Source organism: Vitis vinifera, chromosome 13 (assembly GCF_030704535.1).
Source record: "Vitis vinifera cultivar Pinot Noir 40024 chromosome 13, ASM3070453v1".
Taxonomy (NCBI): Eukaryota; Viridiplantae; Streptophyta; class Magnoliopsida; order Vitales; family Vitaceae; genus Vitis; species Vitis vinifera.
Window position 1 is genome coordinate 26576666 of NC_081817.1, and position 251686 is coordinate 26828351.

A 251686-nucleotide genomic window follows, 5' to 3' on the forward strand; every position below is an offset into this window, starting at 1 on the left:
ATAAAGTAGTAAAACCTAACCCCTTCTCGAGATTAAAATTTTAATAGTAAGATTAGGTTTGTAACATGGATAGATTGGTTAGGTTGATGGTTGATATGAGTCCCATTTGAATAAATCAATCCAAACTCAATTCAACTTGACCTATAATTTAAAGTACTTTACCTGAGTCTAACCTAACCTCATTTTTCTAAACTTAAGTTGGTAAGATTGATCAGGTTGCATGATTCAAAGCTTATCTGAACTAATCTTTAATAATTATTTTTTTCATATATTTATACCAAAATTTAAGATAGCAATAAAAAAACAAAAATAAATTTGTATATTTTTCATTTTTTTAGAAAAATATATGATATTTATAATTTAATATTTTAAAAAAAAACATGAAAAGAAAATGAATATTATAATATATGATAAAATATTATAAAAAGATAAAATTAGCTTCTTAGTTGTCCAAATCTTAACTTAAGTTCAATCCAAATTGAGTTTAAGTTAAAAGAAAACCTAACTCAAACAGTATATAAGTATTGAAAATGATTGCCTACACCCGTTAAAATCAGGTTGGATTTATTTTCGCACCTCAATTAGGCCAACTTGCACCCCTGGATGGGACCGTCATGTAGATGTATATTAGCATATAAGCAGAGAAAGTACGTTATCAAGATAAAGGAGAGCACATGACAAGTGTGCATTTTTACCCTCCATCTTTTTGACCTAATACTTGGAAAGAATCGGAAGCAACAATCCTCAAACAAAAGGAAAGTGCAGATCACTTTCCAGAAGTAGGAGGAACCTTCAACTGATCAAAAAGCAGAAGCAAAGAATGGGAACATGTGAAATTCAGCATAGTTGATCCTCTTTCATGTGCATATATATGTCGCCATGCCAACTTTTCTTCTAGTACTACTCCTCCTCCACCACTGTTTTCTACTCAATAATGCTAGAAAGTTTTGGTTCCTCCAGATTTTCTCTTATCTTTTCAATCTCTACCGCACAATGTAGCTCCATTTCGACACAATCCACATTGAGCTTTGTCGTAAAAATGAATCAAAAGTTTGTGTTCAACTTTCTGTTTGCGTCCCGTTCAAGTTGAATTGATTACAACAAGGAAAAAAGAAAAGAAAATGAGAGTGCATGATGGAGCATATGATAATAGTACTTTGTTTGGCTGTCACCATGCTGGTGCTAGCTCAGCATGCTGTGACTGGCACCTAATTCTCAGACCCCCTAATGTTACTTATTTGAATGGAAGGGGATAGTTGATCAATAGCAAAACAATGCATTCAACGTGGCACGGAGAATCGCCTACAAGATCACGTAATATTCGCGCATTAGTGCAAGGTTGAAACCCTAGAAGCTCAGTTTGATTAGTACTTGATGCATTTTGAGTACATATCACTATCACTGATGATGCCAATTTGACAACATATTTGATCTTTGGTGGTGTCCTTTTAGCATGTCCCATGGACTAAACGTTTTTCCATTTTTTCATACAGTTTTTATGATCTTGAACTCTCCTACTTTTGACTTAGAGCATTGTTTTGGCTTTAAATAAGTCACTTGTTCTAAGTCATTTTCACCTGAAAAAAAAAAGTGAATTGCCAATGGACATGATCTTGTTCTCTAATTCAGTTTTTTGGGCAGATAAAATTCATATATAGGCTAACAAAGCTCAAGAAATTTAGGGTAGATTTGCAGAAAGACTCAAAAGAAGTCTTCATGGGAAAGAGCCCATCTGAGTCTAGGACAATGCAGTTCTAACCATTAAAGGATAGAAATGCAGAAGTAAAAGCAAAAGCAAAAGCAAGAACCATGTCAAAAAATTCAAAAACCGGGTCCAATATTCCAACCCAACTTTTTGGTGTCATTTTCTAAACAATAATATAATAAGGAGAAGGATCCCCACAAGTTTCAACTTGAAGATTGTCCTAAACCCTAAGCAACTCCATAAGTGAAGAATGAGAATGTTCAATTTTCTAGACTTGGTTGACTGACTTCCAAAGGCACTTGCGCCTTTCGTTTTTTTTTCCTCTAATACTTTGTTGACCCATCAAAAGTTCCTTCCCACATGTCAATTTTGGAGTTCATTTGTTACATATGTTTGTCTGCAGAATAAACAGATTCAGGAAATCCATGTGGTATCTAAAGATTGGTTAGGTACAAGTCCAATGACCAGTGTTGGGAGCTATTCAATAACACATTTTGAAAGCTACGTTCATGGTGGTCGACACCTTCGCTTTCACTAAAGAAAATATTGCAGTTTAAAGATATAAAATTTGATCAACTTTCGAGCTTTAAATTGACCTAACCTTTATATTTAACGTGTCCATGAAAGAGAACTGATTCCCTTTCTGTAATTGTTTAAGTAAAGGTAGTAAAAAGATTGAGGCATCATCATTCTAAACCTCGAACTCTCTAGGATGCTTTTGTCCTGATTAATAAGGATCGGTTCAGCTCAACTGCAAACAAAAGGCCATGATTATGTATGTATAAAGTTGTATCACTAGAGTTTTGGTCCAGGCCTATTCAGAATTTGACAAAGGGTGGAACCAAAGGTGAGGATGGTCCTTAGTGTCCTCCCCTTCAAGGTAACCTTAGGCTGGGCATAAGTCTGGACCAGATTATCCATGTGGGTCGGCCAGTCTCTGCGTGAAAGTTTTGGTTTGCTGGGGGTATCATTTTCTTAGCTTTTGTACCAGTGGAAGACTCTAGCTAAAAGTTGGTTGATATCTTCTCCTTTGATTAGCTTGAATCCATGGAAGAGAGAGCTTTATGATAAAAACTTCTTAAGGGTATGATCCTCCCATGGGAAAAGTGTTCATATGCTTAAGATTTTGAAAGTGACCTTAACCAAATTTGGGGTCCATACAAGATGACCAAAATGATAGTATCATCTGCACCCATGTGCTTGTGTTCAGTGATCTGACTCAAGAAATGGGCTACGCGAATTGTAACCGACTTGCCTAGCCAAATTGAACTGGGTTTTGTGATGGAAAGTGTGTGGGAAGGCAATCTAATAGTTGAAGATCGTCAAGGAAATCCAGGGAGACCCCACGTCATATGACTCATATCATAGCCACACTTCCATATGGCTATGATAGGAAGTATAGTAACATGGAGCGTGTATATGGTATGCATTTGCAGTAGAGAAAAAGGGACAGGGTTAAGGAAGGGCACATCAGCCTCCTCTTCAGCTTCATGCTACAATGGACTACCAGCCTCAACTAGGGGTGTGAGCCAGTTCAAGCCTGACCTCAGCATTAAAATTTTTTAGCCCAAGTCCAAGCTCTGTCCACCCTAGGGCAGGGTTTGGGCTGGTTTTTTTAGGCTAATCTCAGCTCATGAGCCACCCCTATCCTGGCCGAGGAGGAGTCCCACCAGATGCCCATCCGAGCAGAGCTAAAGCCCAAGCATGATCAGTTTACATTTGTAACCGAGGGCACTAGGGGTGCAATTCAGCAGCATATATAAACCAGAGAACTGGATAAAGAACCTGAAAACAAGGGTTGTGATTGAAACTGGAAAGAGGATAACATCATTCATTCAGAGGTCCATTTCAATCGAAATGAGTTCCAAGGTTATCTGCCTTGTACACAAATTGAAATTTTGCTTGCTGATAACCAAATACACCTTCACGTCCAAGGAATTATATATCAAATCAATCAGCAAGTTAGAATAAGAACTGTACACTTCTTTTTTCAGGTGTACAATGCTTTCTGTTTCATGACTCCCAATATTTTCTGAATGCATTCAGGAATACCATTTTCTTATCCATCAAAGTATTAGGCAGTCCATTATTACAATTTAGACATAGTTACCTATATATAATATATGCACAATTAACGTTATTTTCATATTATTCCTTGACCTGGAGATTGTTTGGTTTTAGTTACTAAGCACTTCAACAAATTGCTGCACTATTTTTTATTTCAACAGCATAGATGAAAGCCCATTTTGCCTCTACCTTGAAAGCTAGAATTTAACTGTTGAACCTTGCAATCATGATCAAGACCATCTGGAAAAAACATCAGCAATGAGCCTGCAGGAGCCCCTTTTAAAATTAAGTTCTGTAGTTTGGCATATTTATCTCCATTCATAAAAGTAACAAACTCAATTATCTGCAGGGGAAGGGCAAAAATGTTATATATTCCATTGAATACAAGTAAAAGCAGTACAACTTTCAAATATCTCATTCCTCATGAAGAAGAAACTGACTTTGTAAGCGGCAAAATTGTAGGACTTGCATGCCTTTTGAACACAACAGATATTGGGAAACATTGTTTGTATGCTCACAGTTCAGAGACCAAAGAACTGGACATGTACACAGTTCTGATACCAATAGTAAGAGAAACCTTCTGGGTGAAACAAGAAGTCTGCCAGTGTGGAGGTGAGATCATCCAGTTGATTTGATATATGAACTTGGTAACCAAGGAGAGGACTTTGTGGCCATTTCCTACTCTTCACATTTAAGGGTAGCATTGCATGTTCTGCTCCCACCACATTAGTGATTCTGCACTGTGTTTGCCTCACCTTTGAGACCTCCAGATCTCCACTTACTTATCCATGTAGGTATCAAGGATTTGAATATCTAAGAATGTAGAGAAGGAAAAAAATTATTTCAGCAGGAGCTAGTGTGAGTATGAAATAGGTCACAGGTGCAATCCCATTTCCTTACCTAACTGTGCCATGGGAACTTTTCAGATTTATTATAAGCTTCTGAAAGGGCTTCGAGAAAGTTATTGTTCTCTTACAGCACATGGTCTGAGACAACCCCAGCAAAATAGAACAGCTATAGTGATACTGAAAGCTTTTCTTATAGCCAACAAGTTTGCACTACACTAGATCGAGCCTGCAATATTGAAATGCAATTTGTCCATTAACAAAGTCTTATATTCAATTTTGAAGTGAAAAAATAACTAGTTTTGAAAGTTCAGATCAACTTGTAATTTCTATTTCTAAGGGTTTTGTTAACAACCCATTCAATGACCTGCATCAAAAAGTACATCTGTCAACATGCTTATATAAATTTCTAAAACATTAACTTTTAAAGCATTAAAGTCTCGATTGTTTTTTCCCTTGAATGTTGAAGGTCAAGAGAACCCAAAAGAAGTGGTTTGGACATGTAAAATATTGTATAATTTTTATTGCTAGGATATGTCTCAAAGTTATTCGAGTAATAGAAGTCTCTTAACCTTCATGGCTATAATTCTTAAGGTTTCTTCTTACTTCCTTTATGCTCCTAAAAAGTCCTCTACCATGTCCAAGTTCTTCCTATACAAGAAAGCACACTTGAGTGCCATGCAAGACACAGAAGAAATGAGAAGTCCACCCAATGCCCATACCATCCATATAGTTTTCTGTCTTGGTGGTTCCACATCAGCTTTTCCAACACCAACCTCCATTCTAATATCAAAATAACCAAGAAACAAGCATCCACAAAGTGCAGTCACATGTTGAAAACCATATGAAAAACAAAAACAAAAACAAAGAATGAAACACTAAATTGCACCATGGAATTAAATTTCATCTTCCAAAACAGATTCAGCTGAAAAGTGCTTTTGTGTATCAAGGGTAGAAGCTGCCTAATTTCCAAAGTTTATAACCTGGCTAATTTCATGTTAACTTCTGAAAGGTGTTGCAATGCCACTGCAGCATGCATACTAATAGGTACTCCAGTAAAACAGAATCTTCATGGTAGTAAAAGACATTTTTATTCCAAAGGACAAAAAATATTACCTCTTCCAAAGTCTCGAGTGATGCCATTGATGAAGCTGCATAACATGAAGAGGAACCTATGTCTAATGACAACTACATAGCACAGACTTAAAAATACTTTTTCTTTTTTGTTACATAACTGCTAAAAATGTTTTTTTTTTTTTTATAATAAGAAACAAATTCAAAAATACTACACACTTTTAATATTTATAAAAATAAAAACATAATTTAAAATATAAATTGATATTCAAGCAATTTGCTTTGTTTGCTATTAGAGTTTAAAAAATTGGTTTCGATTCTAAAGCAGAAATGTAAGCCATACAGTGAGTGAGACGGAATTGATTGATAAATGAGAATGAAATGCAAACTTGTGAGCATCGATTGTACAAAAAATAAATAAAAGCAGAATGTAGGTACCTGAATCAATAATTGCAGAGAAAGCAAGAGCCTGGATGCTGCAAGGCCCTCATGACAAGATGAACTCTTCTTCAATCACTATGCAGGGGATGTGACAAATCTTGGGCCGTTCTTTCCCTTTATCCCTTTGGCACCTCTTCTTTAGCAGCAGACGCTTACTAATATTAAGACGAGAAAGGGAGGAGGGCAGCCCATGTTTTGGGAAGGACTTGAGCTTCTCACGATTCAAAACATACAGAGTTTCAAGAGAGGTGATATACTGAAGCCCCTTATTGTCCAAGGATTTAAGATTTGGAAAAGCCCCAATTGTAAGAGAGGTGAGAGTGGAGGGCAGAAACTGCTCCTCAGGAAATGACTCCAATCTTTCTTCTTTATGTCCTCCAATCCACAAGCTTCTAAGAAAGGGAAGCGTTTGCAAGCCCCACTCCATCCGGCAGGCCACAAGTTTTGTTGCAATTCCAGATGTGAAGGGAAGATAGATTAGAGGGCAAACCCCCTTCGGGAAATGAATCAATTTCTGGACAATTAGATATATGCAAATGTTGAAGGGATGTAAGGAGGGTGTGCATCCCTTGGGGCAGTGACCTGAGCTTCTTGGACGAGCTGATTAGAAGTGATCTGAGGTTGGGAGTGGGTAATCCTCCTTGTGGAAAAGATACCAGATTAGCGCAATAATAGATATACAAGCTCTGAAGAGATGTGAGATCCACATGGTGGAATCCATCTGGAATGTAAAGGGACTCTAGGTTTGTACAACCCCAAATATCAAGTGTCTCAAGCTTTGTGAAGAAGGCTAATGGAAAGGACGTGAGAGAATCACAACTAATTCCTATATATAAAGTTGTAAGGGAAGCGTAGTGGTTGTGTGTCATATCCTCAGCCAAAGATAACTCCAATTTTTCACACCATTCAATTAAAAGTGTTTTCAATGAATTGATACTGGGGAGGGACCTTAGAGAATTACAATGCATGATAGACAAGCTTTGGAGAGTAGTATTATTTTGCATCATTCCCTCTGGTAGGGACTCCAGAATGGGACAGCCTTGGATCTCAAGGGTTTCAAGCATGGGTGGTAGCCCCATCTCGAAGAGCTGAAAGATTTTCACATTCCTTGATCTCCATGTGTTTAAGAGAGGTGAGGTTGTGGATAATGGGTGACAAGTCCTTTATATCTGGACAATCATACACATTCAACTTTACAAGAGAATGCATCTGCAGCAATTCAACTGATATTTCACAAACATTACTAACCTCCAAGGAAGTGAGGTGAGGTGAACAGCATTTCTAACCACCATATCCTCGCATTTATCTAACTTCAATTCACAAAGGGATGAAGCCATTGGAAGACAACACACCAGCTGCCCACATTCACTAATCTCAAGTTTTGTTAAATAAGAAAAGTGCTTGGGTATATCTCCTTTCAGCTTTGGACATTTCTTGATATAAAGCTTCTTCAGACAAGGAAACTCAACTCCACAACAAACCCATTCCTCCCACTCCAACATCTCTTCAAACCTCAAAACCACTAGGGATCCAAATGGCTTAATTGAAGATGAACTACAACCATTATTCCCATACAACCCTGCCCCTACCTTTTGTAGTGCTTCATCCATCTTCACAGATTCTTGAGAGACTGTAACTGCCCAAGTGGTGGCAACGATGAGCAACTTTTACAATCTTTAAGTTGTAAGAAAACTAAATTCATGAATGAAGGATCTCCTAACCATTTTGGAAATTCTATGCCATAGTAGTGTTGAATCATGAGCCTTTTCACCTTGGTATGAGGCTGAAGATGTTCAAGAACTCTGGTTTGATTTTCTGAATCACCATCAATCGCATTCGGATCCCACACAAGCACTAAATCATCAAGGTTTTCCTTTTTCTTCAAATTAGCCTCTAAAGCATCCATATCATTCACCACATTTTGCAAGTTCAAAATGGAGAGGGCTCCTTGCAAGTGTGAGAGATCCCATAACTCTGCAATTCTTGCACCACTATGCTTGCCAACAACAAAAGTAGTCAATCTTCGAAGATCTTTTAGACTATTGATTCCCGTTGGTGACCCTTTTAATATTGTTTTAGAAACATCCAAATAATGCAAATTGATGAGTTTTCCAATTTCAGATGGCAATTCGGTAAGCCCAAGAAATTTAACAACATGAGTGATTGCAAATTCAAAAGCATACCTATTGAGTAAGGTAACTTTTGTATGTTGGTGTTAGAAAGGTTTAAATACCGCAATTGTTTCAAATTTCCAAATGAATCAGGCAAATAAGTGATATTATAGTAAGATAAGGATAAAACCCGCAAACATTTGAATGTTGGCAATAAATCATGTAGGATGTTATCAGCTAGGCGGCAAGTTGAAACATAAACACGCTAACTTAATGGTAGGAAGGTTCGTAATTTATCAATTTCATGAAGGGGATCAAATTTCTTGGAAACATTGAGTTCTTCACGGTCATATGAAATATGTTGAGCCCTCTTTGAAACATTGTTTTGCTTTCCCACTTGCAATCTGAAGCAAAATTCTCCGGATACAAATAGAGCCAAATCATGCATCACAAACAATGACTTATTGTGATTGGATTGTTGAAAGAATGACCTTGATAAAGGTTTTGAAAACATATTTCACCAGCATCTTCTAACATCTCCCCTTCTTTCAAGTCACCCACTATGCCTTGTGCCACCCATAACAAAATTAACTTCTCCTTTTCAAATTCATAATCCTTAGGAAAGATGGAGCCATATGCAAAAACACTGCTTCAATTTTGTGGGGAGAAAATGGTAGCTCAAGTATAGAGCTGGAAGAATTCTACTCTGTTCCATTTGTAAATCCCATATTTCGCTATTCAGCATATCCCTCCAAGTCCTCTCATCTTGTTTACGGCGCAACAGACCTGCCAATGTATTTGCAGCCACAGGCAAACCGTCATATTTCTTTATTATTTTCCTACCAATAGGTTCCAAGTTTTGACGCGCACCGGGAGTTATGTTTTTAAAGGCAACATGTGCAAATAGTGACCAACAGTCTTCATCAAAGAGTTTATTAAGATGATGGGAAGGGGTAGTGTGCAAAATTGATGCACATCTTCATGCCGAGTTGTTACCATTACCACACTGCCTTGTGCTCCATCTCTAAAAGGAGCTTGTAAGGTACACCAGTTGATGGGATGAACTTAAAAAGAGGGGGTGGACTTTAGCTAATAGATGCTTCCTTTGTTGTGCGGAAGAAGAGTCTATTGATCATATTCTAATTCATTGCACCAAGGCAAGAGTTTTATGGGAGTTATTGTTTGCTCTTTTTGGCGTAGTTTGGGTCCTTCCTTATTCGGTTAGAAATACCCTTCTTGGTTGGTGTGGTATTAACATGGGCAAGAAGTGTAGTAAGGTGTGGATGACAGCCCCTTTGTGTCTTTTTTGGGAAGGAAAGAAATATGATTGCATTTGAAAACGAGGAGCTTTCGATTCATAGGTTGAAAAATTCTTTTGTATGTAATATTTGGTTTTGGACTAAGTAGATTGTAAATTAAGGACCTCTTCCTTTAATCAGTTTTTTTGATTGATTGGGGTCTAGTTGAGGGCTGGTGATTTTTTGTATCCCCTCTTCTTTTTGTTCTTGCTTTTTGGCGCCTCTTGTATACCTCCTATATGCTTTTGGGTCAGCCTTAAGGTGTCCTTTTTGCTAATATATATTTTCTGTGTGTTTACTTATAAAAAAAAAAAAAAAACCAGTTGATGGGATCCTCATTCCATATATCATCCAAAACAAGGAAAAACCTTTTTCCAGTCAACTTTTTCTACAAACTATCTTGTAGCGATTAAAGGGCATTAGAGTTACGAGATGAATGTTCAGAGACCGACTCTAAAATTGCTTTCGTTATTCCAACCAAATCAAACTGATCAGATACACACTCCCAAACTCTGATATGGAAATTGTCCTGCACCCTCTTGTCGTTATAGATAATTTGAGCGAGGTTTGTTTTACCAATCCCACCCATACCAAAGAAGTAGTCAACCTTTGTTCAGTCACTGATAACACCCCTCCATCACCCTGTCTCAAATGAAGAGCAGACTTTCTTTTTACAATAGCATCTAACTCGGGTGATTATCTTTATCCTTGGGCCAATTTTCTTATTGAAGATCACATCGCTAGGATGAAAAGAGGGGATAAGCTTCCATACCTTGCTGCTGGTTTGAGGTCCTTGTAACAAACTGGGTTTCTGAGCTTCAGCGTCAAACTCGTCCAGGACATCTTCAACGTCGTAAGCTAAAGCTTTGAGATCGTCCACCCACCTCTTCACTGCTTCCTCCCGAATCTGCCTCTGCTCAGCATCATGCAGCACTGCTTGGAGATGCAACAAAGTGTTCCTCCACTCCTGGAGCACTGCTGTGTCAACTTTGAGCCGGCGTGCATAATCTAACAAAGGGGCAGCCACCAGCTTCTCCAGCACCACCTCAAACAAGGAAGACAGAAACGCCTCCACCACAACCATTTTTCCTTGGAAACGAAGGATTCAAAAATTCAGAAACATACAATGAGCACAAGAAATCAAGCTTTTGTTGGGAAACCCTTCGCTTTCTCAAAGCCTCTGCTTACGTAAAAACACGAAATTGGTAAAGGTGAGAAGATTTCATTCATCTGTAATTAATTTTTTACCCTTGCCCATTCTTAAGCTCGTGCTTACAGTACGGGTAGAATGAGAAAACAGAGGAGGGTATTTGAGGAAGTTTGTCAAAACTTGGCGTCCAAAGCAAATGCCCCCAAAAAGAAAAAAAAAAAAAAAAAAAAAGTGAAGTGAATGGTATAAAAAAATGAAGAGATAAATATTCCCTTCAAAATTATTTTGAATATTTTTTATCAATGATATTTGATAAATTTTTTTATCTTAATTTTTTTAATAATAATTCTGAAAATTTATTATTTTTAGAAACCTATTTAATAAAAAAATATTCTAAAAATATATAATTTAAAAAAAATAATTTTAACATAGTTTTAGTTATTTTTTACATACACAATTTTAAATATATATATTTTCCAAGATGTTTGATTTTTAAGTAATAATAATAATAATTTATTTTTATTTTTTTGAAAAATTGTGTATTTTTTTCCAAATCACTAAATTAAATTAAATTTTATTAAGGTTTACAAAAGGAATAAAATTTAAATTAATATTTTTATATATATTTTTTTATAGTCAATAAAGGTCATTTTTGGAAAAATAAAAAATTCATAGCATTCTTCTCGATTTTTGTACTTCCTCTAGGTTTTGCACTGAAATGGTGAACTTATATGGATCAAAACTTAATTTTTGGATCCAAAACACAATTATCCCATTAAATAAGGGGATTTCTTCATTTTTCATTTTTTTTATATTTTAAAAAATTATTATTAAAAATTAATTATTTTAAAAATGAATATAAAAATACTACACTTTTGATCACTTATATTATTTTTACATTAAACTCATCAAATATGAATTCACGGTTTGTACTAAATTCCTTTTTTACCTTAAAATTTTTTTATACTAAACTCGTCTTTTGAAAAATAAGTTCACTTTTTTTATATTCATTTAAAAAAAAACCAGTTATACTTGAAATTTAAAAATAGGATCATTTTAAAATTATTTTTTATATTAATATTTTTTAAAAATATTTTAAAAGTTTGTATTACTCCAAGACAAAACTCATTAACAAAGGATTTTAAAATTAGATCCAATTATTCATACACTGAGTTACACTAATTAGCTCTTAAATAAAAGATTAATTATCATTCAAACTTTGTTGAAGCATAATGCTTGATACTTAACATCAGCCAAGCACCCAAGATTACAATTCTTATAATATTTGTAACAAACAATTGGACGGTAACCAAAATTTGCATTTCATCATTTTTTATTTTTTATTTTAATATTCCACAAAGAAAAAGGTTTTTGCTTTTAAAAAAGATTTCAAAAAAAAAAAAAAGAAAAAAAGAAAAATGGAAAAAGGAACCTTCAAATCTAAATAGATTTTTCTTTTTCTTCTACAAAATTCTTATTTAATGAGATTGTTTAAAGAATAGGGAGAAGAGAGTATTTACTAAATTTATTTTTCTCTTTCTATTACTTTTTTATGGCTTCAAAATGGGTCCAAAAAGTATTAAAAAAAATAAACAAAAATATTAAGAAAAATAATTTATTTATTTATTTTTATTTTTTATTTTATGTTTGGTTGTAACAAGAAAAAATATCAAGGAAAAATAAAATATAATTAAAACCTTATATATATTCAAATTATTTAATCTCTATATTCAAAAAAATATAAAAAAATACATTATTAACTTTAAATATATTTTTTTTAGTTTCCTTGACTTTTTCTATTTTTCTACATTTTTTATCCTATTTTCTCTTACATTTTCCTTCAAATTTCCCCCTAACCAAACATGCCTTAGATGAAACCTTAAAGTTTGAATTTTGAACATTTTAGAGGCAATATAAGAAAAAGAAAATAAAAGAAAAATAAAAAGAAAGAGAGAATAAAGAAAAACAAAATATTTACTTTTTTTCTTCTTCTATATAAACAATGGTGAATTTGAATTTTTAAATAATTTTCTAATTCACATATCTTTTAATTTTGCTAAGGATTAATAAAATTGAAGAATGATAACTAAAAATAAAAAATAAAAAATCATTAAGTTCACTAAGATAATGTTTACTTGACCTGACACCAAGTTAATTTTCTATGCAGCAAAATTGTAGGTCTTGCTTAAGATGCCTTTTGAGCACAACAGATATTGGGAAACATCTTTCATATGTTTACAGTTTAGAGACCGAAGAACTGGGCATGCGAACAGTTCTGGGTGAAACAAGAAGTCTTCCGGGGTGGTGGTGAGATCATCATCCACTTGATTTGATACATGAACTTGGTAACCAAGGAGAGGGCTTTTGCTGCCATTCCTTACTCTTTCACATTCAGGGGTAGCATTGCAAGTTCTGATCCCACCACATCTCCACCAGTGATTCTGCAACGTGTTTGCATCACCTTTGAGACCTCCAGATTTCCACTTACGCATCCATGTACGTATCAAGGATTCAAAGATCTAAGAATGTAGAAGAGGAAAAAGAAAATGGTTTTAGCAAGAGCTAGTATGAGTATGAAATAGGTCACAGGTGCAATCCCATTTCCCTACCTTACTGTGCCATGGGGACTGTTCATGTTTGGTATAAGCTTCTGAAAGGGGTTGGAGAAAGTTTTTGTTCTCTTACAGCACATGGTCTGACAAAACCCCAACAAAACAGAACAACTATAGTAGTACTGAAAACTTTTCTGATAGCCACCAAGTTCTCTACAAAGGCTTTACCAGGTAGATCTTTCCATTTGGAGTCTTTTGGTGGAGAACCTCCTATATCAATAACAAGATAGTATGCACTCAGGCATAGAAAATTCTTCATGACATGAACGGTTTTATAGTCCCTGACAAAAGATTACAGAAACAGAATAATTAGAATTAGGAAGGAGCAAATTGTTTACAAAGGTCGCTTAGAAATCTATATCCCACCAAATTAGAGTGTTAGTGATTCTTCACCACATTTGCAACACTTTCAGGACCAAAGTCTTCACTCATTCACATCCTGTAAATATGCGCCACACAAAAAGCATCTTAACAACCTAAGGAGGTATAGCAGATTTGAAAAGGAGAGGTTTTTATGTTGCATAACAGAGTTGGCAACCCAATTCAAAACTCCAATTTCCCTACCTGATCAGGGTAACTCTGTTTGGGCTTCTTCAAAGGGCAGGAAGAATGTTTTGGTCCCCTGCCACACAAAGTCAGGCATGAAACTCCAGAGACATAGATCAATTAAAGCAGCAAAGCTTATTTGACACCCAAGAAATTTGTATTTACACCAGAAGCCTACAATATTGAAATGCAATTAACTTGTCCGTGAACAAAATCAATGCTTGATTTCGAAGTGAACCACTAGAAGTTCGAAAGCTGACATGAATATGTACCTTCCAAAGATTCTTTTTTTTGTTCAGAGCACACTCTGTCTTTCACATAATCAAAGATCCCATCCCTGAACATTTTCTGTTAATCCTAACACAATTAGTTTTGTTCATAGGGTTGGAGAGTAGGGATTTGCCTTTCCAAATCTAAAAGATGTGTCTTGTTCACAGAACTTAGGAAGGCAGCAGAAATCTGTCCAACTTCCACCTGCAGATAATTTTGGAAAGATATGAATATGATGCATGATTTATCTTATATTTTTATTTCTTATAGTTATAAGTCAGTTAATGAACCCACTAACAAGGAGAGAGCTTTTCTACCATGCCTAAGCTCTCCCATGCAAAAGAGCATACCCAAGTGCCATGCAAGACAGGGGAGAAGTGAAAAGACTATACAATGCGTATAGCATCCATATATTTTTGGGTCTTGGTGATTTGACATCAACTTCCAACTACCAGCTCCATTCAAGTACCAAAAGAACCTAGAAATGAGCATCCACAAACAGAGTCACATGTTGAAAATTTGTTGACAACTCAAAACCAAAACAAACAATAAGTCACTCAATTCTGCATCAGTAAATTGGTTTTGCTTTGAAATTCCCAAAGTTTACAGCCTCAGAATTTAATGTCAACTTTCCAAAGGCACATGGATGATGTCCTAGTCCCATTGCAGCATACATATTGATCAAGCAAAACAGAATCAATATCATAATAAAAGACATAGTTGCTTGCTAAGAACCATGGTGATGAGTTGTAAAAGAATCATCTTATTATACAACAAAAATACTTCTTACAAATTATTCAGTGATGCCATAGAGGAAGCTGCATAGCATGAAGATGGACATAGGTTTTAATAGCTGCAATATCAAAATATTTTCATTAAAATGCAATGAACATTTGTAGAGCGTATGAAACAAAGGACAAGAAAGAGAAGATGTTTAAACTTTGTGAACTAGAAATAGGCAAACCTTTTCCATCTATATCTATAAAATATCTACCTATTGATTTAAGTACCAAATTCGGACTTCCCTACCTTATCATGGTAACTCTGTCTGGGATTGTTAGAGGGGTGTGAGGAGTGTTTTCGTCCCTTGCAGCATGTAGTCTGACATAAAACTCCAGCAAAGCAGAACAACTATAGTAGTAAAGCCTTTTTGCTAGCCAAAAACATTGCTCTTTCACCAGAAGCCAGCAACATTAAAATTCAATGAGCAAACTCTTATCTCCAGTTTGATGTGAACAACAATTAAGTTTGAAAGTTAGCATGAATCTTTACTTTCCAAGATACTGTTTTTGTTAACAACTCATTTAGTGGCCTGAATCAGAGACCACACCTTTGAACATTTTTGGTCAAATTCAAAATCTATCCAACATCAACCTGTAGATAATTTAAAAAACATATATATAAGAATTAATGTCATGATAGATGATTATCTCATCTAGTTACATATCATTTAATGAGCCCACGAACCAAGAAGGGAATCCCTCTACCATGCCTGAGCTCTTTCCAAACCAAACAACATACCTGAGTGCCATGCAAGACGGGAAAAGTTAAAAAGCCCATTTGAAAGGCGAAATCATCAGCAAAAGCATGGAAAGGAAAATGAAGTAAACAATTATAATTCTAGGAGACGTTACCTCCATAGTTCTGAAGGAAAGTCCATGCATTATCTACTGATAACTATTAAATTCAGAGTATTTGAAATCCATGGTTTTTCCTTATTCCTGAGATGAAATATAAATCAAGTTACCTTCAGTTGAAACTCATATAAATGATTATTGCTGTAAGAAAGAAAAAATAATAATAACACTTTGAGAAGGTAGAACTGTGGAATAATTTGTACCTATGTAAAGATAGACTACTCTGTAGCTACAAATATATTTTGTTCAAACCTTCATTACTTCTAACCATTCCAAAGATCTGAATTGTAATATTTATGAAAGGATGATTTGTCTACTCAGGCTTTCCCGAGTCGATCTTTCCATTTCTTCCCTCCTTTTAAGCATACTTGCACAAAATAAATAATGATATCAAATAAATGGAATCTTTTGGTGAAAAACCTCCTCTATCAACAACATGACAGTAGGCACTCAAGAATGAAATTTTCTTCATGACATGAGCAGTTTAATAGTCCCTAAAATATCATTACAGAAATGGGATAAATAGAATTAGAAAGGAGCTAATTGTTTATCCATACTTACACATGACATCAAACTACTAAGAAAATGATATTTGTCCCTCCAACCTTTTGTCTAGAAAATCGCATTAAAAGAAAAAAAAAAAAAAACAAACTTGCATAGAGTTCATGATAGTAAAAGCTTTCGATGAATATGTTGCCACAATTTATGCAGAATGCTATAGTTTTAAAGCTTTTAAGTTCAAAGGGAATTAAAAACATACTAATGATTTGCTTCATTTCCTAACAATGGCATACAACATATATTCTTGGAGAATTACTTCTGATATTTGAAGAATCTAACACTAAAAGATTTAGGCCATAAACTCATAGTCAAACAAAAGGGTTGTTGATCAAATAATAAAATCTAGAAAACATAAAAAAAAAAAAAAGGAATATATTTGGTTGCACATTTGTTTTTTTATTTTGATTTTTAAAATTTTTACTCAAAAACAATTTCAAAAATATGTTTTGGGGATAATTTTGCTTTTTATTTCAAAATTTTGATAATAAAAACCACATCCAACCAGAATCTATTTGTTTTTCTAAATCAATAGTACTTGTTACTTTCATTTTTGTTTTAAAATTCAATAGCAAAAAAATTTTAAAATTTTAATTAATAATATATATGCCTCTTTTTTCAACATAAAACAGTCACTAAAAAATTATTGAAAAATCATTAAAAAAATCTTTTTTGTTTTTGGTTTTTTTTTTTTTTGTATAATTGACATCTCTTAAATAATATTTCTAAAAATAGAATAGAAAACATAATAAAAATAAAATAAAATTGAAGTACACAAAAAATAAAAAATGAAAAAATAAAAGTAGAAAGTACCTGAATGAGTAATGGTAGAGAAAAGCATGTGCTTGGATGCAAGGGCCTCATGCCAAGATCACCTCCTCATCTTTCACATCACGTCTTTCTAATACTATGCAGGGGATGCGAGAAATCTTGGGCCATTCTTTCCCTTTATCTCTTTGGCACTCTATCTTTAGCCGAGGACACTTTCTAATATAAAGACGAGAAAGGGAAGAGGGCAGCCCCTGTTTCGGAAAAGAATCGAGCTCATTACACTCCTCTATCGTCAATCTTTCAAGAGACGTGAGGTGTTGAAGCCCCATATTATCCAAGGATTTGAGTTTTGGAAAACAGCCAATTTCAAGAGAGGGAAGAGTGGAGGGCAGTAGCCACTCCTCTGGAAATGACTCCAATCTCTCTTCTTTAGATCCTTTAACAGAGAGCCATGTAAGAAAGGAAAGCGTTTGTAAGCCTTGCTTCATCTCACAGGCCATGAGTTTGTAGCAATCCCATATATAAAGCGAAGATAGATTGGAGGGCAAACCCCCTTCTGGAAATGAATCAATTTCTGGACAATAGCATACAGTCAATTGTTCAAGGGATGTAAGGAGGGTTTGCATCCCTTGGGGTAGGGACTTGAGCTTCTCGCACTTGATTATTGTAAGATATCTGAGGTTAGGAGTAGGCAATCCTCCTTGTGGAAAAGCTACCAGATTAGGGCAATTGTCGATGTAGATGACCTGAAGAGATGTGAGATCCACATGGTGAGGTCCATCTGGAATGTAAAGGGACTCCAGATTTTCATGACTTCGGATATAAAGAATCTCAAGCTTTGTGAAGAAGGCTAATGGAAAGGGCGTGAAAGAATCACAACTCTCTTCTATTACTAAATGCGCAAGGGAAGCGTAGTAGTTGTGCGTCATATCCTCAGGCACTGGTAACTCCAATTTCTTACAACCCTCGATAAAAAGGCTTTTCAATGAACTAATAATGTCCCCCGGCAAGGACCTCAGAGAACCACACTCTAAGATATGCAAGTGTTGGAGAGTAGTATTATTTTGCATCATTCCCTCTGGTAGGTACTCCAGAAAGGGCCAGCGTCCAATTCCAAGGGTTTCAAGCACGGGTGGCAGCCCAATATCCGTAAAAGACGAAAGACTGTCATCTGGGTATATTTCCAAGTGTTTAAGAGAAGTCAGGTTGTGAAGAATAGTTGGCAATTCCTCTAGCTCTGAACAACCATACACAGACAACTCTCCAAGAGAATGTAGTAGTCCCAATTCAACTGGTATTTTACATACATCACTTAGACCCAAGGAAGTTAGTGAAGTAAGGCTGCCCACACTTCTAACCATCACATCATCACATTTATTCAACATCAATTCACAAATGGAGGGAGCTATTGGAAGACAACACACCAACTGCCAACATTCACTAATCTCAAGATCTGTTAGTTGAGGAAGGTACTTAGGTATATCCCCTTTCAGCTTTGGACATTTTACAATATGAAGCTCCTTTAGACAAGGGAACTCAACTTCAGAACACACCCATTCCTCCCACTCTAACATCTCTTGAAACCACAGAATCGCTAAAGATCCAAATGGCTTAATTGAAGATGAACCACAACCATTATTCCCATACAACTCTGCACCAACCTTCTGTACTCTATCCATCTTCACAATATAGAGATCCTTGAGAGACCGTAACTGCCCCAGTGGTGGCAAGGATGAGCAACTTTTACAATCTTTAAGTCGTAAGAAAACTAAATTCATGAATGAAGGATTTCCTAACCAAATTGGAAATTTTGCACCATAGAAGCATTCAATGCTCAACCTTTTCACCTTGTTATGAGGTTGAAGGTTTTCGAGAACTCTGGTTTGATTCTCCAAATCACTATTAATTGCATTCGGATCCCATGTAAACACCAAGGCATCGAGGTCTTCCTTTTCCTTCAAATTAGCCTCTAAAGCATCGTTACCATTCACCGGTACATTCTGCAAGTTTAAAATGGAGAGTGATCCTTGTAGGTGTGAAAGGTCTCCTAACTCCTTAACTCTTGCGCAACCATGCTCACCAACAACAAAAGTGGTCAATCTCTGAAGATCTTTTAGTCTGTTAATTCCTGGTGGCATCTGTTGTATATTTGTTCTAGAAATATCCAAATGAAGCAAGTTGATGAGTTTTACAATTTCAATTGGCAACTCGGTAAGCCCACGACAATTTGACAACACCAGTGATTGCAAATTCAAAAGCATACCTATTGATTTAGGTAACTTTTGTACCCTGGTGTTAGAAAGGTTCAAATAGCGTAAATGTTTTAAATTCCCAAATGAATCAGGCAAATGAGTGATATTATAGTGAGACAAGGATAAAACCCGCAAACATACTAATTTTGGCAATAGATCACATAAGACTTTATCAGCAAAGTAGCAAGTTGAAACATAACGAGGCATACTTGATGGTAGGAACGTTCGTAACTTATTAGTTTTACGAAGGGCATCAAATCTCTTGGAGACATCGAATTCCTCACGAATGTATGATATATGTCGAGTCCTCTCTGAAATATTGTCTTGCTTTTCAACGTCCAATCTTAAACAAAAATTTCTAGATACAAATCGCGCCACATCATGAATCAAATCATGCATCACAAACAATGAATTATTCCCACCAGATTGTTGAAAGAACGACCTTGATAATAGGTCATCAAAACATGTTTGGCCAACATCTTTTATTGTCTCCCCTCTTTTTAAGCCACCCAAAAAACCTTGTGCCACCCATAATAAAATTAACTCCTCCTTGTTAAACTCATAATTCTTGGGAAAGATGGAGCAATATGCAAAGCATTGCTTCAATTTAGAGGGGAGATAATGGTAGCTCAAGCGAAGAGCTGGAAGAATGCTACTCTTCTGAGGCGGTAAATCCCATATTTCGTCATTCAGCATCTTCTTCCAAGCCTTGTCGTCTTGATTACAACGCAACAGACCTGCCAATGTCTTTACAGCCAAAGGCAAACCTTTGCATTTGGTTATTATTTTTCTGCCAATAGGTTCCAAGTTTTGGCGCGCATCTGGAGTTATGTTTACAAAGGCAATATGTGCAAATAGTGACCTGCAATCTTCCTCAGAAAGTTCACTAAGAGGCTGAATAGGAGTAGTGCACATGATGGATGCAACACTTTTAGAACGAGTGGTTACCATGATGACACTGCCTGCTGCTCCGTCTTTTAGTGGAGCTTGTAAATCACTCCAGGTATTGGGGTTCTCGATCCATATATCATCCAATACAAGGAAAAACCTTTTTCGTTTCAACTTTTTCTGCAAACTCTGTTGTAGCAACTGTAAGTCGTCAGAATCAGATGAACGACCGGAGACAGACTCTAAAATTTGTTGGGTTACTTTTACTGAATGAAACTGATCAGATACGTATGCCCAGCCACGGATTTGGAAATTTTTCTCCACCCTCTTGTCGTTATAGATAATCTGAGCAAGGGTTGTTTTTCCAACCCCACCCATACCAACAATTGGAATCACCTGAACTTCACGAGCAGTACCTACTTCATCTGATAGCAATAACTCCATGATCTTCTCCTTATCGGCCCCCCTACCATAAACCTCAGACTCTGTTACAAGACAAGTAGTCCGCCTTTCTTGATTGACAGATGACACCCCTTCATGACGGTCTCTCCTGTGGTCCGATGGCCCCTCTCCAAAAACCTCTCTCAAACCAAGGACAGTCTTTTGCTTTACAATAGCATCTAACTCCTTGGTGATTGTCTTCATCTTTTTACAAATCTTCTTATTGAAACTGCTATGATGAAAAGAAGGGATGAGCTTCCGTACCTTGCTGTTGCTGGTTTGAGGTCCTTGTACCAAACTGCATCGCTTAGCTTCGGTGTCAATTTCGTCCAGGACATCTTCAATGTCGCAAGCTAAAGCTTTGAGATCATCCAACCACCCCATCACCGCATCATCCTGAATCTGTTTCTGCTCAGCATCATGCAGCACTGATTTGATTTGCAACAAAGTCGTCTTCCAGTCCTGGAGTGGTGTTGTGTCGACTTTCAGCCGCCGTGCATACTCTAACAAAGGGGTGACCACCAGCTTGTCCAGCACCACCTCAAACAAGGAAGACAGAAACGCCTCAACTACAATCATGTTTTCTTTGGAAACCAAGGAATCAACAACTCTGCAAAATACAGCCGAAGGCAGAAGTGAGAGATGCAATTGGTGCTGAGAAGTGTGAGGTTGGCTCTACACTCACAGAACTTGTGCTTAATTACTTTTTCACCCTTATACAATCAAAATATCACCATCTTCATCAAAATATAAAAATGTACAATGCAGCCTGCGTATTGCTTTATCGCTGAAAGGGACATTCCGCGTGGCTGCCTCTATCCAACAATCAATCAAATTGCTTTATTGCTGTCTACAATAATGGTTCTCTACCAAAAAAAGGTCCTACTCCTACCCTTCTCTTACAAATTGGAAAACACTCAACGAGTATATGCCTTTTCAATCTTTTTTTTTTTATTCTACCATTTCACCTTTGTTTTTAAAATTTTTCACTTTTTCTTTAGGGATAACGGATTAAAAGGGACAAAAATCCCTCAATATTGCAAAACTAACCCTTTAATTATTTAAGTCTCAAAAATGACCCAATTCGGACAAAAATACCCCCTCAATTATCTTTTCAGCCCTTTTTCCCTCCAACTCTAATTTTCTCTTGTGTTGTGTCTCTTCCTTACCCTGCAAACCCATTTGTTCCATCTGTTAACCTGCGAGAAAGAAATCACGAAGGATTTTTCCTTTTATTGCAAGAGAACAAAAAGACAACACAATACAAAGAAAAAACAGAAAGTAAGTTTCACTATTTCATTCTTTGATCTTAGTTTTTCGAACTGTATATATGAATCTTCATCCATGAAATGAGAAGAAACCCTAAGTGTTTTATTTTGATTCTTATTATTTTTTTTAATAAAACCCTATTTTTCATCTTTCTGATATTGTGTGTTGATTCAGTTCATGAAAATTGAGGAAGAAAAAAATTCGGCGATGAAAAATACGAAACAGAAGAGGTATAAAATTTTGGGAAAAAAGAGAAGTGAAAGAAAGCCAGGTTTTGAAACCTCGTCATCGTCATCAGAAAATGAGAAGAAATCAACTGATTCGGTAAGCATTAATTTTCTACTTGAAATTTATATTTTTAATTTTTTTTAATTTTATCATTTTTAATAGATTTTTTTTTTATGAATTTATTTTTCATGAATTGATAATCTAATTGTTGGAAATTTTCTCAGTGAGGTTATAGTCCAAGGTTTAAAGCAATATTTGAATGATTAGAAAAAACTAAACTTAACTACTATCAAGTTTACCATCAAAAGGTTTTGAAATTTTGTGTAATGAAGTTATTTGTTATGAATTTATAACGTATTTGAATATAATTTTTATGAAATTATTTTATCCAAACATTTAGAATTTTGATTTAAATATATATGTTAAGAAAAAACTGAACTTAACTGCTATCAAGTTCATTGTCAACAGGTTGCAATTTCAAAATGGTTTTGTTTTGTTTCAAATTTCAATAAACACTAGAATAATGTCTCCAATTTTTTGTAGCTGCAACTTAGTAAAATATAATAGCTTCAATTGCATTAGTAAAATAATATCTTTAGAATATTAGCATTTGACATGACATCCTTAAATAATAGGAAAATAAAGTCTATGTTAAGAAGTAATACAAAATGATGGATTTAACATAGTTGGATAAGTTTGGTAATATAATTTTGCTCAATTTATATTGATATTTTTACAATTTGTTATTATCTTGCAGATTGACATTCCGCCTCCTCTCTTATCTTTTATATCTAAAATATCTAAAGAGGAGTACTTTCCTAGAAAAATTGCATGTTTGCCTCACTTGGTAGCCATTGAAAATATTAAGAAGAAATTGACTGAACCACAATTGGAGATGTTTAGAAAATCATGTTTTGGTCATTTTTTACTCCTTCCCGAACTTAGATTTTCAGCCCAAATTGTTCATCAATTGTTGTTACGTCAATGTGAAACCAAAAAAGACAATGAAATATGGATTTTATTAAAGTCAAAGGGCTTAAGATTTAGTAAAGAAGAGTTTGCATTGGTTACGGGCTTGAGTTTTGGTCCTATTACAAAATGTGATAAAAAATCATTACGAATAAGGGACACATACTTTAAAGGAGAAAACAAGGTGCGTAATGATGAGTTAGAGAAAGTTTTTCTTTCTTTAGGAGAGGAAAAGAAAAAGAAAAAGAAAAAAAAGGAATTTGAAGATGAAGAGGTGATAAAGTTGGCACTTTTGTATTTTTAGAGCATGTTTTATTTGGGAAAGAAGGAAAAAACTTAATAGATATGGAATGGGTTGCTTTGGTTGATAATTTGGAGGCTTTTAACAAGTATCCATGGGGGGGGGGGGGGGGGGGGGGATTTGTTATGAGAGGACACTATTTGGTTTGCAAAGAGCTTTGGAGAACCGGGTATCCAAATACCAAGATAAAAAGAAAGCAAAGGGAGAAGCTGCAGTTGAAGCATATAGTCTTGTTGGATTTCCATATGCATTCCAGGTTTGGGCATACGAGGCTATTCCACTTATTGGATTGAAATATGCCACTCGTGTATCTGAGAGCTATCCTCGAATATTAAATTGGAGTGCAACAAGTGCTCCAAGGTCTACTGAGGTTGAAAATGTATTTCTAGAGCCTCATGTAAGTAATTCTTTACCTTTAAATTTTAAGAATGCAATTATAAATATTATTGTATTGTTGTTTATTAATAATTATATTTGATTTGGACTTTGTAGTTAACTTTTCATTCGCTTCTAACACCCACTTTAGAGGAGCAACAACAAGACTATTACAAGCATGTAGATAAATAAGGAGCTTTAGCAGAAATGTTGCACCAATCAAATGCCTCACAAGATGCCAAGAAGGATGACTTAAGGCATGAAAAAAGCTCATTTGACACTGCTGCATATGTTGCTGCTGCTACTGTTGCAATGGCAGAAGAAACAACAAATGATGCAGTCGCCCCATCAATAGAGGTAACTTAACCTAAACTTAGCCATCATAAATAATGCATGCATGTTTTTTTTTTTTTTTTTGGTACTTTATTTAATATAAGATGTTCATTCCATAATTAACATGTGGAACCTGACCTTAACTATAAATAAACTTATAGGAAGTTAAGTTTGTAGGGATCATGAAAAAACCTAAATTTAACAAGTGTGTTATTTCAAAGTGAACAAACTTGTCATAATATATATATATAAATATTGTAAGTGTTAAATTTTTATTTCATTTATGTGCAATATGTGCAGAAATTATGGATGGAGTTTGTGAAATTCAAACAAAGCTCAGAGTTAAATTTCAATCATCTAAAGAAAGAAATTGAAGGACTCAACTTGAAGATGGATGAATTGAAGCAACTTTTATTAGAAGTTAGTGACATGTTTACTTGTTAAAATTTTCTAATACTTCAATGTTTTGACATTTGTGTTTTCTCATATTTATTATTATTGGGTGGTGTATGCAATTTTAGGTTAAGAGTTCGAATGAGGAACATGGTATGCATGACACTAGATTCAGAAAATCTAGTACAAAAGAAAATGATAACAATATGGGCTTTGATTTCCAAATTGGAATTTTTGAGGATGTTACAGATGATGAAGTGGAGAGGAATGACATTCCCATGGATGTGAACATTGATATGGAAGCTTCTAGAAACCTTCAGCTTGCAGAAAAACACATGACTAAAGAGTTGAAAGATGACTACTCTATTGATGATCCAGTTATTGATATTGCCAAGTTGTTTGGTACCCCAACTATGTCGGGCGAGTTTTCAGTATATGTCATACCTCACCATCTATCTCCTGCCATTTTTAAGCGAAGGCGTGAGATTAAAAAGTCTCGTATCTTGCAGCACCCTTTTACAGATCCCACCAAGAGAAAGAAACTAAGAAAGGAAATTGAGAAACCATTAACTTCATTTGATCCTTTGCGTCCAATCTCTGAAGAAGCATTAGAGTCCTTTCAAAAGTGGATGAGTCATGACCAAGGGTAAGTTGTATACATCCATACTTGTAAATTTGTGTTCTTCACAAGTTATAAAATTACTAATGTTTTTATTTTATTTTTTATGTCAAAGGTCCACAATTGACATTGACTACATGCATATAGATAAAAAATGGTTTCAATCATTGTCTAATCATGGTTCATGGCTTGCTGACACGGTTTGTAAATGATGCATTTTGTTTTTATTTTTATTTATTATTATGTTCAGCTTACAACCAAATAATATGACTAACTTACTTTATTGTAATTGTTAGCACATTGATGTTGCCTTCTTCTTTTTCCGGAAACAGCAAATAGAAAATCCTCATCTTTTTTCCCAAAAGTTTACCACAGTGGATACTATGTTTTGGGTATGTGTAGTTTGAATTTTAGTTATCATTTTTAATTTTTTTGTAATAATGAATCTTATGATCTTGGTTATTTATTTATGTATGTTAACTTTATTCTATGTAGCAAAATGCTCAAGTAAGATGGATTAAGCATGGCAAGAAGTGGAACCAATTCAAATTACCAGAGAATGACATCCTTATTAATTATGCCAATGGTTTGCAGCCTCTTTATTCTATCAAATGGCCTGATGTTGACATTGTGTATGTCCCTATCAATGTTCGGGCTAGTCACTGGGTATTAGGAGTTGTCTACCTTCATCGAAGGATTATATACGTATATGACTCATTGATGGGCATCAATAATAATGCAAGATTGCAAGTTGCCATTAAAGCATTAGCTAAATTGTTGCCGCATATATTGAATGCAATAGCATATTATGGTTTTCATGGTGACACAAAAGTTAACTACCAGGAATGGGAAATTGAACGGCTGCAAGATATTCCTCAACAGGAAAATGAGTAAGTGATCTTAAATTTACTTTCATAACTTATGCACTTAATTTTTAATAATAGCCCTAACATTAATTATCTGTGTACCATGCAGTGGTGATTGTGGCATGTTTGTTATGAAATATGTTGAATACTTAATGCATAACCATACATTGAAGTCATTAACAAGTGCACGAATGGACTGTTTTTGGGAAAAGATGGCAGCAGAGTTATTTTATATGAAATACTTGCCTATGTAATGAATTCATGTTGATATTTCACATTTTGATAATGTAGTTGGATGGTTTGTTATATGTAATTGGATAACTTCATATATGTAGTTAGACATTTTGATAAATGTAGTTGGATAGGTTGATATATCTACTTGGATATTTTGATGAATGTTGTTCGATAATTATGTATACAATTGACCTTTTAAACTAAACTTCAATGTTGTCAAGTTGTTATGTTTACAAACTTGAAGGTAGTTAAGTCCACAGTCTTAATAGAACACATGAACTTAACTACTATCAAGTTAACTGTGAACAAACTTGACAGATATTAAGTCGAAATCTATTCCAAAATAACATATTTAATCTAGACTTAACAGGTATCAAGTTGATCTTCTATAGACTCATAGGAAGTTGTGTCTACAATTGCCATTTTTACCTGAACTTAACTATTGTTAAGTTATTTTATGAACAAACTTGATAAGTCCACAGTCTTCAGACAAAACCTGAACTTAACTATTGTCAAGTTATTTTATGAACAAACTTGAAGGTAGTTAAGTTCACAGTCTTCAGACAAAACCTGAACTTAACTATTGTCAAGTTGTTTTATGTATAAACTTGAAGGTAGTTAAGTCCACAGTCTTTAGACAAAACTTGAACTTAACTATTGTCAAGTTGTTTTATGTACCAACTTGAAGGCAGTTAGGTCAACGGTCTTTAGACAAAAACCTGAACTTAACCATTGTCAAGTTGTTTTATGTACAAACTTAAAGGTAGTTAAGTCTACAGTCTTCAGACAAAACCTGAACTTAACTATTGTCAAGTTGCTTATCAATAAACGTGAGAACAGTTGAGTCCATAGTTTGAGAATAAACATGTAATTTTCATTCATACTTTATACATAACTCATCATAACATATATGTACAAAAGTAACAAATATCTCTATTTCTATGGGTATGCAAAAAAAGGGGATCATTATTACAATATTCATCTATGTGCTTATCCTATCACCTTATACAAAAAAGTAACTTATATTTCTGTTCACATGGGTACCAAAAAAAAAAAAAGCTCACTATTGCAATTTTCATTCCATGTAAGTTCATAGAGTGCCAAAGCTATCATGATATCAAGGGATTGGTCGTTTGCATGTTTTCCGATTATGCCCATATTGACCACATCGACTACAACGAGATGTGCGCTTACCCTCTCCACCAGAAAGAATTCTTACTTTCCTTGGTCTTCCTGTTGGGCGTCTCGTTTTAGGTGGTAACACAACTTTGTCACGAATATGATTAGGTACTACCCAATCTATTTCATTTCCATTTGGATAAATACACTCTGAATATGAAGATAACAATGCTTTAGTAGTAAAATACTTAGAGCACAAAGTGTAACATGAAATGTTGTAAAATCTACAAGCAGCAATAGCATGTGCACATGGAATATGATCAAGATCAAATTGACGACATGTGCATGAACGAGTGTCTAAATTCACTTGAGCACTAATGCCAACATAGTTAACATTACACTCCTTGGAGTTGATAGGTTCTACTAGATATGTTGCTGACATATTATACCTAAAACAAAGTTCTCCATCAGCCCACATGGTAAGTTCAGTTGACATTGACATTGCTTATTGTTGACGAGTCACAAACCATTTTTGAAGTAAGTTTCTCAATTCTTCAACCAATTGCAAAACCGGAAGATCTCTAGCATTTTTCAACACAGCATTAAGGCTTTCAACGATCCCTGTCGTCATGATATTATATCTTTTTCCGGTAGAATATGAACGTGCCCATCGATCAATACCTATATCCATCAAATATCTTGCTGCTCTTGGGTCAATCATCTCTAGTTGCCCAAATATAAAATTAACTCTGAAACACGATAAGCATGAGCAGCATCATGGAACAACTTATGAATTGCAGGATTCTTGAACTTTGTCTTCAAATTTTGTCCAACGTGATAAGTGTAGACACCATGCCTCGCATGGGGAAATACTTTATGTACTGCTTTCTCAATGCTACCATGTCGATATGATATTACAAACAAATCATCAATGTGTCCAAGTGCATCATGTAGTTTTTGTAAAAACCACTCCCATGAGGCATCATTTTCTGAATCACCAATCCCAAAGGCTAAAGGGTATATCTGATTGTTGCCATCTTTACACGGTGCAATAAATAAAGTCCCTAAGTACTTTGCTTTCAAAAATGTCCTATCAATTGCAACCACAGGCCTTATTGATGTATGAAACCCAGCAAGAGATGCACCAATCGACATAAAAAAGTATTTGAATTGATTATCACTATCAGTAACTATATCAGTAATGGTACCAGGAATTTTTTGCTCTAAAATGTAGCAATAGGATGGTAAAGTCTTATAAGACTCCTCAGGTGATCCCCTAATAGAACCTAGAGCAAGTTCTTTGGCTCTCCACGCCTTATCATAACTGATTTGAATGCCATACTGCTTTCGAATGTCTGCTACAATGTCTTTTGGTTGAAATTCACAACCAACCCCTTGATATGTTTCTCTTATACTCTCACCAATCAACCAACTACTTGCATGTCGATTGTCACAAGACATCATATCTAACTGACAAGTGTGTGTTGAATAGAATTTCATTATTTGAAACATATTGGAAATCCCCAACTTGGTAGCACGAACTCGCCACTTGCATTCTTTATCAAAACATTCAACAAGCAATAACTTAGTAGTGGATTTAGTTGTTTTGAACTCAAACTTCCTTTTCAGAGCCATCATATACAACTTCCTTTATAATTCTTTCTTACTTGAGTAAATTTGGTGTTCTTCTAGATGGTCATCACTAATTCCACTAACTATAGGTTGTTGCATCATGTTTTGTCTTTCATTTGCTACATCTTCAATTATAGTGGGATTGTCATGTATGAACCCATCACTTGTATCAATCATGGTCAAGATTTCTGCACTCTGAGCTGAACAAGTTCTGAATGAGCCAATTTGGGTCACTTGCATATCACTAGTAGGGTTAGTATTCATTCTATAATCCTCCTCATTAATTGCAGTCTCATTCATGTTCCAATCATGAACTTTATACCCTTCAAGTTACTCATTTTGAAATCTTGGTCCATTTTCACCATCAACAGTAAGAGTTTCAATTGAATCACAATGAATGTGTCTACTTTTATGCATCAACATTGAGTCCCCATTCAATTCTTTATCAATCTCAAAAGACATATGACATTCGAAATAAGAATTGCAAATTGATTTCTGATTGTGATTATCAATTCTCTTTTCAACTGTGATGCACAACGGAACAGACAGCTTACCATTTGTACAAATTAAACCAATAAAGAATTTCACATCCCCATCATCAGTTAGTTGTATAGGACTTGTGGGTATGTTGGCATTGAATACATACTTCATTGAAAGAAAACAATTTGTTGGATCTAGCTTCAAAATATGATGGACAACCCCTAATAACTCTTTATATGATATAGTTTTCGGGATCTCAATGCCTTTACCTTTACTTCCTTCGAAATAGAAAACATTTCCATCTCGTACCCATTCCCCTTCATATAAAAGCATTATTCCTACTTCATCAACCACTGAAATAACAGAATAATTCAATTAGTGGCATCAACAAACAATATTAGAATATTTTTTAGTTACATCATAACATTAGCACCAATAAGTAGGTATTAATTTTAAAAAACTCATTCATTATTAAATACATATTATTTCATTACACATATTTATTTTTTTAATAAACAACAAATAAATAACATTATTAATCATCTTTACTACCTCAAATAATACCAATAATGATATAGAAATACAATGTATATAGTTATTAAATAAATTCAGACATTGTAACTCTAAACTATTTTAAACAATAAAAATATATTTATTTACTAAAAGATTGGTTATGTTGTAATTTATTTAATGTCAAGGGTAATTTGCAAATGATTCAACTCAAATTGAGTATAATTAAATACAATAACAATAATATAATGTTACTATAAAATAACTATATACAATCTTAACTTACTTCAAGTTCAACTTAACACACGTCAAGTTCAACTTAATATCCGTAAGGTTTTGATATATAACTAAAAAAGATAACTTTATATATTATGTCAAAACCCTATTAACACATATATTTACATCTATATAAAGCACAAATATGCAAACAATACCAAAACCATCATAAAATTTCATAAGTTTTATTACTTACCATCATTTGATTTTTCCATATAGACAATGTTTCTCCACACTACACTTTTTAAGCTGATTGTTTCCTTCTTTTAATCCCTTTTTTCATGGCTGTAAATAATATTAAAAAAATTATAACAATTTCAAACTTATTTAAATATTTACTACATCTCATTAAATGTTTGAAAATATTCAATAAATAAAACATGAAAGAAAAAAATATGGAAAAATAAAAATAAATGTACACTGTTTATCCAACCACAACTTAAAGCGCTTTAAGTTGAAGAAATCTGAAGAGAAACTGTGTGAGACTTGAAGAAATGCACTGAAAAGAGAGAAACGGAATAACAGGAGAAAATGAAAAAATTGAGAAAGTGGAAGAAATAATAAAAAGGAGGTGAATGGAGGGAAATAAAATTAGAATGGGAGGGAAAAAGGAGTTGATGTAGCTGAGGGGTATTTTTGTCCAGATCGGGTCATTTTGGAGGCTATTAAAAGTGGGGGGTTAGTTTTACAATATTGAGGGATTTTTGTCCCTTTTGATCAATTTTCCCTTTTCTTTATTATTATTATTATTATTCACTCTATTATTTATGGGCTAATATTAAACTATTAATATAAACATTATATATTATTTTTAATAAAAACCAAATAATAATAATAATAATTAATGGTGATAATGATAATAATTACATAATAATATTACAATTAAATGGGATAATATTAATATAACTATTGATAATATTTTACTTATAATAATAATAATAATAATAATAATAATACATAAATAAATAAAAATAAGTTCTTGAAAAGTGAAATATTGATAAAACAAAGGGAATAATAATTAGCAGGTAATTACAAATAATAATACCAATACATATGTTTTTAATAATAAGTAATTATTTAAAAGAATATTTCAAACAATAATAATAATGATAATATTGAAAAAGTTTAAATATAAGTGAAATGAGTTTGAAGTAGGAAGGAACTTATACATTCTAAAATTATTTAACTTTTATATATAAGAAAACTAAAATATGTTAAGTGAGTTTGAAGTAATATATAGAAATAATTAATTAATTTTAAATTTATTTTTTTATCTTTTTATTTATGATTTATTTTTTTTCTACTTTTCCTTTTTATTTTCTTTAATGTTTTTATTCATATTTTTTAAAAATCATTCATACCATTAATTTTCAATCCCCTATGCCAATCAACTCTTTTAACCTTATCTTCATTTATTAAATTAAGGATTAATATTATATCACTATACACTAATACTAAAAGGTTGTTGCATTTTTTTTAGGACCAAACATACCCTAAAACTTGATCATGAGAAAAAAAAAAAAACTATAATAATTGAATACCATGAGTAAAGTAATTAGTGAAAGGGACTTCCCCAATGGGTTTATTTTTGAAACAATCAATCAAATTGTTTTTCTTTTGTCTATATTAATGATTGTCTTAAGTGCGTTGTATCAATCCAACCGTCCAAATCCTTTGTTTTTTTTTTTTTTAATCCAAAAGTTGATGGTATTTTCAACTTAAATAAAATGATTTTAGATATTTTAAAAACTTGCTTTAAGTAGGGAATGCCTCATGAAATGTATAATTTTTTTTGCTTCATAATTCATCTAATTTCTTTTATAAATTAATAGAAGCAGATTTAATACCTAGAGTGTGTTTGAGACTTTTTTTTTTTTTCCGGGATTAAAGTACTTTTTAATACTCAATAGCATGTTTAAAAAAGTTTTATAAATCATTTTATAGAACACTAACATGGAATAATCTCTTTTAAGTTCTTAATATGTGTTTATCTCTAAATTTCAATAAATTTCTTAAAAAAATATTTATATGAAAAATGTTAATAATAAAAGTTACAAAAATTACTCTCAAAATTAATTAAAAAAAAAGTAGATTTGTATGACTTAAAAAACAATCCACATACATGAACCAATCAAATAGAGAAAATGGAAATAGTATCAAAAGTAAATGGTGCATTTTCAAGCATGCTCATGATGAATTGGTCAAAAAGTAAGGTCAAAATGGTAATTGTCCATTAATAGAAATGTATATATTGGAAATAAATTTATTTATAAATTAAACTCTTTATTAAAAATAAATTAAACTTTCATAAATGAATTTATTTATAATTTTTTTCTTTTTTAATAATTGCTATTTTTTTCAAGATTCAATCCAAACATAACTTTCATGTCCATAAGCCAATCAACTCCTTTGATGTTACAAATAATTTCTTTCCTTAAATAGTAAATTACATTATAATAACGTTGTTGTATCTTTTTTCTCCTAAAACCCAAAATCAATTCACTACTATACAATGGTAACCATAAAATTATAAAATCATTAAGATATTCATAAATTGTGGAGGCATCTATGAAATTTTCACATATGTTTGTCTCGATGAAGTGGTAGAGAAGGAATTGTGAATTGTTCAAACCATATAGTTGTTTAACTTTAGTGCTTTTGATCATACTTGTATCAATATATGAGAGTGGATTAATTAAATATACCATAAGATTTAACACAAAGAAAAGAGAAGATAAATATTAAGACCTAAGCATGAGAAAAAGTAGAATAATTGAATATCTTCTATGAGTAAATCCATTAATGAAACATAGATCTATAAAATAATCAATTAAGTTGCTTTAGTCTTGTCCATATTGATGGTTGTCTAAACAAGCCATTTTTTTCCAAACATTGATGGTGTAGAAGTCAAATTTTTCTACACTGTACGTCCCTACATTTATTGTATGATTTGAATATATTAAAAAGGAGGTGACGCTAGTTCTTTTGTTCTTGTTTTGCTCGAGTGATCCCATATCCTTCTCATATTAAATAAAATGTTTTTGAAAGTTCAAAAGACTTGGTTTGAGTAGGGAAAGTCTCATGAAATATATATACATTTTTCTAACATATTATTCATCTAGGTTTTTTTAATAAATTAATAGAAATATATTTAATAACTAGAATGGTTCATAAAAAGGTTAACCTATTTGAGACTCGATCTAATGAGATTGAAGTATTTTTTTAATGCTCAAAAGTATGGTGTTGTGGTACATTATGTAATTTAAGTTGATAATTTTGTTTCATTCATTATGATATAAGACTTTTTTAGATTATGTGTCTTATTCTTCATTGAAGACTCAAAATTGCTACATGATCAATCAGAATAACATAAGTATAGAAAAGTTTATGAAAAGCTAATGGGATTTATATAAGGTTTATGGTATACTTAAGATTCTTAAATTGTTTTTAAAAACTTTCAAGGGTGTTTAGAAGTTTGTGATAGAATTCCAATTTTATACAATTAAATTAATTTTAGAATTGTAAGTGGATTAATATTAAAATTGTAATTGGATTTATTTTGGAAATCCTAATTTGAGTCCATAGTCCACTAGATATTTGTATCCTATAAATACTCACCTAAAATGGTTTTTGGTTTGAGGCGCATAGTGGAGAAAACTTTATTAGCCTTCTTATTTCCAAAACTTTCAAAGAAGTTCATTGTACTTATGTTGGGTTATAAAGGAGATATGCATCTCTTTAGGCGCTAATATGAGATTCACTAAAAGCACATGAGGTGTTATGTCGTGGATGTGGAATGCGGTGTAAGTAATGGAAAGTAAGTCTTAGAGATAGCGTCTACTAAGTAAAATTGTGTATTGCATTCTCACATAGTGGATTGTAGATTTGAGGTCTTTGACCTCATGATTTTTTTATCTCCACATGTTCTGCAGAGGTTTTGACAAACGATCTTTCTCTCTTTTGTATGGATTGTTTTGTTGGCTTTCTTAATTTAGAATTAAGATAGTTAAATAATTAAAAATAATTAATTTTGGGCTTAAAAGTTCAAATTCCTTTTTACTACCTTTAGGTATTCTATAATTGAGATCTACAAACTTTCAATATGTTTAACAAAGTTAAAAAAATCTCTTCATAAAATTAAAAAATCTTTTGATTCTTAAACTTGCATTTAGTTTGAAGTTTTTTTTTTCTTCAATAATATATTACTAAAAATACTATTGAAAACAATTTTATATTTGAGTATCACTTGATTTTTTGACCAAATGCTTTTATAAAAATATTATTAATAAAAATGCAATAAATTAAAACTTTCTTTTTTTTTAACCAAAACTAACCTAAAAGAATAAAAATAAAGATGTATAAATAGTTAAAATATACAAAATGGAAATCATATTGAAAATAATTGGTGTCTTTTTAAGCATTCAATGGTTAAAAAGTATATAGGAACAGTGAAGCTTATCCACAACATTTTTTAATAAAATAATAAAAATTTTGTTGACGAGAAAATCATCGACAATTCATATTATACTAGCGAATAACTTATAACTTACACTGCAAGAAGATTTTTTATATATGTTTATATTAATTATAATGATTATAGATAATGTTGAATTTGAATAATAAAATATAACGTCCAGTATAACTTAAATTATTTTTATTTGAGCATATATTTGTTATCCAATTGAATAATAATTGTCAATGTAATATTTAAGATTATGTTGGATTTTTATATAAAAAGGTTGTTAAACTGAAACATTGATTTTAATTAAAAGTCGACATGCACAGGAAAGAATGTGTTTTGATATACACCCTTCAAAAAATTGAATTTAGGTCTGAAAAAATCTAAAACTTGAAAATTGGTCTCTTGCATTGACCTAGTCTAGCCGCCCGTGCTGTCAATTTTTTGAGAACTGATCAATTTTCCAACAATGTAGGACCTACTCCTACCCCTTTTTTGACAAATTGGAAAACACTCAACAAGTAGACTTAATGACAATTGTGGTTTAGAACCTCCAACCTATAAATATTATTTAATTTTTTCCTAACAATATTTGACCGCTTGACTATAAAAAAATATCAAAATTATCTTCTTTTTTTTTCATCATTTCATTTTTGTTTTTTAAAGTTTTTTTTTTCTTCTATTGAATTATTATTATTATTAAAGAGGGTAATATTAATTTAACTATTGATAATATTTTACTAATAATAATATTAATAATGATACATAAATAAATAAAAATAGGTTCTTGAAAAGATAAATATTGATGAAACAAAGGGAACAATAATAATTAGTAGTAATAATAAATAATAATATATCCCTACTTCTCTTGAATTGACAGGTGCCTCAGTGAGGATTCTTAAACCCATGATACTAAAAGATAAAAATTAATATTAACTTAGTAAAAAAAGAAAGAGAGAGAAGATACAACTTTGAACTTGACACCAACATGCTTATTTATAAATTGAATTGGTCAAGTGAAGGCTGTTCTATCTTTTTCTCTAAAACCCAATCAAATCAATTCACTATTAAATGAGCTTAATATAGAGAAGAAGAGATACAACTTTGAAATTGACATCAACGAGCTTATTTATAAGTTGAATTGGTCAAGTGAAGGCCGCTCTTATCTTTTTCTCTAAGACCTAATCAAATCAATTCACTATTAAATGGGCTTAATATATAGTAGTAAACATCTGGTATAATTAGGGGAAAAAATGAGAAAAAAATGTCATTTTCTTTGGTTGATTCTTAAACCCGTGATACTAAAAGATAAAAATTAATATTAACTTAGTAAAAAAAGAAAGAGAGAGAAGATACAACTTTGAGCTTGACACCAACATGCTTATTTATAAATTGAATTGGTCAAGTGAAGGCTGCTCTATCTTTTTCTCTAAAACCCAATCAAATCAATTCACTATTAAATGGGCTTAATATAGAGAAGAAGAGATATACAACTTTGAAATTGACATCAACGAGCTTATTTATAAGTTGAATTGGTCAAGTGAAGGCCGCTCTATCTTTTTCTCTAAGACCCAATCAAATCAATTCACTATTAAATGGGCTTAATATATAATAGTAAACATCTGGTATAATTAGGGGGAAAAATGAGAAAAAAATGTCATTTTCTTTGGTTGATTCTTAAACCCGTGATACTAAAAGATAAAAATTAATATTAACTTAGTAAAAAAAGAAAGAGAGAGAAGATACAACTTTGAACTTGACACCAACATGCTTATTTATAAATTGAATTGGTCAAGTGAAGGCTGCTCTATCTTTTTCTCTAAAACCCAATCAAATCAATTCACTATTAAATGGGCTTAATATAGAGAAGAAGAGATACAACTTTGAAATTGACATCAACGAGCTTATTTATAAGTTGAATTGGTCAAGTGAAGGCCGCTCTATCTTTTTCTCTAAGACCCAATCAAATCAATTCACTATTAAATGGGCTTAATATATAGTAGTAAACATCTGGTATAATTAGGGGAAAAAATGAGAAAAAAATGTCATTTTCTTTGGTTGATTCTTAAACCCGTGATACTAAAAGATAAAAATTAATATTAACTTAGTAAAAAAAGAAAGAGAGAGAAGATACAACTTTGAGCTTGACACCAACATGCTTATTTATAAATTGAATTGGTCAAGTGAAGGCTGCTCTATCTTTTTCTCTAAAACCCAATCAAATCAATTCACTATTAAATGGGCTTAATATAGAAAAGAAGAGATATACAACTTTGAAATTGACATCAACGAGCTTATTTATAAGTTGAATTGGTCAAGTGAAGGCCGCTCTATCTTTTTCTCTAAGACCCAATCAAATCAATTCACTATTAAATGGGCTTAATATATAATAGTAAACATCTGGTATAATTAGGGGGAAAAATGAGAAAAAAATGTCATTTTCTTTGGTTGATTCTTAAACCCGTGATACTAAAAGATAAAAATTAATATTAACTTAGTAAAAAAAGAAAGAGAGAGAAGATACAACTTTGAACTTGACACCAACATGCTTATTTATAAATTGAATTGGTCAAGTGAAGGCTGCTCTATCTTTTTCTCTAAAACCCAATCAAATCAATTCACTATTAAATGGGCTTAATATAGAGAAGAAGAGATACAACTTTGAAATTGACATCAACGAGCTTATTTATAAGTTGAATTGGTCAAGTGAAGGCCGCTCTATCTTTTTCTCTAAGACCCAATCAAATCAATTCACTATTAAATGGGCTTAATATATAGTAGTAAACATCTAGTATAATTAGGAGAAAAAATGAGAAAAAAATGTCATTTTCTTTGGTTCAATTGTAAAATCAATTCATTGCTATACAATGGTAACCATATAATTATAAAATCATTAAGATATTCATAAATTGCGGAGGTATCTGTGAAATTTTCACATATGCTTATCTTGGTGAAATGATAGAGAATGAATAGTAAATTATTCAAACCATATAGTAAGTTAACTTTAGTGCCTTGATCATACTTGTATCAATATATGAGAGTGAATTAATTAACTATATCATAAGATTTAATGTAGAGAAAAGAGAAGATAATTAAATACTTTGCCTAAATATCCTATAAATATCTAGCCTAACTTTCCTTTTCCTAAAACTTTTAAAGAAGTTCATTTTACTTATGCTTGGTTCTAAGAATATGGAAACAGTTTGAAACTGAAGAATTCACCAGGGATATTTACACCACATGACTTCCATTGAGATATCTTCAAGTGCCTTTCAGAAGCTAGCATTCAATTTACAACTTGGATGTGCAGGAAAAATGGATTGCTTTTCTATTCCAACTACAAAATCAGTGTCCGCTATAATCATTTCTGAAGATGAAATTTAATTCTATGTTGCAATTTCCAAAGTACAATAAATTGAACTTTGCTATTGAAACAGAAATCACGTATAAGGTATCCAATTGGAGCAAGTATATACATTGTGTTACACATTGGACATTGCATTGGCCACAAGAAGAACATTGAAGTTGTAGATGGGGCAAAATCCTAGTGCTACTGAATTTTGATTCAAAAATATATTCAGATAGGTTGAAGAAGAACAACCAAAGACATTGAAGCCATTGAATTTTGCTCATCCATTAAAGTATTAGGCAGTCCACTATTACATACTTCCCTAAAGATAATATATGCACAATGTACTATATTTTCATACTAATTCCTTGACCTGGAGATTGTTTGACTTTACTTACCAAGTACTTCAAAATTAATGCACCATTCTTGATTTAGAGCATAATTAGAAGCTGTTGCCCACCCCATGAAAGCAAGAATTTGATTGTTGAACTTTGCAATCATAATCAAGAATGTCTGGCAAAAAATCATCAATGGAACGCAAGAAGGTAAAAATCAAACTGTAAAGTTAGACAACATGGAATTAGCATGAAATTTGCTGATATCACCTTCATTTCACCTCTAAGTCTGGCTTCAAGTTGAACATGTTCAAGCTTTTAGGAGGAGATTTCAGCCCATGTATTAGGGTACAACCCTACAACCTCTACACAGCTCATTTCTTTTGAATTTTACTACTGCATGGAATACAAAGCATATTAGTTAAACACAGTGATAGCAAGTAATGAGCCCTGCAGCAGACCCTTTTCTAACACGTCGCTTTACTTGTGCTTAGCAAAGAGCACAAGGCATTTAAATCCAGAAAAAGAATGGGATCCATTCAAACATACGTTGCTATAATCCTACTTGATGACTTGCCACTAGAACATGGACCATGTTAAGACACTCCCCTGAAACCACTTCTTGTTCTGTAACTTGACATTTTTATATTCACTCATAAAAGTAACAAACTCAATTATCTGTAGGGGAAGGGAAAAAATGTTTTAAACCGTAGCCACAGAAATGAATTTTATTCCATTGAATAGGAGTGAAAGTAGTACAACATCAGCATATCGACAGTAAATTTGTAAGCAGAAAAATTGCAGGAGTTGCACAAGATCCTTTTTTAGCACAACAGATACTTGGAAACATCTTTCATATGCTTACAGTTAGGACACTGAAGAACCAGACATGCAAACAATTTTGATAACAATGGTAAGAGAAACCTTCTGGGTGAAACAAAAAGTCTGCACCAACTTCCAACAGTTGTACGTATTGAAGAGACAAGAGGGAGCATGGCATTGTGGTGGTGAAGTCACCCACTTTATTTGATATATGAACTCCGTAACCAAGGAGAGGGATTTTCTTCCATTCCTCACTCTTCACATACAGTGGTAGCATAGCAAGTTGATTCAAGGGAGAAAGAACTGAATTAGCTTGTTCTGATCCCCACTGCATATATCTAGTTCCAATGATTAGTGATTTTGCACCACTTTTGCACCGCTTTTTAGACCCCCAGAGCTTCACTAACACATCGACATATCAAGGATTCAAAGATCTAATAAATTAGAAAAGAAAAAAAAGAAATTAGTAACAGCTAGTGGGAGTATGAAACAGGTCACAGGTCACAGGTACAATCCCATTTCCCTACCTTAATGTGGCATGAGGACTTTCGAGGTTTATTATAAGCTTCTGAAAGGGCTTGGAGAAAGTTCTCTTCCAGCACATGGTTGGACATAAAACCCCAGCAAAATAAAACAGCTATGGTAGTACTGAAAGCTTTTCTGATAGCTACCAAGTTGGCATTTACACTATAAGCCTGCAATATTGAAATGCAATTTGTCCATTAACTGAATCTTATATTAAATTTTAAAGTGGAAAAATAGCTAGATTTGAAAGTTTAGATCAACCTCTAATTTCTATTTCTAAGGGTTTTGTTGACAGCCCATTTAATAACCTGCATCAAAAACTACATCCAACAGCATCTTCTATAATTTTCTAAAACTTTGAACTTTTTAATCATAAAAATATAGAAGCATTAAAGTCTTGATTGTTTTTTCCCTTGCATGTTGAAGGTCTGGAAAACCCAGCAAAGGTGGTTTCAATTTGTAAAAATATCATACAGTTTTTTCTTGCTAGGATATGTCACTCGGTTATTTGAGTAATAGAAGAAGTCTTACTTTGTGTTGTTATACCAACTTAGCAAGCTGATCTAACCTTCATGGCCATAGTTCTTCGCTTTTCTTCTTACTTCCTTTATACTCCTGTTTACAAAATATAAATTCTAGCTCTATGAATAAATTAAGCAATTACAAATATCTATATGCAATTCACCAACTATCTATTAAGCATGGATATTCACCCTTAAGAGTTCGATGTGGACCGGAATTTTACGCATGCAGTGGTAAAATAGAACCAGAAATATTTTTGTAGTATATTCATTCAAGTTACTCTCATCTTAAGTTGCCAAAAGTCAGAGGAACTTGCATAGTTTAATGGCAACAAGAGAACTAAATAAAATATGATGACAGAAGGAGCAAACTAAATAAAATGCATAATCCTACTCATCCAATCTCCACTCGTAGATAATTTCAAAGTCTTATGAAATATGATGCCATAGTAGTTGTTTCTATGAAATATGATGTCATATATAATTTGGCTAATAAACTTTAAAAAGAGAGTTTCTCTACCATGTCTAGCTAAGCTCTTCCTATACAAGATAGAGGAAAAATGAAAAATCCATCCAATGCCATACCATTCACATAGTTCCGTGTCTTTGTGGTTCTGCATTAACTTTTTGAGCAACAATCTCCATTCTAAAATCAAAATAACAAAGAAACAAGCATCCATAAAATGCAGTCACATGTTGAAAATCTGATGACAACTCAAAAGCAATGACAAATAATAACACTAAATTGCGCCATGGAATTAAATTTCTACTTCCAAATCAGGTTCAGCTGAAGAGTGCTTTCATGGATCAAGGGTAGAAGCTACCCAATTTTCCAAAACATGTCCAGCTAATTTCATGTTAACTTCTGAAAAGTGTTGCATTTCCCATGCGGCATGCTCACTGATATAAATATTCTAACAAAACAGAATCATTATGGTGGTAAAAGCTAGCCATATTTTATTCCAAAAGTCAATGACATTGGGAAAGATTGTTTGGAGAAAATGTGATGTGAATACCTCTTCCAAAGCCTTCAGTGATGCCAGTGAGGAAGCTGCATAAAATAAAGATGAACCTAGGTTTAAGGACAACCACATAATGTGGACTTAAAATATTTCATTAGATGGAATTTTACAGTGTATTTGGATCAAAAATAAATTTATAATTATGGATCAACCAAACTTCTATAAAGAGAAGTCATTTGATCCAGATTAGAGATGCTGATAGCAAATGAAGTTGCCAACAAAAAATAGTGAAAAGACACATAAATGATATATTAAAAGGAAAAAACCAAGTAGGATTGTTATTTGAAGACCCAATTGTAGCGAGTAGTGAATGAAAATCGATCATTACATATTAATTAATGATTTAAAAACAATAAAATGAAACAAACTAAAATGCACACTAATACTAGTGACCATAACTCTAAAATTATATATGTGAATCAAGGGGACCAAGAAAAGAATTAATACCCTTTAGATTGTGAAGAACCCACAAGTACAATCCTTTAGTAGTTGCTCTAATGAGTTGAAAGCTTTCACATGGAGCAAAGTCAAGGAATAGATATTGATGGTGTCACCATGGAGAATTCAGGAGCAAGCATAATGTCAAAACTCTAAAGAAGACAATCCTCAGCAACCAAACCAATGAGATTGGCTAATTGTTCCCACATTTGTTAATTCAGGTTTTTGCTTATTCCTAGAGATGAAATATAAATCAAGTTTTCTTCAGTTGAAACTCATATATGTGAATTATTGTCGTAAGTGAGAAAGTGGGATTGTGGAATAATTTGTACCTATGTGAAAACAGGGCACTCTATAGCTATGAATGGAGTTGTTTGGTGGAGAACCTCCTCGATCAATAACGAGATTGTATGCACTCAAGCATAAAAAATTCATCATGACATGAATAGTTTTACAGTCCCTGAAATATGATTACAGAAACTGGAATTAGAATTAGAAATGAGCTAATTGTTTACAAAGGTCACTTAAAAATCTATACCCCACCAAATTAGAACCAAGGAACAAGTATACATGTACTTACATATAACATAGAACTGCTAAGAAAATGATTGTTGCCCTCCAACATTTTGTCTCGAAAATTGTATTAAAAAAAACCTACATAGAGTTCATGAAAAGCCTTAAATGAATATATTTGGACAATTCATACAAAATATTATAGTTTCAAAGTCAATATGTTTGGCTTGTTTTTCACTTACAGATCATAGGTACAGTTGTTTTCAGGTTCAAAGGAATTAAACATATTAATAGTTTCTTTGATATTGATAACATACAACATATATAAGCCTACTCCTATTTGAAGAAATTAACGTTAAAAGACACACACCACAAATTCAAAGATTCAAATACAAGGGTTGTTGATCAAATAATTTTTTTTTAAAAAAAAAAAACTAAAAAACATGAAAAAAAAACTCCCACAAAAATTAAGGATTGTTCATTTGTACTTTTTTATTTATTTGGATTTAAAAAAAATTTAATTTGAAAATAATTTCAAAGGTGTATTTTGGGGGGTATTTTTACTTTTTATTTTAAAATTTTGATAATAAAATCAAGGAAAATCACTTAAAATTTATTGAAAAATCCTTTAAAATTCAATTTTTCTATTTGTTATATAACTACTAAAGATATTTAAAAAAGAAAGAAAGAAATTTAAAACTACTACACACATTTAATATTCATATAATTAAAAAATAAAAGTAATTTTCAAGTAGTAGTTTGTTTTGATTTTGTATTAGAGTTTAAAATATTGGTTTCAATTCTGGAGCAGCCATGGAAGGTGTATGGTGAGATGGAATTGATTGGTAGAAGAGAATGATACACAAACTCGGTTGTGTGGATTGCACAAAACATAAATAAAAGTAGAAAGTACGTACTGAATTAATAATTGCATAGAAAGGCAAGAGTTTGGATGCAAGTGCCTCATGACATGTTGACCTCTTCAATTGACAAATCCTTTTCATTAAATATCACGATGCAGGGAATGTGAGAAATGTTGGACCATTTTTTCCCTTTATCCCTTTGGCATCGCTTCTCCAGCAGAGGACACTTCTCAATATAAAGACAAGAAAGGGAGGGGGGCAATCCCTGTTTTGGCAAGGACTCGAGCTTTTCACAGTCCTCAATCCACAGAGTTTCAAGAGAGGTCAGGTGCTCAAGGTCATTATTGTCCAAGGATTTCAGATTTGGAAAATTTTCAATTGAAAGAATGGTGAGAGTGGAGGGCAGAAACCGCTCCTCAGGAAATGACTCCAATTTTTCTTCTTCAAGTCCTTTAATCCATAAGCTTCTAAGAAAGGGAAGCGTTTGCAAGCGCCACTCCATCCGACAGGCCATGAGTTTGTTACAATTCTTGATGTGAAGATCAGATAGATTAGTGGGCAAACCCCCTATTGGAAATGAATCAATTTCTGGACAACCTCCTATTGCCAATGATTCAAGGGATGCAAGGAGGGAGTGCATCCCTTGCGGCAGTGACTTGAGCTTCTTGCAGTTTTTTATCCAAAGAGATGTCAGATTAGGAGTGGGCAATCCTCCTTGCGGAAAAGATACCAGATTAGGGCAATTAGCGATATATAATATCTGGAGAGATGTGAGATCCACGTGGTGAAGTCCATCTGGAATGTAAAGGTACTCCAGATTTGTACAATCCCATAATTCAAGCGTCTCAAGCTTTGTGAAGGAGGCTAATGGAAAGGACGTCAGAGAATCACCAATACCCCATATCATGAAGTTGGTAAGGGAAGCGTAGTGGTTGTGCGTCATATCCTCGTGGAGTGCTAACTCCAATTTCTTACACTCGTAGATTGCAAGTGTCTTCAATGAATCAATGTCCCTGGGCAAGGACCTCAGAGAACAACAATCACGGATTTCCAAGTATTGCAGAGTCGTATTATTTTGCATCATTCCCTCTGGTAGGGACTCCAGAGTGCGACAGTCTCTGATTTCAAGCCTTTCAAGCATGGGTGGCAGCGCCATCTCCGGAAAAGATGAAAGACTCCTACATTGATCGATCACCAAGTGTTTAAGAGATGTAAGGTTGTGAAGAATTGGTGGAATTTCCTTTAGCTCGGGACAACGACACACAGACAACTTTACAAGAGAATGCAGTTGTCCCAATTCATCTGGTATTTTAGAAACTTTGCTTATGCCCAAAGAAGCTAGTGAGGTGAGCTTGCCAACACTTCTAACCACCACATCATCACATTCCTCCAACATCAATTCACGAATAGAGGGAGCCATTGGAACACAACACTCCAGCTGCCCACTTTCACTAATCTCCAATTTTGTTAAAAGAGGAAGGTGCCTAGGTATATCTCCTTTCAGCTTTGGACATTTCTTGATATAAAGCTCCTTCAGACAAGGAAACTTAATGTCACAACAAATCCATTTTTCCCACTCCAACATATCTTCAAACCTCAGAATCTCTAGGGATCCAAACGGCTTAATTGAAGATGAGTCACAATCATTATTCCCATAGAAATCTGCACCAACGTTTTGTACTCCATCCATCTTCGCAATCTGGAGATCCTTGAGAGATTGTAACTGCCCAAGTGGTGGCAAGGACGAGCAACTGTTACAATCTTCAAGTCGTAAGAAAACTAAATTCATGAATGAAGGATCTCCAAACCATTTTGGAAATTTTCTGCCATAGTAGTGTTGAATGTTGAGCCTTTTCACCTTGGTATGAGGCTGAAGATTTTCGAGAACTCTGGTTTGATTCTCCGAATCACTATCAATCACATTTGGATCCCACGCAAACACCAAGTCATCAAGGTCTTCCTTTTTCTTCAAATTAGCTTTTAAAGCATCCGTAGCATTCACCACATTTTGCAAGTTAAAAATGGAGAGTGCTCCCTGCAGATGGGACAGATCTTGTAACTCTGCAATTCTTGCACCACTATGCTTGCCAACAACAAAAGTAGTCAATCTTCGAAGATCTTTTAGTTTATTGATTCCTATTGGCATCCCTTCTAATTTGGTTCCAGAAATATCCAAATGATGTAGGTGGATGAGGTTTTCGATTTCAGGAGGCAGCTCGGTAATCCCATGACAATTTGACAACATCAGTGATTGCAAATTGCAAAGCATACCTATGGATTTAGGTAACTTCTTTATCTTGGTGCTAGAAAGGTTCAAATACTGCAAATGCTTCAAATTTTGAAATGAATCAGGTAAATGAGTGATATTATAGTGAGACAAGGATAAAACCCGCAAACATCTGAATGTTGGCAATAGATCATGTAGAACTTTATCAGCTAAGTAGCAAGTTGGAACATAAGCTGCAGGCATAACTAATGGTAGGAAGGTCCGTAACTTATCAACCTTACGAAGGGGATCAAATTTCTTGGAGACATCGAATTGTTCATGGATGTATGACAAATGTCGAGCCCTCTTTGAAAAGTTTTTTTGCTTTCCCACTTCCAATCTGAAACAAAATTCTCTAGATGCAAATTGGGCCAAATCATGAATCAAATCATGCATCACCAACAATGACTTATTTTGACTTGATTGTTGAAAGAATGACCTTGACAATAGGTTCCGAAAACATTTTTCACCATCTTCTATCATCTCCTCTCCTTTGAAGTCACCCACAAAACCTTGTGCCGCCCATAACAAAATTAACTCCTCCTTTTGATATTCATAATCCTTGGGAAAGATGGAGCAATATGCAAAACACTGCTTTACTTTTGTGGGGAGATAATGATAGCTCAAGTGTAGAGCTGGAAAAATGTTACACTGTTCCGTTGGTAAATCCCATATTTTGTTATTCATCATTTCCTTCCAAGCCTTTTCATCTTGTTCAGACCGCAATAAACCTCCTAGCGTTTTTGCTGCCAAGGGCAAACCTTTGCATTTCTGTACTATTTTCCGACCAATAGGTTCCAAATTTTTTATTGCATCTGGAGTTATATTTTCGAAGGCACGATATGCAAATACTGACCAGCAATGTTCATCTGATAGTTCGCTAAGACGACAAAAAGGAGTTGTGCCCATAATTGATGCTACTTTTTCATTGCGGGTGGTTGCTATGATTACACTGCCCAGTGCTCCAGCTTTGAGTGGGGCTTGTAAGGTACTCCAGTTATCGGGGTTCTCATTCCATATATCATCCAGCACAAGGAAAAACCTTTTTCCATTCAACTCTTTCTGCAAACTAGCTTGCAGCAATGACAAGTTTTCAGAATGGGATGAATGGCCAGAGACTGACTCTAAAATTTTTTTTGTTATTCCTATCAAATCGAATTGATCAGACACGCACACCCAGACTCGGAAATCGAACTTGTCCTGCATCTTGTCATCGTTATAGATGATTTGAGCAAGGGTTGTTTTTCCAACCCCACCCATACCAACAATTGGAATCACCTGAACTTTATCAGCAGTAGCTAGTTCATCAGACAGCAACAATTCTATGATCTTCTCCTTATCACCATCCCTGCCATAAACCTCAACCTCATCTACCAAGAAAGTAGTCAGCCTTTGTTGATCAGTTACTGATGCCACCCCTCCAACACTCTCACTCAAACGAAGGAAAGACTTTCTTTTTACAATAGCCTCTAGCTCTTGGGTGATTATCTTTATTTTTTGACCAATCTTCTTTTTGGAAATCACACCGCTAGGATGAAAAGAGAGGTTGAACTTCCATACCTTGCCGCTGCTGCTGCTGCTGCTGGTTTGAGGTCCTTGTACCGAACTGGGCCGCTTAGCTTCAGCTTCAAACTCGTCAAGGACATCTTCAATGTCGTAAGCTAAAGCTTTGAGATCGTCCAGCCACCTCTTCACTGCTTCGTCCTGAATCTGCCTCTGCTCAGCATCATGTAGCACTGCTTGGAGCTGCAACAAAGTGTTCCTCCACTCCTGGAGCACTGCTGTGTCTACTTTGAGCTGGCGTGCATAATCTAACAAAGGGGCAGCCACCAGCTTGTCCAGCACCACCTCAAACAAGGAAGACAGAAACGCCTCCACCACAACCATTTTTCTTTGGAAACGAAGGATTCAGAAGTTCAGAAACATACAATGAAGAAAACCCAGAGAGTTGTGAAGGCCTCTGCACTCTCAAAACTTGCTCTTAATTATATGAGATGGGTCTAATTACTTGTTCACCCTTCTACAATCAAAATATCACCTTTGCTCACAATGAAATTACAAAAAAAGAAGGGTTCTTTAAGAACTTCCACAAATTACTGAGAAGAATTGTCCATTAGTATTGAAACAATGAAAGAAAAAAGAAAAAGAAAAAGCAAAAAAATACAATGCATGCTTTTGGCATATCTTCAATGAATAAAGCAATCAGGGAAAGGCAGTGTCACATCACATGGGTGTGTCTGCACAACAAGCAATCAAATTGCTTTATTGCTGTCCGCACTGACTTTAGGTTTGAAAATTATTCGGTCCAGCTGTTAATGGGGCCAATTTTTTCAAAACTGACTTTACTTCAACATCCGAGTTTTAAAACTACTCAATAAATCAATTATTTATAGAAGCTACACTCAATTAAAATTGTTGACTGGAAAAAGTATTACAAGTGGGTGTAGTTCTATAAAATGTTAAAACCCAAGCATGAGAAAATGGTAGAATTATTGAATTTCTTTTATGAGTAAAACCATTAACGAAAAGGGCTCCCACATGGGTCCATAAAATAATTAATCAAGTTGCTTTAGTCTTGATTTATTGATTTATGAATTATATACATTATAGTCTTTTGTCACCCAATTATAAATCAATAAAAATTAATTTTTCACCTTATTATCAATTTTTATTTTATTTTATAATGCACCAAATATATAAGTATAGAATATACAACTAAACAATCTTATATTGTAATGTTAGGCTTCCCACGACTCCAACCCTCTAAGCTTGTGGGGGTCTTCCTTGAACTCTTTTAGGGCACCTATTCAATGTTTTTGTGGGATAGTGTGTCAAATGTGTTAATCAAATCACGTACACACACAAATAGAAAATAAAAAATAAATAAAATTTTTAACGTGGTTCAACGATTAATGTGATCCCTACATCCATGAAATACATCAACACTCAATAATCTACTAATCAAAATGAGAAGAGTTACAGTTGTAAAACTCTAAAAAAGAAAAAAATAATAAAAAAAACCTTTTAATTGCAGCAACGTAAAAACAAAATTTTAAATATAAAAATATTAAATATATAATAGAAGCTACACTCAATTAAAATTACTATATGCTAACCAATGTTTTCTTTAAGAAAGCTCTTAATTAATTCTCACTTTAATATTTTGGAGTGCTCTATTCAAAATCCGACGTTCCCTCAACTTCAATTTTTATTCTAATGTTTCATCTTTATTATAATAAAAACATTAACAGAAGTTGAACTAATAAAATTTTAAATTGTAACATCCTCCTGATAGGTGTTGGAAGTAAATTTATTTATAAATTAAACTTTTTATTAAATAAATTGAACTTCTATAAATTTAATTTTAATTTTTTTTTTGTATTATTTAATTATTATTATTTTTTTAAACTCTAGAAAAATTATCATCGCTGGCCCGAGATAACTTATAAAAGAAAGATGAAAATTTAGGAGATAAAGCTGTGAAATTTTCATACTTGCTTGTCTTAGTGAAATGGTAGAGAAAGAATTTTTAATTGTTCAAACCATATGGTAATTTAACTTTGGTGCCTCTCTTCATTCTCGTATCCATGTACGAGAGTGAATTAATTAAGTGTACCTAAGATTGAATATCAAGAAAAGAGAAGATAAATATTAGAATCTAAATACGAGAAAAAAGTATAACGATGGAGTATCTTCCATGATTAAAACAATTAGTGAAATAGACTCCCATATAAGTTTATAAAACAATAAATCAAAATGCTTTAATCATATTCACATTGATGGTTGTCCGACTATTTGAATTATTTTTTCTAAACCTTGATGGTATATAAGTTGATTGTTTATGTAATGTAGGTCCTACTCTTTTTGTATGATTGAAGATATTAAATAAAAGACTTTCAAAAGACTTAGGGGGTCCTTGTTTTTTTACTTAATTCTAAATAGAACCTTAATACTTAATAGTGTTAAATATTATGTTGTTTGTTTTTGTAGTATTTTATTTCTATTAAGTATTAAAAAATAAAGAAAAACCAATATGTTATTTTTTTTTATTTAGAAAAAGCTATATATTTTCGCTTTTTTTATTTAATAAAAAATTTATAATAAGTTATGAAAAAATATAAAAACAAACTATCTAAATTCTGAAAATAAATTGCTTTCATAAAAAAACAAAAAAAACAAACACAATCTTAGTTTGTGGGTGAGCAAAGACTCATGAAATGCATATATTTTTCTAAAATCTAATTGATCTAGGTTTTTTAATAGATTAATGAAAACATATTTAATAGCTAGAATGGTACATAAAAACATTTTAAAGACTCATTTTGGTGGGATTAAAGTACTTGATCATCAAAATTTTGCTTAACAAAGTTACGAAAAATGCTTCATAGAATTAAAGAATCTTTGATATCTAAACTATCATTTAACATGTATTTCTTTAAAATATTATTTGTCTTAGATAATATAATGCTAAAAATACTATAAAAAGAAATTTATATCTGAGTCTCACTTGATCTCTTGACAAATATTTATATGAAATTGTTATTAATAAAAATATAATAAACTAAAAATATTTTTATGAAAAGTATTCTCAAAATTAATAAAAAAATAAAGTTATATACATGAATTGTTCTAATGGACAAAATGGAAACATATTGAAAGTAAATGGTGTTGTTTTAAGCATAATTTTGAAAGGAATCTCGGGATCAAGCTTTTGTTGGGAAACTCTTTGCACTCTCAAAGCATCTGCTGTGTAGAAACATGAAGTTGGGAAAGAAGAAGAGTTCCTCCAGCTTTAATTACTGTTTTATCCTTGTCCAATATTAAGCTCGTGCTTACCGTATAGTAGAAATGTGAAAACAGAAGAGGGTATTTCAGGAACCTTGAAAGAATTTGACAGCAAAAGCAAATGCCAAAAGAAAAGAAATTAAAGAAAGAAATTGATTTGATTCGGGAAAAAAATATTACAAGTGGGTGTAGTTGGAAAAAAATAATGTACCAACTTTTTAATATTAGGTGTTGAAAACTTGAATGGGGACAAAAAAAATGAGTCATTCCGCATTTGGATCCTCGAAATAATAATTACATCCACCATTCCACCTACCCAATTAAAAAGCAAAGAACCAATCTTCAAATTTGGATCCTCAAAATAATAATTACTTCCACCATTCCACCTACCCAATTAAAAAGCAAAGAACCATTCTTCAAATTTGGACCCTCAAAATAATAATTAAGCTTATAATATTTGTGTTTAAGCAATTAGATGGTTGCCAAAATTTGCAAATAGGCTTTATATTTGTTTTATCCTACAAAAAGATACAAATATATGGGCTCTTTGATAGGAATCATTGAATAAGATGACTGTCTTGGAAGATGGGATTAGATTTAAGATGGATTTACCAAAAAGGAATATCCAAAATGTTGGATATTTTTTCAAAATAATTGAATGGTGCCAAAGTTTGCTTTTAAAATTTTGGTGTAATGTATAAAAAGAAGAACAAAAGGTTTTTTTTTTATTTTTTTATTTTATAGGTCTTTAGATTAAAAAAAAAAAAGGTATTAAGAAGAAGGTAAATGATATCAAACCTTTAATATTAAGAAGAAGGAATGAGATTTACATGTATGCTTGTCTTGATGAAGTGGTAGTGAAAGAATTTTTAATTTATTGTTCAAACCATATAATGATTTAATTTTAGCGCATATGATTATATTTTAATAGTATCCGTATATGAGAGTGAATTAATTAAGTATACCATAAGATTTAATATAGAGAAAAGAGAAGATAAATATTAACACCATGAGAAAAAAAAAAGTAGAATGATTGAATATCTTCTATGAGTAAAAAATTAGTGAAAGAGATTTTGGGTAAGTTTATAAAAAAAGTAAATCAAATTGCTTTAGTCATGTCCATATTGATGGTTGTCCGATCATCTGAACCATTTTTTTCAAACCTTGATGGTATGTAAGTTGACTATTTATGTAGTGTAGGTCTCTACCCTTCTTGTATGATTTGAAGATATTAAAAAAGAGGTAACCCTACTTCTTATCCTTTTCATATTAGCTTTCGAAAGACTTGATTTGTGATTAGGAAAAACTCATGAAATGCATGTATACATTTTTCTAATATCTCATTCATCTACTTTTTTTAATTGATTAATAGAAAATTGTTTAATAGCTAGAATGGTACATAAAAACATCTATGTTGCTCATTCTGATAGGATTAAAGTGCTTCTAAATACTTAAAAAGCATGTTTTAACAAAGTTATGAAAATTGTTTCATAAAGTTAAAGAATCTTTTCATTCTTAAACTAGCATTTACTATGTATTTCTTTAAAATATGATTTTTCTTACATAATATGTTACTAAAAATTATAAAAAGAAATTTATATCGGATTGTTACCTGATCTCTTAACAAACGTTTCTGTGAAAATGTCATTAATAAAAATAAAATAAATTAAAAATATTTTTATAAAAACTACTCTCAAAATCAATAAAAAATAAAATTATATAACCCTTAAAACAATCAAGATGCACAAATTATTAGACAAAATAGAAATAATATTGGAAGTACTAGTGTCTTTTTAAGCATTCACATGATGGGTTAGTCAAAAGTGGGGTCGGAATCTTGATGATTATTCACAAACATTTTTTAATAAAATTTTAAAAATAATGAAAAATTTGTTGATGGGAAATTCATCCACAGTTCATATTATACTAGCAAATAACTTATGTTGTGATGAGATTTGTTTTATATATTTATGTTAATTATAATAATTGTACATGATGTTGAATTGAATATAACCTAAATTGTTTTTATTTGAGTATATATTTGTGGTCCAATTGCGTATGTTGTTATTCTTTTTTTACTATAAGAAAGATGATATATTGAATAATAATTATAAATGTAATATTTAAGATTATGTTGCCATTTTATTTACTTATATAATGAAGATATGAAAGGATTTTTAAACCAAAACATTGACTTTAATTGCTATAAGTAAGGCCACTTTATGCCCTGTACAAGTCATTAATTAGCCTTTTGATTAACTTAATCATACTTATTTGGATTTTTGGAGGTTGGTTTTATACAAATCTGGAGTCTTCATCAGGTAATATAAATCACATAAAATTAAATATCCAAAGTCCTAAAATAGAATGGATGGAATAAAATTGCCAACCTAAACTAAGTGTTCCTATATCTATAAAATATGTAGCTATTGAATTAAATTGAATTCTATCAATTATTGGACAAAAATATTATTATTTTTTATTTTTTAAAATATTCTTTTTGCCTCAAAATATGTTAAATTCATCATAAATGTTTTCTAACTATTTTTACAATAAATATTTATAAAAAATTATATAACTAATAATACTAAAAACATTCATGTGAAACAAAGAAGCTTTAAACTTATTTCAAATGTATTTTTTTGTGACAAAGAAGCTTGGGAGATGATTTTTGTTTTGACTAAGAAGAAATGAGGTAAGAAGGTAGAAGAGAAGGTATGGAAGAAAAAATTAACCAAGTGGATATATTAAAAAGATTTAAGTTTCGGGATGGATGTGTGAAAAGTGTAGATGCATATAAATATAAAATTTAGATTCAAGGTGCAAATTACATATAAGCCTAGCCCATCCTTAGCCCCATGACCCTTAGGACCACCTTACTCTGCCCAATCAGTCTATGGGCCATCCAAACCAAATCCAACCTAAGCATTGAAAATTTAGGTTAGGGATAATTTCTTCAAGAGAAAATTGTGTTGAAACCTCAAACCCCCACTTTTCACATTTTGTTACCAACTCAAGCACTTTACACCATTCATTTTGCTAAAAGGAAAGATTGGCCCACAATTGGGCATGTTCCTTGCATAAAGATTGATGCTAAGTCATCTTACCATGAGGCCCTTCCATGGAAACTCTGCTTTTCTTCACACTGATGGGACTGCAAATTTCATTCAGGTACTTTCTTCTTTTACCTTTACTGCATTCATTACAGACCTAGTTTGTGTTTCCCTTCCATTTATCAATTCCAAATTTAGTCAGTCATTAGTGGGTACTATTCCTGCTGTAACAAAGGATTTTGATTCAAAAATATATTCAGGTAAGTTGTAGAAGAAGAACCAAGTAGATTTGCATTTATGTGGAAGATTAAAGGAGCACAATAATTTGTAGTTACTAGATCACTGAAATCATACTAGAAGTGAGCCTACAATGATTCAAACTAAGTTTGTACCCATAGACTAATCAAGCTTCAATGTTGAAAGCAGTTGGAACTTGCAAGCAAACAGAGGTTAAAAGCCAGAAATTTGAAATATTAAGAAAAAATCAAAGAACAATTTGCAATGAGTAGTAAATGAAAATAAGGTAGAACTTAACTAATGATTTAGAAGCAATTAAAACTTCTACAAACAAAAATTTGTACTAATATTAGTATCAAGAACTCCAAAGCTATGTGAATCAAAGCAACTATAAAAGCAATTAACAATTGACGTGCATAACAAGCTTAATCTGTTCCCATGTCTAACTGAAAGCCTAAGGCGTGTAATTCGGCAGCTAATATGAACCAGTGGACTAAGAAGTTGTTTCAGACAAATCAAACGTGGTAGTGACTGAAACTAGAAAGAGGACCACATCATTCATTCAGAAATCCATTTCAAGCAAAATGGGCCAATTTAAGGTTTTCTACCTTTTAAACAAATCAAAATTCATTCTGAAAACCAAACACACCTTCAAGTCCAAGGAATTATGTAACAAATCAGTGATCAAGTTACAATAAGCATTGTAAATTTTCTTTTTCTACGAGTTAAAATCTCAAAGCTCATCTTCAGTGTTCGACATTGCCTTCATAATAAATCATTGGCTAAGTTGATGCATTTAAGAAAAGGGTGCAATCTCTAATCCCTTGTAAAGCGGTACCAAATTGGAGTCCTGATTTTTATGGAGAGCAAGAAAGTTGAAAAATGGTGATCTGCTTCAGGAACCCAATAGTTTATCAATGCCTTCTGGAGTGCTATTTGCTCATCCATTAAAGTATTAGGCAGCTACTATTACAATCCAGACATACTTCCCTACATATAATATATGCACAATGTACTATATTTTCATATTAATTCCTTGCCCTGGAGATTGTTTGGCTTTACTTCCCAAGTGCTTCAAATCTACTGCACTATTCTTTATTTCAAGAGCATAATTAGAAGTTGTTGCCCACCCCATGAAAGCAAGAATTTAGCTGTTCAACTTTGCAATCATAATCAAGAATGTCTGGCAAAAAAAATCAGCAATGGAACATAGGAAGGTAAACTTCAAACTGTAAAGGTAGACACCGTGGAACTAGCATGAAATTTGCTGATATCACCTTCATTTCACCTCTAAACTGGCTTCAAGTTGAACATGTTCAAGCTTTTAGGAGGAGATTTCAGCTCATGTATTAGGGAACAACCCTACAACCTCTACACAGTTTATTTCTTTTGAATTTTACTACTGCATGGAATACAAAGCATAGCTGTTAAACACAGTGATAGCAAGAAGTAATGAGCCTTGCAGGAGACCCTTTTCTAACACGTCGCTTTACTTGTGCTTAGCAAAGAGCACAAGGCATCTAATTTTAATCCTACTTGATAACTTGCCACTAGAACATGGACCATGTTAAGACACTCCCCTGAAACCACTTCCTGTTCTATGATTTGACATATTTATATTGGCTCATAAAAGTAACAAGCTCAATTATCTCTAGAGGAAGGGAAAAAATGTTATAAATCACAGGCATAAAAGTAACAACATCAGCATATCAACAGTAATTTTGTAAGCAGAAAAATTGCTGGAGTTGCAGAAGATGCATTTTGAGCACAACATATATTTGGAAACATCTTTCATATGCTTACAGTTAGGAGACTGAAGAACCAGACAATTTTGATAACAATGGTAAGAGAAACCTTCTGGGTGAAACAAAAAGTCTGCACCAACTACCAACAGTTGTACGTATTGAAGAGACGAGGTAGCATGGCATTGTGGTGGGTGAGGTGAAGTCACCCACTTTATTTGATCTATGAACTCGGTAACCAAGGAGAGCGATTTTCTTCCATTCCTCACTCTTCACATATAGTGGTAGCATAGCAAGTTGATTCAAGCGAGAAAGAACTGAATAAGTTGTTCTGATCCCCACTGCATACTGCTAGTTCCAATGATTACTGATTCTGCACCACTTTTGCTTCACTTTTGAGACCTCCAGATCTCCTCGTACACATCCACGTATCAAGGATTCAAAGATCTAATAAATTAGAAAAGAAAAAAGAAAAAATAAAAGAGAAAATTAGTAAGGAGTATGAAACAGGTCACAGGTCACAGGTACAATCCCATTTCCCTACCTTAATGGGCATGAGGACTTTTGAGGTTTATTATAAGCTTCTGAAAGGGCTTGGAGAAAGTTTTTGTTCTCTTCCAGCACATGGTCGGACATAAAACCCCAGCAAAATAAAACAGCTATGGTAGTACTGAGAGCTTTTCTGACAGCTACCAAGTTTGCATTTACACTATAAGCCTGCAATATTGAAATGCAATTTGTCCATTAACCGAATCTTATATTAAATTTTGTAGTGAAAAAATAACTAAGATTTGAAAGTTCAGATCAACCTCTAATTTCTATTTCTAAGGGTTTTGTCGACAGCCCATTTGATAACCTGCATCAAAAACTACATTCGAGAACATCTTCTATGATTTTCTAAAATTTAGACTTTTTAATCATTAACGTCTTGATTGTTTTTTCCCCTGCATGTTGAACGTCTAGAAAACCCAGCAAAGGTGGTTTCAATATGTAAAATATTATACAATTTTTTCTTGCTAGGATGTGTCTCTCAGTTATTTGATCAGTAATAGGTGAAGTATGTTGCTCTGTGTTGTTGTATCAACTTAGCAAGCTGATCTAACCTCTATGGTCATAGTTCTTAACTTTTCTTCATACTTCCTTTTTGCTCCTATTTAATAAACGATACACAAACTCGGTGTGTGTGGATTGCACAAAACATAAATAAAAGCAGAAAGTACGTACTGAATCAATAATTGCAGAGAAAGGCAAGAGCTTGGATTCAAGGGCCTCATGACAAGATGACCTCTTCATTTGACAAACCATTTTCATTAACTATCACAATGCAGGGGATGTGAGAAATGTTGGGCCATTTTTTCCCTTTATCCTTTTGGCACCGCTTCTTTAGTAGAGGACATCCTCAAATATAAAGACGAGAAAGGGAGGAGGGCAGCCCCTGTTTTGGCAAGGACTTGAGCTTTTCACAGTTGTTAATCATCAAAGTTTCAAGAGAGGTGAGGTGCTTAAGGCCCTTATTGTCCAGGGATTTCAGATTTGGAATATCCCTAATTGAAAGAGAGGTGAGAGTAGAGGGCAGAAACTGCTCCTCGGGAAATGACTCCAAGTCCTCCAATCCACAAGCTTCTAAGAAAGGGAAGCATTTGCAAGCCCCACTCCATCCGACAGGCCACAAGTTTGTTGCAATTCCTGATGTCAAGCTCAGATAGATTAGTGGGCAAACCTCCTTCTGGAAATGAATCAATTTCTGGACAATTAGATATATACAAATAATGAAGGGATGTAAGGAAGGTGTGCATCCCTTGGGGTAGTGACTTGAGTTTCTCGCAGTCAATTATAACAAGCTCTCTTAGATTTGGAGTGGGCAATCCTCCTTGCTATTAAAGATACCAGATTAGGGCAATGATCAATACACAAGCTCTGGAGAGATGTGAGATCCATGTGGTGAAGTCCATTTGGAATGTAAATCATGTCCAAGTAAATCAAATGAAAGTCCATTAAATTTTCCATGTCCAAATAAATCAAATGAAAGCCGAACCCAAAGACAAAGACTTAAAAAGCCCAGTAAGCTAAGAGCTCACCAGTAGGCCTAAGTCGAAAAATTCAATATCCCAACAAACAAGCCCATGGCCACAACCAAAGCAAGACCAAAGCAATATATATCTCGAACCCAATAACCAAAGACAAGTCCAAACAAAGCCTAAGCCAATAAATTATAGTTTAAAAAGAAGGCTACCCATTTTGAAACCCATTGATAAGGTCTTAAAATTTGGGGTCTACGTCAGTTTATAGTATTAAAATTTTTGTCAAACAAGTTAGAAAATTTAGTCAAAAGTGAGCATTGGTTGTTAAAGGTTGAAATTAGGTCAAGGGTAAGTCTTGAATTTGTTCCATGGGCCTTTGGCAGAATTAGAATATGAATTGGTCAAATTGAGAAAATTGTAGGAACAAAATTTAGTGGATTTAATATTTTTGGGTATGTTAAATTGATGAAATTAAGTTTTAAAATATCACTTAAATTTTTGTTAATAAATAAATATTGGTAAAATTAATCGATTCAATGTTGCTATGAATTTTAGCTTTTGGGATGACAAAAATTTATGTATGGTTTGGACATTTTCTTTAGAATATGGTATTGTAAAAAATAAATGAGGAATTGAATTTTTCTCATGTTCATCATGCTGCTATACCAACTTAGCAAGCTGATGTAACCTTCAAGGCAGTACTTCCTACTTTTTGTAGGTCACCTGTGGAAGAGGGCAGATTGAGAAATTCATCACACTAGGTTTATTACACTAGACCTTGCTTGGAAATGGGAAATGGTTAGTAAATGCATAAAAATGCAAATGAATGAAACAAATAAATTTCAAGAAATATTATTTAAGTTAGCTAGGAATAATTTATAGTATATGCACTGAGCTAATAATTTTGGTAGGGAGTGTTTACTTTTTTAATTCAAATTTTGATAGCAAAAACCACATCCAACCAACATTTAATTATTTTTTTTCAAATCAATAATTTGCACAATAAGAGCAGGAGTACCTGAATCAATAATTGCAGAGAAAAGCAAGAACTTGGATGCGAGGGCCTCATGACAAGATGACCTCTTCATCAGATGACTCATCTTCGAACGCAATGCAGGGATGTGAGAAATGCTGGGCCATTCTTTCCTTTTATACCTTTGGCACCGCTTCCTCAGTAATATAAAGACAAGAAAGAGAGGATGGTAGCCCTTGTTTTGGCAAGGACTTGAGTTTATTACACCGCTCTATCCCCAGCATTTCAAGAGAGGTGAGGTGCTGAAAACAAGAGAACTGGATAAAGAACCTGAAAACAAGGGTAGTGATTGAAACTAGAAAGAGGATAACATCATTCATTCAGATGTCCATTTCAATCGAAATGAGTTCCAAGGTTACCTGCCTTGTACACAAATTAAAATTTTGCATTCTGAAAACCAAATACACCATCACGTCCAAGGAATTATATATCAAATCAATGAGCAAGTTAGAATAAGAACTGTACCCTTCTTTTTTCAGGTGTACAATGCTTTCTGTTTCATGACCCCCAATATTTTCTGAACGCATTCAGGAATACCATTTTCTTATCCATCAAAGTATTAGGCAGTCCATTGTTACAATTTAGACATAGTTACCTATATATAATATATGCACAATTAACGTTATTTTCATATTATTCCTTGACCTAGAGATTGTTTGGTTTTAGTTTCTAAGCACTTCAACAAATTGCTGCACTATTTTTTATTTCAACAGCATAGATGGAAGCCGATTTTGCCTCTACCTTGAAAGCTAGAATTTAACTGTTGAACCTTGCAATCATGATCAAGACTATCTGGAAAAAACATCAGCAATGAGCCTGCAGGAGCCCCTTTTAAAATTAAGTTCTGTAGCTTGGCATATTTATCTCCATTCATAAAAGTATCAATCTCAATTAGCTGCAGGGGAAGGGAAAAAAATGTTATTTATTCCATTGAATTCAAGTAAAAGCAGTACAACTTTCAAATATCTCATTCCTCATGAAGAAGAAACTCACTTTGTAAGCGGCAAAATTGTAGGACTTGCATAAGATGCCTTTTGAGCACAACAGATATTGAGAAACATTGTTCGTATGCTTACAGTTAAGAGACCGAAGAACTGGACATGTACACAGTTCTGATACCAATAGTAAGAGAAACCTTCTGGGTGAAACAAGAAGTCTGCCAGTGTGGAGGTGAGATCACCCAGTTGATTTGATATATGAACTTGGTAACCAAGGAGAGGACTTTGCTGCCATTTCTTACTCTTCATAATTAGCTGTAGCATTGCACGTTCTGCTCCCACCACATTAGTGATTCTGCCTGTGTTTGCTTCACCTTTGAGACCTCCAAATCTCCACTTACTCATCCATGTAGGCATCAAGGATTCGAATGTCTAATTATGTAGAGAAGGAAAAAATTTATTTCAGCGGGAGCTAGTGTGAGTATGAAATAGGTCACAGGTGCAATCCCATTTCCTTACCTTACTGTGCCATGGGAACTTTTCAGGTTTATTATAAGCTTCTGAAAGGGCTTCGAGAAAGTTATTGTTCTCTTACAGCACATGGTCCGAGACAACCCCAGCAAAATAGAACAGCTATAGTGATACTGAAAGCTATTCTTGTAGCCAACAAGTGGGTACTACACTAGATCGAGCCTGCAATATTGAAATGCAATTTGTCCATTAACAAAGTCTTATATTCAATTTTGAAGTGAAAAAATAACTAGTTTTGAAAGTTCAGATCAACTTGTAATTTCTATTTCTAAGGGTTTTGTTAACAACCCATTCAATGACCTGCATCAAAAACTACATCTGTCAACATGCTTATATAAATTTCTAAAACATTAACTTTTAAAGCATTAAAGTCTCAAATGTTTTTTCCCTTGAATGTTGAAGGTCAAGAGAACCCAAAAGAGGTGGTTTGGACATGTAAAATATTGTATAATTTTTATTGCTAGGATATGTCTCAAAGTTATTCGAGTAATAGAAGTCTCTTAACCTTCATGGCTATAATTCTTAAGGTTTCTTCTTACTTCCTTTATGCTCCTAACAAGTCCTCTACCATGTCTAAGTTCTTCCTATACAAGAAAGCACACTTGAGTGCCATGCAAGACACAGAAGAAATGAGTAGTCCACCCAATGCCCATACCATCCATATAGTTTTCTGTCTTGGTGGTTCCACATCAACTTTTCCAACACCAACCTCCATTCTAATATCAAAATAACCAAGAAACAAGCATCCACAAAGTGCAGTCACATGTTGAAAACTATATGAAAAACAAAAACAAAAACAAAGAATGAAACACTAAGGGCTTGTTTGGTTGCTGTTTTTGAAAACTGTTCTGGAAAACAGTTTTTGAGAACAGTTTTTAAGAACAGTTTTTGATGTTTTTTTAAAAAAAATTGTGTTTGGGAACTGAATTTTAAAAAACAGTTTTTGTTCTCAAAAACAAAAAAACATGTTTGGTTGAGTTAATAAAAAAAAAATTTTAACAAATAAAATAAAAAACACGTTTGAAAGATGTTTTTTTTTTCTTTTCTAATTAATAAAATATTTTCTTCAAGTAATTTTACATTATAAATTTATAAATAATTTTTAGATATATAGTTCATTTAAATTAAAAAAATTATTTATTTTATTAATTTAAAAATAAAAATATTTTTTTAAAATAAATCAAACATAATAAAATTATTTTTATTAATATTTTTTTATTTAATCTTAAAAAGGTATAACATATTCTATTAAATTGAGATAAAATTGTGCTCGTGATTTATTAAAATTTTTTTTTTATCTCTACTAAATCCAAAATGCCACCCACTTCTCTCTCTCTCTCGGGCATCAAAAAGCCCTTTTCTGAAGTTGCCCTCCAGCCAAGAGAATCCCTAAAAGGCCCTATTTTCCTCTGCCACTCTCAATCCTCGCAGGTACTAATCTAATCATGTTATTATTATTATTATTATTATTTTTGCAACCCCCGTTTGATTACCAAGAAAATCCATCCCCCATTCGATTTCCGGGAAATTTCATCCTCGTTTGATTTCTGAGAAAATCCAAGCAAAAACCCCAAGGAAAACCAAAAAAATGGTTCTTTTGCTCCCTGTGTTTTCTGGATCCGTTTTAGGGGTCTCTTTGCTATTGTGCCATTGGATTTAAATTTCACAAACCTTGAATCAAGACTGAGATTGTGCTGGAGAAGAGATGAGAACGGGAAGAAAAAAAAAACACGGAGAATAAGTTGTTTTTTTTTGTTTAATTTTGTTCTGTAAACAGTAAAAAAAACGAGGAAAACAACATTTTGTTGTTCTCTAAACAGTGCCATTTTGAGAACACGGGAAACAACAAAAACAAAAACGACCCTGTCAACCAAACGAGTTTTTGGTGTTTTTTGTTTTCAAGAACAGAAAACAGTTCTTGAAAACACTAAACAAACAGGCCCTAAATTGCACCATGGAATTAAATTTCATCTTCAAAAACAGATTCAGCTGAAAAGTGCTTTTGTGTATCAAGGGTAGACGCTGCCTAATTTCCAAAGTTCATAACCTGGCTAATTTCATGTTAACTTCTGAAAGGTGTTGCAATGCCACTGCAGCATGCATACTGATAGGTACTCCAGTAAAACAGAATCTTCATGGTAGTAAAAGACATATTTTATTCCAAAGGCCAACAAAATAGTACCTCTTCCTAAGTCTTGAGTGATGCCATTGATGAAGCTGCATAACATGAAGAGGAACCTAGGTCTAATGACAACCACATAGCACAGACTTAAAAATACTTTTTCCTTTTAGTTACATAATTGCTAAAAATGTTTTTTTTTTTAAATAAGAAACAAATTCGAAAATACTACACACCTTTAATATTTATAAAAATAAAAACGTAATTAAAAATTTAAATTGATATTCAAGCAATTTGCTTTGTTTGCTATTAGAGTTTAAAAAATTGGTTTCAATTCTAAAGCAGAAATGTAAGCCATACAGTAAGTGAGATGGAATTGATTGATAAATGAGAATGAAATGCAAACTTGTGAGCATCTATTGTACAAAAAATAAATAAAAGCAGAAAGTAGGTACCTGAATCAATAATTGCAGAGAAAGCAAGAGCTTGGATGCTGCAAGGCCCTCATGACAAAATGAACTCTTCTTCAATCACTATGCAGGGGATGTGACAAATCTTGGGCCATTCTTTCCCTTTATCCCTTTGGCACCTCTTCTTTAGCAGCAGACGCTTACTAATATTAAGACGAGAAAGGGAGGAGGGCAGCCCATGTTTTGGGAAGGACTTGAGCTTCTCACAATTCAAAATATACAGAGTTTCAAGAGAGATGAGATACTGAAGCCCCTTATTGTCCAAGGATTTAAGATTTGGAAAAGCCCCAATTGTAAGAGAGGTGAGAGTGGAGGGCAGAAATTGCTCCTCAGGAAATGACTCCAATCTTTCTTCTTTATGTCCTCCAATCCACAAGCTTCTATGAAAGGGAAGTGTTTGCAAGCCCCACTCCATCCGGCAGGCCACAAGTTTTGTTGCAATTCCAGATGTGAAGGGAAGATAGATTAGAGGGTAAACCCCCTTGGGGAAACGAATCAATTTCTGGACAATTAGATATATGCAAATGTTGAAGGGATGTAAGGAGGGTGTGCATCCCTTGGGGCAGTAACCTGAACTTCTTGGACGAGCTGATTAGAAGTGATTTGGGGTTGGGAGTGGGTAATCCTCCTTGTGGAAAAGATACCAGATTAGCACAATAATAGATATACAAGCTCTGGAGAGATGTGAGATCCACATGGTGGAATCCATCTGGAATGTAAAGGGACTCCAGGTTTGTACAACCCCAAATATCAAGTGTCTCAAACTTTGTGAAGAAGGCTAATGGAAAGGAAGTGAGAGAATCGCAACTATTTCCTATATATAAAGTTGTAAGGGAAGCACAGTGGTTGTGTGTCATATCCTCAGCCAAAGATAACTCCAATTTCTTACACCATTCAATTAAAAGTGTTTTCAATGAATTGATACCGGGGAGGGACCTTAGAGAATCACAATGCATGATAGACAAGCTTTGGAGAGTAGTATTATTTTGCATCATTCCCTCTGGCAGGGACTCAAGAATGGGACAGCCTTGGATCTCAAGGGTTTCAAGCATGGGTGGTAGCCTCATCTCGAAGAGCCGAAAGACTTTCAGATTCCTTGAAATTGAAGAATCATAACTAAAAAAAAAAAAATTCATTAAGTTCACTAAGATAATGTTTACTTGACCTGACATCAAGTAAGCTAATTTTCTATTCAGCAAAATTGTAGGTCTTGCTAAAGATGCCTTTTGAGCACAACAGATATTGGGAAACATCTTTCATATGCTTACAGTTTAGAGACCGAAGAACTGGACATGCCAACAGTTCTGGGTGAAACATGAAGTCTTACGGGGTGGTGGTGAGATCATCCACTTGATTTGATACATGAACTTGGGAACCAATGAGAGGGCGTTGCTGCCATTCCTTACTCTTCACATTCAGGGGGAGCATTGCAAGTTCTGATCCCACCACATCTCCACCAGTGATTCTGCACCGTGTTTGCATCACCTTTGAGACCTCCAGATCTCCACTTACGCATCCATGTACGTATCAAGGATTCAAAGATCTAAGAATGTAGAAGAGGAAAAAGAAAATGGTTTTAGTAAGAGCTAGTATGAGTATGAAACAGGTCACAGGTGCAATCCCATTTCCCTACCTTACTGTGCCATTGGGACTTTTCAGGTTTGGTATAAGTTTCTGAAAGGGCTTGGAGAAAGTTTTTGTTCTCTTACAATGGTCTGACAAAACCCCAACAAAACAGAACAACTATAGTAGTACTGGAAGCTTTTCTGATCGCCACCAAGTTCTCTACAAAGGCTTTACCAGGTAGATCTTTCCATTTGGAGTCTTTTGGTGGAGAACCTCCTATATCAATAACAAGATAGTATGCACTCAGGCATAGAAAATTCTTCATGACATGAACGGTTTTATAGTCCCTGACAAAAGATTACAGAAACAGAATAATTAGAATTAGGAAGGAGCTAATTGTTTACAAAGGTCGCTTAGAAATCTATATCCCACCAAATTAGAGTGCTAGTGATTCTTCACCACATTTGCAACACTTTTCAGGACCAAAGTCTTCACTCATTCACATCCTGTAAATATGGATCACACAAAAAGCATCTTAATAACCTAAGAAGGTATAGCAGATTTGAAAAGGAGAGGATTTTATGTTGCATAACAGAGTTGGCAACCCAATTCAAAAGTCCAATTTCCCTACCTGATCAGGGTAACTCTGTTTGGGCTTCTTCAAAGGGCAGGAAGAATGTTTTGGTCCCCTGCCACACAAAGTCGGCATGAAACTCCAGAGACATAGATCAATTAAAGCAGCAAAGCTTATTTGACAGCCAAGAGATTTGTATTTAAGCCAGAAGCCTACAATATTGAAATGCAATTAACTTGGTTGTGAACAAAATCGTATGCTTGATTTTGAAGTGAACCAGTAAAAGTTTGAAAGTTGGAGAGTAGGGAATTGCTTTTCCAAATCTAAAAGATGTATCTTTTTCCCTAAGTTCTTTTATAATTCCAATAAAACTTTGTATTTCTAGTATTACCATTGTTATTTTATATGAAACCAACAAGGGCTTCATCTCCTCCTTCATGCCCATAATTCTGGACTTTGGTTCTTCCCCTATCTCTCTAGCTTCTCCTACTTCTAGCTCTGTCAAGATATTTTTGGGAAATACAGTGGATTTTTTTTTAATATCTGAAAATTAAGCTATTAAGACAAACATCAACTTGCAATTCACAAACTATCTAGATTTTTATGAGTGCAGTAATAAAGTTGAAACCCAGAATAATTTTCAATCCATCCATTAAAGCTAGTCTCATGTTAAGTTACCAAAAGTAGAAGCTACTTACACATGGTTTTATAGCAACAACAAAACTTAGGAAGGCAACAAAAATCTGCCTAACTTTCACCTGCAGGTAATTTCAGAACGATATGAGATATGATGCGTTATTTATCTTATATTTTTATTTCTCATAGTTATAAGTCAGTTAATGGACCCACTAACAAGAAGAGAGCTTTTCTACCATGCATAAGCTCTCCCTATGCAAAAGAGCATACCCAAGTGCCATGCAAGACAGAGGAGAAGTGAAAAGTCTATACAATGAGTATAGCATCCATATATTTTCATGTCTTGGTGATTTGACATCAACTTCCAACCACCAGTCTCCATTCAAGCACCACAATAACCTAGAAATAAGCATCCACAAACACAGTCACATGTTGAAAATAACCTAGAAATAAGCATCCACAGTCACAGTCACAAACACAGGTAGAAAAGTCCTACTCATCCAATTTCTACCTGTAGATAATTTCAAAGCCATATGAAATATGATGCCATGGTAGGTGTTTCTATCATACAGTTATAATATTTTAATTTGAAAACAATTTCAAAAATGTATTTTGGTAGGGTATTTTGATCTTTTATTTTAAAATTTATCAATAAAACATGCCTCTTTTGTAAACATAAAATAAATCATAGAAAATCACAAAAAAATTATTCAAAAATCCTTGAAAATTTCTTTTTCTGTTTTGCTATATAACTACTAAAGATATTTTAAAAAAAAGAAAGAAATTTAAAACTACTACACACATTTAATATTTATTTAATTAAAAAATAAAACTAATTTTCAAGCAGCAGTACTTTGCTTTGTTTTTGTATTAGAGTTTAAAATACTGGTTTCAATTCTGGAGCAGCCATGGAAGGTCTATGGTGAGATGGAATTGATTGGTAAAAGAGAATGATTCACAAACTTGGTGTGCATGGATTGCACAAAAAGTAAATAAAAACATAAAATACTTACTGAATCAATAATTGCAGAGAAAGGCAAAAGCTTGGATGCAAGGGCCTTATGTCCAGATGACCTCTTCAATTGAGGAATCAATTTCATCAAGTATCACAATGCAGGGGATGTGAGAAATGTTGGGCAATTTTTTCCTTTTATACCTTTGGCATAGCTTCTTCAGCAGAGGACATCCTGGAATATAAAGACGAGAAAGGGAGGAGGGCAACCCCTGTTTTGGCAAGGACTTGAGCTGAAGAACCCACAAGTACAATCCTTTAGTAGTTGCTCCAATGAGTTGAAAGCTTTCACATGGAGCAAAGTCAAGGAATAGATATTGATGGTGTCACCATGGAGAATTCAGGAGCAAGCATAATGTCAAAACTCTAAAGAAGACAATCCTCAGCAACCAAACCAATGAGATTGGCTAATTGTTCCCACATTTGTTAATTCAGGTTTTTGCTTATTCATAGAGATGAAATATAAATCAAGTTAACTTCAGTTGAAACTCATATATGTGAATTATTGTTGTAAGAAAAAAAACGAACATTTGAGAAAGTGGGATTGTGGAATAATTTGTACCTATGTGAAAACAGGGCACTCTGTAGCTATGAATACACTGTGTTTGAAGGCTTCATCACTTCTAACTACTCCAAAGGATCTGAATTGTAATATTTGTGAAGGGATGATTTGTCTACAAAGGCTTTACCAGGTAGATCTTTCCATTTGCTCCCACCAATTGCTCCCTCAATCAATAACAAGATAGTACACACTCAAGCATAAAAAATTCTTCATGACATGGATAGTTTTACAGTCCCTGCAATATGATTACAGAAACTGGAATTAGAATTAGGAATGAGCTAATCGTTTACAAAGGTAACTTAAAAATCTATATCCCACCAAATTAGAACCAAGGAACAAGTATATATGTACTTACATGTAACATCAAACTGCTAAGAAAATGATTGTTGCCCTGTAACATTTTGTCTAGAAAATCGTATTAAAAAACCTGCATAGAGTTCATGAAAGCCTTAAATGAATATATTTGGACAATTCATACAAAATATTATAGTTTCAAAGTCAATATGTTTGGCTTGTTTTTCACTTACAGATCATAGGTACAGTTGTTTTCAGGTTCAAAGGAATTAAACATATTAATAGTTTCTTTCATATCAATAACATACAACATATATAGGCCTACTCCTATTTGAAGAAATTATCATTAAAAGATACATGCCACAAATTCAAAGAGTCAAATACAAGGGTTGTTGATCAAATAAAAAATTTTAAAAAAAAACTAGAAAACATGAAGAAAAAAAATCTCACAAAAATTAAGGATTGTTCATTTGCACTTTTTATTTATTTATTTGGATTTAAAAAAATTTTAATTTGAAAATAATTTCAAAGATGTATTTTGGGGGGGTATTTTTACTTTTTATTTTAAAATTTTGATAATAAAATCAAGGAAAATCACTGAAAAATTATTGAAAAATCCTTTAAAATTCAATTTTCCTTTTTGTTATATAACCAGTAAAGATATTTAAAAAAGAAAGAAAGAAACTTAAAACTACTACACACATTTAATATTCATATAACTAAAAAATAAAAGTACTTTTCAAGTGGTAGTTTGTTTTGATTTTGTATTAGAGTTTAAAATATTGGTTTCAATTCTGGAGCAGCCATGGAAGGTGATTGGTAGAAGAAAATGATTCACAAACTTGGTGTGTGTGGATTGCACAAAACATAAATAAAAGTAGAAAGTACGTACTGAATTAATAATTGCATAGAAAGGCAAGAGTTTGGATGCAAGTGCCTCATGACAAGATCACCTCTTCATATGAGAAACCCTTTTCATTAAATATCACGATGCAGGGAATGTGAGAAATGTTGGGCCATTTTTTCCCTTTATCCCTTTGGCATCGCTTCTCCAACAAAGGACACTTAAGAATATAAAGATGAGAAAGGGAGGAGGGCAACCCCTGTTTTGGCAAGGACTCGAGCTTTTCACAGCGGTAAATCGACAGAGTTTCAAGAGAGGTCAGGTGCTCAAGGCCCTTATTGTCCAGGGATTTCAGATTTGGAAAATTGTCAATTATAAGAGAGGTGAGAGTGGAGGGCAGAAACCGCTCCTCGGGAAATGACTCCAATCTTTCTTCTTCAGGTCCTCCAACCCCTAACCAGCTAAGAAAGGGAAGCGTTTGCAAGTGCCACTCCATCCGACAGGCCATGAGTTTGTTACAATTCCTGATGTCAAGATCAGATAGATTAGTGGGCAAACCCTCTATTGGAAATGAATCAATTTCTGGACAACCTTCTATTCTCAATCTTTCAAGGGATGTAAGGAGGGAGTGCATCCCTTGGGGCAGTGACTTGAGCTTCTTGCACCAACTTATCCAAAGAGATGTCAGATTAGGAGTAGGCAATCCCCCTTGCGGAAAAGATACCAGATTAGGGCAATTATAAAAATTCAATATCTGGAGAGATGTGAGATCCATGTGGTGAAGTCCATCTGGAATGTAAAGGGACTCCAGATTTGTACAATGCCATAAATGAAGCGTCTCAAGCTTTGTGAAGGAAGCTAATGGAAAGGACGTGAGAGAATCACAATTACTTATCACGAATTTGGTAAGGGAAGCGTAGTGGTTGTGTGTCATATCCTCCTGGAGTGCTAACTCCAATTTCTTACACCCGTAGATTGAAAGTGTCTTCAATGAATCAATGTCCCTGGGCAAGGACCTTAGAGAATCACAATACTCGATGGACAAGTGTTGGAGAGTCGTATTATTTTGCATCATTCCCTCTGGTAGGGACTCCAGAGTGGGACAGTCTATGATTTCAAGCCTTTCAAGCATGGGTGGCAGCGCCATCTCCGGAAAAGATGCAAGACTCTCACATTGCTGGATGTTCAAGTTTTTAAGAGAGGTAAGGCTGTGAAGAATGGGTGGAATTTCCTTTAGCTCGGGACAACAACACACAGATAACTGTACAAGAGAATGCAGTTGGCCCAATTCATCTGGTATTTTACAAACTTCCCTTATATCCAAAGAAGCCAACGAGGTGAGACTGCTCGCACTCCTAACCACCACATCATCACATTCCTCCAACATCAATTCACGAATGGAGGGAGCCATTGGAAGACAACACACCAGCTGCCCGCATTCACTAATCTTAAGTTTTGTTAATTTAGGAAGGTGTTTGGGTAAATCCTTTTTCAGCTTTGGACATTTCTTGATATAAAGCTCCTTCAAACAAGGGAATTCAACTCCACGACAAACCCATTCCTCCCACTCTAACATCTCTTCAAACCTCAGAATCTCTAGGGATCCAAACGGCTTCTTTGAAGATGAGTCACAATCATTATTCCCATAGAAATCTGCACCAACGTTTTGTACTCCATCCATCTTCGCAATCTGGAGATCCTTGAGAGATTGTAACTGCCCAAGTGGTGGCAAGGACGAGCAACTTTTACAATCTTCAAGTTGTAAGAAAACTAAATTCATGAATGAAGGATCTCCTAGCCATTTTGGAAATTTTGTGCCATAGTAGTGTTGAATGTTGAGCCTTTTCACCTTGGTATGAGGCTGAAGATTTTCGAGAACTCTGGTTTGATTATCCGAATCACTATCAATCACATTTGTATCCCACGCAAACACCAAGTCATCAAGGTCTTCCTTTTTCTTCAAATTAGCTTTTAAAGCATCCGTAGCATTCACCACATTTTGCAAGTTAAAAATGGAGAGCGCTCCCCGCAGGTGGGACAGATCTTGTAACTCTGCAATTCTTGCACCACTATGCTTGCCAACAACAAAAGTAGTCAATCTTCGAAGATCTTTTAGTTTATTGATTCCTGTTGGCATCCCTTCTAATTTTGTTCCAGAAATATCCAAATGATGTAGGTGGATGAGGTTTTTGATTTCAGAAGGCAACTCGGTAATCCCATGACAATTTGACAACATCAGTGATTGCAAATTGCAAAGCATACCTATGGATTTAGGTAACTTCTGTATCTTGGTGCTAGAAAGGTTCAAATACCGCAAATGCTTCAAATTTTGAAATGAATCAGGCAAATGAGTGATATTATAGTGAGACAAGGATAAAACCCGCAAACATCTGAATGTTGGCAATAGAGCATGTAGAAATTTATTAGCTAAGTAGCAAGTTGAAACATGAGCAGGCATACCTAATGGTAGGAAGGTCCGTAACTTATCAACCTTATGAAGGGGATCAAATTTCTTGGAGACATCAAATTCTTCATGGTTGTATGACAAATGTCGAGCCCTCTTTGAAAAGTTTTTTTGCTTTCCCACTTCCAATCTGAAACAAAATTCTCTGGATACAAATTGGGCCAAATCATGAATCAAATCATGCATCACAAACAATGACTTATTTTGACTTGATTGTTGAAAGAATGACCTTGACAATAGGTTCTGAAAACATTTTTCACCATCTTCTATCATCTCCTCTCCTTTGAAGCCACCCACAAAACCTTGTGCCACCCATAACAAAATTAACTCCTCCTTTTGATATTCATAATCCTTGAGAAAGATGGAGCAATATGCAAAGCACTGCTTTACTTTTTTGGGGAGATAATGATAGCTCAAGTGTAGAGCTGGAAGAATGTTACTCTGTTCCATTGGTAAATCCCATATTTCGTTATTCATCATTTCCTTCCAAGCCTTTTCATCTTGTTCAGACCGCAATAAACCTCCTAGCGTTTTTGCTGCCAAGGGCAAACCTTTGCATTTCTGTATTATTTTCCGACCAATAGGTTCCAAATTTTTTATTGCATCTGGAGTTATATTTTCAAAAGCACGATATGCAAATACTGACCAGCAATGTTCATCTGATAGTTCGCTAAGACGACAAAAAGGAGTTGTGCCCATAATTGATGCTACTTTTTCATTGCGGGTGGTTGCTATGATTACACTGCCCTGTGATCCAGCTTTGAGTGGAGCTTGTAAGGTACTCCAGTTATCGGGGTTCTCATTCCATATATCATCCAGCACAAGGAAAAACCTTTTTCCATTCAACTCTTTCTGCAGACTATGTTGTAGTGATTGCAAGGTGTTAGAATTATTAGATGAATGTTCAGGGACCGACTCTAAAACTGCTTTTGTTATTCCTACCAAGTCAAACTGATCAGATACGCACACCCAGAGTCTGAAATCGAACTTGTCCCCCACCCTCTTGTCGTTATAGATTATTTGAGCGAGGGTTGTTTTTCCAACCCCACCCATACCAACAATTGGAATCACCTGAACTTTATCAGCAGTAGCCACTTCATCAGATAGCAATAGTTTCATGATCTTCTCCCTATCACCCTCCCTACCATAAACCTCAACCTCATCCACCAAAGAAGTAGTCAACCTTTGTTCAGTCACTGATGACACTCCTCCATCACCCTCTCTGAAATGAAGACCAGACTTTCTTTTTACAATAGCCTCTAGCTCCTGGGTGATTATCTTTATTTTTTTACCAATCTCCTTTTTGGAAATCACACCGCTAAGATGAAAAGAGAGGTTGAACTTCCATACCTTGCCGCTGCTGCTGCTGCTGCTGGTTTGAGGTCCTTGTACCAAACTGGGCCGCTTAGCTTCAGCTTCAAACTCGTCAAGGACATCTTCAATGTCGTAAGCTAAAGCTTTGAGATCGTCCAGCCACCTCTTCACTGCTTCGTCCCGAATCTGCCTCTGCTCAGCATCATGCAGCACTGCTTGGAGATGCAACAAAGTGTTCCTCCACTCCTGGAGCACTGCTGTGTCAACTTTGAGCTGGCGTGCATAATCTAACAAAGGGGCAGCCACCAGCTTGTCCAGCACCACCTCAAACAAGGAAGACAGAAACGCCTCCACCACAACCATTTTTCTTTGGAAACGAAGGATTCAGAAGTTCAGAAACATACAATGAGGAAAACCCAGAGAGTTATGAAGGCCTCTGCACTCTCAAAACTTGCTCTTAATTATATGAGATGGGTCTAATTACTTGTCCACCCTTCTACAATCAAAATATCACCTTTGCTCACAATGAAATTACAAAAAAAGAAGAAGGGTTCTTTAAGAACTTCCACAAATTATTGAGAAGAATTGTCCATTAGTATTGAAACAATGAAAGAAAAAAGAAAAAGAAAAAGCAAAAAAATACAATGCATGCTTTTGGCATATCTTGAATGAATAAAGCAATCAGGGAAAGGCAGTGTCACATGGGCGTGTCTGCAGACTCTGCACAACAAGCAATCAAATTGCTTTATTGCTGTCCACACTGACTCAAGGATGAAAGTTTCCATTGTTTTCGCCGAAATTTCGCCGAAATTTCTGGTTTCGGTGGCCGGCGATACAAAAGCAAAGCGACCCCTAGAACAGATCCAGAAAACACAGGAAGCAAAAAAAAAAAAAAAGGCAATCTTTCTGGTTTTCCTTGGGGGTTTTGCATGGATTTTCTCGGAAATCAAACGAGGATGAACTTTCCCGGAAAACGAATGGGGGATGGATTTTCTTGGGAATCAAACGGGGTTGCAGAAAAATAAAAATAAATAACAAGATTACATTAGTACCTGGGAGGATTGAGAGTGGCAGAGGAAAATAGGGCCTTTTTAGGGATTCTCTCGTCTGAAGGGCAACTTCAGAAAGGGCTTCTTGATGCCCGAGTGAGAGATGTGGGTGGCCCCTTTTTATTTTTAGATTTAGTAGAGATTTAAAAAGAAGGAAACATATCGTGGAACAATTTTCCACTCTCTATATAAATAATTATTAATTATCCATCTTTATTTTGATTAAATCACTACCATGGATTAAAATTTCGATTTTTATCGATGATATTTTATGAATTAAAATTAATTTGATAAGATAAATTATTAATAATTTTAATTATTTAAATAAATTAATGTTAATAAAAAAAATTATTACCACATATTTTTAATAAAATTTTAGAAATTAAATCTCAAATAAAATATTTTATTGATATTTCAATTTGGATCCTTGTGCATCTGATGATCCAAATTGAAACTGAATGTGATCCAATGATTAGAATTGAACCTCAAGCTATGTAATAATATGTATAAATTATTGATATTTACTAAATAAGTTTTTCATGAAACTTCATAATAAGTGTATAAGTACAACTGATATAATATAATTATGTATAATATCGCAAATCGTATTATATATATATATATATCAAATTATTCACTAAAACAACTTTAAATTGTCTATTATACTTTTAATTATATTAATACAATTTTTTTTACATTTTCATGAATTTTGATCAATTTTTTGCTTACAAAATTTTTTTTTTCAAAATATCCGTCAATATTTCTCCGATATATCCGTAAAATAAAGTTACCGATATATCCGTTATTACCGATATTTTCATCCTTCTACTGACTTAGGTTTGAAAATTATTCGGTCCAACTGTTAATGGGGCCAATTTTTTCAAAACTGACTTTACTTCAACATCCCTAACTAGAGTTTTAAAACTACTCAAAAAATCAATTATTTATAGAAACTACACTCAATTAAAATTGTTGACCGGAAAAAGTATTACAAGTGGGTGTAGTTCTATAAAATGTTAAAACCCAAGCATGAGAAAATGGTAGAATTATTGAATTTCTTTTATGAGTAAAACCATTAACGAAAAGGGCTCACATGGGTCCATAAAATAATTAATCAAGTTGTTTTAGTCTTGATTTATTGATTTATGAATTATATACATTATAGTCTTTTATCACCCAATTATAATCAATAAAAATTAAATTTTCACCTTATTATCAATTATATAAGTATAGACTATACAACTAAACAATCTTATTTTGAATGTTAGACTTCCCACTTCTCCAACCCTCTAAGCTTGTGGGGGTCTTCCATGAACTTTTGTAGGACACCTATTCAATGTTTTTGTGGAACAGTGTATCAGATGTGTTAACCAAATCATGTACACGCATAAATAGAAAATAAAAAATAAAATAAAATTTTTAATTTGGTTTAATTATCAGTGTGATCCCTACATTCATAAAATACATCAACACTCAATAATCTGTTAATCAAAATAAGAAGAGTTACAGTCGTGAAACTCTAACAAAAAAACCAAAAAAAAAACTTTTTAATTACAGCCACACTTTTTATAAAAATAAATTCTTAAATATAAAAATATTAAATATATAATTAGACAAAGTTATCCATCATTACCCATCAACCCCACGAATTGATCTGACAGCTTAATCCTCAATACCCCGAATGAACCACAACAATATTAATCCGGACTCACAATCCAATAACATGGGCATGGGCTTGACTGGGTGATTGGTTACACGGACAGAAGGATGAGTCAACAGATGGCCATGATGGTATTAAGAATTAAAATGGAAGGAATCGATATTTTTCTTTCTTCTTTAGGATGCATTGAATTTGATGCTCTAGAAACCCATCAAACGGTGCAGAGAGCATCAGAAGGTGTGTTCTTTGATCAGGACACATCTACCAATAGCTGATTTTCGAACCTGAAGGGCATCAGAACATGGGTGCTTTGATTGAGGCTCATTTTCAAAATTGGGTTACAGCTAATACGGGTTTGAATATGGAAGAATCATCTCATAAAATAAGCAAATATTTCTCAATACACCCACCGCAAACGACCTTTAAATAAACATTGTTGACAACTGATAACTAGATGTTCAAATAAGCAAGAGAGAGACGAAGAAGAAAAATATAAATTTAAATTGTAACGTGTGACAAATTCTGTTTTCTTCTAACTTCTCAAACTCAAATTCATATAATATGATGTCTTTTTTAAGGTGTTATAATAAAGTCTATGGTATTGTATTTTCAAATTTTCAATGATACGATATTTGAAAATCAATCTCAACATTAAATTTAATAGGTGAAGATTGATTTTTAAATTTAATAATATTAGAAAAATGAACAATTTGATTTATCACTTTCTAAAAATATTAATTGGATTGATTTTGAGTTTTATAACTTTTTAATATTAATTGAATCAGTTTTTTAGTTTTAAATTATTTTTATAAATTAGTAATCTATCTATGACATGTTACTTGACTTAGCATCTATTTACTAAATAAAAATTTTATAAAAATTAATAAAAATTTAAAAATAAAAACACATAGGGATGCAACTGGGATGGATTGAACAAATTGATGACTAACCTAAACCCAATCCGAATTAAAAAACAATCAATAGAAATTTAATCTAACTCAAACTTTGACCAAAGATATTCAACCCAAGCCCAACTCAACTACATAATTTTTCTAAACTTAAGTTGAGTTTAGGTTGTTTAAATAAAACTCGGTTTGGTAAAGTTGAGTTCATGTTATTAGGGTTACATCTTTTAAAATCCATCTATAAAGCTTTTAAAAACTTTTTAAATATAGTTATATGAAAATTTAAACAGAAAATAAGACAAAATTTCAAGATAGTAAATAAACATAAATTTACATTTTTTTCTAAAAAAAATTTTAAAAAATGACATAATATAATTTGATATTTTAAAAAAAAAAATAGAAAAAGAAAATGCATATTATTATAAATATTATAAAAACATCAAATCAGGTTTGAGCTAAACTTAGATTGTTTGGATCTTAGCTTGAACTCAACCCAAATTAAGCTCAAGTTGAAAAAAACACATAATTTAAGCCCAACTCAAGTATTAAAAATGATTGCCCAAACTCGCCCAAATATTAGGTTGGGTTCGGATTAGGTTGGGTCAACTCGTCCAAATTACACCCCTAAAAACACATGTATAATTTGGATAGATAATATTTAAAGATTTTGGATATTAGACTATGATGCTAGAATAAAATAAGGAAAGAATTGCATTCCACATTATTTGCTTTTTATGATTTTTTTTCTCCATATTTTTCTTTTGTTTTTTTAAAACAGCTTGTTGGTTGAAAATTATTGTTTATTTTATTTTATTTTTAAGAACTTTTAAAAAATGATCACAAAAGAAGATGCCATGTGAACAGAGCAGATACTGATGAACATCTTTCATATACATATACTGGACATGCAAATAATTCATGAAGAAAACCCAAACAGAAAAAGCCCAAATGAGGTGCAGTTGGCTTCTGCACCCTCAAAGCTTGAGCTTACTTGTTTGATTACTTGATCACCCTTATACAATCAAAATATCTCTCATGCTCCCAATGTAATAATAAAAAAGAAGAGGGGCACTTTATTCATTACACGTCACAGATGCAGTGACGACTGACAACAACCCAAAAAAAAGTTCATCCAGCTTCCACCTGCAGATAATTTCAGAAAGATGAGATAAGTTTATTTCTTAGAGTTATATATAAGTTAGTTAATGAACCCACAGCTCTTCTACCACGCCAAAGAGCATACCTGAGTGCCATGCAGGACAGAGGGAGGAGAAGTGAGAAGTCCATCCAATGCCTGTAGCATCCATATGGTTCATGCCCCTGTTTTAGTCCCATTGCAGCATGCATATTGACCAAGCAAAACTGAATCATTATGATACTAAAAGACATTTTCTTGCCATAAACCCAATCAAATCTTTTTTTAAGAATGATTATGCTGTTTGTGAAAGCAAAACACGGGAATATCATTCCAAAGTAAAACAAAATTTCAAGAGAACCAATTTGGAAAACCGATCATCTTTATGCATTAATACATTACCAATACTATGGTTACAGTGAAGCTTATCATAATATGACTCAAAACATCTACACTAACAATACTTGATCACAACTACAGTACGATAAAGGATAAAATTGGCACCAAAAATTGAATAAGGCACAGATAAATTTTTTGAAAGGAAGCCTTAAATCAACATTTGGCCTTAATTATAATTATTTGTGCTCCGGTCCCAATTATTTCCTAATTGAAAATGCTTGACAGTTACTATGATTTCACTTCCATTTTTCTGCAGGCAAAAAAAATGAAACTGGTGCATCAAGAAGCACTGTCACAACTGATGTCTAGCATCACTGATGGTGCAACATTAGATTTCTTTCAGTGGTAGAGACACTGGTAGATCTTTGATAAGTAAAGGATTGTTCAGGGGAAATGGAGAGAAAGCAATAGCTAATGGTAGCTCACATATTTAAGAGAATATCTGTGTAAATTCCTCTAGTATCTGAATGAATCTTCAAAGGAAAAAACTGCTCTAGTTAACGCCAAAATTCAAAAGAGTTTCTTGAGCATCTCGTAATGTAAAATGAAATATGTTTTTTTCCTTTTTAAATAAACAGAGGAGGATTATTGAAACTCCAAGATTATGTGAGTCAAAAGAACTTAAAGAAGCACTAATACCTGCTGACTGGTGAAGCTACAGTCCTTTAATAGCTGCTGTGGTAAGTTAAAAGGCAATCCTTTGGAGCAAAATCATGGAATGAATGTCCATGATGTTGTCACTAAGAATTCTCAACCAAAGTACAGTCCTCAACAATAGCTGAAACTCCAACATAACCAATGATAGATGAGCATTTGGCGTTGTGACCATTCCTAGTAATGGGGAATAAATGAAGTTATCTCCAATTGAAACTCATATAATGCGAATTATTTCCATAAGAAACAGAAAATGATACTTCAAAAAAGTAAAACAATAGAAAAAGTACCTAGCACTTAACCGAAAACAGGACCCCTGCAGCTATGAACACATTTTGTCGAACCCTCCATTACTAGTACTTCACGAATTGTAATATTCGTGAATGGATGATTGAGTTCATAAGTTTTCCATTTGTTCCCTCTGTTTCACTGCACTTCCAGAAATCAAACAGCAATATATTGACTGTTGTATTCTTCTATTGGTAATTTGTCGGTGGGAACTCGTCCATCTAAAATTATGCACAAAATGAACACTTTTGCAGTCCCTGAAATACCAGCATATGCACTATTAAATTGTTTACAAAATCCACTTTGGAAATCAATATCCCACCAAAGAATAACCATGCTGATTCTATTTATGAGTAGTGGTTTGATATTATCAATATCCATACTCACATGCAAGGATTGAAATATCGGTTTTTACGGATATATCGGTACTTCGATTTTACGGATATATCGGAAATATCGGAGAAATATCGGTGGATATTTTTTCACAAATATCGATAAAGTGAAAATTATTTAAAATTAATAGGAATGCTTAAAAAAACTTCAAAAAATGATAAAATAAGTAAAAATACACATTTTAAAGTTATCTTGTAAGTGTAATTGACATATATATAATTAAGAAGAAAAATATCGTAAACGAAGATATATTGGTAGATTCGATATTTGAATTTTAAAAATAATATATATGAATTTTGAAAGTATATAGAGTTAGAATTGAGTTAAAAAATATTTGATTTTATTGAATAAAAATAATTTATACATAAATATAATACATATGATATTACAATAGTCCTTATATTAAGGAAGAGATCGATGTGATTTCATTATATTGTTAGATGAAGATGACCTAATTTGTTGAAGATAATATTTATTTAAAATATTTTAAAATATTTTTCTTAAAAACATGTTTTATTATATTTTAAATGAAAATTAAATTAATTTATATAAATATTTTATTTGAGATTTAATTTTTAAAATTTTATTAAAAATATATAGTAATAACTTTTTTTTATTAATATTAATTTATTTAATAATCAAAATAAAATTTGATAATTTATAATTATTTATATGGATAGAGGAAAATTGTTCATGATTTGGTTTTTTTTTTTACCTTTACTAAATCTAAAAATTAAAAAGGCCACCACTTTTGAAGTTGCCCTCCAGCCGAGAGAATTCCCCTTTTCTCTCCCCTTTTCTGAAGTTGCCCTCCAGCCGAGAGACTTTCTTCCTCTGCCACTCTCAATCCTCGCAGGTACTAATCTAATCACGTTGATATTATTTTTTTTTGCAACCCCCGTTTGATTTCCAAGAAAATCCATCCCCCATTCGATTTCCGGGAAAATTCATCCTCGTTTGATTTCCGAGAAAATCCATTCAAAACCCCCAAAGAAAACCAAAAAATTTGCTTTTTTTTTGCTCCCTGTGATTTCTGGATCTGTTTTAAGGGTCTCTTTGCTGTTGTGCCATTGGATTTAAATTTCACGAACCCTAAATCCACGATTTTTGAGCCAGATTTTGTATCCTGTGTGCGGGCTGGATTGGTAGGAAATATCGGGAAATTTTCCGAAAAATCGGTAAAAAATACCGAAATATCGGCGATATTTTCGGCGATATTTTAAAATTCTCCTCCGATTGCTCCGCGCGTCAGTCCACTCGCGATTTTTCTTCGATAAATCGGTGCTTCACCGATATTTCGCCGATATATCGACGATTTTGCCGATTTTTTGCCGATTTTTCCGTCGATCGATAATCGGTGACGATTATCGTTTCGATGCTGCCCGATATCCGATATTTCTTCGAAATATCGCCGATATTTTCCGATTTTTCAATCCCTGCTCACATGTGACCTCAAACTGTTTAGAAGTTGACTGCTTTCGCTCCATGCTTTTGTTTAAAAATTTGTATCAGAAATCCTGCAGTTAGTTCATGGTAAGTAAAACTTAAATAAACATAAAGGCACAACTTTCACAAATTTCCATGGTTTCAAAAGTCGGTATATTTGGCTTGTATTTCTCTCATAGATCATAAGTATATTTGCTGTCAGGCTCAAAGGAAAACATGGTTAATGGTATACTTTATTCCATTTCAATGACTTCAGATTCCAGGTCCAAAAGCAAACATCAACATCAAGAAATTTGCATGTCCAATACCATTTAAGCAATTTTGGAGACTGCAAAAATAGCCATACATATATATTATTAAAAGAGGAACAATTTATTAGTTCAGAAGGTTCAAGAATCTCTTCAATAACATTGGTGAGAAAATTCAATATGCAGAACCATTCCTAAGCTCTTCTTCTTAAGCCCATCCAAATATATACATATGCTCTAATACAACCACAGTCCCTCTTTGAAAATCAACATAAAAAGATTCAATCATAAATTTATAATGTCAAACACAGTGGTTCTCGATTAAATAGGAAAATGAAAGTCATGAAAAACGTTGAACTACCAATTTTCCTAAAAGCTTAAGCTTACAGGATTTGGGTTCAATATGCATATCATGCTCCTTAATACTCTTCCAAGGAGGGTCCCTCATGTGCGGCCCCATACCCACATGTAGAGAGATAGATGGAATTTGGATTTATATATAAACTAACAATTTTCCTAAAAGCTTAAGCTTAAAAGATTTGTGTTCAATATGCATATCATGCTCCTTAATAAAAAATAACATATTTAAAGTATGCTTGATTCCACCATTCAATTTTTGTTTTTAAAATAAAAAAATTTGAAAATTATTTTGAAAATCATGTCTATTACCTTGTTTTTTTTTTGTTTTTTTTATTAATTTTGATGACAAAAGTTTTTAAAAAATGAATCGGTAAAAAATGTTTCGATTTCTAATTAGAATATGAAATTAACACCCACATCTCACATGTGTCTCAAATCCTTTTTCCAAATCTGTGAAAAAGGAAAAATAATTGCAAATCACAAAACCATAAAAAAAATCACCCAAAGAGTTTTTTTTTTTTTTTTCATTCTTTTTGTATAATCAATTAACCTATTGAAATTGTTGTATAAAAATTCAAAATACAGTTGATTTTTTTTTTTTTTAACTTTTATAAAGAGTATATAGAAGTGCATTAAAATGAAACCTAAATAGTATAGAATTGGATGCTCAAGCAGTCAGCAATTGTTCTGTATTAGAGCCAAGTACAAAATATCTTCATGAAAATTTTCAATGTGTCAATTTGAAAGTATACCCTGACTTGATTTCTTGATTGATGTATTAAAAATCAATCTTAATTTTAATTGTACACAATTGTTTATAAAAGAAGAAGAAGAAGAATGGTTGGATTAAAATTCAATTCTAGAGCATTGATAAACACAAAATTGGTGCGTATTGATTGCACCAAAAATATAAGCAGAAAAGTACCTGAATGAATAAGTGGCCAGCAATGAGTGCAGATAAAAGCAAGAGCTTCGATGCAAGGTTATCATAAGATGACATCCAATGGCCTGAGACGACCTGCCTCATCAGATTCTTCAAACACTATACATAAGATGTGAGAAATCTTGGACCAGTCTTTCCCTTTATCTCTTTGGCACCACTTCCTCAGCAGAGGACATTTACTAATTTTAAGACGAGAGGAAGGAGGGCAGCCCCTGTTTTGGGAAGTACTTGAGCTTGTAGCAGGACCTAATCGCGAGAGTTTCAAGACAAGTGAGGTGTTGACGCCCTTTGTTATCCAGGGATTTCAGATTTTCACCTCCCCAAATGGTAAGAGTGGGAGGGAGCAGCCACTTATCTGGAAATGACACCGGCTTTTCTTCTTTATCTACTCCTATTTCTATTTGTCTAAGAAAAGGAAGCGTCTGCAAGTCCCACCCCATCCAACTCTGCACAAGTTTGCTGCAACCTGCGATTTGAAAGTTGAGATAGAGTAGTTGGCAAACCCCCTTCTGGACGATTCAATTTCTGGACCTATAACAGCTGACAAATCTTCAAGAGATTTAAGGAGGGTGCACATCTGTGGGGACAGTGACTTAAGCTTCTGGCAATTCATGATCCAAAGCCTTTCGAGGTTGGGAGTTGGCAGTCCTCCTTGTGGGAAAGACACCAGATTAAGGAAATGAAAGATGAAAATGTTCTTGAGAGATGTGAGATCCACGTGGTGAGGTTTATTTGGAATGGAAAGGGACTCTAGATTTGAACAACTCATGATGGAAAGATCCCTCGATTTGTGAAAAAGCCAAATGGAAAGGATGTGAGAGACTCACCGATCGCATGAGTTTCAGCAGAAGAGAAACTAACGAACTGGACATGCAAATAGTTGCGGTGTCAACAGAAGAGAAAGCTTGTCCATAAGATCAGAGGTCTGCATCCACTTCCAACAGCTGCAGAGGTTGGAGACACATGAGGTAGCATGCCATACTGGCAATGACATTAGCCATTTCAGTTGACATATGAACTGGTGTCCTGCCTTGCTAAGCTCTTCACACGAGTATAGGTTCTTCTGCTTTCCTTCACACTTGATTAGCTCTAAGTGTTTGTGATTTGCAACACTTTTGAGGACCAAGATTTCCACTCATCCACATCCTGTAAATGTGCATCCACACGAAAGGCATATTAACAACCTAAAAAAGTATAGCAGATTCAGCAAGGTGAGGATTTTATGTTGCGTAACAGAGTTGGCAACCCAATTCAAAACTCCAATTTCCCTACCTTATCAGGGCTAACTCTGTATGGGCTTCTTCAAGTGACAAGAAGAATGTTTTGGTCCTCTGCAGCAAAACTCGATCAACATAGAACAATTAAAGCAGTGAAGCCTATTTGACAGCCAAGAAATTTGCATTTACACCAGAAGCCTGCAATATTGAAATGCGATTTGTCCGTGAACAAAATCTTTGACATGAACTTGTACCTTCCAAAGATTCTGTTTTTGTTCAGAGGAGACTCTTCTTTTCCAAATCTAAAAGACGAGGTATTTCCCCCAATTTCTGTTGCAATTCCAATAAAACATGGTTTTTCCAGTATTATTGTTATTATTTTATATGGATCGGGCTGCTTCTCCTCCTACATAGCCATAATCTTGACTTTGGTTCTTTCTATATCCCTCTTGTTTCTCCTAGCTATGCTCCTATTTCTAAATATAACTTCTAGTTCTGTCAAGACGTTTTTGAGAAATATTGCGGACGGGTTTTTAATATCTTAAAATTAAGCTATTAAGACAAATATCAATATGGGATTCACAAACTGTCTAGTAAGCATGATTCTTTACCCTTTAGATTTCAGTGTTGATTGAAATTTTATGAATGCAGTGATAAAGTTGAAACCCAAAATATTTATCAATACATCCACTAAAGCTAGTCTCATGTGAAGTTACCAAAAGTAGAAGCTACTTACACAGTTTTATAGCAACAACAAAATTTAGGAAGGTAGCAGAAATCTGTCTGCAGAATGTTCTCAAGTTGGCAGAAAAAAATGTTCATCCAACTTCCACCTGCAGATAATTCAGAAAGATATGAGATATGATGCATGAAATATGTTTATTTCTTACCATTATTAGTCAGTTAATGAACCCACTAATAAGAGAGTGCTTCCACCGTGCCTAAGCTCTTCCTGTGCAAAAAAGCATGCCTGAGTGCCATGAAAGATAGAGGAGAAGTGACAAGTCTATCCAATGCATGTAGCATCCATATGGTTCCATGTCCTTGTGATTCCACATCAACTCCAAAATAACCTAGAAATAAGCATATCCACAACTGCAGTTACATGTTCAAAACTCATTGACAACTCCAAAAAATGAAATAAAAAACAAAATATAAGTACCTAAATTCCATGTCTTTGTGATTCCACGAAGACATGCAAATGCAAATGAAGTAAACAATTATAATTCTGGGATACATTACCTCCATAGTTCTGTATGAATGTCCATGCATTATCTAAGTTGGCCTCAAAATGAGCATATAAACTATAAATGAGGCAAAATCCTACAGTTACTAAATTTTGATTCAAAACCATATTCAGGAAACTTGATGCTAGCTACAAAACTTAATCATCCCAAGCACCCAACTAATGAGATGCAACAACAAGATTGATATTCTAATATACAAAATTTCCTCAAAGTAGAACTGAAGTCAAGGAAAAGGACTAATGTACTAAACTAAATATCTTTTTAAGAGGAGAGTATTTTCAAATTTCACAAGTAAAAACAGGTATGCATAAGTATAGGGAATCAAATTGGAAAATGGTCATCTTTGTGCATGAGTGTGGATTAGTATACATAGAGGTGTATCAGAGGATATTACAGAATAATAGTGGTTGACTACAACTACAATACCAGACAAGGGATGGGTTGGAGCCACATATTGAACAAAACTGACAAATTTTCATGACACAAAGCCTTAAATGAACATAACACTTTGTTGCTCCTATTTGTGTTACTGTTTCATTATTTCTTAATTGAAATGCTTAGTAGTTACCATGCCCACTTTCATTTTTTAGAGGCATAAAAATAAAATCAGTTATTTACCTTTATCCATTCGTAATGTAAGAAATTATTGGAAGAGTAAACACTGATCTAATAAGAGTTTCTTAAGCATCTCATGGTGTAACATGAAAAACCAAGGAGTATTATTAAAGCACATTACATGATCCAATAAGAGTTCTTTTCTACTACTTTTCTTTTACCTTTTATTTTTTAAAAATAAAAAATAAAACTAAAGATTATCTGATATTTATAAAAATTTAAAACTTAATTGAAAATATTTATGTTTTCTATTCTTAAAAATAGTAAGTTAAAAGGGTTTCAAAACTAAACTAAATTCTATAGGATTGATTTTTAAGTAGTTTTCCTCTATTTTGTATTAGTCAAACAAAAATTATCTGTATGAAAAAATTGGGTACCATACCTAGGGTTGATTTCTTGAATGGATATCTTTTAAACATCAATTTTATGTCAACTAAACTTTATGCGAAAATAATTATTTTGGAAAATAAATTTTGGATGTATAAAACACAATAGATTTAAGCACTAAAGAAATGATAAAATAATGATTATATTATTACCCTAATCCATGATATTGATAACACTTCTGGAGTGAGTTCGAGTCACCTTGCGAATTGTTTTGGTCAAGATCTTCAACCCACTACTCTCATATAGTGGATAGGTCACTTGTGTGGTGTATATTGTAATGAGTAAAACAATAAAAAGAATAAAAATGAGAGTGTAGCTTAGGACCTTAACCTTATAAAAGAGATTTATAACTCTTAGTCTTCCCATCAAATGCTACATAGGAGTTATATTCATCATTTATAAACATTATGTACAAATTAATGGATAATGGTGGGTTACCAGCTTGCATGCATTTATGTAGTTGCATAGGTTATACATTTCAATCTTCCTTCATTACTCATAAACATTATGTAGAAATTAAATATCATAATGATGGGGTTATGAAAGCTGTAACACCATATTCATATAAATGAAAATTTTCCACCTTCCCAATTATAATTTCAGTCTTCTATTAAACTCTTGGATGTCTAATCAATTGATTCACCTACATATCAATTAATACTCTTAAATAAAATATATCAATCTATTTGACAAATATAACTATGAAGGACCACAGTGTATAGAAAAATGCTAATATCATACAATTACTTGAAAAAAAATTCTAAAATATAGCCTTATTAGAATGACATGGAATTGATAAATGAGAATGAAACACAAAATTGTTGTATACTTATTGCAACAAAAATGAAAGGAGAAATTACCTGAATGAATAATTGGGCAACCATGAGTGTAGAAAAAAGCTAAGAGCTTGGATGACTCATCTAGATAAATTTACTCTTCTTCAAACAAAATGCTCAGGATGTGAGAAATCTTGGGTCATTCTTGCCCTTTATCTCTTTGGCACCACTTTTTCAGCAAAGGACACTTCCAGATATATAGAATGATAAAGAAAATTGTTACACTTTGATTCTTGGATAGTGCTAAAGAAAAAAAATGACAACGAAAATAATTTTCTTATGTTTGAATATCATAGAAAAATGTAAAGGAAAAGACAAAGGAAAAAGCTAAAAAAATTGCCTCCCAATTTTTCTTAGAAATGTGAAAAAAGTTTGAGATAAGCAATTATTTAACAATTTAGTTTTCTTCCCCTCATCTTTTCCATAGACCTTTTAAATAAAAGAAAAATTTTATAAATTTTTCTTGTTGTTTTCTTTTTTTATATTTTTTTCCTCAAATTAAAGTAATTTTATTTATACATATGTTATTAAGAGTGTGTTTGGCTATGCTTCTACTCGAAGTACTTTTAGTATAAGTGTTTTCTCCAAAAGTGTTTTTGGAGGACTCGCTTATCAAATGTTTCTCTAAGAAGCACTACAAGTGATTTTGTATTATACTACAACCTAAAATATCTACTAGGAATATCTACCTTCCACTTGATTCGTAGAATTGATGTCTTAAAAAGTCAATCTTCATTGGAAAGAATTATTTTCAAAAAAAAAAAAGAAAAAAAAAAAGAGCATATTTTTACACCATAAGGCAGTTCAATGTGGAGCAGTTATAGAACTTGGAGACTGGCATGGAATTGGTAAATGGTAAAGGCAGGATGTACCTGAATCCCAATCAATAATTGCAAAGAAAAGCAAGAGCATGGATGCAAGGGCCTCATGACAAGATTACTTCCTTAGATGACTCATCTTCTTCCAACACAATGCTGGGGATGTGAAAAATCTTGGGCCATTCTTTCCCTTTATCCCTTTGGCACCGCTTCTTTAGCAGAGGGCAGTTCCTAATTTTAAGACATGAGAGGGAGGCGGGCAGCCCCTGTTTTGGAAAGGACTTGAGCATTGTACAGCCTCGAATCTTCAGCGTTTCAAGAGAGTTGAGGTCGTGAATCCCCATATTATCAAGGGATTTCAGATTTGGAAAACCATAAATTCCAACAAAAGAAAGAGTGGAGGGCAGCAGCCACTTCTCCGGAAATGACTCCAACTTTCCTTCTTCATCGCTATCTTGAATTTCCAATTTTCTAAGAGAGGGAAGTGTTTGTAAGCCCCATTCCATCCGGCACTGCATGAGTTTGTAGCAATCTGAGATGGTAAGTCGAGATAAACTAGTTGGCAAACCCCCTTGTGGAAACGAATCAATTTCTGGACAATAACCGATTTTCAAATCTTGAAGGGATGTGATGAGGGTGTGCATTTGTTGGGGCAGTGATTTAAGCTTCTTGCAATCGCCGATCAAAAGCATTCTGAGGTTAGGAGCTGGCAATCCTCCTTGCGGAAAAGACACCAGATTAGGGCAATCCCAGATCACAATGACCTGGAGAGATGTGAGATCTACATGGTGAAGTTCATCTGGAATGTGAATGGCCTCCAGATTTGCATACTTTCTGAACGCAAGATTTTCAAGCTTTGTGAAGGAGCCCAACGAAAAGAGCGAGAGTGAATCACAACTATTTTTTATCTCCAGTGTTGTAAGGGAAGGGTAGCAGTCGTGCATCATCTCCTGAGACAGGGGTAGCTCTAGTTTCCCACAATTTCTGATTTCAAGAAATTTCAATGAAGTGACATTGGGTAAAGACCTCAGAGAACTACAACCTTTCACAATCAAACTTCGAAGACAGTTATTGTTTGGCATCATTCCCTCTGGTAGGGACTCCAGCCTATTACATTTTTTTATTTTAAGGAATTCAAGCATGGATGGCAGCTCCATCTCCGAAACTGATGAAAGACTTGGACATTTCTTGATAACCAAGCGTTTTAAAGAGATGAGCTTGTGTAGAACAGGTGGCAATTCAATTAAGTATGGACAATCAACAAGGCATAATGCCACAAGAGAATGCAGGTGTTGCAATTCCATTGGTATTTTACGAGGCACCACATCCTTGAATTTGTCTAACCACAGTTGATCAATTGATGGAAGCTGCCCACATTTAGTAATCTCAAGTTTTGTTAAATGAGGAAGGTGCTTAGGTATATCCCCTTTCAGCTTTGGACATTCTACGATATCAAGCTCCTTGAGACAAGGGAACTCGACTCCAGAACAATCCCATTCCTCCCACTCCAACATCTCTTGAAATACTAGAGTCACAAGAGATCCAAATGGCTTAAATGAAGAACTAGAACCATTCCTGCAGAACTCCATACCAACTTTTCGCACTCCATCCATCTTCACAATACGGAGGCACTTGAGAGACTTCAACTGCCCAAGGGATGGCAAGGACGAGCAACTTTTACAGTTTTTAATTTCTAAGGAAACTAAGTTCATGAATGAAGAATCCCCTAACCAGTTTGGAAATTTTTCACCGCAGTAGTAGCCAATGGTGAGCCTTTTCAACTTGTTATGAGGCTGAAGCCATTCTAGCACTCTTGTTTGATTGTCTGAATTCCCAGCAATTGCACTAGGATCCCAGGAAAGCACCAGGTTTTCAATATCTTTCTTGTCCTTCAAATTAGCCTCTAAAGCATCGTTAGCATTCGCAATATTCTGCAAGTTTAGAATAGAGAGTGCTCCACCAAGGCATGAAAGATCTCGCAACTCACTAATTCTTGCCCCACCATGCTTCACAACAACAAAAGTAGCCAAGCTTCGAAGATCTTTTAGTCTATTGATTCCTATTGGCATCCCTTCTATGTTTGTTTCAGAAATATCAAAATGGCGCAGGTTGATGAGTTCTCCAATTTCTGATGACAACTTGGTAAGCGAAGCACAATTTGACAAAATTAGTGATTGCAAATTCAAAAGTGTACCAATTGATTTGGGTAATTCTTTTATTGCAGTATAAGAAAGGTTCAAATAGCGCAAGTGCTTTAAATTTCCAAATGAATCAGGCAAGTGAGTGATATTATAGTGAGACAAGGATAGAACCCGCAAACATCGTAATGTTGGCAATAGATTATGTAGGACTTTGTCAGATAAGTAGCAGGTAGAAACATCAAGAGGCATGTCTAGTGGCAAGAAGGTCCGCAAGTTATTAGTTTCATGAAGGGGATCAAATTTCTTGGACACATCAAATTCCTCACGGAAGTATGAGAAATGCCGAGCCCTCTTTGAAATATGGTTTTGCTTTCCAACTTCCAATCTGAAACAAAAATTTTCAGATATAAATTGTGCTAAATCATGAATCAAGTCATGCATCACAAACAATGACTCATCACGAGCAGATTGTTGAAAGAATTGTTGGAAAAAGGGGATGAATGAAATTAAGTAAATCCCTTGAATTAAATAAATTCATCATTTTTTTCAGAATTTTAAAAGTCTCAAGAAGCCAAATTCAGTTTGGCTTTCTGAACCTGTCTGTATTCTTCCCTCCTTGAAGTCTATAAATAGTGGTAGACTTTCTTTCATAAGTACAAAAAAAAGAAAAAAACTTTGGAGTATTGTCAGAGTTCCTTCCGTGTCCGTGATAGAGTTGAACAATTTCCAGTTCGCCGGAGTGGTTGCAGAGTGCTGTTGCTGCCATTCGAAGATCGTTTTATCCTGGGAGACAGACGCCTTGCGATTCTCAAAGCACCTGTGGAGAAGGCGAATCTGTTTTAAGGAGATTGTGGTTTTCACAAGACTCGGTCTAATCTTCTTCCTTAATTCTCTGTTTTTTTTTCCAGTTTTCTTTTATTTTCTTATGGACTAACCTGTGTATGAAGTGTGGTTTCTAACAATCTTAAAACAGATTTTTCAAAGGAAAACCAGTGGTTGGTGAAAAGGAAAAAAGTTATCAGGAAGAAGAAGACGGAAAAAAAAAATAAAATAAAATAAAAAAATAAATTACAATTGGTAATTGGAATAAATAAATAAATAATCTTGTTGTTTAAGTTTTCCGGGAAAACAAACAAACAATTTGGTTTGTCGTTTTCGGTTTCGGAAAAAAAAAAAAAAAAAAAAAAAAAAAAATTTTGTTTGTTGGTTTTTTTTTTTTCTTTTTTTTGGAAAACAAATTTTTTTTTCCGAAAAGAAAAAAAAAAATAATAATAAGTTTGTTGAAGTTGGGTTTATCTGAAGAAAAAAAAAAAATTCAAATTTGTGTTTTTGGGTTTATCGGAAAAAAAAAAAAAAAAAAAACAAATATTTGTGTTTGTTTTTTTCAAGAAAAAAAAAAAAAAAAAAAACAACTTTTGTTACAAAAAGAAGTTGGGTTTATCGGAAAAAAAAAAAAAAATTCAAATTTGTGTTTTTTTTTTTTAAGAAAAAAAAAAAAAAAAAAAAAAAAAAAAACAACCATTTGTTACAAAAAGAAGTTTCGAACTCTTAACCTGAGCCCTTTTTCTCATGCTCAACTCAGTATGACACCATTGGACTATGACTCATGTTTTTTCTATTATGGGAAAAATACCTTCTTATAAAGTTTGTACCAAGTCTTTTGAAAATTTGGAAATTATGATACAGAGAAGTTCTGTCTAAGGTAATTGGAATTTAAGCGGGACCATTTGTGACCCCTCCAATTTCCTGGGAACTGAATATTCTGTCTAAGGAAGCTAGTCCTGGTCTGGGTCATTATACCCCACTAGGCTTTCCTGGGAATACTCTGTAAAGTGATTTTCAGTTTTTTTTTTAAGTTTTTGAGAGAGAGAGAAAAAAAAAAAAAAAAAAAAAGGAAAAGGAAAAAGAAATTGACACATTTTCTTGGATGTTTCAGGAAAATGACAACTGAATCCGATAACGTTGTTGTAACTGAATTAGCCCCAGTGGCAACCCCTACTGTGGCCCAAGTGCCAGCGATGCCTACTGCTGTACCAATCTCTGTCTCACCAGGAGAAAAACCAGAGAAGTTCAGTGGACTAAATTTTAAAAGGTGGCAACAAAAGATGTTATTCTATTTGACCACGTTGAATCTTGCAAGATTCTTGACTGAGGATGCTCCTAAGCTCAAAGAAGACGAACACGATATCCAAGTCATCAGTGCTATAGATGCTTGGAAACATTCTGACTTCTTGTGTAGAAATTATGTCATGAATGGTTTAGCTGATTCGTTGTACAATGTTTATTCTGACAAGAAAACAGCTAAGGAGCTATGGGAATCTCTAGACCGGAAATATAAAACTGAGGATGCTGGGGCTAAGAAATTTGTTGTGGGTCGCTTCCTCGACTATAAGATGGTAGATTCCAAGACTGTGGTAAGTCAAGTCCAAGAACTTCAAGTAATCTTGCATGAGATACATGCTGAGGGAATGATGTTGAGTGAAACTTTCCAAGTAGCAGCTATTATTGAGAAATTACCCCCTGCTTGGAAAGATTTTAAGAATTACCTCAAGCACAAAAGAAAGGAAATGAGCATCGAGGATCTAATTATTAGACTTCGCATTGAAGAAGATAATAGAAGATCTGAAAAGAAAGGGGCGCACACTCTAAATGAGGCCAAGGCTAACTTTGTGGAACATGGTCAAAGTTCCAAGGCAAAGACGAACAACAACAAAGGAAAAGGATCTAAGTTGGGACCTAAAGGAGGGATCTCAAAGAAGCCGAAATTTCAAGGGAAATGCTTCAATTGTGGTAAGCAAGGTCACAAGTCTGTTGATTGTAGACTGCCCAAAAAGAATAAACCTAAGGAAGCTAATGTGATTGACGACATCACTAAAAATGTTTATGACATTGACCTCACAGCAGTAGTCTCTGAGGTGAACTTGGTGGGTTCTAACCCAAAGGAATGGTGGATTGATACTGGTGCTACTCGCCATGTATGCTCTGATAAGAAAATGTTCTCCACTTTTGAACCAATTGAGAATGGGGAAAAAGTGTTCATGGGGAACTCTGCCACCTCTGAGATCAAGGGTCAAGGTAAAGTAATCTTGAAGATGACTTCTGGGAAAGAGTTGACTCTGACCAATGTTTTATATGTACCGGAAATTCGCAAGAACTTGGTGTCTGGTTCATTGCTGAATAATCATGGATTTCGGTTGGTCTTTGATTCAAACAAAGTTGTTTTGTCCAAGAGTGGAATGTATGTTGGGAAAGGGTATATGAGTGATGGAATGTGGAAACTCAATGTAATGACTATTATTAAGTCAAATATGAATAAAGCTAGTACTTCTACTTACATGCTTGAGTCTTCTAATCTATGGCATGGTAGATTAGGACATGTTAATTATGATACATTACGTAGATTAATTAACTTAAATCATATACCAACATTCCAAATTAACTCCAACCATAAATGTGAAACTTGTGTTGAGGCAAAACTAACAAGGTCATCTTTTCAAAGTGTTGAAAGAAACACTGAACCCCTTGATTTGATCCATAGTGATATCTGTGATTTGAAATTTGTACAAACAAGAGGTGGTAATAAATATTTTATTACTTTTGTTGACGATAGCACCAAATACTGTTATGTGTATTTACTAAAAAGCAAGGATGAAGCTATAGAGAAATTTGTTCTCTATAAAACCGAAGTTGAGAATCAACTCAACAAGAAAATTAAGGTACTAAGAAGTGATCGAGGTGGTGAGTATGAATCGCCATTTGTTGACATTTGTGCTCAACATGGGATTATACACGAAACAACAGCACCTTATTCGCCTCAATCCAATGGAGTGGCTGAGCGAAAGAATCGTACCTTAAAGGAAATGATGAATGCAATGTTAATAAGTTCTAGTTTGCCACAAAACATGTGGGGAGAAGCCATTTTAACTGCTAATTACCTTTTGAATAAGGTACCCAAAAAGAAAGCAGAAAAGACTCCATATGAGTTATGGAAAGGAAGAAAGCCATCCTACACATACTTACGAATGTGGGGATGTCTTGCTAAAGTGGCAGTTCCTCCACCTAAAAAGGTGAAAATAGGACCTAAGACTATTGATTGCATTTTCATTGGCTATGCACATAATAGTAATGCTTATCGATTTCTTGTTTATGAATCAAATATCCCAGATATTCATAAGAACACGATAATGGAATCAAGGAATGCATCATTCTTTGAAGATGTATTTCCATGTAAATCCAAAGAAGAGCCAAGTTCATCAAAAAGAATGCTTGAGAGTCAGGATCAAAATGAAGAAGTTGAGGTAGAACCTAGACGTAGCAAAAGGGTAAGGACAGAAAAGTCTTTTGGTCCAGATTTTCTAACTTTTATGCTTGAAGGCGAACCTCAAACTTTTAAAGAGGCAGTGAACTCTACAGAAGGTCTTATGTGGAAAGAGGCCATTAAGAGTGAAATTGATTCCATATTGCAAAACCATACTTGGGAACTAGTGGATCTTCCACCAGGTTGTAAACCTTTAAGTTCCAAGTGGATTTTCAAGAGAAAGATGAAAGTAGATGGATCAATTGACAAGTATAAAGCAAGACTTGTAATCAAAGGCTACAGACAAACTGAAGGCCTAGATTATTTTGACACTTATTCTCCTGTGACGAGAATAAATTCCATAAGGATGGTACTTGCAATTGCTGCATTGAGAAATCTTGAAATACATCAAATGGATGTAAAAACAGCCTTTCTAAATGGAGATTTAGATGAAGAAATCTATATGGAGCAACCTGAGGGTTTTTCAGCTCCAGGACAAGAAAAGAAAGTTTGTAAACTGGTGAAATCTTTGTATGGCTTAAAACAAGCACCGAAACAATGGCATGAAAAATTTGACAATGTTATGCTGTCACATGGCTTCAAAATCAATGAATGTGACAAGTGTGTTTATGTCAAGGATACAGAACATGGATATGTCATTGTATGTTTGTATGTAGATGACATGCTTATTGTTGGTAGTGATGATAAGATGATCACATCTACAAAGAACATGTTGAATTCAAGGTTTGACATGAAAGACATGGGACTTGCTGATGTTATATTGGGAATAAAAATCAAAAGAACATCAAATGAACTCATATTAAGTCAGTCACATTATGTAGACAAAATTCTTGGAAAGTTTGATAAAGATAATTCTGGAGTTGCTAGAACACCGGTGGATGTAACTCTACATTTGTCCAAGAATAAAGGTGAGAGTGTTTCTCAAGTAGAATACTCTAGAATAATAGGCAGTCTAATGTACTTAATGAGTTGTACAAGACCAGACATAGCCTATGCGGTTGGTAAACTAAGTAGATATACGAGTAATCCCGGAGCCAAGCATTGGCAAGGAATTATAAGAGTACTAAAGTACTTACGGTTTACTCGTGATTATGGGCTGCACTATACGAGATATCCTGCTGTACTTGAAGGATATAGTGATGCGAATTGGATATCTAATGTTAAAGACTCAAAATCCCATAGTGGTTATGTGTTTACACTAGGAGGTGCAGCAGTGTCGTGGAAATCCTCAAAACAAACGGTTATTGCCAGATCCACAATGGAATCTGAATTTATAGCACTAGATAAATGTGGGGAAGAGGCTGAATGGTTACGCCACTTCCTAGAGGATATTCCAAGGTGGTCAAAGCCTGTGCCTCCAATTTGCATACATTGTGATAGTCAATCTGCAATTGGTAGAGCACAGAGTAATATGTATAATGGTAAGTCTAGACACATTCGTCGTAGACACAATACCATTAGACAACTACTCTCAACTGGGGTTATCTCTGTGGACTATGTGAAATCCAAAGATAACATTGCGGATCCACTAACCAAAGGGTTAAATAGAGAGTTAGTTGAAAAGTCATCAAGGGGAATGGGACTAAAGCCCATAAAAGAATAAGTCAATACAGTGGATACCCAACCTAGTTGACTGGAGATCCCGAGATCTAGGTTCAAAAGGGACAACTAAACTGTAAAGACTTTGTTAAATCACTGTGGGGATCTTCCCTAGTCCATTCCTATGATAAAATAGTGATGCCCGTAAAAGGAAAGGGTAAGCTATGCTTTTAATGATCCTTATGCTTCGGAAATCCGAACAGAGTAATGCGGGTTACTCGTGATTAAGAGATCACCTATGTAAGAGTGAAGTGGGGCCGCTTCTAAGGGAATTGAATAGGGCACAATTCTTATTAAACTCTTACAGAACCAGGCGTATGTTCATGGCCAAAATGAACATAAAAGTGAGAACTGAAATATGTTAGGAAGATTCCTGTGTGAGATATGTCATCATCTACATAAATGGCAGAACAGTTCAAGGACATCGTGTCTACTGTTTAGCTAGTAGAGTAAACATATTTCTACAAGGGAAGGTTCAAAGGGTAACACCTACCTCTCCTATGCAGGTTTCAACCGTTGTACTCTATCACAATGTTCATCGTGTCTTAATTTCGTTCATGTGGGGAATTGTTGGAAAAAGGGGATGAATGAAATTAAGTAAATCCCTTGAATTAAATAAATTCATCATTTTTTTCAGAATTTTAAAAGTCTCAAGAAGCCAAATTCAGTTTGGCTTTCTGAACCTGTCTGTATTCTTCCCTCCTTGAAGTCTATAAATAGTGGTAGACTTTCTTTCATAAGTACAAAAAAAAGAAAAAAACTTTGGAGTATTGTCAGAGTTCCTTCCGTGTCCGTGATAGAGTTGAACAATTTCCAGTTCGCCGGAGTGGTTGCAGAGTGCTGTTGCTGCCATTCGAAGATCGTTTTATCCTGGGAGACAGACGCCTTGCGATTCTCAAAGCACCTGTGGAGAAGGCGAATCTGTTTTAAGGAGATTGTGGTTTTCACAAGACTCGGTCTAATCTTCTTCCTTAATTCTCTGTTTTTTTTTCCAGTTTTCTTTTATTTTCTTATGGACTAACCTGTGTATGAAGTGTGGTTTCTAACAGGACCTTGATAACAGATTGTGAAAACAAGCTTCACCCACCTCTTCCATTATCTCCCCCCCTTTCAAGCCACCCACTAATCCTTGTGCCACCCAAAACAAAATTAACTCCTCCTTTTGAAATTCATGATCCTTAGGAAAAATGGAGCAATATGCAAAACATTGTTTCAGTATTGAGGGGAGATAATGGTAGCTCAAGTGTAGAACTGGAAGAATGCTACTTTGTTCCGCTGGTAAATCCCATATTTCGCTGTTCAACATATTCTTCCAAGCATTTTTGTCGTGTTTAGAGCGCAGTAGACCTCCGAGCGTCTTTGCTGCCAGAGGCAATCCTTTGCATTTCTTGAATATTTGCCTACCAATAGGTTCCAAGTTTTGGCGGGCATCTGGAGTTATGTTTTCGAAGGCAAGATCTGCAAAGACTAACCAACAATGTTCATCTGACAGTTCACTAAGATGATGAGAAGGAGTCGTGCGCATAATTGATGCAACATCTTCATGGCGAGTTGTTACCATTACCACACTGCCTCGTGCTCCTGCTCTGAGGGTCTTTTCTAAGCCACTCCAGCGTATAGGGTCCTGGTTCCACATATCATCCAAAACAAGGAAAAACCTTTTTCCATTCAGTTCTTTCTGCAACTTGTCTTCTAGCAATGGTAAGTTTTTAGAATCAGATGAATGTCCAGAGACAGATTCTAAAATTGCTCTTGTTATTCCAACCAAATCAAATTGATCAGACACGTACACCCAGACTCTGAAATCGAATTCGTCCTTCACCCTCCCGTCATTATAGATCATTTGAGCTAGGGTTGTTTTACCAACCCCACCCATACCAACAATCGGAATCACCCTAACTTTACGACCCGTACCATGTCCTTCATCTGATAGCAATGACTGCATGATCTTCTCCTTATCGGCCTCCCTACCATAAACCTCAAACTCATCTACAGAAGAAGTAGTCAACCTTTCTTCATTCACAGTTGAAACTCCCCCAACTCCCTCTCTTAGATGAAGGTCAGATTTTCTTTTCACGACAGCATCCAACTCCTGGTTGATTTTCTTCATCTTTTTACGAATCTTGTCATTAGACCTCACACCGCTAGAATGAAAAGTTGGGATGAGCCTCCGTACCTTACTGGTGCTGGTTTGACCTGATCCTTCCACCAAACTTCGCCGCCTAGCTTCGCTATCAAACTCATCCAGGACGTCTTCAATGTCGTAAGCCAAAGCTTTAAGATCATCCAGCCACATCTTCACTGCTGTATCCTTGATCTGCTTCTGCTCTGCATCATTCACCACTGCTTGGAGATGCAACAAAGTCTTCCTCCAGTCTTCCAGTGTTGACTCAACCTTCTGCCGGCGCGCATACTCCAACAGCGGGGTAGCCACCAGCTTGTCCAGCACCACCTCAAAGAAGGAAGACAGAAATACCTCACCCACAAACATTTTTTCTTTGGATAAGATGAGAAACAGAAAAAATGGAACCAGGAGCTTAGGAAAGCCCAATGAGCAAAAGCCAGAGAGATGGGTCCGCACTCCGCAGCATGAAGACCTTCCCACTTGGAAAACTCGCGCTTTTGTCACATGGGCATACCCATTGATATTTTTCTGCTCTTAGTACATTGAATTTGGGATTTGATGCTCTTGAACCCATCAACCGGTGCAGAGAGCATCAGAAGGTGGGTGATTTGATCAAGAAACGTTTACCATTAAGTATTTTGAAACCTGAGGAGCATCAGAACATGGATGCCTTGATTGAGACTCATTTTAAAAATCGGATTACAGCTAAGAGGGTTTGAATGGGTGAGATTCATGATCCAATACATCCACCCGCAATGGGCCTTTACATAAACCTCGTTGACTACGGATCCCACTAGCCGTTCAAATAATATGAGGTGATAGATGGAAAGAAAAGAAAAATAAAGGGGAGAGAAAAAAAGAAAAAAAAAATATACTAGGAAATTATTGTTCTAGTTTAATTAAGATTCCTATATTACCTTCCTTAAACCAAGTTATTCAAAATTTATCATATTCATCGATTTCTTCTACTTGAGTAATGTTTTCACTTTGATTGACATCGTAAAATGCATGTCTATGACTTAGTTTCATAAAACAAAATTCGAGTATGATTTCTTTTATTTTTCACTAATTCATGAATCTAGTAAAATTTGGTGTCAATGTGTTTACTTCTTTCATCAATGAGATTAATGAATTATTATTATAAAATGCTTCAAATTAGATCGCATTCAACAAAACCACATTGTTTGAGTAACTTTATTAATAGTTGTAATATTTTTTATTTTGGTTGTTGACATTATTTCTTTGATGACCAAAAGAGAACCAAGATTAAATATATAACATAAGGTACTTTTCACTTCTCTAAATCACCTATCCAATCACTATTAAACTCATTTTTATCGGCATATGCATAAAAAGTACCATTACTTGGCATACTTTTGATATATAGTAAGATACACCTAACTCCTTCCAAGTGAGAGAAATTTAAAGACTCTATAAATCTATTTACAAGTGTAACTCCAAATACAATTTTTGGTCTTGTATTAAGTCAAATACCACAAATTTCCAATCATTCTTCTAAATTTTACAAGATCAACTATCTGATTTATTATTTCCTAATTTCAGTCTTTCTTCAATTGAAGTTACAATAGTTGTATGATATGTTAAAGGACAACTTGCTGTCCATACTTCTTCTTTCTTTATTTTAGCTCACGCTTCTTTCCTTATTTCTCCATTTATTATTCTGTACAGTTAGCATATATTATTTGACAGATTATAGTTTACATGTATAAGACTAGAATCATGCGGGAATTTATTTGCTTTTATTTGCTTTCCATGTATAGCATCCTTGTAAAATCTATATATAATATACAAAACTCAAGATCAAGACATTCAGCCATTCACACAATATTTTGACATGATATATGCTGCTGACCCTACTAAAATCTCAACCCAGAAACATACATTATATCCTCTTGCAGAAGAAAGTAGACCAATGAAAACATGACACATAATTCAGATTCCTTTTCAGCCTTATCTCTCTGAATGAAAATTTTTCCACCAATTTGTCTTTCCAAATCATTTGCATCACTTGGGCATGTTAGAAACAAACAAACAATGGTCCAACCGAAGTGGCAGTTCAAAGCCCTCATTTCTGAAGAGATCAAATGCAGAACCCCTAGAACAGAGGTCATATATCATTTGGAAACACAAACCCTCTACCTCATTTTTTTTCCTTTGTTGAGTGCCCAGAAGCTACAACCCAGCTATAAACCTAATCTGAGCAAGATAATATCTCCCAAAAATGACAGTTTTCTTCCAAAGGTATCATTTCCCATATATTCCAAAAGGATTCATTGTTCAGTGTGCAACTGGGCAAGGCAGATAGATACCTTTGCGTGTTGAAGAATCACTCTTCCCCCAACTTTCTCTGCAATGGGCCAATGCAAGTATGCCACATTTGGACGGCAAACGTGAAAAATATGGAGGAGGATGGCAATGGCCAATAATTGATGAGGGGTGACTACAGATTGTCACCATGGGCTTGACGGGAACATGTCAGTGTGCCACATATTCATCGTCCTTTTCTAAATATCGAAAAAACCAAATGCAACTACAAAAATTAGTAGTACTTAAGTGGATGCATGAAAATTTGAGTCAGTTTGTTTATACTTTTTTTCTATTTTAATTTAAAATAAAAATAAAAATTTTATTTTAATTTTTCAAAATTTAAGCCTAATTTGTTTACACTTTTTCTATTTTAATTTTTTTAAAATAATTTTTAAATTTTTTTTGAAAATTTGAGCTTAAAAATGGACAAAAAAAAAAAGGAAGTTTGATAACTGTTTTAAAAAACAGATTTTTGTTTTTTAAAAAAATTGCATAACATATTTGACAACTAGAAAATTATTTTATGTTATTGAAAAAAAAAATATGTTTTTAGAAAACATATTTAAGTTGTTTTTACTTATTTTTTTATAATTGTTTTAAAAAATAATTATATAAATATGTATAATAATAAAAAATAAAGTTCTAAATATAAAATTTATTTTTAAAACATATTTCAAAATATTAAAAATAAATTAAAAATATTTTAGATTTTCAAATAGACTTTGTTCTACAAAACGATAAAAAAAAGTTTTAAAAAACTATTTTAAAAAATATATGAAAACGTAAAAAAATCTATATTTTTTAGAATTATTTTTAAAAATAATTACCAAATAAAACCTAAAACTTAAAAAATGACACAAACAAATATAAATATACATATCTAGTTACAATTTGAAACTAAAAAATACATTTAAATAATTTAAAATTTTATTTTTATGGATTTTATAATAATTCTATTTATTAAAATCATATTTAGTTAGATTGAATTTTTCAAAAGTTTGTTGTATTCTTTATATGATAGAATACAGCTTAGCTCTTTCAACCCCGTAATCTTTCATAATATTTGTTATAAATTATTAATAAATAAAATAATTAGATTTTGAGACAAATTTAACAAAGTTGATTTAAATATAAAGAGACAAGATATAATTAAGAATGTAAATTATATAAATAAAAATAATAAATATTTTACTTAGTTAATATTTGTAATAATATAATTAATAATTAATTTTGTTTTGTTAATGTTATTATCATTATCAAACACAATTTTCTTCTATTTTTGTCTAACTGCCAAATTAACGGTAAGCTCCCAAACCCGACAATTACCCAGTGACCCACCTGTCCAGAACAGAGTCCCTTCTGTCTTTTCCGCTCCCAAAATATCAAAAAATTAATTTTAAGTTCCCTAATTTTCCTGGCTTGGAGAGGAAGAACAAACTTCCAAGTAACCCCTCCTCTCAGTTTCAGAGAAAGAAGCTCAAAGTCATCAAATTTTGACCCCAATGACACCTACCGCTCCTAATTAAAGGTAAATATCTCTCTCTCTTTATATATGTATCTATGTGCTGTGAAGGAGAAACCAGTTTTCTTTGATCTGAAGTAGGTGGGGTTTGCTTTTTTTCAATTTTAATTTTTGTGGGATTTGTTTTCCTGAGATTTTGGAGTGGAGAAGATTGGTTTTGATTCAATTTTGGTTGTTTAGTTTATTGCATGTTGAGTTATGATGTTTGATTTGTTGATGAGACTTATTGATATGTAGGTTGATGTGTGATAGTGTTAATTGGTAGATGGGTGGTTGGGGGGAAATTTGGTATTTGGTCGTTTAGTTTCTTAACTGTTGGGCATTAGTTGTAGTTACTTCTGTTTGGATGCTGAGAAACTGTTGGGGAAGTGAAGGAACGAAATTAAAATTTTGAATTTTGTGTTGATTTATTACTTGGGATATGGGACACAAAAGCCTTCAATTTATTTTAACCAATGCACATGTTAACACGATTTTCCCTTCTTTTTTTTTTTCACTTCATGGAAGGTATGGAATTATTAACATTAGATTTGAAATATTGTTCCCTCTGCTTTTCCTCAAATTTTCTGTCAGAATTGGGGAAAGTTGAATTTTTGCTAAATAATTTGTTTGCGGCTTTCTGTTGCAGTACACGATTTCTGATATGGAAATTCTCTCCTGCCACTCGGCACCATGCTGTAAACTTGTAAATTTAGGGGGGACTTCAGTTCATAAAAGCTCAGGTTCAAGTCAAGCAAAGCTGCCTGGTTCTAGAAACAATAGGATTTTATGTGCTAGAATTGGTTCTAAATTGGGTTCTTCAGGATATTCTAATTTAGATGATTTTTGCACAAAGAACTTTGGTCGACATGAAGGTTCTAGGTCCTTAACAGCTTTCAAAGGGTCTGCAAATGTAAATTCAAAGGCCTTGAGTGAAAGCTATAATGGTTATGTAATTGATGGAAAGGAGGGGGTAGGAGATATTTCAGAACGGGGGGACCTAATAACTCAGATTTTGATCCCGGGTTTGCCAGATGACTCAAATGATGATTCTGGTGCTCAGATAAGTAGCTGTTTTTGGGAGTGGAAGCCCAAGCTCACTGTGCATTATGAAAAGTCGGGGTGTGAAAATGTAAACTCCCCACCAGTGCTCTTTCTTCCTGGGTTTGGAGTTGGGTCCTTCCATTATGAGAAGCAATTAAAGGATTTGGGCCGTGATTTTAGAGTGTGGGCAGTTGATTTCCTTGGGCAGGGCATGTCATTGCCATTTGAAGATCCTGCTCCTCAATCCAAGAAAGAGTTGGATTCAGAAAGAAATGATTTCAGTTGGGGCTTTGGAGATGAAACTGAACCATGGGCAAATGAGCTGGTTTACTCTATTGACTTATGGCAGGACCAAGTTCGCTATTTCATAGAACAGGTAAATCTACTTGTTTTGCGATTGCAGCTTATGTGGTGATGCATGGTAGACAATTTTCCTTTTTCTCTTACTTCTTCACAGAATTCTTTTTGATAGGAAATAAGTGTTTTTTTTGGGGGAGGAGGTGGGGGCGCGAGAATAAAAGTAATCCAAGGATAAGATATCCTTGAAGCAAACTACAGAAGAAAAAGGCCTTGAAATGCTGCAACCACCTCCAAACAAACCCAACAAAGAAAGCACAAAGAAGCTTGGGGAGAGGAAGTCTCTTCAAACTCCAACAAGGCATCTCAAAACTTAGCCAAACAATCACTTCCTAGTTGGCCAACCTAGTTTTCCATACAAAGGAGCACCCAAAGCTTCTAGAAAGCTCAACAATTTGGTGAATTTATGTATCATATACTGACTCCAGTGAGGATGTCTATTCCAAGCCTTTTGAGTGAAGGATCCCCTCTCTATGAACAATCCATCAATCTCCATATGCCTTAGGTTATCCAAAGAACAACAATCAAAATTAAGTGTAGGGTTTCATGACGCGGGACCACATATACTCCCAAAAGCCTAAGCTAATGGGAGGTAGAGGTAGCTCCACATATAAGGCCCAACCAATGTTGGTAATCAACAGATGTGGGACATTGGATTTCCATCCGTCCTACATTAGACACCCCCCACTCAATTGCTAATGCCCATTTTAGCAAGGGCAAGGTGAGTCGGGCCAAACCCAACTCTAATACCAAATGATGCGGAACCACATACAAACCCAAAAGCCTAAGATAATGGGACGTAGAGGTAGCTCCACATATTAGGCCCAACCAGTGTAGGTAATCAGCTATGCAGGATGTTGGACTTCCATCCATCTTATGTCACTCCAAAAGGGGGATCCCACTCTTTCGTAACCTTGAGTTTGCTTGTATGCAAAAAGCAAGTTGTCCCCGTCCAGAAACATCAAGCTGATGCAAATACCAGATAGCTAACATACACCCAGATGGAGGGGATATCTGGGATTTCTGATGATTATTGCAATGATTAAATAAATTAATGCACCAAGTTATCATGAAAAATGCTGACTAAAAATTCCTGTTTTCTGTTTGCAGGTTATTGGTGAACCAGTTTATATTGTGGGGAATTCACTAGGAGGATTTGTTGCACTCTACTTTGCAGCTTGCAACCCACAATTGGTTAAGGGTGTTACATTGCTCAATGCAACACCATTTTGGGGATTTCTCCCTAATCCTTCAAGATCTCCAAGTCTAGCTAGGATATTTCCATGGGCTGGAACATTTCCTCTTCCTGCTTTTGTGAGAAAGCTCACAGAATTTGTGTAGGTTTCACATTTATCATCAAATAGCCATAGGATATCTATGCAGCCCCGTTTGTGAAATTCACTTTTTTTTTTACCATGAAGGATTACATTCCACCCATTTAATTATTTAATTGCCTATTTGGGTGCTTCATTCAGCATTTATTTTCCTGAGCAAGAAACTGCAGTAATTTCCCTCTCTAGAACCATGGTTGTTTAATAAACCTTTCTGAATTAACATAGCCTTTTTGTTATAATTTCAGTTGGCAGAAAATTAGTGACCCTAGAAGCATTGGAGAGGTACTTAAGCAGGTTTATGCAGATCATTCAACAAAAGTTGACAAAGTGTTTTCCCGTATACTTGAGACAACACAACATCCAGCAGCTGCTGCATCATTTGCCTCAATAATGTTTGCTCCTCAGGGACAACTATCTTTCAGTGAAGCTTTGTCTAGGTAAGTAGCAGAAAAGCTCATACTTCTAGAGATATTCCATAAATATCCCCCAAGTTGAGGACTTGAGTTTGTTTGAATCTAAAGGTGTCAAATGAGCAATGTGCCCATCTGTCTGATGTATGGGAAAGAAGATCCCTGGGTGAGGCCTGTCTGGGGTCTTCAGGTGAAGCGGCAATTGCTTGAGGCTCCATATTATGAGATCAGCCCAGCTGGTCACTGCCCTCATGATGAAGTTCCTGAGGTACGTGCCGTCTCTCCTGTTTGGAAGTGCATTTTCATTGTTCTTACTGTCACAGGTTTCTATGGAAAAAATCATATTCATAACTTGTGAAGTTTCAAACTTCTATTTTTCTTAATTTTAGAATTATGCATTGTGTCAAAGTATTGATTTTTGAGTTTTCTTGTTATGCATCATAAAGTATCAGGTGTAGTAGGGTACACAACAATTTTGAATAACATGGAAAAAAAATACTCAGGAAATTAAATCCATGGTAAGAGATAGTGCTGATTTGCATGACAAGTGTATATTGCTTATTTTTTCACATCCAACACTAAAACATTAGGGCTTTTGTGAGTTACATTTTATCATATGGCAGTTACATGCATTTCATTGCAGCATAAAGTGCAACAAGAACTCTTTAATATCTTAAAGGCTCCCTTTGGATCTTGGAAAGTAGTTGGGAAGGGAAAAAAATGAGAAGGAAACTCAAATTCTCATATTTGGTTTGTCATGAAAAATCAAAGGAAAATGAAATATAAACAGAAATTTATGAGCTTATAGATTTTTGCATTTTTCATTCTCTATATAAAAATAAAAGTGTGTAATCATGATAGGAAAAGTAGGTAACATTAAGTTTTAGGCTTTTTTTCTTATTTTCCTTCATATTCTCTTGCCTTCTCTTTCCTTATCATTTTTCTTTCCCTCATGGCCCTTGTGGACCTTGTGGTGGATGAAGGTAATGAAAGGGATATGAGAAACAATAACCATTCTTGTGAAAATGGTTGGTGATCTAGTTGAGTCTCACCAGTCAAATTTCAGCCTGATTTATGAGAAGAAAACAGCAGAGAAGTGTCTTGGCATGCTCCACACTGTTATTGTCCAATCACCTCTCTGATAAACTAAGTAGGTCTTTTGGGATGTTTCTATCAACGACTTTATTAAGAAAGAAATGTTCAAAAAATGTTTCAAACCTCACCTAGATCATTAACAAATTATTTGTTGCATTAACTAGAATCTTTGCCATTTTGTAAGAAGGAAAGAAGAATGTCAAAGAATGTGAATAGAATAGAATAATCCCAAAGGACAAGGTGTCTGGATTCATATTTTCATGCACATGTTGCCAGGGTTTTAATTGGTTTAGGATGTCCTGCAAATGCTGTTAACCATTTATTTTTATATGCCTTCTTTGCTCACTGCTGTTGGTACTCAAGACACGCTAGCTCTCTTTGTTATTCAGGTTGTGAATTATTTACTGCGTGGGTGGATCGGAAACCTAGAATCCAAGGGGTCTGTTACCTTACCTCTGCTTGACGACCCAGAAAATATTCAGTATGGCACCACAAAGGACTTGGAATTTGTTAGAGAAGGATCAAAAAAATCAGTGAGGGTGCATTTCTATGGATCCAGGTTTTCACTTTGGAATAGGATACGCTCTTATGTCAAATCCCGTTTTGAAGCTTTAGAAATCAATTCTCGATAACATAGCCTCCCTAACCTTTGTTCCAGACATTATGTAAATCCTGAAATGTATAATATCATTTGATTATTTTTGTATCATAGAAAGTAAATCAATATGCAAGTCCATAGTGTTGCAAACTTAAAATGTCAAATTAATGTATTTGCATTCACTCAATAAATTCCAAATCCAAACTACATCAACCATCTTGTACGCAGCTTGTCTTTGACTTGGGGGCGACATAGCAATTAGTAATTTGATGTCCTTGTTGTATTAGATTTCATATACCCAGAGAAAGCAAGAGCCGGGAATTTGTAAATATGTGGTGCCTTCGCAATTTGATCAATAATGTTCTGTGCCCATTTCTCATGTGGCTTCTTGTTACCGGCCAGTTGAATATTTGAAGCGACAACTTTGTGTTCCGGTGATCCTTGGTCTTTTTTGTTCTACATATGCTTTTAAAACTCGAGTTCTGCTGCTTTGCAATTTCAACTTCCACTTTGATTTTGGTTCTTTCCTCTTGATTTTGGCTTTGATTTGCATGCTTCTTACCATTGAAAGTTGAAAAACGTTACTGTTAATCTAGTTATTAGTGATGGCCAACAATATATATTAAGCTGATTCGAGGTACCACTGCACAGGCAACCTTCTGTTGGGTCTACTATGAGGTTCAAGCGCCTAACATCATGTAAAACGAGGGTCTAATACTATGTTAAGTTACCAATTTTACCTTTAAGAGGGCGTTCGACAATGTTTCTATTCAAAATGTTTTTTATATAAATTTTTTCTCTAAAAGTATTTTTGGAAGAATCAATAAGCAATTATTATATACGAAGTGTTTTTAATAGAAATTTTTTCTCTAGAAGTATTTTTGGAAGAATCAATAAACAATCGTTACATACATGGTTGATTGTATCATACATATATTAATTTTTTCATAAAACAACTTTTAAATGTCATTATTGTTTATTATATTATTTTTAGAGTTTTTCTCAATATTTTCATAAGTTTTGATCAATTTTAAATTCATTAATATTTTGTATCAAAATATTCGTCGATATATCTCTGATATATTTATAAAATCAAAGTATTGATATATCCATGATTGCTGATATTTTCATTCTTTAACACAATTTATTTATAAATGTAAGTAGAAATTTTATTTATGAGAATACTAGTCTAAATCTTCCACTGCAGTCGGCATAGCTAAACTATTTTAGAGAAATTTTATGCTAATCAATGTTAATCTCTAGTATGATGTACATGCACACATCCATTCATGTAAGTACATGCATATTGTACAGTGCCATTAAACATTCTATCTGACAGTCTTCCTTCTTCCTGGTGATTTATGAAAAAGATTGTAATTTTCTTTCCGTTCAGCTTGAGTATCAATCAACACTACAAAAGGTTGCTTTTGATATATGAATGCCAGATAAAAAGATCATGAGCTTGTTAAAGTAACTACTGATAAAGCTTGACAGACCACTGATCATTAACTCAATTGAAACTTGTTCCATTAGCTTCGCGTGGAAAATGTTACAACTTAAATAACTCACAAGCCATGAAGAGCTCCAGTTGAACTACGCTGAGCAGTGTTTCTTTAGCTTTCTTCTTAGTGAGCCTATTTCTTCTTATGATAAAATTTTAAGTATGCATCCTGTGTTTGGATGCAGTTGCAAGCTCTTGCCAAACTATCTAACAGGTTGTTTTTTTCTCTCTCTCTCTAGGATTGTTCTGTATACCTTTTTGCCTCTAAAATTTCTTCATCAGGCATATAATGCTTTTTTCTTTTTTCTTTTTAATAATTTTGTGTCTTAATTGACTACTGTTTAGGCCATTGACTTGTCTCTTTGTGGATCTTTGTTTTTTTTTTTTTTTTTTTTTTTTTTTGATATTATCCACAAGAAATTTTCCTAAGAGTTGAGGATCCTCTAATTGCTCGCTGACTTCTTGCTTGTGTTTATTGACTTGTCTAATGAGATTTTAAGATTTGAAGGATTTATCATTCTTCTACTGGTTCATGGATTTTCCTTTTTCTTTCTGGAGGCTCAATTCAAAGACAATGCTACCTGAAATTGGATTTTCTGGTTCCATATCATGGTTTTGACCTTGAGTTTGTTTTCCAGTTTTATTTGATCCATTCTAGTCCTGATCAATGATATTCAAGCAGAAGTAACCAGGATGGTGTTCGAGTCATACATCGTCAGTAATTGAATTATTCTGACTATTGGGTAGACGCGTTTTTGCCCTGAACCTGAAGCTTTGGAAGACCATGGCGTGTGATTTAGATGCAGCATTATTAAATTCCTGGTTGTGAGTTTGTTGAGAAATTGTTTGGAACGATTTCTATTTAAGTTGTCGTAGTCACTCATGTGGGAGAGCAGTTTCATGGGACTTTACTGGAAGTCACTGAGGAAACCTACTGGTGAACCTCACCATTTTTCTTCATGTGAACACTTTCCTGGAAAGAGAGATTTTAAGGACCTTTCAGTAAGAAATCATCTGCAGAGATTGACCTTGTCGGCCAGCTCTGCGTTTGTGGTTACAAACGAGACGGGCTATCTGGGTCCCATAAGTTAAATTTTTTCTAACTGCTAATTAAGAAAACTTGGCCTACACAAGATCTTTCTGTACAATTGAACCAGAGTTTCTCTTCCTGTAAGCAGCCATGGCCGAAGCAGTTCTATCTGCACTAGTAGAAGTAATATTCGAAAAGATGTCTTCGCAAATCCTGGAGTACAGAATGCTGGGAGGCACTGAGAAGGAGATGAGCCAGCTTCGGAGCATATTATTGACGATTCAAGATGTGCTTGAAGAGGCAGAAGACCAACAATTAAGGAATAAGACGGTGAAAAATTGGTTGATGAAGCTTAAGGATGCCGCTTATGATGCAGATGACTTGCTGGACGAGTACATGATGGAAGCTCTAGAGTATGAAGTAGGGGCTGATGATAACATGAAGTTCAAGGATTGCATGATTAATATGGTATGCAACTTCTTTTCACGGTCAAATCCGTTCATTTTCCATTACAAAATGAAATGCAGGTTAAAGCAGATAGGGGAGAGGTTAAATTCAATTGCAAATGAGAGGTCCAAATTTCATTTGAAAAATTCAAATGTTAATCAGACCTATCAGTCATCTGGGAGACTGCAGTCGGATTCTTTCTTGCTTGAATCTGATGTTTGTGGAAGAGACAGAGATAGAGAGGAAATAATTAAGCTACTGACAGATAATAGCCATGGGGATGTTTCAGTCATTCCAATAGTTGGTATAGGAGGGCTAGGGAAGACAACTCTCGCAAAACTGGCCTACAACGACAAACGGGCGGACAAGCATTTCCAGCAAAGAATCTGGGTTTGTGTCTCTGAAGATTTTGATGTGAAGCGGATTATGAGAGCAATTTTGGAATCTGCCACTGGGAATACATGTCATCTTCAAGAGATGGAAGTGATTCAGCAGCGCATTCGAGAATTGGTCATGGGGAAGAGGTTCTTACTAGTTTTGGATGATGTATGGAGCGATGATCATGACAAATGGGAGAGATTGAAGAATTCAGTGAGACATGGTTCTGAAGGTAGCAAAATCTTGGTTACAACTCGTAGTGAAAAGGTTGCACTGATAATGGGTACCATTTCCCCTTACTATTTAAAGGGCTTGCCAGAAGATGATTGTTGGTCTTTGTTTGAGCAGCGAGCTTTCAAGCTTGGGGTACCAAAAGAAGCTTCAATAGTTGCAATCGGAAACGATATTGTGAAGAAATGCAGGGGTGTACCTCTTGCAGCAAAGACTCTTGGAAGCTTGATGTGCTTCAAAAGAGAGAAAAGTGAGTGGGTAGATGTAAAAGATAGTGAAATATGGAACCTACTTGGAGGAGAAAATGGAATTCTACAAGTATTGAGACTCAGTTATGATGATCTACCATCACATCTGAAACAATGCTTTGCATACTGCTCCATTTTTCCCAAGGACTACTGCATAGAGAAGGAGAACTTGGTCCAGCTGTGGATGGCTGAAGGATTCCTTCCATCATCTGGAAGAAAGGCACCAGAAGAAGTTGGGAACGAGTACTTCAATGAGTTACTATGGAGGTCTTTCTTTGAGAATGTCACCAAGGACAGTGATGGTAACATAGTGAAATGTGGAATGCATCATCTTTTTCATGATCTTGCAAGATCTGTTTCAGGTTCAGATTGCTCAGCAGTAGAGGTTGGTAGGCAAGTAAGTATTCCTGCAGCCACACGGCACATATCAATGGTCTGTAAAGAGAGGGAATTTGTAATTCCAAAGTCCTTACTGAATGCTGGGAAAGTCCGCTCTTTCCTTCTATTAGTTGGGTGGCAAAAGATTCCCAAAGTATCTCATAATTTCATCTCAAGTTTCAAATCCTTGCGTGCTTTAGACATAAGCAGCACACGGGCTAAGAAGCTATCTAAGTCAATTGGGGCATTGAAACATTTAAGGTACCTCAATCTCTCAGGTGCTCGCATCAAAAAGTTACCAAGCTCTATTTGTGGTCTTTTGTATCTGCAGACATTGATACTCAAGCATTGTGACCTTCTGGAGATGCTACCGAAAGATTTGAGAAAGTTGATCTTCCTCAGACATCTAAATATTTATGCATGTAGATCATTGGTCAAGCTGCCAAATGGGATTGGAAAACTCAGCTCCCTTCAAACATTACCAATTTTCATAGTTGGTAGGGGAACTGCTTCTAGCATTGCTGAGTTGCAGGGCCTGGACCTGCATGGAGAATTAATGATTAAGAACCTTGAAAATGTGATGAATAAAAGATGTGCCAGAGCTGCAAATCTGAAGGAGAAGAGAAACCTTCGTTCACTGAAACTTTTATGGGAGCATGTTGATGAAGCGAATGTAAGAGAACATGTTGAGCTTGTCATTGAAGGCCTCCAACCAAGCTCTGATTTAAAGAAGCTGCATGTTGAGAATTATATGGGTGCAAATTTCCCATGTTGGCTGATGAATTCATCTCTCTCAAACCTCACTGAACTCTCACTAATCAGATGTCAAAGGTGTGTCCAACTTCCTCCATTAGAGAAGCTAAGTGTTCTTGAGGTTCTCTCAATAGATGGAATGGATGCCACAAGGTACATCTCTGATGACTCCCGCACAAATGATGGGGTTGTTGATTATGCATCATTGAAACATCTCACACTCAAAAATATGCCATCTTTATTGGGGTGGTCAGAAATGGAAGAAAGATATCTGTTTTCCAACCTGAAGAAATTGACAATTGTTGATTGCCCAAATATGACGGACTTCCCAAATCTTCCGTCTGTGGAATCTCTGGAGCTGAATGATTGCAACATCCAGTTATTAAGGATGGCAATGGTGAGCACTTCTCTTTCCAACCTCATCATCAGTGGCTTTTTAGAGCTAGTAGCTTTACCCGTTGGATTGCTAAGAAATAAAATGCATCTTTTGTCTCTTGAAATCAAAGACTGTCCAAAGCTCAGATCTCTCTCAGGTGAGCTTGAAGGTCTTTGTTCCCTTCAAAAATTGACAATTAGTAATTGTGACAAGCTAGAATCTTTTCTGGAGTCTGGAAGCCTCAAGTCTCTCATATCTTTGTCAATACATGGGTGCCACAGTCTAGAATCTCTGCCAGAAGCAGGGATTGGAGATCTCAAGTCCCTTCAAAATCTTTCACTCTCAAATTGTGAGAATCTAATGGGCTTGCCAGAGACTATGCAGCACCTTACAGGCCTCCAGATTCTATCCATTTCAAGTTGTTCCAAATTGGATACCCTTCCTGAGTGGCTGGGAAACCTTGTTTCACTCCAAGAGCTGGAGCTTTGGTATTGCGAAAATCTACTGCATCTGCCAGATTCAATGGTGAGACTCACAGCCCTTCAATTTCTATCGATATGGGGCTGTCCTCACTTGGAAATAATCAAGGAGGAAGGGGACGATTGGCACAAGATACAACATGTTCCATATATCAAGATTAATGGCCCTTATATTAAAGCTGCTGGAGGTATGCACTGCTCAATTCTCTTTCTGAAACCTCTCCTTTTTTTCTTGATACCATTTTCAAATGACTACCTTGTGGCCAACTTTGTCAAATCTTGAATATTGTTCTGGTGATTCACTCCATTTTTGTTGCAAATCTAAGACCTATTTGGGCACATAGTTTTGCTTTTCTAGATGCCATTGTTTGTAGAATCAATGGATGCTTGGGTCAAGAGATACCTGACATATTCTCATTCTATGCAAACTATGCAGTGTAGTGTATCAATATCGTGGCAAGGATAAATTGGGGATTAGGCAGCAGTGTTAGTTTCCAGAATTAGGTATGACATTGTTCCTTGATGCTTAATCTCTTATTTAGAAGTATACAACAAAGAATATCTACTGAGAGGTTGACATCTTTTCGTGTTCAGGAAGCCATGAAGAAAGATAGCTGGCTCTTCGAACAAGCCGGTCAGTTGAACTATAGGAATGAAGAAGCATACTTGTATAATTATATAGAGATGCGACTATCAAATCTGTTCTTTAAGGTCTTGGCAGAGGGTTCATAGGGGTTTATGGGATTGGACTTAAGATTGTGTTTTTGTTTGTACTGATTTATTCTCTTGTAATAAAGATCTTTCCAAGCTTATATGTTCACCTCTGGTGATTACTTTTCCTGCTTTATCTCTAACATTTTTCATATAGTGGTTTAGTTTTGGTATTGGTAGACTTGCAGGCATAATGCAGATATTTAAAAATGTCATCTGGGTCGGCCCGGTCCATGTGCAGTGGGCAGGGCCTAGACCTACCTCATGGGCCTGGCAGCCCATGATCTCTGACCTCCGATGGACTGGGCTTGATGGGCTAGCCCAGTTTTGTCTGCCTTCACAGGCTAGCCCTGTTCTATTCAACCTTCAAAACAAGGTGAAAGAGGGGAAGAGCGAGTGACCATGATGTAATGTGTTGTGCTTATAAATACTCACTTTTATAGCAGCCTTCATAAATCTCAATCAACAAACCATGGTCCTAGCAATTTCAAAACATGTGAGTTGTCTTCCCATTTGTTAGCTTCTATGTCTTATCTCCCTTAGCTTTTGTTGAAAAAAAGCTAGGAATGTTTCATTTTACCTTTTTAATATCCAAAGTGTTTCCGCTACCCGTCTTTCGTTTTTCACTACCCTTCTTTTCCTTTCACTCTCTTCAATTATTTATGAAAATTTCTCCATAACAATTAAAGAACTAATATGCAGGAAATAATTTTGAAATTTTGTACAATCTCATCGAAAATTGTTATAAGTTTGTCATGCTATTACCTTAATGACATCAATTTCTAAATTTTCATGTATTCTACATTATTTTTATTTTTATAATCATAACTTTTTTAGTTTTTTTTTAACAGTATAAATGTTTATATATTTTTATTAATAAAAGTCTTTTATTTATTATAATATTTTATTTTTTTGTAATGAATATCCTTTTTAGTAATTCATTAATATAAAAAATAGAATCACTTTTAGCAAAAGTGTTATAGAAGAAAACACTTTCGATAAAAACACTTCTATTAAAAGCATATTCAAATAATATTTTTAATAAAAATATTTTTTTAAAGGTGTTTTTTAAAAAATCATTTATAACGTGTTTCTCTAAAAAAATACCATAAATGATTTTCTAATACTAAAAATTGTGTTTTAGATTTTTAAAAATGTTTTTTAAATTTTACCAATTACTAAAAAAACATTTTTTTAAAATCAAAAGTGTTTCATTAAATCAAATGGAGTATAGTGATTTTTCAAAATTTTAAAAATTTTCACTTTAATACGTGTGAAAACGACAATATGATTCCCAATCTTCTCTCGATTAACCGAAATAACTGAAACACAAATTAAAATGGAATTTTAAAATATTTTCATGTCCGAAAACGTTGGTATTCCAAAATCGTCCAATGCAGGGGAGAAGCCTCCACCCACCACCAGTCCCAAATTATGGTGAGGATATCAAAGATATTTCGATCAATCAAATGCTCTAACCCTAACCCTAACCCTGATCCATCAAAGTCATCACCGTCTTCATCAAGATCAAGATCGAGTTTTTCATGGTTGGTATATCTCATTCTTTCCACCAACACCCCCATCAAAACCTACGTCGGCGTCACCACCAATTTCTCTCGCCGGTATGTGTTCGCAATATGCCAATGCCCTTTCTTGTTTTAGGGGCAGATCGAAGCAATTTTGATTTTTCAGCTAAATGGGTGAAATTTTTTCTTGAATTTAATTGAATGATTCAGTTTTGTTGTTTGATTTCTGGGTAATTAGCTCATGAGGTGCCCACCTGTTTTATTTGATGTTGATGCAAGAATGATTGGAAATTTATCAATATTATGTTTGTTTCAACGCGGATTTGTCGAATGAAATGCAAGAACAAACCTAAATTTTAACAGAGGTATATCACTTGAATCCAATTCAGTTGTGAATAAGGAATGGAATGAAGTCAGCTATCATATGAAGGTTTTGAAGATATGAACTGTTGATTGAATACCAATATCATTTAGAAAAATAGGAAGAGTTACAGCAAAACATGAAACATTTTGGATAAAGATTAGGGAAATATACAATTTTCGGTTATAGCTTGAGTCATTTAAACCAATTTTTAGCAAGGAAAAGAATATTGTTTATTCAAAGATGAGTCGGTTAAAGCATGAAAAGGGAGGAGCCAAACCTGATCTCTGTAGAGCATGCCTGTGAAATTTTCGGTTCTGGTTTAATTGATCGGTATTCCCTTTAATGTTATTAACATGCTTACTCTCCATTGTAACTTGTAGCTCATGTGTTACTCTTGTTCGTTTTGGTTTTAGTTTTATACTTCTACTTTGTTGGGTGCCTTACAGACTAGAAAATTTTGGCTTGTTCTTTTTATTAAATGGTGAATTAGTATAGCCTTGAAATTACATTTGCTAAAAATCTGACAGTTCTTGTGCAGTTTGAAACAGCATAATGGTGAACTTAAAGGTGGTGCAAAAGCCTCCCGCACAGGAAGGCCATGGGTTTGTGCATGCATCATTCAAGGATTTAAGGACAAAAGTGAAGGTATTTTGTCTAATCGAAACTATAGAGTACTATGGGCTATTCTTTTCTTGCTTCAAGATGGTAACTAATTTTGCATTCACTGTCCAAAACTGGAAAGGTCATCATAAGTTATCAAGTGGATAACTTTCTCAAACCTTATGCATTCACTTATGCTAGGATTTGAAAAGAACATTGCACTTCTCGTGTTTCTAGTACTTTCTTGTTTCAGGGTGCTGATATACAGGATGATTATGGAACTCAATTTAGTGTTTTTGTCCTTATTGTTATCAAAACTCTTTTCAGCAGTATCATTATCTTACTATAAGAAAATTTGAACTACCCACCAGGCCACTTGACTGTTGTGTCATTGGTCCATTATCGCAGCTGAAAGCTTCACAGATGATCATGAACCGGAAATAATTATCAGTATTAGAATGCACAAAGAATGTATATAGAGCCCATATCTCTTACTGTTGATCACGAGTCCACTAACCATTGGATATTTCATCAGATGAAGTCATCTCCTTGGCATCGCAAACTTACATTACAAGACCATTCAAATGATTCGATAAATCCCATGTTAGCTGAATATCCATAGAATATTATTGACATAGGCTTCTCTCATTGTCTAACGATCATATTGATGTACATCTCTTTCTTTATAATTTTTTTCTTTCTTGTCTGGTCCATATAAAAAGAATAATCATGTAACCGGATGACACCCAAATATGCCTACTTTCCTGAACAAGGAACTGGATATAATTTATGACCTCTTACATTAATGTCAAACGGGAACACCTCATACCACTGAGCTAAACAGTTCATTAGTTTCTATCAGTGATGTATCTGTTACTGGTAAGCTGGTTGGATCTTGTGGCTGCATCCAATTGCACGGAGAATTGATCCACCAAGTTTATAGCCAGGTAGACTGATTCCTTAAATGGAGGAATAACACAATGCCTTGGAAGAGTTACCAGCTGAGGTTGTGAACTAACTGTAAAAGATTCAGTTGTGTACACATACTTGCATTGGCCACTTTTAATAAATTTTTCTTAACTGGAAAAGATTAAAGATATGAACTTAAGTGTAATGAGAAAAGAAAGTTATTAGCTTTTTCAAGATCTACCTCAACTTCAAAAAGTATTCATATTTGAATCATAATTTATTTGTAGCTAAGCAACTAATTCCTTTTCCTTTATCATGATCTATCTGTAGCTTGCCAGTTTGAATCAAAATGGAAAAGTTTCTCAAGAAAATTGCCCCGCAAAAGGAATGATACAGTGAGGCAGGTGGACAATGACTCACTTCTATTGTTGCAACACAGGGAAGCAGCTCTTAATAGAGTCAAGGGGTCGCTTGTTTGCGATCACTTAGAAATTAACTGGCAGTTGAATCCTTCTTGATTTAAGGAGGGGTCATTTTGTCAGCTACATTTTTCGTAATAATTTTATACTCTACCTCAACTTGTTAAGTTAGTGAAAATAATGAAAATTGTTGTATAGTGTGGGATCACAATGTGTCCTAATACCAGCATGGTCAATTGTCAATAGTCCTACAGTACCATCAATTTTTGTATCAATAATCAATGATGTAGAATTACATTAAGTTTTATAAAATGACTTACTGCTTCAATATCGTGTCATAGAACTGCCCCATATTTGGCTCTGCCTTAAATCTGTTTCCGAATGTTCTTATGAAGGTTCTTTGTTTATTTAAAGGTTCTGTATTTTATTGACTCCAGTGCACAGATTCTTTTCCATCCATGTTCATCTGTTCATTTCTTGTGCACCTTCTTTGGGAGACGTGTTTAGGTTGCACTTCCATACACAACACAACAATGTAGACTATAGATGCCAAAAATCATTTCCCACCCTTACCAAAAATTCTGAACACTCTTATGCTCCTTCCAAGCAAAAGTACTAAAAACCGCTGGACTCGTTCAAATGAAACAGTATATCTCATTAGTCTTACTTCTAGAATGTGAATACCCAATAGGATTGCTCAGTTTCCCTTGGATGCCCCATAAGCTCATTGCCTTTTGAAACCCTTGACTTATAATTTTTAGTGAGTCAAACCTTTGAAACAAATCCACATGGTTGAGTAGGTGAGTAGAAACTACGGGTTCTTATTATATAGAGAGAGAGGGAGAGTGCTTCCAAAGATGTTAGATGGAAATTTAGAAATTTCTCTACACTTGGTCGTTGCCCATCACTTTCTCTGACCTTTTTCAGATTCCCCATCTACTTCAGAAGCATACATGGATAAGTTTAGTTAAAAACATGGTTTAATATCTATAAGGGCTGTGTATTGATCACGGCATGGAGGTTTCAATGTGAAAGCAACCCATCATCTTTCACAGCAAAGAGTTGCCATGTAAGGTATAGTCTTATAGACTAATTTGGGAGAATTTTTCTTCCATTTTTTGTCCATACCTGCCTAGAAAAGTAAGAGTATGACTCATGAAGACAACGTATACACAAGACTTGGTGTGGTTTCTGAGTCGTCCTTGTTATGTCTTTCTAGGCACCAAGTCTAGATGATGTTTGGTTTCGAATTTTCCTAGTTAATTTCCTTAAGCCAATCCAAACCCGTTCTAGAATGATATTAACAACTTATTTTAAGAGTCTATAGCTCTTTATCATGAAATTAGGTATATGTCTTAGTGACAGCTACAGCCTAAAACCAGAAGTTGGAATTGGGTCCTCCATCTAAGAAAGAGAGAAGAAATCAGTAGAACAAGAAATGAAGTTTGCCTTTGTAAACCTAGGTTGTTGAGGTTGTCTTTCAGATATGATATATGGTTTAAATTGAAGTCTTATAAGAGTGGTTTCTTGCATGAAATATTTTGTTGATGTTGAGGGCAGTTCCCAATCTGGTAGCATTGGCCATATTTGGAAACGCTTCTGTTCTTACTTTCTTTCAAAAAAAAAAAAAAGGAAAAAAGGAAAAAAGGAAAAGGTAAAATTTCCACGCATTCGCATTCGTATAAAAATAATCATAAAATAGGAATCCTCTAAAAAAATTTAAATTTCATGCACTTATCAATCAAAAGTAATACCATTGTGTTTACTTCGTTTTTATTTTTTAGTACCATTGTTCGATGGTTTAAATCTCACCATTCATATTTAACGATTTAGATTTTTTGTTCAATAGGTATCATTATGCTGTGGCAAGGAGAGCAACTTTTAAGATATATATAAATTTCGTCAATTATAAAAGATATGAGCTTTAACCCACACCTTTTTGGGAGTGCAAAAGCTAGGTTGAGGTTCGATTCCTCTTGTAAGAAGTGGAGCCCTCAGGCCTTGGCTGGCTCTGCCCCTACCACCACGATACCTTAACATTTCTCTTCTAATTGTATGAAAAAAGGTTAATAGTAGTGTAGGGTTAGAAATCCTTTTTAAGAGGATAATTAAAAAAAATAATATATTATAGTTATTATCTATTAATTTTAATGCAATTGATGGTATTCATTATTATTAAAATTTTAAGTATTTTTAAATATTAATAATCAAAATAGTAAGAAGAAAAATTAGAAATTTTTATAACAAAAAGAAAATAAATTTTTTAAAGGCTTTAATAATCTCTCTTGTAAATCTTGAAATTTTTCTAAGGCTCTAACTCCAACACGATCACATTCCGTCAATGTACTTTCAATGGTAGGGATGGGAGTTCCTCGACACCTTAGTTTTTTCTTTTATATATGATTATTTTTTTAATTTTTAAAATATTAAAATTTAATTCATATTTTTTAAAAAGTAAAATTTTTATTTTGGTTTTAAATTAAATTAATTTCATATTAATGTTTTAAGAATCGTCATTGAACCGACCTGAGATGAAAAGGAAAAACATAAGAAATAGATAGAGATGAGTTGAGGCATAGAGATACCTTCTTCTGTAAAATCATATAATGGCCCGCCCCTCGTGATGCCGTTTGTGGTGGGCACCCACCAGTCCAGCCAAAACCAAAAAAAATACCCAAAAGGCAAAAGCCAAAACAATCACTCGCAGAAACTACACACATTTCCCCTTCCAGCCCGCAATCTCAACCTTCACTGCATTTCCAATCTCCAAAACTTCTCCACAGAATCATTTCTTAAATCACATCCACAACCTTCTTTCTTGTTATCCTTCGTATGTTCCGTTTCCTCAGGCTCTAGCTTCAAATTCTGTTCATTCTGAGCATAGGAAGAAGGTTGGTGAGATGGGGTATTTTTCTTGCAGTGCGGAATCTGCTATTTCTACCTCCAGTTCTCAGTTGCCTCAGAAACCCATCAACAGAATCCAGCAGTTTCAGTATAGTGATCTTGAGGCTGCCACCAATGGGTTTTCTGAGCAGAAGCTACTGGGGAAAGGCAGCCACGGCTGCGTCTACAAGGCCGTCCTCCGGGGCCGCCTCGTCGCCGTGAAGAAGCCCTCCCGCGGCAGTGGGGCTGGAGTCTCGCCTCGGGTGGCTACGTCTTCCTCGTCAACCAACGAGGTTGAGAACGAAATCGAGATTCTGTCGAAAATTCAGAGCCCAAGGCTGGTGAATTTGGTGGGTTTTACGAATGATTCCAAGCAGCGGCTTCTGGTGGTTGAATTCATGAGCAATGGTACGCTCTATGATGTTCTTCATTCCAATTCTCGGACCCCCAATTGGGGTCGGAGGATTCGATTAGCACTGCAGACTGCTAAGGCCATAGACACCCTTCATTCATCAGTTCCGCCGGTGATTCATAGGGATATCAAGTCTGCAAACGTGTTGATTGACAGGAATTTCAATGCCCGGTTGGGTGATTTCGGGCTGGCGCTGCGGTGCCATGTTGATGATTATCGGCTGAGATCAACCCCACCTGCAGGCACAATGGGGTATCTTGATCCATGCTATGTGACCCCAGATAATTTGAGTACTAAAACTGATGTTTTCAGTTTTGGGATACTGCTGTTGGAGATTATTAGTGGTAGGAAGGCCATAGATGTGGGGCATTCGCCGCCTTCCATTGTGGATTGGGCTATTCCATTGATAAGGAAAGGGAAGCTTCTTGCTATATATGATCCGACGATTGCACCTCCGAAGGAACCTTTTGTGAGGAAGCAGTTGGCGGTGATTGCAGCGAAGTGTGTGAGGTCTTGTAGGGAGAGGAGGCCGTCGATGAAAGAGGTTGTTGAATGGCTTGGTGGGTTGAGTAAGCTGGTTCCTCTGCATACATGGAATGGTTTTAATAATCCATGTTTGATGGTGGAGACAATGGGGTGCCCTGTTGAAGCATCAAAGATGGATGGTGTTGAAGGAGGGAATATGGATGGTATGGATGCTAAATTTGGTAGGACGCCATTGAGGAATTCGCGGAGAGTGTACTCTGATTTGGGGTTCAGGAACAATTTGATGGATCTGATGGCTGGAACTGATGGTGAGTCTGAATTTCGAGGGGAGGCTGAGGGGTTTGGACCTATGTCAAAGTCAGTGAATTGGGGTTCTAGTTTTAGATTTGATAGGGGGAGTAGTCAGTCTCGGACTCGTGGTAATGATAAGGGTGGTCTCTTTCGCTTAAGGCGAAACCTTTCTGCAGGAGAGGGTTCAGAAATATTCTCAAGGAGAGATCAATCAAGTTTTAGTGCTAGTAAAGCCAGCCATATCTGACCATGAAACAAGCTCAACCTTGTAAGCCACTCTTGCTTGGAAATCACATTGAAGTAGATTAATTGTAGTTCATTCATTTGTGGATTTCAATCAGTTGACCTTTTCAGTGTTCATTAAAAAGTTATGTATTGATGATATATGTAGAGCTAGGGCACATTGCTGATGTCCCCCTTGTAGTTGTTGATCCTTTTTCTTTGTTCATCTTCATTATGCAAAGCTGATGTATGATAAATTCGATGTTTAATACATACATTTAGCTGATTCAAAAGTCATCAATGCTAAGCTTCTTTTTATTCTTTTTCTTCGGATATCTTGGTTAATACTTATCTTTTGTTCCATTCTCCTCTGTATTGCTGTTGCAATTCTTAATGTTAATCTAGAATTTGAAAATGATGAATGACGGTCTTGGTTTAAATTGTTCTGTGTACCATTTTTTATAACTTTGATCTGGCAAATTCTAACAGACACTTCTCCAGTTTTCTGCTGCAGTTTTTTTTCCCTCTTTTTTCTATGAGAGATAGGAAAATCTATAACAAGTATTCAAAATTTAAAATTTTCAGAAGATTTTACGAGTGTTTGGAAGTATTGGGAAAAGATAGGCCGCCGTATATTTTGAAGTAGTCCTGAAGGTTCTGTTTTGAGTGAATCTCATTTTGTCAATAAGCAACTTGATCCTCTGATTTTCCCAGAACTTCGCTCTTTGTAGTTTTCAATTTCATAGTTGATATCAAGACAAGAATTGGCTAGATTGTCAGCACTCAGCAGCCTTAAAGCTAATGTAGTCTGTTCATGGTGGAAGCTGTGTTGCTGGAAAAATTTGAAAACAGTTCTAATGTATCAATCTTGTTGAATTTGAAAAAGACATAGAACATCAAGAGGAAAAGTTTCTTGACTAATTGACATCTAATGGCCCACTGTCATTTCATATTTCATCTAATGCTCTGGTTGCAGAATCTTTTCACACTATCTCTGGATAATGTCTGGCTTGAAAGGTATAAAACATTATCACATGTTGCACCAAAATGAAATTTCTGCAGATTCAGAAAGAGTGACTCTTTTTGCATCAAAGAAGAGATCTATACTGAGCTCCTTAATAGTGGATATCTTTTGTGGCTTCATTTGGTTGGTGTAACATTTATGTGGAGAAATTAAATTATATATTTTCTCGTCTAAAACTCCTGTAAACTGTGTGAAACAAAACTGAAACAAATCAGGAGAATTATGCCTATCATTTCTTGTACTTTCATGCAAAAGTTCATTCACAGGCATGTTTGGTAAATGTAGCATCAAATGAAAGCCATCACTTCATTGTCTAGACTCTCTTTCTAAAGAAATGGATCTGGTGTCGTTATCCAAAGCATGGAAGCAGCAATATGTCACAAAGAAAAAGAGGATCATGGGAAAATTTGAATGCATTGAGAGTAAGTAAAATTTACCAAGATGATACCTCTTGAAAAAGAGGCCTCAGGTGTACTACAACTCATGAAGCAACTACTTGAATAAATTGACTCTGTGTTTGCTATGTCATTGGATCTTGTATGCTTTCTATTAGAATTATTTTTCTTTTCACTGCCTGAATGCTAGCCCATTACAAAATTAGTACAACTGGGAAAAGTATGCTACCATATGCTACGGCCATATGTGATCCAGGGAACAGACCTAAGCAAAATCGGTAACCAATGTTTGACAAAGAACTTGTTTCTGTTCATTTCTTAAATATTGATGCTTGTTTTTATTCGCTGTGTTGGTTGAATCGTCTATTTTGTCGCCATACTTATTTATAAAATATATGAGTCACAATACATGAATTGCTGTACTTTCCTACCAAACTTCTTTATAAAATGCTCAAATCACAGCTGGTATTATCCTCCTTATTGTTAATCTTTCTATATGAGGCTAATTTCCTAATTGATATGATGAATTATGTCATTCACAAGGAAATTTTTTTCTAAATCTGGGAGCATAAGCCTTCTCTACCAACCTCTGGGACCATTCACCTTGAGGATGATCACATACTGAGATTATAAATTGAGATTCTCCCAGTGAAAGCAGGTTTGTCATTTTCTTATTTTTCATTATCTTACATGGATAAAGTACTTCGCTGCTTTCAACTTGTGGGTGAGTTTGACATGATATTAACAGCAGAAAATGAACTTTCTCACTGTATATTCTGTACATTTTACTTGTGAAACAGGACAAAAATGGAGAATTTACTTTATCTATAATCTCTTAGCTTCTTTCTATGATTCCTTATTTAACCTCCTTTTGAATTTTTGTATAGGCTGTGTCATCATTCTCATGCACAGGTTGCTTCTGGTATAAAGAAATTGCTCTTGCTATCAGAAAAATCTCAACTGCACGGTAGTGGAATACTAATATTAGTCTTGTGTGCTTGTATATGGAATATATTCATCTCAAATATTTGTACTCCAAGAAAAGGACTACACTAACACCAAGCTGCCGTATTCAGACAGTCATGGTTGCAGCCAAACACTCTTTTTGTTACAGACAAATTGAAGTACAATTATCAAGACAAAGAAGAAGCTGGCCCCCAAGAGATTGTTTTTTCAAATCTCCAAACCCCAAAAACCAGGCTTTGGTGGTGTCCTTAGCACCTAACAGCAAGTAAGAAAAATATATTCCTTCCCACATATCAAGGCTTTACAGCTCATAGATCTTCAAATGCATGTGCTTCTTTCCCTTTGAAATGCAGAAACCCCATATCATACTGTTGTGCTTGTGACATGGAGAGATAAATGGTTGACCTCAAAACACATTTTCTCATATGGGGCCCCTTATCAACTTGCAGACCTCTCTCTAAACATCCTCTGATCTCTTTTCGTTGGTTGGATTAATTCTTTTGGTTCTTGAGATGGGCCCATGAATGATTGTGTTTTTTTTCCCTATAATTATTGTTTCCAAGCACAACTATAAGTGGAAGGGATGCTTTTGGAGGGGGGAAAGGGAGGGAATCATCATATCTTGGAGGAAGATGTGATGGGGTTTTTACCAGGCTAGGGGAAATGTCAAGGGCAGGCACTCATTCTTCAACCGGCCCTGCCCTTTTCTCTTTTGTTTGTATGTAGATGGATCTTTATGTTTGAATTGTTTCTTATTGAGAAGTGGGTCGCTTTTTCAAAAGGGATTTTAATACTTTGATGAGGAACAAGAACCTCAAAAATTGCAAAGGTTTGGACTTTGGAGGAAAGGAAAACAGGGAAAAACATTTGGAATGTACAAATATTAGAAAAAAAAAAAAGATATGGTGCCAGTAAGTTGAATGGCCAGGATGCCCTTCCAATAGTTGCTAAAATTCTTTGTCTGGACTTCGTTCGGCTCTCAACCGCCTCACTTTTTGCTTATGTTTTTTACACTTTTAGATGTTTAATTTTATTTTCTTCTCCAAAAAGTAAAAAATAAAAGCGCATCCTCCATTTTCCAGGAAAGTGGAAGAGAAAAGTTGGGGTCAAGGATTTTAACAAGTATGGTGTGTAAAAAAGATAATTTGTTTAGATATAGGGTTTGAGGAACTACATGTGGAGTGATTAAGCATAAATAGAACTCACTCCTTAAAGACTGGACTTCCTACTCTGGTAAATCTTTTATTTTTTTGGCTTATATCCATTACCTCAGACTAATCCAAGGACACAAATAGTTCATGGGGAAAATCGAATTGATTGGGACAGTCAATTTTCGGATACAAGATATCAACCTTAGAAATTCATGCCAGGATTGGTCATCCCACATCTCTAGAAAGCTTGTCGTATTTAATTTATGAGAAATCAAAACAGGTACAGACACTTTATTTTTAAAAGCAAGTTTGACAAGAAATTCCTTGGCCTGAATCAGGGTATTTGAGGGCATTTTCACCTTTCTATGTTCACCTGCTATTTAAAAACAACTAAATAAAATTGAGGTGAGGTGATGAGTTTGAAGAAATATTTGAGAGATGTACTTGACATCTCCAGCGGAATCAATGTCAACAGATACCTCTACTAGAATCACATGACCTAATAATTTGCAGATATTCTAAGGAAAACATAATCCATGGCCTTTTTTAAGAGTGGCATTCAAGGGATAACTCAAATGCCTTCCACTTATGCTTCAAACACCGCAGACAAAATTTCCTTTTTCTAGCTAAAGATTATTTTTCCACCTGCCTGACCTAATGCCCCTGATGCTAGAAAAGGTTAGCATGTACACAATACTAATAGAATCAGAATCAGTAATCTGCAATTCACAAAAAAAAATATATATATATATATGGAAGACTTGTAGAAAGCACAAACCATAGACTACAAAATCACTTGTAAAAGATAAATAAACTGGAAAAAGACTTCCTGCTTTATACACAAAGCCAAAAATTTCAATATGTTCCCAAACTCAGGAACTGAAAGTTGGGCTCCAAAACAATGGGCGAGCTGATAAGAGTAGGAAAACTAACAAAAACTGAAATGGAGAACAATCCAACAAATCAGAATGCCTATTATTAAAATTCTCAAATGTTCTTACTAAAGATAAAATCACATGGGTGGTACAAATTTAATGGCCATGTAGATACCAAACTGGGTGACCAACTCACCAGTAAGCAAATCACTGGGCAGCTTACAGGATGAGCTCCAGACAAAAAGGAAAAGAAAAATAGAAAAATGAAAAACTATGGAGGGTAAAAACATATATGAATTAAATACCAGACTCTATTTCTCCATACTACAAATCTTAAATGAAAGACAATCAGCAAAAGTTCATTGATGTCCTGAGAACCATCTTCTCTAACTGCTTCCAAAAATAGCATGAGAGTGAAAGCCAGTCTTGGATGAAAGATGCAGTGAAATAACAAAGAGCCAAAATCCTGCAATTGCAATCTCAAGAAGCCATTTCTTGTGTATTTTGAAGAAAAAGGATTGGTATGCTTCAATGTAATTACCCTTGCAAACCAGGTATGGAATGGTTGGAGGAATTTGTGCCTCTCTAACTTAATCTCACATTCTGCCTTGTCTTGATCATCCTCTTTAGTGTTGCTAGCCAGAAGTTGCACTCATCCCACTCACTGGTCGTAAGAAGTACCTATCCCAGGAAGAATAAAAAAAGACCAAATACAATGTCATTTCTCATTTGGAGTTGCCTAAGTTGAATATTTTAATCCCCAGAAATATACCTGAATTTGTAAGGCAGTGCCGAAATCACCATTGTCTAAAGCCTGGCAGAGCTGAACAAGCTTATCAGCAGCATTTTTAGATATGTCTCCACTGTTAAGTTTTGCAAGCAAGGCACCAATTTTCCTTGAATTATCTTCTATTTCCCGCTTCTTGGCTGGGTTTGCACGTGAACCTCCCAGGGCCTCTGACGTTTCATTGAACAGTCTTGTCAATGTTGCAACTACTGGCCTTTGCTGGGCTGGAGAAATAGAAGAGGAGCAAGGTCAATTTTCAAGAATGCAAGTAACTAGATGATAACAATAATACAAATATTGCCCATTTAATAAAAGTATAAAAAATATAGTAACTTGGTAATATTTTGTTGTGAATAAATTTCCTCCCCAGCAGTAACTCCCATCAAGATGTTAAATGCTTCTATAGGTACATACATGGAAAATCTTGACGTGCTTCAAAGCTTCATTTTGGGTATGTAATGAATTTTGAACTAAATAAGGTCCTACTTGGAATTTCAGGCTGTATAATGCAAAAGTGGATGCTAGACACCACCTTGACCACCATCTTTGCTGTATTTGAGGACATCTTACTGGACAGCACATATTAAATATTTGCATCAACACTATTTTATACTCCTTATCCACAATGAGAGAAGCATAAGAAAGAGAAAAAATTTAAAATATTTACCCTTGTTTGGCTTGTCCATTAAAGGGGAAAAAGGAAGAAAAAAAATTTGTAATCAACTCACCAAAGCTATCACCCAAAAGTTGGGGTGATTTGAAGTGAAAACTTAGAATACATGAAAGTTACAACACTTTCTGTATATAATGCAAGTGCTTTGAACAAAAATTGTGGGGTCCATAATTTCTCTTATATTCCTATCATACATGCATACACACACACACACACACACACACATACATACATACATAAGCACCCTGTTTAATGCAAAATCTTACTGATAGAGAAAGAAAAAAAAAATTAGATTACCAGGTACATTTGAAGTATCAACTGTCTGTATTGTTGGTGGTGGAGCTGCAGGTGTAATAGCTGGCTGAACTGGTGCCTGTTGAGTAGGACTTGGAGGTTGCATCGGACCCATCCCAGGTCTTTGAACAACCCCTGAATTAACTGGCATAAATCCCCTTTGTGTGGGAGTAGGAGCCACAACCTGGGGCAGCTTATGACCAGGAACTGTACCCACATGAGACGTGACACTACCAAGGGAACCAGCCCCAGGAGGTCCAGATTGATAAGTAGAATTAGTAGCTCCCTGACACATACAAGTTTGGTTATATCAGTTAGTGAAAGATTTAACCTATTAAATTGGAAAACAAAAGCACATATACAGACAGGATATAGCTGAGAACCCAATGTGGGCTGCTGATATTGTTCAACATTTCTCAGGACCGGGGGAGTGGCAGGGACAAAGGGTCTCACAGCAGGCTGACTAGTGACAGGAGGTTGAGCAAAGTTCTCCTGGAAGGAAAATACAAAAAGAGTTGCTCAATCTAACAGTGAATCCAGATCATAACAGAATAATATAGCATTCTTTAAAGTATGAAGGAAAATAAATAAATAAATAAATATAATGCTCTATAATCATTTAGGCTATGTTTGATTCCTACAAAGTACCAAGGAAAGAAAAAATGTTAAGGAAAATTATTTTCTCATGTTTGGTAGACGAGACAGAATTGTTAGAGCAGATGTTCCTTTTACAATGGCAGAATGGAAGTATAGTGTCGAACAATTATTTAATAATTATATAGAAGAGCTACAATAAGTTAAATGACTTTGAAGTAGCATATAAAAATAATTTATTGACTTTAAATATATTTTTTGATTTTCTTTTACTTTTTCACCTCTATTTTTTTCTTCACATTCTTCCTCAAATTTTCCAGGAACTAAAAGATGTATACTCAAACTTGTCCCACATCCAAAAAGCCTATAATTAGAGATAAAAAAACAAAACAACAGAAGGAATGTCTGGGTAGTCATTTGAGTAGCTTATGGTCTTATCAATCATCATCAAACATCAAAGACAAAATATTATTTGTAATACTTAATAGTCATTCAGAGACTGACAAAATTATGAGATATGAAACTAGTAAACATAATATACCTGGGGAACTTGAGGTGCCTGGGATGGAAGGAACATATGAGGCTGCGGGGCAGGCTGATATGGGGCAGGAGGAACATAACCTCTACTACCATATGAAGTACCAAAAGGCTGTTGATAATTGTCACCATATGGACTTCCAGGAACACTAGACTGCATTTGTGTCGGAGCTGTTTCCTGAGCCAAAATAAAAACAGAACCAATCAAACAAGATAAACAACAAAAAAGGTGTCAAATGCAGCAAGGCAGCAGATTCTGCCCTCAAACAGATATGGCAAAACCTGATAATAATGTTGAGAGGAGTCCACTACACCATAACTGGATTGATCGGCACCATATGCAAGTCCTTGAGAGTTATCAAAAGGCATAGTCTTAGGCACCTCTTTCTCTGCAACAAAAGTTCATCAACAATTAAAAGGCAGAAAAGAGTTTCAGGCAACAAAGATCATACTAGGAGTTAGCATGTAGTTGGATTCACTCTGCTTTAATGTTAATTATGCAAAAATAATAATTCCCATGTCCTTCACTGAGCCAATAGAAAAAGACCCAGAACCTGCTAATATATGGAACCAAGGAAGTGTTAACTCACAATGCATCATATTTCACTTTGAACTTAATTTAGCTCTCAAAATTATCAACCACTTCCACCTCCTACAGCCCAAAATGCAAGAATAACCAACTTCTGAATGATACAGGAACATGCCACTGAATGCATTTAAGACAGAAAATATCATATTCTACAATCATATGGACAAGCCAAAATATTTTAGAGTTTCATTAAATTTGATCAAAATCCTAAGCAAAAAGCTCACAGAATTATGTGAACATGTTCAACAACTAACCATCAGAACCCTAACGGAGTTGTGGTGTTTGGACCTTGATGACTAAGAACACAATGCATAGCATGTCCTTTAGGAGGTAATACTACCATATCTACCTTTACTATCAATAGACAGGGTGTAGCTCTCATCTCATCAGATCACATGAGCAACCTAGCAAGTAACAACTATGGTCATATTTCAGCTAGACATAAATCCAGCTCCAAATTACAGTACCAAATCAACATCAACCTTCTTCCACTCTTGCGATAGCAACAGAAGGTGGTTTGAATCAATTCCTCATGAGGAGCTGGTCTTGACATCAAACCAGGGAGGACAGGAGGAAAGCAAAATGAAACTAAGACTAAAAGGATTAAAAGGAAATTAACTAAGACTTCCCCTTCACAAGCTTAGCAATGAGATCATAGATGTGCACACAAAATAGCATCACAAGCACATACCAGGTTCTGTGGAGAGAGCAATTCGATCTCGTAATATCACAAGTTCAGGAGATAGTTCATCAGACCCCAAAAGTTTCAAGTACTCCATAGCTGTTTTCAAAAGCCCTTGACTTGCTAGTATTTCAGAATATTTCTCAACAAGCTTATACAAAGACGCACTAAATCGCTTCTGACCAGTTGCCAAAGCAAGGACAATAGTTTTTTCCATCAAATCCTAATCAAACGAACAAGAGTAATGAATTTCTAGCTTTGAATAAATGTGCAAACAAACTTTCAAAAGCAGCATACTTACCTGAAGAACATCAACATAGGACTTTCCTTCATGCTCAGCAGTCAGACTCCGGGACCAAATCTCCACCGTTTTATCAATATTTCCAGCACATATATAACAAAGAGTTGCAGCCAGTGTATTGCCAAAAGCCATGAGCTTTGAAGCAAGTGTGTCACAAAGCATAGTCCATTCCTCCCTTGGTGCAAACTGTTTATTGATGGCAACAAGTAAAATAAAGAATGTGGCAAATGCGGCAGATTTAAGTTAAATAGTTTCCTACTCCCATATGATATTATCCTCCTACTATCTTACGGTTTGTTAAAAGTAGTCCTACTTGAGCACAGGAACCCTTAGGCTTGCATGGACCTATCTACTTTTCAGCCAAGATTATGTGGCCAAAATCAGGTCAGGGTAGGTTACTGGGTTATATGCCCTGCCACGAATCCAGAGAATGGGAATTCCTGACTTTAAAGTTTACAATCAATCCTTGTTAAGGAATCATTTCATTGAAGGATAACTTTGTCCACAAGGGACAACATTGAAAGAAAAGCTTCCACAATTCATAAAATCAATTGCAATAGATGAGGTCCATGTACAAGATGAGGTCATTCATCAATATCAAGCTGCATACTTTCTTTCTCAAATCATTCTCCCTTCTCCCTCATAAATTTTTCTTTCCACAATAAAAAAAATAAATAAAATAAAGCAGCTGAAAATGCAGTACATAAAAATTCTTAACAAAGCAAGAGCATAATGGAAACATTCTGGTAAGCAAGTCTCATTTCTCTAATACAACGATGACTAAAATCTCATGTAACATAAAAAAGCAATCACTAAATTACAGCATGGAGTTGAGAGACTTACAGTGCACAGAAGAGCAAGTGTTTCTTTCCAGGATTTTAGAGGTCTGGTGTTAACAAGGCTCATAAGATCATTGTTCACCATTGCAGACACAACCTGAGAGAGGAAACACCACATCTAATGAGAAGTCCTTTTAAATACCTTGTTATTGCTTCATAATTCTTAAAAGAGTAAAAGTGTGAATCTGATATAGATCAGAATAATTATTAGTGGAATAGATAAAATGCTTCACTACTTTCTAGAAAACCATTTGCAATTCTTGGATACCTTTAGATAGGGTGAACGGCTCATCTTGAGGTACTGATCACGCGTACTCTCCCACAAGGATGAACCACCCACGTGAGCGATAACTAAAGCATCAGCCATTTTATTTACAGCCATACACTGTGCAACTGCCCCCTTGTAATCTCCAACAACCAAAGCCCGTTGCACACACTCATCAAATGCTGGATCAGCACTTTCCTCCTGTCCATCCACCTCTTGCTGCATTTGTTCGACAGTAGCAGTCTCTTCAACAACAAAGTTATTAACAGAAGTAGATAAAGGTGTATCAGCTTTAGGACTGGGAAGATTGTTAAAGAAATCTTCCCCATTATCTGAAGGGAAAATGGTGGTTTCTTTCTCCTCGACATAAGCCACTTTCTCAGCTGTGCTTTCCTCAAGACCGAGGGCATTCACTTCTTGAGAGAGATCATTTTGTACAGTATCCTTTTCTTCATTTACCATATCAAAACCAAGGTGAGTGAGCAGCTTTGACCTTGCTGTTCCATCATCTTCAAACATAACCTTCAAGAAGCCCCATGTTTCTCTGTCATCCGAAGATCTGTTCAGACAACTCAAAAGAACAGAGAAATGCAAAGTAACAAGTCAGTTCATTACTAGAATGGATTAAAAAAATAAATGAAAGAGAAATATTTCGTTTTTGGATAAGTGGCATACTCAGACTCTTGAGATTTTCTGTCACACAAAGCCTTCAATGAAGACCTTTCTCCATGTTGTACTGCAGCTTCAAATTCGGAAGAGCGTGTTACCAAACTTTGTTCTGTAACTAAGTCATGCACATGAACCTGGAAGAGAAAGAGGAAAAGATAAATTCAGGTCAAGAAGATGGAATATAAGTGTAAGAACTCCCACCAAGCCTACCTCTGAACCTCCAGTGGAAGCTCCAGCAGCAGATGACTTGGTGTGAAATGAAACAAGTTTGCCTCCAAAACCAAATGAAACCCCTGCTGGACGTTTGTACCATTTTGGAGCTTTTAGGGGTGCTGCATGACAAAACATAATATATAAGAACAATTATTGAAAGGCTGAAGTTAATAGAAGAAATAAGAGAGCAAGACAAGAAATTCCAACACTTCTTTGAACTTAACCTTCTGCACTGTCTCAAATTTTCAAAATTTCAAATTATCACTCGCTATTTCCATCCATACCCTTATGCACTTTCAACACCTTAATTCTGCAGCATCTATTCGCTGCTCGCTGAAACTGTCACATAAGTTGTTCATGTGCAAAACATCTCAGCTAGCTCATATTATTTTATCTACTCTGACAACATAGTTGTCTCCTATGCAGTTTTTTGTAATTTTGTCTTACACCATTACCCAATTAACATCTGGATTACAGCTTTGAGCAGAGCACATTTTGTTAATTACCACCCAATATTAGAATCTATAAAGCATGATGGTGTTATTGACTCTTCAAAGAGTACAGTCATAAATCAATTTTTTATTTGGCCCCAAGCCTGAATTTAGTCACAACACCTTCCACGATCTTCTCCACATGTATAAACTTTATATTAGATACAGGAACTGGTAACCTAAGAATATATGTTGCTTATGATGTTAAGCAAGACTTCATGATCACACATGTGAAAATGACATCCAGCCTTGACAAAGGGCTAGGAGGGAAACAAGTCACAGTATGCAATCAAAATTATGTAATCTATCCAGTTAAGGCATTTATGGGCCTATGTTTTTGAATAAGAAGCACCGACAAGTGTATTATATGTTCCTAGAATGCATACCAATACTGATGCCACATGTCAACACACTGATTTAAAAGTTAAAGTTTGCAGTATATTTCCGTGGTAAAGTGAATAAAATGCTTTAATAACCCATGAAACAGAAAATTCACTAACTAGCAACAATACAGTTTCTGAAATAAGAATCATCAATTCCTAAAAAATCTCATCAAATGCTTGAGCCTAAAATTTGATATCACTTTATATTTTATGCTCATTTCTATTATTTGCTACTGTAAAAAGGGAAAGAAAGGGGAAAGGGTAGTTTGTAGGTTAAAAAAAAATGTACATGAGCTTGGGTAGGATACCAGATGCACATTTTTATCAACCAGAGTTTGTAAAATGACAAAATCACATGAAACAAATTAACAGCAATGGAAGTTGATTTCAACATAAATCTGGGATTTGATAACCATAAAAAGAGAGTATAAGTGGAATGATCAGAAACCCATGATTCTTATTAGCCAAGAACTACATTACCTGCACCAAACTCATTTTCCCCAATGCCAAAACGGCTGCAACCCTGCAAAAGAAATGTGGATGTGAATCCATGAAAAAAAATGGCAATAGAATTGATTCCTTAAAGAACTATTTGACAAATGAAACAAAAAAAAAAAAAAAAAAAACTTCCAGCTTAAGGAAGAGAAACTGCTAAAGGAAACTTTATGGAAACCAAATGAGCATCTTTGCAACTCCCATCCATTGATGAGAGCTCCACACTCCACCTCACCCAGTTTTGATGAATAAAACATATTTTTTTAAGAAAATATATATAAGCACAAAACAAATGCAGATATGCGACATAAAAGTAATCAAAAGAAGGAGGCAAACATGCTACCAAATAAGTAAAAAAGGAAAATTAGATATGATAATGATGCAGCACACCAAAAGGCAAGATCCAAAAAGAAGTGGTATTTACCAAGGATCTCTTTTTTCCACTCATTTCCACTTTTCATACACCTACCAAAACAAAACCCCCCACCCACACCCAACAACAAACATCTCAGATCTTCAGACAGTGTCTTTTGTTTTTCTGTGGCCAACATTTTATAGCATACAGACGAACAGTAGCACAATAGCAATGACAACAAAGACAATTGTTATTCTTATAAAAGCAATCAATAATCATCCCAGTGGCATGACAGCAACTGGGATCACTTATTACAAAATAGGAAGATAAAGTAGATTTAATACCAAGGATTCTTCTACTTCACATACACCTACAAGATAACACCTGGTATCAAATCAGATCATCCCAGATAACAATAGTTTTCCCATTGTCACCAGTATGATATCTTCATATTGTCCATAATATTTTATTTCTTCCAAACTAAATATATGCATGTATATTTGTATGTGTTCTTCATTTAGCTATTTTTTAATCCAAATCATTGTAACCAATTAAAAATGTGTAAATCCATGCATAAAGAGATGTGCAACCTTCTAGCCTCAGTTTCTTATGTACCTTGCCACACTACTTGCAATAAAAAATCAAGAAGTCACATAATAAAGTATCTTATACAAAGACCTGTCAGCATGCAATTCAACCATACCTCAATATTATAAATGCCAATTTTGCCATCAAATGAAGACGCTGATATGACTCCAGGTATCTTGGGGTACCAGTGTATATCAAAATTCCAGTTGGTACCAGCTGGCAATTCACAGACAATCTGCAAAAGAATTGAAAGAAATAGTACCATCATCATAGCAGAACAAAAGCCAAAATAATTTGCTCAAAATAGGAAATGTTCAAAACAGAAATACACAACAATCGGAAAGAAGGCTGAAATTGGCATTTCACCTACCTCTCCAGAAATTGTGTCCCAACAAATGGTTCGATTGTCCTTGGCACAGGTAAGCAAGTAAGAGCTGTCAATGGGACACCATGACATTGCAATTACACCTGGTGTAAGAAAAGCAGACAAAAAGATGAAATATTAAAGTCGGTAACAAGTCAAATAGAAGCAGGATATGAAGGAACTTATATAAGAGTGGATAATTCAAATCTGAAATGAGGAAAACTAGAATAAAATTCATAGCTGTTTCTCAGGTTAGAAGTGTTCAGAATACTAAAAATGATCAGATATTCCAATCCAGATATAGAAAATAACATAAATAAGAACTTCTACATTAAAAGATGAAAAAAGTCCAAACGGAAATCAAGACCTGACTGGCAAGATTCATTTGTGAAAACTGAAGGACCGGTTTAAATCACAACTTAAAGCATGTGTGTGTGTGTGTCATATATTTACATAGCTCAAAGTATTTCGCTGAGGATTGCCATTGAAACCTGGCTCAAGGGGCAACAGGTTTGGGTTAGGATGTGTGAGGTTCCTGGTTCAATTTCCGAGGAAAAAAATGTTGCTTATCACAAACAAATATTTAGATTTGGATTTAACTTGAGTCAAAAGAGAAACATAGTTAAACTCAGGAAGTTCAGCGAGGTATGATTGTCAAATCATCACAAAAAATAGAGTTATTAAGAACTTTTTTTGTCTTTTTTTTTTAGAGGTAAATTTTCGTCCGTATTGAAACTTGAACCTGGAAGCTCCCACAAAGCCTCCCAAACCCTTTACCACTTGAGCCAGACCTCGGCAGCAAGAAATAGAGTGGTTAAAAACATATGATATCAAATACATATCATGAATGATATTGTGTTTCACAATGCATTGTACCAAACATATGATGAATGGTATTCAATCTCATAACGCATTTTGTGATACATTATGCATCAACTGATAAACACATAACATACCACAGTTGGGTGACCTGCCCATAGGATCCATAACTTAAAAAGCTTTTGGTTTTTCTTTTTTGACCATAAAATTTTCATGGTCTCCTGTAACTTGTTAGGGTTTAAAAGAAAAACACTGCTTTTCTTCTTTCCTTATGCTTTTTTTCTTGACATCTAGATTTCCAGTGTTATTTTCCATCTGTCACAAGACTTCAAATCTCTCTATGAAAATTCAAATCTGGTTACCATATTTTTATAGGAATAAAAGAATATGATTAAACCAAAAGGTGTCTAATGAAAAGCGGAGCACAACCAAAGCAACACATGAATGTACCTTTCAAAATGCAAATTAGGTTGATTTTTCTCCACATGTTCCTATCCAAGAAAGGGACTTATACACAAGTTTGGAAGGATTTGAACCTTCTCTACAGGTTGGTTACTAAAGGATATATTTTTTTTTAATAATGTAGGGCAACCTTTTCTTTTACTTCTTTTTGTAATCAAAATGAGTAACAAAAGGAACTTGGAGACTTTGGTACAGCATCTTGTAGATTTTGGCATAAGTACTTCGTGAACTTAGTGCTTGGGAAATTTTGGTATATACGTACATTGACGAACGTCAAAGCCTTAATCTTTCTTGCCACATATGTACCATAGGCATGTTGTATTTGTGTGTATTTCCATCTATTTCTCCGTATGAAAAAACTTGAGATACATGAAAAGATACTAAATACAATACAGAAGATGGGAGAATGGTACACAATATGTATTACAAGTTGAATACCATTATAAAAGGTGTGAAACTAAATTTGTAAAAAAAACAAGAAGAGAAAATAAGGAACTGAAATTTATTAATCATTTCTTCTAATTTATTTTTTCTCATAAACTAGACTATTCCATTTCTAGGAAATGTGCTGGTAATTAAAGCAAAACATATTAATACTCACACTAGGTTACATGTCACAACAAGCCATCTCTCTACCAATGTTCACGTCTCACCTAAGCAAGTGATTAATGAGTAGTAGGGATTGACAACTACTCCCTCCCCCCCTTCTTTTCTCACACAGAGAACTTTTTAGGCTAAGTGTGACTTTTATATATATCTCTAACAGGGAATCCATTCCAGCTCCCAGTGAGGAAAACCCAGGTGATATGCACCCACCCCTCTATCCTACATCACTTAAATACCAGGAAAACCCAAATTTGGGACCTTTACTACCACTGTTAAATCAGTTGAATTTTTATCATAGTTTACTTCTCATAACATTTAAACAAGAGTTTTAAGGGGAAGAAAAGGATAACATTCTGTGCCAACAACAAAATTTAAGAACATGTTTCTAATGCACTTAAAATCCATTTAAATTTCAAATCACATGGCAAAATGTAATGCAACATAATAAAGTATCAATACGCACTTAAAGCATTTCCAACTCAAATTTCGTAAAAATAAAAGGAATAAATTGACTTAGAACTTTTCTTGATCTATGAACAACCTCAGAGAAAGATAGCTCCAACTCAAAAGTACAGTAAAAAGTATTCATATTTGATTTTCATGAGGTAAAAAGTATAGTCAAATAACTGGAAACCGGTAAAACACTGATAGCAAAAAGAGAAGCAAAAGATAATTTCAAGTCTCATACCTTTAGTGTGCCCCACAAACTCTTTCACTGGTGTTATTGTGTTACGCATATCCCAAAGCTGGTTGCAAACATTAATGTAAATTATCAAATCTCAGATAATTTATTGCCATAACTTGAAACAAAATCATACAACCAATCATACCCTAAGGGCAGGTGAATTGTCTTCATCTGATGCAACAACTAGCTGAGTGGCAACATCAGGATTCCACTGCAAAACAGAGCATCGCCTTCTATTTGAATCTGAAAAACTAATAATTGAAAAAAAAAAAAAAAAAAACATGTTAGGCTACCAAATGATAATGACAAGCAATCAAGTCAATAATATATCATCCATAAACACCTAAGACTCAGTCCATAATAGGAACTTACCTTATCACTGGCTTTTGCTTCTTTAAGTCCCAAACCACTGAAAAAATAGAAAATTTGCAATGTTTAAAACCAAACAAAAATAAATTGGATAATAAATAAGTTGTGAATATTATCCTTCCTCACCAGTTGTTCCATTGTATGAAGTGGATGCTAATATATGTTGGACCTTGCTATTCCAAGATAAGAAAGAAATTTCACCTTGATTAGCAGATCCACTACCCTGCATCAAGATCTCGCAGGCAATGTCAGATGACTCATAAAACTAGTACATAAAATTTGCACAGAAAAAAAAAACGGAAGGTAGAATGGCTTGTTGTGTGCATGCCCATTCATTTTTGTATAAAAATCCATCTATTTCATGACCCAAAGTGATATGGTGTGTACTGACCACAAGACAAAAGCAGGTGATCAGAAAATCCATGAGATACTAAAGATCCTTATCATTAGTGACAATTTAAAAATAAAAATAAAAATTCTGATAAGGAATCAAAAACTATTAAAAGTTCAATCCACCATAAAAAATAAAACCAACAATGTTCTTTCTCAAATATGGAAAAAATATAATGAACAAAAAAATAAAATCTAATGACTCTTCCCACTATATTGTCAATTTTCTCATTCTTTTAATAAATCACCTCCTTTAGGGGAAGGGAAGATCTGTAGCTGTGTAGGCATACCCACACTGCACTGATAGAAGGCTCTTTTTTAGTGAATGGCTAATCTACAAGTTTTACTATAATTTTATAACACGGAATCAATCTAGAGTATGGTACTAAAACAAAACTACATTTCAGGGTAGAAATTTGAAACAACTGAAACATACATGGAACGCATTTTTTGAAAAGAAAGGCAATCAAGCAAGCATATGGAACTCAAAATGCATAATTAGTCTTATAGAAGGAACAGATTAGGACTGGAACAAGGTTTCTCCCAAAACAAACTTATTAAAAAATTTATCGAAAGATTACAAATTAAATTATGAATTACATAATTAATTGACATGTGTTTTATATTACCGTAGAGGATATAAAAGGCCAACCCCATCTATGGGCAGGATATACAGCAATAGTATACAAAATGAGAATTTTAGGAAATAAAATACAATAAGAGCAAATCATAGAAACAAATATCATATTCAAGATCCTCTAATATCATATCCTTGGGAAAAAACTACACCCTGCTCCATTCAAATGAACCAAAAGTCCCAATGTGGCAGTGCTTCCTAATCTCTTAGATCACACAACCATCCACAAAGAGCCAGCCCCAAAAGAACTGGAAAACCAAAAATCGACAAGGATAGCAAAGAGAAGACCAAAGATGAGATGCTTATTTCTAGCACATTAGAGATATGATGGAGTAGGTTGTCCACTGATCCAATTCAGCACTTCTCAGCAATTCCCAAACTTGGGCAATCAGGGGACTGCACAAACACCTTCTAGTAAACACAATTGTTTGGTGTAGGAAATGTGACCTTACAATTGGATCCATACTGCCTTGTCAGGAAAGTCTTCTCTAACATAGTTCTCTCAAGAAAGAAGAGGGAATCAGATAGAGGTTCGTTTTGATTCTGCTTCCAGACCAAAAGCATCATCTTCATACTTATCCAACAAGTCCAAATTGAGCTTCCAAACATATATAATGGTAATTGCCTTCTAACTAATTTCTTTCTAAGTCAAAATTACCTCACAACCATTTGATCCCTATTATCCAATAATACCATGATTATATTCATATAAATTTGTTAGTCACCAGACAAAGGGTAAACTTTACTCCTAATGACAATTTACAGATTGGTATGAATACTTAGAGGAGAAGTTCCTAAAAAACATTGTAGAAGGAAGATATAATTTTCAAATAAATTGTGCATCAGAGGAGGACTATGTACCTTGAGAGGTGGAAAATGAGAAGGTTCTGCAGGTGCTGCCAAATCCCAAATGCAAATCTCGCCTTCATCAGCTCCAGAAGCAAGTAGGTTTGGTGCAATTGCATTAAATTCAAGACCACGAACCTGAATTTTAGAATTTAAAGGGAAAAAAAAAAAATTCAAATAAGCACCCAATACCGTCCCAAATGCCCGACATCAAGAAGACCCAAAACGGATGAAAAATGTGGAGGAAAACTTACAGGCCCTTTATGCCTTGAGAGATGTCCAACAAGAGCACTTTCACTTGCCTCAGAGCTGGAAAGGAGAAAGAGAGAGAGAATTAAAAAAGGCTTCATGAGGATCTGGGAATACTTTTTTATTTTTATTCCTAAACATGGATGATGCTGGAACATCCATATAGCTTGTTTGTGGGGATTAACAACAAATATTTCTTATATGAGAAGATTAAGATCCATTTTCATACAACCTAAATTAAGAAACTACACCATAGGAGATATTTTAGCAATGAGGGGTCACGCAGTTCCCATTCATTTCTTTTGAGGCTTCAAATACAATGCATACTTATTTAAGATACAGGAGGAGAGAAGATTAACATATGAAATCATAAGAATGATAACAAATCGATAAATGGGAAAATTCAAATTCAACAAGTTAGAAATGGCCCTCACTATAACAGAGAGGGAAGGAAAGAAGAAGAAAAAAGTTTGAGAATGAAGAAAAATTTTAGAGAACATTTGAGTTTAAAGTTTTATTCTTATAATAGATTTTTTATCCTACATTTCGCACTTAATTCCTTGAGCTACTTCACTCACAAACACAGCCTGCAACAATTGCGGTGAGTAAAATTCCAAATCTTCTTCCCTTCTGCTATAGCATTAATTTAGTTCATAAGAAGATTTTGAAGACTAAGTTTGATTACACAGAAAGGGAACCATGGGAATTTTAGGATCCATTTCCAAATCTACAGTATAGTCACTCCATATACTAACAGATTCGGAAATGAATTCTAATTTCATAGGTCCCATCCCACTGTAATCAATTCAAAAGTAAAATTTCAATACATTAAACAATTGAATCTCCAATAAACTTCTAGCCCATCAACAAAACCCCAATACAAACAAAGTTCAGAGTAAAACCACGATTTCCAAATTCCGAATCAAACCGAATTCGTTGTAAAAAAGTACATCACACCAATTCAAATCAATAAAACAAAGTAACAACACAATCCTTACCGGATCAGCTTAAGAGGATTCCAAACATCAATATTGCCGTCGACGAGCCCACCAGCAATAAGCCCAAGCGCGAATTCCTCGGACCCCGATCCGTTCTTGCCCCAGGAGAGCCGGTTAAACCGCTCAGAACTGGGCGACTCACCAACTAGAGACAGGTCCTGATCGTCGGACTGGAAATCGAGCTTGAAGATTTCGAGATTCGCAGACGAACTAAACGACAGATCCACCGCTCCGGCCATTGTCCCGGCCGCCAGGTAGGACGCGTCCGGCGAGAGGGCCACGGAGGCCGATCTGTTCACGCCCTTTATGCACGCCATGATGAAGGAGAAATCTAAAACCTAAAGAACGTGAATAGATCTAAGTATTTGGGGAATTGAGAGGAAATTGTAGGGTTAGACTTAGGGTTTTGATCTAATTTGGGTATTGAGGGAGGGATCTGAGAGAGAGAGAGAGAGAGAGAGGGTTATGTGCACTGTTCTCCTCTCAGTTTCTGCATATCTATGGTTTTGCGTTATTGAGGGTTATGTTAGCGGCTTCAGCTGAGGATCCTCCGTCTAGGCCTCCTGATTCATCACACCACCCAATGGGATGATGCCACGTTGGCAACATTTTTCATTTGTGTGGGAGACTATAGTTATTCAGACCACCTAATTACTTCTCCAAAACCATCATCACTATTTTGATATCTATTTACATGTAACTATTAATTACACAAAAATATGTATATATTTTATAAATTTAGAGATAATTTGATTCTATTAAAATCTATTTTTATTGATTTAAAGAAGTAATTTAATTATATTTAAGAGGTAATTTCGTATCTCATTCGATACACTTTCTATTTTTTGTTTTTAAAATAAAAAACTCATATATAAGAATAGAACATCTTGTAAATTTGGAATATCACTCTTAGAAATTTTAAAATTTTAAGGTTATAAATTTTTTTTTGATATCTCAATGTTTTAAAATAATTTTAAAAATAAGTATGGTCAGTAACTATTTTTTAAAACGATTCTAAAAAACAATTTTTAAAAACGATTCTTTAATATTTTTTTTAGAATAAATATGTATTTGGGAATTTGAAATATTTTAATCATATTTTTATGTTTTTTTAATATGTTTTAAAAATAAATTTTATGTGTAAAATTTTATTTTTAATAATTTTTCATATTTGTATAATTATTTTTTAACAAATAAAAATAACTAAAAACAATTAAACTATTTTATATTCTTAATAATATAAAACTATTTTTTGTTTTTAAGGAAGTTAACATATTCTCTTTCTATTACTAATTTATTTATTTTTTTAAATAATATGTTTCATTTTGTAAATAATTTATTAGTAAATTAGTTATATTCTAAGTTATAATTTTAGATAATTAGGAAATTTTTTAGATTCATATTAAACAAATTATTTACAAAGGAAACAAATTAGTCGATTGAAAAAAAAATGTGTTAACTTCCTTATTCTAAGATATAGTAATCCTTAAAAAAAAAATGGACAAACATTTTTTAATTATATATAGTAATTCTTATATAAAATGTAAGTGACACTTATTTTTAAAAGATAATGATTTTACAAATTATTTAAAATATTGAAATATTAAAAAAAACTTCTTTACCTCGAGAATTTAAAAAAATAATAATTACGTAAAAGCAACTTACATAATTTTTTTATAAGAATTACTATATTTTATATAGAAGATATTACTATTTTTTATTTTAAAAACAGAAAATAGAAAATATATGTAAACCAACGCTAAACTTATTTATTAAATAAATGACTTAACTAGTAAAATTATAAAAGTCTTAATTTCAATTGTTTAAAACTCAATTTGACTTGGAACTTGTTGGATTGCCGATATAAAATTTTTGCTATTCTATTTAATTTGATAGTTATTTAATATATACCTTTTTTTAAAATAATAAAAATAAAATATAAAAAGGGAAGATTGAAGAAAGTTTGGAAGCATACCATGAACCAGCAAAGCATTTTCTATAATAAGTATTTATAGGGAGAATAATTAATATAAGAAAACATGATGAAAATTGAATTCTACATTAAATAACATTGAAGATTGAAAAGATTAAGGTTTCTTATAGTAATTTATCTCAATTTTAATTTTTTTTTTTTTCTATAACTTGAGCAAGGAGCAAGTGCATGACTTGAGATTCTACCAAGCTAGCCAATATAACAATTTTTTTTAAACAAAAAGAGAATAAAATTAAATAAGATAAGATTACCTATTGCATATATCATATACCATAATTCATCATCTAGCATTCCCACACATAATTCCACAATGGGAATGATAAGTGAAGGGCTAAAAAAAATGAAATTAGCTTCCAAGGATATCAAGAATGGAAAAATCTTGTCGAATTTAAAGATGAATGACGAGTGGTTACCCAAGGTCTACAAAAATAATGCAAATAATTTTTTTTCTACCAATAGTATATCAATCCTCATGATTAGAAGGTCTACATTGATGTATTAGCATTCAAAAAGATGGGTTGAATAAAGTTGATTTAGGTTTAGTACCACAAAGTCCTGAATGCAATGTGTTTTGTACTAGTGCTTAAGAAATGTGATGCAAAAGGCATCAAGGATCACCATATCTTAATAATTTATATGGGATCGTGGAGAACATATTACCAAAAAAAAAAAAAAACAATAATAAAGTAGCATTTAATTCCTAGAATAACTTTTGGAAAGTTTGATTTTTAATATAATATTGCTTGTAGACAATGAGACTTTTGATATATATATATATTTGTTATAAGTGGATTAAGTTTATCAACACTACAATCAAATTCTCTATATTGAAAAAAGAAAAGGTTTTTCACCAATCTTAGTAGTTTCAAGACAAGGCAATCCATTTTTCTCATACTTGTTTGTGTAAAAGCCTTGAGTTATGTAATTCAAAGAGCCATCAATAATGGCTTCCTTTGAGGCTTTATGAATAAGGAAATAATGTTGAAGGGGTATAAATTTTTTATATATTCTTTGCTAAATTCTTTCTTTGATAGGAAATGGTAATGATTAATTGTTATGTGTGAGGTGAACCTTCTTTTCTTTGAGATGGTTCTAGGTCTTAAAATGAATAGAAAATTTTATTTCTGAAGTAGGGCGTGAGAACATGAAATTCTTAGTTTCAATAGTTGAAAATTTAAAGATGAATGATGAGTGGTTACCCAAGGTCTACAAAAATAATGCAAATATATATATTTTTTTCTACCAATAGTATATCAATCCTCATGATTAGAAGGTCTACATTGATGTATTAGCATTCCGAAAGATGGGTTGAATAAAGTTGATTTAGGTTTAGTACCATGAAGTCTTGAATGCAATGTGTTTTGTGCTAGTGCTTAAGAAATGTGATGCAAAAGGCATCAAGGATCGCCATAGCTTAATAATTTATCTAGGACCTCATATAAGCTAATAGGTACGGTCTTGGAGAACATATAAAAAAAAAAAACAATAATAAAGTAGCATTTAATTTCTAGAATAACTTTTGGAAAGTCTGATTTTCAATATAATATTGCTTATAGTGAAGAGTGTTCATGTTGAAATTACTTGTCCTTTAAATAATTAAAAAGGTTATGTCGTAAGATTTTTTTTTTTTTTTTTTTGTTATTGGTGTTGCAGAAATTAGTTTCAAGTAGAAGTATAGGTGGATTAAGTTTATCAACACTACAATCAAATTCTCTACATTGAAAAAAGAAAAGATTTTTCACCAATCTTAGTAGTTTCGAGATAAGGCAATCCATTTTCCTCATATTTGTTTGTGTAGAAGCCTTGAGTTATATAATTCAAAGAGCCATCAATAATGGCTTCCTTTGAGGCTTTATGACTAAGGAAATAATGCTAAAGGGGTATAAATTTTTTTTATTTATTATTTGCTAAATTCTTTCCTTTGATAGGAAATGGTGATGATTAATTGTTATGTGTGAGGTGAACCTTCTTTTCTTTGAGATGGTTCTAGGTCTTAAAATGAATAGAAAATTTTATTTCTGAAGTAGGGCGTGAGAACATGAAATTCTTAGTTTCAATAGTTGATTGAAGGGTAGGGCATCTAACATGCATCTATGTACTTGGGTTTACCTTTAGATTCTCCTTTTAGGTTGGTGTTAATTAGGTACTTAGTAGAAGAAAGGATCATTAGAAATTAACTTCTTAGAGAAGACAATATTTATCTAAGGATAGAGACCAACTTTTATTCAAAGTTGCCCTTACTATCTTCTCAATTTATTTCATATATATGGAAGGGACAATTCTTTGGAAAAGAAGATTCGTCTTATGAAGTGTCTACCATTTGTTTAGAGAAACAAATAGAAGTTTTGAAAGTTTGAAGCCTTTTAATACTAAACAAGGTATTACTTGGAAAGTAGCTTTAGTGATTTATTGATGAATGGGTTGATTATAAAATAAATTAAGTCACTTAAAGTAAACTTGGGATAAAAAAGGATTTAGGAAAGGGATAGAAGAGTATGAGAGGATCCACATTGTCTAAAAAATGTTCAAAGTCTAGCATATCTAACATGAGCATTACTATAGAAAATAGTTGTTGGATTGTATTTTAGTCATACGTGTAATATGATAACTCACATTTTCTATAAGATAAAAGCTTATAACCCTCATAAAAAGGTACTTTCACATAATATTTAAATGTATTTTAAAGTCAAGACAACTAATGGACTTAAAATGAATCATGTGGTGGACAAGAAGTATGTCATACCCGCATGAGATTATGGATGTGTTGTCTACTATCCAACTAGCAAAAATGTTTTCGGTATGCATAAGAAGTGACTACTCCTATAAAATGTGTAGATATATTTCATAGGGCGAAAGCTCAAGGTGAATATTTTAGAATGTGCAAACACACCACCTAATGTAGGGATTTCTAGTTGACACTCATAAGGGTTGACTACTCTAAAATGTGTAGATATCTTTTAAAGACAATATTTAGATAACATAACATCTAAACAATATCTAGACAACATTGATGTCTTGACACATGCTATATAATATGAAAAATGCTTTTTAAAAGAGACCATATCTAAATAGGACTTGCATCTTAACATGTCCTGATAAAACACTTTTAGACAAAATTTGTGTCCTATGGAATGTGTTGATAACTTTCAAAAAATGATAGTTGTATGGATGAAAATATTATTGTATGATATTGTTATAGTTCATTTTTATAGAAATAGTTTTTGTCATTCTTATATGTGTCTTAAGTGTTTATTAGTCATTTCTTTGATTTTCAATGTTGATTTTAGTTTTTTGATGTAGCATCTTGGTTCAATCAATGTTTATGTAGGTGGTATCTTGATTTAAACAAGGAAAACAATTTATTTTAAGTGATTTCAGTCATTATGTACATTGAATAATAAAATAAATAAGTATCCATACGCCTTTTGAGGATCTTCGGGATCTATGGTCCTACCCTATTAATTCCTTACATAAAGAACGATACATATGTGAACATGCATATATTTACTTTGATGTTGTACTAACTTTTTTTTTTTTGTGATATATAATGTTTTTAACAAGTATTTTGATTCTATTGTAAATAAGGGTCAAATAATTTATAATTAACAAATCAAGTTATTTTGAGTTGCCATCGAGAGTATAGACTTGAGAAACATGGTGCTAAAAGGAAATACTATGAGCATCTAATTTGCAAATTCCAGTCTAAACTTATTAGATGCAGGACTATTACTTTGGGATTTATTTGAATTCAAGGATTAATTTTAATTAGAAACTTTGAATTCCTAACATCACAATCCATTTTATTATGTTTCTTTCTAGACTTTATTGACCATCCAAGAAGGATCAAACTTTATTATTTTTAGCCTTTTCATAATAACTTTTAACATGTTGTAAGAAATGGTATATCTCTTTTTGGGTAAGCACTTTCGAAAGATTCATTGTCTCTAAAAAGAATTTTTATAAATTCCCATATTTATACAAAATTCAATATCACAAGAGGTGAAATTATAATAATGTTAGTAATCATACTTTTCATACAATATATGTATTTTCAAGTACAAATAAGTTTTTGACATTATTCATGCCTCCAAAATCTATCACAACTCATTGAAGCATCCTCCATGAATTCATCTTTTTGACTTAAACTTTACTTAAAGACAAAAAAAAAAAAAGGATGGATTTCGTGATGACTTGACTTCTAGTAATATAATTCAAAAAGGTCTTGACAAACCCATTTGGATTTTACAAAGGCAATGGACTTTTATGAGACCTGCCCCCCATTCTTCTTCCCTTTCCTTGTCTTATTTTTTTATGAAAATTTGCCCTTTTCTCTTCCTTCTATTTTGCCTTTCTTGCCAAATTTCTACCTTAATTCAAAATTATTTTTTGGGTCTCTAACATTAAGGCAGTCTGTCACTTCATCACTAGGATGGGAAGTGTATAGAATTTATAGAACCTATAAAATTTGAAAAATTGAATGGGGTATCAAGAAGTACATGGGGCAGCATGCTAATCAAGCATTCCGTTGGCTTGCAAATGTGAAATTATCCTTGGAAAATGTATCGATAGTAGATGTTGATGACAGTTTTTCTATGAGGGCCAAGTTGTATACAAGCAGCTTTCTAGCTTGCAAATACATTCAAATGCATTTCACAAGATATTTAATTAATGTATTTCTAGTTCTTTTATATTTTTTTTTATGAATTGAAAAGAGTTTTATAATTTTAATTATTATAATATTATTTTATTTCTATGGATTTGATGAAAAAATTGGATGTTTGTCCCTCATAGTATAACATATCTAATTTCTCAATTTCTAAAATTCCAATGGATTAAATAAATAAAAAGATGAAAATAATTTTTTAAAAAATCAAAACAAGAAATAACAATAACTTAGATTAAGAGTACATTTACCAGTAATTTTAGAAAATGTTTTTAACTTTTTTAACACTTGAATAATAAATTTTTTTAAGTGTTAAAAATGCTAAAAACACTTTTTAAAATTATTGTCAAACAAACTCTAATTTTTATTAAATATTTTATAATTAATATTTTTTTTAATAAAAGTAGTTATATTTGACTTATTAAAATTAGTTTAACTCTAAAATATGCTATTCAAGTAATTACAATGTTTTTGAATATGGGTGTTTCATTAATATTATTTTAACTTCAAAATCTATTATTTTAATTCTTCGAATTTCTCAAAAACACCAACACCCAATTTAAACCACTATCTCTCCATCCCCCTCTTTATAATAATTAATTAAGTACATTCATCCTCATTTATCTATAAAGTTTGAAACTAAAACAATATTAATGAAGTGTTCATTTTTCTACATATTTTTAAGACTAAAGAAAGTTCTTTTGAATTTGCTAGAATATAAAACATTATTTATATGGAATTTAATTTCATTTATATGAAATTTGCACGGTCTCTAATACAATACAATATCTTTGTTTATCTTATGACCCAATTTCACATATAACTTTAAAACAATTTGTACTTATATTGTGTTCTAAAACGAGAAACAAACTATAAATATTGTATAAAGAAGAATTGAGAAAACTAGAAAAAAATTAAAAAACTAGAGAAAGACTAAAAATAGGCTTTTCTTACTTGAGATATCCCTTGACGAGTTATAGGAAGTCTTATATAGACTTTAAAAATGACTTTCATTACTCGTCTTTAAGATGAGTAAATGAAAATTTATAAATAAGCTTTAATTTGGTGATCATTTGTCACCTTATTTATAAAATGTGAAACGCTCACTAATGAGTAAACTTAATTGTTTGATATAACATCTTTGTAATTAAACTAGAAAGTAAAAATGGACAATATCATCCATTTTCATTACCATTTATTTCTATAAAATTTCCATGACACAAGTGGACCAAACCCTAACTCCTAGCAAAAATGTTCCATTGATTGGTGCAACCATACAACTATTATCTGAGAAAATATTTTCATGAGAAATCTTACTAGTTGAACAAAATTTAAAGGTTACCTAGCTAGAAGAAATGAAATTAAGAGAACTCAAATCATGGCAATTCAGCTAAATCATGACCACCATGGTTGCCGTTTGCCAATTCGACCGGAGGATTATGTCGATCAAGTGGGAGTTTGATTTGGCCTAATGAACCTGCAGGGACAAGCTTGAGGTTCTCACAGTTGCAGATCTCTATCATGAATCCATCTGGGTCATTGAAGAAGAGTTGGTCGATTGCAGTTCCATGCTCATCCTTTATTGTCCTCTTCATGTACTTTATGTTGAAGTCCTTTAGTCTTTGCTCCATTGCTTCCATGTCTTCACACTGAAACATAACCACACATGGCCTAGTAATTACTTGTTTTCCTCTCTTCCGTTTGAGTACATATGGCCTCTAATAGACTAGAGTAAAACTCAAAAAATAGAAGATATATAACAAAAAAAATTCATTTTCAAAACGTTAATGAGTAGGGGGTGGAATTGATTTCTTACCCATGTTCCCTGTTCTAGCCTTCTAAACACGGTCTTATAAAGTATACATGGTCTTCCCTCTTTTGATTTAGAGGGACCGGAAATTTATTAGCTTCAAAAGATATGTTACTTAGAACTAATTACCCTTTTAAAATAGGACTCTGGTTATGGTTGTCCAATCCTCCAGCTCGATTAAGCTCAATGCTTGGCTACCCAAAGAAAATGACTGTCTTAATCTGCTGAAAGGATTCATCAACAACAAATTTGTAGAGTTTTGACAAAAAAGTAGGTTTTTTTTTTAAAAAAAAAAAAAATCAAAACCATAATACTACGATTTTAAGCTTAAAGTAAAAGTTGTCAACAACGGTTTTGACTATTTTAAAAAAGTTCAAAACTATAGTCACCAACTATTGGTTTTATGATATGAAAATCTACGTAATAGAGATCCAATATAATGAGCATTATTTTGGAGTCGGGTTTAATTTATAGATTTTTTTTAAAGGTCTGCTTTTGGACAAAACTCCCAATCCCAAACGCTACCCTAGGTTCATTTGTATAAAACTCTTTCCTTTAACCCTCCACTCTGCTCCATTTTTTCAAATAGAGACTGTCAATATGTAACAATTCCTCTTCTCCTTATTTTCAGAATCCAACAAACCCTATTCAAACATCAAACAGTAAGCATAAAAAAATTGCAGCAAACCAAAATCAACACTAAACCCACTGATGAAAATGTTGAGAACATATCTAAGTTGTTCTATTTTAGTATTTTTTTTTTCTCTTTAATTTATTTTCATCCAAACAGAAAAACAGAAGAAAAACATTAAACTGATAACTTGCAATAGGCGGGTGAAAAGCTGATGAGAAGTACCTGGAAGGAGATATGGTTGTCCATGGGGTCCAAGTGATCTCTATCAGGCAACCTACAGTAATCCTCTTCCTTGGCCTGCACCAGGTGGATCCCAACCCCGTAGTTGAACAGCCACGCCCCATCAAAATGCAGAACCTGGGGCCTCTGAATCAACACAAACCCTAGAACCTTCACGTAGAAATCTATGGACTCTTTCACAGACCTGCACAGCCTAGACACATGGTTGAGTGCCATCGGAGGAAGCGCATGCTCTTGTTTTTCTTCTCCATTGATCTGATCTTCTGTCTTCTCCATGTGGGTGCAGATGGTGGTGAGAGCTCATGTGAGGTGGGTTTTTGGAGGGTTTAAGAGCCATGGCTATGGCGGTTGACAGGTGGAGATGGAGGAGCGGTGTGGAGGTGACGCGTGGTGGTGGGGTGGTATGCACTTGTGAGTAAGAGAAGGACGCTGACGCCTGGCCTTTGTCTTTTAATTGGTTTTAAGAGGTGGGGTTTGGAATTAATTTTTTAATTGGTATGGAATTAATTTTTTAATTGGTACACTGCAAACACCTTTTATGGCACAACATTCTTAATGTCTTCCATAGGATTGCCAACAAACCTATAGGATCAGGGATTGACTCTAATATCATAGAATGAACCATATTCACATATTATTCGTTTTAGATCCAAAAGAGCTCTTACAACTTTAAAACTCATTTATTAGATTAAAAAAAATTTATACTTGTATAGTATTAGGAACTTTCTCTTGTATTTGATACATTTATAGTATTTTTACTCAAAGTATTTTTAGTAAAAATGTTCTTTTTAAAAAAATTACTAAACTAGAGTGTGTTTAACAGTGATTATAGGAAACATTTCTAATATTTTTAACACTCAAAATTTTTAATTTTTTAAGTGTTAGAAGGGTTAAAAACGTTTCTTATAATCATTGTCAAATTGACTTTAAAAAGTGTGTTTGACAGTGATTTTAAAAAGTGTTTATAATATTTTTAATACTTGAAAATTTTTATTTTTGAAATACTAGAAATATTAGAAACATAAAATCATTGTCAAACACACTCTAAGAGTGTGTTTGGTAATGATTTTAATAAGTGTTTTTAGCATTTTTAATACTTAAAAAAAAATAAAAAAATTAAGTGTTAAAAATATTAAAAACATTTTATAGAGTTACTACCAAACATACTCAAAAAACTCATTTGATAGTGATTTTAAGAAGTGTTTCTAACTTTTTTAACACTTAAAATTTTTTATCATTTAAGTGTTAAAAATGTTAAAAACGTTTTTTAAAATCACTACTAAACGCACTCTAACTGTTTCTCCAAAGAACATTACAAGTAATTTTTTAATACTATATGTGATTTTTAAAAAATTTAAAAGCATTTTATGAATTTTATTAAATACTTTTTTTTTTCAAAAATACTTTTTAAGCTAAAAACGTTTTTTAGAATAATTTTCAAACAAATTCTTAACATTTATTATATATGAAAAATAATTTTTTTTATATGTGATTTATTATGAAAAAAAATATAAGAAAAATCAAATATAATTAAATTTTATTAAAAATTGTATAGTTTTTAAATTATTTAACATTTGCGTAAAATATTATTTTTTTTTAATTAAGTGTTGGCACTTTTATGAGTAAATATCTTTTAACTTCAAATTACTTTTTATAAAAGGATGCATCAATAGTTGGATGACAAGAACTTGGGTTTGAGATGGACACTTTTATACTATTCTTACTCCAATTATATAATCCTTTTCCATCCGGTCCCAAACTTAGGGCAAGGCATGTTGATGAGTGCTCATATTCGTTTACAAAAATAAGGATAAACTTGCTCCTATATCGTCCCAATTCCGATGTGTGTCGAGATGGCGGGATTGAACTTTCAAAAACTAGCCACATTACATCAATCCACAAATCCCCAATGACCAAATTCACAATCTTTGTTCCTTTGACACCATTTTTTGAAAGAGCCAAAATGGTTAAGAAAATTTTGAGAGGCCCCAATGGTTCTTTGAAAGAAAAATGTTGGAAATAAAAGAGTGCACAAAGATGACAAGTTCCAAATCCAAAGATTCAATGAAAGGGTTCGAGGCTTGAGATAGATTCACACTTGGACCAACACTTTGGGAGGGAAGGTTGATACGCCAAATCAAAACCCAAATTAGAAAGAAAATATAATATAAAGTTTTTACAAAAGTCAAATATCTTTGCACAATCCATTTGGGCAAAACCTAAGGTATGACGAAAACTAAAACCTAAATGAAGACCAAACCTTCAAAAACAGAAAGGGCTTGAAGGCTCTAGCTCTCATATGATGAATATCGAAGTCATCATCGTTGTGATGTAGTGTAGCATCATGTTGGGCCTACTTCCATTTGAAGTAAAGAAAGGGCTTCTCTAAAGCTTCTTTATTTTGTTGATCTATTTAGATTTATCATTGGGAATGGGTTTTTGAAACTTGAAGTAGAAAGGAGCTACATGCAGAGAGGAGAGGAGAGAAGTTGTTGGTCTCCATGATCGAGGGTCAGGGCAAATGTGAATAAATAATTATTTAAAAGGAGTTTTTACTTTTATGTTATAATACTTGAAGGATAATTTTGTAACTTCACATCCGAGGCCGATTGAATCTTAGTCAAGTTTTACCTTGTCTTTATGATGCCCTACTATTTGCTCGTGCCCTACTTATTTATTCTTTTTCATGTAGAGTTAAATCAGACTTGGTTGCTCATAGCCTTTTGTTTTGTTGCCTAGACATTCTAGTTAAACAAGAATTGATATTGTTAATGTCAATGATTTTAAAAATAATTTGTATTTTATATTATATAATAAAAATTTATAATATATTTATTTAGAAGATATTTTTATTAAATTAAAATGATAAATTAATTTTTTGATAATTTTATTTAATATTTTCAAATAAAAGGGTATTTCAAGAAATAATTATAAAAGTGCATGTAGATAAAACCGACTTATAAAAGTTAAAGTTCATTTTTCTATATTTTTTTAAATTAGGGATTCAAAACCATGGTTTTAAAAATCGGACTAGATCAGCCGGTCACGATTCCGGTTCGGTCCAACCAATTAGATTGGAAAGCAATCGAACCGAAATCGGATCATTTGAACCGACGATTTGACTAGCGAACCAGACGAACCGGGCAGTTCCTCCAGTAGTTCATTTTCCTTCCCCCTTCCCCATGCGATTGGTACCCCCACTGCTGCTTGGAGCATTGTCCGACTGGCAATAGTACCTCCACTGTCGCTTGGAGCATCATCCTATCGGCAGCACCTAGTGCCACCTCCCCGCCTGCAAAGTCTCATCACTCTCCCACCCCCGGCGACACACTGGAAAAGCTTCCCCTCTCTCTCTCCCGACGATTGGAAGTCTGGATTCTGGAACCTCCCATCCATTTTACCCCCCATCCCCACCACGATTGGAAGTCTAGAACCTCACAAAGAGCTTTCCATTTTAGTTTTTTAAAATTTAATTTTGATGTTTTATATTTAATTTTTTTATTGATTATAATTGTAGTGATATGTTTAATATTTAATTTTTTTATTTTTTTTTATTTATTGTACATTGAAATTTTAATTTATTGAATTTATTTAAAATATAGGGTTGATTGACAACTATAGGTAAAAAAATCAACAAACATAATAGATAATATCAAAATTTAGATAGATTTTATTATTTTTTAAAATTTTAATAATATATAAACTATATATTAATGATGTCACCGGTTCGACCAGTGAACCGTGAATCGATAACTTTTTCAATTTGATGACCGGTCCGATTACGAAAACATTGCTCAAAACCCATTTTTTCCTTTCTATTTTTAATGAATTTAGTAGAAGCTTGATAATTTATTTTCTTCTTGAATTTACTTATTGTTAATTTTTATACATTGATTTTTAGTTTTTTTTTTTTTGGGATTTTGAAAATTTTCAGTGATAAATCAGTGAAATATCGATTTTTTATTTTTATTTTTCTAATATTAGGTCTAATGGGCCACGTAGCCCATTTCGGTAAAGCCCATCTTACTTTGATGGCTTGTTTGATAGCTCCTCCGTTCTTAGATTTGAATTGAGGCCCACTCACCACTTTGTTAAGTTTGGGTTTTATTAATTATATTAAAATATTAAATACATACAATATATTTAATCTAAATATATATATATATATATATATATATATATATTATAAATTAATTAAAATAAAATTATTATAATTAAATTAATTTTAATTATTTTATTATATCTTTTGCATGATAACTAAGGCAAAATATATATATATATATATATATATATATATATATATATATATATATATATATATATATAAACTTACAAATAACATTATCAATTGTTTTTTTTATAAAAAAAAAAATCTTATACATAATGTTTAAAAACCGGATCAGATTGGGATTGAATCGGGATCGGACCGCTTGAACCTACGGTCGTTGGGTGAACCAAACAAACCAATTGATTCAATTGATTTTAATTTTTAAAAAACAAACAGCATCAAAACAACGTGGTTTTGGAGTCTTACATAAGAAAATGAAAATCTAAAAATCCTAAGTCTGCAACCTCCAAAGTCTAAACCCTCCCTCCTCCCCCCGCAGCACTTGCCAGCCTGTCGCTTTGCCTGCCGTCGACGTGTCGCAGCCCACGACACCAAGACAACTCCCATCGGCAGCCTACGACACCCACACAACTCCCATCGGCGTTGGAAACCTCCTCCCCTTCCCTTCATGCTGGTACCCCGCCCCCGGCGTTGGAGTATATTTTTTTTCTGATTTTCTGTGCTAGTGTGAGCTTTTGACATCTTGGTTCTAATTCAGATTTGGGTCCCAACAAATCCTCGAGGTGTTGAAAGACTACCCCTGGGTATCATGGTATCTGAGTCAAATTTCTATTTCCATATATTGTGGGGTTCGCCCAGTGAGGTGCGTCATTTACCATAACCTTGATGCCATTTGTAGTTGAGTTGTTAATTAATCCATTATAAAATGTATCTGGGAGGAATATGATGTTGTTTACCCTTGGGCTAATTGCACATTGGTTGCAGGACCAACCACTGATCATTAAGTTTTGGGCATGGTTTGAGATTTTAGCTTGGTCACTAGATTTGGTGCTCTTGCTGAGAAAGGCACCAATGCACATGTTTGCTGGATGTCAAGCTTGCTTCAGTCAATTGAGACAAAAAGGGCACCAATCGCCATGTATAGATGTCAAATCCAGTGTGATAAAAGCTCTCTGTGGATGTTTCTTCAGTATAACTATCAACCACACCTACTGTCCTAGGCTTACTATTGATCTTGACCCTACTATCAAGCTGACTGGAATCCTACCAACCTTTATGAGGTCCAAATGGCCACGGTTCAAAATGAGGAGAATTTCATATCCACACTTGAGAATCTAATTCTATGAGCATCCTTTGAGGTTGTTTTGCACCTTTAAAAATATTCGGTACAAAGTTGGGTTGTTGTTATAATTGGGATAGCCTTTGAAGTCAAAATGCAATAAAGAGGATGAATTTAGACTTCTGTGGATTGTTATTAATTTTTTAATTTTTATAAATATATAAAATAATAAAATATATATTTATGACGTCATCGGTTCGACCATCGGTTCGACTAATGAACCGTGAATCGATAATTTTTTCAATTCAATGATCAGTCCGATTATGAAAACATTGTTTATATATTTATAATCATTTAAAAAAAAATACTTAGGCATTATAATCATTTCTTTCATATCTAAATTAAATGCATTATTTTAGTATTAATGTGTTTTAAAATTTTATATATCATTTTCATAAATTATATCATATATGCATCAAAATTTTCAACAAAATAACTATAATATATTATTATTATTATTATTTAATTTTTTTTCTTCAATCTTTTCAATCTTTATTTTTTTTATAAAAAATTTCACTAATATTTCTTAATATATCCCATAAATCTATAAAATTCAACTACTGATATATGAAAATAAATATTTTCATCCTTGCACAGTTCACTCACATACACCACCCACATTTTCAGTGTTACCTTAAAAGGTTTTGAAGGTCGAAAACTTTTTTTGGTTTAATTTAAAGTCTTCAAACATAATTAACCGGTATTAAAAAGAAAAGGTTGAAGCATCAAGAAAAGTACAATGCATTGACTAAAAAAAAACCCAAATTTAATAATTAATGTGTCAATTATGAATGTGCAGGTGGCTGAATATAATTCAAGATATAATGATACTTCCAAGAAATTTCCTATCTTGGAACTTCTATAAAATTTTTGGTTTACCAACCAACATTACCAAATTTGGAATTTACTTAGAAGCCAAACCTTACCCTTTTTGGTAGTAAAAGCAAGATAAAAACTAGGACAAAGAAATAAACTATAGAAAGCAATGGGAGTTACTTCATTGGATGGTTATATTATCTAGTAGAAAATTTTAATGCATAAATAAATACCGCATTCAATTATTATTATTATTATTATTATTATTTATAACCGAAGAACCTTTTATAATCAAATCTTTATAGGATTCTTCATGAGAATTTAAACTTCGGTGCTGACCATCCTGCAGCAACCGATATTGAGTAAATTTTTTTATAATTGAGGAACCTTCCATGGTCAAACCTCTATATAAGAATTTAAACCTCACTCTCTTACTATAATCAATATTAAATAAATTTAGAGTATCATCAATGACAAAATTTAAACTAGGATCATGTGCTAGTTACTAAGACTACACTTCATAGCATTCGTCTTGACCAACTAGGTTACCATGATGGGTACTTCTTGACCAACTAGGTTACCATGATGGGTACTATATTCAATTATTGCTATGAGTTGTTTGATATATGTAGTAAAATTTGGACCATAAAAGAGTAAAACTAAAGCACAAAAAAGGATATACCAATAAACAAAGGTATAAATAAATGAAATCGTTTTTCACATACAATAATTTATTATCCAAGATCATTGTATTATATTATTTTCTAATTTTCTTATTTAAAAATTTAATGGAATTAATCTTTTCTATCTTCTTTTCTTTTTTATAAGTATTGATAACTTTGGGATACATTTCATTTTTTTTTTAATTTTAAAATCGGAAATTTTTTATATAAAATTAGAGCATCTTCTAAAAAAAATATAAATTTATATTAATATTTTAAAAATTTTAAGGTGGTAAAATTTGTTATCATTTTTTTTAAATCATTACCTTTTTTTTAAATAAAAATTTAGCTTATATTTTTAAAAAATTTAAAGTGGTAAAATTTTTTTGATACTTTGATTTTTTTTAAAATGATTACTTTTTCGATGGAAAATTTAAGAGTTGTTTTATCTAATATAATTTTTTTTATTTAAAAAAAAAGAAAGGTATTAGAATAAATATTTAGGTCAATTTGCTAACCATTTTTGAAAAGAATTGTAAAAAATAAATTTTAAGATGTTTTGTAAAATAAAATTATGTCAAAAATTTAAAATATTTTTAGCTTATTTTTAAAAATAAAATTTATATATAATGTTTTATTTTTATTTATTTTATGTGTTTGTATAATTATTTTTTTAAATAATATTTTAAAAATAATTAAAAAATATTTTCATCTTATTTTTTATTTTAAAAATAAAAAATAAAAAATAAATTTTTATTGTAAATCGTGTTTTCTCAAAAATTTTAAGTAAAATGTTCTCCAAAACATTTTTAGAAAATGGTAATCTTAAATTTTTTAAAATAAAATGAATAAATAAATTTAATATAATTATTGTTGTAATTATTTGAGTGACTTTTTTTGGACAGGCAACAGACATGTCCCACCAACTCAAATCCCCATCAGACGCACACAACCCAAAAAGCAACAAACCATCACTTCTAAGTCTCTAACATAACATCTAACCCCCCAACCATAAATTAAAATAAAACCGAAAACACCCGCAAAACCACATCCCCAACCTAAAGACAAAACTAACCACCGCCACCACCACCACTTCCGCCGCCGCCTCCACCACCATGTACAGGGACGTCTCCAGCTGCAACTCCTACAACTATGGCGACGCTCTCTACTGGGACGCTCGCTACATCCAGGAGGCTGGCTCCTTCGACTGGTACCAGCGCTACTCTGCTCTTCGCCCGTTTGTCCGCAGATACATCCCCACCTCGTCTCGCGTCCTTATGGTTGGTTGTGGCAATGCCGGTAATTTCCAGCCTAACCCATTTTTGGATTTTGTGTTTTGTTTTCTTGGTTCGGATTGAATTACTCTAGTGTTGGGATTTAGGGTTTTTGTGGGAGTTCGGTTTGTTGCTTTCTTTGGGAGCTGGCAAAGTGCGGGGAGGGGTCAGAAATTGGAGTTTTCGGCTTTTGTTTGGGAGTTGGGAAAGGAAGAATATGTTTCAATTTAGCAATAATAGAGCATTTGGCTTAAACGGGGTTTGGTTTTGTTTTTGGGCAAATTTGTTGTTGCTTTATTTGCGTCATGGGCAAGTGTGGGGAAGGGAAAGGAATTGAAAAAATCTGGGCTCTTTGTTTGGAGTTGGGGGAATAAGAACATGGCTCAATTAAGCAATGATAGAGTATTTAGCTAAGTGGGGCTGGGGCCTTTTTTTTTTGGGAAAAATTGTTTCCTGATCTGCCTGGAAGTTGGGCAAGTGTGGGGGAGACAAGAGATTGAAACTTTTGGTTTTTTGTTTGGGGTTGGGAAAATGATAGTGTTGCCTCAATGGAGCAAAAATAGTTTACTTAACTAAGTGGGGTTGAGTTGGTTATTGAGATTTTTTTTTCTTGCTCCGTTTTGGTGCTGGGAATATTTGGATTTTTGTCTGGGGTTTGAGGAAAAAAGGAATATGGCCCTAATTGAGCTAGTGTTGTATTTCGCTCAATGGGATTGAGCTATTTGGAAAAAATTGTTTGTTTGCTTTGTTTGGGTGCTGAGAAAGGATGAAAACTTGAAATTTTTGGGGTTTTGTTTGGAGTTCAGGGAATGAGAACATCTATTGAGCAGCAAACGTTGAGCATTTAGCTCTGTAGGGTTGGGTTCTTTCTTTTTGGGAAAATTCATTCTTCTGTGTTCTTAATTTTTTTTTTTGGGTTGTTTCTACTTATCATTTTGCCTGAGTTTCGGTAGTAGGAATGTGTAGGGAAGGAGAAGAAATTGAAACACTACGTGGAAGTTGAGAAATATTTGGAATTGACCAATAGTAGGATCTTTGGCTAGGTGGGATTGGTTTATTTTTTAGGGAAGTTTGCTTTTGCTCTGTTTGTTTGTAGTGAAGATGTGGGTGGGAAAGGAAAAAGGAATTGAAATTTCTCTTGGGTGGTCTTCTTTTTGTAAATTCCTCTGTTCAGTTGCTGAGAGCATAGGGAAAAGAACTGCACAAAAATATTTAGGATTTTAGGTGTTTCAGTATTTGAGACTTTGAGAAAACAAGAACTTCTTGGCTTCTCCTATTGCAGTGGAAACCGTTACTTGACTCTGTGGAGATGGGTTGTCATTTTCTTGCTGCCAAATGAAATGACATTCAAATCCTTCCTTTTATTCCCCTAGTTTTTCCAGCATTCTAAAGGAAACTTTTTGAATGTGTTTGTTACGTGAGAATGAGGAGTGGAAATGAGCATCTCATTCATTTGCTCTTCATTCCCATGTTTGGTAACTTAAATGATGATGGAAATAGAATCAAAAGTGATTCCAATGGAAATAGAAATCCCACTTATAAGTGGGATTTCAGTTCATCCTAAATAGGAGGTATTTTGATTCCCTAAAGTTATTTTTAAAAATATTTTTCAAAAATTTAAAAACTAAAGACTTTTTTAGATAAGTTATTTTTAAAAATAATTTTTTGTTTTGATTTTTATACAAAACACAAATTGTAAATTCAATTTATATGATATAACTAACTTTAATTCATGTCTTATTAAAATTTTTTTTTTTATTACAAATAAATTAAAAAATAAATAATTTTAATAAAATATGAATATTAATAATATAATAAAACCATAAATTATATTTTTTATAAATATTATAAAAATATAGATATTAACATTAATTGATTTTTTTAAATAAATAATAATAATTTTTTTTTTGATAGGAAAATAAATAATAATAATTCAAAATTAATAATTTGTTATACTATTTATATGATTTTATAAATTTTATAAATATTATAAAAATATGGATATTAACATTTTATAAAAGCATAATTTATATATTTTGTTAAAAATGAAGAATAATTATTCAAAATTAATAATTGCTAATACAATTCTATTTTAAATTAATATAAAAACAAATAAAATTTAATTTTTTTAAGGTATAATAAGCCAAAATTTTCTTTATATGCATACATTTATTACTCAATAATGAAGATGTCTATAATTAATTTATTAGTTTTCTAAATTTTAAATTATTCTTAAAAATTACAAGATCTATTAAAGAATTTAAAGCATTAATTAGTCTTATATACATTTTTTGAGCTTTAAATTATTTTTAAAAATTGCTAAACTTATTAATAAATTCAATACAAAGTCTCACTTGATTTGAAATTCATTTTCTCTAGTGAAAAAAATGAAAAGAACAATTTTCTATTTTACTTTGTTTTTGAAAATTGTTTCTAAAGAACAAAGTTTTGCTTGGTAAATGGATATGGAGATACGCATGTGAAAGAGAGAACCTATGGAAGCAGGTGATTTGGGCAAAGTTTGGGCAAGAAGAATACGGGTGGAGGTCTAAAAAACCTAATGGGGCGTTTGGAGTAGGGGTGTGGAAGGAGATTATGAAGGAAAATGAATGGTGCTGGGACAGCCTAGAGTTTAGGGTGGGGAAGGGCAATAAGATCAGATTCTGGACTGATGTGTGGTGTGCGGGTACAGCGTTGTCTCAATCTTTTCCGCACCTCTTTGCCTTGGCTGTTGACAGGAATGCTACGGTGGAGGAGATGTGGGACCAGAATTCTGATCAAGGAGGTTGGAATCTAAGATTCTTGAGGAATTTTAATGACTGGGAGGTGGGCATGGTAGGAGATCTGCTTCTTAAGTTGAGAGGGCTTAGGCCGGCTTTGGAGGAAGATTCAATCTCTTGGAAGGGAGGAAAAAGCGGTAGATATAAAGTCAAGATGGCGTACAGTGGTTTAGTCAATCCCAGTGACATTGTTTTCCCGGAAAAAAGCATTTGGGTGAATAGTGTCCCTACCAAAGTCGCTTTCTTTGCGTGGGAGGCATCGTGGGAGAAGGTGTTAACGCTTGATAGACTCCAAAGAAGAGGATGGCATCTCCCGAATTGCTGTTTTTTGTGTGGTTGTGCAGAAGAATCTGTAAATCATGTCCTTATTCACTGTACAGTGGTTAGAGCCCTTTGGGAATTAGTCCTTGGGCTTGTAGGTGTAAAGTGGGTCTTTCCAGAAACTGTAAAGGAGGTCCTATTGAGCTGGAGAGGTTCTTTTGTGGGGAAAAAAAGGAAAAAAATTTGGAAATCCATCCCGTTATGTATATTTTGGACGGTTTGGAAAGAAAGGAATAGATTAGCCTTTAAGGGGGGTGAGCTACATATTCAGAAGTTAAAGAATTTTTTTGTTTGTAACTTGTGGGGTTGGTCTAGATTGGATATTGGAGAGGATTCTCTATCCCTTCTAGGTTTTTTAGAGTGGCTAGCATCCACCTAGGGGGGGTGAGGTCTTCTTGGTCTCTTTTGTTTTTTGGTTGAGAGGTTATAGTCGCCTTGTATATCTCCTGTATACTGTGTGGCTATTGGCCTTTTTTGCTTAATATATTTCGATTTACGTATCAAAAAAAATAATGTTATAAATTTTTAAGAACACACACCCAAATAGGTTTTTATTATTTAGCAAAAAAAACTCTCAAAGATTTTTTTAAATGAAAATAAAAAATTATTTTTAATTATGTACAATGTGAGATTTTTTTAAAATAAAAATAAAAAATAATTATTTTAAACCATATATATGGATATTATTGGTAATTTCTTTATTTATTTATTTTTTCATTTGCATTTTCATTTTTATTTGACATTGAAATGGAAACAAATTATCATTCCAACCTTACATTCCTATATGCATCCAAATACAAGAATTGAAATTACCAAGTTCATTCCTATTAACAGGGAATAGGAATGGAAATAAAATATTCTTTACAATTCCTTAGTCCCGCGTATCAAACACACACTAAATGTTTTACCCTACTTAGTCAATCTGTCCTAAGTGGATACTACCCAACCCATAAAGAGGGGTATACCTGCAGAAAATATCCTCTAAGCCTTGTAGCACTCCTAAAAGGGGGACCTATCCTCTAAATCTTGTAGGGCCCATTAATTACCCCTTTGAAAACAGCTTATACCTAAAAGAGCTTTCAAGAAAGTAAGGTAGACCATGTTCATACACCTTGTTTGAAAGGTGCACTCACTCCTTATAGAAGATAGTGGATTTTTGGGCCACATAAAGTTGTCAGAGCAATGCTCTTAGCTGTATCTTTTGTTTTTTTCTCTTTGTTATTGTGTGATGAAAACAAATTTAGGGAGAGATATTAGAAGAATTCTTGGATTCATACTATTTCAGAATTGTTTCTTCTCTACTGTAACAAGCTTGTGAGAGACTACTGAATTATACTAACTCAGTACATCTCCAGAAGTTATGTAGAGGATAATCTTGTTGCACATTAAGAGGATTTCCTTTCCTATCATGATCAAAAGGAAGTTTGGTAGTTTACATTGCTCTTGCAAGCATAGAAATTATGGATTGCTCCTTTTTTATGAACTAGCTTTTCCTTTTCATGTTGCTGGTATCTAATTAAGTTCACAAGTAAGCAAAGATTTGAAACTGCTAAGAAGCAGTTGTTTTCATAAAGGCATGGTGAATGTATGGTTGTGAAAGAAAGTCAGCGAATTTGAATGGAGTAACCACCAATATGTTACTCTATGAATCACTTCTAATTTCTCTAAATGAAAAATAAGTTGTTTTGGACCTCCTCAATCTGTAAGCAGCAGGAAAATGATTGGTAATGTGGTGACTCTGTTATTTATCAAATTGAGAAATGTTGGAGCAATGAAGCTCACTCATTACTCATTGGAGCTAAAAGGATATAGTTGTGGTTTACAACTATGTACCAAATTGGCTGCATTATGAAAAGTTTGACTTTGCTTATGGTTTTGATTTTTTTTTTCCTTTTGATTTCAATATACACCCTGGTATGAGGTGGCTTATCATTGTCCCAATAGCTCAAAGGAAATACAGATGGGATGCTTATGGTCATGTTTCATTATGTTAAACACCCTTTTGTTGTCTTATAGCACCTGCATTTCCAATGCCATAAATATGTTATACACTGTGAACTTGTTTAAATTAAGTTGTAAATTGTCATTTTAAGAAGTAATGGTACAATTTCAAATTTTAGAGGTGATGGTGTATTTATATGGTTGAATTCATGTAGAACTAGTTCAGAAAGTCAGAGTATCCTGAAAACAACAATTTGGGGAACTCAGTCTTTTCCTCTACCCAATACCTGTTATTTGATAGTTCCTTTTTGTCATTCTCCATATCACAAAGCTAATTGTTGATTTGTTGTTGAAGCTTTGCTTAACCACAATGTCATCTGACAATTGCAGCATTATTGCTGTAAGATACTTCTACAGCCTTTCTACTTGCTAACAAAGCTTCTGAAGGTTTTTTTTTTTTTTGTCTTTAACTTTATAGTTATGTCAGAGGACATGGTCAAGGATGGGTATGAAGAAATAATGAACATTGACATTTCATCAGTTGCCATTGAGATGATGAGAAGGAAACATGAGCACATCCATCAACTGCAATGTATCATTTCAAAACGAACAGCTTCATTAATTCCTTTCATGAAACTTTACCATGTTCTTTTAAACTAAAGGCTCAGTTTTTGTGCTATCTTTCTTTAATAAATTGCTGTAGATATGCAAATGGATGTCAAGGATATGAGTTTCTTCCCAGATGAATCATTCGATTGCGTTATTGACAAAGGTATAGTCCTGCCCTTCATCAATGCCTTTTTAAAGGTTGAAAAGTTTGAACTAAGTGCATTTTATGTTAATAATAATTTTTCTTTGCTGCTGTCACACACATGGGGTGCTAATCCTCTATCTAGGAACTCTTGATTCTTTAATGGTAAGTTGTCTAAATATACTCATGTTTCATCCATTTTTTTGTTAGGCATCTTCTCATTTTATTTTAATGTGTTCTTATAATTTCTAGTGTGGGACCGATGCTCCAATTAGTGCTTCTCGAATGCTGGGGGAAGTGAGCAGGTCATATGCTTCAGAACCTCTTAAAGCTTATTAGAATGCTGTTGGCTATAGGAATTATTCAATCTTTCTTAACCTTATTCAATCTTTCTTAACCTTATTGTAATGTTTCTAAAAAAATTTATTCTTGGTTGTAGGCTTCTTAAACCTGGAGGGATCTATATGTTGGTAACCATATACTCAAAGCTGAAGCTTGATTCTGGTTGTTCTTTGTTTCATTTTGGAAATTTGAAATAGATAATCTGTTACCAAATTGCCATGTCCAGATAACCTATGGTGATCCAACAGTAAGGATGCCTCATTTGGGTCGACCAGTATACAATTGGAAAGTTGTATTATACGTCATTCGTAAGTTCTTTTTCTCACTGTATGGTTATCTCCCTCCTCTTCCTCTCTCTAATCATTTAGTTTTTAGAAGCAACTCATGCTTTAATGTTGTAATTTCATTTTGCTTAATATTTGTCATCAAAGAACCCCTTTCGCTTTGATTGGTTCCAAACTGTTGGTGTTCTTTTTCACATTTGTTGGGCTGGATCTTGCTTGGAAAAAGTGAAGTTCTTACATCCATTATATAGTCACTTCTTTTAGTTGCATCATCTCCTAAATATTTACAACAAGTAGCCATGTAACAAGTGACTGAGAATTTGTATAAGTATTCCAATTTGAATATGGATATTCTTAAAGTGCAGACACTAACCTTCTCACAACAACAAAAGAAATTCCTTCTAGGCATTCAAGTAGTGAAAGGACTATGGAATTCCTGACTGCAAGAGCATTGAAAGCATTATTCTGATAAAAAGCATAGGATCCTGACCTCAAAATGATAATGATGCAATGTGTACGAGGAAAAGAATGGAACTACTGAATACAGAATTCCCTTTAGAGAGAGCTTGTTGGTTGTGTATGGACATGTAGTTTATTGATTTCTCAGCATTTCAATATCAAATTCTGGATATCTAGAATGCTATAATATTTGTCCTGGCCTGGTGTGTTTTGTGTGCTTTACTCTTTCACTTACTATGATCCATTTCATTATCAAATGGTGAAGAATTCTAATATTCTACTCACTGTCCTTTCTCTGGCCTTTTTTAAATAATTGCAGCCAGACCAGGATTCCAAAAGCCAGCAGGTTCTACTTCGTCAGCAAAATCATACTTGGAACCGGTTCCTACCACTGAGAAAGGGCTACTTCTCCCAGGTTTTGTTTTGGAGGATCCAGATTCTCACTATATATACATCTGTAAAAAGATGGATGAAACAGCAGAGCTAGGCAACATACCCGCCTATCCATTGACTTCTGAAGTTTTGTAGGAATTAATTCTATGGAAGAGCCAAGGAAGTTGGTTCCTGCTCTGTTTGCATGCCTTGGCATTCACTGACCCTTTATATGTTTGTTGTTGTACGTAGAACCCCCGTCTAGTCGACAGACATTCTCGGAGTTATCAGTGTCTATTGACCATGATTCCATTGTTATGCTCTGCATGCCAAATTATCATTTGACTGAAAACAGATGGATGAATAAACGAAGCCCATCAGGCCAAAATATTCACCAGCTTCCATCTGTCAGTTGTGCAATAACTGTTCTCCAAAGCTTAGTTTTAAATAAAGACATTGTTTTTCTTGCATTGCTTTTGTTTTTATCATTTGCTATGTTTTACTCTAGACATCATACCTATTACTTCCTGATGCTGATTTGAGTGAGCATATATCCTCTGAATCTCAATTATCAATAATTTTGGAATAGGAGATTAATAATACAAATCCCAATACAATGTGTAATAAACAAAAATTAATGCTACCAAGTTAACATCAGCTTTTAGGTAATTAGATTTTATGTATATATTGAAAGATAAATGGAAAATCTATCAAAACTCGTAAAAAATTTGGAAAACCTTAAAAAAAAAAAAAAAAGATAAAAAAGGAAGCAATATTCCTTTGAAGTTGTTTTATTACATATATATTTATATTAGTATTCATTTATTTTAAATATTAAAAACTACTTTTATTATAATATGTTTTATTACATTTTGTATATAAAAATGAAATTATTTTGAAATTTTATTTTGGAAGTCAATAAAAAATTAAATATTGCCTTCAATAATTTTTAAATAAGATTTTGCATAAAATATTTTATTTGAAAGTGGATTTTTATGGTTTCTTAATAAAAAAAATCTCTCCTTCAGTTTGTCACCATCTTATTTCCCTCTACTCTTTCCAAATGCTTTTACTTGACATTTTTCCCATTTCTTTAACTGCGGTTGTTTGGAGAGATATAGGAGTGGTTTTAATTTTCTCGAATTAGGGTCATTTTGTGTCCTACCAACAAGAGGAGTTTTAATTTCCTTGTAATATTAACGATTAAGTTTTAGTATTAGAATTACAATGTACCAGTACAAGAAAGAAATGAAAACATAAAGATATGTAACATTATAGTATCATAAGCATATCGAATCAAATCAAATTTAACAAGATATCTTTCTTCTTTCCCCACGACCTGAAAATGATATTTTTTTCCTTAAACTTTTATAAATATTTTCATTAAGTAAATAGATTCTACATTAAGTATACTTGATACATAAAATTTATTAATTTATAAGAATAATTTGAAATTTAAAAAATGATTTAATTGGTAGTAGAAAGTCATGAAACTCAATAATATTATAAAACTATAAATCAAAATTCAATGATTGACTTGGCTAGTTTGTTATTTTTACATATATCATATTTTTGTAAAAAATTTTAATAGACAAATAAATTCCGAATCAAGTAAGACTTAATGCATTAGATACATTAACAAGGCTAATGATTTTGAAAAATAATTTAAAACTCAAATAGTGATCCAATTAATATTATAAAGTTTTTTAAAAAAGTGGTCTAGAATTACTTTATTGTTTTTCTTCTACATAGAATGGTATTTTTCTTTTTTCTTTTTCACTAAACAAATAAACTCTTAATTAAATTAGACTTAATTGGTTGGATTGAATTTTTAAAATAATATGTGATCCAATTAATAAAAAAAATTATGGATAAAAATTATTTTATAATGACTTTATTATTTCTTTTTATTACATAAATATATTTTTATAAATTTTCTTACTTAAAAAATGAACTTCAAATCATGTTATACTTTGTATTGAATTATAGATTATATCAAAGCATTCTACAACACTTTGTCCATAATGAATACTATGGAGCGATTTTTATCCATAATTTTCTGTATTAATGGGATAATAGAGTGTTTTAAAAATTTAATCCAACGCATTAAGTCTAACTTAACTAGGAGTTTATTTGTCTAGTAAAAAAACTAAAGAAAAATATGAACTTATATAGAAGAAAAATAATAGAGTAATTCTAAACCTTTTTTTTTTTCAAAATTTTATAGTATTAATCGAAGCATTATTTGAGTTTTAAACTATTTTTAAAAATTATTAGACTCTTTAATAATCTAATGCATTTTAAGTTTTACTTGATTTGGAGTTTATTTGCCTATTAAAAAAATGAAAAAATAATTCTATGTAAAAGAAAATCTAGCTAAGTCATGAAGAGAATTTAAACAACATAGGATCACATGTAAACATTTAAGCATGCATTGAACGTCAAAAATCAACCGGTTACCTTGGTTTATGCCATGGAAAGCCATTTCTTCTTCTACTAGTATCCAAGAAGCTGCTCCAGGTCTGTGATGGTACGAGAATTAAGGTTCAATGAGCTTTTCCTTTCCTCCCCAAAAATTCAGTCCAAGTGTGTGTGTATGTGCAGTGTGTGCTCTCCAAGAAGAAGAAAGGAGACACCTTCCAAATGCACATATCTCTTTCTATATATATATGTAAATAAATTCATATACACATTACATACATTATTTGGACCACTTGACTTAATGGGTCAGTCAAGTGAATTAGGGTGAGCCCATAAAAAGTCAAGCAATAATGTGTCTAGCCCCATTATGGACCACAATGCAAAAATTAAATTAACACTGATTTATGACATTATCAAATTGATTATGTAAGTCCACACATAAAAATTCCAACAATTCTCCCACTTGGACTACATAATCAAACATTACAACATATACATAATCATAAATCAATGTCCCATAGAATCTCATCAAAACAAATAATCAAAAGCAATCATATATGCTTCATTGCTTGATTCACAGGGAAATATACAATAATAGCAATCCTTCCAACAATAGCATAATATTACAATACCAAAAGTGGCTCCCACTAACTTAATACTACCTAGGCTTCCAATAACCCCATTTGAGATACATGTTCTTGAAACACAATTATGGGTAAGTCTTTTGTTAATGGATCCGCCAACATACTGTTTGTGGACATGTGTTTAATATCAATAAGAGACTCTGCCACTTTTTCCTTAACAAAATAGAACTTTACATCAATATGTTTGGAGCGAGAAATACTTCTAGTATTCTTAGAGAAAGCAACAACTGCGGAATTATCACAAAATAATTTTAGCGGTCTACAATTGGAGTCAACAACTCCCAAAGCTGAAATAAAATTCCGCATCCACATAGCATGACAACAAGCCTCATAACATGCCACATACTCTGCCTCCATAGTTGAGGATGTTGTAAGTGTTTGCTTGACACTTTTTCAAGATACAGCTCCTCCTGCCATCATAAAAATATAACCCGTGGTGGATTTCTTATCATTTATGCAGCCAGTAAAATTAACATCACAAAACCCAACTACATCAAGTAAGCTGGTACATTGATATGTCAACATTAAGTCCTTAGTTCCTTGCAAATACCTAAGGACCTTCTTAGCGACTTTCCAATGTTGACTCCTAGGATTGCTCAAGTACCATCCCAACATGCCCACAACAAAAGCAATATCAAGGCGTGTACATACTTGAGCATACATAAGGCTGCCAACCACAAATGAATAAGGAACAGTTCTTATTTCCTCTCTCTTATCATCATTTTGAGGACACTGCGCCTTTGAAAACTTATCACCCTTCACAATTGGCGCTTTAGTAGATCTACAGTTGTGCATATTGAACCTCTTTAATATCTTCTCAATATAGGTTCTTTGAGACAATTTAAGCACCCCATTAGCCCTATCACGAAGAATCTTTATGCCCAAAAAGTAAGAAGCCTCACCAAGATCCTTCATGTCAAAATGGGTTGACAACATGTGCTTTGTCTCAATCAACAAGTCAGAATCATTTGATGCGAATAGTATATCATCAACATATAAAACAAGAAATATGTAACTACTCCCACTGACCCTCAAATATATGCATCTGTCAACTGTATTCTCTTTAAAACCATTTTGGGTGATAATCATATCAAACTTCATATACCACTACTTCAAAGCCTATTTAAGACCATAAATTGACTTATTGAGCTTGCAAACTAAATATTCCTTTCCAACTTCTGCAAAACCAGTAGGTTGCTCCATATACATGTCCTCATCCAAATCACCATTCAAGAAAGCTGTCTTGACATCCATCTGATGTAACTCCAAATCAAAATGAGCTACTATGGCCATAATCACTCTAAAAGAGTCCTTGGTCGACACAAGTGAGAAGGTTTCTTTGAAATCAATTCATTCTCTTTGACTATAACCTTTAACCACAAGTCTAGCTTTATATCTCTCTATTTTCCCACTAGAATCACGTTTGGTCTTAAATACCCACTTGCACCCAACTGGTTTACAACCATGTGACAATTCGACCAAGTCCTAAACACCATTCATATACATAGAATTCAATTCATCATCTATGACTTCTTTCCAAGAAGTGAATTGAGGACAATGAATTGTTTCTTGATAAGTGACTGGATCATAAGCATCATAACCATCATACTCATGCTCCTGCAAATAAATCATGTAATCATATGAAATAGCCGGCCTACGAACCTTCTGTGATCTTCTCAAAGGAACCCCATCAACAACAATATCATCAACAGGAATGCCAGATTCCACTTGATCACTATGCTCTCCTTGATTAGTGGCTAGCTGTTAGACAATAGGAACATCCACATTTGGAACATGAGATGTAGGAAAAGGAATCACAACGTGCTCTTCTCCAAAAGGTATCTCACGAGGCACAAAATTTGGATCAACATTAACTTCATCCTCAAAGTATACAGCCTTGTCTGACTCAATGATTTTGGTGGTATGAGATGGACAATAAAATCTGGAACCCCTTGATCCAATGCAATAACCAACAAAGAAACCACTGATGGTTTTAGGATCAAGTTTCTTTGACTGTAATATATGCCGCAGTCCTTAAGGCTTCATCCCACAGAAATTCTGGTAAGGAGGAATTAGACAACATGCACCTTACTATATCCAACAATGTGTGATTCCTCCTTTCTGCAACCCCATTTTGTTGAGGAGTGTCTGGCATTGTATATCCTGCATCAATGCCGCATTCCAACAAAAACTTAGCGAATGGTCCAAGATTCCGTTCAGTCTCATCATATCTCCCATAATACTCACCACCTCTATCAGACTTCACAACTTTAATGGACTTTCCCAACTGCAACTCCACCTTAGCCTTAAAGGCTTTAAACACATTTAGGGGGTCGGATTTCTAATGGATTAGTTCAACATAACCATATCTAGAGAAATCATCAATAAAAGTGATGAAATATTTATAACCCCCTAAAGTAGTTGGTGTCAAAGGACCACATATATCTGTGTGAATCAAGTCTAAAGTGCCTCCACACCTATCAATCTTCTCCTTTCCGGTCTTTGCTGCCATCTTCCCTTTTAAGCAAACAACACAAGTCTCAAAGTCTGAGAAATCAAGATTAGAAAGCACACCATCTCTAACCAATCTCTCTAATCTTTGCCTAGAAATATGACCCAGGCGTTTGTGCCACAACATAGAAGAACTCAAATTCATTCTAGCACGCTTGCAACCAACAACATAATTAACAGAGGATGAATCACTTAAAGGACCATGATGCAAATTGAGACTATAAAGATTGCCAAACAAAATAGCATTGCCAATTAGAACAAAGTTGCTAAATATGTCCACTTTTCCTCCTCCAAAGTGGAAAGTGTAACATTGTCTATCCAAAATAGATACAGAAATCAGATTCCTTCTAAGTGAGGGTATGAAAGCCACATTGTGTAACAACAAAAAACTTTATGTGATCAACCTTAGCTTTATCATGCCAAAAAAAATTCTACTTTCACTTTGCTTCCATCACCCATATACACACATTCTTCATGCTTTGACGACCTCCTTTTGTTTGTCATCTCCTGCAAAGAATTAGTGACATAAATAGTGGCACCGGTATCTAACCACCAAGAATTGGCATGAACATCAACAATATTAGTCTCAATCGTGTTTGCATTCAAATTAACCACAACCACAATTTTACATTTCTTTTTCTTCTCTAACCAATTTTTAAACTTGAAACAATCAGCCTACTTGTGGCAAAATTTGCACTTCCCTTTGAATCTCTCATTCTTTGTAGCATTAGATGAAGCAGATCCACTAGAGGCTCATTGACTTGAATTCCCTCTCCTCTTGAATTGCTTAGAGCCTCCAGAATTCTTATGTGGAGGTTTTTTCTTCATATTGCTCCCATGGTCAGTAACAAGAGCAATGGAGTGAGTCTCATTTTTCTTTAGTGAGACTTCATGTTGCACCACAATGGACATCAACTCCTCTAAAGTCCATTCTTTCTTCGAGGCATTATAAGTCAACTTCATTGCATCAAAGGAAGCAGGAAGAGACTCAAGTATCAGCCATTTTAGGAATTTCTCACTCAACTCCACTTTCATCTCATTTGCCTTGTTGAAGTAATGCTTTAGTTTGATGATGTGATCTCTAACCCCACCTACTCCATCATACACAGTGGTTGTGAGAAGCTTCAAGTAAGTTGCCATTTCTGCCTTATCAATCTTGGTATAATTGGTCTTCACATATTCTAGAAAATCTTTGGCCCTTTCCGTCTTCGGCACACATTCTTTAATGGACTTATCCATAGTGTATTTCATCACCATCAAACAACTCCTATTGGAGTGCTCCCATTTCTCATAAAATGATCTTTCATTTACAGAGCTCACATCAGTGGGTCTACTTGGCTCATCAACCCTCAAAGCCAAGTCCAAATTGTGTAGAGTCATATGCACATTGAAAAACTCAAACCATTATTCAAAATTATTTCCAGTAAGAGGTTTGGTGGCAGACAATTGCAGAGTAATACCAGGATTGCTAGTAGCTGGAAAATAGCAAAATTCAACAATATGCATGTTATTACAATATCATGCATTTGCTAGTTTCCAGAATTTCTCAATTTAGCAATAGCTTGGAATTTTGAAAATTCCACGGTGGTAAGGACAACTAATTAAATATCACAACCAAGATGTATTAATTTTATTATCGAAATGGCAAAGAAAATTAGTACGGTTCATAATATACAATTAATTTCCTTCACCAATCTAAGCATCCTACCAAGTATTATTATTATCGATAAGACAATTACAATACTCGAATAGATCTTAGTAATCACAATAATAAAGCAACTAAAAGTGGGAGTTAAAATATCTCAACAAAGACAATTTGACACATATAGGATCACGATAGACAACCACATATATGTTCACTATTGTCATGATAAACTCAAATATTTAATTTGCGCAACTTGACACACTTGGAATTGCAATAGGCAATCACACAAGTGTTATTTATTGCCACAATAAATTTAAATATTTAAAAAAAATGACCTTTGACAACATTATTGGTATAAGATAAAAATTATACCATAATAACAATAATTGTTCCAATAAAGTCAAATTTAACAAATGCATAATAATTTTAACATATGCATAATCAATCCAAGAATACCAAGGCAACCAAAAAAAATTTGTTTTTTTTAATGACATTAGCAAGGATCTGTTCATCTTCTTCTCCAGCTGAACACGCCTTGGTTCTGGAGAAGAAAAAAAAAAAAAAATTTTGCCCAAAATTTTGTGCATTTTTCGACAAAAACACTTAGATTTCCATTCTCAAATATCAATCCTTCAATCTAAATCCAAAAATACACAAAAAAAAAACGTATAATAGGAAGAACCAAAATAAGCCCTAATTTTCGAAATCCCATCAAATGAGCTCCAAAAACCATAAAAAAAATGATGGGTTTTGCTCCAAACAATATTCTCTACAAGTCTCCAACCTCAATCGGGCTTGAAAACCAAGAATAAACTCCAAACGAAAAGAATCCTAAAAAAAAAAAAAAATGGCTTCCATAACCAAAAAACAAGAAAAAAAAAAAACCCCCAAAACTGTAGCTCAAATGTCATCCATGCTAGCTCTGATACCAATTGAAGAGAATTTAAACAGCATAGGATCACATGTAAACATTTAAGCATGCATTGAATGTCAAAAATCAACCGGTTACCTTGGTTTATGCCATGGAAAACCATTTCTTCTTCCACTGGTATCCAAGAAGTTGCTCCAGGTTCGTGATGGTACGAGAATTAAGGTTCAATGAGCCCTTCCCTTTCCTTCCAAAAAATTCAGTCCAAGTGTGTGTGTGCATGCAATGCGTGCTCTCCAAGAAGAAGAAATGAGACACCTTCCAAATACACATATCTCTCTCTCTATATATATGTAAATAAATTCATATATTATTACACATTACACACATTATTTGGACCATTTGACTTAATGGGTTAGTCAAGTGAATTAAGGTTAACCTATAAAAAATCAAGCAATAATGTGTCCAACCCCATTATGGACCGCAATGCAAAAATTAAATTAACATTGATTTATGACATTATCAAATTGATTATGTAAATCTACGCATAAAAATTCCAACAAGTCATTCAATGCATCTTGGTTTATAATTTTTTAATATAATTGAGTTTCATGGCTTTATAATACCAATTAAATCATTTTTAAATTTTAATTTTTTTTTATAAATTAATAAATTTTATGTATCAAGTAAAGTTTAATTTAGAATTTATTTACTTAATGAAAATTTTCATTGAAGTTAAAGGAAATTTTAAAAAGCTTGTGTAATTTAAAAGAATATCGTATTTGAAAATTTCGAGAATCCATATTGGGTCATAGAGAGAGAAGAAGAAAGATATTTACTTTTTTTTGTATATTTTTTTAATTTCTCTATATTTTATTTTATTATTAAAAATTAGTGGAAATTTCTACTTGTCCTTTAAAAACTATTCTTTATTTCACTTTGTTCTTGAAAAGAAGATACAAAAAACAACTCTCAAATAATGTTATAAAATTTTAAAAATAATTTTTTATTTTTAAATACAGAAAACAATTTTTAAATCACATTACCAAACACGCTCAAAATTTTTGTAAATTCTTTTATTCATTTTATCAAATATTAAGTTCTTTGGATAAATTTAACTATGAAAAAGTTTTTTTAGTTTACTTGATTCAAACAATTATACCCACTATTTTTTGTGTATGAACTAACAATTCCTATCCAACTTACCATGGTATTATTATTGTGAACTTCTTATCGTAAATTAATGCTATTATTGTGAACATTAACTACAAATTATGGATCCCTGCATTACAAGGTAGAGGTGTTTATGATCATATAGTGTTACACATCTTTATATTTTTTTTTTGTTTCTTATGTTAGTGCACTAAAATTCTAATATCAAAACTTAATCGTTATTACTAAGATATTTAAGGAAATTAAAACTCCATTTATATCTCTCAAAACAATTGCGATTAAGAAATAGGAAACATATTCGAGGAAATCAAAACAACTGTACTTAGAAACCATGAAAAACCATGAAAAATGTCAAACAAAAGTATTTAGGAGTAGAAAGAAATAAGAGGACAAAAAATTCATGGTGGAATCATTTTTTTACGATGAAACCATTAAAAGGAGTATTTAATTTTTTATTGAATTCCAAAATGAAATTTCAAAATAATTTCATTTTTTATATTCAAAATGTAATGAAACATGTTGTAATAAAAGTAGTTTTTAATATTTAAAATAGATGAATAGAGAATTTTAAAAAATGGATAAATATGGATTGATATTGAAAAATGAGAAAAAAAACTAATGGTTTTTTTATTTAATATTATATATAATGGCCACAACAATATGGATTGTGATAGGCTTTAAAATTTTTAAAAAGAACTAAAACAACAAGTTCATACTTGAATCCTTCTAGTTTTAAAAAATTTCTCTAACTCATTTATATTTATTCTAAATCCATCTGATTTGGATTGGTGTAATGCCCTAAATTAAGTTTTTGACTAAAATCATAAATTAGATATAAAAATAAATAAAATAAATTAAAGGGTTGTAGGCCATAAAAATTGTCCCAAATCAATTTCTAACCTTTATTTTAAACCCATTTTCTTTTTCATATTTTCTAAGACTAGTTTTGGATTTTGTGGGCTTAGGTAAGAGGTCTTCTTAATTTGGGTTTAGTTTTAAAGTGAATTTGAGCCTATGATGGAAACAATGACATGTGTCAGAATCCCTACCCTTCCTCGCCTTTAAATAAACGTCTTGAGGTTCATTTTTTGAAATAGTATATCTTGCATTTTTAAGAGGAAACTCTCTCAAATTTGAGAGAAAATGAGGAGAAGAAGAGAAAAATTGAAGCTTGAGGCAAGTTTGGCTTTGGAATGAGGATTCTAGCTTAGTAAAAACCAATGTCTCAAGTAGTTATTGGGTAAGATCAATTGCATTTCATTTTCTTGATTTTATTCTTAGTTTATTTTCATTTTCTTTTGCTTCTTAAGATTATATGTATGTTGGGTGTGAATATTGAAAGGTCATACTTGCTAATTGGGTTTTTTTCTTTCATTTATGAATTCTTTTTTTTTTTTTTTTTCTTTTTGAATGTTTGATAAATTGCTTGATCTGATCGCAAATCTCTATGGTAAATAAAATACTAAAACCTATTGTGGACCTCATATTTCGCATGATGCGTTCCCACTCGATGACAAAACTCATTTTTTAATTTATTTGGTGAAAATTTTATTTAAAAAAAAAAAAACTCCTGGAGGCACCACTTTTTTTTGTTTTATTTTTTTTTTTAAGGGAAAACAAAATAAGAAAGAAAACTCTAAGTGTAACTCCTTATTTGGAAAGGACGGTCTGTGAAAAACCAAAGTCAAGTCCGAGGGTCAGGTTACTTATTGGGAAGGTAAGGTAAAAAAACCGTAACACCCTTCTAAGTCCCTAAAAACGAGTCTTTACTAAATAAGGTGAAATAAGTGTGATAATTGATAAGGAAATCAATGAATATCAATGAAATGATCAAATAATAAAACAAATCACGCATAAGAATAAGTAAAGTGAGAGTGAGATTGTATCTTAGCAGCAAATAATAGTGCGCTATCATGGAAACAAGGTTAGCTCAAATATAAAATTATCACATGCATATCAAAGAGCAAGACAAAAATCAAGCAATATTCATTAAGCATAATAGTTGGCAATCAGAAAGAATACTCATATGTAGGACCCTCACCAAAGCCTAATTGATTTTGCATGAATTAATCCCATAAATTCCATTATTTTGGAATTATGAAAATTGTCTTCATGCTTATTAAAAATCAAGGAAAACGAAAAAATATTTTAAAATCAAAGAAAATTTGTGAAAGTGCTTACCTAAAAAGAAATGTAGCAAGTTTATTTAAAAACGGAATTTTTAGTAACTTAAAATCCTAATGAATGATGAAAAGTGGTAGATTTAAAAAAAAAAAAATTTGAAAACTGGAGTGGAATTAAAATTATTTGAAAAAAAACTAGAGTTTTGAAAATTGAAATCTTAAAAATTAAATTTTAAAATTGGAATTAAAAAAAAATTGAAAATGAGATTTTTGAAAATTGGAATTTTGAAAAATTATTTGAAAATGAGAGTTTTGAAAATTAAATTTGAAAATTGGGAATTTGGAAAAATATTTGAAAATAGAAGTTTTGAAAATTAAATTTGAAAATTGGGAATTTGGAAAAATATTTGAAAATAGAAGTTTTGAAAATTAAATTTGAAAATGAGAATTTTGGAAAATTATTTGAAAATGGAAGTTTTGAAAATTGGAATTTTGAAGAATTATTTGAGAATGGAATTTTTAAAAATTAAATTTGAAAATTGGAATTTTGGAAAATTATTTGAAAATGGAAATTTTGAAAACTGAAATTTTGGAGAATTATTTGAAAATAGGAGTTTTGAAAATTAGAGTTTTGAAAATTAAATTTTAAAATTGGAGTTTTGAAAATTAAATTTGAAAATTAAAGTTTTGAAAATTGTTTGAAAATTGAAGTTTTGAAAATTATTTGAAAATTAGAGTTTTGAAAATTAAATTTGAAAATCGGAGTTTCGAAAATTATTTGAGAATTGGAGTTTTGAAAATTGGAATTTTGAAAATTATTTGAAAATTGGGATTTCTGAAAAATTACACTTTTCAATCCAAAAATATACAAACCCTATCCATCTACAATTCCAAATATTGTACAGGTCGCCACAAGGTGAGATGACATGTCACTTGAGGGAGATGAACAGAATGGTTAACTAGAATGCATGGTTTTTCCAGTGACAGTTGAATGTAATATACTGAGTGGTATGAGAAAACTTTACTACATCTGAAAATAACTTCAAACTATCTGATTGCTCTTTTGGAAATTGAAATATCCGAAAAATGGAGCAGCCCATTTGGTGATTAGAGGCATTTGGAGAGTACATTATGCCCAAATGGACGCTACCTATCATTTGGTGGCAACGTTGGGCTTTTAGAGCACATTGTCACAGACTTAGTATTTTCCTAAACTCGTGCGGCACTTAAACAAGTCAAGACACTTGATCTTATTAAGTCAGTCTTACTCTCAATGTTTATCTTACTAGGCTAAGATGCTTATGACTTGGAAGCTTTGGAAGGCGTAGTAGGCAACTCTTAAAGAATGGAAACTTTTATTGCTCAAAGGAAACTTTTAAAAGAGATTTGGAACTCACTTGCTTGGTTGGTTAGGTTATTGGGTGGTTTTTGGGAGGTTTTTTGGGACGTGCCTTGGCCAAATGAGACCTTAACCTATTTATAGGCACCAATGGAACTCTTTGGAACCTTGAAGGGTTCCTTACAATTCAAGAATATTCTAGAACACCCTACACCATTCTATGTACAAGCCTAGGTACAAGAATATACAAGTGATCTTTAGAATTCTCTAGAAAGCCTTGGACTCCTCTTATGTCTTCCACCATAGTGTAGAGATGTATGGACATCTCTAGGCATCTCTAGAACCTTCCACAATCTTCCCACTAATGGCTAAGTGTAGGAGTCTCTAGAAGCTTCCTAGACTCTATATAAGTCCATGGGAAGGGTCATTTGAAGCATCTTGTGACAACATGTTCATCTTGTGACAACATGTTCATCTTGTGAAGCTCATTCAGCTTGTTGGTTGGGTTACATAAACCCGAACATTTTGGGATGTCCCAGACAACAATAGACGTTGGTGTGCATCGAGGATCACATATTGCTCGGTTATCTTCATGATGGACATTCATGGCAAGCATTCATGATCCAATAATGACATCCTCATTGTTAAACATTCTCAAACTGTTATTTCTAGTAGCATTTCATTTTAGGGTTAGTGATGACTGGCTCTTTCTTCATGCACCCAATGTAAGTTGGCGAATGGCTTTGCTTCTTAGCTAGAAGAGTGGAGAGTTGATCTGGATGTAAATAAATTTCGTCATCAGCTTTGACATAATAATCCACGTCAAAGGGTTCAAATGCTACTTTGAAAAATGCCAAAGTTTTGTGTGGGAGGTTTAGGTATTCTTCCCAAACATCTATAAACATGAAATCTTTGTACTTCTCCACCTCTTTCTGCAACTCTGCCATCTTCTTCACATCTTTGAACCTTCCAATCACGAACCTAAAGGCTAAACCAGTAGCTTGTTCCAATTTTATAGGTCTTCTCTCAAGCCTTGCTTCCAGCTCTCTTTCTCAAGCTCTCCTAAAAAAATCTCCACCTACTCGAAATCCAGCTAGCTCCAACTACCCCCATTCGGCTATCTGTTTTTCTCCCCCAAAAAACCTTCCATGTTTTTTGCCCCTCCTGGGATATCCATTGGCTCACCACCTTTCTACCAGCTCTCCAATTCTCCTCCATGTTCTTTGCTTCCCTTCTTTCTCATATTTTCTTTAAACCTCCACTTGCTGAAAGCCTCATTTTCAATCCCAGAAAAAAACTCCCCTTCCCCTGTTTTTCTTTCCTTCTCAACCCAGCTCTCTCTTCCTCAACTCTCTCTTCCTCTTGCTTTATTTCTTCATTCTCCTATAAGCTTTTACCAGGTCCACTGTTTTCTGGTTCAGCAAAGATGTCACCACCCTCAACTACCACCATGGCAAGGTGGCCACATTCTTTGTCACAAGTCTTAGTAGCTTGGCTCCTTTGGGAAGTGTCCTCCCCACTCCAACAAATAAAATGCCCAGCTCTCTGGGTGTGAGAAAAATCCTTTGGCCATAAGAGGGGTTTACACCTATATATGTAGCTAAAAAAAAACTAGAGATAAAGTTATCATGACTTTATAGTATTCTGATGTCCTATAGGATCAATTCTAATATGTTTATTTATTTTTTAAATTAAAAGGATTAATTATTTGTTAATTTTTTTTTATAAAACCTAATGTAATTAAATCTAAATAAACTTTTCCTAAAATAAATTTATTTAAATTATAAAATAATTATTAATTTGGGAGAATTATGTTTTGGGGGTAGATGGGCCCCCAAATTAACAAAAGGTCCATGTAACTCTTTAAATTGAGCCCAAGACCCAATGAAAGTATGGAAATTGAGTTGAAGGATATCATCCTTTAGTATTTCCAAAAATGCCTTTTGTTGATTTTGAGAAAAAAAATTAATATTTTTGAAAAATACTTTTATATAATTTAATATTTTTGATTTAATTTAATATTTTAAAAAAATACTTTTATGTAATTTAATATTTTTTTAAATACTTTTATTTAATTTAATATTTTTTTAAAATAAATTTATTTAATTTAATATTTTTTTAAAATATTTAATTTAATATTTTTTTAAATACTTTAATTTAATTTAATATTTTTGAAAACTACTTTTATTTAATTTAGTATTTTTGAAAAAAAATTATTGAAAAAAAATTATTTAACTTAATTTTATAAAATATTTTATATGTGTTCTTAAAGGGTATATTTGTCCGTTACTATTTCATATCCTTCAACTCAATTTGAAGAGTTATATAGATCTTTTGTTAATTTGGGGGCCTATCTACCCCCAAAAGATAATTCTCCCTATTAATTTTTAATTCAATTAGTCAAGATTGTAGATCCACAATCTAACTTCAGGTATGGACATTTAGGTGAAACGAGGATATCTAATTTAATAATCTTATGGTCTAACAAGATCAACTTGAGTTCCACACCTTAGAGTTGATATATATCCTAATTTTTAATATTTTATTTTATCGAATTACCTAATAGATAAAATCTATATGAAATCTAGGTTTAAGTTTAAGTTTTTTTATACTTTTACCACTTTATGTAGATTTGCCTTAGGATAGATAACAATGACAAAACTTTTGATAACTAGGGATTAATGATTATAAGAGTCGTTAGTATCAAGGAATGTGTGATTGTGCTATCTCCTAAGTCAAACTAACTTTAAAAGGTATTTTGATCTCAACACTAGCGCTCTAACCTTTCATTCATTCTATTATTAATCTAATTCACCCATTGTTGTTTAACCCTAAGAATTGAGTTTTTATAGTCTTAAAAAAAAAAAAAACTTCACACATGGCATGTTCCTATTGGTCACTTATTTTACAAATAATTACCTAATAATGACTAATAATAATAATAAAATCATGACTTTTAGTCATATGGGGCTCACTTAGGGCAAATGGAGTGCCCAAAATGCAATTCCTGAGGAGAAGGAGATGAAACATCAAAGTGGCAATGGGTGATTTTGAAATGGTTCTTCATTTTTGCACAATTGTCTTCAAATGACCATAACTTCTTCATTTCAACTCCGATTTGTGCATTATTTAAAGCCTTGGGTGGTGTTTTTTTTACTGAATTGAAAAAACCAAAATATTTAGTTTTTTCTATTCAGCTAAAAGTAATTTGTTAACATCATTCAACATAACTAAACTGAATCTATTGATAATAAATTCACTTTAATTATGTTAGATGATGTTAACAGGTTACTTTTAGCTGAATAGAAACAGTCAAATATTTTAGCTTTTTCTATTCAGCCAAAAACAAACACCACCTTAGACTTTTAACTTCTTGAGTTTTAAAAATATATGCAGCTTGCCCCAAAAAGATCATGGAAGAAAGTACTTCAAAAATCACATCAAAGTCAAGGAATGTGTTGCTACCAAGTTTGCATTCCAACCTCCTTCATCATGGTTTCTCATCATTTATCTCACTTCATAACATTCATTTCTAGTATTTCATGCCCATGACTCACTCATTATACAACCTTTCTTGGACTCTTCATGGTTCACAACTCTCGAGTTTTTCAATTATGCATGTTTAACTCCTTGTACTTAGTTGATAATAAATTTTCTACTTATCACTTTTGTCATTCCTTAAACCTAGTATTATGCTCAAAATAGAAGTTAAATCCCTTAAACCTAGATGATTTAAGCTTTTTTATATTACATAAATTACATCATATCTATGTCATTGGATTGCATATTTTGGCTCCAATAATTGATCTCTTATTTATTTCATTATTTAGTAGTTTTTCATGCTTTGACTGATTTAGTCTTACTCATTTTATTAAGTTATTTTTCCTCTCTTGGAAGCCCATTGACATTATCATGATATGAAGCTTATTTGGATTTGGAATCATTGATTTCTTTTGGTTTTGGTTTTAAGGATTTTATTTTTTTCCTTGGTTTTGAGTCTTTAAAAAAATGCTTTATGAATGATTTTGAAACAAAACATGAGAGACACATATTTGACATTTTGTCAAAATAGTTTTTCTCTAAGAAAATGCTCTTTGGAGTCTTCTTTTGTTTGTTTGTTTTTTTTTTTTTTTTTGCCTTTTCTTTAAAACTAATTGTAAAAGCTCAATTTCATTCCCTTTTTGGCTGAAAGTTAAGCTTCTTTTAATGGCCAATACAATGGCCAAAGGTCAAGTCCAACACCATAGACTTCGGTCTTACCTTCATGTTTGAAAAATGGATAGTTACTCTCATTGTTTTTATTATTTTGAAAGGTTTTCTAAAACAAATTTTGGAGGACCATTTTCAATCCTTATGAATCTCTTTCTATGATCATTTGGTGTTTGACATTATGGTCATTTTATGGCCATTAACGGTCGTCATTTTTGTTGGCATATAATGCATGATTTCACATGAAAACATCCTTATTTATAGGTGTTTCTTTATACATTTCAACCATTTTTTTTTTTTCAAATATGAGTATTAATTTGGTCTTCTATGTTTCTTACAAGCTCAAATTCATACTCATACTCATTTGAGGGTTGTAAATGAGTGAATGCCTTGTAGTTAATATATTGCTCACTTCCTTGGCTACATCACTTATTTTTCTGAACTTATGATTTTCTAATTTTCTTGATTTTGGAAAAATGGATTAATCTTACAAATCTTAATTTAATGGGAATATTTCCAATCCATATGAACCTTTTTCCATATTCATTAAAGGGTTGGGATGTGGATTCGTCTATGGAAAAGAATTTGGGCTCATAGCAAAGTTTACATTATTTGATTTCCAAAATTTGCTTGCTTGTTGTCCTGTTTTTGACCGTTAAAATGTTTTCATAAATCTAGACTTATTGGTTTACCCTAAAATATTTTTGAGAAATCCCTCCCTAAGCTTGTTAAATAAATAAGTTTTTCTAAGCACGTAAATTAGGTCCTATTTTTTTACCTTAGAAATATTTTTGGAAATGAGTCCTAGATCATGAGTTTTTAATTTTTTTTTTTTATATATTTTCTCTATATTATAAACTTCTTAAATAATCTTTTAAGCTTTGGTCTCGCTCGAAAATCATTTATTAAGCTTGTGACTTAATTCCATTTTTGCATGTTAACTATGTTGACCTGATTTGGAGTGGTAAAATGTTTATTTTGGACTATTTGGCAATGTTTTCAGAACCGGATAAGTCATCGAACTGGAAAAGTTACCAGTTCACGGTTCATTGGTCGGACCGGCAGTCGAACTGGTGACGTCAATAATATATATTTTTATATATTATTAAATTTTTTTAAAAATTTAATAAATAAAAATAATAAATTCTATCTAAATTTTGACCGTATATATCTATCATGTTTGTTAATTTTTTTCACAAATCTTTTTATCTATAGTTGTCAATCATCCCAATATTTTCAATAATTTCAATAAATTAAAATGTCAATATGTAATAAATAAAACAAAAATATAAAATTAAATATAAAATTTTAAAAAACTAAAATGGAAGGCAACTTTTCTAGTTGTGGAGATAGAGAAAGAGAGGGGAGCTTTCCAGGGGTGGGGGGAATTTCCAATGGGAGGGCTCTTTGTCATCGTGGGGGAGGAGGAGTACAGTCTACCGTCGGGGGTGGGATGATGGGATTTGCGTTGGGTGTTACAGAGGTTGGAGGGCTTTTCAGCGCGCAACGGAAGAGGTGGGGTGGGGTTCCCAGCACCGGGGGTGCTGCCAGCGGATGATGCTCCAGGCGATAGTGGAGGTATCGTTACCGGTCAGACGACGCTTCAGGTGACAATGGGGGTACCAATCGCATGGGGAAGAGGGAAGAAAAATGAATTGTTGGGTTCGAAGGGAACTGGCCGATTCGTCCGGTTCGTTTGTCGAATTGTCGATTCAAACGGTTCAATTCTGGTTCGATGGCTTCCCAGTCCAATTGGCTGGATCGGACCGGAACCGTGACCGATCGGACCGACGGGTCCAGTCCGGTTTTTAAAGCCATGTTATTTGGTGCATGTTTGAGCCACTTGGACTTTTGGATTGTGTTCTAAACACTTTGAATATGATGTACAATTTTTGTTTTGATTTTATCTCATCTTTAACCATTTTATGTAGATTTATTTTGTAAATGCTTGTTTTATGTCCTATTTTTGTATCATTTGAATAACTTGTTAATTTAATCTCTTTTGACATGCTTTTGACCTTTTTATAACTCTTGATTTGTAATCTAGACATTTTTTGCATATTAGATAAACCTTCTTCTATAGCGTAATCACCTTTTAACTATTTTATTTAAATTTATTTTATAACTACTTGTTTGTTGTCAAATTCTGACATCTCTACATGATTAGTGTACATTAGTCTATTTGATGCTTGTTTAGCCATCTTTTTATTTGAATTTTATATATGTTATATATATTGAGTGGTTCTTGTTTTGATTTTATATCTTTTATTTTGTTTGTAAATTAACCTTTTTCTTTGTATGAAAGTGCATTTCCTTGTTTTAGGGCATTTTCCAAGGTACACTTTTTTCTTACCTTGATTTTTTTTTGTTTTTTTTATATGCATATTATTTTGAGTATTCTTTATCTCTTACTCTTTATTACCATTGTCTTGTCATATATTCTTGTTATTATCTCTTGGTATTCATAATTTACTAGTGAATTGTCATAGTTTCTATTACTTGTTTAGTAAAGACTTGTTTTGGGCCTAAACGGGTGCTATCTCGTAATACCTTATTGATAAGTAACCTAATTTTCGGATCTAAACTTGGTTTTCCTTCGAAAATGAGTTACCTAATGTTTTATTTCTTATTTTGTTTTTCCTTTTAAAAAAATAAAATAAGTGACGATTTCTTTTTGCAAAAATTATTTTTTCCACAAATAAAAGTAGTTGAACGGGGATAAATGTAAAAAATGTGGATCTATAAAAGGTTAAAAAGGTCTTTTTATAATAAATATTTGAATAATAAGTTTTCTTCACTTTTCTATATAGAACACAAAGAGGCAATGTACAGTTTTTTAAAAAACCTTTCTTCACTTTTCTCTGTATAGGACATTACTTTTCTCTATATAGGACACAGAGGGACAAGTAGGGTTTAATAATCAATTATTTAGGTAAGATTCTAACCCTTTCATTAGCTTTAACTTTATGAACAATTTAAATATCATTTTATAAAAAAAAAAAAATCTAAATCTAGACTATGTTTTGAATTATTTAATTTTAAATAAAAAATTAGTAATTTATGAATATAAGGGATTGTTAATAAGATACAGAAATTTTGATTATTCGGATGATTAGATGAAGGTATATGTAGTCTATCCAAAAAGAAAGGAAAAGTATTTATTACCTTTAAAATATATAACATCTCTATAAAACTATATTAATATTTCTAATTTAAACTAGATAAGAAATAAAATGTGATATATGTAACATCTAATTTATTTTCATTTTTATTTCATACACTTTTTTTTGAAAAAAAAAAATATTATTATTTAATTTTTTCAGAATTATTTTTGTACAAAAAAGCAAGATCAAGATCTCTGGAATGTTTTCTTGAACTTAAACTAAAACTACAACTCGTTTAAATCTTAAAGATGAATTTCAGTTACAAAATGCTAGCATTCGTTCATTATTTTATCTCAAGATACTAGCATTCATTCATTACTTTTATTTTTAAAAATATTCATAGTTTCCTCAAATATCTTAGTTGGGGTCATGTTGATAGATAGATCTGGGTTATCTTCGCCCAAAAAAAAAAAAAACAAAAAAATCTTCAATGAAAGATAAACTTATATCTTAGTTGGGGTCATGTTGATAGATATATTTGGGTTATCTTCGCCCAAAAAAAAAAAAAACAAAAAAATCTTCAGACTAGGTTTCTAATGTATCTGCGCTACGTAAATTGCCACGTCATAAAACCATAGTTGGTAACTACGGTTTTATTTTTTAAAAACAATCAAAATCACAGTCACCAATCACGGTTTTAACTTTAAGTTTAAAACCGTAGTTGGTGACTACGACTTTGACTATTTTTAAAAACAGTCAAAACCGTAGTCACCAACTACGGCTTTAACTTTAATTTTATATATAAATATATATTTATATATATATATTTAACTTTAATTTTTTTAAATAAAATATTATATTATTTTGATTTTATATTGATTAAAAATATGTAAGTGGTGTAATAAAAATATTTAACTTTAATTGATCTCATTATTTAAAGAATAGTAATATATGAAACTAAATAATTGATGTCTTTAATTTGATATAAAAATATATTTTGATAATTTTATTAAAATATTTGGCACTACACTCAATATAAATATAATTAGTTATAAATATACTATTTTATACCCTCATAATGAATAATATTATATTATTTTTCAATGCAATATAAATATAAATTATTTCAAATAGATTTTTTTTATTTTTTCAATATAATAAATATTTATGAGATGAAAAAGAAACAAAAAAAAAACAATAACAATTAATATATTATTTTAATGTTTTTATAAGCATAAAAATATTATTTTTGAATTAATTATATCTCTATTTTATAATTATTTGTTGACTTATACGAATTCTAACAAAAAAATATAGTTTAAATAATTAATATTATTTTATATTTTTTTTATCACAATGCAACTTTTGGTAAATTAAAAAAATAAAGTTAATTCTAGGTGTGATTTATTAATTGAGTTTTGCACATATACTTCAAATAGTTAATAATGATTGTTTATTTAAATTCTTGAATAAATAAGCTTATTTAAAAAAATAGTAAATTAATTTGAAATAATCAAAGGGGTGGGGCCCACCTCATTAAAAAAATACTTTTTGATTTTGAATTTCTCAATAATTATCAAACTTATTTAATGATATTTATAATAATAAAAATTATTTTTATATCAACAAGAATGTGAATCTCTCATTTTCTTTTCTCTAATTTTATTTGTTAGAATATTTTTAAGTCTTAAGGATTTTTTTTTATTTTGGAAGGATTAAAAGTGCTACCTAAATATGGTATATGCACTTCCTTAATAATTTAAAAAATTTATGGACAATGAAAAAGTTGCATTCAAATACTAAAATAAGAAATAATATAAAATAAATTTTTTTTTTATCTTTTTTTGGAAATAATTTATTTTTGAGGTGGGAATCATGTAAGAAATAAAGAGCACAAGGGTATATTTTTGTTTTTATTATTTTTTATTTCATTATTTTTATTAATAGGTTTTAATAAAATATTTTTAATAAACTAGTGGTTTTGAATGATGATTAAAAATAATATAAATTAACTAAATTGAAAAATTCCATTATAACGTAAAAATCCAAAGAAAAAGTTTGTGATATAAGAAAAATTAAATACCCAATTCATAAATGTAACGATTGTATCATGTAAATAATATATAAGCTCAAAGGTTGTTATTAAAAAAAAAAAACGAGAACGAGATATTTTAAAAAAATAAGAGATAACATGTCAGAGAGGAGGATAATATTATCCTTTCATATATTATTTTCTTTTTAAAAGAAATGAAAAGAATATATATTTATTCCAAAAGATTTCATTGAAGATTTTAACTTTGTGATATAAGCCAAACCAAATACCCGATTCATATAAACCTAATAAAAAAACTATAAATAAAGTAATTGAAATGCTTATTAAATTATAGTATTAAATCTAAATTTACTCCTACTAGAATGGATAAAAATAATATTAACAAAACAAATTATTTTAAAAAGAGATAAGATAAAAAAGTTCAAAAAGGAAATAAGTGAAAATTTATTTTTTATATTTTAAAGAGGTTTTAGTTTCCTCTAATATCTCATGCATATTAATGACGCAATTGTACTATTTTAACCAATGTTACTATGTAAAGGAACAATATGATATTCACTTCTTTAAATTGAGTTGGTAGTTTATTATTCATTTTCACAATAATATTATGTTGATCTCAAACTAATAACATGTAAAAAAAAAAAAAAATACAAATATCATGAGTTTTCATTTAAATAGTAATAATATGAATCTCTCAATTTTTTTTTTCTCTAATTTAAAATAAATATGGCATGTACTTCCTTAGCAATTTAAGAAATTCTTGAGTAAAAAAAGTCATTCTAATAAGCAAATAAGAAATAATAAAAAAAAAAGAAAAAAAATGAGTTTTCACTCATTAATATAAATATATATATATATATATATATATATATATAAAGAAACTCAAAATTTTTAAATTGGTATTATATTTATTTATTTAAAAATAATTTAAAATATATTTACTTTTTAACGAGTCATTTAATTATTTTCTAAAATATCATTTTTATTTATCACGTCATTAATATCAGCTAGATTCTTCATAAATGTTTCATGTTTTTATTCATTTTAGATTTTAGTATTATTATTATTATTTGAGATTTTTTTTCCTTAGAGAAATAAGAACCTCTTAAAAAAAGACTTTTTTTTTTCTTAAAGAGTGTGGATATTAGAAGTAGTAAAAAAAATTCCAAATAAAATAATAATAATAATAATAATAATATTTAATTCTAATATTACATATTAAATTATAAATTATAGTATTACATATAAATTTATTCCTATTAATTCTAGATAATGGAAAGTATAAAATAGTATTATCTAAACAAATTATTTTAAGAAACAAGTTATTTTTTTATATATTTAAAAATAAGAAACATGAAATGACATTTTTGTCCTTTTCTTCTTTCACTTAAAATCGTAGCCCTAATTGGTATATCTTCCTTCTCCCTTATCTTTCCTTTTTAAACCCTAATCTTCCATTCCAAAAGGGTTTAGCATTTGAATAAGAAAGAGACGGGGAATTGAAGAGTAGGTGGATGTTAAAGAGGAGGGCAATATCATAATTTCATATATTGTTTTCTTTCCAAAAATTAAAAAGAAATAAAAGGCATGTAGATTTATTCCAAAAAGGTAAGATCTTTCCTTTGAAAAACTCCCTCAAATTAGATAATGGACAAAAATGCCTTGAGTTCCTCGTAAAAATAGATTAAAAAAATATTAAAAAAAAAAAAAAAGGAAAGAAAGAAATTAAAGGTATAGAAAAGTGAAAAATCCACCAAAAAAAACACTACCCACCCACCCAGAAAGGGTCATCCAAAAGAGGGAGAGGAGACCTTTGCCAAATGTAGGAAAAGGCAAAAATTGAAAACAGAGGAGAGGTGGGGGCCACCCTACGAAACGGAGAAACCTAAAAAGGGCAAAAAAAGGAGTCCAAATGTAGCAAAAGTATCATGCAATTCAACTAGGAATAGCCATGCAAAGTTGCCGTTTCTGGGGCTCTCTCGGCATTGGGGGTATCCAAATAACTCTCTCTCACGTCTCTCTATCTTCTCCTTCTCTATATTTAGCAATCCCCTTTACTCTTTTTCCAAGATTAGCACCCCAAAAGTAGTGAAATTTTGAGTTTTTTTTGGTGGGGATTTGTGGTGAGAGCCAAGGGGGTGGTGGGTTTTCTGGGTTTTGATCAATTGAGTTTTTTTTGGGTTTGGGGTTTGGAGAAATGGGACGTGGTAAGATTGAGATAAAGAAGATCGAGAATGCTAATAGCAGACAAGTGACATTCTCCAAACGCCGTGTTGGGCTGCTCAAGAAGGCTTCCGAACTGGCGATTTTGTGCGATGCTCAAGTTGGTGTTATTATTTTCTCAAATACCGGCAAACTTTTTGAGTTTTCCAGTACTAGGTGTGCCGGCAAATTTTCAATCTTTGTGAAAAATTTTGAATTTTTTTTCTTGGTTGCATGGGTTTGTTCATCAGTCCTCTGCTTTCTCTGAGGAATTTTGAGTTCTGTGCTTGATTCCATGTATTTGTTGATCCCATCTGTTGATGGGAAACTTTGAATGGTTTTTTTAGTCAGATTCTGTTGAGTTTTACTGGAACCGTGTCTATATATTTGTTTTGTTTTGTTTTTATTTTTCAAGTTTATTCTGTTTTCTAATACATATTATTTAAAATTTAAATTACTTTTTTTTTTGTTTAATGTTACCAACATTTAAAACAAAAATTATTTAGAGAATTTTGTGGTCGGTTTCCATTTGGTTGAGTTGTTTTTTTATTTTTTTATTTTTTTTCTTTTAATTATTTTGAAAATTTTGTGGTTGGTTTCTATTCTGTTGAGGCTTACTAGAGGTTTGATTTTTATTTTCCTTCTCCTATTATATGTATTAATACAGAATTGTACATTTCTACCAAGTTATAAATGGTTGAAGACTTGGTTTTCTGTCGATTTATTTGGAGTGATAGAAGCTGACTAGTTATGTTATAACAACATAGGAATGCTTAATTGCAACAAGAATTTTTTGAATTATTTCCTTCTTCTTTGAAGCATAGTTTGTTTTCTCAATTGGATTTGATTATATTAGATGTTTTGATTATAATTTGCTCAATAAGACATTGTTTCTCAGTGTTTATGTGGAGATTTAAAGGTTAGTTTGAATTAGGCCTCTTCCAATTTCCTTGCAAAGCAACATCTCCACCATGTCAAATTGCAAATTGAAGGTATATCCCCTCATCAACATGCCAAACTGTCAATCAATCTCTGGCTATTGTGCAAGCATGCCTTTGGCAATTTTTAATGGTTTTGCCTCATTCGGATTTACTCGCCGAAGGCTTCCCGCATGCCAAATTGCCTGTATGAGTGTCAACAGCTCTTATTTGTCATCTTACAAAGGTCTTTCCTGGTTTATATAACTGGTGGTGTCGTATGTCAACTTCCCAAGCTCTGGTACTGGATTTTCCCTGATGAACAGGGCTCCGATACTATACTTCTGCCTTGCCCTTATCTAACATCTTCAATAGCTAGTACTGGATTTCCCCCAATGACCTGGACCCTGATACTACTATACTTCTCCCTTGCCCTTATGTAACATTGTGGATGATGCTAATAATGTTTGTTGCAAGGCAGCTGTGTCCTTCCTGTACTTTTTGACTGTTTGGTTACCTGCATTATGCACTGATTGAAGTGATATTGATAAGTCGAATAAAATAGAGGGCCAAGTTGAACTACTGGATTATAATTAAGGATTTATGGTTCCTCTTCTAACATTTCATCATTTCTATGCTATAACGCCCCAGGATTTATGAGTCAAGAGATGTAAATATTTTGAAGAAGGCTCTTATAAACTCTATGTTTTCACTCTATTCTCTTCTCGTTTATGCACGAATCAAGTTTGGATGGTCTTCTCTGAGCATGAAAACTTTCTCCTTTTTCTTGTAACCTCTTTTCAAAATCCTTTACATCTATGTTATTACTCTGTCATGTCCCTCTGTTCTTCCTAGAATTCTTTGCACTTGACATCAGTTTTGATGTTTTATTCATCGCTGGGCTCCTTTACTTTATGTTTATTTGCAGCTGACGTGTCATGGCACAGGCTGTGGAGGCTAGGATGGTATTTGATCGTCTTCGAGCCCCCCAACTTTCGTTTTTGATTAATGAAAACATCCTTCGAAAATGCTTTCGCAGTTGTTATACATACATACATATATATATATATATATATAGATAGATAGATAGATAGATAGATAGATAGATAGATAGATAGATAGATATTTCCCTTTTGTTCCTATATATGATCATGTGAAATTAAGTGACAATTGTGTGTAGTTTTATGTGGTACATGATATTACAATTAATCATATATTTCTCCAATTGATACACATGGTTATACATCTTTTAACTAGTAGTCTAGTGATTGGGTTATTATGTCGTTGTTACCCATTATTGTCAGAATTTATAGTTTAACTGAGTTGATTGACCTTTAACAATCAATGGATGAACTGATGGTATTTACTAGGCTTTGAGGTAACACTGTTAAGCTACTGGATTGTGTCTATTTTATGCTATCATTGTACTTGTTGATATTCAGATTTACATTGGTTGTTTTGTTTTTTTTCCAACTTCCAGTCCAAACTCTAGGATTTGTTATGGCAAAGACGCCATGCCAAAGAAGCTATCAGGGAATGTATTTTCAATAAATATGATGTTGAATTGGTTGATTGAACTTGATTAAAGTTTGTGTATGAAAAGGTTTTTTTGCATGAAAGTGAAGGAAAAATGTACTCGGCCTGATAAAATTTGTGTATGGCATGGCACACCCATTAATATGTATGTATCTTTTTTCTCATTTTTGCAGCATGAAGCGAATAATTTCAAGATACAACAAGTTAGATTCATCAGAGGGTGCTCTAGTAGAATACAAGGCAGAGGTACTCTGCAATATCTGTTTGTGGTTTTCTGTTGTTGAATGACTGTTGTTGGATGGACAAAACCATTGATATATATGTTTTTTTTTGTTAACTTTCTGTCTCTTGTAAGAAACTGTCTCCTTTTTTGGTCTTCCTGTGCTCTACCTTGGCATATGATAATAGTTTTTTTATTTTCTGTGTATTTTGTTGAAGGCTTTGATCATTTGAAGAAAGACACAAAAGGTGTGAAAATTTGAGGGAAAAATGCAATATATCATATAAAAAGAAAAATTTATTTATCACATAAAAAGTTATGCAATTTATTTAGGCAATGTTTGGTTCCCAAAAAAATTGATGGAAAATGCAAGGGAAAGAAAATAGAAAAGAAAAAGTGAAGGAAAATTTTAGGTTATGTTTGGTTCTTGGAAAATTTGAAGGAAAATGCAAGGGAAAGAAAATATAAAGGAAAAGTAGAAGGAAAATAAAAAATAGATTAAAAGTAGATAAATAATTTTTATTTGTTACTTCAAACTCATTTTACTTATTTTAACTCATCGATATAAAGATTAAATAATTTAAAAATGCATAAGTTTCTAACTAGTTTTAATTATATTTGTTTTTTTTTATATATATATTTTTCATAGACAACCAACATGAGAAAATAATTTTCCTTTATATTTTTTTTTCTTTTCTTGGTATTATATGGGAACCAAATATAACCTTAAAGTTAATAAATTATTTTTAAATACTATTTGAAAATGCATAAGTTTTTAACTAATTTTAATTATATATATATATATATATATTTTTGGTATTTTTCACGGTATAACCAAACATGAGAAAATCATTTTCTATAGCATTTCTTTCTTTCTTTATTACTTTCCGGGAACCAAATTTATAGTTTTAACCTCTAGTCATTGTACGTTTTAGGCATTTAGGTGATATCTATGTTTTTTTTTCTACATAGGTTTTCCTTTGCTATGGGCGTCTCATACACTTGAGACATTAAAGTAAGTTGTTTTGGTTTATTAAAATAAGTAAATAAAGAAATAGAAGCAGAGAACTGTTTATGTTCATTTTTAATGCATGCATAATTGCATTTTACGGAATTATGGTGAGGTAGTAGCATTAAAAGCAGCTGTCAACCTTCAATTGGCATACGATAATGTATTCAAAGAGTACGTACTTTTGCTCTCTTGAAATCATTGGAGTCTATTAATCACAATACAAAAAATTTTCCAAGAACTTATTGAGTGTACCTGTACTGTTATTTACTGTATTTCAAACATAAATGTTGATCAAGTGTAGCTCATTGAAAAATCAATTCGGACTTATGGCTCTTTGTATAGTTGTTTTTCTCATATAATCATGGGGTAGGGAATTCTAACTGAGTTTTCTCTTAATCTCAATGGAAGCAGGAGCCTAAAGAGGTGGACATTCTGAAAGATGAAATTCGAAAGCTACAAACGAGACAGTTGTCAGTTTTCCTAGAATATCTGGATACATTTCATTGTCAGACTTTTAGAATATTGAAAAACCTTTTTTTTTCTTAATTGCATTTATCAATCTGGTTCTTCAGACAGCTGTTGGGTAAGGACCTATCCGGCTTGAGCTTAAAAGAGTTACAAAATCTAGAACAGCAATTAAATGAAAGTTTATTATCAGTCAAAGAGAGGAAGGTGCTTCAGTTTCTTTTTCACGTTCTTCTATTTTTTTTGAAGCTCGAGGCTAAAAAGGCGTTAACAGAAAATTCTACCATTTTCAGGAGCAAGTACTGATGGAGCAGCTTGAGCAATCGAGAGTACAGGTATGTTCTGGAGTATGGATTTTAATGGCCTTTGGTTGATTTGGAACCTCTTATCCTTAGCAATCAAGATAGTCATAGTTCCAAGTCATAAATTTATAGAAAAAGAATTAGGATTACGTTCACGCAGCATAATGGAAATGAAATTATTAGGCCTTCTTTGGTGATTGTTTTTTAAAGCAATTTTCCATTCTTTGGAACAAAACAACATGAAACATGTTTGACAATTAGAAAATAGAAAACAATTCTCTATTCTTAAAAACAGAAAATCAGGTGTTTTCAAAGATCATCTTTTAGTTGTTTTCACTTGTTTTCTAAGGATTGTTTTAAAAAATAATTATACAAATATGGAGAATGATTAAAAATAAATCACTAAATATGAAAGTTATTTTTAAAACATATTTAAAAACATGGAAAATAGGTTAAAAAACATTTTAGGTCTTCAAACATACTTTTGTTTTATGATATTCATAAAACAATTTTCAAAAACTGTTTTTTAGAATTGTTTTCGAAAATACTTCCCAAAAAGAGCCTCAGAATGCGTTTGAGAGTGTTTATACTTGAAGTGTTTTTAGAGTGCATTTGACAATATTTTTACTCGAAGTGTTTTTAGTGGAAGTGTTTTCTCTATAAGTGTTTTTAGGAGAATCATCTATCAAGTGTTTCTCTAAAAAAATACCATTAAGTGATTTTTCAGATTTTTAAAAGTGTTTCCTAAAGTTTGTTAAACATCTAATTTTTTTTTTTTAAAACATTTTTTAAACTAAAAATGTTTCTTAAAATCACTGCTAAAGGGATTTATGGGGAAGGGGAGGGGGTGGAGGTGGATGTTGGGAGGTTTCTTTTAGAAAACCCTTCCAAGATTAGGTGCTAGAGTAGGTGTTTGGGTTTTTGGAACACATCTCTTCTTCAAAAGTGCAAGAAGGGGGAGGACACTTTAATTTGGAAAAATGATGGGAAGGGAAAGTATGGTGTCAAGCCTTATTATAATTATCTAAGGGTTGAGAACAATCTTTTATTTCTAGCTAAAGAGGTTTGGGGATCAAGTGCTCCTCTCAAAACTCGTTTTTTTGCTTGGGAAGGAATGTGGGGGAAGCTATTAACTATAGATACGTTGATGAAGAGGGGATGACCCTTGGTTAATAGATGTATTCTTTGTATAGATAGTGAAAAGTTAGTTGATCATATTTTGATTCATTGTGAAAAGATAAGACAACTTTGGACATTGCTGTTAACAACTTTTGGTTTGGTTTGGGTGTTTTCGGCTTCAATGAGAAATCTTCTTCTAGAATAGAAATTCAAGGGAACTAGGTAAGAAGAAAAGAGCAGTTTCACGGTTGGCTTCAATTTGCTTATTTTGATGTTTTGGGGTGAGTGCAACCGAAGGATCTGCGAAGACGTAGAATTGTCATACCAAAGGCTGAGGGTTATCTTTTTTCAGATCCCTTGTGGAGTGGTCCAAATAGTTGCTAGATTTGGAGATCCCCTCTCACCTGAATTTTTTGGAGACTCTTTATTGTGGCTTGTCTTTCTTTTTTCTAGGTTTCTTCTTTCTTTTCTGGTGCTTGGGTTGTTTTTTTGTGTATGCTGCCTGTATACATTGGGTACGTCCCCTTTTTTTAGCACTTCTTAATACATGCTTTTGTCTATAAAAAAAGAAAAAAGAAAAAATCATTGCGAAATGAGCTCTTAGTGGAAGTATTTTCTCAAGAAGTGTTTTTATGAGAATCATTTATCAAGTGTTTCTCTAGAAAACACTACAAATGATTTTTTGACTCTACAAGTGATTTTGAATTTTTTTAAAAGTGTTTTCTAAATTTTGCCAAACACTTGATGTTTTTTCAAATAAGCTTTTTAGGCTAAAAGTACTTCCTAAATCACTACCAAACAAATTCTTAGTTTCTGACTGATTTTGCAAACTTAATAAAAGTAAATTATAGAATACATTAATGTCATATTATCCTTTTATTGCTTAGTTAAGTCATCATAGAACTAAAAATTAAATCTGCACCATGCAGGATATAGAATTGGCAGTTGTTCCTAAGTTAATACTGTAAATGAGTGAAAAAATGGATTCAATAAAAAAAATGAAAAGTAGTTTATAGGTTGGCATTTTGGTTTCATGCAAAATGGAAAAATGCTATGCATGTTTCTTGGTATGGACTTTTGTTAATAATTTGGATTTCTTTTGGTTGTGAATTGGTTTTAATAATTATATTGCTTATTGCATCCAGGAACAGCGAGCTGTACTGGAGAATGAGACTTTGCGAAGACAGGCAATCTATATTCTTATTGATCCAATAATAAATATGTTACTGTTATTTATCTGTGTGGTATCTTACATTTAATATAATTTTTTTTTTCACCTCTGTGCATTGTAGGTTGAGGAGCTTCGAGGTTTGGTTCCATCATCTGACCGCTTGGTGCCACCTTTTCTTGAGTACCATCCCTTAGAAAGAAAAGATTCCATCACAAAATCTGTTGTAATAAGTCCAGACGTCTGTGATTTTGCAGTTGAGAGGGAAGAATCAGATACTACCTTGCAGTTAGGGTACAGTTTCTTTTTCCTTTCATCACAAGTAATGTTTGACTTACTGCAAATTTGTTTGTCTATTATTTATTTTGGTATGTTGAAGTGATGCTGAATCAAGTGAGCTGTTCATTGATATGGCCTAAATGCCATGTGTCTTGGGACTTAGTTCCATATGATTTAGACTGTTCTCCGTTGAGATGACTATTGACCATGTGCACCAGAGAATGATGCCCTTGCAGGAAAGGGATGAATTTCCACAATAGTTGTGGTATGATGATCTTCTATATCCTTTCAAAGGCATCATATTTGCCACAATTACTAGATGCCGATATGACTACCCGAGCCGGGAGTTAAGGTTGTAGGGTTTGATATAGACTTGGTGCACATTGGTGGTGGAATTAGTTCCTGATCATGAAGCACTATGGGAATTTGTTTAAGGGTCTTGGTCTGGTGGCTTAAGTTGGTGGCTTGCCAAGGGGTGGCTGACATGCATCTAGCTCATTTTGGTTCAAATAAGAGGGAGGGGGACCATCATGCCTTCATGGAACATGTCATCACTAGAAACTGCCATGTCACTGTGGAAGAGACATAATACTCCAAATTCTCCTTGAGTCCGAGACATCCTTTCTCACAAGGGACTATTGATACTTTCTTCAATCCCCTATCATCTCTCAGTTGGTTTCACTCTCCTCTCTATTGGAGGAGAACTCCCATGTAGGCAAGAGCAATTGCTCAACAAAGTTGCCACTAGCCTTACCTGTTCTACTAGTGGCACCCACATCATCCACTCATCCACCACTTCCATTCCCTGTGTGAGAGCAATTGCCTCTGATACTTTTTCCGGCAGGCTCAGATTTTGCTACAATGCTTGTTTGAAACATGCCTAGTCTTGCCTCTTGCTACAGTAGGTAGGTCAGCATCAAGGCACTTTTGGAAGCTGGAGCCATCCAATTAGGATATTTTTACCAACTATAGGAAGGATTAAGGCTCAACTAAAGATCCAATTAAGGTTCTTAAGAGGAATTCTAGGCTCAATTAACTCTTAAACTTGTAGCAAAGGTATTGTTACATTGAACAGTCCATAGCATTCAAGCACATTGGTAAATGTCTAACACAATCCACTACACTATTACACTTAAACAAAGAAAACGTCTTAGTGCATAATCACTTTGATGCCCCACACAGAGTCCACATCTACCCCTCTATAAGAGCAACTCTTGCAAGTGTGGCATGATCCCTAAGGTGCGTTGGTCTAACAATTTGTTCTTTTCATGTTTAAACTCAATGGGGACTAATCCCAACCAGATCTGGTAGATTCATTGATATTCCTTCTACCATTGGACCCTGCCAGCAGCCACTGACATACTACTTTATGTTCCCCAGGCTTCCCACTGAGATTAGTCGCAAGAGGAAGGCACCTGCCAAGATGGAAACCCGCTCCAACAACTCTGGCAGTTAAATACATCTACTGTAATGCTCCTCTTCATGGTTTCTACTTAGAAACTGAAACAACTTAAAAAAATTGTAACTAATGGTCAAGGTTTAGCAGTTTTTTGTAAATGGGAATCATTTTCACCCAACAAGTGTCTGATCTGCGGGTTAGACTCTTGAGAAATCATTATAATGAAGAATGTAGATGTTGCATTTTCTTTTAGTTAGAGAATTGGCTATTCCTGCTGTGTGTAAGTAGTTGTGAAAGTTCTTAGTTCATGTTGCCTGCTTTTTGAAGCATTCGGCCTAGGGCATTGTAACATGTACGCACTGCTTGTTTCTCAATGGACCGGGCACTTGGGCTTGTATCACAATTACCCTTTTGGTCATTAATCTGTCTGCACTTATATTCCATTTGGCAGCCAAGAACCATGATTGGGATGGTAGGTTCAGGGTTTCCACTACTTAAAATCTTCCCTGTTCTTGGGAATTCATGGATTCAAAGACCTGTAGGTCATGTAATCTTTAACAGGTATGTGGACTGTTTTGTTAAAGACATTTTGTACCCAGAAATTTTTGTTCTTTTACATTTGGCAAATACAATGTTTTCCTAAGCGAAAAAACATACAAATAGTTGTCTGATAGTATGAGAATGTAACAACCTATGTACAAAGAATCTTAAAACTTATTATTATTCTTTACAAGGAGAATTCTATTAATGCTAATGCTTCCTTCTCCTGAGTATATCAAGCAATTCGTTTCTTCCAGCCAAAACCTCTGAAAACAGGTCTTCTACCTCCTTCTGTACGCTGTCGAGCGTCTTCTCCAACACCTCCAATCTTCTTTTCAATTCCTCTGCTGCATTGTTGCCTTTTCCCATGACCATGGCATTGAGAAGGCAAGGCACTGCATCATTCACTTCTTTCACCTCCTTCGGTATGCTACTTCTCTCCATTATCACCTCATGAACACCCGCATCGAGACCCTTTAATGACGAATTAGCAGAGGAGTCAGCCAATTTTCTCATCTCCAAGTATGGCTGAGCATCTCCACTCAGTCCAGATAACACAATCCCACACACCCAGAATCCAATACTCTTCATCTCCATCAGTGCTTGATGAGAAACCTCTTCTTTGCCAGAGAAAGGCCTTTCTCTAACGCTTCTCTTGTTTTCTTCTTTGCAAGCCTTGCCTTCACCCAGCGGCTGAATTGCTTTCAGATGCTCCATTGCTGAAGAAGACGAATGCTCAACAAGGCTCAAAGCATGAGATAGCGAAAACCGAGCATGACCCAGATGGGAAATAGAGGCATTAATAGAGTTGAGAAGCTCCAGCAAGCTCAAGCTGTAGTTGAGATACTCTTCCATGAAATCAACCTCCCATATACTCATGGGGTAGTCTATCCTGACCACCAGCTTTGCAAAAGCCTTGTTGATAGCAGGGAAGAGTTCAAAAAATCGCTGGAACCAGAATAAGGACAAGATTTCTGATCCTGGGTTGGGATTCAACAATAGCTGGTTCAAGCAATTGGAAACATCAGAGTGGAAAGCTTGTAGAGAACCCAACAAGGCCTCTGATCCATGGTGGTGGTGGTGGTGGTGATTATCCAGTTTGGAGTGGAGTCTGAGGGACTTTCCAAGCCTTTCTACCAAGAGAACCATGACAGAAACAGAAGACAAAGGAGAGCTTAGATCAGCTTTTGGCTTTGATCATCCTTGTCTGGGCTTTATATAAGTGCCGTCTTTGCTTCAACCAAATAAAATAAGATAGTATACAGTGGGCCAAATCAGCAGCTTACTAAGCACAACTTCTCCCACTGGAAACTCAAACCCGGGGCTTGAGTCAAATGCTCTTATCCCTTTGAATGTCGCTTTTAGTTGGCACACACGCTATGGCAACGGGGTCCACTTACACCTTGTTGCCTAAGATTTATAGGAAGGGCAAGAGGAAAGAACATCAAGTCCCGGGTTTCTTAAGAGTTAAGGTTTGGGCCCAGAATGGGCAGGACGTTGATAGCCATTATTGGCTTAGGCTCATCCCTGTGGATATTAAAAGAAGGTTACTTTTAAATAAAAATTGTTTATGAAAAGACAACTTCAATACAAATTAATAAATTCATCTTTTATAAAATAATTAAATTCTATTTTAAAAAGATAAATTTAATTTAAAAATATTAAACTTATCTTTTGAAAAGATAAATTCAATAACTGCATGACTTTCTCTGTTTTATATAAATTATAATAGTTTTTAAAGAATAAGTTTTTAAAAGTTGTATTTTTAATTTTTAATTTTTAATTTGTGGTAAGCCATCCATCATTAAAATTTTAATGTATTAATACCAAAAACTAAGTAAAATTTTATTTAAAACTAATTTTAAGTAAAATTTAAAACTAAGTAGTTTTTAATGGTATTAAGTATTAAGTTGTTTGTTTTTTAAATATTTTATTTTTATTATGTATTAAAAAAAATATAGAAAAATCAAACAATTACTTTTAGCATTCAAAAAAAGCTAAATATTTTGATGGTATTTGTTTTTTTTTTTTGGCTGATTTTCTATTTAGTTAAAAGTAAACCGTTGATATCAACTAATATAACTAAAACGAATTTGTTATCAATAAGTTTAGTTTAGTTATATTAATTGATATCAATATGTTACTTTTAATTGAATAGAAAAAACTAAATATTTTGTTTTTTTTATTCAGTTAAAAAATAATTGAATTTATCTTAAATATTTTAAGAAATAAGTAATACATTTAATAAAAAAATAAACGATGTGAAATTTAAAAGTAAATTGTTTTCAGTAAAAAGTTAAAAAAAACAAACAACACCTAAGTGCTTATTTAATAGTAATTCTAAAAATAGTTTCTATCCTTTATAATACTCGAAAATAACTTCTTTGATAAAAAAATTTTAGGTTCTACAAAGGTTTACCAATGCTCCTTAGAATCACTACTAAACAAATTATGCTTAAGTGATAAAAATATTACAAGTGTTGTAAAATTATAAAATGAAAGGAGTAGAAAACAAGAAAGAGAAATTAGAATGTAGGAAGAGAATATAATATATTTTATTAGAGATATCTCCCTTTTATAGGGAGTCACAAAAAGATATACATCAATATAGATGATCATCCACAAGTTCTCATAATCTGATAAATTCTCATATTTTCTAACACCCCCCCTTGGATGATCATAACAATATGGTAACTGCCTTATTAAAAACCTTGCCAATAAAACCCAATGGGATAAAACCTGGACAAAAGAAAAAAAAGTGCAATATATCTATATTAGCATTCTCCCCCTCATGTAAACATGATTATGATTTCTTTAACATTTCAAATGGTAGATCTCTCAATCTTCTCATTCCAATGTCATACCTTAACTTTTTCAATGTGATCGAAGGTAACGCCTTTGTGAATAGATCTGCTAGATTATTGTATGACCGAATTTGTTGAACATCAATCTCACATTTCTTTTGGAGCTCATGAGTATAGAATAATTTAGGGGAGATATGCTTAGTTCTGTCACCTTTTATGAATCCTATTTTAATTTGTGCAATACAAGCAACATTATCTTCATGTAATACAGTTGCATTGTCTCTGATGGAAGGTAGTCCACATGTTTCTTGTATATGTTGGATCATTGATCTTAACCATACACATTCACGACTTGCTTCATGAATTGCAAGAATTTCTTAATGATTTGAAGATGTGGCTACCATTGTTTGCTTGACCGATCTCCAAGATATTGTCGTTCCACCATAAGTAAAGACATATCCCGTTTGAGATCGAGTTTTATGAGGATTTGAAAGATACCCTGCATCTGTATACCCAATCAATTGTGATTTTGATTATTTTGAATAATATAAACCCATGTCACTTGTTCCACGAAGGTATCGCAATATATGTTTAATTCCATTCCAATGCCTTTTAGTTGGGGCAAAATTGTATCTTGCTAGTAAGTTGACAGAGAATGTTATGTTTGGTCTAGTATAATTTGCAAGATATATTAGTGCACCGATTGCATTGAGATATGGTACTTCTGGACTAAACAATTCTTCATTTTCTTCTTTAGGACGAAATGGGTCTTTGTTCACTTCAAGTGAACGAACAACCATAGGGGAATTGACTGAATGTGATTTATCCATATAAAATTGTTTTAACACTTTCTCTATATATGTCGATTGATGGACTAATATGCAGTTTAAATAATGCTCGATTTGCAGGCCGAGACAATATCTTGTTTTCCCAAAGTCTTTCATTTCAAATTCCTTCTTTAAATAATTGGCTGCTTTTGTGAGCTCTTTTGGAGTTCCTATAAGGTTTAAATCATCCACATATACTGCAATTATTGTAAGCCCAAATTTTGATTTCTTGATAAAAACACATGGGCAAATTGAATTATTCACATATTCTTCTTTTAACAAATACTCGCTCAAACGATTATACCACATACATCCAGATTGCTTTAATTCGTACAAAGGTCTTTGTAGTTTGATTGAGTACATGTTTCGAGGTTTTGGATTAGTTGCTTCAGGCAATTTGAATCCTCCAAGGATTTTCATATATATGTCAATATCTATACACCCATATAAATAGGTTGTAACAACATCCATAAGACGTATATCTAGTCATTCAGAGATTGTTAAACTTATCAAGTATCGAAGTGTGATTACATCCATTACAGGGGAATAAGTTTCCTCATAGTCTATACCAGGTCTTTGAGAGAAACCTTGAGCAACAAGTCATGCTTTATATCTTATGATTTCATCATTCTCATTTTGTTTTTTCACAAAGACCCATTTATATCCAACAAGCTTTATGTTTTCAGGTGTTTGAACTACAGGTCCAAATACTTCTCATTTTGTTAACGAGTTTAGCTCTATTTGGATTGCTTCTTTCCATTTTGGCCAATCATTCATTTTTCAACATTCATTCATAGTTTGTGGTTCTTGATATTCATCATTTCTCATGATGTCCATAGCCACTTGGAATGCAAATATATTATCTATGATAATGTCGCTACGGTCCTTTGTTTATCTCGTGTGACTCATTGAGATCTCTTCAGTTCTAGATATCGATATTTGATCAATTTGTGTCTCTTTAAGAGCTAACTATTTGTCAAGTTGGGTTTCATCATTTGACCATTTCATATTTGTGAACTCTTTAGGAATACTAAGTTTTTCATATGTTGTTTATTTTTTTTTTCTAGGAATTAAATCCTTTGAGTCAATAGGTCTACCACGCTTCAGGCATGTCTTAGATTCATTTTCCATGGCATTCTCCAATTTTCCTTCAGGGACATCAATATGTGTCGAGGCGTTCACAACTAGCACATGTGACTTTGTTACTTTCTTTATATCTGTGAAAGCATCAGGTAATTGATTTGCAAGTCCTTGTAAATGAACAATCCTTTGAACTTCTAACTCACATTGTCTTGTACAAGGATCAAAATGAGATAAGAAGGGTACATACCATGTAATGTCTCTCCATTCTTTTGACTTGTCTCCCCTTAATGGCGGGAAAACATTTTCATCAAAATGATAATATGCAAAGCGGGTAGTAAAAACATCACCCGTGACTGGTTCAAGATAACAGATAATGGAGGGAAAATTAAAACCAACATATATACCAAGTCGACGTTGAGGTCCTAACTTGGAACGTTGAGGTGGAGCTATGGGAACATAGACAACACAACCAAAAATATGAAAATGTGAAACATTTGGTTGGGAGCCTAAAGCAAGTTGTAAAGGTGAGTAATCATGATTAGTTGTAGGGCAAATTCAAATTAAAGTGGCAACATGAAGAATAACATGCCCCCAAGCAGACAAAGACAATTTTGTTTCAAGAGTAATGGTCTTGCAATCAGTTGCAAACGCTTAATTAAAGATTCAACTAATCCATTTTGAGTATGGATATGAGCAATAGGATATTCAACATCAATACCAATCGACATAAAATAATAAAAATATGTTTGAGAGGAAAATTCACCAGCATTAAGACAAATTGTCTTAATAGGATGATCAGGGAATTGTGTCTTGAGGCGAATTATTTGAGCAAGTAACCTAGCGAAGGCAATATTTCTAGTTGAAAGAAGACAAACATGAGACCAACAAGTTGATACATCAATTAAAACCATAAAATAACGAAAAGGTCCACTAAATGGATGAATAGGTCCACAAATATCACCTTGAATACATTCTAGAAAGGTTGGTGATTCATATTCAACCTCGGTAAATGATGGTTTAATAATTAATTTGCCTTGTGAGCAAGCAACACAATTATAATCATTGGGCATCAGAATCTTCCGGTTCTTCAAGGGATGCCCTAAATAATTGTTGATGATACGACACATCATGGATAATCTTAGATGACCAAGACGTTCATATCATATCATAAAAGTTTTTAAGTCACAGAACTTCTGGTTCATGACAGCATATGACTCAATGGGTTTAATGATTGTTTGATATAACCCACAAGAATAAGAAAGAAGCTTTTCCAAGATATGTTTTTCCCCATAAATAATTGAAGTAATGAGAAGGTATTCATTACTATCATCATTCATGGTTTCAATGTGATATCCATTTTGGCGAATATCCTTGAAACTAAGAAGATTTCGCTTGGATTTAGCATAATAAAGGGCACCATTAATGTGGATTTTAGTTCCTCTGGGTAAAATAATGGTTGCTCGTCCGGAGCCTTGAATCAAGTCTACAAGACCTGATATTGTATTAACATTAGACTTAACCAACGATATGTTAGAAAAATATTTTTTATCACAAAGGATTGTGTGTGTTGTGGCACAATTTGCAAGACATGCATCTACATTGGATGTCGTATGATGTACTAAGGTATGAGAAAGATCCATGTATCTTCAAGTATAAATAAAGAGAAGAATTTAAATAAAAAATAATAAAATATGAAATAAACTATAAAAGATGAATAATAAACAATGTGTTTAAAGATGATAACAAAATAAACCTATTTGCAAAGAACTAAATAAGAACATAACATTTAATCATAACAAACATTTCCATCACCAATTAGATGGTCAATTTTCCCGTTAGGATTCTCAAAGAAATCTGAAAAATCTAAATGGGTTAGATCTACTAGGCCATCACTATCAATGAAATTCATTTCAACTTCCTTTCCTTTTACTTTTATTGAGGCTTGATAAATGTCAACAAAATGTTTTGGAGTACAACAAGTACGTGACTAATGTCCTTTCATGCCACATCTATGACACTTATTCTCACGAGCATGTTTACTTTGTGGTTCTATCCCCTTTTCAGGTTGTGCCTCTGAATTATTCCACTTCTGGTGGTTTGAGTTGTTCTTTTTTACTTTGAGAACCACTACGATAAGAAGAATTGTGTTTACCACGACCTCGACTACGATCATGTCCTCGACCTCATCCATATCCACATTCTTGTCCATGTCCAATGGTTTGAACAGATGTGGCATTGGCTTCAGGCAATGACATAGACTTAATAGGACGAGATTGATGGTTTTTCAATAATAGCTCATTATTTTGTTTAGCCACAAGAAGACACGAGATCAATTATGAATATTTAGTGAAAAAATGCTCTCAATATTGCTGTTGTAGGAGCACATTCGAGGCATGAAAAGTCATGAATGTTTTTTCAAGCATATCTTATTCAGTGACCTTTTCTCCACACAATTTTAATTGTGAGCTAATTTTGAATAGGGTCGAGTTGTAGTCACTAACAGACTTGAAATCTTGTAATCTCAAGTGCATCCAATCATAGCGTGCCTTTGGAAGGATTACGGTCTTTTGGTGATCATATCGTTCCCTTATATTATTCCAAAGGATGAAAGGATCTTTAATAGTAAGGTATTCACCTTTCAATCCTTCATCAATGTGATGGCAAAGGAATATCAAAGCTCTGGCACAATCTTGCAAGGATGTGTCATTTCCTTCTTTAATGGTATTTTCAAGATTCATCGCATCTAGATGAATTTCAACATCCAGAACCTAAGATAAGTAGTTCTTGCTCGAAATATCGAGGGCAACAAATCCAAGTTTTGCGATGTTTAACGTTATTTGAAAGCTATATATAATATTAAATAGAGAAATATTTCAATTATTATAATAAAACATTAATAAAATACTTTAACAATATTTCAAGTAAACAATGTCTAAAAATATAATGACCTAAAATTTATCAATTATAAATATGGTAAAAATGTATAAATATGAAATAAGAATTAAAATTTATCATAACAAAAATGTGCAAAGTAATATATAGCTTCAAGTTATGAATTATTTTATGTAAATTTGTGCATAATTTTGGGCTATAAACTTTCATTATGTAAATTTGTACATAGGTTCAGGCTATAAACATTTATTTATTTATTTTATAGTTTTTGGCTATATAATATTGTTTGGTATAACATCCAGTTATATCGTATAATTAAAAATAAATAATTAAGGATCATACATAACTTTTGGTCATGTATCTGTAATTCTGTAATTTTTCCTCATAACTTCTGGTTATAGGAATTGAACATATTTTTCATAACTTCTAGTTATGAATTTACCCCATAATTTATAATTTACTTCATAACTTCTTGTTACAGGGATTATACATATTCATATGTTTAAATAAAATAAATAAAAATAGAGATCAAAGGGTAATAAAATAGAAAATCATGATACAAGTTTATTATATACTTTTTTGTGAGAAAGAAGATAGAAGAGTTTTTCTATTTCTTTGAAAAGAAAAATGTCTTTCTATCTTTCTATTTCTTTTGTAGATATTAGTCGTGCGTGTTGTAAAATTATAAAGTGAAAGGAGAAGAAAACAAGAAAGAGAAATTAGAATGTAGGAAGAAAATAAAATAGATTTTATTAGAGGTATCTACCTTTTAGGGAATCATAAATAGATATATATCAATATGAATGATCATCCACAAGTTCCATAATCTAATAAATTCTCATATTTTCTAACAAGAAGTATTTTCTAGAATCGTTGTCAAACAAAGAATCCGTTTGATAGTAATTTTAAAAAACGCTTTCAACATTTTTAAAACTTGAAATTTTTTTATTTCAAGTATTAAAAATATTAAAAATACTTTCTAAAATAACTCAAAATATCACAATTGTATTTTAGAATCATTCTCAAACAACTTTAAAGTTTCATAGTGAGAAAGTTGAACCACTTGACACCGTGTAGTGATGGAATAAAAAACAAAAATCTTTCTCATCTCAACGTTTATCACATTTTTCATCATCTTATTGAGCGGAAGACGATGGTTGAATGTTAAAGCCAGAAGGAGTGTTCATCAAGTTCATCTGGAGCCCAATAAAAAAACCAATGGATTTGTCCGCGTTATGGGCCGCGTCTTGGTCTGAGAGGGTGTTTGGAATCCGGGAAAATCAATTTGGTTCAAAAGATTTACCGTTGAACTATAATATTTATTGGAGTCAAACACGTGATTGGGTTTTTCAGTCAAATGAGTGGAAAGACAGCAAGTAGAGACAACCAAATGTTATGAGGATTGGTGGATCATGCTGGGTGTCATCCATTTGTTTGGTATTTTCCCTTTGACCAAACAGCAAAAAGAAATAATGAGAAGATCGGTAGGAAGGAAGTTGCTTTGAAGGCAGTCCAAGAGCTCAATCACATGGGTATATGCCACAATCTTTAAAAATCACATGCATATTTGATGTTAAAGCATTGTTTATTTTGATTTGGTCAGAGTCAAATTCCAGTTAAAGTGCTTTCTACGTTTGAAAAATTAATTATTTTATTTTATGCATTAAAAAGATATATTGTTTGATTTTGTACAGATTTTTGGTGGGTTTCTAAGGCAAGTGTTGGGCCTATCGGATGGGCTGGACTGGGCCTGAAAATAGACCAGGATGATGTAAGGTTTGTAAATCTTGAACCCAATTGTGTTGCTGAATGGGCTGGGCTTTGAAGCGGATCAGAAAATGGGTTGTGGTCAATCTATTGGAACCAATCCAATTAGCATTAGGTTGGGTTGGGGCCAGGGTTGTAGCCCTAATCACTTGAAATAATCTCAATTAAATTTTTAGTGTAAGACTGTAAGGACAAAAAAATGATAAAGACTGTTTGGTCTTAGGAACTGATAATTAGCCCATGATTATTGAATAGCCCATATTTGAACTCAAAACCAAATGATAGAGTGGAAATTGAAGTGAAAGACATTACTTTTTTAAACTCCCCAAAATACCCTTAGTTGTTAAATTAAAAAAACTAACCGATCATCTTTATCTCTCTCATTCTCTCTTTCACTCTTTTTCTCTTAATAGATATTTTTGTCTCTCCATATTTTATATTCTTCTTATCAATTATACAAATTATAATGACTTTTAATCCATTATCAATAAATAGACTCTCTAAAGTATAATTCTTTTTATTTAAAATAACATTTTTATTGTCACGTAGAAGTAATATTATTAATTTTTTTGAGACTTCAATTAAAAAATGAAATCGTAATTGCTAACTGCAATTTCATTTTTTAATTGAATCTCGATTGTTAATAGAGACTTCATTTTTATAAAAGAATGATGTGACAACCATGTGATGAAAAGATATCACATTGAATATAAGTTTTAAAAAGGGCTTAAAACTAAAACAAGTAATTTTAACCCAAGATTTGGTATTTAAAATAGGAAATGAAATACTGATTAAGATTTTTATTTTAATTTCTGCTTAGGGGCAAAATTGACATTCAGACTAATTCTTATTATTCTTCTATCTGTCACCTTGACAATGAGTGCTGTCATTCCTTCCCATCAAATATATTTTCCCACTCATACTTTTAAATTTTTTAAAAATAAAAATAAAAAACAACCCTCATCCAGCAAACAAGGGAAGAGATTTGAGATTTAGAATAAAATAGATTATTTAATTTAATATTTAAAATTATTTTTAATTTAAGTTATGATATCAATTTATTTTATTAAATATTTTAAAGCTAATTAATGACTTAAATTAAAATTTTAAACTTCTATAATATATGAAATTTTAAATATTTCAATAAATAAAATATATAAATGTACATAAAAATAGGAAATAATGACATTTTTATAAGGGAATTTAACAAAAAATATGCAACAGTGGAATACAATCATTTAATAATGAAATAAAAATTATTACAATTATGCAATAATTTAATAAAAATGTATGCAATTATCCTTGCTCTTAAAGTCAACAAAAAGTGATTTTTATGGATAACATTGCCTTAGCATGAATAAACCCTAATAAAAATTTGAAAATTCATTAAAAAAAAAAAAATTTCAATCATGTCCAATCAAAATGGTAGTCTCAACCTATTTACATAAAGGCCCAAATATAATTTTGAAAATTCATTAAAAAATTTAATAGTCTCAACTTATCTATGTCAATGTTTTAATATGATTTTGAAAATTCATAAAAAAAAAAAAATTTAATTTCAATCATGTTCAATCAATAGGTGATTAGTCCCAATCCTATGACGACTTTCATCCCTGTTGCATGGGTGTTGCAGTCAAGCTGCCTCATCCTTTTGTCTTTGCATTCAAGGACCAATTTTCGTCTTATCTAAGCTTTTGATACTTTTTGGCTTTTTATGTAAATACCCTAATCTAATTTTAAAAATTCGGAACTCAAAAAGGATTGGGACTCTAATAATAAGGGGGTCGTGGAAAGATCCAAAACCTATTATTCCTTCCTATAAAATATCCCATCTTTGCTTGAATTGGTTAAACACATCCAAAATTTAGTCTCATTATTTTAAAACAAACCAAGAGAAGCTTCCTGAAAACAAATATTTTACAAGCCAACTAACCCTTGGAATCTAACCCACCTTTGTATTTTAATCCATTTCCCTAACTATTTCCTTTTGAAAGGCATCAATCTCTCAAAATAAGTCCAGATTTCTAAGAAAAATGTCTCAATCCAAAAGACTTAGTCCAATCATTCTCAACCTCCCTTTCAAATACCCATAAAGATTTTTATTTTTATTTTTTATTTTTATATTTGGTTAATATTGGTATAAAATATTCATTAATTTTTTAGAAAATAAAATGCTAATTATGGCATATCTAGTGACCATAACTAGGTTGTACTTTACTAGTACTAATATAACAAAAATAGTAATTAATATTTAAAGGGAGAATTTTTTTGGTCTCTACTTTCTCTTCAAATGGTTGAATTCTTAGTATGTAAAAGGAAAATGGGTCAAAAAATAGACAGGTGGAATTAATTTTTTTTTTTTAAATTTTTGAAGATCTTTAAAATTTTTATTTCTTTTTATTTTCATTTTTACATATTTAAAATTTATTTATTTTTATTCCCTTTTAATTTGAATTTCAAAAAAGGTAAAATAGGTGGAAAAACAAGCCCAAAATAGCTCAAGATGAACCTAATTATGGAGATGGTTTTGGATTGAAATAACAATTATTTTATACCAAAAAATAGATAATTACTGAAAAAGGATTTTCTGTTTTTTATTCGAATCCAATCACGAGGTGACATGTGCACCATGTGCATTACAGTTCACGCACGTTCCCTATTGGCCTGAATGGTACTGAGAGAGAGAGAAAACCAATCACCACATTACACGTGTCCGAATACTAACTGATGTAGCGGATTATGATTGGTTAGCGAGAAAAACTGCAACAAACAATGTTGGATTCGGGTTCTTGTGATCACCTCGCCTGGTTATGTTTTGTTGTACCAAATTGTAACTATATAAATCCCCCCTCTTGGATCCAAAATCTCAAACCAGTTTTCCTCCCTTCATTGTCTTCCACTTTCCGTTTGGAGAGCAAGAAAAAAGAATGATGGGAAACAAGGCCTCCTGTTGGGTTGTCTTCTTGTTGTTCATTTTCTCAAGCTTTCTGGCCGAGAGCCATGGAAAAACAATGAAGCAGATAGAGGCACTGGATATTCTCCAGAAGGCCAAGCTGCATGGAAATTCAGGCATAGACACCAACCTTTTTGAAGTGAATGAAGTTGAAAATGGAGCTGAAACTGAAAGCCATAAGATTCATCCACAGGAGGGGCTGAAGGAGAAAGACAGGATTGATATGTTGCCTGGACAACCACATGTTGGGTTCAGCCAGTATGGTGGGTATGTCACCATTGACGAATCCAAGGGCAAAGCTTTGTACTACTACTTTGCTGAAGCACCACTCAGCAAGAAGTCTTTGCCTCTTCTTCTCTGGCTTAATGGAGGTACATATGCAGTGAACTCAATTCTCAATCTCTGATCATTCTCAATTAGGCTTTGTTCTTGTTCTTATTTTCTCGAGAAAATATGAAAATAGGTACATTTTCTGAGTCTATTTTCTTCGGTTGGTTTGACTTTTGAGTCAGAAAATATGAAACTTCCCATTAAAAATATTTTGAATGCCAACTGGGGTTTAATTATTATGAGAAAAAAATATGAAAAATAAAAATAAGAATCTGGGAATTGAAACACCCAATAAGATATGAAGAGTATGTGATATTTCCAAAGCTGAGGCTATAATTTCTCTCTAGGATTCAGGGACAAGTTATTTTCAATAGTGGCAACTGATTATTATAAGAATAAAAATCTTTCCACGCTGGATAATAATAATAATTTTTTTTTTTTGGTTTTAAAATATTTGTCTCTTGATGCCATCTTGCCTTCGGAATCCCATGCTTCACTCCTTCCCCAGGATTTTCCGGCGGGTATGAAGTATGATGTCACCTTATAATCTTCCCACATGAAAGTCATAAAAAAACAAAAAGATATTTGAAATATTTGAAATATTTGGAATATTCTGGGGTTTATTAGATGAAACAGGGCATGAACCACTCCAATATGATTGTGCTTTCCTTTCTTTTCCACGCGTCTTTGATCTTTGGACTAACTTGCTAGTGTGTTCACCTAGCCTAATTTTTAATGATTTTTGTTTTTCTTTCATGCTTTTTCTCAACCAATATTTTTCCTAGAAGTAACCATGATGGTTAATTATTGACTAATTGAATTGGGTCTCCCATTTTTTTTTTCTAAAGCCTTTTATTTAAAAATATATATGGCATTGAATAATTTGACACCCACCATATGGTCATTTGCATGAATACAAAAATTTAGGGTTAAAATGCATATAATAATAATATTTTTAGAAAATTTTAAGGATATAAATATACAAAATAAATATCCAAATACAATTTCATAATATAACTCCTATTTTTCTTAATCCACTAATTCTCGGAATTATTATATACTTGAAACATCTTCATCATTTTAAGATATTAAGTTTTAATACCAGAAAGTAAAAACAAAATATGTTTTATAAATTAACGAATTATTCATTTAACAATAATAAATCAATAATTTAGCTAAGATAATATTTTCTCTCGATCCCAAAAGTATTATTTTATAGGGATTTTCTGTCTTATTTACTTGACCTTATTTGTATATATGCATACATAACATACGCTCCTTTAATTAATATATCGATTTCTCAGGTCCTGGTTGTTCTTCTCTTGCTTACGGAGCAATGCAAGAGCTCGGCCCATTTAGGGTCCATAGCGAAGGCAAAACACTTTATAGAAACCAATATGCATGGAACAAGGGTACAAAATTTTTCCCTTCACCATCAATCTCTTTTGCATCCAAAATTTTTATTCCTTTTGACATTTTTGGTCCCTTTTTTATTTTTTGGTTTCAGTTGCAAATGTATTGTTCTTGGAGTCACCTGCCGGAGTAGGGTTCTCATACTCTAACACAACATCCGATTACCGGAACGGTGGAGACCGGAAAACGGCGAAAGACAACTATGCCTTTCTGGTGAACTGGCTGGAGAGGTTTCCTGAGTACAAGAAGAGGGATTTCTACATTTCTGGTGAAAGCTATGCTGGGCATTATGTACCTCAACTTGCACACACCATTCTTCATCACAACAAGAAGGCAGATGGGCCCATCATCAACCTCAAAGGGATCATTGTAAGCCTATTAACAAGTCTCTTTCCCTTATCTCATATGAATACAAAACACACACTCAACAATAATTTGGAAGATGACTCTCAAGCAAATAATTGAAGTGTGGACTCAACATGCCATTCTTTCTTTATCCAAAATGGAGAAATAATTGAGCCTTAGACTTAAACATAATGTGGCTTTGGCTTTGCTTCTTATCAAAATGATGGAATGTCCAATCTAACACTTGGTCCACCAAGTCTGTCTAGCCCCAAGACATTGATGAGTCAATATTATTCATGTGTGATATGGCAATATAATTATTGGGTAATTCTTTTTTAATATATGACATGGCATGCTTTGATTGGTTATGGCTTCGACCCGACCCCTTTGGGTTTTGGGCCAGACAAGAACAACTAGCTAGGCCCCGCCCATTTACCCACCAAAACTGTAGCTCCATTTTTTTTTTTTTTTCCATTTTTGAATTTAATTTACGAAATTCTTGTGCAAAATGCAGATTGGAAATGCAGTGATCAATGATGAAACCGATGAGCTTGGAATGTACCAGTACTTTGGGAGTCATGCTCTTGTTTCAGAGAAAACCATACGCCAAATGGAGAAACACTGTAATTTCTCCCCCGGAGCCGCCAGCCAGAGCAAGGAATGTACAAAAGCTTCTGATGAAGTTGATGATAACATTGACGTTATCGATATCTACAACATTTACGCCCCATTATGTTTCAACACCAATCTCACAGTCAAGCCCAAGAAAGTCACAGTAAGTCACACACACTTACAAATGTTTAATATTGATGAAAAACAATGGAATTATTCAATTGAACTTGGCCTGATCTTACTTGTGAAATCCCATGTGCTACAGCCTGAATTCGATCCATGCAGCGATTACTATGTGTATGCTTATCTGAATAGGGCTGATGTTCAAAAGGCCCTCCATGCCAATGTGACCAAGCTCAAGTATGACTGGGAACCTTGCAGTGACGTTATCCAAAATTGGACAGATAGCCCCTCCACCATCATTCCCCTTCTGCACGAGTTCATGGAAAATGGTCTCCGTGTATGGGTATTTAGGTAAATAAACCGTCCTAAAAAACATGATAATTTGAGCTCACATGTTCTTACTGGTATGGAATTTGTGGACTGGGACTTATATATGATCTTTGTGAAATGCAGTGGGGATACGGATGGAAGGGTGCCAGTGACATCAACCATGGCTTCTATTGATACGATGAAGCTCTCTGTAAAGACTCCATGGCACCCTTGGTTCGTTGCTGGGGAGGTAATTTTTTTTTCCTCATCCACCTCTTGTGTGACTACGTTTCTCTATTTCTTGTCTTTGTCTTTTGAATTAATGATAGCGTGGAGTCCATAATAGTTCACATCATCCACCAAAGACCCAAAATAAGGGAACAAAAAGCATCAACCAATGGATTGGGTTGACTACTGGCCTTTGAAGGTCCTACTATTATGAGTAGATTTAGGACTTTGGGCACTATAGAGATCCCTTTCTTCAGTAGTGGATGACTTTCATTGTGGAGGCTCGAATGGTGGACTCTGATATAGCATTGTCTGAAAAGAACCAATGGTTGTTCCTTCTGGTTCAACCACTGATTTCCACAATACAAGCCCAAAAACTTAGCATAATTTTCTAATTTCGTGTGACAGGTTGGTGGATATACAGAAGTGTACAAGGGAGATCTAACATTTGCTACAGTAAGAGGAGCAGGGCACCAAGTGCCAAGTTTCCGGCCCAAGAGAGCTCTTTCACTCATTTCTCACTTCCTTTCTGGCACTCCTCTTCCCAGGCGTTCATCAAAACACTGATGGGCTGCTTCAATATTTTTCGTGCCTTTTAGTCATAATGGTTAATTCACTGCTGATCTGTTGCTCATTCATCCTTCTATTTGATTCTTATGAATTGTTCAAAATTATACATATTTAGTATATAAATTTATTGCCTTGGTCGAATTCCAATTACTATAATGGTCTTTTTATTTATTTATTTATTTTTATTTTTGTTTAATTCGCGGGCCTAGGACAAAGCCTAGGCTGGGAATGAAATTCCCAATCCAGCTCGAGCCCAGCTCAAGGCCTGCCTGGGTCAGGGAAAGGAGGCCCCAGCCCTGGATCGTCTTGCCCAAGCTCAGTTGCATGATTCATTTTGTGGTAGTGTGACGAAGAGCGGTTTTCACTCCATTTTCAAATGAGACAAAAAAGATTTGAGAATAAGAATAAACTAATTATTTTTATTTAATATTTAAAGTTATTTTTAATTTTAAATTGTAATATTAAATAATTTTATTAAACATATTTAATTTATTTAATAACTTAAACTAAGTTATTAAGACACTTTAAATCATTAAGTTAATCGGATAGTGTTAAAAAAAACTTAATTATTGAATAATTTTATAAGTTCTGATATGGTAATCATAATTTTTTTAATCTTAAATAATAAATTAACTTTAAATTAAACTCTTTTATATAGAATAACAAATTATATACGAAATAAAAACAATATTTTTATTAAACAAGTATTTAGTGTAATAAAAATTAAATATATCTATAATAACTAATAACTTCTTAAAATTATTATTTAATTAGACAAAATAATAACCATAAATGGTTCTAATAAGATGCATAATTTCATTACTTAACTCCCATTATTATGCAAAATTCAAATATGAAAGGAAACTTGTGAACTAGAATTACTGAAATAGAAAGTGCCTAGTGCTCGGAGTTGTGATTTATTTCATTTCTTTAAAAAACTTGTTTTTGGAGAAAAATAGAGTGAAAAAAGTGCAAGAAAAGAAAAATTAAATGAAAATAAAAAATAGATTTAAAATTAATAAGTTATTTTTAGATATTATTTTAAATTCATTGTACTTATTTTAACTTTTTCATATAAAGATTAAATAATTTTAAAATATATACATTCTAATTAATGTTAATTATATTTGATTTTTTTTTATATTTTTCATAATTCAATTAAACATGAAAAAAATTATTTTTTTAGTACCTTTTTAGTTTTTATAGATAAGGGGAAAATGATTGTAACCAATGTATACATCTAAATTAGGAATAAGATAAAAATAATTTTTCTTTAAAATTTTATTTTCTTTTTTCTTTTTTATTTCAAAGCTTTTATTTGTTTTTTTTTTCTCCTATTTGGGTATCATTAAATTTCAAAAAGATGAAATATATAAAAAAAACTAAAAATAGCATATAGACAAACCAATAACCAGAGTCCACGTGTCCCAAAGAACACAGATTACTAAATAAGCCCGTTCATCTTTTGTTTGTTTTTATTACAATTGGGACATTCAAAGGAAGCATTTTGTTAATACCAATTTTGTATATATATCCGAACTTCAGTCCACTTTTCCTCTTGTCTCTCACTTTCTGATTGGAGAGCAAGAAGAAAGCAAGAGAAAACAATCATGGGCGACAAGTCTTGTTGTTGGTTAGTGTTCTTCTTGTTCATTTTTTCAAGCTTCGTAGAACAAAGCCATGGCAGGGTCAGGAAGCAGACAGAGCTACTGAAACTTCTCCAAAAGGCCAAGATGCAAGGAAATTCAGGCATAGACACCAGCCTTTTTGAAGTGAATGAAATTAAATCTGAAGCTGAGAGTTATAAGATTCTTCCACAGAAGGGAATGAAGGAGAAAGATAGGATTGAGAGGTTGCCTGGACAACCACATGTTGGGTTCAGCCAGTATGGTGGGTATGTCACCATTGATGAATCCAAGGGTGAAGCTTTTTACTATTACTTTGTTGAAGCACCGACTTCTAGGGAGTCTTTGCCTCTTCTTCTCTGGTTTAATGGTGGTATGTATCTATAGTAGTTCTTTTTCTTCTTTAACTTTTGCTTTGATATGAGTTTTTGTTCTTGTTGTTTGTTAGATTGATGGTGTGTTTTTCTTTCTATTGTGAGAGTTAGACATGAAGATTTCCCATATATTCTAACAAAATTGTTGAAATTTTTTCCAAAATTACCTTTTGAGTCTAAGCTTTAATAAATTTTAATTTTATTAGGATATATGTTTTATAAACAACTTTTCTAATATTCTATTTATTTTGAGATTTTCTTATAGCAATTTTTTAATAATTACATAATTAATTAATTTCATATATGAAATATTATTATGTAATTATAGAGAGAAATTTTGATCCAAAGAGTAAGTCCTTTGTGAGTTAATTAGGGTTTGAAAAGAGGAGACTCATTTAGGGTGTAATTAGGGTCTTGGATTTTGAGGGTTCCGGAGAAAAATAATGATTTTTTTTTCAATATTTTGATGCGTGATGTAGGGTTTAGATCAAATCATGTAAATCATTTTTTTTTTTGCTTTGTATGTTTACTAGTTTTATATATAACCAAATTATGGTTGAAGTTAGAAAATTTGTATATGACCAAATTCCTTATGAATTATTTATATTTAAAAAACTGATTATCCATAGTTCAAATGAAGGAACCTGTTTTGCCAATAAAAGCTTTAAGGTATTCGTATTAGTTTGAAAATTTAAAGATAAAACAATTCACATGCAATATGAGGTTTTAATAGGATTCGACTAACCATTTTTATATCCATGGATAAGAGAGTCATTCTACTATACAACAAAAAATATAATAGAAAATGAAAACTAAATACAACAATTAAGTTTGTGAAATATTTCATATGTCCCCACTCCCGGTATCTACATCTCGAACCACAAGTTCCTTTGCTTCATTAAGTGTTGTCTATTTTTTCTCATGTCTCTATCCACATATAGACTTTACCAATCCATCTTTATCTCATAACTTTTTCCTTCCATTACCTAAAATATTTATAAAAATATTCATAATAACTTTCTTTATTATTTAAGAAATCTAATATTATAGTGACATCTAAATATAATTTTTTTTTTTGTATAATATTCTTTAAAAAATAGAATCTATACCAATTAGGGTTTAAAACATTTTCCAATAGAACCTACATCCATTAACTAACACCTTTTCCTTATCAAATTCTTATGAGCACTTTATACATATGATATACGTAATAATTTCTCAATGAAGGATACTAAGACAACCCTTAATTCAAAAGAGTTGAAGAAAATGGTGTTTGTGAGTAGAGAAGAGGATTCATTTGAATGTTTAGTCGCTAGAGGAAAAGTGAAAAAAAAAAAATCACTATAGGAGTTCAAGTGAAACAATAAATATTTCAATTGCAATAAGGAAAATAACTAGTATAGGAGGAGTTATTCGTACAAGATTGAAGGAAATTGATATTTTTCAGATATTTTTTATTTATGATCCAATTTTTAAAATGTATTTTTATATTATAATTTTGATATGAATTTTTTAGTTTTGGCCGACAATGGAATTGTAGCACCTAGATTATTTAATTTAGATTCTAAGAAATGAGAAAGCAATTGTGAAAGATCTATCTTATTAGTTAGAGATTTGTAGAGAATCTTTTCACACATGTTTTGCAACATAATAGTGAATTTTCTTTTCATTGCTTTGTCCATTTTTCTTAAATGTTGACTAATTTAATAGGTCAAAGAGTATTACTTCTATAACCATGTGATCCAACTTAGAGTTGTTGAGCGTTGACAATTAATCTTAATAATCTTTCCATAAAAATTAAAAACTTGTTTGATTGTGTGATTTAAAAACAGTTTTTCATTTTTAAAAATAAAAAATATTTTTTAAAAATTTGTAAGATTGTTTAACTGTTGTTCTCTAGAAATGATTTTTAAAAACAAAATGAAATAGAAAATAATTTTTAAAGAATAAGTAAAAGTTGTTTTCACCAATTTTTAAAAACACAAGAAAAATATGAGTTTATTTTACCATGTTTTTTGAAACTTGTTTTTAAAAACTGTTTTTTATCTTTTAAATTTAAAAACTGTTTTTAAAAATAAGTTTAAGAAAATATGGTTAAATAGACCTAAATTTTATTTTATTATATGTCAAAATAGATACTTATATATTTGAAATATTAAAAAATTTTGAAATATTTGAAATATTTTCTAGTTAATCTAATTTGTTTTATATTAAATTGGCCATGGACCACACCCCCATTTGAATGCTTGTTATGATTGTGCTTTCTTTCTTTCCATGGACCACTCCCATTAGAATTCTTTTTATAGTGCCTTGCTCTTGTTTTCACATGCCTAATTTTTAATGAATTTTCTTTTCTTCATACAAACCATTGCTTTATGCTTTTTCTCGACCTAACTTGCTTTTGTTTCCACGTGCCTAATTTTTTAAAAATAAAAAATAGTTTTTAAAAATTTGTAAGATTGTTTAATTGTTGTTCTCAAGAAATAATTTTTAAAAACAAAATGAAATAGAAAATAATTTTTAAAGAATAAGTAAGAGTTGTTTTCACCAATTTTTAAAAACACAAGAAAAATATAAGTTTATTTGACCATGTTTTTTGAAACTTGTTTTTAAAAACTGTTTTTTATCTTTTAACTTAAAAATTGTTTTAAAAAATAAGTTTAAGAAAATATGGTTAAACAAACCTAAATTTTATTTTATTATATGTCAAAATAGATACTTATATATTTGAAATATTAAAAAATTTTGAAATATTTGAAATATTTTCTAGTTAATCTAATTTGTTTTATATTAAATTGGCCATGGACCACACCCCCATTTGAATGCTTGTTATGATTGTGCTTTCTTTCTTTCCATGGACCACTCCCATTAGAATTCTTTTTATAGTGCCTTGCTCTTGTTTTCACATGCCTAATTTTTAATGAATTTTCTTTTCTTCATACAAACCATTGCTTTATGCTTTTTCTCCACCTAACTTGCTTTTGTTTCTACGTGCCTAATTTTAATGAATTATCTTTTCTTCATACAAACCATTGTTTTATGTTTTTTCTGAACCAATATCTTTTCTAGAAGAAACAATGATCATTAATTATTGACTAGTTCAATTGGGTCTCCCATTTTTTCTAATGCCCTTTATTAAAAAATATATATGCCATTGAATAATGTGATATGTTGCCTTATTTATTTATACCCACCATATGCTCATTTTCTTTTTATTTTATTGAGAAGAGCATGCTACTTACTATTTACATGAATATATATATGAATATTGGATAGATTTTCTTAAATAAAAAAAAAAGTAGGGTTAAAATACATAAAAAAATAATATTTTTAGAAATCTTGAAGGATATAAATATGTAAAATAAAAATTCATAATATAGCAAATAAAACTTCATAATATAACTTCTATTTTTCTTAATTTACTTAATTTACATGTCTCTTTAATTAATATATCGATTCCTCAGGTCCTGGTTGTTCTTCTTTGGCTTATGGAGCAATGCAAGAGCTCGGCCCATTCAGGGTTCATAGCGATGGCAAAACTCTCTACAGAAACCAATATGCATGGAACAAGGGTACAAGATTTTTTGTTCACGCTCAATCTCTTTTGCATCCAAAATTTTTATTCCTTTGACATTTTTGGTCCAATTTTTATTTTTATTTTTTGTTTCAGTTGCAAATGTATTGTTCTTGGAGTCACCTGCTGGAGTAGGGTTCTCATACTCAAACACAACATCCGACAATCAGAGTGGCGGAGACCGGAAAACAGCCAACGAAAACTATGCCTTTCTGGTGAACTGGCTGGAGAGGTTTCCTGAGTACAAGAAGAGAGATTTCTACATCTCTGGTGAAAGCTATGCTGGGCATTATGTGCCTCAACTTGCACATACCATTCTTCATCATAACAAGAAGGCAAATGGGCCCATCATCAACCTCAAAGGGATCATTGTAAGCATATTAATGTCCCTTTTCTTTCTTTTATATGAATACAAAACACGCACTCCACAATAATTGGAAGATGAATCTCAAGCAAATGATTGAACTGTGGACTCAACATGCCATGCTTTCCTTTTGTAAAATAGAGAAATAATTGAGCGTTGGACTCAAACTTAATGTGGGTTAGGCTTTTCTTCCTAACAAAATGATGAAATGGTCAATCCAATATTTGGGTCCATCAAGTCTGTCTACCCCTAAACCTTGGGCTTAGAAATTTATACCATCACATCTTGACATTGATGAGTCAATATGATTCATGTGCGTGATCTAGCAATATAATTTTTGGGTAATTTTTTGTAATATATGATGTGGCATGCTATGATTGGTTATAGGTTTGACCCGACCCCTTGGGGTTTTGGGTTAGACAAGACTAACTAGCTAAGTCCCGCTCATTTACCCATCAAAAATATACTTCCATTTATTAAAATACGATACTTTTAAAACTATTTCCTAACGTATTTCTAAAACTACAACACTTTTTATAATGTCAATTAAAATTGTCTCTTGGAAAGATAGTTTTCAATTAACCATTTTATTTTGAAATGGAATTTAATTTATGAAATTCTTGTGCAAAATGCAGATCGGAAACGCAGTGATCGATGATGAAGCGGATGACATTGGAAGGTACCAGTACCTTGGGAGTCATGCTCTTGTTTCAGAGAAAACTATACACCAAATGGAGAAACACTGTAATTTCTCCCCCGGAGCCACCAGCCAGAGCAAGGAGTGTACAGAAGCTGTTGATGAAGTTCATAGTAATATTGACGTTATCGATATCTACAACATCTACTCCCCATTATGTTTCAACACCATTCTCACAGCCAAGCCCAAGAAAGTAACAGTGAGTTCATACACACTTAAAAATGTTTAAAATTGATGAAAAACAATGGAATTATTCAATTGAACTTGGCCTAATCTTACTTGTGAAATCCTATGTGCTACAGCCTGAATTCGATCCATGCAGCGATTACTACGTGTCTGCTTATCTGAATAGGGCTGATGTTCAGAAGGCCCTCCATGCCAATGTGACCAAGCTCAAGTATGAGTGGCGACCTTGCAGTGACATTGACAAGAATTGGACAGATAGCCCCTTGACCATCATTCCCCTTCTGCGCGAGTTCATGGCAAATGGGCTTCGTGTATGGGTATTTAGGTAAATAAACACTCCTTGAAAATATGACATAGAACTTAAGACTCTATTTGGGAATTTGTGGACTGGGACTTATATTTGATCTTTGTGAAATGCAGTGGGGATACTGATGGAGATGTGCCAGTAACATCAACCATGGCTTCTATTGGTAAGATGAGGCTCTCTGTAAAGACTCCATGGCACCCTTGGTTCGTTGCTGGGGAGGTAATTTTTCTTTTTTCTCGTCATCCACCTCTTCTGTGATTACTTTTCTCGCTTTCTTGTCTTTGTCTTTTGACTTAATGATATTGTGGACTCCACAATCGTTCACATCATCCACCGAAAACCCAAAATAAGGGAACAAGAAGCACCAACCAATGGATAGGATTGACTACTGGGTTTTGAAGGTCCTACTATTATGAGTAGGTTTTGGACTTTGGGCACTATGGAGATCCATTTCTTCAGTGGTGGATGACTCTTATTGTGGAGACTCAAATAGTGGACCCTGATATAGCATTGTCTGAGAAAAGAATCAATGGCTGTTCCTTCTGGTTCAACCAGTGATTTCAACAATACAATTGGTTGATTTGCATTTATAGTTTCAAAATCACGTTAAATTATAAGCGTCTATTTAACAACCGTTTTCGAGATCATTTTTTATTCTTTAGAACAAAACAATAAAAAAATATGTTTGATAACTAAAAACTATTTTCTATTTTTTATTATTAAGAATATAAAATATGGTATTTTTAAAAAACATCTTTTTATTATTTTATATTGTTTTTACTTGTTTTATAAAGAAGGTTTTAAAAAATAATTATACAAATACGTGTAGAATGATTAAAAATAAAACATTAGACATATAAATTATTTTTAAAATATATTAAAAAAATATTAAAAATAGATTAAAAACATTTTATGTTTTCAAATAAGCTTTTATTCTACATGAATAGTTTTAAAAAACTGTTGTAAAAAATTATTTTTGATAATAGTTATCAAATAAGACTTAAGACTCTTGCTTCTTTTTGTGAAATTTTTGTAATTTAATTCCTAAATTTTATAAAATTAAGAGTATTTATATATCAATATATATTTAGAAATGTTGATATATTATTGTATTTAAAAACCTTAACATTATTTTCTTATTTTGTATGATAGGTTGGTGGGTATACTGAAGTATACAAGGGAGATCTAACATTTGCTACAGTAAGAGGAGCAGGGCACCAAGTGCCAAGTTTTCGGCCCAAGAGAGCTCTTTCACTCATTGTTCATTTCCTTTCTGGCACTCCTCTTCCCAAGCCTTCATCAAAACATTGACGGGCGTCTTCAATATTTCTGGTGGTTTTTAGTAGGGCTTTTAGTCATGATGGTTATTTATTGCTCATTCATCCTTCTTTTTAATGACATGTTAAAATTTGTGACTTGTTTAAAACATTGAAATTAAGGTGGGAAGGCTCTCCCGATGACAGTGTCTAATGAAAGTGTTTTTGTATTTTTGATTAGACGATAAAATACTTTGCAAAGTTGCAGAAAATGATATTATAACCAAATTATGGTTGAAGTTAGAAAATTTGTATATGACCAAATTCCTTATGAATTATTTATATTTTAAAAATTGATTATCGACTCTTCAAATGAAGGAATTTGTTTTACCAACAAAAGCTTTAATGTAAACATATTAGTTGAAGAACTCAAAGATAAAATAATTCACATGCAACGTGAGGTTTTAACGTGATTCAACTAACAATTCCTATATCCATGGATGAGGGAGAGTCATTCTATTATACAAGAGAAAATATAATAGAGCATAAAAACTAAATACAACAATTGAGTTTGTGAAACATCTCATATTTCCCAATTCTTTGCATTTAGATTTTGAAACAAAAGCTCATTTACTTCATTGAATATTGTCTATTTTTTCCTCATGTCTCTATCCCCGTATAATCTTTACCAATCCATCTTCATTTCATAACCTTTTCCCCAACTTAGAATATTTTATAAAAATAATTTTAAAAACTTTATTTATTATTTATTGGAAATTTAATATTGCAATGATATATGAATATAGAAAATAATTCATATGATATTCTTTACAAAAAGAATCTATACCAATTAGGGATTTGAAATGCTTTCCAATAGAACCTACATCCCTTAACTAACACCTTGACTTCTTATATGTTTTCTTATCAAATTCTTATGAGCACTTTATGCATATGATATATCTAATAATTTCTCAATGAAGGATGCCAAGGTAACTTTGGATTCAAAAGAGTTGAAGAAAATGGCGTTTGAGAGTAGAAAAGAGGGTTCATTTGATTTAGTCCCAAGAAGAAGAGTAAGAAAGAAAAACCACTATAGGAATAGTTGGTTAAGATCAAAATTGATGTTCAAGAGAAACAATAAATATTTCAATTGGAATGAGGAAAAAAATAAATACTAGAGGAATTATTCGTATAAGATTGTAGGACATTGATCTTTTTTGGATTTTTTATTTATTTATGATCCTATTTTAAAAATATATTTTTATATTATAGTTTTGATATGAATTTTTTATTTTTGGTGGACAGCATTCGTATAAGAGTTGTTGAGCATCGACAATTAATCTAAAAAATCTTCCCACATGAAAGTAAAAAAAATATGTTTAATAATTTAGTAGAGAAAAAAAAACTAAGTATATAATAGTACTTTTAGGGTTAAATAAAAAAATTTAGGGTTAAAATGAATAAAATAGTAGTACTTCTAAAAATCTTTAAGATATAGATATATAAAACAAAAATTCACAACATAACAAATAACATTTCATAATGTAACTTCTATTTTTCTTAGTTCTCTAATTCTCAGAATCATCATATACTTAAAACCTCTTTATTTTTTACGGTATTAAGTTTTGATATCAAAATCTTTTCATCTTTTTTAATTAATGATCATATCTTACTTTTTAGAGCCTCTTAGGATTCAATATATTAATTTTATACCACATCCATTGTTTGTGGATAGTAAAAACAAAATATGCTTTATAAATTAATAAATTATTTATTTAACAATAAATCAATAATTTAGCTAAGATAATAATTTCTTGTGATCCCAAAAGTATTATTTTATAGGAGTTTTACCAAACTATTTTCTTGACTTTATTTGCATATACACATAACATGTCCCTTTAATTAATATATCGACTCCTCAGGTCCTGATTGTTCTTCTTTGGGTTATGGAGCAATGAAAGAGCTTAGCTCATTTAGGGTCCATAGCGATGGCAAAACTCTTTACAGAAAGAGATATGCATGGAACAAGGGTAAAAGATTTTTCTTTCACCATCAATCTCTTTTGCAACCAAATTTATATTCCTCGGATATTTTTGGTCCATTTTTTATTTTTATTTTTATTTTGTTTCCATTGAAAATGCTTATTCTTGGAGTCACTCGCGGGAGTAGGGTTCTCATACTCAAACACAACATTCGACTACCAGAGCGGTGGAGAGTGGAAAAACATAAAGGGTTAAATTTACAAATTTGAAATGATTTCATCTTTTTTAATTAAATAATTCTAAAAATTAAAGAATATCATAATATATAAGCCAAAAGATGTAACCTCGTTAATCTTTGGTTGATTTCTTCTAAAATTCTTAAACTTTTCACTATTTTGAGCTTTAATAATCGGATAAATGATTTAGTCTTTACAAAACTATAAACATCGTACGAATATACGATGCGAGGGAATCAAATTAAAAAAAAAAAAAGTAAAAATATCCTTCTTGGCTTTGGTTCATGAAATAATAGTACTCAAAACTAAAAATAAGAATTGAGGAGAAACTTCCAACATACCAAATGAGACAGGTGCATGAGAAAGCCTCACTTTATGGGCAGTTTGGATATATACAAGGCCATGGCATCAAAGAGAATAGGGCATGGTGACCTTCTCAATAAGTATACTTTACCTTTGATCTCATCAAGAATCAAGATGCTTGTTGACACGGCCACCTTGCCTATTCCCATCAGCCACAATTCCACATCCCTGCTATTTCTTCTCCTCCATGGAAAACCACTTCTTTCTCTTGTAGAGAGAGAACAAGGAACCAGAAGGAATTGGTTAGCTTGTTTGTGACCAATGCTTAATGGATATTGTAGGGACTCCTCCCTCTGGGAAACACGTGGCACGCACCTCACAGTGACACGTGGCACGCATCATCATCCGAATCACCACCATCCGGATTCCCCTAAAGATATGCATAAGGCAGTTCTCCTATCCGGATCACCTCAAGGAAAGGCAAAAGACGTTTCAACTTCTCCTATCCAAGGAAGAGCAAACGTCGCTGGCAAAGCACAGACATCCGGACAACCTTCATAATGCATCCACTCCACAATACATCCGGGCAATAAGCATGTGCCACCCGGATATAATCATCCGGATCATCAATCAAAGTAAAGCAAGTCTTACACGCTATCACGACAGCCAGCTATGGCCCACATCCCATCACCTGCAGAATGAGAAGACAAGAGGAAGTGACAGCAAGTCACTTCCCACGATCATTCTACATAATCACTTCCCACGATCTCTGACAGCCGCATCACCTACCATGATCTCTGACAGCCGTTCGTAGGGTGATAATGCTCCTACTGGCACCTATTATCATCATCACAACATAAAATATCTCCTCACCATTAATGAAAGGAACAGTACCCCTGAAGCTGTATATATATGCCTTCGCACGAAGAAGAAGGGGATCCCCTGGTAACCTCTTGATACCTAGTAAAAGGCCAACTGATTTATATCTCTCTCTCTTACCATGACTAACAATATCATCGGAGGGTGCGTCCGGACACCCTGTCCGGATGCCTTCTTGCAGGAATGACGACTGGATCAAGAACCTTTACGAGTTGAGATCACGCGTCTATTCATCTGTCAACTATCTGGATCACTTAAGACGTGAGACATCAACAGATATCTCAAATATATATATATAAACAATGTGGTGGTACAAGAAGGCTAGCTATTTTTAATGAGTAACATTGCCATTGAATTGATTACAATTTTTTTTTCCCAATTATATGGAAGTTCTTAGCAAGTTGGTTACTTAAAAAAATATCACCTACAAGTTGTTTGTTTGAATTGTAGGAGCAACATTTTGCGCCAAATTCAATTGGATTGAACTTCCATTTTTATTTTTATATTAACGTTAACTCTAGCTACCATATGAAACGTCGTAGCATCTTCTTCTTAAATTGAGATTTCTTCTAGAGGCATGTTTGAAACACCAAAAACAAAAATAAAATAAGAAACACATTGTCTTTCTCATTCATTACTTATTAAGATTTGGAAAGTCCTTTCCAAGAGATATTATGAATAGTCTTCCTTCTTATTTCCACTTTTATGGATATCAAACAAATCATAAATTTATTTTTATATATTGACCATTATTTTTGTGTAGATAAAAGTTGAAATATTCAACACAAACATGTGAAAATTATTTTATTATAAAGTCATATATGGTTTCACATTAGACTTCATTTTCAATTGTGGTGTGGTATACTTAAAATGTATTATCAAGATATTTCATCTAACCCCCAACTTATACTTAACATCTAATTTTAAGTATATTGCATATAATTATATATATTTAGTGATATTAAGTTGATATTTAGTCTCCCTAGTGGATCATATGTTTAGTTTGATTTTGTGTTTACATCATTGGAATTCAACAAAGTTCCTAGAACTTTCCTTAATCACTTAACTATTTGAGTTCATGATTCCTTCTTTTCTAAGAAATTAGCTTGGAATTTATTTTGGCTTTGTGTTTACATCATTGGGATTGTCAAAGTTTTCTGAGCTTCCCTTAATTACTTAACTATTAGAGTCCATGATTCCTTGTTTTATAAAAAATTAGCTCGAAATTTATTTAATTACCAATGGCCAATTCGTTTTAAGAAATTAGTTTAATATTGATTTTAAAATTTTGTAAGATGAGAAATAGATGAAATAAAAACGTCCAAATCTTAATACTTTGAAATCTACATAGAAATTTAATCATGCATATACTACAAAACCATAAACCCTATTCAACTACTATAAAAATAAACATAAAAAACGGTAGATGCTCCACTTTTCAATAAGTACTTAGTGACACTTAAATCTCATTAACTACTACTACCTTGATATATGCCTTTGAAAAAAAAATGAAAAATAAGTCATGCATTTTTTTTCCTAACATGAATAAATTAAGGTTAGGTGTGACAATGAAATGAGTAACTTGAATTGACATTTGATACATTAATAAACTAAATGCAACATAAGATAGTAGAAAAGTTTCTTCAATATATGAAGTGTAGAAATTTAAGCCCTAATCTTCATGTTTCAATTTCCAATTTTTATTGATTATGAAATTGAGAGTAGCCATTATATCTTGAAGGAGTCTGATTTTAGTTGAAAATCTTACCTTAATTTCAAGTTAAGTGGGTGTTGGATAAATTTTAATACTTATTACTTAATGACTTAAGTTTACGTTAAATTATTCTTAAGTCGTTAACTTAAAATTATTTGATAAAATCAACTTAAAATTTATCTTAAATTAGCATATTTATCATCATTAGTTGTAATCAATATTATCATCATTAATTTTAATTAATATTTATTTTTATTAATCTTAAGTAATAAATTTGTTTATTAAACATATATAAGGTAACCTTAAAATATAATTACTATAAAAAATTAGTCATACATATAGAGTAATGATGATTAAATATATTTTCATTAGATGTGGTTAAATAAGATAAAAAAGATTTGAGAATAAGAATAAATTAACTATTTTTACTTAATATTTAAATTCATTTTTAATTTTAAGTTATAATATTAAGTTATTTTACGAAATATACTTAATTTATTTAATAATTTAAATTAAGTTATTAAGTCACTTTAAGTCATTAAATTAATCTACCAAACACCTTTGTGTTCAAAATAACTTAATTATTGAAAAAAAATGAAGAAGACCATTAAGTTTATTATTCTAATATGGTAACCAAAATTTTTTTAATCTTAAATAATAAATTTAATTCAAATTAAACTCTTTTATATAGAATAATAAAAACAATATTTTATTAAACAAGTATTTCAATACACTTACCAAGAGTACTATGATAACAAAAATTAAATATTTCTATAATAACTAATAATTTCTTAAAATTATTATTTGATTAATTAAGCATAATAATAACCATAAATGGTTCTAATAACTTTTTATAAGAAGCATAATTTCATTACTTAACTCCCATTATTGTGCAAAATGCAAATATGAAAGGAAACTTGTGAAGTAGGATAAGCTTGGTATCATTCCTTATTACAGTTTGATTTATTTTCCTTTTTAAAAAAAAATGTATTTGGAGTAAAAATAGAAAATATGAATTATTTTAACTTTTTAGTTACACATCTAAATTAGGATAGAAACTTGTGAACTGGAATAAGCTTGGTATCATTCCTTATCAGAGTTTGATTTATTTCCCTTTTTTTTTTAAAAAAAAAATGTTTTTAGAGTAAAAATAGAAAATATGAATTATTTAAACTTTTTAGTTACACATCTAAATTAGGATATATCAATTAAATAAGATAAAATTAATTTTTTTCTCTAAAATTTTATTCTATTTTTTCTTTTTTGTTTCTGAACTTTTGTTTGTTTTTATTTCCTGGTATCTTTGAATTTTAAAAATATATATTAAAAAAAAAACTAAAAATTGCATGTGGACAAACCAATAATCCAAGTTCAACCATCCAAAAGAACACATATATTACCAAATAAGTCCGTTCATACGATTGGGACATTCAAAGGAAGCATTTTGTTAATACCAATGTTGTATATATATATATATCCAAAACCTCAATTCACTTTTCCTCCTCTCTCACTTTCTGATTGGAGAGAAAGAAAGTAAGAGAAAACAATGATGGGCAACAAGTCTTCTTGTTGGTTTGTCTTCTTCTTCTTCTTCTTCATTTTTTCAAGCTTTGTAGCACAAAGCCATGGCAGGATCAGGAAGCAGACAGAGCTACTGAACCTTCTCCGAAAGGCCAAGATGCAAGGAAATTCAGGCATAGACACCAGCCTTTTTGAAGTGAATGAAATTGAATCTGAAGCTGAGAGTTATAAGATTCTTCCACAGAAGGGAATGAAGGAGAAAGATAGGATTGAGAGGTTGCCTGGACAACCACATGTTGGGTTCAGCCAGTATGGTGGGTATGTCACCATTGATGAATCCAAGGGTGAAGCTCTTTACTATTACTTTGTTGAAGCACCAACTTCTAAGGAGTATTTGCCTCTTCTTCTCTGGCTTAATGGTGGTATTTATCTATATTCAATTCTCAGTCTCATTCTTATTTTCTTTAACTTTTCTTTTGATATGAATTTTTGTTCTTGTTGTTCGTTGAATTGATGGTGTGTTTTTCTTCTATCGTGAGAGTTACATGAAGATTTATTACCTTTTGAGTCCAAGCTTTAATATTTTTTTTATTAGGATATATATTTTATAAACAACTTTTCTATTATTATATTTATTTTGAGATTTTCTTATAGCAATTTTTAAAAAATTACATAATTATCTAATTTTATATATGGAATATTATTATGTAAATATAAAAAGAAATTTTAATCCAACAAGTAAGGGGGTGGTTGGTTTTTTTAGTTTTTTATTAAAAATAATTTGACTTTAGATGATTTGTTTTTCTATTTTTTTTATGACTTATAATAAATTTTTGGTTGAATAGAAAAAAAAAAAATTTAATTTTTTCTAAATAAAAAAAGTAACATGATGATTTTTTTTTTTTTTACCTTTTAATGTTTAATAAAAATAAAATATTGTAAAAGCAAACAACCTAATAATACTTAACACTGTTTAGTTCTAATTTCTATTTAGAATAAATTACTATTTAGTTCTAATTTTTATTTAGAATGAAGTACAAAAAAACAAATACCACCTAAGCTTTTTGGAGTTAATTAGGGTTTGGAAAGAGGAGGTCCATTATTGCTAAATATCAAATATAACAATATTTGAATTTTTGAACCTATATATCGAAAATATTGATAGATATTTTGATTTGATAATGCTTACCAAATTTTTTAAGAAAATATTAAGTTACATTCTTTAATATATTTAGATTCATTTATTTTAAAAATTAAAAACTATTTTTATTAAATCATATTTTATTATATTTTAAATAAAAAATTAAATCGATTCACATAAAATATTTTATTTAAGATTTAATTTCTAAAATGTTGTTACAAATTTATGGTGACATTTTTTTTTTTTGCCATTAACATTAATTTATTTAAATAATTAAAATTATTAAAAATTATTTTAATAATTTATTTTATCAAATTAATTTTGATTTATAAAATTTTAGAACTTCATTAATTTTTTTTATATTTTATAAAATTTTGAATAAATTTATATTTTTAATATTTTTAAATAAAAATATTTAAAATTAAATAAAATTAAAAGGATAAATTTAAAAAAATTAAAGTGAAGTGATGATAATTTTTTAAAATAGGATTAATGAGATAAATATGAAAAATAACTAAAAATAAAGGATAATATAAAATAAAAAGGGTGATATAAATTTAAAATAAAAGATAAATTAGAAAAAAATAATTAAAAAATACAGATAAATTTTTTTTAAAAAAATGGGTTTTTGGAAAAAATCGCCAATTGCCCGTTCCCATGTATGCGTGCTCTCCGGTGGCTATATCGAAGGTCGTTGAAATTCCCCTTTTTTTGGGTGATTTTTTACCCAATCGAATAGTGTCTGATTTTATTTCAACCGCCACCGTAACCATTTTTTCACGATTTTTTCTGGTTTTTATTTATTTTTATTTTTTATTTATTCTGGGTGTAATTAGGGTCCTTTTTGGACTTGTTTCACACTGCATGTGCTTGTCAATCATATAAGAAGGCAAGTAAATTATTGATTTCTACTTCCTCATCATGTGATTTTCATGAGTCATACATGTACCTCAATTTTAAGCCTTATATGACTTTAGATGATCCCATGAATTGAATGTGTGGTGCTAGTTATTTTAGCATGTTACCCATAATGATGACTAAAAGCGCGTTTGATAATGATTTTAGAAAATGTTTCTAATATTTTTTATATTTAAAAAATAAAATTTTTAAATGTTAAAAGGAGTAGAAATATTTTCTAAAATTACTATTAATTGCATTTTAAGAGTCCGTTTGATAGTAATTCTAAGAAATATTTTTCATTTTTTTAACATTTGAAATATAAAAAATTTTATGTGTTAAAAATACTAAAATCACTATCAAAGTTGAGTGACATGGGTGGATGGAAGATTCATGTTTGATACTTGCTCTTAAGAATCATGATGATGCTTGAAGCAATGATATGGTGAGTCATAACTATGAGAATGAATGGTCTTTAGTGTTCATATTGTGTTGAAGAGGTAATTAATAATGTTTGATCTGATATGATTGAGTTGGTTCGAGGCATAATGGGACCTTCACGGATGTTTTATGCTGGTCTTGACAAGATCTAATGTAGCTCTCTCCAACTGTTCTTTGCAAGTGACAACTCAACATTGCATGGTTCATTTGCTAGCATGATCATAGAGTTAATAATTGAGTGATAAGAGAGATGCATGACGATTTCGTGCCCACCATATGGGAGAGGGAAATGTTAGAACTTGGATTGTGTGATTAACCCAATGGGGTGCCTCTAATAGGCTTGATCCGATATTCTTTGAGTATTCTAATTAGGGTGGAACGTTAGCAAGCATCTAACCTTCTAATATATTTTGGACTATCTATTTCAATTGATCTTATTGTCATCCTCATAGGGGATGAAGAGTATGAAAAACATGTTGCACTATGAGAAAAAAAAAATTCTCACACTGATTCTATAAGAAGGCTTGTTGAATTATGGAAACATTATGACTACCCAGTACGTCGTAATCACAATTAGTAATAATCACACAACATTTCATACTTGGAATACCACAAAGCTATTTCACAAGATCCCGAGAAACTAACTAGAAGTAATATACTATACTTTACATATACATACAAAACATATGCCCCTTTAATTTGTCTATGCAAATTTATAAAGAAGCAGAAAAATAAGTTAAATAAATTTAAAGTGATATATAAAAATTATTTATTAATTTTAAATTTATTTTTATTTTCCTTTACTCTTTTTTTTTTAAATTTTTTTTTCTTGTATTTTTTCTCAAATTTTATGGGAACAAACATAGCCCAAATATATGGATCACATGTTTCCTCAGGACCTGGATGTTCTTCTCTGGGCGCTGGAGCAATGGCCGAGCTCGGACCATTTCGGGTCCATAGTGATGGCAAAACTTTGTACAGAAATAGATTTGCATGGAACAAGGGTACAATTTTTTCTTCTTCACATCCAAATGTTTTATTTCTCAAAGATTCTGTGTCTTTTAATTAATTAATTTATTTTTATTTCTTTGATTTCAGCTGCAAATGTGTTGTTCTTGGAGACACCCAGTGGAGTAGGGTTCTCATACTCAAACATATCATACAATTATCGCGGAGACCGAAAAACAGCCGGTGCAAACTATGCCTTTCTAGTGAATTGGCTGGAGAGATTTCCTGAGTACAAGAAGAGGGATTTCTACATTGCTGGTGAAAGCTATGCCGGGCATTTTGTTCCTCAGCTTGCCCATGTTATTCTTCATCATAACAAGAAGGCTAATAGAACCATTATCAACCTCAAAGGGATCACTGTAAGCATATATATTTCTAATTCTCCTCATTTATGAACACATAAACACACACACACACCAATGATGGGAGATAATCTCGGACAAATAATTGAAGTTCAATGTCCATACTTTCTTTTTCCAAAATGGAGAAGTAATTGCATCCTAGATTCAAAACTCAATATGCACCCATGATAGGAGATAATCTCATGTAAGAGTCAATGTCCATGCTTTCCTTTTCCAAAATGGAGGAGTAATTGCATCTTAAATTCAAAACGCAATACACACCAATGATAGGAGATAATCTTAGGCAAGAGTCAATGTCTATGCTTTTTCCTTTTCCTAAATGGAGGAGTAATCGCATCTTCAATACATACTAATGATAGGAGATAATCTCAGGCAAAAGTCAATGTCCCTGCTTTCTTTTTCCAAAATGGAGAAGTAATTGCGTCTTAGATCCAAAGCTCAATACACACCAATGATAGGAGATAATCTCAAGCAGGTAATTGAAGTGTGAAGCCAATGTCCATACTTTCTTTTTCCAAAATGAAGAAGTAATTATGTCTTAGATTCAAAACTCAATACAGGCCAATTATAGGAGATAATCTCAGGTAAATAATTGAAGTGTAGAGTCAATGTCTCTGCTTTCTTTTTTCAAAATGAAGAAGTAATTGCACCTTAGACTCAAAAACTTAATGTGAGTTTGTCTTTTCTTCTTATCAAAATGAAGATATGTGCAATCCACGCTTCATCACAAAAGAACTATTATGCATATGGTTTAGGCACCTTATCTTAAATCTAAGGTGTTATTTGTTTTTTTTTTTTTTTTTTTTTGTTGAAAATAATTTACTTTTAAATTCTAAATAATTTATTTTTTATTTTTTGATGACTTTTAACTTATTTCTTAATTTTTCTGGTTGAATAGAACAAATTAAAATATTTAGTTTTTTCTTAATGGTAAAAATGAATTTCCATGATAAAAGTGAATTTGTTGGTTTTTTTATTTTATTTCTTAATATTTAATAGAAATAATATGTTAAAAAAAAAAAAACAACTTAATACTTAACACTATTTAGTTTTAAGCTTTATTTAGAATTAAATAAACAACACAAACACAACCTAAATTAATAGACTTTAAATGAATTTAAACTTCTAATACAATTTATTGTTATTAAGTATTGAATTTTTACTTTAAGTCAATAATTAAAATAAATTTTCAAAAATGAATTTGATTTATTTTAATAAAAAATTAAATTTGTATGTTATAGAAATTAAATGTTTAAAAAGATAAAAGAAAAAAAATTGACTTTTTAAAAAAAAATGTAAAAATTTTCACTGTTTTTCTATTAAGACCTGATTATCTTAAAGAAGAAACAAATTAAAAATAGAAACAATTTTAAAAATGTTTAAATCTTAAAACTAGATGTATGATCAAGACTTAAGTAGGGAAAAAAAGAAAGGACCTTAATAATTGATACTTTCTTATAAGCATTGGGTGATTAATAATATATCGACCCAAGCTATCTCTCCCAACGGGCAAATTATTTTTCATTTCATGCTTTCTTTTTTCAAAATGAAGAAGTAATTGCACCTTAGACTCAAAAACTTAATGTGAGTTTGTCTTTTCTTCTTATCAAAATGAAGATATGTGCAATCCACGCTTCATCACAAAAGAACTATTATGCATATGGTTTAGGCACCTTATCTTAAATCTAAGGTGTTATTTGTTTTTTTTTTTTTTTTTTTTGTTGAAAATAATTTACTTTTAAATTCTAAATAATTTATTTTTTATTTTTTGATGACTTATAACTTATTTCTTAATTTTTCTGGTTGAATAGAACAAATTAAAATATTTAGTTTTTTCTTAATGGTAAAAATGAATTTCCATGATAAAAGTGAACTTGTTGGTTTTTTTATTTTATTTCTTAATATTTAATAGAAATAATATATTAAAAAAAAAAACAACTTAATACTTAACACTATTTAGTTTTAAGCTTTATTTAGAATTAAATAAACAACACAAACACAACCTAAATTAATAGACTTTAAATGAATTTAAACTTCTAATACAATTTATTGCTATTAAGTATTAAATTATTTACTTTTAAGTCAAGAATTAAAATAAATTTTCAAAAACGAATTTGATTTTTTTTTTTAATAAAAAAATTAAGTTTGTATGTTATAGAAATTAAATGTTTAAAAAGTGAATTACGTAGCTAAACTGAACATGTTGGTTTCTTGAACTATTAATTTAGGTGGTGTTTTTTTTTATTTAATTTTAAATAAAACTTAAAACTAAATAGTGTTTAATATAGTTAAGTATTAAGTTATATATATATATATATATATATATATAAACAACTTAATACTTAACTATATTAAACACTATTTAGTTTTAAGTTTTATTTAAAATTAAATATAAAAAAAACACCGCCTAAATTAACAGTTCTCAAATAAGCTTACATTTTTAATAACATTTAATGTTATTAAGTATTGAATTTTTACTTTAAGTCAATAATTAAAATAAATTTTCAAAAATGAATTTGATTTATTTTAATAAAAAATTAAATTTGTATGTTATAGAAATTAAATGTTTAAAAAGATAAAAGAAAAAAAATTGACTTTTTAAAAAAAAATGTAAAAATTTTCACTGTTTTTCTATTAAGATCTGATTATCTTAAAGAAGTAACAAATTAAAAATAGAAACAATTTTAAAAATGTTTAAATCTTAAAACTAGATGTATGATAAAGACTTAAGTAGGGAAAAAAAGAAAGGACCTTAATAATTGATACTTTCTTATAAGCATTGGGTGATTAATAATATATCGACCCAAGCAATCTCTCCCAACGGGCAAATTATTTTTCATTTCATTTATTCGTCTCTGAGGGTTCTAAATTATTTATCTTAAAAACTACTTAGCAAAGGATGAATACGTATATCATTTGCCTTGGAAAGTTCTACGATGTTGATCTTTGAAGCTATGTAGCATGGGGTGACTAGCTGGTCGAACTAAGGTTGATTTAATTCACAACCAAGGAACATGCAATATATGTGAAAACTATTTATAGAACTCTTTTTCGAGATTACTAAAAATATAAAACCACCTACTTAGTTGGGCACAGAGTAAATTTATTAACTTTGAAAAGTAAATTCACATATTTACATGAACCAAAAGCCACTCTTTCTAAGGACTTTGATGGTGTTTGTTTTTCTATGGATTTTAGATTATTTGTTTCTAATTTTTTTTTCTCTAAATACAAAAAGGAACATATTAGGTTTTCTTTACTTCATAATGCTTAATAAAAAATATTAAAAAAAAAACAACTTAATTCTTAATATTATTAAACACTATTTAGTTTTAAGCTATATTTAAAATTAAGTCAAAAAAACAAACATTACCTTACTTTTATTAACTCCTATACTCAACTTTCATTCCTCTTGCTACAAGCTCCTAAACACTTCAACTTCTTGCTGACATGATACGATTACGACTAATCACTCTCAAGATTGAAAATTTAAAAGAATTAGGGCTATTTGATAGAGTAATAGTAGTGTAAATCAATAAGTTAATCATCAAATAATAAATGAAAAAAAAACATATATACATAGGCAAACCTTGAAAGGTTGGGCAGCGCTAGGAAGTCACTAAAAGAAAGGGTGAAATTATTATTTATTAAAATCATTAAAAAAAAAAAGAAAGAAAAAATGTTTCAATTACTCCTTATGATCGCTTACCTATACTTCTTTAGGCGCTTGAACACTATGCCCTTTTTTCTCCTTGTTTTGGATGCAACTTTCTTTTGAATTTTCTGCTACTTTATTGAAGCTTTTAATGTTATATTCACTTTCTTTATTAGTGAACCATAATGTCCTAATTACATACTTATCATTTTTCTAAATAATTTTCTACAACTAGACTTTGAAGGACATATAGCTAGGGGTAGAGATTCAAATTGGTGAGTTATGTTTGTGTCATGTCAAAATCTAGATATTTTACTACATAGTTCAACCCAAACCCAATATAAATAATAATCATGTCAAAAATATAAATTCAAATACTATTTAATTATCAGATAAATAACATATTGTGTAACCTATTTAATTCATTTAATAATCAGATCCTCTCATTTAATAATCGAGTTGAATTAGATCTCTTGCTTTACAACTATATGATTGATATCTCAACCAAACATATTTATAATTTAGTTGACCTATTTAATTAAAAACAAATTTAAATGAGATAAATTGTTTAAAAATATAATTAGATTAATAGTAAGGTTATTAAATAGGTCAATTCGGGTCAAATTCATGTCATACAAATTGATCTATAAATTACCTATTTATTAAACGGGTCATTCAGGTTGATATGAATTTGATCTAAACTCATTTACATTCAACCAAAACTCGTGAAAAACATGTTGAGTTTGTATTACATTATAGAATCGTATTAAATTTTGTCATCCCTATATATAAATCTATGGAAACACTTAGAATTGGACTAGTACTTTTATAGAACAAATTTTATTTTGATAAATGGTAATGCTCTTATGGAAAATGCAGATTGGAAATGCAGCAATCCATGATGAAACCGATTGGCTTGGAATGTACCAATACTTTGGGAGTCATGCTCTTGTTTCACCAAGAACTACACGCCAAATAGAGAAACACTGTGATTTCTCACCCGGAGTCACCAACCAGAACAAGGAGTGCAATGCCGCTTTTGAGGAAGTCGATCCTAATATTGCTAATATCGGTATCTACAACATTTACGGTCCAGTATGTCTCGATACAAATCTCACAGCCAAGCCCAAAAAAGTTACAGTGAGTTTATACACACTTCAAACTTTATATATAAATACATTAAGGGAGTGAACTTAGCTTAATGGTACTTGTGAAATACTACTTGCTGCAGCCATTGCAATTTGATCCATGCAGTTATGATTACGTGCATGCCTATCTAAATAGGCCTGATGTTCAAGAGGCCTTCCATGCTAATGTGACCAAGCTCAAGTATGACTGGGAAATTTGCAATAATGTTGTCTATAATTGGACAGATAGCGCCTGGTCTATCATTACCCTTCTCCACGAGTTCATGGAAAATGGGCTTCGTGTATGGGTATATAGGTAAATTCATCACCTCGGGAATACGATTTACGTTGTTGGTCCAGTAATGCTCATTTGGATACACATTCTATTTTCTGTTTGTAAAATCGGAAAATATAAAAAAATTTATATAAGATATATAAAAACTCTTAAAAGTTTGTAAAGAAAAAGAAATGATTTTAAAAGTTGTTTAAGAAATTGAGATATCATACCATGTTGCTGAGTGCCACTTAATAGATTTTGTGATCTTTATGACTTGCAGTGGAGATGTTGATGGAAGAGTACCAGTGACATCAACATTGGCTTCTCTTGCTAAGATGAGGCTCACTGTAAAGACTCCATGGCACCCTTGGTTCCTTCATGGGGAGGTATTCTTTCCCCCTTTTTGTCTTCATCCACCAATGTTTTTATTGTCTCTCTCTTTCTTGTGCTTGTCTTTTGAACCATTGTAGACTCCAAAATCATCATACCATCCACCAAAAACCATAAAAGAAGGAACAAAGTTCACCAACAGAAGAAAGCTAGCTTCTGATATAGCATTGGCTTAGAAAAGAGCCAACGCTTGTTCCTTCTGGTCCAACCAATGTTTTTGAGAAGATAAATTAAGGGTTCATTTGCATACAAAAAATCTCACAATGTACAGTTTCAAAGTGCCAGTAAAACTAGGACCCTTGATTCTTTAGGTAATTTGTTCATAACCCAGGACTTTAAACCTCTCAAATCTGCAGAGAGCTGCATTCAAATATCCATTCAATTCCCACAACTGGATGACATATGGACATTGTAAATTCTACCAAATTAATAGTATTTTTGTACTAATTGTAAAAGAATGAAACATTATGACATTAAATTCCAAAAGCTTAACATTATTTTCCTTTTTTGTGTCACAGGTTGGTGGGTATACAGAAGTGTACAAGGGAGATCTAACATTCGCGACAGTAAGAGGAGCAGGGCACCAAGTGCCAAGTTTCCAGCCAAGGAGAGCTCTTTCATTTATCATTCACTTCCTTGCTGGCACACCTCTCCCCAATTGACTGGCTTCCTCAAGTCTTTCTCTATGGAGAAGTGAATAATGAGTGAAAGGATGCTAGTCATCTTCTTTCTCCTCAAAGCACCATTGTTTTATAAGTAGAAAATCCTGGATTTCTAGTCTTGGTAGAGTGACACATAGCCCTTCCTTTGACAAGTCTCAGTAGAGGTGAGTTTCTGGAGACCCACTATAAGAATTCAAGATCCCCTGTCTTCAAATCCTAAATAAGTGGAGCTTTCTGTTTTCAGACCTTAAAATGATGAAATTTCAGAAAACTATATTTTCACGTATAAATAAAAATGATTTAGTTGAAAAGAAGAAACTGACACTGCCATCTTATTAGCAATTCAAATGGATGACTAAGATAGTTTTTGTTTTTTTGGCTTAATTCTAAATAAAATTTATTTTTAACTTAATACTAAATAATTTTTAATAATATTAAGTATTAAGTTGTTTATTTTTTTAATATTTTATTTCTATTAAGTATTAAGCTGTTTGTTTTTTATATACTAAAAATCAATATCTTAATATTTTAATATATTAAAAAAATATAATTTAACGTATTTCTAAAAAGTTCAAAATAATAAAATTATTATAATAAATAATTTATCATTATCATTCTTACAAAAAATATTTAATATATTTATTTTTTATATAATTAAAATAAAATATTTAAACTTAATAATATGAACACAAATTTAAATAATTAAAAACAAATTAAACAAATTTAAATAATAAATAATGGGTTTTACGCGGGTGAGTTTTAATGTGGTGAGATGTTGCCTTCTTCTGTGGCTGCGACGAACACTCTATCACCGCCGCACTGCCACCCAATCTCGAGACTGCCTTCCTCACACCAAACGCTGCCGTTGTAGAACAATGGTCGGGTTGAAAATTGTATTTGGGGAGGCTTCAAAAACTGGTTTTTTCTATTCGGCCAAAAATTTTAAAAATTCAGTAATAAGTTATTAAAAATTAAAAAAAAAAACAACTTAAATTCTAAAAGCAAATTGCTTTCAGCAAAAAGTCAAAAAAACAAACGCCACCTAATTGTTAATGACTACCAGTCAGCAAATACAGTGTGTGCACGTCAATGGTTTTGAGAAAGTCATGAAATTCTTTCCTGCTGTGGTAGCTACATTTTCAATCTTCCCAAACCAATCTGAATTCTCCTCAAATTACACGACTTTGGTAAGACCCCAGCCTTGAAGGAGGCTTCCATAGCATCAAAAATTGATTCCTTCAATCATCATCAAAGAAAGAAAAGAAATAAAGTCTCGTGAGTTAGTAACTAAGAGAATAAATTCTATCTGAAACATGACATACAAATGACATAGCTTTTAAACACATCTCACCTTAATTCAAAACATGGAACTGCATTTGGTTCTACTGACATGAGTTTGATCACTGTGATGTTCATGATACGATTCCGCAATCTCAAACATATAAAAGGACATAAATTAAGAAGGGAAAGAGCTTGTATGTGATTTCAATTTATGTTGCTATTTTAAATTGAATTTGGAAATAAGCAACCACTGATGCTTACATAGAATTGTGAGAGACAGCAACAAGAGGAACAAAGTTGGAAGAGAAAATTCCTGCAAAATTGCTGTCAAAAGGTACCTCTTGGTCAATTAAGAGTGAAGATCTAGCAGGAATTGTGAAGTAATTTGAATTATTGATAAAAAAAAAAAAAAGTATTTGTTTTGAGAAGGGATGGTGTGAAAAGTGAACATGTATACAGACAGACCTTGACAAGGGAATGGAAGGTTTTGACAGAGCACATAAGCAAATCTCAACTTGTAGGCATTGGCCCATCAAGCCATCTGAACTTTAACAAAGAAAATCAAGGTCAGAGTTGTAGGATGCCAAAGCAGGGACTCATCACCTGAAAAGGAAACCACATTGGGATATTGATTGCAAGTGCGGAATGCTGCAGGAGAGATCAAGATGTGGAGGCTCCACTCTGATCGAGGCACCCTGAGGTTCTTGCAATATTCAATCTGTAATGATTTTAGGAAAGCCCTGGTAAACAGTGAAGTGGTGCAACTTTGGGATGGATGTGGTGATTCACAGCTGAGAGAAGGGCTTGAGAGCGGAGGGAAATTTCCATCCAAAAGGAACTGAGAATGAGCTTTCCTCTATCAACCTGTGTGCCAATGTTTAAAGGGCACTCAGGTTTCTGTTATGATTCTTTCTCTTTCCTTTTCCAACACATAATGCAAAAAAATTCAAATAGAATAAAGTGGAAGTGGCCTTCTGCATATAACCATAAAATTGAAGATGTCTAATAAGAAAATATTTCAAGAGAAAAATTCAAGGTGCCTAAGAAGTGTTTTAAAATATGAATAGGCGCACCATAGTAATGATGCGAGAGAAGGAAGTAAATCTCTGCAGACTAAGGAGAATCTATTCTGAGCTTGGAACTCATTCTAATTCAGCAGTACACTTCCATTCGAGGGATATATGAGCAACTATGAATGGGCTGATCCACATTTGGGGACTCAGGATTTCAGTTGCAGCTTCTTTCCTGTCATTCCTTCACATTAGAGTGGAATTTCCATTTACACTAAAAGTGAAAATGACACAGAGCAGATGAAGAAGAGCTGTGAGTTGTAAATGGGAAGGTGTACCTGAAGCAGGGAAAGCAGCATTCCACATGAATTGATATAGTGGAATGCATGAATCAATAAAATATCTCAATGCGGGGGATGTGGGCAATCCTGGCCCAATCTTCTCCTTTCTCCTTCAAGCATCTTTTTCTTAGAATAGGACATTTCTTGATCTCGAGCCTTGAAAGTGTTGCAGGCAGTCCCTCATCTGGCAGAAAGGAACGGAGCTCGGGACAATCTGAGATCAATAGCTCTTTAAGAGAGTTGAGGTTTTGGAGACCCAGGAATGCCAGATATTCCAGGTTCTGGAGTTCATTAACGGAAAGCCAGGTTAGACTCCTCGGAAGAGGTAGGCAGTCATTTTCTCGAAAGGAAACCACATCTGGACATGCACCAGAAATTCGGAATGCTTTAAGAGAGGTAAGCCTATGCAAACCCCAGTCAGATAGGTGGGTCTGGAGATTCTGGCAATATTCAATCCGAAGTGATGTTAGATTGGGGGCCAAACCTCCTTCTGGCAGGGACACGAGGCTTGGACAGTAACGAACGTACAGAGTTTGAAGAGATGTGAGATTTTGCATTTGAGGAGGCAGGGACTTAAGATTCTCGCAGTTTTCAATCCAGAGCTCTTTGAGGTTGGCGTTGGGCAAGCCATTTAGTGGAAAAAACTCGAGTCCAGGGCAATCAAGTATCTCCAGTTTAATGAGATGCGTGAGGCTGTCGAGGCACCCATCTAGTGTTGTAAGATTTGGATAATTCCACATCTTCAAACATTCAAGTTCTGCATTATTGCACAACATCTGCCCTGAAATTGGCTCTAAAAGTTCGCAGTTCCAAATCTCAAGTTGCTTAAGAGAGGGGGGAAAGTTGCCCGGTGGGATGGTTTTGAGAGATGGACATCTATTTTTCTTCAGGACTTCGAGATGCGAAATGCTTCTGGTGCCGCTGCCGCTGCCACTGCCGCTGCCACTGCTACTAGCTTGCATTATTGTATCCCGTAGAGCCTTTAAATTTGTACAAACTCCTATCTCCAGTTGAAGTGTGCTGGGTAACTCATCTGGAAAACAAACCAGAGATGGACAATTCCACACGTGCAACCTTTCCAGGAAATGCAAATTGCCGTTGTATCTTCCATGTGGTAGCAGCTTCAGACCCTCACAATCATTTAGCACAAGAACTCTTAACGTGGGCGGCAAACCCGTTTCTGGAAATGACACGAGATTTGGGCAGTGGCCAATTCTCAGCTCTTTAAGAGATTTGAGGCGCTTAAATCCCTTTGGCAGCTCTTCCAGGCTGGCACAATTGTATGTTTCCCAATATTCAAGTTCCAAAGGGAGCCATTCACCTATCCTTGCAAGCTCTGGAATTGCCTCAATTTGTAACTTGGTGAGTGCGTTGAGTGAGTGGAGGTCAACGTGAAGCCCTCTCCTCAACCCCATAATATCAGTTACATTTAATTCACGAAGGAAAGGAAACTCGAAACGTAGGAGTGTGTGTGGGCATTCACGAACATCAAGCTTTACAATGGAAGGAAGGCAAGGATGAATTAATTCACAGTGTAACAAGGGGCATTGCGATATCTTCAGTTCAACAAGGCTAGGAAATAGTGTTTGAACTTCTGCATCACTATTGCTAAGAGGAAACCAAAATTCCCAATTTGGCATATTCCCAAATGTTAGAGATTCCAAGGATGGAAAAGGCTTCCCCATAAAACGCATCATCCACTCTTCCTACTTTATACATGCTTGAGATGTGTAAGACTTTAAGTGAGGTTAGTCGCCCACGAGGTGGTAATGTTCTGCGATTTCAGCAATCACTGAGACTTAGTTGCACCATTGATGAAAATGAGGGATCTCCTATCCAAGAAGGGAATTTGAATCCCCAGTACCATTGAACGGTGAGCTTTTTCAGATTTTGATGAGGTTCCAGCATCTCAGTTAATGTTTCATTTTGTGCATCCACATAACCCAATTCCACTGTTAAGTCCTCAATCTTGTGTCTATTCTTTAAATTTGCATCCATCACCTCTTTCATATTCACCATATTCTGCAACCCCAAAATGGACAGCTTCCCTAGAAGTTGAGACAAATTCCCCAAATCCCGTATTCTCAACCCACTGCCTTTACTAACAATAAACTTTGACAATGTAAGGATCCTAGTTTACATATTTGGGAAGGCATCTCCTGTAACTCATCAGTATAACTTGAAAAGACTCTTGCATCCACGTAATATTAATGTTTGTAAATTATAAAGATAGCAAACTGATTCAGGTAGCCATTTAATTAATGTGTATGAAAAATTAAGATACCTTAAATGCTTCAAATCACCAAGCGAATTTGGTAGCTCAGATATCCGATGACCACTCAAAGATAGCACCCATAAGCATCTCATTTTCATTAAAAGATCATGCAACACCTTAGTGGATATTTAGCAACCCGAATTCATATCCGATGCATGAATTGGTAATGCAAGAAATGTTCCCAAATACCTAGCTTTACGAACGGGTTCAAAATTTTCAAAGATTTCATACATACGGGTGAATGATGAATGACGAACCTTTTCAGAAATGGCATGCCTCAAATTTTTCTCAGGCTGATCCTCTGAGTGGAAGCATATTTCAGCAGCAACAGATTGAGCCAAGTCATTGAGGAGATCATGCATGGTGAACTTTGATACATTGCTACTTGATGGCTGGAAAAGTGATCTTGATAACAACTCACAAAAGTATTCACAACCTAAATCTTCCATTTGCTTATTTCCAGTAGGTTGTTCTGCCATCCATATAAGGAGCAACTCATCCTTATCAAATTCATAACCCTTGGGAAATAATGACCAATAACTGAAACACTGCTTCAAGTGGGGAGGAAGATGGTGATAGCCAAGCTTTAGAGCTGGAAGAATGTCACACTCCTTGTTTGGCAAATCCCAGATGTTGCTGCCTAATATCTCTGCCCATTCCTCGCAATTTGATTTAGTGCGCAACAGACCCCCTAGGGCCTTTGCTGCCAAAGGCAAACCTTTACACTTTCTTACAATTTTCTCACCAATTACTCGCAGGTGTGGATGGTTATCGAAGTTTCTTGTTCCCAATGCATGGTGGGTAAGTATAGGTAGGCAATCATCATCGGGCAACTCTTGCAAAGCCTCCAATTATTGATGTAACCCATTGACTACGAGTTGTTACAATAAGTTTACTGCCTCTTGCACCTGCTCTTAAAGGAGAGCGAAAGAGATCCCATGTAGCATAGTCCTCTTCCCAAACATCATCTAACACCAGCAGAAATTTCTTCCCGGCCAAGTTCTCTTTGAGTGATACTTGAAGTAAATTTAGATCATCCACATCCCGAAAACTAGAAGCGATAGACTGCAGAATTGTTTTGGTTACTCTCACAACATCAAAATCATTGGTCACAAAAATCCAAACTCTCGGATCAAAATGCTTTTCACCTCACCATCATTGAATGCCAACTGAGCGAGAGCAGTCTTGCCAACACCTGGCATACCGAGTATAGGAATAACACAGATTTCATTTTCACTTGCTTCATCATTACGCAACTGGTTAAGAATTGCCCTTTTATCGTCGCCCCTGCCTAAACACGAGGGGCATCTACCAGAGAAGTGGTTGGCAGTACTGTTTCTGTAATCATCGGGTATTTTATGTCATGTTAACATTTCTATTTTGAAAAATCTTATTTTGAGTGATGGTTGAAAAGTAAAAAAGAAAAGTAATTGGAGAACACGTGTTAATTTTGTGCCATGTCAGCCTTAGGGTAGTTAAGTTCTTAGGATTTTAGAAATTGAAAATTTCTGGAAAAGAAAAACGAAAACGAAAATGAAAAGTAAATTAATTAAAATTAATTAAGAAAAAATTAAATTAAATTATTTTTTTGTTGGTGTTTAATAAATTAATTTGTGTTGTTAAAAAAAGAAAAAAATGAAATTGGAAATGGAAAATAACCAAATAAAAATAAAGAAAAGAAAAAAAAAAAGATTAATTGGAGCCTTTGGATTTGGGCCATGGGCAATGGCTGTGAGTGGATGAAAGTAAGCTTTTAAAAACCAAAAAAAAAAAATTGATTTGGGCCTTTGGATGAAATGGGGTTTTAAAAGAAAAGGGAATGGATTTGGGCTTTGGATATTGGGCCATGGACAGTGGGCTAGTGGTTAAATGAATTAAAAAATATATATATATATCAACTCGTCTAATTGACCAACACAATAAATCAGATTTCACCAATCCAAAATTAACAAGTGTTCTCCAATTACTTTTCTTTTTGACTTTTCAACCATCACTCAAAATAAGACTTTTCAAAATAGAAATTCTAACGTGGCATAAAATACCCGGTCATTACATCCTACCCCTTAAAGAAATTTCGTCCCGAAATTTAAACGAGCTTACCTTGCGGATAGTGTTGTCTCATTTCTTCTTCAGGTTCCCAAGTGACTTCTTCTATCCCATGGTGTTGCCACCACACTTTGACTGCAGGAATCACCTTGTTTCTGAACTTATGTTCTCCAACCTCCAGAATCCGTAAAGGTTCTTCCACATAAGAAGTGTCTTAACTAATTTGAACATCTTGCAAGTCCACTACCTAAGTTGGATTTGGAGTACCTTAGCATCGACACATGGAAAACATCATGCACAAGGGACAATTGTTGAGGCAAAATTAACTTGTATGCCACTGGCCCAACTCTCTTATCAATCTGAAATGGTCCCACGAATCTAGGGGCTAACTTCCCATTTTTCCCAAATCGAAATATGCCTCTTCGAGGGGACACTTTTACAATCCCCTTCCTCAAACTCCAAGGGCCTTCTCATTTGGTCTGTATAGCTTTTCTGTCTATCTTGGGCAGTCTTAAGATTTTCCTTGATGAGTTGTATCTTTTCTGTAGTCTCTTAAACAATCTCAGGTCCCAACAAACGTCTCTCACCTACCTTTATCCAACACAAGAGCAATCTACAAGGTCTCTCATAAAGTGCTTCATAAGGTGTCATGCCAATACTAGATTGGTAACTGTTGTTATAAGCAAACTCTGCTAAAGGTAAGTAATCTGCCTAATTTCCTCCAAAATCCAAAACACAAGCCCTTAACATGTCTTCTAAGATCTGGATCACTCTTTCTGATTAACCATCTGTTTGAGGGTGAAAGGCGGTGCTAAACTTCAATTGGGTGCCCAAAGCCCTTTGTAAACTATACCAAAACTGAGAAGTAAACTTAAGGTCCCTGTCAAACACTATAGATAGAGGAATCCCATGCAATCTCACAACCTCTTGTATATACAACTTAGCCAAAGAGTTCATGGGATCAGTAGTTTTCATGGATAGAAAATGAGCTGACTTACTAAGACGGTCCACAATCACCCAAACTCCATTTTTCTTGCTTCTAGTTCTTGGCAACCCTATCACAAAGTCCATAGTGATATGATCCCACTTCCACTCAGGTATAGCTAAAGGTTGCAACAACCCTGCAGGCCTCAGGTGTTTAGCCTTCACTTGCTGACAAATCTGACAGTTGGCTACAAACTGAGCAATATCTCTCTTCATCCCACGCCACCAAAACTGTCTCTTTAAGTCTTGATACATCTTGGTATTCCTAGGGTGGATGGTATACTTCGCCCTATGAGCATCTGCTAAAATTTCATTTCTCAGCTCCACATCTTTTGGCACACACAATCTCCCTTTAAACCTCACACTCCTATCTTCATACATAGACCAATTTTCACCTACTTCATCTGCTACCAACTAGGCTTTAACCTTTTCTAAAAACTCATCACGAACTTGGGCCTCCACTATTCTTTGGATAACCATTGGTCTAGTCGATATACTGTACAAGCATGGACCATGTCCTTCCCAACTAAGACATAACTCAAAATCCTCAATAACTGCATGCATCTCAAACTCTCTCAACCCCAAGCTAGACAACTGACCATAACTCTTCCTACTTAAGGCATCTGCTACAACATTTGCCTTCCCAGGATGGTAATGAAGAACAAAATCATAATCTTCCAATGTCTCCATCCATCTCCTCTGCTTAGAGTTCAAATCCTTTTGAGTGAAAATGTATTTCAAACTCTTGTGATCAGAGTACACCTCAAACTTCTCTCCATACAAATAGTGTCTCCAAGTCTTTAAGGCAAACACAATTGCTGCAAGCTCCAAATCATGTGTTGGATAATTCCGCTCATGTTGCTTTAATTGTCTTGAGGCATAAGCTACCACCTTGCCTTACTGCATTAGCACACACCCTAGCCCCACTGTAGAAGCATCACAATAAACCGTAAACAACTCTCCACTAATAGGAGTAGTTAACACTGGAGTAGTGGTCAATTTCCTCTTCAATTCCTGGAAAGCATTCTCACACTCCTCATTCCATTCAAACTTTAACCCTTTTCTAGTCAACCGAGTCATTGGTGCTGCAATCTTAGAGAAGTTTCCCACAAACCTCCTATAATATCCAACCAACCCCAAGAAACTTCTAACCTCAAATACATTAGTAGGCCTTTGCCACTCATGAACAGCTTCCACCTTGGAATGGTCTACTGCTATTCCTGCCTCAGAAACCACATGGCCTAAGAAATTCACTTCAGTAAGCCAAAACTCACTTTTGTCCAACTTCCCATACAACTGATGTCTTCTTAAAGTTTTAAGAATGGTCACCAAATGTTGCTTATGCTCCTCCAAACTTTTGGAGTAAATCAAAATATCATCCAAAAAAACAATCACAAACTGATCCAAGTAAGCACGAAATACTATGTTCATTAAATCCATGAAAGCAGCGAGGACATTAGTTAACCCAAAAGGCATGACTAGAAATTCATAATGCCCATATCTCGTTCTAAAAGCGATTTTAGGAACATCTTCTTCCCTAACTCTCAATTGATGATACCCCTCAAGTCAATCTTACTAAAATACTTTGCACCCTTCAACTAATCAAACAAGTCATCGATTCTTGGAAGATGATACTTGTTCTTCACAGTAACTCTATTCAACTTCCTATAGTCAATACACAACCTTAGTGTGCCATCCTTCTTATTCACAAACAACATCGGGGCTCCCCATGGCGACGTACTCAGACAAATAAAACCCTTACTCAACAATTCATCTAACTGAGTTTTCAATTCCTTCAACTCAAGAGGGGCCATCCTATAAGGGGATACTAAAATAGGATTAGTTCCTGGGTATACTTCAGTAAAGAAATCAAATTCTCTATGTGGTGGTAAACCTGGTAACTCATCTGGGAATACATCCTGAAACTTCCTCACCACTAGAATTTATGTAATGCCCTTTTGGGCTTTCTCCTTACCACGAAGGCAAGCTAGGAATTGATCCATTCCTCAACACATACTGATAACACGGATCGGATTGTGAAAAAGGCAAACTAAGACACTTCCCTCCAACAAAGCAAACCTTAAAACCATCTAGTAGACAAAATATTATTCTGCGGCGATGACAATCAATAAGCACTCTATACACTGTCAACCAATCCATTCCCAAGATAACATCATACCCAGTCATATCCAAAATCCTCAAATCCACATTAAGTGCTCTATCCGCCAAGGTAATAACGCACCTCTTGCATATTCTATTAACTCTAGAATTCGTACCCATAGGGGATTCGATAAGTAATAAATTCTCTACCGTTTTCGATTTCAACCCCAATGCATTAGCACAAGATGTAGAAATGAAAGAATAAGTTGCACCAGTATCAAACAAAAAATGCACCCAAGTACTATATACCAAAATCATACCTCCCACCAAAAGGACGTCCTCCTCTGGCTCTGTTGGGGTCAAGGCAAAAACTCTTCCAGCTACCTGTCTTCCCCTACCTCTAGCATTCGACCCCTAAGAAGAACGGGTCTAACTAATCATGGTAGTTGTCCTGGTTCCCTACGCTGCTGGGGGTAATTGTGGCATCTGGTAGTAAGGCAATTGAAACTGAGGGGGTTGGAAAGGCACTACTGACCGTTGCTGAGAATTCCCTGAGACTGAGGTCGAGCCTGTTGTACACCCCGCAATGGGCAAGCCCTCCATAAGTGGTCTCCCGCTCCACAACCATAACATTCTCTATTAACAACCGCCCTCTGAGCACTCTGCCCACCTCCTGCATAGAACAGGATATCCTCTTAGATTGTTGAGTCTTCTACCTCTGTTGTGGCCCCTGGGAACTTTCCCTCATTCTTTGTTTCCCTTTTCTGTCTCCTTTTTGCTCTCGAATTTGGTTGGTTTCCTCAATGTCCTGCTCCACCAACAAAGCCCTCTTAACCAACTCAGAATAGTCCCTTATTGCCAATGGGATTAATCTATTCCTAATAGCAGGCCTCAACCCCTGCTGGAACCTTCTAGCATTTTCTCATTCCTCATTGATCATCCCCAAAGCGAATCTAGACAACTCCGAAAAGCGTGACTCATACTCCAGCACTGACATGGTTCCCTGGATAAGGTGCTCAAACTCCATTCTCTTGGCGTGCTTAGCCACCTCTCCCAAATACTTGCCTAGGAAGATTCTCTCAAATTCCTCCGAGGTCATAACCTCAGTGTCATACACTCTTTCCATCGATTCCCACGAGAAATCAGCTTTATCAACAAGCATCTATGCTGCCAGACTTACCCTCCTTTCCTCAGGTATGTCCAACCCCACTAGAATTCTTCTCATCCTCCATAACCAATGCTCAACTACTTCTACACTGGGCTCTCCATTAAAATATGGAGGCTGCATCACCATGAATCTCTTCATCACTTCCATTTGGCTCATTACTGGCCTCTTACTGCGGCTCCTCCTATGTGAGTGGTCTGAATCCTCATGCCCTAGGTACCTCCTGATCTCCTAGAGCCCTGACCTCTCATCAACTGGACAATCTCTCTCAACTCCTTTCTTACTTCTCGGAGTTTTTCTCTTAGTTCTTTTCTTACCGACTCCAACTCCTCATTTCTCTTAGATCTTCCTCTTCTGGTCCATTCCGCCATTTCAAATTTAACAATCCCTAATTCAACCACATTACCAAGGTGAGCAAAATAAATTCACATGTACCCATTTAACAACTTCAACAACTATCAAAACTTTCACTTTCCTACAATCACAATACATAATTCAACATAATTAACATCATCATGTTTCTTATTATCATCAACAAGCACCATCACAAGGCTTTTCAAACATCAAGAATCAACAATTAAATAATTTATTTAATAATCAACTCATTAACTACCACATACAAAAAATCATAACATTACATAACATTACAATACACACAACACCCACAAACATTGACCCCAAGGTATTATTGCAACCTTGGCTTTGATACCACGCTGTCACGACCCAAATTCTCGGCGACCCAAAATTTGGCCCGTGACCCCAAGTCAAAGGTTTGACCCTAAGGGTTACTACTTTAATAATGTTTATGTGGTTAATAGTTATTGAATTAAAAAACGACATGTATTTTGTATTAATTATGAAGTACGTTTGTATAGGATGTGAAGAGTTGCCTAGGTTGAAGAAAGATGTGATTAGATTCGAGATAGAGTTGGAGATTGAGTTTCTTTCAGACCCTGAGTGGTCAACTGGCAGGCCAACCAGTTTACCAACTAGAGACTGTGAGGCCTTATTTTTGTTTTATCTCATTTATCACATCTCTCTTGCCTTTTCATTGTGAAATTTAGTGTGATTGTTTGTATCATATGCATCTTACTGGGAGATATGATGTGTTCTTGAATGACAAAAATAAATAAATAAATTTTTTTTAAAAAATGTTGGAGGTGATGTAGGGAAATTAATTGATTAAGAGTACTGAAGAAATATAAGACATTCAAACTAAGGGGTTCTAATAGGAAATAAATAAAATTCAAGTGACGTTACAATTATTGAGACTTTTGGGACTGCATAAATGAAATATTTAAAAATATTAGTGCATTTGAGTTATAAGATATAAGACACTAGTAAATTGTTAGTCTATCAAATCATGAAAAACAAAAAGAAAAAAAGTAAACTCTATAATTATTAGTGATAAATCTTATCTAGAGACCTCTCTTGTTGGTAGATTTAGTAGGAAACATGTATCTTGCTAAAGGGAAAAAAAAAATGATGACAATGAGTAGAGGAAACTATAAACTTGTTTATGGGAGTTAAGATAATAATTTACTAGACATAGTTAATAGTAGATTCAATCAAATTGATTTCAATGTATGTCGAATAATAATAGTAATCATAAAAGGCTTTGAGAAAGAGAAGACTCTTAATTACTGTGTGAGATAAGATTAGAAAGTTCAAACTGAGGTAAACAAAAACAATAATGAAAGAAATCAAAGACTAATAAATGCAAAGTATAATTTCTTAATTGTGGAAGTGAGGAATTGTGATCATGGTATGAACTTAATGACAAAACATGCACACGTTCAAAAATTCACTTAGAAATAGATTAGCTTGAAGAGATAAAATAAGATAAAGAGTGTTATACATAAAAATATTTGAGGTGTACGAAGGAAAATGCAATATTATAGGATTACAAAGAAGAAGGAAAATGCAATATTATAGGATTACAAAGAATAATCGCAATGAATAAAATCCTAACAAGAAAATTTAGGAGG

The 251686-nt window shown here is 33.1% G+C and overlaps 18 protein-coding genes, 1 long non-coding RNA gene and 1 pseudogene across 64 annotated transcripts; 10 read left to right on the forward strand and 10 right to left on the reverse strand.

Annotated features, from left to right (window-relative positions):
* Positions 1–4126: 4126 nt before the first annotated feature.
* On the reverse strand, positions 4127–10807 carry LOC100251675 (uncharacterized). Of its 5 annotated transcripts, none has more exons than XR_002031479.2 (3): positions 7854–10773; positions 4673–7768; positions 4127–4585 (listed from the first exon to the last, which is right to left on the reverse strand). It is a non-coding gene; the product is annotated as an uncharacterized LOC100251675 (long non-coding RNA). The 5 variants fall into 5 exon arrangements; XR_002031477.2 differs by having other exon boundaries at positions 4673–5400; positions 6130–10773; XR_002031478.2 differs by having other exon boundaries at positions 4673–4846; positions 5340–10762.
* A 1957-nt stretch (positions 10808–12764) lies between these two features.
* On the reverse strand, positions 12765–21453 carry LOC100241409 (putative disease resistance RPP13-like protein 1). Of its 12 annotated transcripts, none has more exons than XM_019224171.2 (12): positions 17128–21453; positions 15960–16123; positions 15754–15840; positions 15587–15640; positions 15149–15493; positions 14910–14972; positions 14470–14597; positions 14122–14323; positions 13868–14023; positions 13670–13742; positions 13301–13584; positions 12765–13210 (listed from the first exon to the last, which is right to left on the reverse strand). In XM_019224171.2, the coding sequence occupies exon 1, from the start codon at positions 21243–21245 to the stop codon at positions 17175–17177; it is 4071 nt and encodes a 1356-aa protein (XP_019079716.1). In that variant the 5' UTR covers positions 21246–21453; the 3' UTR covers positions 12765–13210; positions 13301–13584; positions 13670–13742; positions 13868–14023; positions 14122–14323; positions 14470–14597; positions 14910–14972; positions 15149–15493; positions 15587–15640; positions 15754–15840; positions 15960–16123; positions 17128–17174. The 12 variants fall into 12 exon arrangements, with proteins under 12 accessions (XP_019079716.1, XP_059597561.1, XP_019079721.1 ...); XM_059741578.1 differs by having other exon boundaries at positions 13301–13386; positions 13472–13584; positions 13868–13925; positions 15149–15640; XM_019224176.2 differs by having other exon boundaries at positions 13301–13386; positions 13472–13584; positions 15149–15640.
* Positions 21454–23553: 2100 nt separating this feature from the next.
* On the forward strand, positions 23554–26332 carry LOC132254942 (uncharacterized). The gene is made up of 6 exons (XM_059742034.1): positions 23554–23830; positions 23926–24165; positions 24442–24561; positions 24663–25545; positions 25649–26043; positions 26129–26332. The coding sequence occupies exons 2-4, from the start codon at positions 24016–24018 to the stop codon at positions 25182–25184; spliced, it is 792 nt and encodes a 263-aa protein (XP_059598017.1). The 5' UTR covers positions 23554–23830; positions 23926–24015; the 3' UTR covers positions 25185–25545; positions 25649–26043; positions 26129–26332.
* Positions 26333–28095: 1763 nt separating this feature from the next.
* On the reverse strand, positions 28096–28833 carry LOC109123687 (uncharacterized). Its single transcript, XM_019224105.1, has one exon. The coding sequence runs from the start codon at positions 28831–28833 to the stop codon at positions 28096–28098; it is 738 nt and encodes a 245-aa protein (XP_019079650.1).
* Positions 28834–39111: 10278 nt separating this feature from the next.
* Positions 39112–72756, reverse strand: LOC100253382 (putative disease resistance RPP13-like protein 1). 19 transcript variants are annotated; one of them, XM_059741593.1, is made up of 11 exons: positions 67849–72756; positions 67018–67089; positions 66102–66897; positions 65359–65487; positions 64510–64567; positions 64311–64384; positions 63946–64225; positions 63581–63855; positions 62298–63428; positions 59712–59885; positions 59151–59624 (listed from the first exon to the last, which is right to left on the reverse strand). In XM_059741593.1, exon 1 carries the CDS (start codon positions 71939–71941, stop codon positions 67895–67897), a length of 4047 nt encoding a protein of 1348 aa, XP_059597576.1. In that variant the 5' UTR covers positions 71942–72756; the 3' UTR covers positions 59151–59624; positions 59712–59885; positions 62298–63428; positions 63581–63855; positions 63946–64225; positions 64311–64384; positions 64510–64567; positions 65359–65487; positions 66102–66897; positions 67018–67089; positions 67849–67894. The 19 variants fall into 19 exon arrangements, with proteins under 19 accessions (XP_059597587.1, XP_059597586.1, XP_059597589.1 ...); XM_059741590.1 differs by having other exon boundaries at positions 64510–64664; XM_059741599.1 differs by adding an exon at positions 65151–65210 and having other exon boundaries at positions 62298–63855.
* On the reverse strand, positions 41297–97041 carry LOC100243138 (putative disease resistance RPP13-like protein 1). 8 transcript variants are annotated; one of them, XM_059741586.1, is made up of 11 exons: positions 95289–97040; positions 86233–88704; positions 85385–85547; positions 83192–83227; positions 83012–83108; positions 81041–82473; positions 79506–79578; positions 77671–77925; positions 77366–77557; positions 76436–76512; positions 76061–76335 (listed from the first exon to the last, which is right to left on the reverse strand). In XM_059741586.1, the coding sequence occupies exons 1-2, from the start codon at positions 96725–96727 to the stop codon at positions 86286–86288; spliced, it is 3858 nt and encodes a 1285-aa protein (XP_059597569.1). In that variant the 5' UTR covers positions 96728–97040; the 3' UTR covers positions 76061–76335; positions 76436–76512; positions 77366–77557; positions 77671–77925; positions 79506–79578; positions 81041–82473; positions 83012–83108; positions 83192–83227; positions 85385–85547; positions 86233–86285. The 8 variants fall into 8 exon arrangements, with proteins under 8 accessions (XP_059597564.1, XP_059597566.1, XP_059597569.1 ...); XM_059741585.1 differs by having other exon boundaries at positions 76436–76486; positions 83192–83370; XM_059741584.1 differs by having other exon boundaries at positions 83192–83370.
* Positions 97042–100043: 3002 nt separating this feature from the next.
* Positions 100044–105232, forward strand: LOC100265442 (pheophytinase, chloroplastic). 2 transcript variants are annotated; one of them, XM_002271131.5, is made up of 6 exons: positions 100044–100217; positions 100840–101610; positions 102702–102928; positions 103171–103362; positions 103447–103603; positions 104820–105232. In XM_002271131.5, exons 2-6 carry the CDS (start codon positions 100855–100857, stop codon positions 105060–105062), a joined length of 1575 nt encoding a protein of 524 aa, XP_002271167.1. In that variant the 5' UTR covers positions 100044–100217; positions 100840–100854; the 3' UTR covers positions 105063–105232. The 2 variants fall into 2 exon arrangements, with proteins under 2 accessions (XP_002271167.1, XP_010659218.1); XM_010660916.3 differs by having other exon boundaries at positions 100208–100292.
* A 66-nt stretch (positions 105233–105298) lies between these two features.
* LOC100255136 (putative disease resistance protein RGA1) lies at positions 105299–111696 on the forward strand. 2 transcript variants are annotated; one of them, XR_787326.3, is made up of 3 exons: positions 105299–111037; positions 111286–111353; positions 111444–111696. XR_787326.3 is itself a non-coding variant. In XM_019223986.2 (2 exons), the coding sequence occupies exons 1-2, from the start codon at positions 107710–107712 to the stop codon at positions 111288–111290; spliced, it is 3333 nt and encodes a 1110-aa protein (XP_019079531.1). In that variant the 5' UTR covers positions 106139–107709; the 3' UTR covers positions 111291–111696. The 2 variants fall into 2 exon arrangements, 1 of the variants encoding a protein (XP_019079531.1); XM_019223986.2 differs by having other exon boundaries at positions 106139–111037; positions 111286–111696.
* Positions 111697–112877: 1181 nt separating this feature from the next.
* On the forward strand, positions 112878–115706 carry LOC109121452 (structure-specific endonuclease subunit slx1). Its single transcript, XM_019223997.2, has 3 exons — positions 112878–113182; positions 113989–114095; positions 115290–115706. Exons 1-3 carry the CDS (start codon positions 112995–112997, stop codon positions 115475–115477), a joined length of 483 nt encoding a protein of 160 aa, XP_019079542.1. The 5' UTR covers positions 112878–112994; the 3' UTR covers positions 115478–115706.
* A 2294-nt stretch (positions 115707–118000) lies between these two features.
* On the forward strand, positions 118001–119973 carry LOC100249988 (serine/threonine-protein kinase-like protein At3g51990). The gene has a single exon (XM_002271245.4). It carries the CDS (start codon positions 118279–118281, stop codon positions 119695–119697), a length of 1419 nt encoding a protein of 472 aa, XP_002271281.1. The 5' UTR covers positions 118001–118278; the 3' UTR covers positions 119698–119973.
* A 4179-nt stretch (positions 119974–124152) lies between these two features.
* LOC100263684 (protein transport protein SEC31 homolog B) lies at positions 124153–139819 on the reverse strand. 2 transcript variants are annotated; one of them, XM_002272254.4, is made up of 22 exons: positions 139264–139819; positions 138271–138325; positions 138032–138154; positions 136270–136366; positions 136147–136183; positions 135920–136025; positions 135778–135835; positions 133209–133306; positions 132954–133073; positions 131881–131923; positions 130524–130645; positions 130320–130447; positions 129648–130203; positions 129384–129476; positions 128541–128726; positions 128249–128462; positions 127251–127357; positions 126973–127146; positions 126204–126329; positions 125841–126123; positions 124856–125094; positions 124153–124764 (listed from the first exon to the last, which is right to left on the reverse strand). In XM_002272254.4, exons 1-22 carry the CDS (start codon positions 139578–139580, stop codon positions 124669–124671), a joined length of 3378 nt encoding a protein of 1125 aa, XP_002272290.1. In that variant the 5' UTR covers positions 139581–139819; the 3' UTR covers positions 124153–124668. The 2 variants fall into 2 exon arrangements, with proteins under 2 accessions (XP_002272290.1, XP_010659215.1); XM_010660913.3 differs by having other exon boundaries at positions 129648–130215; positions 139264–139795.
* Positions 139820–147066: 7247 nt separating this feature from the next.
* Positions 147067–148931, reverse strand: LOC100244855 (glyoxylase I 4). Its single transcript, XM_002271283.4, has 2 exons — positions 148586–148931; positions 147067–147568 (listed from the first exon to the last, which is right to left on the reverse strand). The coding sequence occupies exons 1-2, from the start codon at positions 148877–148879 to the stop codon at positions 147296–147298; spliced, it is 567 nt and encodes a 188-aa protein (XP_002271319.1). The 5' UTR covers positions 148880–148931; the 3' UTR covers positions 147067–147295.
* A 7532-nt stretch (positions 148932–156463) lies between these two features.
* Positions 156464–164483, forward strand: LOC100258533 (uncharacterized). Its single transcript, XM_002272373.4, has 8 exons — positions 156464–156788; positions 162284–162397; positions 162509–162577; positions 162702–162721; positions 162809–162861; positions 162996–163026; positions 163125–163206; positions 163961–164483. The coding sequence occupies exons 1-8, from the start codon at positions 156605–156607 to the stop codon at positions 164167–164169; spliced, it is 762 nt and encodes a 253-aa protein (XP_002272409.1). The 5' UTR covers positions 156464–156604; the 3' UTR covers positions 164170–164483.
* Positions 164484–176544: 12061 nt separating this feature from the next.
* Positions 176545–182764, reverse strand: LOC132254934 (probable beta-1,3-galactosyltransferase 12; annotated as a pseudogene).
* Positions 182765–188089: 5325 nt separating this feature from the next.
* On the forward strand, positions 188090–196974 carry LOC100253397 (agamous-like MADS-box protein AGL15). Of its 3 annotated transcripts, XM_010660912.3 has the most exons (9): positions 188097–188482; positions 190932–191004; positions 192402–192460; positions 192563–192662; positions 192749–192790; positions 195022–195063; positions 195169–195184; positions 195302–195338; positions 196704–196974. In XM_010660912.3, the coding sequence occupies exons 1-9, from the start codon at positions 188301–188303 to the stop codon at positions 196777–196779; spliced, it is 627 nt and encodes a 208-aa protein (XP_010659214.1). In that variant the 5' UTR covers positions 188097–188300; the 3' UTR covers positions 196780–196974. The 3 variants fall into 3 exon arrangements, with proteins under 3 accessions (XP_010659213.1, XP_059597614.1, XP_010659214.1); XM_010660911.3 differs by having other exon boundaries at positions 188090–188482; positions 195169–195338; XM_059741631.1 differs by having other exon boundaries at positions 188096–188482; positions 195169–196974.
* Positions 196975–197472: 498 nt separating this feature from the next.
* On the reverse strand, positions 197473–198411 carry LOC104881300 (protein BPS1, chloroplastic). Its single transcript, XM_010660987.1, has one exon. The coding sequence runs from the start codon at positions 198409–198411 to the stop codon at positions 197473–197475; it is 939 nt and encodes a 312-aa protein (XP_010659289.1).
* Positions 198412–209472: 11061 nt separating this feature from the next.
* Positions 209473–213668, forward strand: LOC100248271 (serine carboxypeptidase-like 40). The gene is made up of 7 exons (XM_002272925.4): positions 209473–209959; positions 211223–211330; positions 211426–211700; positions 212191–212451; positions 212554–212762; positions 212865–212970; positions 213357–213668. The coding sequence occupies exons 1-7, from the start codon at positions 209563–209565 to the stop codon at positions 213513–213515; spliced, it is 1515 nt and encodes a 504-aa protein (XP_002272961.1). The 5' UTR covers positions 209473–209562; the 3' UTR covers positions 213516–213668.
* A 1361-nt stretch (positions 213669–215029) lies between these two features.
* LOC109121421 (serine carboxypeptidase-like 40) lies at positions 215030–222209 on the forward strand. The gene is made up of 7 exons (XM_002271454.5): positions 215030–215516; positions 218982–219089; positions 219188–219462; positions 220091–220351; positions 220455–220663; positions 220759–220864; positions 221798–222209. Exons 1-7 carry the CDS (start codon positions 215129–215131, stop codon positions 221954–221956), a joined length of 1506 nt encoding a protein of 501 aa, XP_002271490.3. The 5' UTR covers positions 215030–215128; the 3' UTR covers positions 221957–222209.
* A 6318-nt stretch (positions 222210–228527) lies between these two features.
* Positions 228528–237487, forward strand: LOC100243146 (serine carboxypeptidase-like 40). The gene is made up of 5 exons (XM_059742008.1): positions 228528–228958; positions 231912–232019; positions 232114–232382; positions 236920–237135; positions 237272–237487. The coding sequence occupies exons 1-5, from the start codon at positions 228562–228564 to the stop codon at positions 237485–237487; spliced, it is 1206 nt and encodes a 401-aa protein (XP_059597991.1). The 5' UTR covers positions 228528–228561.
* Positions 237488–240733: 3246 nt separating this feature from the next.
* LOC100241499 (putative disease resistance protein At3g14460) lies at positions 240734–242729 on the reverse strand. Its single transcript, XM_019224104.2, has 2 exons — positions 241126–242729; positions 240734–241022 (listed from the first exon to the last, which is right to left on the reverse strand). The coding sequence occupies exon 1, from the start codon at positions 242541–242543 to the stop codon at positions 241179–241181; it is 1365 nt and encodes a 454-aa protein (XP_019079649.2). The 5' UTR covers positions 242544–242729; the 3' UTR covers positions 240734–241022; positions 241126–241178.
* Positions 242730–251686: the final 8957 nt, after the last annotated feature.

Coding starts and splice junctions, on each gene's coding strand:
- LOC100241409 (XM_010660921.3), bottom strand. CDS start 21,245: ATGATTGTAGTTGAGGCGTTTCTGTCTTCCTTGTTTGAGGTGGTGCTG.
- LOC132254942 (XM_059742034.1), top strand. CDS start 24,016: ATGTTGCACCAATCAAATGCCTCACAAGATGCCAAGAAGGATGACTTA. Junction 24,166..24,441: donor CAGTCGCCCCATCAATAGAG/GTAACTTAACCT, acceptor CAATATGTGCAG/AAATTATGGATGGAGTTTGT. Junction 24,562..24,662: donor TGAAGCAACTTTTATTAGAA/GTTAGTGACATG, acceptor ATGCAATTTTAG/GTTAAGAGTTCGAATGAGGA.
- LOC109123687 (XM_019224105.1), bottom strand. CDS start 28,833: ATGTCTTGTGACAATCGACATGCAAGTAGTTGGTTGATTGGTGAGAGT.
- LOC100243138 (XM_059741581.1), bottom strand. CDS start 47,270: ATGGTTGTGGTGGAGGCGTTTCTGTCTTCCTTGTTTGAGGTGGTGCTG.
- LOC100253382 (XM_059741607.1), bottom strand. CDS start 71,941: ATGGTTGTGGTGGAGGCGTTTCTGTCTTCCTTGTTTGAGGTGGTGCTG.
- LOC100265442 (XM_002271131.5), top strand. CDS start 100,855: ATGGAAATTCTCTCCTGCCACTCGGCACCATGCTGTAAACTTGTAAAT. Junction 101,611..102,701: donor TTCGCTATTTCATAGAACAG/GTAAATCTACTT, acceptor TTCTGTTTGCAG/GTTATTGGTGAACCAGTTTA. Junction 103,604..104,819: donor CTCATGATGAAGTTCCTGAG/GTACGTGCCGTC, acceptor TTTGTTATTCAG/GTTGTGAATTATTTACTGCG.
- LOC100255136 (XM_019223986.2), top strand. CDS start 107,710: ATGGCCGAAGCAGTTCTATCTGCACTAGTAGAAGTAATATTCGAAAAG.
- LOC109121452 (XM_019223997.2), top strand. CDS start 112,995: ATGGTGAGGATATCAAAGATATTTCGATCAATCAAATGCTCTAACCCT. Junction 113,183..113,988: donor ACCACCAATTTCTCTCGCCG/GTATGTGTTCGC, acceptor GTTCTTGTGCAG/TTTGAAACAGCATAATGGTG. Junction 114,096..115,289: donor ATTTAAGGACAAAAGTGAAG/GTATTTTGTCTA, acceptor ATCTATCTGTAG/CTTGCCAGTTTGAATCAAAA.
- LOC100249988 (XM_002271245.4), top strand. CDS start 118,279: ATGGGGTATTTTTCTTGCAGTGCGGAATCTGCTATTTCTACCTCCAGT.
- LOC100263684 (XM_010660913.3), bottom strand. CDS start 139,580: ATGGCGTGCATAAAGGGCGTGAACAGATCGGCCTCCGTGGCCCTCTCG. Junction 138,326..139,263: donor AATCCTCTTAAGCTGATCCG/GTAAGGATTGTG, acceptor TCTCCTTTCCAG/CTCTGAGGCAAGTGAAAGTG. Junction 128,727..129,383: donor CACTTGCTCTTCTGTGCACT/GTAAGTCTCTCA, acceptor ATCAATAAACAG/TTTGCACCAAGGGAGGAATG.
- LOC100244855 (XM_002271283.4), bottom strand. CDS start 148,879: ATGGAGAAGACAGAAGATCAGATCAATGGAGAAGAAAAACAAGAGCAT. Junction 147,569..148,585: donor ACAACCATATCTCCTTCCAG/GTACTTCTCATC, acceptor GTTATGTTTCAG/TGTGAAGACATGGAAGCAAT.
- LOC100258533 (XM_002272373.4), top strand. CDS start 156,605: ATGTACAGGGACGTCTCCAGCTGCAACTCCTACAACTATGGCGACGCT. Junction 162,862..162,995: donor ATGCTGGGGGAAGTGAGCAG/GTCATATGCTTC, acceptor TCTTGGTTGTAG/GCTTCTTAAACCTGGAGGGA. Junction 163,027..163,124: donor CTGGAGGGATCTATATGTTG/GTAACCATATAC, acceptor TGCCATGTCCAG/ATAACCTATGGTGATCCAAC.
- LOC100253397 (XM_059741631.1), top strand. CDS start 188,301: ATGGGACGTGGTAAGATTGAGATAAAGAAGATCGAGAATGCTAATAGC. Junction 191,005..192,401: donor TAGTAGAATACAAGGCAGAG/GTACTCTGCAAT, acceptor CAATGGAAGCAG/GAGCCTAAAGAGGTGGACAT. Junction 195,064..195,168: donor ATGAGACTTTGCGAAGACAG/GCAATCTATATT, acceptor TGTGCATTGTAG/GTTGAGGAGCTTCGAGGTTT.
- LOC104881300 (XM_010660987.1), bottom strand. CDS start 198,411: ATGGTTCTCTTGGTAGAAAGGCTTGGAAAGTCCCTCAGACTCCACTCC.
- LOC100248271 (XM_002272925.4), top strand. CDS start 209,563: ATGATGGGAAACAAGGCCTCCTGTTGGGTTGTCTTCTTGTTGTTCATT. Junction 212,452..212,553: donor TCAAGCCCAAGAAAGTCACA/GTAAGTCACACA, acceptor CATGTGCTACAG/CCTGAATTCGATCCATGCAG. Junction 212,763..212,864: donor CTCCGTGTATGGGTATTTAG/GTAAATAAACCG, acceptor TGTGAAATGCAG/TGGGGATACGGATGGAAGGG.
- LOC109121421 (XM_002271454.5), top strand. CDS start 215,129: ATGGGCGACAAGTCTTGTTGTTGGTTAGTGTTCTTCTTGTTCATTTTT. Junction 219,463..220,090: donor TCAACCTCAAAGGGATCATT/GTAAGCATATTA, acceptor TGCAAAATGCAG/ATCGGAAACGCAGTGATCGA. Junction 220,865..221,797: donor CTTGGTTCGTTGCTGGGGAG/GTAATTTTTCTT, acceptor TTTGTATGATAG/GTTGGTGGGTATACTGAAGT.
- LOC100243146 (XM_059742008.1), top strand. CDS start 228,562: ATGATGGGCAACAAGTCTTCTTGTTGGTTTGTCTTCTTCTTCTTCTTC. Junction 232,383..236,919: donor TCAACCTCAAAGGGATCACT/GTAAGCATATAT, acceptor TGGAAAATGCAG/ATTGGAAATGCAGCAATCCA. Junction 237,136..237,271: donor TCTACAACATTTACGGTCCA/GTATGTCTCGAT, acceptor TACTTGCTGCAG/CCATTGCAATTTGATCCATG.
- LOC100241499 (XM_019224104.2), bottom strand. CDS start 242,543: ATGGGGTTGAGGAGAGGGCTTCACGTTGACCTCCACTCACTCAACGCA.